We start from the raw sequence: 228,438 nt of genomic DNA, 5'->3' as shown, positions 1-228,438 counted from the left end.
TCTCTGAGCATCCTTCCAGCCTCTGCAGAGAGAAGCATGTCCAGCTGTGCTGCTGGCCTGAGATGTCAGGACTGTTGAGCCGGTCTGCTTTCAGCCAAGACGGGGTTCTGCCAGGCTGGGGCAAACCACAGGACTTTTCAGGTCATGGACTGGTCTCAGGTGTGCTATCTTGATCCCCAGAGCCAGGGATGGAGCCCTAGCTGCTGAGCATGGCAGGCTGTGGGGCAGGTGCCTTCTGCCCAGGACAGCTCCCCCAGCCCTGCTTTCAGCCTTAGGCCTGGCACTAGCACTGGCTACAGGAGCAAAGATTCATGATTTCATTCATAATTTGTATCAGATGTTGAAACTTGGCCCTTGGGATCCTGAGCCAGCTGTCATGCTCCACTACCCCTGAGAGCTCGCAGGAATGTTCCAGGGAAGCTTGACCCATCTGCCCTAGCTCCAGCCACGGCCTCACTTTGGTTTCTTAAAATGCCTCTTGGCATCTACTTGGCACAGAGTCTCGGCAGCTTCGGAGCATCAAGCATTTCCGATGTGGTGGTGACAGAACCCATGGCGGGGGAGCTAGTGAGGAATGCACACGCCTCGAGAGGGCGGAGAGCAGAGCCCTGGCGAGCTCCTTGGATGCTTTGTGAAATCCAGAGGCTTGAGACATCTCTGCATCAATGCCAATGTCAGCACAGTGCTGTTTCACACAACAGGTTTTATTGAGGTTGTGTCAATACCATTATGTTTCTTTTCAGAAAGAAGTCCCATTTTCTTTGATTCCCGAGTGCATTTTCCCAAATCTCTGACACAGGGCACATAATAGGTAAGTAAAGAACTAAACTTCCTATACCAGGTTAGAAATGAAATGAATTGAAAACATTTAAACCTTAATTTTTTTAAAAATTAGGAATCAGAATATAAAAATGCACAAGGCACTGTAGTTTTCATAGTTAAAACCTGACATCGTTTATCAGAGCTTGTCAGTTAAGTGGACACCTGGAACTAAAATCCCATACACATTTCGCAAACACCCACCACCCCTCCCCAAAGGCTTCAGGAATGACATTTAGCAGAAGCTCAGTTCTGTGAGACAGCTCTTTTTCTGGCTCCCCTCATTCCCTCCTTAGTTCCCTGGGCTCCTATCAGGAGCTGATGAATTTTCGCCTATCAGAAGTCTCCCTAACAGGTCAGACGGCGGGGACTCTGAGCCAGGGACGAGGCCGGGCAAAAGGCCCCACCAGGTATGGTTTGAGACTCCTTAGCTCTCTGGGGTGTTGGGCAGTAAGAAATCCACCATGAACCCCAGCCAAAACCTGTTCTGAAAGTGTCACTTGAGCAGATTTGAGTTGTCACTTCTTTTGAAAGTTAAAGTGAGCAGTCAGATGACCTGCTGTGTTGGGAGAAGCTGTGGGTGGGGAGGAGGCCTGGCCAGGGGCCGGAGGGAACCACCATCAGAAGTCAGCAGTCACCCTCCATGGTCAGCATGGACAGGCTGTGCAACAAGATCCCCTTGACCGACCGAGGGTCACACTTGGTGCAGGGAAGTGGGCTGGCTTGGGGGCCTAAGGGAGAGGCCCGAGCGCTGGGAGAGTGGCCCTCTCTGCCCCAGCTCGAACTCGGGGCTGCGGAGATGGGAGTGGGACCCTGCTCTCCTGCAGGGGAGCTCTGGCTGCGGAAGATGGCAGAAACCTCCAGAGCCAACTCATTCCATAGGGGCCTGTTGGCACCTTTCTTCTCAGAGCCTCAGCCTCCTGGGCCCTAATCCTACTCAGAACAGGAAATTGGAACCAGAGGGTGGAAGGCAAGGAAGCCCCCACAGTAACCCCTCTAGTAGACGCACATACCCACCACATGGTTCTTATTAAGGAAACGCAGGCGGGGCCTTCATCCCCCAGCTTGTGTGCACCTTGTTCTGAGGGCCAAACGAGGCTCCCGCCTTGATGCTGGGGTTGGGGTGGCAAGGATCCTTTACAATTTTGTATGAGAAAACCAGCCCTCCTCGCAGCAGCTGAATGAGAGCAAGGGAGGAATCCTATGTCTGCTGGCTGTCCCTCCTGCCTCATGCCTGCCTGTGGCAGTCCCTAGGGGCCTGCGCAGCTGCCCCTATGCTAGACAGAGCCAGACTTGTGGGGGGAGCCTGGGGAGATGGAAATGAGTGTGAAGAACCGCCATCCAGCCCCACATCCATGCTCCTACCCCTCACAAACCACCTTTCCCCATGGCTGCAGCTGGAGCCTGCAGAGGGGCCGCGCACCTGTGCCCACCATGGCCAGGCCTGATGCACAGCATCCCCCCTGGGGTTGCAGTCCTGGCAGGGCGTCCACACTGGCCACCTCACTGGATCCCCTCGTCTCCCTTTCCCCTGGAGGGAAACAAAAACTCTTTAGGGGACCCACCGTCAGACGCTGGAGGTCCCGGGGGAGCTGGAAGAGTCCCAGCCAAGAACTGAGGGTGCCCCATTCCTTGAGCAGGTGCCATATAGGGGCCAGCAGGAAGGGCAGGGCTTGGGAATATGTCTCCCCGAGGGGGAAGCTCAGTCCCTCTCAGCTCTGACTCAGAAGCAGCATCCTCCACTGCCCAGCAGAGCCCAGGACTCACAAGGGGGCACGGGTCTCTGACAGCAGAGCCAAGTGTCCTGGGGCCCCGCCTGCAATGAGGGCGCAACCTCGACACTGCATAGACACTTGGGGGAGAGGAACTCAGATCAGCCTCTTCCAGAAACAACCTCAGCCTGCATGGAGGGAGAAACCAAGTCAGTCTCCTGGGGCCAAGGCCACGGCCACCTCTGTTCCCGCCTCTGTTCAGCCTTTGGTTTTTTCTTTAAATGGAGGTTCTTTGTAACTGAGAAGGTCTCTCTACCACTAAAGAGCAGGAGGCCGGGGCAGCAGGGTCCCCCGCGGGTTATGTGGGGCAGAGCAAGAATCCTGAAAAGGAGGAGTGGATGTACTCAGTGGAGTAGAGGCCGTTGGCCTGGTCCGAGGGCATCTGCACCCAGACCTGGTCGTTGGGCCGCAGCTGGAGCACTGCCCCGCCAGACGCCTGGTCCAGGTAGCCCTTCTTGTACTCGTCGTAGGTGTAGGTGGCTGGCACGTTGTTCTTGTACAGGGCCACCCACACATTGGTGCCCTTGACGTGCACGTGGTAGGCAAAATAGTAGACCCCGCCCACAGGGCAGGTGAAGATGCCAGTGGCCGGGTTGTAGCCACTGTGGCCGTTGTAGAGAGTCCGGTCAAATTTCACAGGCATGCCCGAGGCGGGAAAGGGTGAGGTGAGCACGGCGGTGAAGGCAGGCGTGGCATGGGCCGACAGCTCGCCCAGCCCAAACTGGGGCTTACCCCCCTTGCCCAGCACGGCACCCTCCACACCACCATTGGGCAGCTGCAGGCCGGCGATGCCAGTCTCTTCGAAGGCCCCAGGGGCACCAGGGGGCCCAGGAGGCCCAGGAGGGCCAGGAGGGCCTGTGAGTCCTGGGGAACCAGGGACCCCAGGGGGCCCTGTAGGCCCAGCCACGCCGGGTTCCCCCACTTTCCCCTCTCCAGGGGGCCCTGGCAGGCCTGGTTCACCCTTCAAGCCTGGCAGACCCTGGGGCCCAATGGGGCCAGCTGGGCCCTGGAGTCCTGGGATTCCTGAGGGGCCTCTCAAACCAGGCTGCCCAGGGAGCCCCAAGTCACCCTTCTGCCCCAGGGCTCCTGCCACCCCTGGTCCCCCAGGGCGGCCCGTGAAACCAGGCTCACCCTTGGGCCCAGTTGGTCCAGGGGGTCCGTGGGCCCCAGGAAGCCCCCTCTCTCCTGGGACTCCAGGTTTCCCAGCCAGACCACTAGGCCCCTGGTCACCCCGAATGCCAGGCACTCCTGGGGGTCCTCCAGGCCCTGCCTCCCCCTTAGGCCCAGGGGGCCCACGTCTGCCAGGGAGCCCTGCAGACCCTGGAAGTCCAGGGGGGCCCCCAAGGCCCTGTGGGCCCTGCTCCCCCGGCTCCCCATCCTCACCTGGCTCACCCCTGTCCCCCAAGAGCCCAGGGACACCAGCTGGGCCCCTGTCCCCCTTGGGGCCTGGTAGTCCTGGCATCCCATAGCCAGTGGGGCCTATCAGGCCAGGGAGGCCCCGGGTCCCTGGTTCCCCTTTGGCCCCTGCTGGGCCCTGTGGCCCTGGCACCCCTGCTGCCCCTGGTACCCCTACACCATCTACCCCAGGGGGCCCTTTTGGGCCCAAAGCCCCTGGCTCCCCCCTGGGTCCTGGCACCCCGGGAGGCCCAGACTCACCCTTATCTCCAGGGACCCCAGGAAGCCCATCCAAACCTGGTTTGCCCAAGCCAGCTGGACCAGGGAGGCCAGGGGGTCCGGGGGCACCTCCCTGCCCTGGGGCCCCAGGTAGCCCTGGCTGGCCCACTCCATTATCCCCCTTGAGGCCTCGATCACCTGGGGGCCCAGGCTCCCCTTGGGGCCCTGGCTCCCCCCCAAATCCTGGGGGCCCTGGCACCCCCTGGGGGCCCGGTTTTCCAGGGACAGCAATGCCTGAGGGCCCAGGGAGGCCAGGGGGTCCCGGGGGCCCCCGGAGGCCTTGGTCCCCTCGTATCCCTGGCTCCCCCCGAAGCCCTGGCTGCCCTGGTGGTCCCACCTTTCCTGGGAGCCCTGGGGGACCAGCTTTGCCCATCCGAGAGAAGCCAGGGGGGCCGGCAGGGCCAGGCTGCCCATGTAGCCCAGGCTTTCCGGTGCCTGGCTTTCCTGGGAAGCCAGGAGGGCCAGGGGGCCCCCGAGGCCCCGGTTTCCCAGGGGGGCCAGGCTCTCCTTTCAGGTCCATCGGCAGCAGCGGCAGAGGCATTTCTGAGAGAGAGAGAGAAGGGTCAGTCAGGGGCCTGGACAGCGGGGACCGGGGACCCCCTACCCACTCCCCGCACCAGCATGGGGTACACGGGGGAGAAGACAAGGCTCTGTATCTGCTCATGAAGACCGTGCCCTGGTCTCCCCCTCCCTGCTGTCACGGAAGATGGGGTTTAGGGGTGGTCCAGTGACCATCTTGTGGGCTCCTAGCACCCAACCTACCCAGCCTGGGCCTTCCCCAAGAGTTTGAGTTGGCTCTCATCTCTGAATGACCTGGGGGTGGAATGGCCGCCAGGGGGCACCAGCAGCCTCCTTAGAGCCAGTCAGAGCAGACGCCCCCCCCCCCCACTTCCCAACATACCTTCCCGCCCCCTCCCCCATCCCACTTGAAGACCACCTCTGCCAGCCAGCTGCACCCTACTTTCAGGCCCTCCGGGGGTGGGAGGCCCTGGATCAGCATCAGGAAGAAAAGTGGAGATGGGAAGATCTTTGGTGAGGATTGAGGGGCTGTGGCTGGGGGGCCTGGGAGGAGCTGATGGAGGTCGGGAGGCAGGGTGTTGGCGGCAGCAGCTGTGGGAGGCACTGTGGGGCGGGGAGGCGCTCACCCAGGTACTGGCCCTTGCCCTCGCGGAAGGGCGGCCCCACAGGTCCCTTCTGCATGGGCTGCGCGTACTTCACCGGCGCGTAGCCGGCTGCCCCGCCGGTCCCGCCGCCAGTGGCTGCCTGCAGCCCGCACCCCAACACCAGCAGCAGCAGCAGCAGAGGTGGCAGTGGCAGCGAAGACAGGGGCGTCAGAGCCCCCCGCATGGCGTCCGCAGGCGTGCTGCAGGGAGGAACCAGAGGGAACATCAAGCCAGCCCCTGGATGGTTTGGCACCAGGCCCAGGGGCTCATAAAAAGATCAGAATTCAGCTGTTATTCACAGGCAATTCCCGAAGTCTCGGAGTCCAGAGAAGTGCCTCCTAAACCTCTGCCAACCCGCCCGTGGCTCTGCATCCCCATCGCTGTCTCCCCGGCCCCTACCCTGCACAGCAGCCTTCCCCAGACCAGTCACTCTGCAGCCAGACATGCTTCCAGAGCACCATCCCACCTCGGCAGCCCTGCCAAAAACCCTTGGATGATAACACCCACTACAATTTGCTGGGCTGGCCCTCTGCCAGCCCGGGGCTATGCCTCTCCAGAGGCAGGAACTCACTCAATCCTCCCAGCACTTTCACAGGGTATTATTATTGTCATCCCCACTTTCCAGAAGACAAAACTAAAGCAAAGGTCTTTAGGAAGCAGAACTGGGATTTGACCTAGATCTGACTTCACATTACGGTGACGCCCTTCCGGGCTCCTCACTGCCTTCAGGATCAAGTCCATGGTGCCCAGCACAGCATTCAAGGCCTTTTACATCTAACCTGTGGCTGTGTCTCCAACCCTATCACCTCCCAGCCCCTTCTCTGCCTCTCCCTTCCCCCACCGTTTGCCCTAGCAACACAGAACTCCTTGCGGGTCCAGACACCAGGCAGCCTCACACTTCTGGGCCTTTGCGCCTGCTGTTTCTCTGCCTGCGATGTTCTCCTCTCCTACTCATCCTTCAAAGCCTGGGGAGCTGTCACCCCTTCCTCTAGAAAATTACCCCCTTGCTCGTTCTGGCCCCAGCCTAGCCCTGTCACGCATCTGGCTCAGCTCGGGAGGGAACAAGGCCGCGTGGGGAAGATGCCAGGCTCAGTCCTCCACTCGCGACCGGGGAAGATGGGCAAGAGGTTTCCACTCTGTGGACCATTGCCTTATCTGTAAAATGGGATAACACGTCACACAAACCCAGATACACCAATGTTCACGGCAGCATGATTCATAACAGCCGAAAAGAAGAAACAACCCAGCTGTTCATCAACTGATGAATGGATGCAGTGCAGTAGATCCATGTAATGGAATTTTATTCAGCGATAAAAAGGAAGTACTGAGAAATGCTACCCTACGAACGAATCTTGAAAACATCATGCTAAGCGAAGAAGTCAGTCACAAAAGCATATTACATGATGCCATTTATATGAAGTGTCCAGAACAGGTAAATCTATAGAGACAGAAAGCAGATTAGTGGTTGCCTCGGGCTGCGGGTAAGGGAAGAGGAGTGCCTGCTAATGGGTACAGGGTTTCTACTGGGGTGAGGAGAACGTTCTGAAATTGATTTGGTGATGGTTGCCCAATTCTGTGAATACTTTAAAAAACCACTGACAGCCGCAACGGGAAACAATATGGAGATTCTTAAAAAAATTAAGAATAGAACTACCATATGATCCAGCTATTCCACTGCTGGGTATTTATCCAAAGAATATGAAAACACTAATTCAAAAAGATGTATGTACCCGTATGTTCATTGAAGCACTATTTACAACAGCCAAGACATAGAAACAATCTAAGTGTCCATCAACAGATGAATGGATAAAGAAGATGTGGTAGATACATACATATATATGTATATACATCTATATACATACACACACACACACACACACAATGGACTACTACTCAGCCATAAAAAAGATGAAATCTTACCATTTGCGACAACATGGGTGGACTTTGAGGGTATTATGCTAAGCGAAATAAGTCAGATGGAGAAAGACAAATACCATATGATTTCACTCAAATGTGGACGATAAACAAAAACAACAAACAGACATGGATACAAAGAAGAAACTGGTGGTTGCCAGAGAGGAAGGGGTTGGTGGGAGGACGAAATGGGTAAAGGGGGACATTTGTACAGTGACAGATAGACACATGACTTTTGGTGGTGAACATGATGCATACAGAAGTCAAATCATAACGACGTACACCTGAAATCTATATAATGTTGTAAACTAATGTTACCGCAATTAAAAAAAACATTGAATTGTATACTTTAAACGGGATAATTGTATGATATGTGAATTATATCTCAAGAAAGATGTCCTTTTGTTTTGTTTTTTTGGTGAGGAAGATTTACCCTGAGCTAACATCTGTTGCCAATCTTCCTCTTTTTTTTTTTTTTCTGCTTGAGGAAGATTAGCCCTGAGCTAACATCTGTGCCAGTCTTCCTCTACTTGAGGGATGCCTCCACAGCATGGCTGATGAGTGGAGTAGGTCTGCACCTGGGATCCGAACCCACGAACTTGTGCTGAAGCAGAGCGCATGGAACTTTAACCACTGGGCCGGGGGGCTGACCCTAAAGGTGTTATTTTTAAACTGGGCTAACAACCTGCTTCTCAGGCTGCTGTAGCTACTAGAGATACTGTGTCTGCCTCACCGCGGGCACCCGTCAATATCTGAATGAGGGACTATCGCATTTTGCACACCCAAGCCCCACTTCCCTTTGCGTCTCATGGGCCTCTCTGCACCTGCGCCTGGCTGCAGGGAGGGCCTGGGGGATGTGCACACCCAGGGATGCGTGCAGCAGCAAAGCCCTCCCTGGGGCTGGGTGAGTCTGGAGCTGCAGGCTGACATTCCTGCAAAGGCGGCATTGCATAGAGCTCTGGAGGAATGGGTGCAGGGCTCCGGAGAAGGTCGGGGAAGCTGCCAGCTCAGCTCTGGAGTGCAAATTCCAGCTCTGCCATCAACCTGTTCTGCACCCTTGGGCAGGCTTCATCTCACGGAATCCTTTCAACAACCCCTGAGGCTCACCCAGTCATTATGTCCATTTTATACATGTGGGACCAGAAGAATTCTTCGACTGTCAGACTCTTGCCCAGGACACATGATTGGCAGGTGTGAGCGCTGAGGCCCCATGCAGAGCTGCCCTCAGCACAGGCCACCTGCTCCCCCTGCCAGGACTCACAAGGTGCTGCCACATAGCCTGCCCGGGTGCTGCTGCAGGAGGCTCTGCCCAGACGCTGACCTAACACCCAAAGTTCTATCCCATCAGCCCTGGGAGGCACGTTAGCCCTGTTTTAGCCATGAGGAGACCCCATGTGGTGAGAACCTAAACACAGGCAGTCTGACCCTGAGCCCCAGCCCCAACCCCCAACACCATCCCCCTTGCAGGATAAGGGCCCTCCTGCGCTGGCCACCTGACCTGGGGGCCCATGGGGGCAAAAGGGGTGCTCACACATGCACAGAGCCAGACTGTTCTGCCTGGTGGGGGGCAGGGGGCCGAGGGAGCAGGTGGAGGAGGCAGAGCTTGTATTAGGAAGCAGAGGGGGAGAGTGAGTGGTTCTGGCCTGTGTAGGCCAGAGGCCAAGGTCATGGCATGGCCACAGGAGGACTCAGGATAGCCCTGGCACCAGGAGCCCTGACTCCCTTCCCATGCTGAGCTGAGGCCTCACCAGGGGTGGGGGATGGTGCAGGGTGCAGGCAGCCTCAGGCTTAGCTGGGAGGGTGCTTGGTGTGGGAGGGTGCTTGGTGTGGGAGGGCTAAGGAGGCGCACAGACAGGCAGGGCGCCAAAGGAAGAGCCCCAAGTCCAGCCAGGAGCCCGGGCAGGGCCCCCAGCCAGCTCCCCACCTGCCATTCCTCCTTGGCAACGCAGGCCTCCAGGAAGCGTCCCTGCCCACGCCCTGGGCTTGCCCCATCCCAGCACCTCGTGCACTGCGTTCGCTCTGCCTGCCAAGGGGGGAAAGGTCCGCAGCGGCCAAAGAGCAGGTGTTTCCCGTGGCAGGAGGCTCGTGTCTGAGCAAGGCCGGCTCCCACCTCGGGTCAGGCACCGCCTAGGTGCCTTATGTTCAATATCTGGTTCAATTCCCACAGCATCCCTGGGCAAGAGGAGCTGTGGGGAGTCCTCTTTCTGTCGGTGAGGAGCCTGAGGTTTGGAGCAGCACAGGGATGCACCCACTGGCAGGAGCGAGGAGCCAGGATTTGAGCAGAGGTCGGTTAAAAACCTGAGCCCCCAGCCGCTGTGACACTCTGCCGTGGGGAAGGGAGGGAGCACCAGAGCGCAAAGCTAGACAGAGAGGGAAGCAGAGAGAGAGAGAGAGAGAGAGAGAGAGACTGTCTCTGGGCTCCAAGCCGCCTGCGGGGCTGAGGTGGGAAGGATTGTTCCAGCTCTGAGCAGGGAGGCTGACATGTGCCAGGCCGGGTGGGGAGCTGGGGAGTGGAGCAAGGGCACGGCCGTGTTGAGAAGGGGACTGCTAAGCCTGTTAGAGGGTTTGCAGAGAGAAATGACACCCCCCTGGAATGGTACCCCATGACAGTCCAGGTGGGACAGACTGCCCCCCACCCCCAGCCACCATCAGAGCCAAAGGTGCCTGCGCGCCTCTGAGCCCCCGGCCTCCTTTTCACTGTCACCCCTTTCCCGCCCTCCCACACCACCCCCAGACTCCCTGAGGCTCTCTGGCCTCCACACATTTGGTTCCCTCTGCTTCGCCACCTCCTGACTCGGACTGGTTCTTGGACACCCGGGAAGCCCGCTGGAGGCCTCCCCTGGCTCAGCTGACGCCTGCGGGTCCCCACACAGCTCTTGTTTCCCTCTCCGGCTCTTCTCCTCTGCCCGCCATGTTCCCCCCACTTCATGCCCAGCACAGGACGCGACTGGCACACAGGGAGGCTCCGTTGAGTGTCTGCTCACAATTCACCGTGAGATTTAAAGACCACTAATGAATTTAAAGACCAGTAACTCCCTCAGTCCTTTCTTCAGCCTTTGCACAGACCCATGTCACACTCACCCACAGAGCCCCCTCCTCAGGCAGAGGGGCTCCTGTCAGCCAGAATGGGAAGAGGCGGGGACACTCACATGGCCTCCATCCCAGGACTTCAGCTAAGAGCAGCCTGCAGGGGCAATAGAGGTGCGAAGGGCAGACTTGTTCTCCCCTCGGGAATGGTGGCCAAGCAGGAGAGTGAGGGGCCGGGGGAGGGCCCTGAGGCTCAAGCCCAGCTCTGCTGCGTGACCTTGGGCAAGCCATCACCCTCTCTGGTGACTCCTTAGGCAGGAAGGCAGGAGCCAGGGCAGCTGGGCAGGGGCTGGGCTGGCAGGGCACGAGGTGGGCTGCATGAGGAGACGCTGATTCAGGGGATTGAGGAGTGGCGGCAGCGGGGTAGACGCGGTGTTTGGACAGCTGCAAGTCCTTAACGGGGATTTCCCCCCTTTTCAACAAATCCCCGTAAAACAGCATTTTGTCCAAGTCAGCGTTTTGTGGCAGCCTGGGCCTCCTCCCGGGGCAGCCAAGGAGGCTGGCTGGGAGCACAGGGGTCCAGCAAGGAGAAGTGGCGTGGATGCTGACCCCTCCCCGGGACATGGCTGTCAGAGGGGAAGGGGCATCAGCTCACAGTGACCCCTCCCCGCCAGGGCCCTCTCACAAAGGGTCCTGTCCCAGGGTGACCAGCAGAGGGGCCCAGGTGATCCCGTGGCATTTAAACGCCTGCCCACTCCCATCCCATTTCACAGATTGGCTATCAGAGGTCCAGACAAAAAGGGGGCCTGAGGGCCCCCAAGTTCCCAACTGACCATGCAGGGGTGTGGCTGGTGTGGCTCCAGCAGCCCGGGGGGGGGGGGGGGGGGGGGGGGGGGGGGGGGCGGTGCCTCCTGCTGCTCCCAGTTCCCCCCATCCCCCCAGCCAGCTGTGCCGAGGGAGCGGTGGGAGCAAGGGAGCGGTGGGAGCGCTCAGGCAGCCAGGCCTGGCCAAACCACAGGTATGTTATGAGACGCTTCCTGTGGTGGAGACGGTTCTGTGAGAGAGAGCGGCTGCCCCGCTCTCTCCCCTGGTGCCCCGGCTCCCTCCTCGCCCAGCCTCATCCCTGCTCCTTCCCTGGGTCTCTGGCCCTGCCTCATTTCTCTCTTCCTGTCTGTGTGTGTGTCTCTCTCTCCAGCCCTGCGTCTGTCACCTCAACAGGGGGCAGCATTTCTTGCCCAGGCTCTTCCTATCAGGGCTGCAGCCCTGGGGACCCCTCAGGCCCTCCTAGGTCGAGGCAGCCTCTGGACTCCCATTCTAGCCGGCTGCTTACCAGCTGGGTGATGTTGGACAAGTGATTTACCCTCTCTGAACTTCAGTGTCCTCATCTGTGAAAGGATTAACTGAGATGATCCTAGTCCTCAGCCCCTCCAGGTGCGCTGCCCTGTCCTGCTACCCAGAAGGCCAGCAAGTCCTCCCTTCAGTCTAACCTCAGTTCCGCCTGCTGCAAAGCAACATCTCCTCTAACCCTTAGAAAGCTCAGGTGACTTGCTGCCAAAGGCCAGGTCCTTGCGAAAGTTCCCCAAAGAGAATTTCTGGGCTTCTAGGCCTTTCCTCGGACCACTCCTGAAATGAAACTGACCAGGGTCCCACGGCCGGCTTGGGACTAGGATGGAGTCACGGATCCTGGCGAGGAGCAGAGGAGCTGCCCTTCTCACCCACTGGGCATGACGCCCACCCGCAATGGCCCAGCCGGGCAGCTCCAGACTCCAGGGCTCCCGAACCCTCCACCCCACCTCCCTCCCGGGCGGGGAGGCCCGTGGAGATGGGACAGCCCTGACCACCCTCCTTTCCTGAGTCCCAGATGAAGGGGGTCTGCTCCACGCAAGGCCCAGGCCCTCCACACCTCTCGTCGGGGGATGCCTGCCCCAGCCCCGAGTCCCCAGCCTCTCCATCCCAGGTCCACGCAGGCCTGAGCTCGCCCCTAGCCACCCTCATCTCTCTCCGGGCCTCTCAGCCAGGCTTCTCCAAAGAACCGTCCCTGCCCTCAGCCCCGCCGGCGGCTCGCCCCCCACCCTCCCACCTCGGCCCTTGCTTCTCCCCAGCCCTGAATCGCACTCCAGGACCCTGCTCTCCTCCTTCCGGGGAAGGCTGCCCCTCAGAGTCTTCTCTGCTCCCTTCCTCTGCCCACTCTGCAGACCCAGGCTTGCCCCAGGAGCTGGCTCAGGCCTCGTCTCTTCTCTCTCGATGTTTCTTCTGCAGTTTCCAGCTCTCACCAGCTCCCATGGTTCCACTCCCACCACCAAGGAGACACATGTCTCCTTCCCTGAGCCCCAGATGCTTGTGCTCCATTACAGTTGAGCATTTTCACCTGGCTGTCCCTCAGATACTGCCACCCAAACTACTGTCATTACCTTCTCCCCCATTACTAGCTTCTCCCCTACTCCCAGGTGCCCAGGCCAGAAATCTGGACATCATTTCTGACTCTTCTTTCTGTACAGGTTCAGTAAGGAATTTCTTTAGCCTATACCGTGCCTTAGCACAATTAGAAAAGGTTAAAAGGTTACCCCTCCCTCCAGCTGACTCAGGCCCTATTCATCACCTTTCCTGGGTGCTTGTACAGTAACCAACCTGCACAACTGTACACGACAGCCCTGTTCCTTTACCCTCAAACCGCCAATCCAATCCTGTGGACTCTGCCTCCTTTAGTTCTCTCACTTCTGTTCCTTTCCCTCCTTCCCCATAGTCTCTGTCCTAATACAGACCTTGTACTGTCCTAACACAACCCAGGGCCTGGTGCATCCAAGCCACTCAGTAAAGGTTTGTTAAGTTAAATTGCCAAGTTCTCACCTGGATTATCCACAAGAGCTTCTTTCCCACCCCTCACCCTCAGCTTCTCTGTTTCCCTCAATACATCCTATAGATACTCCAGCAGTGCTTCTCAAACTTGAGTGCGCATCACACGGTGTGTTAAACTATTCCTGGGCCCCACCCCAGGGATCCGATTCAGTAGGTGTGATAGGGCCCAACATCTGCATCGCTAACAAGCTCCCCAGTGATGCTAACGCTGCTGCTGATGCTGTGGACCATACTTTGGCACAGCTCTGCCCATGGCCCTCCCCTGCTCTGGATTCTCCAGTGGCTCCCTGGTACCGACATGATAATTTCCATGTTATTCTGCAATCTGTGTGGCTTCCTGGAGGAGGACTCAGGAAGGATGTAGACCAATTTTGTAGACCTTCCTACTTTAGACTCAGTAGGATGTGGACCGAATAGGATGGAGGGGGTAGAGGGGGTGGAGAGATACCCTCCAGGGCTAAGAGGTATGTGTGTAAGGGGCAGTCTTGGGGCCAGCTCGCTGTGGGAGCCACGTGGGTGTGCGCCACTCCCATCTGAGTCCCTTCTTCCACATCTCTGTGTCACCAAGTCCAGGTCCTCACCTGCCTGTGTATCTCAGGCATCTCTTGGTGCGTCTCCTCCTATCTCTGTGTCACTGTCCCCTCCATCTGCCCATCTCTGTGACCGTTTGTCTTTCTCTGTCCTCTCCCATGTCCTTGTCCCTAGATGCCGGGCTGAGTTCCAGGCTCTGTAAATCTCTAGCTGTCAGTCACTTGACGGGACCCTCTGGAACACCAGCGTCCACAGCCTCACGCTCATGCTAACATCAGGCCCGGGTCTGCCCTCCCTGGACACTCCCTGAGCAGCCCCCAAGGTCTAGGTGGGGACTTGTGGCTCCAGAGCCCATGAGCTGAGCTCTCTGTCCTGCGGGATCACTACAAGACTCTGAACCCCTCGAATTTAAACATGCAGGCGTGAGGACCACCCCAAGGCCAAAGAGCTGCCTGCAGTCTGCGCGGGGGGAGGCGGCCAGGCTGGGGCAGGGCTACCTGGGGGCTGCCTCACTATCCGGGTTGATGGCAGGACCGGAGGTTGCCCCCTCCCCACCTTGCCTACCCACCTGGCTTCGGTTCCACCAAGAGTCCCAGCATCCCTCCCCCCACAGGTAAGGCTCCCAGACTACAGGGGACCTCTATCTGGGAAGCAGTACTAGAAGGAGGCTTGAAGGACAGGTCAGAGTTCAACAGACCCATAGGGCCAGGTGATGGTGCAACATGGAAAACCGAGGGCAGAGCAAACATCTGGGCAAGGAAGACGAGGGGGCTCCTGGGGTGCGGGTGTCCAAGAGAACCTGCGGGTCTGGAGCTCGAGAGAAAGAGACATAGGCTGAAGATGAAAATAGGGCTTCGGGGCTGGCCCGGTGGCGCAGCGGTTAAGTGCGCACATTCCCCTTCGGTGGCCCAGGGTTCGCTGGTTCGGATCCCAGGTGTGGACATGGCACCGCATGATAAGCCATGCTGAGGCAGCGTCCCATGTATAAAGGAGAGGAAGATGGGCGCATATGTGAGCTCAGGGCCAGTCTTCCTCAGCAAAAAGAGGAGGATTGGCAGCAGATGTTAGCTCAGGGCTAATCTTCCTCAAAAAAAAAAAAAAATAGGGCTTCACTGGCTGGGTTGGGGCAGCCTGGACGAGGGCCATGGGCTCACCCTTGGGGAAAGCACTCATGTTTAGGGAGTGAGAGGAGCCCACAGCAGCCCTGGGCTCCAGCACCCTAGGATCCAGACACCCCAAACTTCTCGATGTTTCCCTCTACCCCCTGCCTGCCTCTGCCAGCATGATCCCCAAGCGTGGATGGTCCTTTCTGTCTTTCTCCTCCAGGCAGACGTTATTCCGCTTGGGCACCTCCTCCCCCACCTTATCCCTGACTCAGGCTTGGCACACAGTAGGTGCGCAATACAGTCTGCAGCCCAGGGGCTCAAGCTCCAGGCCTCTGACAACCCGCCCTCCCAGCTCCAGCCAAGCCCCCAGGATGGCTTCTCATAGGACCCCCTCTTCTTTGGGGCTCTTGCGGAGTCCTTCTTAGCTCCAGGTGGGAGGGGGCTTGGGCTGAACGTCCCTCCCCACAGGGGACTAGGTCCACCTCCCAGGCCCCCAGTCTCTGCCCATCTCTGAGACTAGACACCCACTATCCCCAGCTGGTCCTCCCTAGGGCGGTAGGAACAGCCAGGCAGGGGCAGAGGAACAGAAGAGGCCCAGCAGTGGGCAGGACCCAGGGCAACAACGTATCCTCAGGCAGGTGGCCAGGGGACTGGCTCTTCCCCGCCAAGGAGCCAGTCTCATTTCCCAGCAGAGGCCTTGAGCTTCTGACCAGGACTGACATGGGGGCGTCCCCTGAGACCCAGCTACCCCCAGGCTCCAGGCCGGCCCAGGCGGGGCCTTTTCGGCTGCCAATTCCTCGCCTTCTGGTTCACATTTGCAGCCTTTTCCGGAGCGCCACCCGCCGCCCGCTGCCTCCCCACGCCTGCCAAGATTCCTGGGCCTTCGCGGCTTCCCCGCGCGGTGGCGGCAGCGTCGCGACGGCAGGAGGGGCTGGGCTGGGTAGGGAGGGGACCCGGCAGGAGTGCCCGCCAGGCCACTGCACTCGGGCAGGCCAAGCAAACACGGGCTGCGCCAAAGAGCTGGGGCGAAATAGTTCACAAATGAGAAAAAGCTGCTTCCGAATTGGGCCAGGGTTTTAAAGCCCAGGCTGCAGGGAGCTGAGGTCACTTGCAAGAGGGGCTGCCTGTCAGGACACCCTGAGCTGAGCCTGGGAGGGGCTTCCACTGTAGCAGGAGGGAGCGAGGTTAGACAGCAGCAAGCACAGGCCTCACCCAGCCAGGGAAATCAGAGAATCCCGCCCCAAAATCTAGCTTACCTTTCAGGTCGGAGGGGCCTCTGAAGGTCCCAGCAGAGGGAAGGCCTGAGGATGAAAGGGAGAAACAATGAGGAAGAGGCCAGGAGCTGGGCAGCCTCTGGCCCCAACTCACAGCCACCCCCGTGCCTGCCACAGGCTTCTGACCAGGAGCCCCTGCTGCAACGTTGGCCCCCACCCCAGTCTCTCTTCTCAGGAGGCCAGGCTGTGAGACTCCTTCATTCATTCCAGGCACACAGAGTAATGCCCCAGGGCGCCTGGCCCTGGGTTGATGGCGTTCCTCCTGTCCTCGGGCCCAGGCTGAGGAAGCTCTTTCTGTGTGCCAGGATCCTACTGGAGAAGCCCCTACTATATGGCAGGCCCTGGGCTGGAGTGGCCCACATTATAGGCTAGGGTTCCTGCTTGGGGAAGCTCCTACTATGTGGGGAACCCTAAGCTGGGCCTTGGGACACAGAAATGGCTCGGCCCTATACCCTGCCCTGCTCTGACTTAGCTAGAGGCATCAGACCAGTGGCCTGCATGTAACTGGCAAAGATCTCAGGCTATGGAAGCACAGAGCAGGGAGCACTGATTCCCCCTCGAGTCTCCCCAGAATGCTTCCTGTAGGAAGGGACATCGGAGGTGGATCCTGAAGGATGAGTGGGAGTCTCAAAGGCAGACCAAGTAAGAAAAGGAACTTCAGGCAGTAGGGAGCTACTTGGCAGATACAGGGAAGGTTCCAGAAGTGCTGTGGGGTTGAGAGGACAAGCAGGGGCTGAGAAGGCTGGAGCAATATAGTGAGGAGACGTGAATCCCGTGCTTGCCTTTCTCTGGAAGGCAATGGGGAGCCACGGAAGGTTGTTCCTTGGGCCACGATGCAGTCAGAGCCCTGGACGGCCAGGTCCCCATTTCTGCCTCCATCAACCAGGATGCCAGGCTGTTGCAAGCTCTACTCCAGATCACACAGCTGCACACAGGGGAGCTGGGGCTGCAGTCCAGACCCAGACGTGACTCCCGGGTGACGGAGAGGGGACGCCTAGCCAGCCCACCTGGCAGAGAGGACTGCTGGCTGCGTCACTCTCTCCCCCAGCTGCTTGCTCGCCTCTGCCCGCTCCCATGGAAACTCTGACATCCCGGCCTGTCTCTGCACAAGCAGCCAGAGACCGGAGCCAACTCGCTGGGCCCTGCCTCCATCCCCGCCACTCTGAACACCCAGAGGTGGGTCATGAGGCTACTCTCAGAGGGCCCCTCCTGGCTGAGGGAGCCTGGAGGGGAGGTCCTCACTGCCCAGCTCAACCCCAGCTTCTCTGGCCCCAGCCCCAACCCCCACCGAGAGGCTCAAGAGGGGAAGTGACTGCTGCTGGATCTGGGCTTTGAAGGATGAACGTGGATTTCACCGGGTGGTAGTGGGGAGAGGCGATGGGTCCAGGCCAAGGGAACCACGCGGGTGACGGTATTGGAGATGCAAAAGCCCTGGACATATTCAGGGGATGGAAATAACAAAAAGAAAAGAAACAAACAAGAGAACTAACCAATTACAGCTAACACTGACTATGTACCTACTATGTGCCAGGCACTGCTCAGGGCTCTTCTCATAGATTATCTCATTTAATCCTCACAACAACCCAGTGAAGTAGGTACTTCATCTTCCCTTTTTTACAGATGGGGAAAGCAAGGGACAGAGAGGTTAAGTAACTGGCCCAAGGTCACACAGCTCATCAAGGGTAGAGCCTCGATTTGAACCTAGGCTCTTGGCTCCAAAGCTTGGGCTCTTAACCTCTCCACTACACAGATGATTTGACGTGATAAGGGCTGGCTCAGGTAAGCCTGAGAAATGCCCTGGATATCAGGATCAGAGACCCCAGACCCAGCCTAAAGCTAGCTCCCCATCCCATCCACCCATGTTAGCCCTTATAACGGTTTCTAAATCCCAAGTCCGTGTTTGGCAGCAGACATAGCCCCAGGCACACCCCTGGCATTATTTTATCAGATTCTGCCATAACCCTGTGAGGTGGGAATTGCTGTCCCATTTTTCTGAGGAGAAGCATTGAGGCCCAGAGAGGTGACATCCATTCTCCAGGGTTACATGGCTAGGAAGCACCGGGGCTAGGGTCTGAACCTTGGGGCTTGTCCAGCCCCCAAACAGCCAAACCTGTACTCCTGGGCTTCCTGGAGACCTCAGCCACCAGTCTGTCTCTTGACTTCTCCGCCACCCTTGGCTGTCCCAGATGGCAACAGGGACAGGCAAGGCTGGGGACAGAGGGAAGCCACTATCAAGGGCCCTAGGAGTGCACACCCATTGACTAAGGCTCCCTCTGTCCTACAAAATAGGGAGCTGGGGCGGGTGGGCGTGCTGGGGCATTGCCTGAGCCAACTTCAATGGGACTCTGTTCTTAACCTCCGTCTCCAGCTGCCTTCCCTAATCTCCTCCTTGAGCCCCTCCCCTGGCGACATCTCCTCCTTGCACAGAGCCTGCTGCCAGCTAAATCCCAGGCCAGATGTGGGTGGGACAGTCTGCACCTCCTGTCCCCCACCAGCTTCTGACAGCTGCCGGGCTCCCAAGGAGGCTGGCCAGGGCCCCTGGCCCAGGTGCCCATCCCAACTTTCCAAACTGAGGTGCCGATGGCCATGAGCTCACAGCTCCTCCCAGAGGTGGGCTCATGGGAGAAGAAGTCCTCATTTTCTGAGCTCCAACCCCAAGCGGGCCCTGGGCTAAGAGTTTTGCTTAAAAAAATCATGACGGGTTAAGGACCACTCAGGAGCCCAGCCACACGTGTTCTCCCAGCCGGACCTCTTACTAGCATGTGGCTCCTCTCGTCTGTGCCTCAGCTGCTTCCTCAATAAAATGGGGACAATTCCTACTTCAGAGAGCATTTGTGATGACTAAACAAGTCAATTTCATGTAGCGGACTTCAAGCAGTGCTTGGCATATGGAACATTCAAGAAATGTTTGCTATTATTATTATAATCATCACCATGACACCTCCCAAAAGCCCTGTGATGTTAGTATTATAAACCCTATGTTACAGAGGAAGAAACTGAGGCTCAGAGAGAAGTCACTTGCCCAATGTCATCAGCTAGCCAGTGATGGACGGTCCCGGAGTTTGGACCGAAGCTGTCCACAGATGATGCTGATGGAGCTGAGGCACAGTGTGTGTGTGTGTCTGTGTGTGTTTATGGGGGGGGGTCCTCCACCCCCTCAGCCCCTCCTGCCTGACCCCCAGGGGCTCCCCTCCCCAAGCCCCTGCTGCTGCTGCAGGAGGGGACTCTGCATTCCTGGCTAAGCAGCCGGATTTGCTGTGCTCCGGGAACTATGAAAAGAATGTTTGCCACGAGCTGAGCCGTGGTCGCCTGTCAGAGGGAGCGTGGCCCGGAGGGCCCACGCAGAGCTGTGTGGCGGCCAGCAGCCACCACGGTGGGAGGGAAGGAGGCTAGACAGAAAAGAGAACTTCTGGGTAATGAGGACTGTGGACGCTGGATGGGGGCGGAGACCAAAGAGTTGGCCTCCTGGGATCTTTCAGGAAAAGAGGAATGATTCCTCCGCCCCACAGTCTACGGGGCTGCTCACCACAGGCTCCGTGGAGAGCCAGGATGGCACCACTGGCCCATCTCACGGGGGGGATTATGGAGACCCAGAGGAGAGCTCACTGAGGTCACACAGCAGCTAGTGGCAGAATTGAGACCCGAGACCAGGACCCCCTCCTCCCAGAGGCTGCCCTCACTCACAGGACCCACCAGGACCACAGCATTCTTAGATACTAGAAAACGCCATCCCCACCCTCACTGCTCTGGGCTCTCTCTGGGCCTGATGTCATGCCTGCTACTCCCAATGTTCCCCACTCCTCGAAAAAGCACCTTGTGCTAAGAAAATGTCTGGGACACTGGATATTCAACAGTTAAGTTTCCATTTCTTTCCCTGGAGAAAACCAGGCCAAACCAGGCCCTGGAGAGGGCAGTGACCCGGGAGGTCAGTGGGAAGAGCGTGAGCTGTGCGTCCTCTCAGATCTGGGAGTGAATCCCAGCTTGGCACTCAGCAAGGTGACACTTGGCCAGGTTACTGGCCACTCAGAGCCTCTACCGTCCCCTCTGTGAAATGGGCTACTGATCCCTGCCTTGAGGCATTGCTACAAGGACTCAATGAGACATGTGAACACAGGACCTGGTGCACAGAAGGGGCCCAATAAATTTACTGTTACCCTCCCCCAAGAGGACATAAAGAATTGAAATTAGAGACCTCAGGTGACAAGATTCCTCCATCCCAGGTCCCTGCTGGGCCCTGCTAGGTGGGGCAGCCTCTAGGAGAAGGGATCTGGCCTCTGGCCTCAGTTCTGCCACTGGCTGCTGTGTGACCTCAGGTATGTTCTTCTCTGACGCTCCATAATGCCATCCCTGAGATGAGCCGGTAATGTCAGCATGGCTCTCCCCAGGAGGCACTAACCCTCTGCCACCGGCTTCTGTCCTCCAAGACCCAGAAAGCTCAGCCTAGCTCAGTTGCACGGGGACAGTCACCTCCCAGTTCAAAACTTTACAAGAATCTGGGGGCTGGCCCAGTGCCGCAGTGGTTAAATTCCCACGTTCCACTTGGGCGGCCTGGGGTTCGCCGGTTCGGATCCCGGGTGTGGACATGGCACTGCTTGGCAAGCCATGCTGCGGTAGGCGTCCCATATATAAAGTAGAGGAAGATGGGCATGGATTTTAGCTCAGGGCCAGTCTTCCTCAGCAAAAAGAGGAGGATTGGCAGCAGTTAGCTCAGGGCTAATCTTCCTCAAAAAAAGAAAGACAGAAAGAAAGAAACTTTACAAGAATCTGAAGGGAAGAAGGGCCAGGTCTTCCCCAGTCCCTTCCCAGGATCCAACCAGAGAGGTATAACAGACAGTGATCAGCAGTCTGGGGGAAAGTTCCAGGCATTGCACCCTGATCACATGTGCAACCTGGGACCACTCCTCACCTCTCTGCAGGCAAAACGACCCCAGGGACAAGTATTAGCTTTACCATTTTATAGATGGGGAAACTGAGGCTCAGAGATGGGAAGTCCCTCACCCAGGATCACATGGAAAGTAACCCAGGTCTTTCTGACTCCCAAGGCCAGCTCTTCCCCTCCCTGCATGTGCTGCCTTCACTCAAGATCCGCTGTCCACACCCCACCACCGTGGAAATGCCCACAGAACAGAGTGGGTCTGGAATTCTCTTTCTAGGAGCATGACTTCCCTGGCTGACATCTGGGCACATGTATGCACACATAATGGCCTCACACACCCCAGGCCTCCCAGACAGTTACCCCCCAACTCATGGCCACACTCAACACCCAGCTCCCCACCATCTCAGCATGCTAGACCCCGGGGTCCAAGCCCACATCTCCCCTTCTCCTGCCTCCTCTGGGGACAGGCCACAGCCACCCAGTGCAAGGCTCCTGGCCAGTCCTCTCCTCACCCCCACAGAGAGTCAGTCTCCGAGGCCTGTCCAGTCTCTCCCCTTACTCCTCTCCAACTATTTCTTCCTCTCATCCCCATGGCAACCACCCACCTCAGCCTCCATCACCTTCCTCCTCAAACTCTGCCCCGCCTCCGCAGTGGTCTCCTTGCCTGTAAGATGCCCCTTCATCCTCGCCCCACCCCCGCCCCCAGCAAAGAGAGTGATTCCCAGACTGCACCAGTCTACAGCTCACACCCTCTCTCTGACAAGGCCCTTGGAAATCTGACCTCAAAGTAGTTGTCAGTCCCTCCCACTCACTCCCCAGTGTGTGGGCCAATTGCTCACTGTCTCCTGAGAGAACTCTGCAGCGTCCCTCCTGCACATCTTTGCACCTGCTGTCGCCTCCGACTGGAATGTCCTCCCAGCCACCCTTTCAGCACGCGCACCTGTCAAAGTTCTCATTCTCCTTGAAAGCCCAGGCAGAGCCGCGTCTTTGGGGCTGCCTCCCCTGATCCCCTCTGGCCCCCAACTTTGGCTTGCACGGTGCCTCCCCATCGTGTACGTTGACGGGCACCCTGAGACGCAGCTGCACCCCACATGAGAGGCCGCTATGCCTCTCTGGTTCTTCCACCCAACTCCGTAAGTCCCTCGGGCCACAGATGGGACCAGCTCATCAGAGGCCCCACTTCCCTACAAGGGGAGCCCCATGCCTGTGCCTGGGGGGTCTGAAGTGGACCAGGGGTCCAGCAGGGCAGGGCAGGAAGTGGGGGCTCTGGCCACCGTTGGTCTGGCGCAGACCCAGAGGAGGGGAGGTGGCAGAGAGGTGCTCAGGCTGGCAGCCCTGCTTGGTGTCTTGCCCCCGCCTCTGGCTAGCAGACACATTCACTTCGATTTTTTCTTTCCCCTTCCTCTGAGCCAAAAAAGCCAAAGAGCAGAAACACTCATTTTCACTGTGGTGGACAAGGTGAAACTGGAGAGAGACCCTGGTGAGTATGTCTGAGGGTGACTGTGAGTGCGTGTATGTTTGTTGTCCTGTCTGAGCACGTCTGGCTGGGCCATGTGGGGCCTGCCGTGTGTCTGTAGGAGTTTGGGTGCGTCTGTTATGTCTGTGTGTCTGTGTCTGTGTGCGTGTGCACGTGTGCACGCACGCATGCGGATGGACATGCCCTGTCTGTCCTTGTTTCAGCATCTGTGGTGTGTGTTTCAGTAGAGCATGTTTGTGTATGTGATGGTGTGTGACTGTCAGTGGGAGGGAGTGTAGCTGTTTGTGTATGTCTGGTGTGTCCTCATTATCGTTTTGGGTGATTGTGTGTCCAAGTGTCTGTCAGTGTTCACCAGCCCACACGGAGGACAGTCGGGGCATCTATGCCCTGATCAAGACCACCAGCTCCTCACGGGTGCCTCCCCAGACCCCCACCTCCTCCCCTGGGCTCTAGAATGGGCTCGCTGAGGGCCCCCCGTCGGCTCAGGTCAGTGAGGGTCAGTCCCCAGAAAGGGACCTCAGGCTGCCTGACCCTCTGGCCATCTCAGCCCCACAGCCCCCAGACCTTCCAAAAGCCCAGGGCAGCCCCCAGGAGGCTGCCTTCGCTAAGGGCGCTCCAGGAGGGGATGGACACTTGGCGCCAGACAAAGGCTTGGGCCTCAGCAAGAGGCACTGAAGGCAGACAGGAAGGTCTTCTGGGTTGCCAGGGTGCCCCGAGGGAGGTCAGCGGCATTTCTGTGTCAGGAAACCACCATGTTCTCACACACACTGAGGGTCTCACACAAGCATACACAGACTGGCCCACATTAATAACATACCGGCAGATACTCGCTGTCCCCCTCACGCCCCACAAACACGCGCACTGACAGGCTCACACGGGGACACGCATACACACAAGCAAACTCAGAGGGTCTGCCCTTCCCTGTTGGCCATTCCGGGGCTCCTCGGGCTGAACAGCCTTTCTGCGGGGGGAGGGGGGGCCGGGGCCACAGTGCTCCAGCCCCAGGACAAAGATGTTGCAGAGGCTGTTCCGGACCCTCAGAGCCCAGTCCCTCGGGCCAGGCAGCAGCCCCCTTCCCCCTGCAAGTCTCAGTCCCCAGCTGAGGCGGGGACATTCCTCAGAACCCCAGTTTCCAGTGTAGGGGGTGCTGGGAGGACACCTAGAATAGGAGGGACTACGGGGCAGAGGCAGAAAAACACAGAAACTGAAAGGCCGCCAGCGAACGAGCAACGGCAGAGAGATGGGGAGAGAGGGGAGGGGAAGAGCCGAGGGGGCTTCCCGGCGGGGGGCTGGAAGGGGCTCAAGGCTCCCCACCCCCTCCTCTCTCTTCCACCACCCTCCGAAGGAAACGTTGTCATTCCCATTTTACAGGTGGGAAAGGAGACCCCCAGAGGTGAAGGGACACGCTCGGAGCCACATCGTCAGGGATTCCAGCCGGGACTGTCTGACGCTAGAGCCCCCGCTTCTGGGAGAGGAAGGCAGGAGGGGGCTTTATCCGGGATTCTGCCTAGGCCGCTCTGGCAGGGCGAAAACGGGGTGCAGGGACTGGGATGGGCTCCCTCATCCCAGCACCGACCCCCGGGCCCGAGTCCCCCTCGAGTCCCCATCCCGGCGTCCGAGGCGCTGGCCCGGCCGTCCAGGACAGTCTTAGCGGGAGCCCAGGCCGGCCCTGCCCTCGGGGCCCCCCAAGCGCGAGCCGCCGCGCCAGCCCCCGCCTTTACCTGCAGGGCCGGCCGCCGGCGCCGCTCCTGGCCCTGGAGGGCGGCGGCGCGCGCGGGCTCCGGAGGGGCGCCGTCGGGGTCCGCGCCGGCGGGGCTCCGCGTCGCTCTGCCGGCGCCCCTCGCGGCTCCGGAGTGGGCGGGCGAGAGTGGGGGGCGGGAGGGGCGCGGCGGGGCGGGGCCTCCGCCCGCCTCTTTCCACAGCCACGGCCAAGGCCTGCGCCCCGCCCGGCGAGCGCGCGCCGGCCGGCCTGACATCGCCTCCCCCCGGGACCGCTCCGACCGCCCACCCCCGCGCACGTTCCGGGCGGCTCGGCCCCAGCCCTCCTCGCGCCCCCTGTGCCTGCGTCCCGAGGGCCGTCCTGCACGTCCCCTGCCCTCGAGGGCTCCGGGTCTAGGGGGGCCCCAAAGCCCGCCGCTGAGAAGGAGGGCGCGGTGTGGTCAGTGAGGGCAAGGGGCAGCACAGGGGTTGTGGCCCAGACGTGAGGAGTGCACGGAAGGCTTCCTGCAAATGGTGACCCAGGCCCAGGGGGAGGAGGAGGACGGGCGTCGGCGGCGATCGGCACGTTGGGGTTCAGCGAGGTGAGCCTGTGTGCTCAGCGGCAAGCAGGGTCCCATGCTGCGCGATCTTGTAGGCCAGGCTGAGGCTGGTTAGAGGGCACCTTCAGGGAAATGGGGAACCACAGAAGACTCTAGAGCAACGCAGTAACGTGGTCCAGAGTTGTGCTTTAGAGAGAGCGCCCTGACTTCTATGTGGAGGAAGATAGAGGCAGGGACAATAAGGAGGCTGCTGGCATAATCCTGGCTGGTCCAATGAGGTGGGACGGTGAGGGGGGCCGGGGAGGGGTGGGGGGCGCTGGGAAACCAGGAGAGCAATGACTCAGAAGGCAAAAGCAGAGTGTTTCTAGAAGGCCAGGGAGGTTCCCAGTGTCAGGTGTCACAGAAGAGCATCCTTTTGGGACTGGGAATTAGAGGCTGGTGGTTGGGGGCGAGGGGGCAGGAGCAAGAGCCAGGCTCAGAAGCCAAAGGAGCAGCCACAAGGGAGGAGGTGGAGGCAGCATGCGCAGTAGAGAGTTTAGATGAACTGAAGCCAGGAGAAGGGGGGTTGGGTGACAATGTGTGTGTGTGTGTGTGTGTGTGTGTGTGTGTGTGTGTGTGTGTGTATTCTAAGTGGGAAAGAGCCAAGCCCTCAGCAGGTCCAGAGAAGGAGCAGGGAGGGCCCAAGGCTGCCTGTCTCTGGGTCTAGGCCCACCTCCATCACCCCTTCCCCTTCCTACTGCCTGCCCTCCAAAGGCCTCCCACTTTGCTGTCCCCCTGCCAAGGTACACACCAGCCCCGCCACTCCTCAATGGGGCCTCTCACCCTCGCCCACCTCCAGAGCCTGGGCCCACTCCCGTCCTACCCCTCAGACCAGGGGAATTGCAAGGGGTCTTTGGGTCTGGTCTCCTGGCCTGAGCCAGCCCAGAGGGACTACAGGGGAGCCAGGCAAGGGCCTTGTTCAAGGAAGGCGACAGGGCATGGTCGGCCAGGTACCTAAGAGGACACGGGCTGGAGTGGAGAGCTGGGGCCCTGCCCAGAGATGGTGTGAACACCGGGTCCTTGATGGGGATCAGGTAGGGGCGAGTGTTCAGGGAGCGGATGGGAGCTAAGCAGCAGGGACTGAAGGTTGACAGCATGGATCCTGGAGGTAGACTGCCTGGGTTCAAGTCCCAGGGCCACCACTCAGCAGCTGCGTGCCCTTGAGCAAGTTATCTGACCTCTGGTGCCTCAGTTTCCTCCTCTGAAAAGCTTGTTGTAAAGATTAAATCTGTGAATCCGCAAAGAGTGATTAGCTCTGAGTGTGAGCTGATCTTCGAGTCGGGAGGGGAGCTCAGTGAAGGGGACACTGTGAAGCAAGCCGACCAGTGAGGGGGGCGCTGTGCCGGGGAAGAGGCTCCCGTGGGCTCTGCACACACAGACACTCAAACACACTCAGCCAGTCCCCAACACGGTCCCTCCCCCAATTCTCCTGACTCACTCCATAAACTTCCCCAGGGCCGTCCGGCCTGGTTCTATGCGGTGCACACCATCCCCTCCCTTCTTGCCCTGCCGATGCCCTGCAGGGAGGGAATGCTCTGGCTCCTTCTTTCAGTCGGCCCTGGAAGGCCAAGTCTGGGCCCTGTCCTGTGGTCCTGTGGCCCCAGTGTTCACAGGCCCCCCTAGGTGGACCTCTGCTGCTCATCCCCCAACAGATGCTGAGACAGTCATGCCACAACCACGCCACAGCTGCCTCCTTGTCCACCAGCTCCTTGCGCAGCAAACCTCAAGGCAGGAAATGCGTGTCTTGGAGCCAGAAGTCTGTAGACTCTCCCACCAGGCTCACCTCTGAGCGAGGCCAGGCCAGATTCTCAGCCAGGCTCGCCATCCCATCTGTCAGGGGCTTCCACCTTTGCTGTGTCTCTGGTGATGTCTAGATATCAGTGAGTCAGCTCTGCCTGTGGTCACCTGCTGTGTGGCCTTGGACAAGTGCTGCCTCTCTCTGGACTTCAGTTCCCTCAGCCACAAGAATCAGAGGCTGGCCAGAGAGGATTCAAGGACTGTTCTCGGCCTGAGCAGGGGTGTCAAAGGGGGTGGGTGGTTAAACTGAACCAGATGAGGCATGTAACCTGCTTAGCGCAGCCCCTGGCAGAGCCGCCGCTGGCGCCCGCCTGCTGGTTCAGAGCATGGGCTGAGGAGTTGAGCAGACCTGGGTTTGGATCCCAGCTCTGCCTCTCTGTGACTGTGGGCAAGTGACCTCATTTCTCCAAACCTCAAATTCCTTCTCTTGGAAAGGGGGATAATGATAGTCCCTAATGACAGCAGCTAACCTTCGCAGGGCCCTTACTCTGTGCCAGGCACTATTTGGAGTACTTTATGGGGATTAACTCATTGAATCCTCACAACAACCCTGAGATGACCCTTTGAGATTGGTATCATTATTGTCCCCACTTTGTAGCCTGGGAAACTGAGGCACAGATGGGTTAACTGACTCGCCATGGTCACGGAGCTGGGAAGTGGGTGAGCTGGGAATTGACCCAGGCAGGCTGGCTCCCCAGTCCTCGTCTTTCCCACAGTGCTAAAGGGCCTCTTAGAAGAGATAGTGAATACACAGGGCTTAACACAGCCTGGCACATAGTAGTGGCTCCGTAAATGTTAGCGACCCTTATTACCGTTACCATCTTCTCCCATCCCTTCTAAATTTCTATCTTGATCTGCCGATAAGAAAACTCTCCAGGCTCCAACCACCCCAGGTTGGAGCCTAGGGAGGGTGTGGATGGAACCTTCCTCTTGCCACCCTTTGTCTGTCTGGCCAGCTGAGGGGAGGAAGGGGTGTTTGCACAGATGTGTGGCCCAGGGTGTGCACCTCGTCTGGGGAGGGTTGTGGTGCCAGTAAATTCCTGCTCCACCAGGGCCTTGGTGATTGTGTACCCCCCATCCCCACCCCTGACTTCCCACATCTGCTGGAGGACTAGACTCCTCATTCTACAATTCCTGGAAAGTCTGTCCCCTGTCTAACCCTCCTTCTTCTTTTCGGTCGGGAAATGAAGACCTCTCCTGCAGCCCTCACCATTCTCTTCACTTCCAGCCCAGGGGATCTCTCAGCCCCATCCTCAAAAATCCCAGTAATGCAGTGGAAATTAAAGTTACCTTAAATATTCTAATCTTATAACAATTTTGCTTCAATCAACAACTAAATGTGACCACATGTGCCCAGACCACCCAGCAGCCTGGTTGGAGGTTGGGGGGTGTGGGGGGGGTGAGCTCCTAGAGGGATGGAGGGCAGAGGGCTCTCTCAGGCATGGGCCTGGCTCTGGAGGGGCTCCCTGGTGGAGAGGGCTGCAGGTCCTTGGGTCCCTCCCTCTGCTTTCTCCTGGCCTACCCACGCTGGGCAATCCGTCCCCTTCCTCACCTTCCCCCAGGCAGCCTGGGGAGCACAGCAGGCCATGGGTGGAGTCTCCCTATACTCTCTCCTCAACAGCTGGGCTGGGGGGGCTGGGGGCTGGTGATGTTCTACGGGCGAGGGGAGGCCAGGGCTGGCTTGATGGGCCTGCAACGGGAACAGAAGGGCTTGGTTTAGGGGCCGGCCTGGTGGCGCAGCGGTTAAGTTCACACGTTCCACTTCTGGGCGGCCCGGGATTCGCTGGTTCAGATCCCAGGTACAGACATGGCACCTCTTGCCAAGCCATGCTGTGGCAGGCATCCTACATGTAAAGTAGAGGAAGATGGGCATGGATGTTAGCTCAGGGCCAGTCTTCCTCAGCAAAAAGAGGAGGATTGGCAGAAGTTAGCTCAGGGCTAATCTTCCTCAAAAAAAAAAAAAGGGCTTGGTTTAATGCTCTGCTGGGTCATCTTAAAATTCGTAATAGGGGCTGGCCCAGTGGCGCAGCGGTTAAGTGCGCACATTCCTCTTCCACAGCCCAGGGTTCACCGGTTCGGATCCTGGGTGCAGACATGGCATTGCTTGGCAAGCCATACTGTGGTAGGCATCCCACATATAAAGTAGAGGAAGATGGGCACGGGTGTTAGCTCAGGGCCCGTCTTCCTCAGCAAAAAGAGGAGGATTGGCAGCAGACGTTAGCTCAGGGCTAGTATTCCTCAAAAAAAAACAACAAAAAAAGTCTTAATAAAGTCGTGCATCGCTTAACAATGGGGATACATTCTGAGAAAGGCATTGTTAGGTGATTTTGTCGTTGTATGAACATCACAGAGTGTACTTACACACATCTAGAGGTGTAGCCTACTACACACCTAGGCTGTATGATACTCCCGTTGTATATGCAGTCTGTCATTGACTGAAACGTTGGTATGCGGCTCATGACTGTTCTTTTTTAACAGGGAGCTCTGCATTTTCATTTTGCACTGAGCCCCATAAATTACGTAGCCGGTCCTAGTGGAAGCCCACACTGCCCGCACACCCCTCTCTCTGTGGGCCCATCTCACTCCACTCTCACACTCAGTCAACCCCCCGTCAATAAAAATTGATTGGGCACCTACTTTGTGCCGAAAAGTAGTGCTGGAAGCTTGGGGATACAGCAATGAACAACACAGACATGGCCCTGGTTTCACAAAATTACTCTCTGCCCACACGCAGACACTCACATATCCACATACAGTAGTTTTGCAAGACATTTCCCCTAATAACGTGCTCATCATAACTGCCAATTATGAAAGAGCCTATGCCAGGAAACGTTCATACTTCATCTTGGTTCATCCTCAAACAGTCAGCGAGTTAGGCGTTATTATCCCCATTTTCCAGATGAAAAATTGAAGCTCAGAATTCAAATCCTTTGTCTAATGTCACATAACCAGTAAGTAGCAGAGCCAGGACTTGTCTCTGTCTCTCGTTTTCACCCCGCCACACCCCGGCCGCCACATTGCATTAGCTGCCTCCCCAGGGGCAGATGCTCCAGCATCTCCATGTTCCCTGCCCCCAGAACAGGCTTACGTTTTTGTTAAACAAAGTAATTCACCTACAGACACACTCCTCAAGGAACATAAGCAGACAAACACACACTGAAACACAAAAACATACACCTGTAAAACAATGTACTGGATAAGACCTTGGTGTCCCATACTGGACTATTTGGTTCAAATCCTGGATCTACTATGTCCTAGCTGTGGATCTCAGTTTTCTCATCTGCAAAGCAGGAATAGTGATGGGGTTGTTGTGAATGCTGAGAAATACATGTGAAGTGCTTACACCAGCGCTGACAATAAATATTAGCCGTTGCTGTGAATAACATTTGTCCACACTCACTCACACATGCTCTCACACCCATCACACCATCTTCCCAGCTCTCCTCCAGCCTAGCTCTGTCCTAGATGCCCTCATGCCTGACAGTCCAGGCCCCCAGAGCCAGGAGGGAAGAGCAGCTGCCTCTCTCGGTGTCCTCCGGGCTATACCTGGGCAGCCCACATGTGCGGTGGGGGGCGAAGGTGCTGCTCCTCACCTGCTCTTGGTCCATCAGAGAAAGCTTCCTGGGGGAGGCCTCCGTCTAAGCAGTTAAGTGAGCCAGGTTGAGGCAGAAGGGTCCTGCCCTGTGCCTTGGCTCCCTCCATTGTTCCTCACAACACCTAACCTCCTCTGCAACACCCTCTCTCCACCCCCTTCCCCACAGTAGAAACTTTCCTCTCCTCCTGCCAGAAGCGTAAATTGCCCCCAGGAATGCACTGCTGCATCCCACAGCTCCCCTGGCAGTGGCCAGCGGCCGTCCTGGGGTCAGGCCTGGCCCTGCATCAAAGGCTGGAGAGCGGTAACAGCGAGGCTTTTCGCCTGCCGCCACCCGCCCCTCCCCTCCCACCAGCCCTTTGGCTTCCAGGAAACAGCACATGGTAGCACTTAAGCTGGGGGAGGACGGGAGGATGCTCTTCCTGCACCACCCCCCATCCACAATGAACTACTTGTTAGACTATTTTAATTTCACTTAATGCAATTTCTGCTCCTGAGCCTCTGTTGCCACCTCCTTCTCAGACCTGGATGCCCAGAACAAATGTAGAGGAGGCCAGTCCACCATGGGAGGGTGTAACCTGAATATGGAAGTGTCATTTGTGCCGGCGGTCTGGGGCAGGACAGGACTCTTACGTGGGGGAACCAGGCTGGTGCTCTGGTCTCCAAGCAGGAAGTAAAGGGGGTTGGTTAGGGGAGGGCTCAGAGCTGGCTTGCAGAACTCAGGAGGCCAGCAGGAGAGTTTAGGGTGTGCATGGGGGCCACAGACTTCTTAGCCAATGTGCTCTTTCCACTGCCCTGTATTGTGCAGGGAGGCCCTCAGCCTGGCCATGATGTGAGCTTTGCTTTCAAGTCCCGTGGGTGTGACAGGAGGAAGGGGGCACTTCCAGGCTCTGACCAGCCTCTGAGATATGCCCCATCAGGTGCATCTTCCAGCAAATTCTGAAAACCAGGAGTCCAATGATCACTCTCTGGGACAGCAGAGTGGTGATCTGGAGACCCCTGGTGGCCAAACGCTATAGAGCGAGGCCTTTCCTTAGAGCTCTGCCCAGCCAGCCAAGCCCAAAGGCCACCAGCACCGACTCCTCAGCCCCAGCACTCCACTAGGACCCAGGTTTCTGACCTCATTAGTCAGCCCCTCCCATACGGCCAGGCAAACCTGCGCCATCTTGCTGGGAGGGCGTGAGCCAGTACATCAAGGAGAATGGGGAATGGCCTAGCCTGGGGGCTGTCCCAGCCTCACAGTCGTAGTAAAGCAGAGGGATATGTAATTTACAACTAATTAATTCCAGGGGTGGGGGTACGGTGGGGGGACCTGAAGGTAAGTTGCTGGCACTTGTGTGTTTGGCTCATTTGGGAGAGATGAGGAGGTGACGTCCAAACAGCTCCATAGTCCTCAGCCCTTCCCTCCCCTCAGCCCCAGAGGCGCATCACACAGTTGAGGGGCTGTAACTGGGAAAGGTCACCAAGGGGCCTTTGCTTCCCCAGCTTGCCAACCCTGTGTTGTTGCCTAAGTTTAATTCTGGGGAAGGAAATATCCAAAACCTCACGCTGTACAAATGGCTGCTGGAAAGCAGGTTGTGGTACTGGGAGGAGAGGAAGGGCGAGGGTACCCCTGGAGAAGGGAAAGGGTGGTGCAGCTCACTTTTCCTGGCAGAGTCCAGACACCACACACTTTCCACATCTGGGCCCCAGCATTCATTCCGTTCATCCCTCCTTCATTCACTCAAACTGTGGTGTGATCTGACGCAGCTCTATACTGGGCGCTAGGGATACAGTTGACCAAAATGAGGTGCCTGCCCTAGGGCCCCAATTGAGGCGGAGGTAAAGAGGCTCAGAGAAGGATGGGATCCCAGAGAGAACATTAGCCTCTCTATACTTGGGGACACAAAAGTGACCTTTCCTCCCCCTTCGTGGCCTAACCCAGCTGGAGGCAGCCAGTTGTGTGCAAACCGCCTCTCACTGGTGTCCCAGAACCCTGGTCCTAACCTACACAACCCAGAAACACTTCAAGCACAATGCATCTATAACTGTTCCTCTCATCTCAGGCCTGTCCACTGACCTTGGGGGAGGCCTAGGGACCCTGGTTACCCGCAACAACCTGAGTATTTGGACCTCAAAGCCCTAGGCTGTTCCCAAGAACAGTGCTATCAAAAATGGCCTGACAACCTCTGATCCCCGCCTTTGAAAGCTATCCTAAAAAAAAAAAGCTATCCTAAGCTCTGTAAGGCCTGTGCCCTCCTCCCCCGACAATACTAACCAGGCAGCATCATTAAGAACAGGGGCTTTGGAATCTGGCTGGGGCTTTGAAACCTGGCTTCTCCACTTACTAGCTCTATGACCTTGGGCAATGTGTCGCCTTCCCTCTAAAAATGGGATGACACACAGAGCTCAGTACAGCGTCCAACACGTGGTGAGCACTCAATAAATGGCTCCCCAACACCTGGGTTTTATTTTTTTTTTCAAGATTGTTTTTTATTTTTCCTTTTTCTCCCAAAGCTCCCGGGTACAAAGTTGTGTGTTTTTGGTTGTGGTCCTTCTAGTGGCATGTAGGACACCACCTCAGCATGGCTTGATGAGTGGTGCCATGTCCGCACTCAGGATTCGAACTGGTGAAACCCTGGGCCGCAGCAGCAGAGCATGTGAACTTAACCACTTGGCCATGAGGCCGGCCCCCCAATACCAGGGTTTAAAAATGGTCTTTCCTAGCCAAACCTTCCAACTCATGGTGGCCAAGGGCCCAGGATCATCCATTTTAGGTATGTCTGGGATAATAGTCTGTTTGTAGATTTTGCTACAGACAGCAGACCACAAATGACTCTGAAGGGGCCTCATTTGCTCCAAGTTTCCCAGACTCTGGTATGTGGGGAGAAGCCATTCCTAGACCAGGTAAAATGAAGGCAGGGCCCAGGAACTTAGCTGGTCTCCTCACCCCATTGCAACAAAATTCCCAAGGCTGAGCAGAAAGAAAACAGGACATGATTGGGATTTCACTCAAGAATGTGTCTTTATTGAAGAATCTGTAAGAAAAAAGGATGAACCCTCTGTAAAAAGAGGAGATGCTGCCTCCAAACAGCAGGCAGGAATGAGAGACCTGGGTGGCTTCCCAGAAGTCAGTGTTTCCGGCACGACCGGCTCCCCTATCCTGGCAAGCGCTAGCGTGTCACACTATAGCTAGCAACTCCGATCCACCCTCCCAGCCTCTCCTCTCCCGGTCCCACAACCCTGGATTCCCTATGGCCATTTCCCAACAGCTCCTGAAGGCCCAGGGACAGACGTGCCAGGCTTCCCTCTTAAAGGGGTCAAAGTGGGTTTTGCTTTGGAAAATTCAAACAGGAATGTAAAATGGTTTGAGCTCTTTCTAGTCCAATCAAGGATGACTACATTCAGCCCCTTTGGAAGGAAAGGGAACAAAGAATTTCCCTCCTGAATGTGCACACTTGTGGGGTAAATGGACTATGTTACAGTCTGTTCTTTATTAGCACGGAGAATGGAAACAAGGTGAGAAGAATATATAACATCCATGTTAAAGAGTCACTGAGCTCTAGAGGACAGAGGCAGCACTGAGGCTTTCTGATCCCACAAGTGCTCCTGTCGGCTACCCTGAAGTCCTGGGGACGGTCACTCTTCTCCAGCTGGGAGATTGTCCTCAATCCGCCTGATGAACCTCATCCGGATTTCTGTCACACCGTCTCCTTTCAGGGTGTCCTGGACAAACTTGGCCTCCACAGCCATCTGGACCTGGGGACAGTGGGGAAATGAAGAGGCAGCTGCCTAGCCACAGCCCCTGGGAAACCACTGGGGATGGGGCTACAACTGGCCAATCCCCAGAAGCCAAAACAAGGGGGCTGGTTTCCCACAAGGACAAGATTGCCAACTCCAACGTTTGCTTGCAAAAGGCAGGGGCCCAACCCAAAAGGAGAGACTTCACAAAGAACACCCAGGAATGAGACTGTCACCAGATAAGCCAATATGGGAAAGTGTTCCTAGGCTTTAGGGGCTGACAGCACCATCTCTCAGCCTAGTAGGGAGGATCATCATCACGTGGAGATGTCCAACTTGGATCCCACACTCAGCAGTGTCACCATCTCAGACAGCGAAGCACTGGGGTGAGCCAAAGATCTTTCTCCTCTCTCCCTCTTTCACTCAAACATTTTTCAAGCCCCTACTACATTTCAGGTGTCCTGGAAGGTAAAGAGCTGCACTCACCATCTCCAAGGCTCCCCGCAACACCCCACACAAGAGATTGGAATAAATAAGGGATGAGTGGTTATCGGGAAGTTCCACAAAGTCCACCAAGGGGTTATTTTCCAAAATGAGGGAGAATTCGTCACCAGCTGGGCTCCAATTGGTGATGCTTGGAGTGATGCCCAGGTACATCTTGAACGCCACCTGCCAAGGGACACACAACAGCACTATGGGGAAGAGGAGTAAGGCCTATACAAGAGGGAAGGTGATGGGACTGGCAAGGAGGAATTAAGTGGCTTGGGAACAAAACTGTGGCCTCTGCAAGACACTGAAGCTTTAGGTATTTGGGGCAAAAAGGAAAAGCATCTGTGCACAATTACACACTCCTCTTCTTCAAGGTATCTATGCAATTAGGCAACAACTTGCTGTCTACCTGCAGTTTTTTTTTTTTTTGAGGAAGATTAGCCCTGAGCTAACATCTGCTGCTAAGCCTCCTCTTTTTGCTGAAGAAGGCTAGCCCTGAGCTAACATCCATGTCCATCTTCCTCTACTTTATATGTGGGACGCCTACCACAGCATGGCTTTTTGCCAAGCGGCACCATGTCCGCACCTGGGATCCAAAGCAGCGAACCCCAGGCCGCCAAAGCGGAACGTGCGCACTTAACCACTGTGCCACTGGGCGGGCCCCCCAACCTGTGCTTCTTAGTGGAAGGGAGCACTGATCTTCTGACGGAGGTGGCTGCCCTGAACCAGCACCTGAGCGCAGAGAGGCCCCAACCTACTTCCCCGTCCTCTCTCTGTGCTATCTGAACACTTCTTCTTGAAAGCGAATACAGGTCACTGGGGCAGAATTACTCTGCAGACATCTTTCCTTCTGTCTACCGTCCTAATTCCAAACCTCACAGAGCTCTCTCCACTGTCAACCCTCTCTAGGATTTGGGCATGGCCAGCATGCTCCACAACAGAAACAACCAACCTTTAGGTAACTGACTCCACAAAGCTACAGGTGTCTCATCATTTATTATTAATGCTGTAATACGCAACACTAATATTATTAATAGCAAACAGTTACTATATATACACCAAGTTAAATATATTAATTTTACCTGAATGCTCACATTCATTATTTCATTTACTCCTTACAACAACCCTGTGAGGTAGCTCTTACTTTCTTCATTTTAAAGATGAGGTAACGGTAATTAAAGAGGTTAAAAGTAACGTACCAAAGAACCAGTAAGTACTGGAGCCAGAATTTGAAGGCAGGTTTGTCGGAGTCCAAAGCCTGTGCTCCTAACCCCCTGCTCCTCGGCTACATCTTCGCGGTGGAGGGATCTGGCTTTGGTTCAGTGGAGCTTTCATCCACAGGGATGCTCCTAACCACTGCTCCCTTTTTCATAATCTGTGCTATTCCCAAACCCTCAGGAAGTGGTAGCTTTGGCTCAAACAGCTGCCTAACTAGTATTTTGGAATATTAAAGGCCTCTCTAAGGGACATGGAAAAAGTGGTAAGCAGTGCCTCCCAATGGCAATTCTTCGGCATGGCCAGGTGGCCCCAGATAATGACCTTGGCAATGACATCTGCAGTTTCCCGAAAGTCGTGGCACCTCCCGACATTTGACCGTGCCAAGAAATCTTCAATCAGCCGGACTCCAATGTTGTAGCCCCTGGGAAGGAAAAGAGAACAGACTATACTATGGGGTCTGAATGTCTCATGTCTGAACATACGGCTATTGTGGTAAAGGGAAAATGGGGACAATCCCAAAACATTCCACTAAATGACCTCAGTGGAAACTACCCAAAATGTTGGTTATAAGAGAGTAGACCCAGGGCTGGCCCCATGGCCGAGTGGTTGAGCTCGTGCGCTCCGCTGCAGGCGGCCCAGTGTTTCGTTGGTTCGAATCCTGGGCACGAACATGGCCCTGCTCATCAAACCATGCTGACGCAGCGTCCCAGATACCACAACTAGAAGGACCCCCAAGGAAGAATATACAACTATGTACCGGGGGCCTTTGGGGAGAAAAAGGAAAAAATTAAATCTTTAAAAAAAAAAAAAAAGAGAGTAGACCGTGTTCTGGGTTCTAAAGGACCACGTAGATTCAGTGTGCTGGAAGCCCCGTTCTTGTCTCTCCCACAGAGGGGCTCACTCACATTTTGTCGAGCTGTTTATTCACATCTTCGTCATTTTCATAGTCCTTGCATAGTTGGGTGACCAGAGCCCCATAGGTCAGGGTGAAGAGCTCAGAGCTCTAAAAGAGATTCAAAAGGCAGTCAGGACCAAACTGCACAAAAGAGAAAGTTTGGTAAGAGTCTGGATCAGCCTCCATGAAACTGTCAGAATTCAAAGGAAGGTCACCTGTGTCTAGTGGGAAAGAATATCATTCACTGTGGAGTGGCCAAGAGATTTGGCCCTCTAGGGTCAACGTGGCAGAGCTGCAGCTAGACCCACTATCAAAGGCTGTAAAAGGCACCTCATGCACTGAGCAGTCACTCTTTTAACACACCAAGGTGGGCTTCTGCCAACCCTGGACCCACCATGGCTGCCAAGTCTAAGCTTGGGTCACCAGAATCTGATGTGGGAGCAGCAGTAGTCATTCACCAGATACTGTGAAGGACCCAAAACAGACATTTACAAATTAGTCCCTGGGTTGGCAGGAGTGACCAATGGCTTCTCCAAAGTTTAGCATATGTGGCGTGTCCTGGCCTAGAGTTAAACTGCACTCCCAGGGTCCCAACTAGGAGCAGCAGAGGACCCAGGGGCCCAGTCAATCAGGAAGGAAGTCAGTCTTAGCTGAAGACCATTGCACTGATAAGCCCTCTCCTAAGTCATCAGCATGGAAAAAATACTGTTCCTCTTGACACATAGCTAAAATGTTTCCATAAAGTGAGTAACTCTGAAAGCAATATACTCTTTTGTGTACCTGAAACACACTACTGACCTGGACTGGTTTCTATTACAACCAGAGCTAAAATCGGAGAAACTCTCAGATAAAGAAGCCTGTCACCTGCCTACCAAGAAACAGAGAGATGTGGAAGATGAAAGGAATGGCAAATACCAAGGTTACAAAATGAAAGCAGCAGGTGAAGGGAAAGGCATTATCAGAGTTAAAGTAAGAAACATGTTAACAGTACATTTGGACCAAAGGATTTACACAGAAATAAGGGTGAAAAATCAAGATTGCCACCCAACCACTCCCTTCCAAATGGAGGCTTGTCAAACTTGGAGCAGAGCACCTTTCTGTCTTTAAGTCTCCTGGGGAAGAAAGTCCAAGTAATGTTAAGGAACGGCCTCGTGGTGACGTCACTGCAAGAATAATAATGTGAGTGCCTTCTGCTTACATACTGCATTCTATTTTTCATCTCATTTTCCACCCCACAATAACTGTGTAAGGCAGAAAGGGCAGGAATTAATCTCATTTTATGAAGTAACTGAGACTCAGAACGGTTAAGTAATCTGCCCAAAGACAAACAGTTGTTTATTGACAAAAGTAATTTTGGGGGACAAAAACCAAGAGTTTCTAAGCCAATGGTCATTCTATCCACTGTTAGTCACAACTGCAATATTAATAACCCCGCCTAAAAAAACAAACAAAAAAGCTTAGCTGCACTAGGGAGTCAAAGAAAATCAGTTTTGCAATCAAGAAGCTCTTTGAACTGAACTAAAACAGTCAAATCAGGGTGTCTCCAAGAGACCATTTACCAAATACGGCAATTAAGGGGAAACTACTAAGGAGGAAAATAATTTTTTAGTAAAGTTAAGGGTTTGGCACTAGAATGGCTTGGGCATGAATGGATGGAGACAATCCAGCACTTACCAATCCACAGGGTTGGCACCACTGCATTAAATCAGGAGAGCTTTCCTTCCATTATTCATGAGCCCTTGGATGGAGACTCCAAGAGCCTCGGCCCACCATGATGCCAAATAACATGCACATCGTGAGTTATCAAGCACCTTATCCAGGCAGCAGCCCCCAATTTACCAATAAGTAAAACCAAGGTCCTAGCAGATAGACCTGTCTGTGGTCACAGAATCAAAATGCCTGGGATCTGAGAATGAGATCCCTGACCCAGGCTCTCCACACCCTCTCTTAATTTGCAAGTCTGTCTCCATCTTCAATTGTGAACCAAGCCTGCAACATAAATATACAACTTAAAGATCTTCATGCTTTAAAAATAGGTGTAGGGCTATGTATAGAAAAAAATCATTATGCAACATTTACTATGTATCAGGGACTATCTAATAGGAGGTAGACAGATAATAAACCAAATAAACAGAATACATGGTTTGCAAAAAAAAAAAACACAAAAGGAGATTAGGCAGTATTCATGTTCATATGTGCATGGGGGGGGGCGGTGTCAATTTTCAATAGGGTAGTCAGAGAAGGCCTCATTAAGGCGATAATTGTGCAAAGACCTGAAGGAGGTAAGGGTAAGCCATGAAGACAGCTTGGAAAAAATTCTGCGCAGCAAGCATAAAGGCCCCGAGATAGGAGTATGTTTGCCATATCTGAGAAACAGTAAGGAGTCCAGCATGATTAGAGAGGAGTGAACAAAAGAGAGAACAGACGAGGAAGCGCAGAGAAGTAACAGGAGGTCGCAGAGTGTGAAGATATGGGTTTTCAGTCCTCCTGACCCTTATAACGAACGTCCATGGGACCTTAAAGGTCAGCTAATTCACCCAGTCCAGTTTCTTCACCAAACAAAAGCACCACATCCTCCCTCCCAATGAAAACATGAATCTCTTCTGCAACACTTCTACTTTCAGACTGTTTTATGTTTAAGAATAATAGTTATTAACATTTATAAAACTCTCAGAATGTCTTCACAGTTTCTCACTGATCCTCAGAACAACCAAGAGAAGTTAGCAGAACAAACACAATTTACCCCCAGTTAAACAGGTTAAGTAACGGAGACTCATCAGTTTTCTTACAGTGGAGCACTGTCCTGAAAAGAGTTGTGTGATCCTAAACCACTGCTCAATCTCAAGCCTCAGTTTTTCCCATCTGTACCACGGTAACAATATTATCTGCCCTTCAGGGTTACTGTGAAATACCAAAGAGATAATGTTTCTGGAGCACCTGTTGCATGCTACATACTCAGGATATTGTTATTTTTATTCTTAAACTGGTTCACAGAGAGCACTGTGATCTAGGTTCAAGGAGGGAGATTTTGAATCAATGTAAAGAACTTTCTAACAATTAATAAGGCAGATAAAAAGAATACTTGGTTTGTAGGCAGAAGACCTGATTCTGCGTCTGGCCTTGCCACTTACTAGCTGAGACTTAAGGTAAGTCATTTCACTTTGCTAAGCCTCAATCTCCTCACATAGAAACAACAGTAAAATCTGTCATGCCTATCACAGGGTTGTTGAGAGGAGCTAATAAGACAATAGCCTTGAAGATGCTTTGCAGATCAAGAAATGACAGGAGCAGTTTCATATTGGCATAGCCAACATGATCTCCACATACTTCTCCAAGTACTTCAGGCACAAGCCTAGAAGAGTAAGTTAAGCCAAGCCTACATTCAGGCGAGCTACTGCACTTGATGTTTTCAAAAGGGTTTTCAGCTAGTGCCCCAAACCAAACATCAGATTTCCTTAAGGGGGCTGATCTTTGGAGCTAATGCTCCAAGAGTCACACTTACTATTTATGTCAAAACAAGTAAGCCTGTGTGACTGGCCCCCAGCAGCTGGGGAAGGAAGATCAGTAATAGGATTGAGTCCAGCCCCCTCTCTTTTCTCCAGCCTCCTGTCACGGAGACTGAGAGCTGCTACTTATGGAATAACTCACCTGAGCTCTGGAGAACTGAGAGGCTGGGGGTGGGTTACCAGTAACAAGACACAAAAGAAGGGCAGGCCTGATGTCCCCGGTATTTAAGAACCAAACACTACACAGATACACAAAGGCGAATACTTTTACTAATGAAGATGCCAGCTGACATTTACTACGTGTCAACTGTGTTGCAGGTGCACGGCCACACTGCTAGCTTTACATGCATTACCTCAACCAAGCCTCTATCTTTACTTCATTTATTTATTTATTTTTAAAAGATGGTGAAATTGATGCTAGAAGAATGAAGAAACTTGTCCAAGGTCACACAGAAAGCAAGCACTGAAGCCAGGACTCAATCCCAGACGGGACTACACCCCTGTGCTGTGTATGTCTCTCTTACAGAGTACGTGCTTCTCAAGGTCAGAGACTAGGATGTCATCTCTGCGTTTCCCACAGCACCTAGAATAGAGCTCTCCATACAGCTGGGGCTCAGGAAAACTCTGCTAGACAAAGGGGCTGTTTCTGTTTGCACAGACTAAAGGCAGAGATCTAGCTACCTGAGCATATCAACCTTTAAGTCTTGGAAGGCTAACAGGGAACAGAGCAATTAGCAGAAGGTTGGCTGATTGGAAAGAAGGCTGCTAGAGGGGAAGACTCTCCACCTAGAGAGATGAGCGTGTCAAAACCCTGTGGCCAAAAAGAGCATCATGTGACAAGCCCCAAGCAGGCACCAGTTCGAGGATGCACTCAAACTGTCACACCATTCATTCAATAAATACAGACTGCCTAGGCCCAGGCATCATTCTAGATGCTGGGAACGGAGCAGCACACACAACAAATCCCTGCTCTTGTGGAGTTTACATTCTCATGGGAGAGACTGAAAATACGCAAGTGAATATATAATTTGAATGAAATAATTAACATGAAATAAGACAGTGCTACGAAAAACACTAGAGTAAGAGAATAGAGAACTAGTCAGGTGGTCAGGGAAGGCCTCTCTGAGGAGGTGACATTTGAAACTGTGCATGAAGTGAGGAGGAGCTCAGTGACTATCTGTGGGAAGGAAGTTCCAAGCAGAGACTCCAGTAATTGCAAAAGCTTTGAGGCAGGCGTGTACGGCTGCCCCTTCCTAACCCCCTCACTTCGCTAAAGCTAAGTGCATAACGGGACTGGAGATGGAGCCTGCAGGTTCCTGCTCAAGTGGTATTAAAGATTTCAATATTGATTCCAGGAAAAAAAAGTACAAAACACGAGCAAGATACGAGAACTAAGCAGGAAGACCTCTCCTATCTGCTCACATCTTAGGAAAAGGAGCAGGAAATAAGCATTTACCACGGCCCATTTATTTTACACTGTTATTTAATCCTAGGTAGGCATCATTGTCCCCACTCTACAGAAAAAGAAATTGAGGACCAATCGAGTAAGACAGAATTCCAACCAATGCCCATGCTTTGCCCCTACATGTTACTGTTTCCTAGCAAAATATTCTCTTCTTTCTCTTATTCTTTCAAACTCTATTTCCTCCAAAATAGGAATTCTTAACCTGCGACCCTTGAAGTATCTTCAGGGGCTCCACAAATGCCCCCAAAATGTAAGCAAATGTCTGTGTGTATGTTTGTCTATTTAATATTTCTGAGAAGATCCACAGGTATCATCAGCTTCTCAAACGGGGTCTGAGAGAGAAAAAGTTAACTACTTCTGTGGAGTAACAGGGCCTCTTGCAGCCCATGGTTGCTGGCTGTTCCTGGTGTAAGACGGAAAGGCGAGCGGAAGTGTAACCATCCCCTCTAGAGCAGAGTGTCAACAAAGGGCCCCTGATCTGCCCTGCCTGCAACCCCCTATACTAGGTTCTTAAACAGGAAAACAAAGCATGGGCAATTCTGGAGGAGGGAAGAATATGCCAAAGAAAAGGAACATCTGGCAAGAAGTCCCCCGAGCTTGGAGAAAAATGTCATCCACCTTACTTTGCAGGCCCAGCCCCCACTAGCAGCCGAACTTCATGGGACTATACGGTGTCTCCCTCTTCCCAGGACAAGAAGGGGGCGCCCCTGCCCCATCTCTCACCAGAGGGGCACCACTCACTGCCTACCCTGGCCCACCTCTTACTCCACGATACCCAGTTCCTTTCTGGCAAGACCACTATGGGAGTGTCTCTTACAATGCCAAGGCACAGTGCGCGAGAGAGAATAGTCTACTAGTCTGAGGCATTAGCTCTGGAGTTGAGAGAGACGTGGGTTCAAATCCTAACTCTTCCTAACTGTAAATTCGGGCAAGTTAGGCAGCCTCTCGGAGCTGTAAAAGGGCGATAACGCTATCCACCTGAGAGGATTACTTTGCGGATTAAATGAGAATGTACGTAAAGTCGATGGCCCAGGACCCAACACACAGCAAGAGGGCAATGCGGGGTAGTTACTGTTACTACCGTCGTTGTTGTTGACCCAGCACAAGGCTGCACTCCGGCCTCGGGGAGGGGGTCTCTGAGCTACTCCAGCGGCCCTCCCCCCGGCCTCAGGCCCGGACGCCCCCGGGATGACCCGCCGGGCAGCCTCCTCCTCCTTCCCGCGGAACACCCCTCCCAGCGCTCAGAGAGGCCGCCTCTCCCCCTGCGCCCGCCTCGCGTCCCGCGCCGGGCCCCTTCCCCAAAACGGGTCGTTCCGCCCCGCCCGCCGAGGTCACGCGCTCCCACTTACCATTTTCTTGCTCTCGGTGCCACGGTTCGCCTGCCTCGACATGGTGCCGGCCGTCCCACCCCGCCTCGCCACAGACCCACTCGGCGACCCCTCCTCACACCGCTCCACCAAGCCACGGCCCCTGAGCCTCCAGCCCTGACCGGCGCCGACTCACCGCGCCTGCGCGGCCTGCCGCGAGGCACCACGGGACTCGTGGTGTAGTCGACAAGCGTAACTCCCGCCCAACAAACATCAGACTACAACACCCAACAGCCCCGCTGGCAGCACCGCCCCTTAGTTCAGCCAGACTACAACTCCCAGAGTGCTTCGCGCGCGGCTGACTCGTAGAGCCTGGCTCCCCCAGGCTGCATTCTGGCCGCTGGGTGGCGTCCGCATCTTGCGGTAATCCTGTATCGTGCACACGCTTTTGGTTCCTCCCCACCCCTCCACCTCCCACTCAAAGATGCTCCGCAAATTCCTCTCTCCCTGGGGTTGGTCTTGGAAAGTCCCTCTTTCGAACTAGCTTCTTCCGCTGTTGCTGCGATTCAGATTCAGAAGCTCCCAGGGTGTCCCAGAAAACTAGCTATCGCTCATAATGCAGATCTGGGTTCTTAATTACAAAAATATTTAATGACCACCTACTATATGTCAAGCCCTTCGCTAGTGGCTTTCTCTTCAAATTGCCATCTGTCCCCGAACCCCAAACGCAGCCAGCATCTACATCCTACCACCTGTGCCCTCTTGATGGAATATCCAGTCTGTTAGAAAAAGTCCAGGTCACTTTCTCCCTCTGCCCGCCCTAGAACAACTATACTGCCTGGTTCCCAGAAAAGAAAGTTCATCAGTTTTGGTGGCAGCCAGTCTTGGATTTTAATCCCAGCTTTGCCATTTTAGGCAAGTTACTGGATCTCCCTCAGTTGCTGTGAAGATTGGTGAGACATGAATGCGGAGCACTTGGGCACAAAGTGAACATGTATTTCCTTTCTTCCAGCCACTCTCTAAAAACACAGCCCAACAAACAGTCCCCCAAAACACAAGGGGAATGTGCTGGCCACTTTCTTACCCACCACCAAGGGGAAGTCCTACAGTCCCTGACTGTAGCTCTTTGGTTCCAGCTCCAGCCATGCCTCCCTGACTGGTCAGTTCTGAAGAGGCGGGGGGGGGGGGGGGGGGGTCCCTGAGCACCCTCTTTTCACTTAGTCTGGTAGCCTGACTCTGCAGCAGCTGCATTCTAGCCCCTAGCTTTCACCATGACAACCAGCCTGCCCAGACATGAGCCAACCAGGCTGGGGAAGGCTGGGGGGCCCAGACTCCTCAGGCTGAAAGCCAGTGCCCGAGATTCCCCCAGTCTCTCCCTCAGGGTGCAAGACCAATCATTATTATACCCTGGGGCACAGACTGGGGCCTCCCTAGAGTCAGTGACCCCTGACTCTCCCTCCTGCATCAGTGCTGCTGGGAGACAGGGCCAAGGGCTGAGGGTTCTGGGAAGGAACATGAGGGTGGGTTGTGTGTGTGTTGGAGGGGGAAGCAGGGGTCAGCTAGCCCCCAGAAGCCAGCACAGCTAGAGAGGAGGCTCCTGCGTTCCCAAGAGAGAGGACAGCTGAGGTGAAAGCTGCAGCTGGCTGGCCTGTCGGTCTGGGCTCCTCCCTGCCGGCTGCCCTTGGCTGCCCACAGAAACCTGAGTCACAGTCACGGCCAGCCACCAACCCCACCCAGCCTGCTGTCAGACAGGGCAGTTCTGGAGAGACAGGAGGCGGAGCCTCCCTCTGCCTGTCTTACAACCTCTGAGATTCTTCCTTTGCCTGTGATCCCTCCTCTTGGCATCCTCTTTTTCTTTGGGACTCCTCCTTGTAGAGTCATCAGTCCTGAATTAAGAGTGGGGTGGGGTCCATTCAGGCTGATCTGTAGGGTCTCCTCCTTGCTCAGATGGGAATTTAAAAGTTCTTCAGCTGCTCCAAGGGCTCTGAGTACAGTTCCCATCATTCCCAAATCCCAATCCCTCTCCACCACCCCTGGGGTCAGGACATTTAGGGACAATGGGCACCCCCTCCCCGCCCTCATCTCCTTCTCCCTAGAAAACAACACAGCAAGGACAGCTTCCTATCCCTAGCAGGGAGTAGGGACTCTAGACAAGGACCTCCTCCCAGGAACCCAAAGGGTTGAACCTTTTTAGTCCTAGATCTGAGTTCCTCCTCCTCCAATCCCTCTCTGTTCCTCTCTCTCCCCGAGAGCTGGAGGGAGGGGGGCCTTATTGCAGCTGGTGCCACCACCACCCTTGAGGATGTTCCCCACCCCCGCCGCAGGGAGTGAGCCCTGGAGGCTACAGCACAGCCAGACTGGATTAGAGACCCCTTCCAGCTGCAGGACCTTGTTCATGGGGTGGCAGGGAGAATCCGGTGTCTGTTCTCTCTGCTGCCCCCACCATGAGGCCCCTCCCACTTCCTACTTTGTGGGTGTGGAGGCCGCCTCCAGGGCCTAGGTCCTGATTCACATCTGTCTGTCAAATCTCCCAGTGATTTCCTTCACCCCCCATCAGGTTCATCCTGGACCTAGCCCCACCAAACCTAAACACTCTGGCTCCTGCCCTCCCCATAAGGGGATCAAGAAGGATACGTATTTCTGATCCCCAGTCAGTGACCTGCCCCCTGGTGCCAGCCCAGCCTCCCGGTGAGACTAATGGCTCATTCTTGCCAGTTTCTGTGGAGGGGGAGGGGACTGCCCCAGGAGGAAGGGGAGGCACAGGGGAAGCGACAGGCAGCCCCTGATGTTGCAAGTGCCCCAGTTGCTCCTTCTTTGGGATATCCAACATTTGCGGGGCACTGTGGGGCACACTGTCATGCAGCCTCAAACACAGAGAGAGACACCCATTCTAAACCCTCTCAGGTTCTGGGGCCTGGAATCTGCCAGGGATCCTGGTCAGTCAGGGGCAAATGAAGAGGAGGCCACTCGGTCTGTCTACTCCGACTATATCAATCACAGGACACTGTGCTCTCCCAGCTCCCTGTCAGTCATCCTCCCAGGACTCACTGTGGACCCATCAGCTGTGCAGGAAGCCTTCTGAGGCTGGCCAGGAGAACTGTCCATCAAGTTGCCTAGCTCCCAGATGCCCTGCTGGTCCCAACCAGTAGCATCTTGTGAGGGGGTGCAAGTGTCTCCACCCTCAATCTAGGGAAGGGTTCCTCAACCTTGGCACCACTGACATTTGGGTCCTGATGATTCTGTGCTCTGGGGATGGTCCTGTGCATTGTAGGATGTTAAAGGACATCCCTGGCATCTAAGCACTAGATGCCTGTAACATCCACAGTTGTGACAACCAAAAGTGCCTCTACACATTGTCAAATGTCCCCTGGCAGGGGGGCGGGGGGGGGAAATTGCCTCTGGTTGAGAACCTGATGTAGGCTAATACCACACACTGTCTCTTTGCAGTGAGCTCTTCAGAGTCAATCCCAGATCATTGGACACAACGAAGGCTTTCCAGTTCTAGAGCACTGTTCCCCCTTCCCCTTCTGAAGAACCTTCAACAGCTCCCCACGGTCTACATCATGTAGATCACGATGTCAGTTGACCTTCGAATCCTCCTATATAGACCATCCCTGGCCTGTCTTTTCATCTTGAGCTACCATTTTCTCCTCCACTATTTTCGAGCTCTAGCCAATGAGAGTGTCTCACTATTTGCACCTACATGTCTTTATTCCTGCAGTTACAAGATCAGGTGTGGGGTGGGGGGAAAACTATCGCAGAGAGCTCTCTCCCTGTTGGGTTCCATTCATGAATTCTGAGTCTACTCACTGCTTGGCTCAGGGTGGGCCTGTTCAGCTCTGAAAATGCAGGCCCTGAGGCCTCCAGCCCCGCAAAGGACAGTCTTGGACTCCATCATCCACGTGGTCCCCTCTTCCTGCAGATGGGATAGCTGACGACAATGATGGGAATGTGCTCCTCACCTTAATCCACTGTTACCTTGAAGCCCCATCATCATCATATTTATTAAGCACTTCCAATATGCCAGGCTCTGTGCTAAGCACTACATCTGCATTGCCTTATTTAACCTTTGCAATGACCCCATGATGCCTCATGGTACTATTATTTTCCTGATTTTGTAGGTGAGCAAATTGGGTTTCAGAAAAGTTAAGACACTAGCTTAAAGTTACCAGCTCCAGTTGCAGGCCTTCTATCACCATCTTTTTCTAATGATGGGTCTGAGGGGGCACTATTCCCTTCCCAGGCACTCCCAAGAGAGTTGAGGCCCCCAACTACTCACACCTCCCAGGACAGGCTGCTCCCAGGTTGCCTGAGACCCAGACCCTTTTGTTTCTTGAAATGGCTGCTCTCTGGAGCTGCTCAAAGAAAGGAGACTCTGGCGGGAAAGGGGAGCAGGCGGACAGCATCTTACTGGGTCTAATCTCTGCACAATGGAGAACTAGAGAACTGACCCTCTGGAGGTCAGGACAAAGGGCAGGGATGGGGTGGGCAGGGCCCAGCTGCGCCTCCTCCTTCTTCCTCTCTGTCAATCTCTGCAGCACCATCATTGATCCACCTTCCCAGGAAGCTCTCCCCTCTCTGCCCAGGCCGGCCGGACTTGGCTTGAGGCCCCACCTCAGCTGGCACTAACCAGCGAGCGGATTGGGGGATCCACTCCGGAGGGCTGGGAAGCAGGGCTCCTTGGGGGAGGGGAGTCAGAAAGGGCTCATTCCCTCCTTCAATAGGCCACAGGGGAGAAAATCCTTCCGGGGAGATTGCAAGGGTTGGCTGATGAGGGTGGGGGAGGTTCAGGGCCAGGACCACCCAGCTGGGAGCCGGGAGGGACCCAGCAGATTAGAGACCTGGGTAAAGCAGCGGTGCAGGCCTATAATTACCCCAGAGATGCAGAGAAGACACCAACCATAGGATGCTGGAGGAAGGGCAGCAGCAAGGCTCCCGGGCGGCATCCTATCCCAGCCATAACCAAGGAGACCTTTTAAGGGTCTCCTTGTGACTCTCCTTCATGTCTCCCTGGCGGGTTTTGCTTGAGGTGGGTTTGGGAGAGAATTTATATTTGAAGCTGCCACCAAGGCCCCAAGAGCTGGAGCTCCCAGGCCCCAGAGTGAGATTGGGGGCTTCCACTCCCGCTCCCCCCCATTCCCCCCAGTCCTAGTGGCGGGTGAGTCACCAGAGCGCTCCCTACATAGTCTTCTCGCGCTGCGGCGCATACCAACGCGCGGCCGCAGGGGGAGGCAGCTCGACGGACGTCCTCCGGGAGCCTTGGCGCCCCTCCGCCGCGACCACAGAAGAGGCGCCGGGAGGCTCGAGGCCCCGCGCTCCAGAGGGGGGCGCGGCGGGCGTGCGGGGCGGGCGCGCGGCTTCGCAGGCCCCGGGCGCTGCGGGGGCCGCCCTCCCCGCGTCGCACTTGGTACGCGCCGGCGGAGAGGCAGGGCCCAGCCCGGGCGGTACAATAGGGTTGGGCCGCGGCCGGGACTGGGCCGGCGCGGGGCAGGAGCAGGATCGCAGCCGCAGCCGAGACACACTGGGCGGCTGGCGACGCCGAGCCTCGCAGGCCACCAGCCGCGCCAGCCTCCACCCTCCCCTGAGCGCCCCCGCCTCCGAGTCGTTGCCCGCCGGGCCGGCCCGGGCGTGATGCGCCGCGGGACCCCAGTCCTGGCCGCTGGCCGCCGCCGCCGTCGCCGCTGAGACCACAAGTCCTCCCAGTGACGCCGCAGCCATGGAGAGCGGCCCACATGCGGAGCCGGGTGTCGGCGCTCCCCCAGGTATGCCGGGAGCCAGGCAGAAGCGAGACGGCGGGGAGGTCGAGGAGCCTCGGGGAGGCCGAGGATGAGGCCGGCCCGCGGAGCGAGGACCCCTCCCCCGCCGCGCCCTCTCACCACTTGGAAGTTTAAAAATAAAGGCTGCGGCGGCGGCGGCGCCTCCAGGGCCACCGACGCATCTTCTGACAGCTGCCCCCTCCCCCACCCCGGGCGCTGGGAGGCACTGGGCGGCGGGATCTGCACGGACCCCGCTCCAGAGTTGTTCGGTGACCCTTCCGCCCCAGCCCAGTGCCACCTCGGCTTCCCCGCCCCCACCCCTCTTCCCGATCCACCCCGGGCCCTGAAGATCCTTTTCTACGGAGCTGAGGCGTGTGTCAAACTCCTCATCCCGGGTGGGCGCATCTGACCCCAGCCTTACTGTGTGTGTTGGGGGTGCAGATTCTCAGGCCTGGAACCCAGCATACCGAAGCCTAGGCCTTGGCCCAGACCTCGCCCCCACCCCATCCCTCCAGCTGCCGCGCAAAGGGCCTGTTGCTGCTGCGGGCCGGCCGGGAGGGGAGGGGAGGGGGAGGTCTCTAGCGGCGGCTGCCAAGTAACCCGCCGGATAAAGGCGAGGGGGAGGGGGAGGCGGCATTGTTTGGGGCGAGGGCGGGAGCTGGGGAGTGGGCCGCCTCCCCTGCAGCCTGGCCTCCTCCAGAGCCCACCCAGCCCGATTTGAGGAAGAAGGGGCCAGAAGTAAATCTGCTTATTCTGCCGCCCTCCTCCCCAGCCTCTCTGCGCCTGAGTCTCGCCCTGGAGAATGAGGTGAAGGCTCAAGGCCGGCACTCTAGGGACCTGCCACATCATTCTTCACCCCGAGGCCTTGCCTATCTCCCCTCTTCCACACACACACACACACTCACACACTCTCCAGGCCCCAGACCATCAAAGCGCCCCTGCCCTCCCCTCACCCCACCAACCACCAGTGCCCAGGACTTCTGCAAATCCCATTCGGATCTGGGAGCAGCTGATGAGGGGGTGGGGACAGGTTTCTGGTTGGGTCTCGTGTTCGAGGGAGGGATTTCTCTTTCTCTTTCTTCCTGAAAGGGGAGGGAAGAGCATGATTACTGAGGACCCAAGTCCTGCTCCCATTGACTCAGGGGGGAGGTGGCCCCAGCCCCACACCTCCGTGGAGTCCTAGAACTTAATCCGGGTCACCTCCCTACCCCCTGGGGCATGGGCCTAGGAGGAAACAGTGTCTGTGCCTGTGGAGAGCCCAGGACAAGGTGGAGCTGCTTGGCTGTGGGTGGGCTCCTCCTGTGCCATTGCGGTTCTTTGAGGGGACTGTGTGGGTGTGGGAGTTGGAGGGCACAGAGGGGAGGCTATCTGACTGGTGCACTTTGGAGGTCTGTAGGCCGTGCTGAACAAGGGCACTTGGGTCTGTCTTGGCTCTGTTGAGCCTGAGAGGGCCTGAGAGGGAGGTCCTGAGTCCATTGCATGTGCTTCCTGGCCCTCTGCACCGGAGGCTTCCTGGCACTGGTGTGTTCCCTGGGGCCTGAATGGGGGTGGTGACTGGGCCATAGATGAGGGCCCGAGTGGGTGGCTAGTTTATAATTAGGGCACTTGAGTGGGATGCTGGACCAAATATGAGGGCATGCATGGGATGTACTGGGGAGCCTGCATGGGGCCTGCATACAAGGTCCTGGATTAGGAAGACTTTTCTGTACACAGGGGTCTAGATAGAGTTACTTGAGTACCTGGATTGGAATGGTGGCTGGTCCCTACACAGAAGTTGAAGGTGACAGGGGCTCCCTATGAACCAAGGGCTTCCTGGGAATAAAAGTCGTGCCCACTGCATGAGCCCTGTGAGAGTCTGAGACATGGGTCTGAGACTCTGAGTGTGCATGACGTGATCCCTGTTTTCTTTGAGTTCCCTTTGCAAACAGCATTAACAGGAGGCAGTGTGGAGTAGGGGACCAGTGTGGCATCTGCTTTTGGGTCAGAAGACCAGGATGGAGAGCCCAGGATGGAAAGCTAAGCCATTTACTGGCTACTGGACTGGAGCAACTAACTTGCCTCCTCCACACACAGTTTATACCCCTGGAAAATGGAGGTAGTGTTATCAACCTGGTGGAGTTAATGTGAGGGTTAGAAATGATGTACCTGAAGGAAGCTGGCACCCAGACACCCGCAGTACAGTATCATTACCGTCATTATGGCTGTGCTCATCGGAACCGGTGCCAGCAGGGAGGTACGAAATATGGGGGAGGCGGGGACAGGAATTGGGAGTCATTTTACCTAGGAGCAGAGACTCTGGAGTCCGACAGTTTAAGTCTCCATAATTTACTGCTTTGTGACCTCAAGTAAGTTGCTTAACCTAAATCTTAAGTTTTCCCATCTACAAAATGAGGATAATGCTAGAAATGATCTCACAGAGACATTGGGATCATTAAATGAGAACACACAAAACTCTTAGCCTAGTCCCTGGCATGTGGTTCATGCTCAATAAACACTATTTGGTTTTGGATGTTATTATTTTTCGTTCCTCCAGAGGCCTGAGAAAGAGGTGTGACTAATGAGAACTTCAGGAGGTAAATGTGGGACAGAGGGCAAGGGGGAGGGGAATTCTAGAAGGACATGAGCCAGGGTGTGTCTGGGGAAAAGAGGGGTCCCCTGTACTTGGAGTGGGGTAGTGGGAGTAGGAGAGAGACACAGGAGATGGGTCCAGCTAGCCAGCCGGCACACCCATGCCGATGCCCGCCGTGTGGCCAGCTTGGTGCGGGCTATGCAGATGGCAGAGAAGTGAATCAGAGTGGCTACCCTTGGGGAGCTGCCGGCCCAGTGGCGGATGCAGGCTGTTCACTGCAGGAAAACCCAGGTATAATTGGGCTCTTCTTGTGGAAGGCTTCACAGAGGAGGCGGCATTTAAGGTGGACCTGAAAGGATGACGAGAAGTTGGTGAGACTGGTGCAGTGGGCCACTCTACATACAGCAGCCAGCCTGGCTGGCACCTTCCACTGGCAGCTTCCATCCCTCCTTGGGCTGGTGGGCCCAGTAATGAGACCTCTAATGAGCCCCTAGTATGCAGTCACACATATGCAAATGAGGAGGAAGGGGCACTAGACCAGTTCCCCTGCCCTGCCCCTCAGGATGGGCATCAGTGTTGGTGGGCGGGGCTGAGGGAGAGGGGGAGGAGCTGAAAGCAGGGCGCAGACTGGAGTGGTGGCATTTCCAGGCAGTCAGGGCAGGTCTCAGGTCTTACCAAGCCTGGAAGGTAGGCCGCAAGCAGCTGGGAGCCATGTCCCTGGGTTCCTGCTGGGCCTTGGGGCCAGTAAGGGAGCCAAGGGGCCAGGCTCAGATAATGCAGCTTTGTTGGCGGTGGCAGCTCTGCCTGGCACCCCAGGGCACAGCCTTCAGCATCTCCTCCATCACTTCTCAGCTGCAGCTCTGCCCTGAGAGGAGCAGAGAGCACGGTACGGGGTAGAGAACACAGTATTGCTTCTCCTATTAGCACTGCTCGCCAATTTAAGAGGAGATATGGGCCAGGAATAGACTCCCTGGAGAACCAACTTATTTCTTACTCTTATTTATTAAGGGCCTTCTCTGTGCCGGGCACAATGCTCAACACTCAGATGCGTTGTCTCATTTGATCCTTAAAGCAATCTTATGAGTAGGGACTAATGTTATCCCCATTTGACAGAGGAGGCACAGAGAGGCAAAGTCACTTGCCTAAAGTCACACAGCTAGGAACTGGGAGAGTCAGGATATGAACCCAGGGCCATCTGATTCTAAAGCCTCCAAACCTCTATGCTGAATTATCATGGCTAAGCTGGCTAGTGACAGAGTCTGGCCCACTTCCCTTGCATGACTGTCTTCTGTGGGCATCTTGGTCTTGGGGGCTCCATGATCTTTTCTCTGGCAGGCAGAGGTTGAGCAGGTTCGCCTTGCCTCCTGCCAGGTTGGAGTCTGAGCAGGTGGGACCAGAAGGAGGCCCTGGACCTGGGCAGCGGTGACAGACCAGCCCGTGGGGCATCCTCAGGCCTTGGCCTGAGGCTGGGCCTCTGCCCTTACTATGTAGGCCTCCTTGTGGGCAGCCCTGCTGGGGCCGAAGGGAGGGCCCCGGGCTGCGGCATGGGGTCATTTCCTGCCGCCTAAAATAACAGGAAGTAGGTGCTCCTGATTGGAGGCTGGGAACAATGGCTGCCGACCGGGCCAGACAGCTCCTTCAGATCTGCAGTCTCGGTTGGGTTCCCAGCTTTATCACCCTCAGAGGCCCCTGGCCTGGCCCCGATGCCCTGCTGCCAAGGGCCTGTGGCCCAGGTTCTGAGGACCGCTGGAGCAGGCTGCCCGCCTCCTAGTTCATTCCCTCCCACAGCTGGCTCAGCTCTGTCCAAGCCAGGAGTAATGCCTCTCCCTAAGGGCCCCTTCTGGCCCAGCCCCACAGTCAGGCATCCCCCAGGGTTCGTCCTTCCTGCCCACTCCCCAGCCTCCAGCCCAGATCTCTCCAGGAGAGGAGACCCAGGAGGCTGCCCCCTTAAGGTAGCAGAGTGCAGGGTACAGGCTGTCACACGGACGCAGCTCCAAACCCCAGCTTTGCTACTTGTCAGCTGTGTGACCTAAGCAAGTGTCTTAATGTTTCTGAATCTATTTCCTCATTTGTAAAACGGGATAATAATATCTACCTCATGGGATTGTGGTGAAGATGAAATGGACTGATGTGTTTAAAGTGTTTAGCTGTGCCTAACACAGCATTAACTGTCGCTGCTGTTACCTGGAATTTCCCTGGGCCCTGGTAAAGGAGTGCCCAGAGGGGCAGGGCAGAAGTGCGCTGGAGGAGGCCATATAAATATACTGGGGGCACTGTGTCTCTGAGTGCTGTGTGTGCGTCTCTGAGGCTTTGTCCGTGCCTTGGAGGGGGTGCCAGGCTCCGTGCGCGGGCATACCTGAGGATGTGTGTGTGTGTGTCTGTGTCTGTGTCTGTGTAGAGTTCCAGATCCCAGGAAGTCTGTTTCCTGAGAGTATGAGAGAGAGAGAGAGAGAGAGGAAAGAATGTGTCTTGTCTCTTGCCATTGTGCAGGCTCTGTCCACGTTGTCTGGGTGTCCCGCTCTCTCTGTGGTGTGTCCTCTCTGTCTCTCTGTGTGTCTTTGCCCTCTGTCGGCCTCACTGTCTTCATTTGTCTGGTCTAGAGCTGCCACCTAAGGAGCTGCTTCGAGAGCCAGGAGGGCTAAGGCTAGAGGTGCTGCTCTCTGTCCTGTTTCCTTTCTCTGCCTCACGCCTCTGCATCCCCATGCTCCCCGTCCAGGAGTGCTGTCTGTGCACCCCCTCTCCACCAGCTCTTCCCTTGGCACTCCCTTGCTCTGTCCCGTGGAGGAGGGCCCCTCTTCCCCACCCCTTGTGCAGGTGCCTCACTTCCTGCCTCCTGGTGGCCAGCCTGGGCAGGAGCCTGTCTTCCCTGCATTCCTGCGCTCTGAGCTCAGTGCCTGCCCGCCCCACCTGCATCCTTCACCATCAGAGGGGAACCTCCCTGGGGGAACTACCAAATCATTTCCTTCTTCGGGGAACAGGCAGGAGGCTTGGAGAGGGGTGACGTGACGCCTACCAGAAACAGTGTGACATAAGGGTTTTGTCATCAGACAGCCTTGGGTTCAGGTCCTACCTCTGACACTGACATGAGCAATTCACTTAACCTGTCTGAGTAAGCAGTTTCTCACCTGTGAGGTGGGGGTCCTCCATAGTACTTTTCCCTTAGGGCTGTCGTAGGAATTAAATGAGATGAGGGAAAGTGCCTGGTATATGGTGGGGCTTTGGTGAATTAGTTTGTTTCCCTTCCTGGGCTTAGGAGCTGGCTGGGCACACACAGGGCCCTGATATGATCAAGACATGTAGGGTAGGGGCTCGCCTGGTGGCACAGCAGTTAAGTGCGCACATTCCACTTCGGTGGCCCGGGGTTCACTGGTTCGGATCCCGGGTGTGGACATGGCACCACTTGGCACGCCATGCTGTGGCAGGCATCCCACATGTAAAGTAGAGGAAGATGGACACAGATGTTAGCTCAGGGCCAGTCTTCCTCAGCAAAAAGAGGAGGATTGGCAGCAGTTGGCTCAGGGCTAATCTTCCTTAAAAACAACAACAAAAAGACATGTAGGGTTCAAGAGACTAAGCTTGGAGCAGGTTGGTGTTTTACTATGTTTTCCACAGTCTGTCTGTCCATCCATCCATCCAGCTGCTCATTAAACAGACACAGGGGCCAGCCCGGTGGCCCAGCAGTTAAGTTCACACGTTCCACCTCGGTGGCCCAGGGTTTGCCTGTTCGGATCCCGTGTGTGGACCTATGCGCCACTTAGCAAGCCATGCTGTGGTAGGCATCCCACATATAAAATAGAGGAAGATGGGCACAGATGTTAGCTCAGGGCCAATCTTCCTCAGCAAAAAGAGGAAGATTGGCAGCAGATGTTAGCTCAGGGCTAATCTTCCTCAAAAACAAACAAACAAACAAATGCAGAACTCCTGCTCTGGGTCAGGTCCTGCATCAGGCTCAGGGCTGCAAGAAGGATCTTTTCTCATGATGCGCTCTCAGCCTGCCAGGGGCAGGAATGGCAGGTGAACAGAAAAGCCAGACTGGGTTATCAGTGTTGTGAGAGGAATATTTGGCCCAGCAGCAGTTGCTGGGGAGGGAGGAGGTAGGGATGAGAAGAAAGGACTGCCAGCTCCCAGAGGGTGGAGGTGGGGAGCGAGCACCCTGAGACACGTGACAGGCCCTCTGAGACCCCTGGCCCTGATGTCTCTGCCCACCCCGGGGCAGTCCCTCTTGATCAGACAGGACTTACTGACCCCACCACCAGCTCCTGCGGCTTTGCGCTGTGAAGGCTCTTTGTGCCAAGAAATAAATACAAACTATCTGTCTCTTATCCAGTTCTTAACAGACACTTCTGGGAGATGTCAACGTAGCGAAATAAAACTAACAGTGGCTAAAACCTCACAGTCCGACACAGACCAAGAATAAAATAAAACGAAGTGGCTGAAGGATTACATTTGATGATTGAAAATAGGAATAATCAGATGTTGGTCTAACCATACCATATAGGTACTTAACCAAGGAATTAATTTGGCTTAATATGATTTGTTCCCGATATCACCGTCCCAATGACATTTTACCTGGGTTGGCACATTTCTGAGGAAAATATTTGTATTCAGCGTCAGTAGTTCATCGGGTCAAAAGAAGAGTCCCAAACGACCTGTTTGCTTCTCAAGAAGTCTGCCTTGTCGAGCTGCTGGAGTAAACAGTCATTATTATTTTTATTAACTTCTACCTGAGTGCCTTACCCAGGAAGCTGCCCAGACTCGACTGAGATCGAGTTGTTTTGCTTCCCTTCAAGTATGTATTCCTTTGCACTAAACGGCCACACGGATTCACTCCCTGTTGAAGCAGGAGTCTCCTCCTTCTCTATGCACCTGCTCTAGGCAAGGGTGGCTTCTTAGCACAGCACTTTATTCTCACTCAGCAGCATTCTGTGACCGTCTCGATGTGCTTGGCATTCGGGTGGCTGCTGGTGATGCAGCAGTGAGCAAAGCAGCCATGGCCCAGCCCTTGTAGGGCTTCCTCACAGTCTAGGGTGAGGTTGACAAGAACAAAAGAACTACACAAGCAAGTTGTGTACAACTGTAAGTCACAGTACTCCAAACATGAAGCCATGACTGTATATAGTGAAGGAATTTGTCCTGATCGAAGAGGCCAGGGAAGGCTTCCCTGAGGAAATGATGACTGAGCTAAAAGCTGAAGGGTAAATGGGAGTTAAGAAAAGAGGGGAAAGAGCATGTGCAAAGGCCCTGTGGCTGAGGAAGCATGGATGGTTATCAGAATGAAAAGGTCAGTGTGGCTGGAGTGTGCAAAGAGCAAGAAGGGAGCAGGGTAGGAGAGGAGATTCAAGAGGTGCAGGGAGGGAGACAGGGACTTAAGATGATGCCAGCCTTCTAGCTTGGGTTCAAGGATTTTGTCTTTATCTCCAGAGCAATGAGAAGCCACTGAGAAGTTTCAAGTGGCAGAGAGTACCATCATCAGATTCGCATTTGGGAACAATTACTCTAGCTGCTCCGTGAAGAGCAGAGTGGGAATGGGTGTGGGTAGAGCAGTAGGAGGAATTTGTAGTCACCCAGGTAAGAGAGACAATGATGATATCTGCCAGGGTGGAGTTCATTGATATATTCATTCAGGAATTAGTTGTGGAGTAGCTATTTGCTGGGCTCTGCTGGCCTTGGAGATCGAACAGCTAGCAAAACAGAGAAAAATGTGTGCCCTCTTGGAGATTATCTTCTGGGGATGGGAGACAGTGTTAAAAAGGTGCTAATGCTTATGGGGCAAAACAGAGTTGAAAAGAAAAAAATACAGTTGGCAAGGGGAGGGAGGCTTCCATGGCAGTTGGTAATTTTAAATAGGGGGTCAAGGCTTAACTGAGAAGGGACATTCGAATAAAGAGCTGAAGGAGGTGAGGGAGTGACACATGCAGAATCTGGGGGCAGACAGTTCCCAGCAGAGGGAACAGGGAATGCAAAGCCTTGAGGCGGGAGTGAGCCTGGCCCAATCCAGGATCAGTGGCCGGAAGAGACTGAGCATGGGGAGAAGAGGAGGAGGAGATGAGGTCCAAGAGGTAATGGGCTGGAGAGGGAGGGTCCTGAAGGGTCTTGGGGGCCATTGTGAGGCCTCTGGCTTTTCCTCCCCCTGAGATGGGGCATCCTTGCAGGATTTTGTCAGAGGAGTGACTCAATCTGATTTATTTTTAAACAGAAGCACTCTGCTGCAGTGTTGAGAAAAAAATCAGAGGAGGACAAAGAATGGCATCAAGGAGTCTTTTATAAGGGATGGCAGTGGCTGCACTGAGACGACAGAAGTGGAAACAATGAGAAGTGACTGGATTCAGAATATATGTTGCACATGGAGCCAGAAAGATTTAGAGAGATTAGATGTGGGGTGTGAGATGATAAAAGGTTCTAAAATGACTCCAAGATTTGTGGCCTGAGAAACTGGAAGGACGGGGTTGCCATTGACTGAGATGGGGAAGACTGGGGAGGAGCAGAGATTTGGGGGAGGGGGGCGATCAGGAGCTCAGTTTTGGCTGTGTTGAATTTGGGGTGTAAGACATCCAAGGGTGTCAAGTAGGGAGTTGCATGAGCGAAACTGGAACTCGAGGGAGAGGTCTGGGCTGGAGACACATATTTGGTTGTCATCAGCAGAGAGATGGTATTTAAAGCCCTGAGTCTGGATGAGATCACCAAGGGAGTGCACAGAGGGACGCAGAAAAGAGCTGAGGTCCTCCTCTGAGCCCTGGGGCACTCCAGCAAGGAGGTTAGGGAATGAAAGAGGGAGCAGCAAAGAAGACTGAGAAGTCACAGCCGGCAAAGTAGAGGGAAAACCAGGACGGTGTATTGTCTTCAAAGCAAGTGAAGAAAGCGTTCAAGGATCACCCAGGGATCCACCGTGTCAAATGAAGCTGATAGGTTAGCAAGACGAGGACAGAAAAATGGCTGCTGATTTAGCAACGTGGAGGTCACTGGTGACCTTGAGAAGAGTAGTGTCATGGAGCACTGGGGGTGAAGGCTTGACCCAAGTGGGCTCTTATGGCAGAGACGGGGAGAAGTGGACAGATTCTTCCGGGCAGGTGTGACTTACTGAGCCCCAGCCGGGTGCCAGAGATGATGTACCTACTCCCAACAGCTCAGTGAGGACCCTGAGGCTCAGCCAGGTTCAGGGCTTGTCCCAGGTCCCACAGCAGAGCTGGGCTTCCCCACTCAGGCCTGTCTGCTTCTGAAGCCTGGCACCTTGCTGCTCTGCTGCATCTGACACCCTGGTCCTTCCTGGGCTGGTCCTTCCAGGCCTTACTCTTCCTCCTCCTCCTTCCAGACTTCCTTCACATGGCTAGCCGGGACCTAGGGGGAGATTCACCATCTTGCCTGGTGGGTGTGATTTGCCTAGGTGTAGACAAACACCCGCCTACCCGTTTTCCTTGCAACACCTGCAGCACGCACAGGTGCTAGGAGAATGGCAACAAACAGGCCTCACCCTCAGCCTTCAAGCTTAGTGCTTACACACCTAGTCCTTTTGGCCCCAGATAGTCCTGGGTTCAAATCCTGCCTCTGCCACATCTTACTTCTATGACCCTGGGCAAATCCCTTAGTGGGGTAAGCTTTGGTCGTCTCATCTGTGTAATGGGGACAAGAATCTCTGCCTCTCAGAGTTCATATGCGGATGCAGGATGGGGACACAAAGGGCCCACCTCACTCCTGGTACGTAGTAAGCACTCATGCAATGGTTGCCACCAGTTTTATTGCCCACCAAAGTTGGAGTGGAGTTTGCAGGTGGCTGGGGAATAGGCTAGCAATGACCAAGCAGCCTTCTGGAGCTTGCATGGGGAGAGCTGGGTGGACAGTCATGGAGCCTAGGGGCTGACCTGCAGGGGCCACTGGGGAGACAGGGCCTTAGGTGGGGCTCCTGCCTGGAGCCCAGGAAGCTGGAGGACAAGGAAGGAGGGGTGTGAGCCTCAGATAATTTCATTGCGTAACATGTATGACCTCATACTGCCTTAAACAGAAGCAGGAGGGTGTAGTGGGTTAGAGCACATGCTCTGGTGACAGACCCTGGGTTCAAGTCCAGGCTGCTGAGCAACCTCAAATTGCTTTACTTAACCTCTTTTTGCTTTGCTGTCCTCCTTTGTATGAAAGAGATATTTATAGCGCCTCCTTCTTAAGTATTGTCAGTGAGGATTAAAACTAATATGTGTGAAATGCTTCGAACTAGGAAGCTCTCGAGAAACATATAAATGTTAATGGTTATTGTTATCACTAACACTTATCACAATCCTGTGAGGTAGGTACTATCTCCATTTTATAGAAGAGGAGCCAGTGGCACAGAGAGGGTCTGTAACCAGCCCAAGGTCACACCAGCCCAAGGTCACACGGTTACTGGGGAAGCCAGAATTCATATTCGAACAGTCCACCTCTGGAGCCCATACTCAACCACTGGACACCTGTCTGCCTGAAAAAGGTGCCCAGAGTCCCAAAGGTGACTCCTTGGGACGGTCTTCTCCTTCTGTGCATGTTGTCACCCACAGAGATGGGGAGTTTGTCACCTCCTGAGAGGGCCAGAGTTCCCATAGCGGAAGACCTTGCTTAGATTGACTTTCCCGTGGACCCTGGGGCTTCTTTCTCGGCCCAGGTCAGTGGCTGTGTCCCCACTGGTCCCCTCAGTGCCCAGAGGGTAGCAGCAGATGTCACCAGGGCTCAACATGCAGAGCTTCTGTTTGGCAGCTTCGTAAGACCCACAGGAAAAGGGAGAGGTGGGTTGTTTACTGGCACATGAACTGGGCCAGTCACTTTTTTGACATCCCTACTGGTTTGGGCTCATTGTCCCCATTTTACAGATATGAAAACTGAGACTCAGAGAAGTTGAATGGCTTGCCCAAGGTTACCTGCTGGGGAAACAGGCCCTCTCTTCCTGTCCTGGGGTGGTGAAATCAGAATTGGGCCCTCATCTGACTGACTCCGAAGCCTGTCTTTCAACTGTCCCATAACGTACATGTGTTCACATGTGCGCACATACATGTACATACCCAAAAATGTGGCTTTCTTACTTGGCACTTTGGTGTTGTTTACAGGGACCTTGAAATGTTTACATGTTATAAGAAGAAACCCAGGGTTGGGAAAGAAAAAAAGATTACCGTGGAGACGTAGCCAGTTGCCCAGCCCATTGGAGATTTTTGTGACTTGGTCATCCCTGTTGTCCCCATGTTTACGTCCTTCCTCTTGGCCGGCCCCATGTGCCCAGCGCTGGCACCCTCTGAGCACTGGGCCCTGGGTTGGGCACCGTGACCCTCAGGCCAAGCAGAAAGGTGAGGGAGGCAGACGTGGAAACCAGTCATTACCATTGGAGGCACTAATCAGTGCTACAAACTTTTTCTCGGTTTTTCCAATGCAACCTGCTCCCTTCCGCCCCTTTGCAAATGCTCTTCTCTTTGCCAGAACCCTCTCCTTCTTAGTTTGCCAATTCCAGCTCATCCTTTAGATCTCAGCTTGGTTGTTACTTCTGTAGGAAGCCCCCCAAAATTTAGGTTAGCCATCTCTGCTGTGCAACCCCCAGACATAGTACTTATCCTCTACTGTAATTGCCTAGCGATTTGTCTGTCTGCCCTGTTCGAGTGTGGGCTCCACAGAGGCAGGGGCCATGGCCATTTTCTCACCATTATATTATTAGTACCTGGAACAGGGCCTGGCACATAGAAGGAGCTCAGTAAACATGTTGAATGAATGAATGAATGTCACTTGGACAAGGGAGAGAGCTACATGTTCAACTTCTGGCACAGATGTTCTATCTGACTCTCTCTCCTCTCTTGTGTTCATTTTCCAGCTTTGGCAGCCAGGACGCCCCCAGAGCCAAGACCTTCTCCAGAAGGTGACCCCTCCCCACCGCCACCACCACCACCGATGTCAGCCTTGGTTCCCGACACTCCCCCGGATACCCCTCCTGCCATGAAGAATGCCACTAGCCCTAAGCAGCTCCCACTGGAACCAGAGAGCCCCCCAGGGCTGGTAGGGCCTAGGCCAGCCCCCCAGCAGGAAGAGTCGCCTTTCTCAGAAGTGAAGATCAGGGGACCCACCCCACCAGCCACAGGCCCACGGGATGCCAGGCCTCCTCGAAGGAGCAGCCAACCATCCCCAACGGCAGTGCCAGCTTCTGACAGCCCTCCCACCAAGCAAGGTGTGTGTGATATCCGTAGTTCTGGGCTCAAACCCAGGGAGATGGGAAAAGAGATGGGGATGAGGCCTGTGGGGTGGGCCCTGAGGCTGACTTCCCTTTAGAGGGAGCCTCTTGACCTAAGTCTGTTCTTATTCCTTCCACTAAGACGTAAAGAAGTCAGGAGAGAGGCACAAGCTGGCAAAGGAGAGGCGAGAAGAGCGGGCCAAGTACCTGGGTGAGTGAGTGGGAAGCATCATCACCCTCTTCACCATCATCACCGTCAACATCCTATTAATGACACTAACCCTGTGGAACACGTCAATATGTGTGCCGTGCTGAGAGCAGCACGTGTTGTCTCATTTAATCCTCTCTGCCCATTTTGAGGATGAGGAAACAGAGGCTTAGAAAGATGAAATCATTTGCCTAAGCCACATATCTAGTGGAGTAGCTGAGATTCAGACCTGGAAGCCTCATCTCACCCCAAATCCCATGCTCTTCCCACAATACCTACATGGAAATCTGTCCAGCAGGCCCCCAAGTCAGACAGGGATCTGGCACTGAAGGACTCATTTCTCCTTCAGCGCCAAGAGACCAGGAGGCCAGTGGGGGAGGAATAGGCCTCTTGTCAGAGAAGCCCTCATTCTGAGGCCTGAGCCAGTCTTCAGGAAGCCCTTAAACCTGAAGGGGGAGTCTGAGAGTCAAGGCACCTCCCCCCCAAGCAGACCGGAGGAAGACCCATCCAGGGCGGGGTACCAGGCAAGGCCCAGCTGCTGCAGAAGCCCTGACACCCACCTGGGCTCCTTTCCCACAGCGGCCAAGAAGGCGGTGTGGCTGGAGAAGGAAGAGAAGGCCAAGGCGCTGCGGGAGAAACAGCTCCAGGAGCGCCGGCGGCGGCTGGAGGAGCAGCGGCTCAAAGCCGAGCAGCGCCGGGCAGCCCTGGAGGAGCGGCAGCGGCAGAAGCTGGAGAAGAATAAGGTGCGTCCGTGCTGCTTTCTGGCTTGGGTGTGCGTGGATCTACGTACCTGTGTGTGTACACACAGCTGTGTTCACAACTCTGCGTCACATGTGTCTACATGGTCATATCTGTGTTCACATCTACAGTTGTGGCCCTGGTTGTACAACATCTGGGCATCTGAGACTGCAGACATGTTTGGTTCTGTACACGCCAGGGTGGGCATTTAGAATGGTGCGCTGTCAGTATGCGTATTTGGGCGTGTGTCCTGGGTGTGCGTGTTTGTATGTGTGCAGACGTGTGTCTGTGTGAGTGTGCTGAGCTCCACGACATGAGAGTCCTGGCTTGAGCCCCAGTGAGGAAATGGAGGGAAAGGTGGCCGGGGCCCTGCCAGAGGCCCTCAGGCTAAAAGGAAAACAGCCCCAAGGTCAGGACCCGCAGGCCCAGGGGGACGTGGCCCTCCTGGGAGCGTCCCACCCCATCTCCAGAGAAACAGCTCATCCACTCAGGAAGTGACTCAAGAACAGTGAAAAGCTCCCCAAGAACAATACGAAAGGGACTTGTTGCAAATGGTCTTTAATCATAGCAAGGATTCGGTAACCTTGGTTACCTGCAATGAGTCAGGGAAAACTTCTCGGGTTGGGAGAGGCATTGTCACAGGAGAGAGGAGCCTTTTTCCCAGGTATGATGAATGATTCTGAGCCCAGACCTCTCCCCTCTCCCCTCTGCCCCCCAGGAACGCTATGAAGCAGCCATCCAGCGGTCAGTGAAGAAGACTTGGGCCGAAATCCGGCAGCAGCGCTGGTCCTGGGCAGGGGCCCTGCACCACAGCTCCCCAGGACACAAGACCAGTGAGTGGGCTGAGGGACTGGGCGAGGCTGGGGCCTGAGGAGTAGGGGAAGGGAGCAGCTTGAGTGCAAAGAGCCGGCCGCTCCCTGTGGCAGGTATGCCTTGTTTCATGTGACTTGTGTCTTCTGGAATGGTCTGTCAACCAAACTGTCCATTCCCAAGGACTTCCACTCTCAAGCCAGAGATGGATTCTCTTCATTTGGTTTGCTCATCAAACCTCTGTCATTTTAGGATTAGCTTTCTTTGCTCCTGTCAATTATTATTAGTTGATGATACATAAAAGAGGACTTTAATGCCCTGCGGACACTGGGTATTTAAAGAAAACTATTACCCCTATGTACCTATCTTGGAAGGTAGATTTTTGTCTCTGAGCATTCTTCATGTAGGGCCATCATGGATTTTGGTCTGATTCTTTGCTGGCATGTATGTACCTCTGTGTTTGGATGTCTTTATGTAATGGCAAGGTTCAGAATATCTAGCTGTGTATCTTTTGGTGTATGTACTCATGGATCTGTGTGTTGTGTGTCTTCATATGCGTTTGCCTTGGTGTGTTTGTGGCCTTGTGGACCTCAGTGAGGGCTCCCAAGTCAGACAGAATTGGGTTAGGATCCCAGCTCTCGCACTTGCGGTGTGAACTCTAACTGCTCAATGTCTCACTTTCTTCATCTGTGAAATGGGGATAACCATCCTACTTGCCTCCGAGGTTGTAGGTAGATGTTTGGGAGGATCAAGTGAGGTAACAGGTGTGTGGTGCCCAGCACAGTGCCTGGTACATGGTAAGCATCCCACAAATGTTAGCTGTTACGAATACTAAATGTTGCTTCGATGTCTTTGTGCCTGTGTGCATCTGGGTCTGACACGTTATCTGTTAGTGTTTGTGTTTCTCTATCTGTGCATGTCTGCACACGTGTGCATGCGGGTACCTGTCACTCGATATGCTCGCGCCTGCATGTCTTTGTCTCTGTGTGTCCGTATGAATATGTGGATTTGTGCGAATGACTGTGTCTGTGGGTTCTTCTGTTTAGGACCGTCTTTGCATTTGTCCCAGTCCGTGGGTGTTGTAGCCATAGCGCCTTGGCTGGGCAGTGTCAGCAAGTGCCAATACTGGGTGGCTGTGGGGGAGGGGTTGCAGCGCCCAGCCCTAGGGAATGGCTTCCTGGCCAGGAAGGCTGTAGTTTCTGTAGTTTTACTCCATCTCCTTCCTCTGTTCCTTCTCCGTCGGCTCCCCCAATCCAGGTGGTCTCGGGTCACCTACCTCCCCTCCTCCTAGAGCCAAGTCTGCCTCCTCCTCCCCTTCCTAGCCTGCCCACTCCTCCCTCTCCCACCCTCCCCTTGGAGCATCCTGCATGGAAGGCCTCAGTGCCCCCCCTGGCTCCTGCCCGGCCCGGCCCTAATGCCGTGTCTTTTCCCCTCCAGGTGGGAGCAGGTGCTCCGTGTCGGCAGTAAACCTGCCCAAACACGTGGACTCTATAATCAACAAGCGGCTCTCAAAATCCTCTGCCACGCTCTGGAACTCCCCCAGTAGAAGTAAGAGAAGGCCCAGCCCTCCTCCCTCCAGAGCCCCTTGTAGCCACAACCAAACCTTCTCCAGAGCTCAGCAAGAACCCCAGGTCCCCGGACCCTCACATACTCCAGGTCTCCATCCCTACTCTATCCCACCCAGGGCTCTGTGCCCCTCGGGGGAGCCGGCATTTGGGTCTGGACCCTGAGGACAGAGGTGTGCCCTGCAGGGGAGGAGAACAGAGACAAAGGGCAGTGTCCCAGCAGGCAGAGAGCCTGGCAGGGGCCTCAAGAGCAGGTGGGGGGGAGGGGGAGTGGGAATGAGCAGGCAGCCTCATCTCCAACCACAGCCAGCTGGCCTAGGCCAGCCTTAGGCAGGTGGCCTGCCCCTGAGTACCAGACTGGCCTGGGTGCTGCGTGGGTGGAGGGGGCCCCTTATTCTGGCTCCACCCTGGAGACCCCATGCAACCCTGCCCTCTCTGCCTTCAGATCCCCAGCCATGGCCTTGGCTGGTTCCAGAGTTGTGACCAATCGGGGTGGCATGGCCCCTGTGTTCCCACCATGCTCTGGTGCTCACATGTTAAGAGGCCATGATAGGAGTTATTTATAAATTCCTCCAGCTTTTATTTGGTTGCTCTGTTGCCCAGCAACCAAATCAGCTGCTGGACCAACCCCACCTGACTGAGGCTTAAAAATAACCCAGCAGCTGAGGAGACAGAGCAGGGTGGCCCAGGGCAGCCAGGCCCCCTAGCAGCCTCTCCCTGGCATGGGATGCCTAAAAGCTGGGACTCTCCTGAGTCAGAGGGGCACAAGGACCCTCCCTGTCCCAAATCCATGGGGTCATGCCTTGCCAGGCCAGCCCTCTGAGAGCAGGAGGGGAGGGGCCCCACAGTGGGATGTAGAAGTGGGCAGTTGGGTCTTCCACCAACCCTGGGTGGCTCCTTTCTGTGCTCACAGTTCAGAGCCCTTTCACCTGGGGAGGGTGGTCGCAGAAGACCCTCAAGAGATGCAGAAGGTTGCCCTGGGAAGTGTATTGTTGCCTGGGTCTCCAGTGGAGCTCAGACCTTAGGGTGGATAAGTGTGGTCCTGCGTGACTGGGGGGAGAGTCCTCCTGGGGGAGACTCCTTGGGTTTGGCGTGGGGATGGTACATGGCCATCCCCCTATGCCTCTGCCTGTCTCCTGCGGCCCCTGGCGGTGACCGGCTTCTCCTGGCGTTCTTCCCCTAGATCGCAGCCTGCAGCTGAGCGCATGGGAGAGCAGCATCGTGGACCGTCTGATGACGCCCACCCTCTCCTTCCTGGCACGGAGTCGCAGTGCGGTCACACTGCCACGAAACGGCCGGGACCAGGGTAGGGGTGGCGGCACCGGGAGAGCCCCCGCGAGGGGCGGGGCAGGGGCCCGCCTCGCGCGTGCGCCTCACCCAGACCGCACTCATCCCTCCGCAGCCGTGCCGGTGTGTCCGCGCTCGGCCTCCGCCAGCCCCCTGACACCGTGCAGCGCCCCCCGAAGCGCGCACCGCTGCGCCCCCGCCGGGGAGCGCCGCAAGCCCAGCGCGGGGGGCAGCCCCGCCTCGGTGCGCCGCCGGCCCGAGGCCTCGCCGGTGAGTGGCGGCGCAGGTGGGGACAGGGAGCCCGGCCCGGGGAGCCGCTGACCGTGCTCCCCCTCTCCCCGCTCTCCTTCCCCCGCCTCGCCAGGTGCAGAAAAAGGAGAAGAAGGACAAGGAGCGGGAAAACGAGAAGGAGAAGAGTGCCCTGGCCCGCGAGCGCAGCCTCAAGAAGCGGCAGTCACTGCCTGCCTCTCCGCGCGCCTCTCCGCGCCCCTCTCCGCGCCCGCGCCTCTCCGCTGCCACTGCTGCCGAGCTCAGGTGGGCGGGCCAGGGGCAGGGCCGGCCATTCATTCATTCACAAATATTTGTTGGGCACCCACCCCTAGCCTGAAATATTTTTTTGAGCGTTTTGATCACTGAAGTACTATAGCACCTAGAACAGTGCCTGGCATCTGGCAAGCGCTCAACGCATACCTGCGGAATGAATGAATGGCTCTGCCAGGTACTGTTCTGAGCGCTGAGGACATTTCAGTGAGCCAAACCAGGCCCAGTTTTCACTCATATTAATCGTACCGGCTACTAGGGAGACAGACATTAGTCAAAGAATCACAAATGAATATGTGATTACAAACTGGGATATATGCTCTAACAGGAAATTATATGGTTCTGTAAGAGCATATAAGGTGGGGGTGCTGACCTAGCCCTGGGAGGACACTTCCCTGATGAAGTGACATGCTCAGAGTGTGTGTGTGTGGACACTCTGTGCCCTCAAGGCCTAACTCTCCCCTTTTCTCTTCAGTCCCAAATCCAAGGCCCGGCCATCCTCTCCCTCCACATCCCGGCACAGGCCTGCCTCTCCCTGCCCCAGCCCAGGACCAGGCCACGCTCTGCCTCCAAAACCACCATCCCCCCGAGGCACCACTGCATCACCCAAGGGGCGGGTTCGGAGGAAGGATGAAGCGAAGGAGAGCCCCAGTGCCGCAGGGCCTGAGGACAAGAACCAGAGCAAGGGCAAGGCCAGTGACGAGAGGGAGCCTGCAGCCCCTGCCTCTCCAGCACCCTCGCCTGTGCCCTCACCCACCCCAGCCCAGCCCCAGAAGGAGCAGCCCACGGTGGAGATCCCTGCAGGTGGGCAGGGCAAGAGAAGCCAGCTTCTCCTGTGTGGGGGAGGTGGCCAGAGGTGTGGGCCACCAGAGATGCCTGGGGAGCGGATGTTGGGAGACAGGAAGGGGAGGCTCCTGCCCTCAGCAGGACCAGCCCCAGATCACAGGCTAAAGAGGAGGACCTCACCACTCTGAGACGATGGCAGGTTGCCTTGAGGTCCAGCAAGCATGGGGCATGCTGGGGTGATGGAGGTGCCTGTGCTGGTGTGTGCTGACTCCTGGTCCTGGATCCCGTTCCAGATACTGCTATCCTGACCACACCCCCAGCCCCTGCTTCCCCAGCGACCCCTAACAAACCCATGGCGGGCACCACAGACCGAGAGGAAGCCACTCGCCTCCTGGCTGAGAAGCGGCGCCAGGCCCGGGAGCAGCGGGAGCGCGAGGAACAGGAGCGGAGGCTGCAGGCAGAAAGGGACAAGTGAGTACGCCCTCGGGGACTGAGGAGGCCCTTACGGGGTCTGCAGAAGAAGCACAGGACGGAGCCTGAGTTCCCTCTGTCCCCCAGGCGAATGCGAGAGGAGCAGCTGGCGCGGGAGGCCGAGGCCCGGGCTGAGCGGGAGGCCGAGGCCCGGAGGCGGGAGGAGCAGGAGGCCCGCGAGAAGGCGCAGGCGGAGCAGGAGGAGCAGGAGCGGCTGCAGAAGCAGGTGCCCCTCTGGGCTGGGCGCGGGCGCCGCCTGGTGGCAGGCCGGGGGCTGGCCCGGAGGGAAGGCAGGGGTCCAGCTGCCTAAAGCTCCCCGGGGGTCTTTGACAGAAAGAGGAGGCCGAAGCTCGGTCCCGGGAAGAAGCAGAGCGGCAGCGTCTGGAGCGGGAAAAGCACTTCCAGCGGGAGGAGCAGGAGCGGCAAGAGCGCAAAAAGGTGTGCGGGGGAAGTGGGCGGGGCTTGTGTGGGCGGGGCTAGCTGCTGGGCGGTGTCCAGGCTTCAGTTAGCGGGGCTGGGGGGAGTGGGCCCTGCCTTGAGCTTAGAAGGTAAGACGAGAAGGAATTGGGGCGAGCTCTGGTTCCTGGCCTGGAAAGGACTGGTATGAGCTGGAAGGGCCCTGCGATTCCAGGACAGGGGATGGCTGGTGGGAGGTTGGAGACTAGGGCGTGGCTCGGGCCTAACTGATGTGGGACCTCCAAACAGCGTCTAGAGGAGATAATGAAGAGGACTCGGAAGTCAGAAGCTGCTGAAACCAAGGTCAGGATTCCCGAAGGGCAGTGTTGGGAGTGGGGGTCCAGTGAGGAAAGGTGGCGGGGGAAAGGTATCTAGGGTGGGGTCAGGGTCTGGGCTGGGCAGAGAGGAATTCAGCCCCTCGGTTGGTGGGGCCCGGTATCCCTTGAGTCTGACCGCTCTTCCTCTTCAAAGCAGAAGCAAGACAGAAAGGAGGCAAAAGCCAACAATTCCAGCCCAGGTAAAGACCCTGTTCCCCTCATCTCCATCCCCTTTGCCATCCCATCCTCTAACCTCCTCCTCTCGCCAGCCCCTAACTGATGGCCATTCCTTCCCTGTGGTAGACCCTGCAAAAGCCGGGGAGGCTCGGCCATTGGGGCTGCAGAAGGAGGCTGTGCAGAAAGAGGAGCCTGCCCCCCAGGAGCCTCAGTGGAGGTATCTGTTCCGATTCCCAGGGGCCCCGAGCAGGGAGGCAGGGTCAGGCTGGAGCTGTGGGGTGCCTAGGCTGTCCTGGGATGGGAGGTACCTGATTGTTGGCCCCTGCGTCCACAGCCTGCCAAGCAAGGAGTCACCGGGGTCCCTGGTGAATGGCCTGCAGCCTCTCCCAGCGCACCAGGAGAATGGCTTCTCCCCTAAGGGACCCTCTGGGGACAAGAGTCTGGGCCGAACGCCAGAGGCACTCCTGCCCTTCGCAGAGGCAGAAGCCTTCCTCAAGAAAGCTGTGGTTCAGCCCCCACAGGTCACAGGTAGGGATCCCTGATCTTGGACCCACAGCCTTCCCTCTCAGCAGCCTTTCTTCGCTTCCCCGGTCCTGCCCTCTCTTCCAGCTCTGCCACCGGCCCTCTCACACTCCACCTGGAAGACCACCAGCTGCCTGGGCTTGGAGGCATGGTTTACCTGATGTTTTCCCTCCTGCTTTTTTCCCAGAAGTCCTTTAAGGAGGTGCCTTGGATCCAGGCACAGCTATGGGGGCTCCTCTGCGTCATCCGCTAGGATGTCTGGAAGAAAAAGAGACAGAACAAAGCCGGAAGTGGCCTGGGCCCCTGGGGGTGGGTCCTCTCTGTTATTTCTAATTTGCACCTTATAGACTGATGTCTCTTTGGCCAGAGCCAGACCCTGCCCCTCAGTGCATTCGTGTGCTCACATGTGCAGACACCCCCTCCCCCCAGTACACACACATACACTCACAGCCTCTCGGGCCTCCTCCCTTGGGGAAGGGCCACCTGTAGTATTTGCCTTGGTTTGGTGGGGTACAGTGGATGTGAATACTGTAAATAGCTTGTGCTCAGACTCCTCTGCGTGGAGGGGGTGGGTGCAGGAGGCAGACCCTCCCAAGACTCCCTGGGGAGATCGTCCTCTCTCTATTTAACTGTAACTGAGGGGGAACCCAGGTCTGGGGATGGGGGGCACCTTGGGCCACAGGATACTTGTTGCTTTAGGGGTACCCATGCCCCCTGCCCTTGCCTGGAATCAGTGTTATTGCATCTGATCAAACTTCTGCAGAAATAAAGTGAGAATAATTCTGCCAGTCCTGTCTATCCTTGGGGCTGGCAAGTGGGGCGGGTGGTGGGCTTGGGAGCAAGTGGCCTTCTGAGTTCTAACGTGAACTTAAGGAGCCAGGGCCTGGGGATATCTACCCCTACTTGGTACCAGCCTGTGGTCTTCCAATTAGTCATGAATTCATTCATTTACTCATTTAACAAATACGGTCGCATCTCCTCTGTACCAGGCAGTGGGCTACATGCTGGGGTGCAGTAGTAGGAAAAGATGTAGCGTCTGTTCTCCTGGAGTTTACAGTCCAGCAGGGGAGCGTCATAGACACTGTGAGTCGCCTACTGCACATCCATTCCCATCGCCCCCTCCTCATTCCAGACAATCCTGATCTTGTTCAGGTGGCCGTCTCCCCCCTGGATCCTGCCCTGTGCATCAGTGGAGATGAGTTGTAGGCCCAGGGATGAACCATGATTGTAGTGAGCCAAAAATGATGGTCCCGAGCCTCTCGTGAATGATTGGGTTAGGTATGGGCACGTGACACAATTGTAGCCCACAGATATAAAGAAAAGCCTCCTGGGCTTTCTAGGAGAGGCTCCCTCACTTTTGAAACACAGTACCATGTGGGAGCCAGCCTGTAAGATGACCTCCCAGTGTCTCCTACCTCCTAGAGTTCTCACGTGTGTAGTCCCTGCCCATGTTGTGCCAGGGCTGGGCCAAGTGACCGATGGAGCGTCACGTCTGAGATTCGGTCACAAAGACACTGCAGCTTCTGTCTTGGTTGCTCTCTTGCTCTTGAATCACTCGCTTTGGAGGAAGGCAGCTGCTACGTTGTGAACAGCCTTTGGAGGGGCCCACGTATCAAGGGACTGAAGCCTTCTGCCAACAGCCATGTGAACGAGCTTGGAAGCAGACCCTCCAGCCCCAGTTAAGCTTTCAGATGATTTCAGCCCCGGTCCACAGCTTGACAATAACCTCATGAGAGACCCTCTGCCAGAACCAACCCGTTAAACCACTCTTGGGTTTCTAACCCTCGGAAAGTGTGAGACAATAAATGTTGTTTTAAACTGCTAAGCTTTGTGATAATTTGTTATATAGTAGTGGTTTAAGACACAACAAGGAGAAAACCCTCATCGTATGATAGGAAGTCCAACTGCGATGCCTGGAATTGCTGCATCCATCCTGCTAACCAACCTGAGGACGAAGCAACATCAAGGGTGGCAGAGCAATGAGATGGGGAGCACCCAGGTCCTCCCTTGAGAACACCACTGAATTAACCAGCCCCAAAACAGGTCCTACCACCAGACAGCCTTCCTTATTGCTCAAGCCAATGGAGTTGGCGTTTCTGTTATGTGTGGCCAAAAGCTTCTAAATTATCTAGGGGTACAGATGATAAGCAAATATGTAAATGCAATTCTGTTGTGAGCTACAATGAAGAAAATGAACTGGATAAAAGCATGGGCAATAAGAGGGAGACCTCCTCAGAGAAGGTGTCCTCTAAAGACGCAGCATTTCAACTTGACCTGAAGGATGAGGAGGAGCCAGCCATGTGGAAAAGAGCAAGGAGAAGAGTTGCAGGTGAAGGGCGCAGTCTGTGGGAAGGCCTGAGGAGCAGGAGCAGGGGCAGGGTTGCTGAGGCATGCAGACAATGAAGAGAGCTGGGTGGGGAAGGAGAGGTGGGCGGGGCTGAGTCACAGGTGTTGGGGATGAAGGAGGGGCAGGAACGGGACTAACAGTTTCTGGACCTTCTCCTTGGTGAGAGCTTTGTTCACCCCTCCCAGCCCCCAGCTCGTATTCACACCAAGGCAGAAGAACCAACATTTCCCTGAAGGCAGTACCCTCAGTACTCTTGCAGGGGAATCATTTAGTCACTCATTTATTCATTCAATAAATTGTGGAGCACCAGCTAAGCCCCAGAGGGATACGACGGTAAGCAAAAACCAGACGTGGAAGCTCCCAGTGCTTCCTGGTGGGGAAGAGGGATATTAACCAAATAACCACACAAACAAACGTAAAAATAGAAAACGTGATAAGGGCTATGAAGGTGGAAGACAGACAGCAATAAGAGCATCTAACAGGGGGACCTAGGTTGGGGGTCGGATAAGATATTCCCAAATAAATGGTGTTTAATTTGAGATCTGATGGGTGAGTAGGTGTTGACTGGGCAAAGTCAGGAACATAGAGAAAGGAGAACAAAGCACTTTCCAGACAAGGAAAAAGCATATGCAAATGTCCTGCGTGAAAAGGAGGTGTGTTTGTGCACCTGGAGGGTGGTAAGCAGGTCTGAAGGAGTCTGCTTTTGCTCACCACTGCATCCTCAGAGCCTGGTACAATAGGCGCTCAATATTTGTCGAATTAAGAAAGGTCCGTTGAGGAGGTGGAGCTTGGCATGAGGTGAGCCAGGCCGTGCAAGGCCTTGTAAGGCTGTGTCAGGAGTTTGGATTTTATTCCAAGGGCCATGGGAAGCCACTGAAGGCTACTAAGCAGGGAGTAGGAAGTGTGACATGGTCAGACTGGCATTTTCATTAGACCACTCTGGCTGTCGGGTGGGAAACCGGCAGGGACTTGATTGTAAACTGGGAGACCAGTTAAGAAGTGATTGCTGAGGTCCAGAAAGGAGATGATAGAGGTTCAGGCTCAGGAAATAGAGATGGAGAGAAGTGTGCAACATTAATTTACATGTTTATTCAAGAAACGTTGGGCACCTACTATGTGCCAGTCACATAAGTGCTGGAGATTTCAAGTGAGCAAAAACTGGGGCCAGCCAGGTGGCACACCGGTTAAGTTTTCACGTTCTGCTTCGGCAGCCCAGGAGTCACCACTTTGGATCCCGGGTACAGACCTACGCACACTGCTTGTCAAGCCATGCTGTGGTAGGCGTCTCACATATAAAGTAGAGGAAGATGGGCATGGATGTTAGCTCAGGGCCAGTCTTCCTCAGCAAAAAAGAGGAGTATTAATGGCAGCTGTTAGCTCAGGGCTAATCTTCCTCCAAAATTAATTAATTAATTCAAAAGTGACATAGTCTTTACCCTCATGGAGCTTATAGTCTAGTGGAAGAAATAGACATTAATCAAATAATATTACAAACAAATGGACAGGTACAACTATGACAGGTATGTGAAGGAGAGGTATATGGTGCTAGGAGAGTGAATAATAAGGGATCTGACCCAGTCAGGGAGGTCAAGGAGAGTGTCCCTGAGAAAGCAATGCTGGAGCCGAGATCTCAAGGAATAGGAGCTAACAAGGCAGAAAGGTGGGATTCCAGACAGAGGAAGCAGCATGTGCAAAGGCCCTGTGATGAGCACATCAAGTATAGTTGGAACAGAGTGAGATGGAGGGTGGTGCCAGACAGGTTGGAAGGACCAGACCACACGGGACCCTGTGGGCCATGCTAAGAGTTTGAGTCTTTATTGCAAGAGCCGTGGGAAGTTGCTGAAAGATTTCAGCAGGTGGGTAACATGATCAGATTGACGATTTGAAAAGATGATCAGGGCTACCAGCTGGAAAAGGAACTGAGAGAAGGGGAGTGACAGAAAGAAGTCCAGACAAGAACACGAGTTCTGGTGAGAGACGATGGGCACAGCTCCAGTGAGGGGTGGAAACCAAGAGGTAGATAGAGGAGGTGAAAAAATGGATTGGACATGCGGATTGAAAAAGAAAGGTGTCAAGGACGATTCCAAACTCTCCAGGTCAAATAACCAGATGGGTCCTGGTATGGTGCACTGAGAGGGAGCTCTGGAAGCGAGCCACGTGCAGGGGGACAGATCACGAGTTTGACCTGGAAGTCGCTGGGTAGCAATTTCTTGTACAGGTCTGGTGCCCGGGGATGGGTCTGATCCCCTAGGCTGGGAGGGAGGGGCAGGAGGGCAGCAGGGAAGGGGAGTGGGGGAGTTCCAGGAGGGGAGCCGCGGGCATGGATCTCTGGCGGAGCAGGGCTCTTCCGGGAAGTCCTGGGGCAGGGCGGGCTTGGGCAGAACTGGCCAGGCTGCAGACCTCCTGGTCTATTTCCTGGTTTCCCGCCGCCGGAGACTCAGGAATGTCCGGTCGGATCGTGAGAATGGAGGCGGGGCAGGGGCCCCATGCTCTGCAGAGCCCTCCCTTTCTCCAGCTCTGCCCTTTCCCCAACAGGGCCAGACTTGGCAGGGCCGGAAGGAGGCAGCACATGCCCTTCCCTCCTCCTCCCTCCATCCCAGCCGCCAGCGCTGCTGAACTCCGGCTCTCTTACAACACTGCCCCCAACACACACCCTTTCTTTACCAGGACTCCCCGGCTCCACCGCCGGCGGTCCGTGGGAGCCTCTCAAAAGAGCAGTCACTCCACCCTTTAGCCTGGGCCCGGCTACCCCATGGACGGGCATCTGGCGCCCTCTCGTGGTTAAATTGGCACACTGGCAAGATAGGTGAGGTCCGAGCTGCCGGGACCAGACGCAGGGCTGTAGCTGAGAGGTCAGGAGGTGTGTGTCCAGGCCTGGCCGGGGACTCACTCTACAGCTGTGAGCAATTCCCCTGAGCTCTGCGAGCTTCAATTCCCTCGCCTGCAAAATAGGGCTATTGATGCAAGTGAGGCATTCCTTGAGCTAACACAGAATAAGTTTTGTTGGTTATGAGGCCCTCTCCCCACCTCAAGGGGCCTTGACATCATGGGACAACTCAGTCCTGGGTACCACCAGTCCCTTCACCAAACCACTCCACTTCAGACAGCCATGGCAGACATACTGATGTGGCCCGAATATTGAGCACTAATTATCCCCAGGGCCAGGTCCTTACTTTGAGGGTGCTGGGTCTAGAAGTGGAAAGAGACATACAATTACAATACAACGTAAGAGGTCAGCAACAGAACCAGCCACAGGGTGCAATGGGCAGATAAAGAAGAAACATTTGATCCAGCTTCAAGAGGGAGAGAATGTCAAGGAGGCTTCCCGTAGGAGATAACATCTGAGAAAATCCTTTAAATTAAGGGTTGAGAACTTGAATGCCTCCAAAGGGCAGCCCCTGGTCTACAATTGCAACTGGCTCACAGGTGGAATTGGATCCCAGTACTGCCATGAGTGGCCTAGCAGGGGTAGAATGATGGTAGGGGTCTGCCCCAGGTGTGGGCAATAAAGGTGCATTGTCTGTAGGAATTCAAGAACCATAATAGAAAGGACGAAAAGTTGTTCTGCTTTTGAGTATCACCAGCCATCAGCAGTTTTAAACAATGTCAGTTAAAACATAATTCTCTCAAGTAGAGGAAGATGGGCATGGATGTTAGGTCAGGGCCAGTCTTCTTCAGCAAAAAAGAGGAGGATTGGAGGCAGATGTTAGCTCAGGGCTAATCTTCCTCAAAAAAAAATTCTCTCTGAAAAAAATATTGGTCTGTTACTTTGGTCTGTTAGTTACTGTTGAGTTTTAGTAATATATATGTAAACTACAAATTTATTACTTATCTTTTAATAAACATGAGGTTCTACATGGAAGTTAATTAGGAGAAATCTTACTTGAATTGACACAGACTCAGATACACACATTTGTTTTAAAAGTGATTTCTTAATAATTTGGGATCGCTCAAGCTTGCTTTGGGCTCAGTTGGTGTCTCCAACTCTGTGACAATACATGTTCCTGAGCTTAAACAGTAGTTTCAAGAATGAACAGTGACACACTGATTGTAAAGGCGAAGAAACAGAAGTTAAGTTACTTCAATTCTATCATTCCACGGGACCATTTGTGCTAATAAAACTTACATATTTATTATTAAAACAACAATAAACAGAATTTTGTATTTAAAATTTAAAACAGTGGGAACTCTAAGGTATAATATTTTTTTGTTTGGAAAGTGCAAATTTTAATTCAAACATGAAATGTTTTACCAAATTTAAATAGTATCTTTAAAAGTTAAAGTTATCCTTTTTACTTTTTCTCCATTTTTTTAAATTATGGTAAAATATACATAACATAAAGTTTACCATCTTAAGCATTTTTAAGTGTGTAGTTCTCTGGCATTATGTACATCCACGTTGTTGTACAGCCATCACTACCAATCATTTCTAGAACATTCCACCTTCCCAAACTGAAATTTTTTTTTTTTTTTTTAGATTTTTTTTATTTTTTCCTTTTTCTCCCCAAAGCCCCCCGGTACATAGTTGTGTATTCTTCGTTGTGGGTTCCTCTAGTTGTGGCATGTGGGACGCTGCCTCAGCGTGGTCTGACGAGCAGTGCCATGTCCACGCCCAGGATTCGAACCGACGAAACACTGGGCCGCCTGCAGCGGAGCGCGCGAACTTAACCACTCGGCCACGGGGCCAGCCCCCCAAACTGAAATTTTGTCCTCTGTGAACACTAACTCCCCATTCCCTCCTCTGCCCGGCCCCTGGCAACCACCATTCTACATTCTGTCTCTATGAATTCGACTAGTGCAGATACCTCATATAAGTGGAATCATATAATATTTGTCTGTTGTGACTGGCTTATTTTACTTAGCATAATGTCCTCAAGGTTCATCCGTATTGTAATGTGTCAGAATTCCCTTCCTTCTGAAGGCTGAATAATATTCCATTGTATGTATCTACCACGTTCTGTCATCCAGTCGTCTGCTGATGGACCATTGGATTGTTTCCACCTTAGGCTACCGTGAATAACGCTGCTGTGAACATGGGTGTACAAATATCTGCTTAAGCCCCTGCTTTCAATTCTTTTGGGTATATACCCAGACGTGGAATTGCTGGATCATACGGCAATTCTATGTTTAATTTTTTCAAGAAACCGCCATCATATTTTCCATGGTATCTATACCATTTCACATTCTCACCAGCAATGCACAAGTGTTTCAATTTCCCCACTTCCCCACCAACTCTTGTTATTTTCTGTTTCACTTGTTTTTTTAATGACCATCATTCTAATCTGTGTGAAGTGGTATCTCAAGGTAGTTTTGATTTGCATTTCCCTGAAGATTAGTGATATTAGACACGTCTTCATGTGCTTATGGGCCATTTGTATGTCTTCTTTGGAGAAATGTCTATTCAAGTCCTTTGCCCACTTATTAATTGAGTTGGTTTTTGTTGTTGAGTTTTAGGAGTTCTTTACATACTCTAGATATTAATCACTTATCAGATATGTGATTTACAAATATTTTCTCCCATTCTATGGGCTGCCTTTCAGTCTGCTGAATGCGTCTGATGCACAGCAGTGTTGAATTTTGATGAAGTCCAATTTATTTTTTTCGTTTGGTGCCTGTGCTTTTGGTGTCATATCCAAGAAATCATTGCCAAACCCAGTGTCATGAAGCTTTTCCCCTATGTTTTCTTCTAAGAGTTTATCGTTTAGCTCTTTTGTTTAGGTCTTTGATTCATTTTGAATTAATTTTTGTATAGCAATTCATTTTTAAAAATGAAAACACTAAGCATTTCAGAGAAAACTTACCTAAGAGCAAGATTCAGTCCCTGGGCTTTGGATGCTAGTATTCCTCAGGCTTGATTATGTCCTCTTCTCACTCACAATTCCAAAGTTGTTCTCATCCACTTCTGGGGCCCAAACTACCGTGCACGTGAGAGGCTGGATGGTGCGGTTAAGAGCACGGATCCTGGCACTGGATTCCTGGGGTTCAAACCCTGGCTCTGTCACTAGTAGTTGCGTAAGCTTGGGTACATTACTTAACTTTATTCCCTCTCATCTGTAAAATGGCAAGAGTGATGGCACATACCTCACAGGTTTGCTGTGAGGAATCAATAAGTTAATGTATGTAAAGAATTTAGAAAAGCGCCTGACACTCGGTAAATCTCAATAGACGCTAGATAACATTTTTTGGTTTTGTTTTCTTTATGCTGATGGCTGCCAAATAAGAATCTCCAGTCCAGACCTCTTTCCTGAGGTTGACAGCCTGCACATCTGTCTGCCGGACATCCTGGCTTGGACATGTTTTTTTTTTTTAAGATTTTATTTTTCCTTTTTCTCCCCAAAGCCCCCCAGTACATAGTTGTGTATTTTTAGTCGTGGGTCCTTCCAGTTGTGGCATGTGCCACGCCACCCCAGCATGGCTTGATGAGTGGTGCCATGTCCGTGCCCAGGATTCGAACCGGCAAAGCCCTGGGCTGCTGAAGCGGAGTGCGTGAACTTAACCACTCGGCCACAGGGCCAGCCCCCTGGCTTGGACATCTTGCAAGTACCACCAATTCAACAGGACTCACAAACTCCTTCCCAGAGAACACCACCAGGATCCGATAGTCTCCCAAGCCAGAGAATCTCTGGGAAGTCACTCCTCATGCCTCCTCACCTCTGAAATGTCTCTGACTCTGTCCCCGGTGCCCTCATGTTAACTCAGGCTGCCATCCTCTCTGCTGTCCTAGAAAGAACAGCAAAGTTTTCTCCTCCAATCTAGTCTCTTCACAACAGCCACAAATCTGCCCAGGGCACTCCCCTGCCTAAATCCTTATCAGGCCTTCTCATCACCTTCACGATAAAATGCACACTCTGTAGAGTGGCTTTCTGCGGGCTTCTCAGCCTGTGACTCTCACACTCTTCCTCTCTTCTCTGTGTTCCCACCACCCTGGATTTGTGACTCTTGTCCGTGTCTCAGGGCCTTTGCATGAACTCTTCCCTCAGCCTGGGACACACCCCCCTGGCTGCCTCCCCATAGTTGGCTGATGACTGTTCAAATCTTAAATATTGCTTCTTCCAGAAGGCCTTCTTTGACCCCAGAGCTCTGTACCTACCCCAGCACAACAAACGCTTTATTGCCACTGTTCATCTATTAACTGCTCCGCTGCCAGAGCCTGAGTCACAGGGGCAGGCACATTTCAGTTGTGTTCTCCCCTGTGTCCTGTCTGGCCCCCTGTGCCTGGCACGCAGCAGATGCTGTCAGTGTGCAATAAATGTCTGAAAGGGAGAAACAGGAGCAAGAGTGTGGAAGCAGAACAGTTGGGGGAATGAGGGAGACTAACAGGCAGGGCATGTTCCTCTGGTGCCACGCGAGACAGGCAGCGATGTTGCCAAGTGTCCCGGAAGCTGGACGGGAATCAGGCACCGAGCGCCTTGTATCCTGATTAGCTGGCAAGTCTATTCTTTCTCCCATGGCACAGAAGACCCCAGAAGGGTTTTAAGTCAGGAGGTGACGTGACTGGAGGTGCAACACCAGCTGGCCACGGGATGGAGGCAGGTGGGCAAGACGAGAGGCAGGAGGACTGTTGTGAGGCTGTGGCAATAACATGTCTCTGGAAGGAAACATAGAGAAGTGGGGAAGGGGACTTGGTGGCTGAGGGACGGGTGGAAGAGATATTCATTGCGTGCTCTTCTGTACCTATGGAATTTAGAATCGCGACTGTATTACCTGGTCAAAAATTCAATTAAAGAGCAGACAAAGGGGTATGTTGCAATAATCTAGGCAAGACATAGTGTCTATAAGATTTTATTTTTTTACGGAACACTAATGCTGACTCTTTAAAGAAAATGAGAAGATACATACAAGTAGAAATAATAAAAAGTAGAATCCCCTGAATTTCCCCCTACCCAAAAGTGCACAGTAATAGAAACACTCCCTGTTTTCCCCTCTAAAGCTACTGGAAGGTTCTGGATGAGGGCTGAGGGCAGAGGTTTATCCCCTGCTGGGGTTGCTGGATTTCACAAATCAAAATGCAGGGCCCCTGGGGCCGGCCTGGTGGCACAGCGATTCAGGGCGCACGTTCTGCTTCTCAGCGGCCAGGGGTTGGCCGGTTTGGATCCTGGGTGCCGACATGGCACCGCTTGGCAAAACCATGCTGTGGTAGGCGTCCCACCTATAAAGTAGAGGAAGATGGGCACAGATGTTAGCTCAGGGCTAATCTTCCTCAAAAATAAATAAATAAATAAATAAATAATAAATTTTAAAAAATGCAGGGCCCCTGTTAAGGTAGAATTTCAGATAAATAATGAATAATTTTTTAGTATAACTATGTTCCAAATGCGGCATGAAAATACTTCCATTAAAATAGTCTTTGTTGTTACCTGAGATTCAGATTTCCCAGGGCAGCCTGTGTTTGATCTGGCAGAGAGCCCTGCTCTGTCCCCTTCCTCTGCCCATACTGCTGGTCCTTTCCCCAATTTGTGTTTTAAATCCCCATTTGAATGATTTTTACTTTAAGTCACTCAAATCTGTTTTAAAAATTGCCACCAACTTTTCTGCAGGGTCCCTGGCCTTACACAGCGCTCACCCCAGGCCCTGCTGGCCCAGCACACAGCAGGTGAGGTGAGTGGGAGCGGCAGGGCGGGCAGCTCTAGCAGTGGGCACTGACAGCTGGGTCCTGGGCCCTGCATCCTGGTGACAAACACTGGTAATTGAGTCTGGATGCTGAGCACTGGGTGCCAAGCACAGGGAACCATGTCCTGGCTCTGAGCTTTGGACTCTGTTTCCTGGAAACCAGGACCAGGGCAGAGGTCACAAGTTCCCGGTCACTGGGCAGAGGGTACTGGGCTCAGTGGCAGTCATGAGCCTGGTGTCACTTACTGCCCAGGGTGGTGTCGGGGGTGAGGCGCTGCCCAGCCCCCCAGTTGTTTTGTAACAGCTGCTGGACTAGGCTAGAGGAGAAATTTAAGGAGCTGGGGGGGCGGGGAGAGAGGGGAAGTGGGCAGGGCAAGGCCACTTGGGCAGGCTGCCTTAGGTCCCAGGTCCTGGGGGCGAGAGCAGGCTGAAGCTCCAGGCCTCAGGGCCCTAGGGGCAAAGGCAGGTTGGGTGGTGGGGAGAGTGGGGACCTTTGGGGCCCCTGTCTTTGTACCCTCCTCCTTTGCCAACCTCCTGGCCCGGCTCCCAGGCCGAGGCAGCTGGAGTGATTAGCGTGGGCCGAGGGAGTACGAATGCCAAAGGCTTGTCTCCCTGCTCAGAACACAAGGATCCAGCCAGAGCAGATGGCACGACTTAGAGTGAGAAAAAGAGACCAGGAGATAAACAGAGATAAACAGGGACAGCACCAGAGACAGACCGGAGAAGAAGGGCAAGACAGGCTAAGAGTGAGCAGCCCAAACAGAGAAATGGGTGTCGTGGCAGGGCCAGATCAGTAGCTACCTTCTCTTTACCTCTTCTTAGAGCCTGCCTTGTCTGAGTTTCTCCCCACTGAGTCCCCCATCACAGCGTTTCTCAGCTCAGCACTATTGATGTTTGGGCCAGAATAATTCTTTGATGAGGGGGCTGTCCTGTGCATTGTAGGATGTTTAGCAGCATCCCTGGCCTTTACCCACCAGATGCCAGTAGCACCCTTTCCCCCCAGGTTGTGACAACCAAAAATGTCTCTAGACATTGCCAATGGTCCCTGGGGAGGAATTGCCCCCGACCGACCACCTTCCCTGCTCCCAAGTAGACGCATGTGCTTGAGGAGAGGCAACTCCTGGTGTCTGGCTGATTCTCCCATCAGCCCTTGTCCATCCCCTTGGCCCCAGCGTGGCTTCAACTGCCCCGATTTGGAAGCCATGGAAACTGGGAGCGTTACTGAGACTGAGATGGGGTCTGAGGGCTGCTGAAGCAGCAGTCAACAAAGTCCCTGCCTTCAGGGTGTCTCTGCTCGTATTCCATCCAGAAGGTGCCACAGGTGTATTTTGGGATGCACTAGAGGGTGCTTTGTGAGTGGATGTGCACTCTTGTCTCTAAGGGAGGAGGGAGACATGAGCCTCCAGGTATGTCTGGACTAGGTATTTGTCGCAAGTCTGCATTTGATCCACAATACTCAGCTGTAAGACATGTCACACTTATTTCTCTAAATCACATTTTCTACCCCAAACTCCCCCCAAATTCAATCACAATCATATTTTGGGAATCCTCTACCCAGTGGTGTGCTGGTAAATGGCTCGAGGGGGGCTGGTGCTAGGGAGGGACTTGATTTTGCCTTTGCCAATTTCCATGGTGTAAATACTCCCACCATGGCCAATTTCAAGCTGTCAACATGATGTCACTAATGGCGTTGCTGGGAAGAGGTGGGTAGCAATGCACCATTACGTGGCGTTTCCGCCACACAGATGTGAGTAACCCCAAGAGCATAAATAATAGCAAAATACAGAAAAATTATCAGGAAGTGATGCCCTTTGAATGTTATTGCCTTTGAATACACTTTATTTAACTGTAAGTTTACATAACTTAGTTTTTTATAATGCCCCCACCCCTCCGAAGCACTGGGTACAATTCCTGAGGGTTTATCCAGTCCGCAACGCTCAGGGGAGGACTCTGATCGTCAGTCAACTTCCATCTATCCTCGTGGGTCTGCGTGGGCTTTTGCCGTGATTCCCAAAGCACCACTCTCAGCACGCATGCAAACAGCCATCCCCTCCCCCCACTAGCAGCTGCAGCTCTGCAGGCCCATCAGAGGTCCTAGGAGACCCGAGTGGGAGGGGTGCACAGTTGCTATTACTCAAGGAAAGACAACAGCAGCAGCAAAGACACTCAGACCGCTGTTCACTTTCTCAGGCTTGGGAAAACTCTTCCAGCCTTCTCTGATCGGCCCACTTCCGCCCCTCTGGAGCCTGGGAGCCCTGCCCTCTGGAATAACCCAGCTCCACGTCTCCTAGAGCCGGACCTTGGTAAACAAAAGCCTCGACTGGGGGAATGTCTTTGGTGCCTGGCAACCTCTGTTTTCGGCCTGGCAACCCCAAAGCCTTTAACAGCCTCAGTCCCCACCCCCAGGCACAAAGGAGGAAACATACCCACAGCAAGGAGACCAAAATGCAAATTACGACCTCAATATGTTTCTCTGCAGCCTAGTCAGAGCACTGCGGTGGCAACAACCCACTGAGGCACTGAATTAAACAAAAAAGGGTTGAGGTTATGAAAGGAGAGGTTCCAGCTAGAGTTCAAGAAAGTTTTCCAGACCTGCCTGCAGAGAATTAAACCCAGACACTGTGAAGGTAAGTAGTCTCCCCTCCGGGCTGCCCCCGCAACCACTCAAAGCTGATATGCCTCCCCCATGCTTATATAATGTCCTCTGATGGCTCCCTACAGCCTCAGGATGAAGTCTTATTAGTAGCTGAGTGCCTGAAACTTGTAAGGTAAGAGTAGTCCTATTTTACAGGTGAGAAAACTGAGGCTCAGAGAGGGTAAGTTACTAGCCTGAAGGCACACAGCTAAAGAAGTAGTCAAGGCTAGAATGTGAACTCAGATCTGACTCCAAAGCCTGTGTTCTTTGCCCTGTGTAACCCCATCTCTCATCCTTACCTGACACTAATCTACCTCTGCAGCATCCCCTGCCCACAACTTCCACCACCTCCTCACACAGGAGCCGGGGAAAGGAGAGCAAGCAACAACTTGCTGAATTGTGAAACAACAACCTTGTGTTAGTTAATGCTGGCCAGACCATAAGAATATTTTACAGCTTAGTGTCATTGAACATTTTTTCTCTCTAAGCAAGATAAAGAGTTTCTCTGCCTTGGCACTACTGATATTATTTTTTCTATTTTTTTTCTTTTTTTGAGGAAGATTAGCCCTGAGCTAACATCTGCTGCCAATCCTCCTCTTTTTGCTGAGGAAGACTGGCCTTGAGCTAACATTTGTGCCCATCTTCCTCTACTTTATATGTGAGACACCTGCCACAGCATCGCTTGAGAAGCATCGGCACTATTGATATTTGGGGCAGGATTATTCTTTGTTGTGGGGACTGTCTTGTGCATTGTAGGATATTTAGCAGCATCGCTGGCCTTTACCCACCAGATGTCAGTAGCACCCCCCAGGTTGTGACAACCAAAAGTGTCTCCAGACATTGCCAACGTTCCTCTGGGAGACAAAATGGCCCCCAATTGAGAACCACTGAGTTAGACCAAAGGTAAAAAAGCAACTGTTTCAAAGAAGTAGGTCTTGGGAGTAACTAAAATGTGCCAGCGAGGAGTAACTCCCCTGTTGTGAAGTAGCTTAGTGGAGATAGATCAGTGAGGTCCAAGCTCCTTCTTCTGATGCAAGATCCAGAGCAGTCCTTCGGAGCGCCCTTGAGGGAACACAATATTCCCATAAAGAACCTTTCATCTCTCCAGACCTTTGCTCTTTTCCTGCAGTGCCCGTCCCATCCTTCAAGAACCAGCTCAGATGCCTCCTCTCTGGGAAGCCTTTCCTGCGCCCCCAAGGCTGTTGGTCACTGGAGAGCCCTGAGAGCAGGCATTATACTGCATCCCATTTGTATATTTTGTATCCCTTTCTATCTCATAAATGGGGCAGGAATTCAATCAAGACCTGAGTCAATTATTTTATTTATACTGAGAACTTCTGTGGCAGTCTCTGTGCTAGGGGAATACGGAGGACACAGGACACAATGCACAGTCCAGTTCAGGGAGAACCAATGAATGGAGTTGGTACAATGCTAGCGTTGGGGTTTGAGAGTGATACTTACACCCCCTCCCCAAGTTCAGGCCAGCTGAGAGGTATGCACACAGGCCCATCAGGCAGGAGGAGGGAGAGCCAAGTCAGCTTTATTGGTAGCTGCTGGTATTTGGACCTAAGCTCAAAAAAATTTGCCCTCTCATGTCTAGATCTTGAGAAGACCCACCCAAGGGACAGTCTGGATCTGCAGGACAGACATACCTACCCAGTCTTTGGGCCAACCCTGAGAATGGGGTCAGCGAGGTAGTTCTCCAGATTTGCCTCTAGAAATCTGAGTGGAGCCCTGGCCATGTGTTCACCACATCAAGGACAGGAGCGGGAAGGTGTGAAAAGGGAGTGGAGCCCAGGTCTTATTTGCCTGTTGAAGCTTCTCTCAATCTCCTCGATCCCATAAAACATTCCTTCTCCCCAAGGGAAGATCAAGTGAATGAGAAAGGGAATGGGAGGAGGTAGGGTTAGGAGCTCTCTGGGGTCCCTTTTATAAAGGCACTAATGCCATTCATGAGGGCTCCACCCTCATGACCTGATCACTTCCCAAAACCTCCACCTCCAGGTACCAGTACATTGGGGATTAGGTTTCGACATATGAATTTGGGGAGGACGCAAACATTCAGTCTATAGCAGCCAGTCTTGGGGCCCCATTCCAAATCAAATGAATCAGAATCTCTGAGACGTGGGGCCCAGACATGGACATTTAAGACAAAATGTCAACTAGGTGGAGAATCTCTCCTATCTAAAAACGTAAGACTTGGAAACAGGAAAATGGGGGCCTTCAGCAGTGGTTCCCAAACTTGTCTGCATGTTGGAATCACCTGTGGAAATTTAAAAAAATAGTGATGCCTGTGATCCCACCCCAGAGACTGTGATTTACTTGGTCTGGGTGTTGGGATTTTTAGACTATCCCTAGATGATTCCAATGTACATACAAGTTTGGGATCCAAGGACTAGAGTATTTCCTGGTGGTATATGCTAGCTGATGGCTAAGGACTAACCATCTCTTGCTTAAGCTCAGCCATGAAGGGCCTCCTCTTGCCAATGATCAACAATACAAGCAACTGTTACCCTGACCAGAAAGTTTGGTTGGTTCTTCTGCAAAGCAGAGATGGAAGTGAAGGTACCTTGGTTGGTCTGAGCAAGAGCAAAGGTAACTGCTCCTCTTTTCCCCAGGTGGCTCTTCAGACTTAGAGGGTCACATACTGGTGCTGGTCCCAGTCTCTTCTGATTTCCCTTCTCACCTTCCTTCCTGCCCTGAGAGCCTCTTGTATACAATGGATAGCTCCAACAGCTTCTCTCTGCTGGTCATGACTCCAGTTTACAAGTGATGGAAACCCAAGTCGAACTGATTCATTAACCGGCTCATGTATGAAAGAGTCCAGAGGTGCTGCTAGCTTCAGGCATGGCTGAATCCAAAGCTCAACTGGTATAGCTGGGAGTATGTCTTTCTCAACACATGGCTCTGCCTTCCAGCTGGGTTGGCTTCATTCTCAGGAAGGTTCTCTCCAAATAGTGGCAAAGATGACCATTAACAAGTCCAGGCTGCTACTCTTCTAGTTTAGCAATCCCAGAAGGAAGAGAAAGCCCTTTTCTCAGTGTTCTGGAATAGGTCTCGGGTTGATACTCATTCCCTCTGCTAGCCTGGTTTGAGCCACCTGCCAATCACTGTGGTCAAAGGAATGAAATGTGCTGATCAGCTAGAGTCACCTGCCCACCCTGGAGCAAGGGTGGGGGAGGGATGGCTTCTCAAAGGATTATCAGAGTGCTGTTACCAGAAGGAAGAGGAATGGAGGGCTGTTGAGCAGGCAGAGAAACAGATGGCCACTGTATTTGCTCCCAGGTTACTGAAGGAATGGAATGTGCAGAAATCACAACGTAAGGTAGGATCTGACAAATGCAGAGTAGGGTACTGGGGTACTCGTGAGGAAGGGGGATCTTGAACTGATAGATTAGCCTTTGATAGGTAGGGCCCCTGGGGAGGGAGGGCATCAGCTGGCACGAGGATGCAGGAAGCCCAGAGTATGGTCAAGATGAGCACTCATGACCAGAGCATTGTGTATGAAGGAGCTGAGGCTGGTGAGGACATGGAGGCCAGACGGTTGAGGGCCTTGAACTTGCCCTTCATCCTGATGGCAGTGGAGAGCCTTTGAAAGTGAAGGTGAAGCTGGAGAGGGTCAAAAGTTAGACCCCTCAGGGCCTTGTAGACCACATTGAAGATTTAGGGTTTGATCCTGAGGGCACTGGAACCAGGGATGACATGATCAGAGTTGTACTGGAAGAGACAGAACTCTGACTACCTTCCAGAGCATGGCCTGGATGGAGAAAGGCAGGAGGCAGGGAGGCTGGGCAAGAGACCGTAATCATAAACAACACTTATATACCGCTTACTCTGTCCCAGGCTCTTTTCTAATGACTTTACACCAGTTAAGACATGTGAAGACCTGAAACAGGGTGGTAGGGGTTTCAATAGATGTTCTGGGCGCAGAATACATTGGACTTTGTAACTGATGCCATATGGGAGATGAAGTAGAAAGAGGAAGCCAGGATTCCTCTGAGATTTTTAACTTGGGGGAGCAGGATAGAGGAGCCCCTATCAGAAACAGAGAAAGGAGAGCTAAGAAAAGTCCATACACATACACTGCTGCCAATTCTGTGCCTAGCCCACTGCCCGGACCTAGGAAGATGAACAACAAACAAGTTGTTGCCATGCAGGTGATGGCTGTGCAGGAGACACAGGTATGTCATGGATGATTTCAGGACATTGTAACGAGGGCGGGAAGACTTGTACAAGCAGAATAGGGTAGGAAGGCAGTAATAGCACTTCCATCCACACAGTTGCTCAAGCCAGAGAGCTGGGACGTCAACCTTGGCTCCTCCCTCCCTCCCTCGCTCATCTAGTCAATCACAAAGACCAGTAGATTTGATCTCCTAAATATCTTTTGAGTATCTTGAATCTGCCTACTTTCTTTATCCCCACTGAGAACACACTAGATCATGCCATTGTGTCTTCTCATTTGAACTACTGTAATATAACTTCCTAATTGGTTTCTCCACTTTCCTTCTGGTTTGCCCTAATCCATTCTCACACTGTCCAGAATAATCCTTTAAAACAGGAAATCTGGGGGGCCAGCCCGGTGGCATGGGGGTTAAGTTCGCACATTCCACTTCAGTGGCCCGGGGTTCTCTGGTTTGGATCCCGGGTGTGGACCTACACACTGCTTGTCAAGCCATGCTGTGGCAGGCATCCCACGTATAAAGTAGAGGAAGATGGGCATGGATGTTAGCTCAGGGCCAGTCTTCCTCAGCAAAAAGAGAAGGATTGGCAGCAGATGTTGGCTCAGGGCCAATCTTCTTCAAAAAATAAAAAATAAATAAAATAAAAAAGGAAATCTGAATTCCTCCCCTGCCTATAAACCTTTCAATGACTTCCCATTACTTTCAGACTAAAATCCAGTATCTTCAGCCTGGACTATAAGACCCAGCAGGATCTGCCTTATGACTTCACCAGGCTCATTGTGCTTTAGTTCCTACTACCGGATGTGGCAGAGTCAATGGCAGGCCTAACAATGTTGAGGATGTGCCAAGTTCCTTCAGGCCACAGGGCTTTCCCTTGTGTTTTTTCTTCTTCCGGGAATGCTCTTCCCCAATTAGTAGCCTGGTTAACTACAAAGTTTATCAGTCACTTTCTCAGGGAAGTCTCCTCTGACCTTTTAGCCTCAGGTCTGGACCTCCAGATTCTATGCCAAGAGTCAGTACACATTTTTTGTAAAGGGCAGATAGTAAATATTTCAGGCTTTGCAGGTCATAGTGTCACATCTACTCAACTCTGGATCATAGCCGCCATAGACAATACATAAACAAATTTATGGATGCCGAACTTTGAATTTCACATACTTTTCACAAGTCAAGAAATAACTAGCCTTCTTTTGATTTTTCTTTTTCAACCATTTAAAATGTTAAAACAATTCCTAGCTTCTGGCCATACAAAAAGAGGCGGCAGGCTGGAACTGGCCCATAGGCTGGAGTCTGCTGACACTACTTCTCTGTTGTCATAGGACATACCATACACTTTGCTGTAGTAATCAATTATGCATGTGATAGACTTCTTAATGCTGTCTCTCCAGTTGGAAGTAAGCTCTCTGAGGGCAGGGACCACATTTGTTTTGTTTACTGTTTTCCTCCTGGGCTGCTAGCACAGAGCCTGGCATCATAGTTAAGTACTCAGTAAATGAATGGAGTGATAAGGGGACAAGTGATAAGCGATAAGCCTTTCTTCCTTGAGAGGAGCTCAAAGCATAGTGGAGAATTTGGACATGTAAACAATTAACTACACAATTAACTACCCTAAAGCTGTTTTGGAGGGAAGAAGGGTTCAGTTTTCGGCAGGTTTAGTTTGAGATACAGGTGGGAAATCAGGATATGGTGACTTCCAAACATTTGGAACTACGTGATTTGAGGCTAAGATGTGGTTGTGGGAATAAGACGAGATGTAAAAGACTACTGGGGTATGCCAGCTCACTCAAGGAGAGAGGCTGAATGAGGAGAGGGTGGAGGCTGCAACTGTATGGCAAGTTTCTGGGCCAGGAAACTGGCAGAGGAAGAGAGAGGTAAGAAGAGATTCAGCATAGTTATTTCAGAAAACAGGAGGAACGACTATGTATTATTTTTGTATCCATCTAGTTTACCACTGTGTTCCTAGTATTTTGCACTGGGCATGGCATACAGTAGACACTCAGAAAATCTGTGAATTGAAGATTAAATTGCGTCAGAACATTTCAAGAAGCACTACACAGGATGCGGCCTACAGGAAGCGCTCAAAGAAGGAAGAAAGAGTAGGCAGTGTGGAAGGAATGCTGCTGAAGCCGGTAAGGGTGAGGGCTGATGTGGCAGGGTCTGAGACTTGAGCCTGTTAAGCTTTTCTCGTAGAAGAACAGTACACTCCTTCCATATTTACTCATGTTTACTTTGCCCTCGGGATGCAGAAATCCATCAAACCTGCTCTCTGTTCTCAAAGAGCTCGCAGTCTGGTGGGGAAGACAAACACAGACCCTGATAATTATAAAGTGCAAAAGTACTGTTGGGAGTCAAGAGATGGGGAGGAGCTAATAAACGTGGAAGGCTTCACAGAAGACCTGGCATTTGAGCTTAAGGGTTCGAGTTCACTAGGACAGGAATTCCAGCAGAAACCAGCCTGTGTAAAACTCTGATCAACGCAGCGGTTCTCAAACATATGCCTAAGAATCACTGGAGAGGTCTGTGTAAAATACAGATTCTAGGGCTACACCCCCGGGAAACTTCTGGTTCAGTAGGTGAGTGGCACCTATTTAAACAAGCTCCACAGGACCACACTAATGTGTTCCCACTGACATGGAAGGGGTGGTGGGGGCGGAGGATGAACCGAGAAAGAGCTTTGCCCATGGGATCGTGGGTCTCCGAAGGAGGTCACACTATCACAATAAAAACAACTCCATTTTGCGTCGCGCTTTCAGGGTACCAGACACTTTCACGTTCCTTACTTTGTCGGAGCCCGCGACAACTCTGTGCGGTAGAAACTATGAACCTCATTTCACAGGGGAGAAAACTGAGGCTCAGAGCAGGGAGACGATTTGCTCAAGGTCACAGAGCGAGAGGTAGCAGGACAGAGACTGAAATCCAAACGACCACATTCCTGCTTCGAGACTTCGGCAACGAAAGCAGGCCGCGAGTGGGTGGGGCTCAAGTCCTCCCTCCGGGCTGGTTCCAAAATGGTGGGGGCAGTGGCGTCAGCAACGCTCCCGCCCCTTCCGTCCACCTCCCTCCTTCTTCCCCAGGCCACCCAGGCGGGGGGAGGGGATGGAACGGAGGTACCCACGTGATGCCGACAACCTGGCGCGTGACGTAAGGCGGCGGGCGCAGCGCTCGCGTTGCCTTATGGGAAGCGTAGTTTAGCCTACCGTCAAGTTGGCAAGGCGGGACGGGCTTAGGACTACATTTCCCAGGAGGCAGCGGGGCGACGCCGCCGCTGCCGCCGTCGGAGAGCGGGGACGCGGGGCGCGCTGTCGGGCGGGGGCGAGGTTCGGGCCGGTTGTGCCGTTGCGAGGCTGCGGCTGCGATCGCTGCGGTGGGCCCAGGTGAGTGAGGGCCTGTGATGGGAATTAGGGCAGCTCAGGAGGATCCAGTCGTTTCATCTTTTACCTTTTCTCCGCGGCGGCTGGGTCAGGGTGCCCGGGCAGGCCCAGCACGGAGCCGCTCCCCCGCGCCTGCCTCCTGGCCTCTTCTGAGCGGGCCCTGCTCGCTCCGGCTCCTCCCCCTCCCCGCCCTTCAGGGCTTCCCCTCGCTCCGGCCTAGTCCCGACGCTCAGAGCCGCCTTTTCTCCCGAGCAGGTCCTACACTTCTTTCTTCTCCTTGCAAGCTGCCAGGGAGAGGCCTGCACCACTTGCATGTCCTCCTTTAGTCATATGAACCCCATTATTTGGATTTCTCCTTTTCCCGGAACTCTTGGGTGCCCTTCCCCCCGACCTAGTCTCAATTGGCCTCGTTCTGTCTTCTCCTAGAGCGCATGTGGCTGGCACTCAGTAAATGTTAGTGCCGTTTCGGATCTTTCTTAGTTTGTGGCCAGCAGAGGCATAGTCCAAATTTATCTGCTTTTATTTCAGTCTCTCGGGCTAAAGGTGAGGCCGACTTGCATTCCCATAGTAATCGGCGTGTTTCTGCTTATGAGGCAGTGTCCTTTGCCTCTCTTCCCAACTAATCAACTTTTATCAGCTATTGTCTTTGCCTTTCGAAATCTTAAGGGTGGAGCATAGCAGCAGAAGCTGGCGAGTAGCGCTGGTGCCAAGAGTTGGAAGCCATCAGTGTTAGTACAGTGTTTACGGGGAGGTTGTTAATTGGATTGAAGGAAAAGCCTCTGAGAGTATGGTGGAGCATGGCGAGAGAGAGCCAGTGAAGCTTCTGGTGGCAGCATAATAGAAAGATCCTGGAGCCGGCTTGCCTGGGTTCGCATCTTGGCCCTGCTAACTTTGATTTCAGGTGAAGGGGCGTCAACTTCCAGGTGCCTCAGTTTCCTTATCTGCAAAATAGCGGTGAGTAACAATGACCACTTTACAGGGTTATTGTGAAGATTAAATGAGATTAAACTGAAAATTGTTTGGCTCATTACCTGACATGTATTGAAAATTATTATCGTGGTCATCATTTATAGGATTTCTAGACTGTGGGCCTAGAGTGGAAAGGCCTGTATCACACCATCATTTGCCTCCCCTTCAGATGGCCCTCCCTTTTTTGTTTGTGGAAATACTAACTGTTGTAGTTTGTCCTGTTATCTAGATAGTCTGATGGGTGTATCATTATGTAGAAGCCAGTTAAGGAGCCAAAAACGACTGCTGCCATGAGTAACTAGTCGTGCAAATCGGGCTTAGTTTGTTTTTTGCTGGGGAATGTGTTTTGTGAACTAGTGTACACCCTTTAGCAATATCGAAAACAGTTTTTTTCTGCAGCCCTTTAGACTTGATTGTATTTTGTAGAAGAGGCGAATTGAAGTTTCCGTAACAGACTGTTTAACTAAAACCTTTTATGTCAATACAGCTCCATCTCGGTTCTTTAAACTTTTTAGCACAAGTGAAAGAGCTCCGGTTTTGGTGACTGGGATTTTTAGTCTGCAATCGAGGCACAGTCCTATCCTCGCAGTGGTGGTAGTAATAGTAGCAGCAGCAGTCATAGTAGGAATTCTTGACTATATTCCTTTGATACCAGGTACAGGTACTTTTTGAATTTGGTTTAGCCAGTGAAGTTATGGATTGTAAAAGGAGTGGCCTCTTTTCTACTGAGCAGTTGGTGGGAGGAAGCTTGGAGTATTTCCGAGGTTAGCAACAGGACGGGGAGAGATGTGGCTGGCTAAGAGAGAACATAAGACATATGATTGGTTGATTGATTGATTGATTTTTTTTGAGGAAGATTAGCCCTGAGCTAACATCTGCAGCCCGTCCTCCTCTTTTTTTGCTGAGGAAGACTGTCCCTGAGCTAACATCCGTGCCCATCTGCCTCTACTTTATATGTGGGATACCTGCCACAGCATGGCCTGCCAAGCAGTGCCATGTCCGCACCCGGAATCTGAACTGGTGAACCCCGGACCGCCGAAGCGGAACATGCGAACTTAACCACTGGGCCGCTGGGGCTGGCCCCACGATTTCTTTATTTTCTTTCTTTCTTTCTTTATTTTTGAGGAAGATTAGTCCTGAGCCGACATCTGCTGCCAGTCCTCCTCTTTTTGCTGAGGAAGACTGGTCCTGAGCTAACATCCGTGCCCATCTGCCTCTACTTTATATGTGGGAGGCCTACCACAGCATGGCTTGCCAAGCGGTTGCATGTCCTCACCTGGGATCCGCACCTGGGATCCAAACTGGTGAACCCCGGGCCGACAAAGCGGAATGTACGCGCTTAACTGCTGCGCCACCGGACCAGCCCCGATTTCTTTATTTTTTAGAATGCATAGTCTTAACCACTCAGAATCTTAAGGTGCTAGCCTGTTTCCCTTGGGCATGGTGACATCCTGGATTGAAAGAAGTGCGGTTAATGCTAGTCTCTCACATACTAGATTTTGGTGATTTGCTTCACACACTTATTTTGTAAACATCTAAGATTAATTCCGTATTTAACTGATTGAGTGATTGATTCAGCAAATAGTGCCTAAGAACCTACCAGCTGCAGGCCCCTGTCCTAGGTTCTGGGAATACATGGGGGTTTGGGCCAGAAGGGGCTCTTGCCATTTGGGAACTTACAGTATAGTGGGAGAAGACACCACAGGTAAGTAAGTAAATTACACATTGAGAAAAGTGACGTGAAGGTATTGAGCAAGGGACTCGGGTGGACACTAAAAAGGGAGAGGCCTGAGGGTGGTCAGACTTGTTCTTTTTGTTGAGAGTGAGGAGACCATTTTGTAGGGCATCAAGGAGACAGCATTCCAGGTGGAGGGAACCCCAAGTGCCAACACTAGAAGATGGGAAGAATTTAGTGTGCTTTTAGAACTGAAAAGAGGCCAAGTGTGGCCGACACATAATGAGGAGAGTGGTTAAAGACGAGATTGAGAGGTGAGGTTGTACACCGAAGCCATTGAAACCTTCTCATGGGTGGGAGGGGTTGCCGTCTGATTTATATTTTGAAGTCACTTTTGGATAGAGCTGGCCCAATGGCATGGCAGTTAAGTTCACAGGGTCCACTGGGTTCGGATCCCAGGTGTGGATCTAGCACCGCTTATCAAGCCATGCTGTGGTAGGCGTCCCACACATAAAGCAGAGGAAGATGGGCACGGATGTTAGCTCAGGGCCAGTCTTCCTCAGCAAAAAGAGGAGGATTGGCAGCAGATGTTAGGTCAGGGCCAATCTTCCTTCCCCCCAAAAAAAGAGTCACTTTTGCAGAGGTGTGGAAAATGGATTATGGGGGATATGAATTAAGAGGCTATTGTACCAGGTACATAGTAGTTGGTACAATACTGAAGATGGTAGTTGTTTGAAGTAGATTGAGGGAGTAGAGCTGAAGAAGCGGAGGGTTTGGAGATTACGTAGGTTTAATATTCTCTAGAGCAGGATGTTCTTAATCTATGGTCGGTGGACTACAAGGGACCCACGAACTCTAAAATTTTTGTGAGGAAGTCTGTTTTCTCAAGGAAAGGGTTGTTACCTTCCTTCACATTCATTAGAATCTCAGAGTTAAGAACCACTGTTCTAGAGTTTGTAACGTAGGTTTATGGCCCATAAAAAAGTAATTGTCCACCACATACCAGGAGAGTAAGAGTCATGGGCACTCTTTCTAAAAGATTGACTTTCTTAATCTTTCAAGGGAACTCCTCTTTTTTTTTTTTAAATCAAGGTTAAATGCCATGCCCTAGAAATCATCTTTTAGTTTCTTTTGTCTGGAAGTTAAGGGCTGATGGACATTCTGAGAAAGCTGGACATTAGTGAACCAGTTTAACAAAAACCCAGTTCCTATTGTTTTCTTTTCTTCCATTGGGTTTTGTTTACTGTTCCTATTTTAGTGGTAGAAATGGAGCACCCTAGTGTGTAAAGAGCAAGATAATTTTCTTCTTGCTTTCCTTCAGTTATGGGTTTCAGATGTATGTTCGTGTATCTGGTGGTGTATTTTCAGATGATAGCGTGTCACTGGAACCAGAGGGTGTGCTTTCTACCCCAAAGCTGAGAGTTCTGCTGAAACAACCAAGTTTTTTTTTTTTGTGGCAGAGGTTGAAACTGAAGGCTCCTGGACTAGATCCAGTCTGCATATGTGTTTTGTTTGGCTCACACAGAGTTGTAAAATTGGAGTTAGTTGTCAACATTAAAAAACAGGGAGATTCCGTGTAAAAATTTGGATTCAGGCTGCTTTTGAAAAATCCCATCTGGCAGCCGTGGACCTGTGTGTCTGCTCTGCCGCAGCCATCTTCTCTGGTTGGGCATGTCTTCTCCAGTGTGACCCACCTCACCACAGCCTGACGCGTGTCCCTGACGTGGAGCAGGGTGTGCGTTGGTGTTTACTATTTTATGCCTTTATATTACTTGTCTGTTGTAGGCGTTTTCATTTGTTCCCCTGTTCTAGAGACATGATACAGGTCTCTAATGCCCCCACTTAAAGTCATCTGGCTGTCTTTTTTTTTTTCCTTGAGTTTATTTTTTTTCCTTTTTCTCCCCAAAGCCCCCCAGTACATAGTTGTATATTCTTCGTTGTGGGTCCTTCTAGTTGTGGCATGTGGGACGCCGCCTCAGCGTGGCTCGATGAGCGGTGCCATGTCCACGCCCAGGATTCGAACCGACGAAACAGTGGGCCGCCTGCATCGGAGCGCACGAAGTTAACCATTCGGCCACGGGGCTGGCTCCTCATCTGGCTGTCTTAATGTTACATCACCATTTAAAAATTTTTTTCTGTCTTGGTGCCTTATTTTTTTCGTTTGTTTCTTTTAAACAAAAGGAAATTTTAGTTAACTTTAGAAGAGGAAGACGAAGCAGTAAGAGGGAAGAAACCTCAAAACAGTGAATTATTTTGTTTCCAAACTGAAGAAACCCAAGGGCTTTTAGAAAGTATGAAGGCATCGATCTGACCCCTGCCCAGGCTTTTTAGCTGGCGTATTTTCAGTGTTCTCATTTTTGTTCTGCCTGATTTGCTTTTTAGCATCTGGAATGTTGTGACTGTGTAGCTTGGCTTGTTTCAGAAGATAGAAGGCCAAGCAAAGAGACATTGCTGAATGTCTAATTAGAAGGCTTTGGGCTCCTGGCCCGAGGCCTAAGAACTAAAGTGGATTTTTGTTTGTTTTTTAATAATATGTCTCTGTGAAACCCATTGCTTTGCTTTCAGTAATTGTGTGTTTTTTTTTTTTTTTAGAGATTTTATTTTTTTCCTTATTCTCCCCAAAGCCCCCCGGTACATAGTTGTGTATTCTTTGTTGTGGGTCCTTCTAGTTGTGGCATGTGGGACGCTGCCTCAGCGTGGTTTGATGAGCAGTGCCATGTCCGCGCCCAGGATTCGAACCAATGAAACACTGGGCCGCCTGCAGCGGAGCGCGCGGACTTAACCACTCGGCCACGGGGCCAGCCCCTCAGTAATTCTGTGTGTTTTTTGAGGGGTTAATAACTCAGTTTTCTTTTTCTCTACTTTAATAAAAAGGGCAGGATAAATAAAGCATTGATGGAGGAAGCCATAGAGGTGAGACCGCTTTGTAAAGTTACCCGGGAGATTGCTTCTCTGCAGAGCTCTCCCTTCCATGAGGGCTTCCCAGAAGATGGTCCCGGAGTATCTAAAGGATGTGCCCTAGAGTCTTGACTAATACTTTTGGCTACCAGACTATGGGCTATCAGAAAAAGTCTTTAAAAATGAAGGTTGAGGAAGTTGGTCAGGTGCCAGAGTGGGGTTGCTCACTACGAAAAGAGAGTCAGGTAAATTTTTTTTTCGAGGAAGATTAGCCCTGAGCTAACGGCTGCCAATCCTCCTGTTTTTGCTGAGGAAGACTGGCCCTGAGCTAACGTCCGTGCCCATCTTCCTCTGCTTTATATGTGGGACGCCTACCACAGCATGGCTTGCCAAGCGGTGTCATGTCCACACCTGGGATCCGAACCGGCGAACCCCAGGCCGCTGAAGGGGAACGTGTGAACTTAACCGCTCCGCCACCGGGCTGGCCTCTATGTTATTTATTTTTAATCTGTTATGTCTTCACCTCTTTAGAGAGTAAAGCAGGGATTTGTTTGATTCAGTGCTTAATCCCCACACCTAGGACGTTCTCTGTCACATAGAAGAGACTCAGTAAATATTGAAAGAAAGGATGAATGAATGTGGGAATAAATAGGTGGCTGGCTGGGTGGCAGTGTTTTTAAGTGCTCCCACTATGAAGTCCTAGTTTACTTAGATTCTCTTAAGCTCCCAGCTGAAAATTTGTGTGGTGGGAGAGGAGATTGCAAAGGGACAAGAGGGTCCTTTCTGGAGTGATGGAAATACTCTTGTGTTTTCGTTGAGGTGGTGTTTACACAGTGTATTTTGTCAAAAGTTACTGAACTGTATTCTTAAAGTGTGTGTATCTCTTGTGAATTATAAAGTGGATTTATAAAAATTTGTATTCAAAACCCATCCTTTAAAGATCATTCTGTAAAACTGAGGTAACTCTCTACATAGGTTGTGGTTGTTTTCCTTGAATTTTTAGTAAGTTTTGCCAAGTGTCAATTAGACAGGAGATTCTACAATACTCTGTTTGGAGCGTGGAGGTGCCTCGAGAGCTACTGAGGGCAAGAGGCGAGCTGGCAGGGCTGTGAGCAGCCCACCCTCCATCTCAGTCAGAGCAGGTCTGCATTGAGAATTTGTACTTTGGGGTGCTGCTTAACTTGTCATTTTTAAAAAGATAAAAAACCGTTCGGTTCCCTAAGGCCTTCCCACCCCTACCCCAGGGTTTAGTTAAGCAAGGCACAGCCTATAAAACCCTTGGTGGGGGCAGATAGTTGTCTTCAGTTTTGTTCCCCCCACCCCTACAGACAGATGCTTGATGAAAAAGTTCAGACATTGCAGAAATACGTAATGTAGAAAGTAAAAGTTTCCTATACTGCCATCTCTTTAGGCCAGCATTAACAATTTGGGTATATACAAGAGATTTCTCCTGTTTTGGTGTGTTGTACGTGTGATTTGTGTTTTTCCTTTCAGGCTGGGTGAAGATATTTCTGATAGTGAAGTCATACAGTAAGGAACCATGGAGGAAGTAGAGATAAACCTCTGGTTTATTGTGAAAGCTTAATACTTAAAACCTTGTTTCAGAACAGCTTAGGTTGTAACAGTGTATTGTTTGTGATAGTCCTCTTCTTTTCCTGGAAAATTTAGAAGGTAATAGGTTGATTCTTGGGTTAATGGTGAATGCTTTATCTTTGTTCGGAGAATAGAACTTAGCCTGCTTTTTCTTTTCTCTTATTTCTGATTCAGGCTTATTAGTCACTTACATATGTTTTTGCTGGACATTTTACCTTCAACTATGAATTGTTTCACCATCAGCCTGCCAGGGGGGATAAAAGTGGCCTTGACTGTAGTGCTGTATTGAATGACAATAGCATGTTGTCAGGAAGAGAATGTATTTAATGGATTGTTATCTTCCTTTTCTGTTCTGGAGGCTGCTCAGTGTTAGAGGACTCATATGATGAAAGTAGTGTGATGAGGAATAGTTTCTGTCCGATTTTCGGCTGTGGTGTTCAGTTGATAGGGCGTGCTCATGGAGGTATGTGATCTGTGATACCTGGAGGGTTTTGTTTTCTCAGATGACTGTGATGGGAGGTGGAGGTCTTTGTTTCCTCATCAAAAGCTTTTTTTTTTTTAAAACTGGGGCTTTGGGGCAAGTTGCTTAACTCTTCGTAGTGTCTGTTCAATTTCAAACGGATGTAGAAATCTCTATCTGCCTCCAGTAGGGTTATTGTGATGATTAGATGATTCGTCCAGTGCCAGGGCGCATAGTAGGGATTCAACAAATTCATCTTACTATTCTTTATGGAAGAGTTGCTTGTTAGTTATTTGGAAAAGGAAGTAGTCATGTGACATTAAATCTGAAAGGACAATGAAAAACACCCAGAAGCCCTCAGCTGATAGCAGATGGAAAGTGCTGAGTGTACTGGTATTTTAAGGTTTGAGGGAAGGATGGCTTAATTATTCAATAAATAGTTCTGGAACAATTGGCTAACCGTTTGAAAATTAGATTATCTTGACGAAAATAAATCCCATATGAAAACCAGAGAGATACAGATTAAATCAACGAGATACCATTTTCTCCCTCAGATCTCCATAGTGACTTAAAAAAACGAGACAGTTATTGTTGGTAAGGTTGTGGGGAAAAGGACATTTTCAGTACTGCTGGTAGCAATATAAATTGCTGCAGCTTTTCTGGGGAGCAACAGAATGCACTTTGAGGAACATACCTTAAGGAAATAATTGGACAGGTTCTTTTTTTTTTGTTTTAAAGATTTTATTTTTTTCTCCCCAAAGCCCCCCAGTACATAGTTGTATATTCTTCGTTGTGGGTCCTTCTAGTTGTGGCATGTGGGATGCCGCCTCAGCGTGGTTTGATGAGCGATGCCATGTCTGCGCCCAGGATTCGAACCAACGAAACACTGGCCCGCCTGCAGCAGAGCGCGCGAATTCAACCACTCAGCCACGGGGCCAGCCCCTGGACAGGTTCTTAAGGATAATCATCACACTGTTATTTGTGTTGAGAAGAATCGAAGGTAACCTAAATGTACAACACTAGGGAACTGCTTATGTTGTAGTACTTTTATATGGTGGAATGCTAGGTAGAAAAGATATTGTAGATTGGAGAACTATATTTGTTGACATAATGCAGAGTAAAAAAAAGTGCCCAGAACTGATGCTTTTGTCTGGCTCAGAAACCTCTGACACTCTCCATTTCCTCCTTAGTCAATGTTTATTAAGTATGTACTAAGCTTTGGATTCTTTTGGGGGAGAAAATTACCTTGGGTACGTGGTCTGTGGTCTAGATCTGCGTGGTCCAATTCAGTAGCCCATAGTCGAAGGTGGCTAGGTAAATTTAAGTGAATTAAAATTAAATATAATTTTAATTAATATAACTTTTATACTAGCCATATTTCAGGTGGTCAGTAGCAACACGTAACTTGGTGGCTACCACGTTGAACAGTGTAGAAGTAGAACATTTCTGTCATCTCAGAGTGTTCTGTTGGACGGCACTGGCCTAGATTGCTTTTTCATGTTTTTGTCAGCGTCACTTCCACCTGTCATAGGTGGGGCCTCATAGTAGGTGGTTTTCTCCCCTTTGATGACACAGAAGAGTTTTGAACTGTCCTTTGGTGACATTTATGTATCTCCATTTTCATGCTGTTTAAACTCTCTTTACCTCTTAGCCCACAATGGGTTTGCTCAGAGGGCAGAGAGAATGCTGTTATCTCTGTGGCCAAAGTGAAGAACGTGGGGACAATTTTGCTAAACTTAGCTCTGCATTAGAATTTTCTTTTAACTTAGTAGAGTTTCTGTTCTCCATTTTAAAAACAACTGAGTGGGAACTGGGGTTTATATTGATGGAAGGACTGTTTGAATTTTCCTTTTTTGGGGAAATGAGGCATTAAATACTTACTAAATGCCTACTGAAGTGCTAGGCATTTACTAGAGTGAAAATAACGTGGTATACAGTGTCTTTACTGATTGATATACTTTTAGGGTTTAATTTCTATCCAAGTTAGTTGTTTTTTAGAAGCGGAATAATTTATTGCTTAAATCAGGGCTTCGCGTATTGTCTTCAGGATATTGGATATTTATGTTGGGTAAGCTAAATCACAATTTCTTATTTTAGAAGATTTAATGTAATAAGTTCGCCTTGAAGTTCCGTCTTCCCCGGAAGGCTCGTGTTTCCCTCATATTTCTTAGGTTAAGTGCTCTGCAGCAGGTGTATTTTAACAGGGATGACCATTTCTTTGGTTTCTTTTTTCCTCCAGCGTTGTGTTATGAAAGATTTCAGGCATACAGAGGAGTTGAAAGAACTGTGCGGCGAGCACCCGTATGCCCGTTACCGAGGTTCTACGTTTGTTAGCGTTCTGCTGTATGTGCTTTATAACATATCTTTTAAACTCATCATCCATCTTTTTTCCCCCCAGTTTTTTTTATTGTGGCAAAATACACATAAAATTTACCATGTTAGTAATTTTTAAGTGTACAATTCATTGGTATTAAATACATTCATTTTGTCATGCAACCATTACCACCCATCCATCTCCAGAACTCTTTTCATCTTGAAAAACTGAAGCTCTGCCCATTAAACAGTAACTCAGCATTCTCCCCTCCCCCAAGTCTCTGAGGACCACCATTCTCCTTTCTGTCTCTAAGATTTTCACTATTCTAAATACAGCATATAAGTGGAATCATACAGTGTTTGTCTATTTGTGACTGGCTTATTTCACACAGCATAATGTCCTCAAGGTTCATCCATCTTGTAACCTGTCAGGATTTCCTTCCCTTTTCAGGCTGAATAATATTCCATTGTATGTGTATACCACATTTTGCTTATCCATTCATCCCTCCTTGGACACTTGGGTTGCTTCCACCTTTTAGCAACTGTGAATGATGCTGCTGTGAGTATGGGCATACAAATAGCTCTTCAAAACCCTGCTTTCAATTCTTTTGGGTATTATACGCAGGAGTGGAATTGCTGATTCTATGTTTAATTTTAATAGCCATTCTAATGGGTGTGAGGTGGTATCTCATTGTAGTTTTGGTTTACCTTTCCCTAATATTAGTGGTATTGAGTATCTTTTCATGTGCTTATGGGCCATTTGTATATCTTCTTTGGAGAGATGTCTTTTCAAGTCCTTGCCCATTTCCTGTCTTATTTTTTTTGAAGCATTTTACAGTAAGTTGCAGATATCAGTACATTTCACATCTAAACATGTCAACATGCATATCATTAGCTAGAGTTCAGTATTTGCTTATGATTCCACTTTTTGGGAGGGGAGGGGGTTAAAATTTACACACTGAAATGCGACTGTCTTTCTTTAATTTATAAGTGCTTGGATAGGTTTTGGTGCCAGTTCTTATCTGGAATAGTTCACTTTTCACCTGGTTTAATGATGACGTTTATCTTGAGTTAGGTTCATTTTTGCCTAATTGATATTGTGACCATATAATTTATCTCTTTGAACCAAGACACTATTGAGAGAGGGGACACTGTTAATACTCTGGGACAGCAGGTGTAAACTGTCTTGAGCAAACCTGGGTGTAAGGTTAACCCCAACATAAAGAAGTACTTTTATAGACTGAGATTTCTTTCAAAGTCAGTGCTTCTTTAAGCACTTTACATATGTTCTCTCATCTAATCCTGTACTTTACGAGGTAAGTGAAGAGTCTTTTGTTTTACAAATGATAAAGCTGGGGCACAAGAGATTAATTAAGGGAGATGGATTTGAACCTAGGTCTGATTCTAAACCTCCCCTCATAGCCACTGTGCTGCTGCTCAGAGTAAGGGTACAGGGAGTAGATTGACCAATAAATTAGGACAGACTCCTTAGATGATAAAACATCTCCATTTTGTGTTGTCATGATTATTAGATCCAAAGTTAAGTTATTTAACTCCTATTCAGGAGTAATGGACTTGAATCCACCGGCTGACACGGAGGCTTTTTGATACCCCTTGCTGCAAGTAGATGTATTTCAGAATTGATAATGTTTGCCTAGCTTTCTGGATCTTTCCATCTCTGAAATAAAAATACTCCTTGCTTCTTTCCTTCCTTCCCTTGAGAGAATTACAGTTTATATGTTTGATACTAATATAAAGGATACATGAAAAATTATACAGTTCAGTATCCTGTGAAAGTTAAGCATAGTCATGTATTATCATTTCTTTTATTACTGACAGATTATTAATGGTTTGGATTATTAAATGGTTGGGATGTGTAAAAGTGTTAAATCTTGTCTCACATGAGTTTATGCACAAATGGAACCAAGACTTCTAGTCTAGTGCTGTTTCGACAGGTGAGTAAACCATTAGGTGAGCACAGTAGAAATTCTCAAATGTAATTGTTTTACACTCCATTTGAATTTAACCATTGCAGTGAATAAACTCTTAAGAAATTGTTGTTGGGCTCTGGATTCAGAAGCAATGCATCTGAAATTTACTGAATGAATGATACATAAGTGTCATATAACTGTTGAAAATGCTTTGTCATATCAGTTACGATCATTTCTTTTTATTTTTTATTTTATTTATTTATTTTTTTTGAGGAAGATTCGCCCTAACATCTGTGGCCGGTCCTCCTCTTTTTTGCTGAGGAAGACTATCCCTGAGCTAATGTCTGTGCCCATCTTTCTTTACTTTATATGTGGGACGCCTACCACAGCATGGCCTGACAAGCGGTGTGTAGGTCAGCACCTGGGATCCAAATTGGTGAATCCTAGGCCACCGAAGCAGAACATGTGAACTTAACTGCTGCTGCCATCGGGCTGGCCCCTTCTTTTTATTTTTTATTTTATTTTATTTTTTTTAAAGATTTTATTATTTTTCCTTTTTCTCCCCAAAGCCCCCCAGTACATAGTTGTATATTCTTTGTTGTGGGTCCTTCTAGTTGTGACATGTGGGACGCTGCCTCAGTGTAGTTTGATGAGCAGTGCCATGTCCATGCTCAGGATTCGAACCAATGAAACACTGGGCTGCCTGCAGCGGAGCGTGCGAACTTAATCACTTGTCCACGGGACCACCCCTGGCCCCTTCTTTTTATTTTTGAAACATCTTCTCTTTAGAGAAGGAAACTGAAAAAAATTTTTCTTTTTAAGATTTTTTTATTTTTCCTTTTTTCCTCTCCAGAGCTCCCTGGTACATAGTTGTGTAGTTTTAGTTGTGGGTCTTTCTAGTTGTGGCATGTGGGATGCCTCCTCAGCATGGCTTGATGAGCGATGCCATGTCTGTGCCTGGGATCCAAACCGGCGAAACACCGGGCTGCTGAATCGGAGCACAGGAACTTAACCACTCGGCCATGGGGCCGGCCCCTGAAAAAATTTTTAACATGGTTAACCAAAGTGCAAGCTTCCTGACTCTGACCATTAATGTGTTGAGGTATTTGCATACAAGAGCCATGAATCTAAGTGAAAAATAAATTATTTAGTTTTGAAATTAACTATTATTATTGCTGTGGTTGTTAGGAAACTAAGATTTTACGTACTAGTCAAAAATATATGTAAGCTGCAACTTTGTGTACAATATATGTTATTCCAGCTGGAATTTCGACCTTGCCCTCTCACTTAATCTTATTCTGATAACTAATCTTAGAGCTGCCAGTAAGAAATAGGGAGTGCTTTCTGAGGGGGAGAGGATCTTTGGTTTCCTTGTTGGGTGTTAAATATCACTGCAAAGGTAAAGGGATACAGGCCTTGTCTTTTGGATTGTTCATCCTCCTGCCTTTACTCCTTTTAGTGTGTAGGAAGCCATTGTTCAGATCTAAATTGTAAGGCCTGGATACGATTTTGATGCTTGTCTCCCATCATAAAGCATTGTGAGTGCAATACTCAGCTTTTCATGTAGTATCTCTTGAATAATCTAGTTTCCTGCTGAAAATATTTCAAAACTTTTTCTTGGCTACATTTTTGTTACAAGTTATATAGCGTTTAGTGAAAATTTTTTTTCTCACTAAGTAATTCAGAACCTGAATTGTCAGGACCTCATGTGGAGTTAGGCAAAATCCTAGGGATTTAGCACGATCTCTTTTTTCCATTGTACAGATGCATCAGCTTAGTTTTTTGAAGGTGATTCTGGATATGGAAATATCTTAAAGGATTTGGTTTGTTGTTTGGTGATTATGTAAGCATGTTGCTGGTGGGGAGTGTCTTAATGAAGTGTAAAATACACCTCGATTCCTACTGAAACAATTTGGAAAAATGAAATCCTCTTTTTTTTTTTTTGGAGGAAAGTTAGCCCTGAGCTAACTGCTGCCAATCTTCCTCTTTTTGCTGAGGAAGACTGGCCCTGAGCTAACATCTGTGCCCACCTTCCTCTGCTTTATATGTGGGACACCTACCACAGCATGGCTTGCCTAGCGGTGCCATGTCCACACCCGGGATCCGAACCGCGAACCCCGGGCTGCCAAAGCGGAATGTGCGCACTTTACCGCTGCGCCACAGGGCCGGCCCCAAGATTCTCATTGTTGAGTCTATCCATTGTTATCCTCTCCCTTCCAACTTTTCTTGTTGTTGTTATTTTTCAAACTGCCCTTATGGAATAAACCATGCTGTGTACTTTACATACATTAATTCATTTAATCCTTATGATAAATTTAAAAGACCAGTGTATCTACTGCTTAAAGATGAGGAAACTTAGTAGAATTATACACCCTGGTCGAGCCTGCACAGTAGTGGAGTGAGGATTTTCATGCAAGTTGGTCATGTGTTTGCAACTCTTTCTCTTAACCACTCTGCCTCTATTCAACATACACCTTCATATGCCTTCCCTTCAATATGAGGTTGTTTCTTTGATTTGACCTTAAGAGCATTGCTTTATGAATCCTATTTCAATCTTTAGAAGTTGTTTGCAAAAATCTGAATTAATGTGTGTGGCCAAGAAGCTTGTGAGCAACGTAGGAATACTTGTACTTTTCTGTCACTTTCATAGAGAATTATATTAGTCTTTTTTCCCTCTAGAGAGGGACTGGGAAAGGAAGTCTAAAGGTAGCAAAACCTCAGTGCTCAGCATTGTACAAACGTTTTTTTTTTTCATGCTTAAAAAAAGAATGCAGGGGCTGGCCCTGTGGCTGAGTGGTTAAATTCGCGCTCTCCGCTTCGGCGGCTCCGGGTTTCGCTGGTTCGGATCCTGGGTGCTGTGGGGACCTGGAATTGGCCACCCCAAGATATGTCTCTTTGGAATCAGGATTATTTGAGGCTGATTGCTTCTGATAAACTGGGACAGGGAAGGAGGCTCTGAGGAATGAGATTTGCCCTTTGTTGGGACACCTTTGCATTTGTAGGGTAAATCTCTATCTGTAGGGGGTGGCTCCCTCTCTGTACCAGGAAGAAGAAAGGAGATGACCTTCTCTCTGGAAGCTCTTAATCAATGCCAAAGGCAAAGACTTAAATCTGCATTTTATTGTGCTAGTCTGGTAACCTGTAACTAACTTCCCTCCCCCTCCCAATGCTGGCATTTCTTAAGGATTAAGCATCTTTCCTTAGGCTAGGAACTGATTGCCGAGCTCACCTGTGACTGCCCAGCTCCAGACAATCCACTTGCCTCCTGCTACGCCCACCGAGATAGCAGACCATTACCTGCTGTGTCCATCAAGCACTGTGCCGACAGGGCAATCTTGTGACTATTGTGGGAGGGACATTTCAATCACATGTGAAACACCCCGTTTGGGGGTATATAACCACTGTCTGCACCCCACTTCTTCGGTGCCCTTTCTTCCTTCAGGAAGAAAGGCCCCGGGCCATGGTTCCTCATAAAGCTTTGTTTAATTTTCTCTTGCTATTCTGTCTCATGTGAATTTAATTTGTTCTCCAGCCAGACGAACCCCCATTTGGGGAGAGGAAATGTCCTCCTCCCCTACAGTGCGGACATGGCACCGCTTATCAGGCCATGTTGAGGTGGTGTCCCACATGCCACAACTAGAAGGACCCACAACTAAAATATACAACTATGTACTGGGGGGAAGTGGGGAGAAAAAGCAGGAAAAAAAATAAAGAAGATTGGCAGCAGTTGTTAGCTCAGGTGCCAATCTTTAAAAAAACAAAACAAAACAAGAAAAAAATAAGACATGCAAAAAATTGCAAAGAATAATGCAGTTAGTACCCATGTATTTCAGAGATCAATTTAATACCTATAAGAAATAAAGCTCTCCCACCGTAGCTAAATCTTTAGAATTGTTCCCCCCTTCGCCTCCAAGTACTCATCTGATTTTCGTGTTTATGATACTTACATGTCTTTGTAGACTTCTATTAAGAATGTATGTTTTCCTAAACAAAATATGCTATCACTTTTGTGTGTTTTTAAGCTTCATATCCGTTTTTCTATTCGTACTCAGTGCTGTCAAGAATTTTTTTTCTTGTTTTTTTGTGTATGTGTGTGTGTGTGAGGAAGGTTGGTCCTGAGCTAACATCTGTTGCCAGTCCTTCTCTTTTTGCTTGAGGAAGATTTGTCACCGAGCTAACATCTGTGCCCATTTTCCTCTATTTTGTCTGGGTGGGATGCTACCACAGTGTGGCTTGACGAGTGGTGCTAGGTCTGCACCCGGAATCTGAACCTGTGAACCCTGGGCTGCTGAAGGGGAGCATGCGAACCTAACCACTATGCAACTGGGCTGGCCCCAAGAATATTCTTGTATGTATTTTCTATAGATTTGGGAGAGATTCTGTAGTGTTTATACCTAAAAGCGGAATTGCTTGGTCATAGGATGTTCACATCTTTTTTTTTTTTTTAAAGATTTTATTTTTCGTTTTTCTCCCCAAAGCCCTCCGGCACATAGTTGTATACTTATAGTTGTGGGTCCTTGTAGTTTGACATGTGGGGTGCTGCCCCAGCATGGCTTGATGAGCGGTGCCATGTCTGCGCCCAGGATCCGAACTGGCGAAACCCCGGGCCACCGAAGCGGAGTGCGTGAACTTAACCGTTCGGCCATGAGGCTGGCCCCGGCTGTTCACATGTTTGTTAGACACTATCACGCTATTCTCCAGAGAGGTTAGACTAGTTGATACTCTCCATGCTGCACATCTTAACAATGCCTGATGTTGTTAGACTTTAAAATTTTTGCCATTCTTATGAGTATGAAATATTTTGTTATAGTTTTAAATTGTATTTCTCAGATTACTGGTGAAGATGAATATCTTTTCATATGTGTTTTAGCCATATAAGTTTCCTCTGTTTTGAATTGCGTGTTCTTATCCCGACTCCACTTTATTTTTTAGCATTTGTCGTCATTTAATACACAGTATAGAGTTAACTTGTTTGTATGTCTCACCCCACCATGGGGTCAAAGACTTTCTCTTTTTGTCAGTTGTATCTTTAGTGCCTAGAACAGTGCCTGGTGTATGGTAGGTGTTCAATAAATATTTATTTAATAAATCTTTTTTCACCTAAACAATTGAATTTTTGAGCACACTCCCCCATTTTTTATTTTATGTTATGGAAGATTGGCCCTGAGCTAACATCTGTTGCCAGTCTTCCTCTTTTTGCTTGAGGAAGATTGTTGCTGAGCTAACATCTGTGCCAGTCTTCTTCTGTTTTGTATGTGGGACGCCACCACAGTGTGGCTTGATGAGCAGTGTGTAGGTCCGCACCTGGGATCTGAACTTGTGAACCCTGGGCCGCTGAAACAGTGTGTGCGAGCTTAACCACTACAGCACTGGACCGGCCCCCAATTTTTTGCCTTTTTATTGATTTCTAGAAGTTCTTTATATAATCTAGAATCTGGATTTTAATCCTTGGTTATATGTGTTGCAAATATACTCTCCTAGTCTGTAGGTTTGTTTTGATTTTCTAAAGCATGTAGACATACTTATCAATCTTTACCTTTATGGTTTACACTTATATCTTCTTTGAAATCCTCTACCTTGAATTCGTACAGATATTCTCCTATGTTTTCTTCTAAAAGTTTAAAACCTTTTCACACTTAATATTTATTTGCTTGTGTTTTGTTTAGTCCGCTTGGAGTTTATTTTTGTTTTGGATGTGAGGTAGGAGTCTAATCTTACTTTTCCCATGTGATTTATTTTAGTATTCCTCAATATTCTGAGCCTCAAGTCTTGACTTGTTTTTGGGCTATGTATAGTGACCTTTATACCTTTTCGCCAGGGCTTAAATGTTCTTAACTTTATGCATGAGAAATTGGAAAAATGTTAATGTACTCTGAAACCAAATTTCCAGGAACTGGAAAGCAGGATTGCTAAATCAGGGATGGCATGAGTCAAACAGCTGATTAAATCTTTTAGAGAGAAAACTCTATTTACAAGAATCACTTTGACAGATGACAGTTCTCTTAGTAAATAACATATGTGGTTATGCCAGTTTTTGTAGCAATCTATTTTCCTGGTTAAACTTATGAATGTAGGGCTGATTCTGGTAGCTGTTAGATTGCTTGTGACTGCTTCGGAAGCAAGATGCGTTTCATGAGGACCTGTGCTAGGAGTGCCTAGGTGGCCTTGGTGTTTTGCAGGAGGAGGCTTGCGTTCCCCTAATGGTGTCTGTAAATTGCTGTTGGGTTAACATCAGCTGCAAAGCAGCTGCACATTTATTTTCTAGAATTAGAACCAGAAAAGATGGACATTTTGGATAGATTTTCAGACTGCTTGTAGGATTATTTCTAGTAGTAAGTTTGGTTAAAAATAAGTTTAATTTGGCAGTACTCTGAGAAGTAGTTATTGACCTTCATGTCAAACCAGTTTCTACTTCTGACTTGTAATTTAAAAAAGAAAAAAAAAAGAAGAAAAAATCTCCAAAGATCAATGTGTTTTAGTAGATTCTCCAGCATGACTTGATCATATTTGTGGCAGAGTATTCTGGCATCAAATTCAGTCTCTTTCCTGTTGCTTGTTTACAAAAGAAAGCAAGTGTGACTCATCTAAAAGTTGGTTATCCTGGTCTGATACTCTGGGTTAAATGGGTTATTAATCAAATTACTATTTTGGGTGAAACTTTTTTGGTAAAACTAAACAGTTGTGGAAGATGAACTCTGAATGTACCATCTGCTTTTGCAACTCTAAAATTAAGAGTTTTCTGTTGACTGAAATTGCCTTTCAAATAGGTCTTTAGTGAGTTACGTTTGTTCTTGTTTAACATTCCCTGGAGCTTCCAGTAGAGTACGTTTTAGCCAAATAATAATGAGATTATTTAGGAATGTTTTCTAAGACTGATTTCCTAAGGCACCTTAAGAACAAACTTCCCTTCGATAGTAAGTAACTGGGAAGAAAAGTGAGAAATCAGAGCCAACTGGATGAAGTTTGTGGCTTAAAGTTCTTGAACAGATAAAAGGCATGATGATGTGAAAGAACTGGGCCACCGAGAGCCGGGAGCCTTCGGGCTCCAGTATTAGCTCACTTCCTGGGCAGATCTCTTCCTTTTTTGGACTCAATTCCTGTCTGTAAAACTAGGGTTGTGCTAGATAAGAGCTCTAGGACTGCTTCCAGTTCTTAATGCCCTATAACTAATTCCAGTCGTATTTGTCCAAAGTGGATATTCTCCTGGGTAGTGTTTTTGCATCTAGATTAGAGTGGATCGTGGTCTCTTAATCACAAGACTCTGCTCTTTTTTTGTTTTTATTTTTTATTTTTTTGAGGAAGATTAGCCCTGAGCTAACGGCTGCCAGTCCTCCTCTTTTTGCTGAGGAAGACTGGCCCTGAGCTAACATCCGTACCTATCTTCCTGTGCTTTATATGTGGAACGCCTACCACAGCATGGCTTGCCAAGCGGTGTCATGTCTGTCTGCACCCAGGATCCGAACTGGGGAACCCCGGGCTGCCAAAGTGGAACGTGTGCAGTTAACCGCTGTGCCACCGGGCCGGCCCCTCCGCTGTTTGATTAAAGCCAGCTATAGACCATGTGGAGGTTACATACCCTACACATGGTCTGATGATAATGAACTTTTCCTTCTCCCAGCGCTCCCAGTCCCAATTATTTTTTACAAATAACTATTTTAGTGAGGTTTAGAAGTAGATCCATAAAAGTTATAAACGTAGGCTGGAAATTGTATTCACCAGGTTCTCCGTGGAATCAGGGTAATACTGAGCAGAGAGAAACTCCTCTGTTCCGTTATAAGCACCTGGGATGGCATGGATTTTCGCATTCATCTGTGCTCTCCACACTGCTCACTGAAGGAAATCAACAATTATTTATTACTGTTATTTGAGTGCTTCCTATATTACTAGGAACCATACTATAATTTGGATGTTTTCCTCATTTAATCATTGCAGCAACTTCTGAGGTAGTGTTACTTCTGTTTGATAGATCAGGAAACTGAGGCTCAAGAATCAAAATGTTTTAAACTGCTTTTTATGTGATTCCAGAGCTTGTACTCTTTCTTGCCTCAATATGCTGTTTAGTGAAGACATTATTCATAGGGTGCACTCAGTGAATGTTAACCCAGTGAAATATTTGTAAAATGTTTAAAAAATTTTTTTGTACATTGTTTTATATCTTTGTGTTAGTATTTTTAGAAGAGAGGAATAGCCAGTCCTGATAGGCCAACTGAATCTCTTACTAATAGGACATCCTCAAGGCAAGGCAGCATATGGTTGGTGGTTGTGTTCCAAAGTAAAATATTAAACCAGGGAGGGGGACTGCAAGTTGGGGAGACGGAGGGTAGAAGTTAGACAGGAGACTTCTTTTCATTATATACTCTGGTACAGTTTGAAATTTTTACTGTGCACGTATTACTAAAAAGAAAAAAAAACTAGGTAAAAAGAATTAAACATTTCTGTTTACTCAAGCAAAGAAAAGTTTATGTTAATATTTCAAGTTCTCTGATTCTGTACATGTTTTTCTCTTTTTAAAACTGTGTACATATGCAACAACATGGATGAACCGTGAAGACATTATGGTAGGTGGCAAGCTAGACATAAAAGGACAAATGTTGTATGATTCCACTTACATGAGGTACCTAGAGTAGTCAAATTTATAGAGACGAAGTAGAATTGTGGTTGTGAGGAGGGGGGAAGTTACTGTTTAATGAGCGCACAGTTTCAGTTGGAAAGATGAGAAACTTCTGTAGATGGATTGGTGATGGTTCATAACAGTGTGAATGTACTTAATGCCACTGATCTGAAGTGTACACTTTAAAATGGTAAATTTTGTGTTAGGTATATTTTACTATAGTAAAAAAATATATATATATATAGCTAATATTCATTTGTCATTTAACAAACATGTTTCTAGACGCTGGGGACACAAAAAGGAATTTGATTTAGTACTCACCCTCAAGGTGCCATGTAGTAATAATGCATGACTAGTAGTTTTCAGAGAAATAGAGGGTTATGTTGTAGGGAAATGGGGTAGCTTATAACAGTTGTGTAACGTGATAAAAAGGTGATAAATTCTGGGAAAGTAGCTGTTATGATTTCCCGACAGTCTTGTCAGCTGGATGTGCTGGAGGTTTCAGCCTGAGAGCATGACTTGAAAAACCACCCGTCTAGGTAGAAAGTATCAGGTGCACAGATGGCATGTTGCTCCTGTCCTGTAAGTTGAGAACCTGGGGCACGGAATAATGGCGTCATTTACAGGGCAGATTCATTCAGCGTGGAATCAAGTATAGGCTTGGATTTGTTGCCAGAGCACACTGCTTCTTTAAGAATTTTTGAAGATATAAAAAGTGTCTTGTGTTCTGAGTCTGCCATAAAGCCAAACTTTGAATTCTTGATAGAGAAGGTAATTGTTTAATAACCAAGTGACTACTCATACCCGCTGGAAGAAGTCTTGTTGGCTTTTAACCCTGTCATTTGACATTGGCCTGATTAATAATAGTATTTAGTATTTGCTATGTGGTAAGCACTGTGTCAAGTGCTTTGCACATATATTAACTTAGTCAGTTTTCATGACAACCCTGTATAGTAGGAACCAGTTTCACAGAGAGGAGACAGAGATTGAGATTTAATTAAGTAACTTATCACAGGTCTCAACAGCTACTAGCTGGTGGAGCTAGGAGTCAAACCTAGGCTGTCCAGCTTTAGAGCGTGTGCTTTCATAGTATTTATCGGGTCAGTGCTTTGGAAATTGTTTTGGGATGATTGGTTACTAATTTTATTTGCCTTACTGTAAGTTGCTGGGCAAAATTGGGGATATTATGTAGGTACTTAAATAACAAGAGAGAACTTTTTTTATTGGCAAAATTCAAAATATAATAATTGAATACAAGTTTTGTAAGGCAGATCTGTTAGTGAGAAGAATGGAATTCTTTTTGGGGGATAGCATTCCACGTCATTGGGGATGAAAGTTAGCTTTACCTATTAAAATCGATGGCAAATGTCCATCTGTTAATGCTGAAATGTGTAGTGAGACTTTACGTATGTTATCTTTGGAACTGTCTTTTCACACAGATAAGTACTGCCAAGTGCTAGTATTAATCCATGAGCATATGATTTATTTGGAGCATATGATTCTAACTGAGCATATTCATCACTTGGAATGCATTTATAGAATTCTGTTAGATACTTGATATTTGCCTTTTAGCATGCAGATTAATCATTTCCAATCGAAGAGTAGATGGAAGCTCCTCAGTTGCACAGTTGGCTCAAGTCTGCTGAAAAGCTAATTTCCAAAGCTATTCAGTATTCAATAATAGTGTTTAAGGGTGGTGGTTCTTGTTCAGAAAAATTTCACTTTCAGCCCTGAGCTAAAAAACAACCAAAAAATTTTACTGCTGCTAAGCCATTGAACTATGCTAAGCCTATTTGATAGGGCATGTCAGGATTCATCTTATATTTCTGCCAAGAATTCACAAAACTGATGATAGTTAAGTCTATGAAAGTGAATTGAGAGCGCATGAAGGTCACTCCTGATAATACTGGCTCAGTAACACACGATGGATTAAAAGTTTTTTGCAAAATACCTCCTGATGAATAGTACAGTGAATAACCAACCATATGCCTTAAATACCTTACATTTTTGCAAGTTCTCTAAATTTGTCGAACTTAGCCCTTTGTTCTCCACACATTTTTATCACCATCGTTTGTGACACATATTAGCAGATTCAAGTTCGGATTGTATTGAATTGGTGTTCCACACAGATTATTCGTAGAAGCTAACTCACTCTTCAGTCACTTCAGACTCAGCATTGACTTCTCCAGTAAACAGCCCAGCAGTATCAATTATATCGCTTCAGTCATCCTCCTTCTACAAAACATCCAGCCCAGTACTCCTCAAAACTGTCAAGGTCATCAAAAATAAGAAAAGTCTAAGAAACCTGTCACAGCCAAGAGGAGTCTAAGGAGACACGACAACTAAATGTATATCCTAGATGAGATCCTGGAACAGAAAAAGGGCATAAGGTAAAAACTAAGGAAATCTGAATAAAGTATAAACTTTAGTTAATAAGAATGTATCAGTATTGGTTCATCAGTTGTGAGGAATGTACCGCACTAATTTAAGATGTTAACAACAGGGGGCCAGTCTGGTGGCGCAGCAGTTGAGTTCACACGTTCAGCTTCTCGGCGGCCCGGGGTTTGCGGTTCGGATCCCGGGTGCGGACGTGGCACTGCTTGGCAAAAGCCATGCTGTGGCAGGCGTCCCACGTATAAAGTAGAGGAAGATGGGCACGGATGTTAGCTCAGGGCCAGTTTTCCTCAGCAAAAAGAGGAGGATTGGTGGTAGTTAGCTCAGGGCTAATCTTCCTCAAAAAAATAAAGTTAACAGAGGAAACTGGTATCGGGGCAGGAACTCTCTGTACTATTTTCTCAGATTTTCTGTAAATCTGAAACTGTTCAACAACAAAACATTTGTGTGGGGCTGGCCCTATGACCAAGTGGTTAAGCTCGCGTGCTCCGCTTCAGCGGCTGAGTGTTTCCCTGGTTCCATCCTGGGCGCAGACCTAGCACTGCTCATCAAGCCTTGCTGAGGTGGCGTCCCACACAGCAGAACAAGAAAGACCTACAGCTAGAATATACAACTATGTATTGGGGGGCTTTGGGTAGAAGAAAAAGGAAAAAAAAACCATTTGTTGAGGAAAAAGGGTAAATGATTTTGATTGGTGTTCCTTGCCTCTTGATGACTGAGCAAGGCTTGATGAGCAGTGCCAGGTCTGCGCCCAGGATGGAACCAAGGAAACACGCAGCCGCCGAAGCGGAGCACGCGAGCTTAACCACTTGGCCCTGGGGCCAGCCCCACACAAATGTTTTGTTTTTGAAGAGTTTCAGATTTACAGAAAATGTGAGAAAATAGTACAGAGAGTTCTACCCCATACCAGTTTCCTCTGTTGTTAACATCTTAAATTAGCACGGTACATTGGTCACAACTGATGAACCAATATTGACACATTCCTAAAGTTTATACTTTATTCAGATTTTCTTGGTTTTTTTACCTTATGTCCTTTTTCTGTTCCAGGATCTCATCTAGGATATACATTTAGTTGTCATGTCTCCTTAGACTCCTCTTGGCTGTGACCGGTTTCTTAGACTTTTCTTATTTTTGATGACCTTGACAGTTTTGAGGAGTACTGGATGTTTTGTAGAATGTTCCTCAATTGGTATTTGTCTGATATTTTTCTCATGATTAGACAGGCGTTAGGGATTTTGGGGAGAAAGCCCACAGAGGTAAAGTGCCATTTTCATCATATCATGTCAAGGAGTGTATGCTATCAACGTGATTTATTGTTGATGTTAACCTTAGTCCTGGCTAGTTTCTCCAACGTAAGTTACTCCCTCCCTTGCCTTCCATACTGTAGTCTATGGAAGGAAATCACTAGGCTGACTCCACTCCACTTAAGGAGTGGAGAGTTATGTTCCACCCCCTTGAAGGTGGAGTATATACGTAATTTATTTGGAATTCTTCTGCAGGAGAGATTGGTCTCTTCTCATCCATTTGTTGATTTATTCAGTCGTTTATTTATATCTGTGTGGACTCATGGATATTTTATACTTTGAGTTATCTGGTACGACTGTATTTTGTTCAGATATTTCCAGTTTTGGCTAAGAACTCTCAGATGGACAGGAGTGTCCTTCATTGTGGGGTTTTTTTTTTTTTTTTTTAAACACTTCCTTACTTTCTGACCTTGCAAGATACTCCAGGCTCATCCTGTGTATTGCCTGCCCCACCCCTAGGATCCAGCCATTTCTCCAAGGAGCCCTGGTTTCTTTCACTGGACAATGGTATTAGAAATCAAGGTCTGGGTGCTAGGTGTGCTCTTTGCTACTGGAGTATTATTGCTTCTAGGTCTTGTAGGCTGACAAAGCAAGGAAATAGATGTGTATATGCTAACATATATTTCATATACCTATAGAAAAATATGTATACTTACAGGAAATATCTGTATATTAACATGTATTCTGTATACGTATAGAAATATCTGAGTTCTTGATATTTCCACATATATCCATTTGTATCTGCAGTAAGCTAAACATGAGTTCATAGTGCTGTCTCCAACTCTAATCCAGTACTGTGTGCACCATTCCAGCCTTTGCTTTTTTCTTGACTATCCTGCGATTCTCAACCGAGAAACTTGGCTCTTACCATGTTCTTATTTATTAATTCCAGTATATATGTGTAGTGATGTCAGAATTGTTAACCCATATCCCCTGGGAAACGACTTTAACAACTAGAATACAGTGGTTATGTGCAGTTCCTTTTGCTTTCACTCTTCCCTCTTCCACTCATTTTCATATTACTTAGGTCAGCACCTTTCCCCTCCACCTGCCTTGTAATTGACTACTGATGTTGCCCCCACTGACCTCCACACTGTGCCTTAAATGGGCAACATTCTCTTTAACAGTCCGCTTTTCTTTTCTTGTTTTGACATATGGATATGCACTGATGGTTTAAAAATAATATATGATATGACACTGCACAGTGCTTCAAATACTGTAGAGTTGTAACTGCCTCACTGCAGTTTGTAGCTGTGCAGAGTGGTGAGACCACTGCATCCAGTCTCTTTTGCAACCAGACTCTGCTGTTGTAGTGTGAAAGCAGCTGTCTGTAAACGAATGGATCTAGCTGTTTTCCAATAAAACCCTTCGTGGATGCTGAAATTGGAATTTCACAGAAATTTCACATGAAATCTCGATTTTTTTCAACCATTTAAAAATGTGGAAACCGTTCTTAGCTCATGGGTGGTACAAAAACAGGTTGGGCTAGATTTGGCCTGTGCATCATTTGCTGACCCCCTAATGTAGAAGGCCCTGTATGCATGACGCACTTGGAGGTATGTGTCTTTCTCTCCAGAGCCGTTCATAGTAATTTCACCAGTCTTGGATTCAATCTTGGTTCCTGCTGATACCCATGGAAGCTGCTTAGACAGACTAAAGGTTTATTTGCTCAACTGTCCTAATCTCATCAATTCCTAGTATTTTTTTCAATGGGGAGTGGCTAAGGTTAAATTTCGTTATTTATTGGATACCTTGGGTTAACTTGAATAGAAGACACTGTCCTCTTTTGTTCACTTTTGTTGACACCATCATGCTTTGAAACTAGAACACATTAGTCCTTAAGTAATATATAAGCAAGTTGCCTGGTGGCTTAAAGGACTAGCCTTGACCTCAGGTTCATAGGAGCAGGCACGGTCATCCTTGTATTTCCTTGTATTCTGTATCTTCATAAAAGATTACCAGAGGTGCTTGAGGAGAGATGAGAAAAACATTTCAAGTCTTCTTTAACCGTAGAAGGTACAAGTGCTATGGTCCTCGAATGTTAGTGTTCATGCTTTGTGTTTAGGAACTATGTTGTTACTTAAGGTCTAGCAGTGTATGGAGTGTGGGAGTATTCCATTCTGGTCTAAGCCACTGCATTCCTTTACCTGCATTATTGTAGGCAATATCTGCCAATTTCTTATGACCTTGCCCTGTTAAAATCTATTCTACACTCAGCAGCCAAAATGATCCTTTTAAAACATAACTTTTGAAACATAATTCAGTCCTTTAAAACGTAATTCTGGTCATGTTACTCCTCTGCTCACAACACTCAGTGGCTGCCCACATCACCCAGAGGAAAACCAAAGTCCTTATGATGGCGTGCAAGGCCTCATCCACTCACCCAAGCCTCTGACCCCATCTTCCGACTGCTCCCTGGCGGCGTTGTGCGTTGCAGCCACTCCTTTTCTCTCTTCCTCAGATAAGGCAAGCATGTTTCCTCCCCAGGTCTTTACACTTACTGTTTCCTCTCTTTGGTCCTCTCTGCCTTCAGAGAAGGCACAGCATACTCTTTCTCTTCAAGTCTCTGCTCAACTGTCTCGTGAGAGAGGCTTTCCTTGACCACTTTATATAAAGTCGTAACTTTCATTCCCTCATGTGCCCCCATCTCCCCGCTAGAATGTAAGCTCCAGGAATGAGGAGAGTTTTTAATTGTTGAATCTCCATTGCCTAGAATAGTGCCTGGCAATGTAGTAGGTACTTGATACATTTTTTTATTGAATAAGTGGACAGTTAAAAGGAAATTGTGTAGAAGAGGAAAAGAGATATTTTTCTTGCTAATATACTGGTGTGTATTAGCTGGGGTGTCCTTGGTAATATACTGGTATCTCACCAAGGGAGGTTCAGGAGATAAAGGCTGAAAAGTATGCCTGTGACTGTCCAGATGACACAGGCAGGACATAAAAGCTGTGGTGGCAGGGATGACTCAGGGCTTCAGGTATCTCCTTACTGTCACAGAATAACTAAGGGCCAGAACCTCAGATTTGCTTCTCCACCCATTGTGACAGTGGAAAATTGAAGACTTGCTGGGATGATAGAATTCTTGCCAGTATCCAAGAAGAGGTTAAATAATAGGAAAGAAACATGATGGGGTAGTAAAATGGCAAATTTATGTGTGCTTGCTGTCCGATTAGAACCTTAAGGATGGATGTATTGGAATACTGTCGTTTGTTTCTTTAATTCACTGTGTTGTGGAGTAAGCGGTTCTCAGTCCTGGAGCAGTCATCGGGATTTCCTCGAGGTGGCTGATGTGAGCCCCTGTGCAGTTAGAAACAGGGAAAGAAGTTTTGGCTCATGTAACCTAGGATGAATTCTAAGAATGACCTGCAAGAATAAATGCAAAAGTATTTTGAAAGAATGAGTGTTTGAAATTGCTATATTTTTACTGTTTATCAACTGAGTAAATCTATCAACGTTGTCTCTAATTTGGTAAAGGATCTGACTGAATACTAATTTTATCTGGATCAAAGTCTTATCCTGTTAGTTTTGAGAGTGGATTCTTATTGCCTGTTTGTAATATCACTTACTGATTTCCTTTGGTATAGGTCAAGAGTTTATTGCTTGGGTATTCAGTTTACTCAGCAAACACACATCAGTGTTAGGTGTATAGAGTTCGCAGCCCTGTGAGGGAAGTTGACATATTAACAGATACAATGAGATGAGTGTAAGGAGAGACACGTCTAGGATAACACAGAGAAGCAGTACCTAACCCAGGCTTCACGAGCCAGGGACACCGTACTGTGGAAGGAGACCCTCATAGGAATGAGGAGGAGTTTGCTGAGAGGGGAGGAGTCATTTTTAGGCTGAGGGTTCAACATGTACCAAGAGACCATAGCTTAAGGAAATAGATTCCTTTCTTTCCTGGTGCACTAAGCAAGGGTGAGCAGCGTGCAAACCACAGGTTTCAGAGAAAGCTAAGGGTGGTGGGTATCTGAGTGAATGCTGAGTAAGCAAGAAAAGAAAAGATTAATGTCAAGACTGCATCTTCAGGTTATTTGAATCTTGGGTACCTTCCTACTTTATAGTAATATGGGTGAATGATAAGGCTTTAATAAGCTAGGAGTGAGGACATTAACTACATATATGAGCTTGATGATCTTGGAACTTTGTTTTTCTTGTTTTGGGTAACACTACATAGCATTGATGTAAAGTCATTTTAGTAATGTTTAGATACGAGAATGTTAAACAATTGGATCAGAAGGCTTTTTTCCACGTGCTTTGAGGGATGAGAATGGGGAGTTATTTTAACTTGAAATGTATTTGTTAAATTTAGTTCAGCGTGCCTCAGTTAAATGTTTTTGGTTTCAAGTGTCTAATTCTTCTGAGGTAATCCTCCAGGTTGAATTATGCAGTTTGTGAATTAGTCTTGCATAATGCAAACCATACCACCTGAAATATTGCTGGCAAAAGTATCAGGTTACAAGAGGAAGGTTTTAGCTTTCCGTACTGCAGCCTTGCTGTGGAAGGTTGGGTGGAGGGGAACGTGTGAGAGAGACAGAGCTCCTCAGGCTGGTACTTTGAGAGAGAAGCCTGTGTCCACTTAGGGTGAAGTTGAGGGCTAAAGTAGAGTTTTTGGTTATAGATTTCAAGCATCTGTATTTTGAGATGCAATCTGCAAGGTTTGGATAACTTTTATCACCGCTTATTTCCTCTCATTCCAGAATCCTATCCTGACTTTGTACATTGGAGAAGCCAGCAGCACTGCCAGTGTTCTTTTGAGGGAGTGTCTGTTTAGGATCTGGTGCAAGCTGAATCTTTGTTCAAATAAGGTAAGTGCATGGTAGTAAAAGGAACTAATAATAACTTCACTGACTTACAAAACCAGTCTTATGTTAAGAATTGTTTATCCAGGAGATTCCTTAATGGAAGTTCTGGCTTCTTATTAGGCAGTGTTTGTTTTTCAGTTTAACAAACTGAAACAAGATGATAAAGTAGCTTTGCTCTGATTTCATTCCAACTTGTAGAAGCAGCAGTTACTTTTTTATTTTAACTAACTTTTGAGTTCTTTAATAACACGTTTATTCATTTGGAAATACTGAGAAAGATCATCCATAAACTTATCTATTATCATTAACATTTTGTGAACACTCTTTTCATCCCTGTGTTACTTGGATATGTGTGTGTGTAATCAAAATTGGAATTGTACTTCCTTGTCACATGGTTCTTGTTCACAAGAACAAATTTTTTCCTGTTTGCATTTTTAAATGACTTATGGTATTTCATCATGGATGTGCCATATAGTTGATCTCACTAGCTCCTTTTTGGTAGGCATTTAGTCTTTTCTCTCCTTTTTCCCTGTCTTAGATAACTTTGTGATGGATATGAATAAATTCATGTATACATTTGATTTCCCCCATAGTACATTTTCCTGTCTTAACTTTAAAAAGCATTTTCCATATGCATTTGTACTTTTTTAATTTTACTTTTTATTAAAACATGTACAAAAACCCTGTAATAGACATGTCAGACCATCAGCTCCACAGGGCTTTTTATGAAAAACAGCAGTGCCTGCCCACCTCCTTCCCAGTCCCTAGAGGCAGTCGTTTTCAACTCTTTACTGTTTCTTTTGGTGCTACCTCTAAATGATAAGCTTATTTTGCTACTTAATGACTTTACAGCTTCTGGTATTATTTATTAACTTCCCACTTTGGATAGTAACAGTTTCTGGTAGAATCCCCTGACTACGTCATATATCCACATTTATTGTCACTGTTTATAATATAATTTTGGTTAGAGTAATAGTCACTGTTGACAGTATTATGGTTATGTGTAGCTTATTCACAGCCAAATTATGTTGCATGCTATGGTCAATTTTCCTGTTCTTTTTTTTTTTTAAAAGATTGGCACCTGAGCTAACAACTGTAGCCAATCTTCTATTTTTTTTTCCTGCTTTTTCTTCCCCAAATGCCCCCAGTACCTAGTTGTGTATTCTAGTTGTGGGTCCCTCTAGTTGTGGCATGTGGGATGCCACCTTAGCATGGCCTCATAAGCGGTGCCATGTCCGCACCCAGGATCTGAACCAGCGAACCCCCTGGTCACTGAAGCGGAGTGTGAACTTAACCACTCGGCTACAGGGCTAGCCCCCCTATTATTCTTATTCTTGTGTTCCTGTCCTTATATTTTTATTTTTTTAAGGTTTCATTTAAATTTATTTTTGTCAGCATTTATGATGGATACAGTATCTTTTACCTTTGAGAAAATTGATGATATTGTTTTTTTGGTGGGGGGGGGATTAGCCCTGAGCTGACTACTGCCAATCCTCCTCTTTTTTGCTGAGGAATACTGGCCCTGAGTTAACATCCATGCCCATCTTCCTCTACTTTATACGTGGGATGCCTACCACAGCATGGCTTTTGCCAAGTGGTGCCATGTCTGCACCTGGGATCTGAACCGGCGAACCCGGGTCGCCAAAGCGGAACGTCCAAACTTAACCACTGTGCACCGGGCTGGCCCCCAGTGATAATCTTTTTAATAGGCTCATATAGGCCTATGAAATTGACACTAATATTCTCTTTTTTAATGGCTTATATTTTTACATTTCTTTACTATATTTGGAATTTTATTTCTGTTTATGGTAAGAAGAAATCCAGCTTTTTGTACCGAGTCGTTAGTCAGTTGTCCCAACTATTGGTTTATCCTTTTTTCTGGTTCTTTGAAAAGCACCCTTTGTAAGGGTGTATTATAGGGTCTGTTTCTAAACTTCGTCTTTATTTATTTATTTATTTTTTAAAGATTGGCACCTGAGCTAACAACTGTTGCCAGTCTTCTTTTTTTTTCCCTGCCTTTACTCCCCCAATTCCCCCCCGGTACATAGTTGTATATTTTTAGTTGTGGGTCCTTCTAGTTGTGGCATGTGGGACGCTGCCTCACCGTGGCCTCATGAGCAGTGCCATGTCCGTGCCCAGGATCTGAACCTGTGAAACCCTGGGCCGACGAAGGCGGAGCACGTGAACTTAACCACTCGGCCACGGGGCCTGGCCCTAAACTTTGTCTTTTTTACCGTTATCTGTCTAGTCTTGTGCTAATCCTCAATATTTTTATTATTATAGCCTTATTTCATCTTTAAATACTTAGTGATGCAAGCCTTTCTTCCCTCTCCAGCTTCAGCAAGCAAAATGTAATTATTTCTGTACTTATTTTTATCCATACAGAAATATGGCAGTTCTTCAAGAGGCTTAAGTATTAGAAATTAGAAAATAAAGACTAGAAGGACATGTACATAGGAAGCCAGTTGTATAATTTTTAAAATAAGCTTACTAGATTATCTTAACCTCTAAGGTTCTCACCTTCATCTTTTTTTTTTAAAGATTTTTATTTTTTTCCTTTTTCTCCCCAAAGCCCCCAGGTACATAGTTGCATATTCTTAGTTGTGGGTCCTTCTAGCTGTGGCATGTGGGACGCTGCCTCAGCGTGGTCTGATGAGCAGTGCCATGTCCGCGCCCAGGATTCGAACTAACGAAACACTGGGCCGCCTGCAGCGGAGCGCGCGAACTCAACCACTCGGCCACGGGGCCAGCCCCTCACCTTCATCTTTTAAGGCAGCTTTTTTTCCCTCCTCTGTTAATGGGGAGTGAGTGTGTGTAAAGGCAGCTTTGGATTTTTTGATTCATTCAGTCAGACGCTGGAGTGCTCATTGCTGTGCCTGTTGTCTGTGCTAGGGATATCAGCTGTGAGCAAGACGGACAGGACCCCTGTTCTTGGGGGGCTTACTGTAAGTTTGGAGAGGCAGATGAGATAGTTTCAGATTTTCCTAAGTGCTAGGAAAACAGTAGGACTGCAGGGTAACTTGGGGGTGTGGAAACAGTGAGGTTTCATTGGATAGTGAACTAGAGGAAGATCTTGACAAGTAGCTGAAATCCGAAGGATGAGAAAGGAGCCAGCCTGCCTGAGACCGCAGAAGGGTGTTTGTGTGGACACACGGGCCAGTGTACAGATGCTGAGTGTCTGGATGCCTGGCTTGTTTACGGAAGAGAGAGAAGGCCGTACTGGCTCGGGTAGAATGATTGAAGGCGGGGAGAGTGGTTGGAGATGATGATGGAGAAGTAGGCAGGGGCCAGATCACTTAGAGTTTTGAAACTGGCAAGCCAGAGCTTTCGTATTATAAATCTGATGAATCAGTTTTGTTCCTTTTTTAAAAGAGCAAATTTAAGGTGTTCTAGGAAATAGGCTTATTTGTCTAGGTAGTTTACATGCCGTTCCTGAAGGAAATCCAAGAGAGGAGAGCTGCAGTGGCCACGTGTGTCTGAGCTAAGTTCTGGTTGAGTGTTTGCATCTACCTGGGCTTGGGGTAGTTGAGTTTTCTCAAATTTAGGTAGCTTTGAATAGTGCCTTAATTCATTTTAAATGGAAGCAACAGATTGAGTTCTTGGATTTCTTTTCTTTTGTAGACTCAGGTGAGTGGTAAGATCCAAAATGATAGCAGATTTTTTTTTTAAAGATTTTATTTTTTTCCTTTTTCTCCCAAAGCCTCCCAGTACATAGTTGTATATTCTTCGTTGTGGTCCTTCTAGTTGTGGCATGTGGGACGCTGCCTCAGCGTGGTTTGATGAGCAGTGCCATGTCCGCACCCAGGATTCGAACCAACGAAACACTGGGCCGCCTGCAGCGGAGCGCGCAAACTTTAGGCCAGCCCCAATGATAGCAGATTTTGAAATCGTTTTTGATTTTTTACGTAGAGTTTTGTGTATGTTAAGACATCTCTTTTTTTTCCCCCAACTTCTCTGGTAAAGTGCGATGTAAATGGAAAGACATCAGGTAGTTAGCTCAACAGGAACTCTTAGTGGATAGAGACTAGAAACTGCTAAAATAAATGATGAATTTAAAAGCGACTGAAAATATTGGATCAGGTTCAAAACCTGAGCACCTGAAAAGACGTAATCATTGTTTTCCTTTAGGACAGCACTGTCCAAGAGAAGTCTAGCATGAGCCACGTGTAATTTCACATTTTCTAGAGGCCACATTAAAAAAAAAAGATGAAATTAATTTTAATATCTTTTATGTAATATATCCACCACATTCTCATTTTAACATGTAATTAATATAAAAAATAGTTAATGAGATACTTTACATTCTGGTTTCGTATTAAGTCTTCGAAATCCTGTATTTATTTTGTACATACAGCTCCTCTCAGTTCAGACCAGCCATATTTCAGGTGCTTGGTGGCCACGTGTGTGTTGGACAGTGCAGCTCTAAGAGCTCATACTTCTGAAGGGCAGAAGACATAAATGAATATGATTTAGTTATTGATTGATGCTCTTCCATATTCTAAACAGAATTTAGAGCAGTGATAGATTAACATGTAGCAAAATAAAAACACACATTTTTTCCCCTCCAAACCTCTGTGTGATAGACTTGTTTGGGGAAGATGATTTGATCCTAAAATGACTAATGTCTATAAAAGATGTCAGACAACTGATTTCTGCTCTTAGAGTTGTAAATAGGCTTTATGTAGAACTCCATGTGAACAGTAGATGTCTGTGTATCAGTGGTGGGGTTATTACTTGATGAAGAGAGACCATAGTCCTGGTCCTTGGGATCTGTGAAGAATGTCCATAAACCACTGATTTTTAATCTCTTTCCAGGTATTCTGAATAAGAATTTTGATAGACTTTTTTTTTTAAGCTCTGTAGGTGATTGTAATATGTACCACTGGTTCAGCCCAAGGTCTTTAATAATAATTTCATTTTGAAAAGTAAATAGTTGTCATGATTGGCTGTTTAATTTAGTTTTTAAAAAGGTTTACCGTAATGAGAGCTGGAAGGAAGCTGTAGATCATTAGTTAACATAGGCTATAGTGTCTTTATTAAGTTAGAAAAGCTGAGGGTTCTTCTGAAAAATGGGGAGAAAATAATCCCCAGTGGTAACACATACCCATTTAAAACAGGAACTAAAATTGCTGTTACTGTCCCCTAGGGACATAGGAGAGGAGCCTCTGGGGTGAATCAGAGATTTTATTTAAGCTGCTGACTATACTGTGCTATTCATTCTATTTCTCTAATGATGGACGCTTAATTGCATAGATGATCCTGAGCTTAATAGACACCCAATGAACAAATTCTCAGGAGAAAATACCAGAAATTGCCTGCAGTGGGGATATTGTGATGAACAAGTTGCGAATGAATGGTGCTTCAGCTTGCTGTTGATTTTCCCTGAAACATCCAGCAGCAAAGGGATTTTTTTCTCCAAAGGTCATAACCTTAGAACACGGCCTTTTCCTGCTTCTGTACATCTTTTCAGTGCAGCACATCCCAATGTAGCCAGTGAAGGTATAAAACACTTATTATTCTGTGTAGGAAGATATCTGAATACTTATTACTAATAGCAAGAAAATAGAATCAGTGGTGAAATCTGTTTCCTCTCAGAGAAGTTCCTAAATATCTCCCTCTCACCCCTCTGGGGTTGTGGCTAAACATAGTTTCTGGTGTGAGCTCACACCTGCTGCATGCCGGGCAGTTTACGTACACTTCCTTAATTCCCATGGCGGTCCTGGGAGGTGTAGGTCACTGTTGGATGATTGAGAGAGTATCTTATCCAGCTAATGAGTGGAGGAGCCAAGATTGGAACTCAGTTCTTTTTTGGTGCCAGAGCCACTACCCACTGCAGTACCTGGTCCAGTATTAGAAAGTGACTCAAGGATCCTGTCCATTTGGGACAGGGCATTTTAGATTGATAATACACTCCAGTATATCCCCTCACTTACCACCCACCTTTATGCCCAACTTGAAGTGCCATTATATTATGGAAAACACTGAAGAAAACCTGGATTCTCGGCCTAGCCTGGTTGTGTACCGTGTGTTGGGTAATCCTGTGTTCTGTGTGCACATCGTTCCCTTTCCATCAAGCAGGGATTTTTTTAGTTGTCTACTTTTGTCTTCATAACTGCTACATATGAACACCATTACCCCTGTCTTTTTTTTTTTTTAATGAACTTTTTGTTTGAGGGTAGCGTAAGATGTATAGAAATTGCAAGGCTAGTACAGAATTCCTGTGTAAGTTTGCTACAGCTGCTGTAACAGAGTACCACAAACTAGCTCACTAACAACAGCAGTTTATTGTCCCACATGATTTGATCTGGAGGCTAGAGGTTCAGAAATCAGTGTGTTGGCAAGATTGGTTCCTTCTGAAACCTATGAGTGAAGGATCTTTCAGGGCTCTCCATGGCTTGTAGGTGGCCATCTTCTCCCTGTGTCTGTTCACATCTTCTTCCCTCTGCATATCTATGTCTGTGTCCAGATTTCCCCATTTTGTAAGGACATCAGTCATATATCTGTAAAGATCCTGTCTCCAGATGAGGTCACACTCTGAAGTACCTGGTGTTAGGACTTCAGCATGAGAATTTTGGGGGTAGGGGGACAGAATTTAACTCATAAGAGTTCCTATATTCCCCATGCTCAAGTTCCCCTGTTATTAACATCTTGAAGGCTTTGGTCCGGTCCATTTGTCACAAGTAATGAACCAATATTGATACATCATTATTAACTTAAGTGTTATCCCTATTTTTAACACATGAGAAACTTCAGTTCAAAGAGGGAATGTGGCTTGGAAAAGATCTCACAACTGGCGACCTCCTTTCTGACTTTACTCTGGTGCAAGCAAAAGAAAACTTCCCAAGTCACATTATGGGCCTGAAGAGATATTAAAAAATGATTTTCTGCAACAGGGCAAGGAACTTGTCTTTCTTGTTTGCTGCATCTAGCATAATGCTTGGCACGGAGTAAGTGTTCAGTACATTCCAATAGAATGATCAGAAGAATGCTCTTGGTACTTGTTGGACCATGGTATTTTTGGAGATTATGCTCACACCAGTCTTACCAAAGTACCTATAAAGTACAGAGATTATGAAACTTGCTTTAATGAGAAAGCAAAACTATTTACAAAATTGTGAAATAATTGTGTATTTGCCTTTCCAGTAAGCACCTCTTAGTGCAGTGTCCTGTTTGTGTTTGTAAAGCCCAACCTACTTGCTACTTATCCTGAAAGTTGAGAAGTTAAGTTGTATGTCCACTATTATCCACGTTTAACAAGAGAGTAAATTGAAATCTACAGAGATTATACTTTCTTCAAGTCCCCCAGAACCCCTCTCTTACTCTGAGTCACTTCCTTTTGCTATGATGTTATTAGATAAACTATACTTAGAACACAGGGTGCTGGCAAATAAAGTTGTGTTTTCCACCTACATACTTCTTGCTCCTCCAGAATACCTCTGGGAGGCATACTTACAGTAAAAGAAATAGGTGCATAAAATTTTTTGCATACATTTTATTGTACTAGCTTTTTTCAAGCTGGCAACTTGAGACCTAAGCTCATTATTTTTGTATGTTTTTCACAATTTTCATGTGCTGATTGATTAAATTATGTTGCTTTCTGGGAATATTAAATATCCTAGCTGTCTTAAGACTTCTGTATGTTTTCTGATTGGGGGAGATACAGGAGTTTAGTTGTTTCCCAGCAAAGATTTGTCATGATCTTAAATTATTTAATATTTTCTCTGGTGTTAAAAAAGTAAATAAAGAAGAAAGCTTAATGAGACTCTGATTCCTGTGTGGAAATCAGACTTGAAATAATGAGTGATCCTCTACATGCTGTATTGTGTGCCATATGGAAAATACATATCTCTTTGACTTTTTCCTACCTTTCCAAGATATTGAGAAGTAATGTGGTCCTGTTCCTTTAAAAAGTGAAAGATGGAACGAGTGGAGTGTGCCATGTTTCAGGACCAGAAACTGTTCACTCACTGAAGAGCAAGAACGAAATGTGACTTCTTTCTGGCTTTCTGGTGGAAAGAAGCAGCAGTGTCCCTCCCCCTGACAGGCCTGTGCTGAAGCAGAGCCCTGAGTCGTTCTGGGAACTTGTCTTTCCCAAGTCAGGTTGGTGCCGCCTGAATTTGGTGTAGCTGGATTGTCCCCAAGGCAAGTGATGAGTTTAATTACAGTCAACAAGTCAGTGGCCAAGTCCCTGATCAGCTGGACTATTTCAGGCAGATTGGCCAGTTTCTCTGGAGGAGTAGGATGTGATAGGAATCTTGAGTGATCTCTTCTGCAGTGAATTTCAGAGTGGATGGCGTGGAGCTGGAGGGATGGTTCTTCTGTAAAAGCAAAGCGTTAACCCTTACCGTTTAATTCTGTTTTTCGGACATGGCTGAAGTAGGGGTGAGGACTGTCCTGTTCAGTTTGTGCAAACTCTTTTTAGTCAGCGATAGTGCCATTCCAGATCTTCATTATATTAATGAAAAAATAAGCACAGAAAGGTGAAAACACTTGTCCCAACTAAGGGTTTCTGGGTTCATCAGGAGCATTAGTTGGCTTTGGCACATTTTTCTCATTTAAGGTGTTTGAACACTGCTTCGTGCCAGTGATTTTCTTTTCTTTGCAGCTTTTTATTGCTCACCAGTGGCATTGAAAAAGATGAGTTTTGCCCTCCCCCAGCAGTCTTGATATTTTTGGGCAGAGGAGGGAAGAGAGAAGGAAGAAAGTCCGTTCAATAGCCAAACAGGAGGCTAAAGCAACATCTGTTGTTTCTTAGTTGATGACTGGCTCTTGGGTTTGAAAGGAAGGAAGTCAAGAAGACTTCCTGGAGTGGGATGGGCTCCCTCTTGGATAGACAGCCCTGAGTGCCCGCACCACCCACTGAATGCAGGGCATCGCGTGGCTTTTGGAGACAAGGTCTGGGAGAACAGGTCAGAAACTGGCCAAGGCATCAAAAGTAAGTAGCAAAACTGTTAGAAAGGAATTACTCCTTTTCCTCAAGTTTGAAGTCACAGCAAAATGTCATCGTTTTTTCTGTTTTTGCGATGCAGTTTGGTATGAATTTTCTGGGGCAGATAACTTGGTGTTCCTATTTGCCGTCTAAAGTAATAGGATGGAGCAGGGAGAGCAGAGACTGACTTTTGGAGGACTTGGAGGGGAACGTTTGTGGATAAGAGCTGGCCCAGTACTTCCCACATTGGCAATGTTCTTGACTTAGGGGAAAAGAGCTCTCTTGTTTTTATAAATAAACTGTGTGTACTTTTACTCGAGGCTTGCCATTCCTTAATTGCTTTGCTTTTCAACTACTTCAGAGCTTGCTCTCAGGGAGACTTCTTTTTTTTATTTTTTAAAGATTTTATTTTTTCCCTTTTTCTCCCCAAAGCCCCCCAGTACATAGTTGTATATTCTTGGTTGTGGGTCCTTCTAGTTGTGGCATGTGGGACGCTGCCTCAGCGTGGTTTGATGAGCAGTGCCATGTCTGCGCCCAGGATTCGAACCAACGAAACACTGGGCCGCTTGCAGCAGAGCGCGCGAACTTAACCACTCGGCCACGGGGCCAGCCCCACTCAGGGAGACTTCTTAATGCTCGCTTAGAAAAATTATCCCTGTGTCCATGGATAACTAACACGAGTTAGTCCTTTTACGTAGTGAAAACAGTACACACAGTTGGGCCGTTTGTTTCTGCAGTTAACCTTGATGTGAGAACCAAGGGCCAAATACTGTTTCTCTGAGGGGGCGGGCCTTACTGGCTGCCCCTGAGCCCTCCAGTTGCTCAGCACGGAGGCATCCCTGTGCTGAGTTGTTGCTGGGAAATTTGCCGAGCTGGTTCCTCCTCTGAATTCTCTTTCCAGCCCAACAACAACTTTTCGGAAGGACAGTTGAGAATTTTTGTAAACAAGTCCATTGTTAGAATAAGGGAACTAAAATATATGCTCTCATTAATAAAAGAGGCATTTTCAGGGAAGTCAGTAGTAAGGCTAGCACAAAAGGCACATTGGTAAAACGTTACCGTGTCACGTATTTCCCCAAATGCCAAACAGTTGAAGTGAGCTCACAATTTTTACAGTGGATTTTGGACTCCATAGAGTTAGAAACCTTAGCTTTTTTGGGTTGCTAATCAAAAAATGTAGTCTGTTAATGTGTATTTTCTCCCCTCTTACAGTAATTTCCTCAGCTGTTGTGAACTATTCACATTTCTAAAAACAGCCCCCAAGGAGAATGGTGTTTTGGACTACTCATGTCCTGTATTAGGAGATAGTTTAAGGTCGCACTTTGGAATTTACTTTAAATGTGTTTGGGGGCCAGCCTGGTGGCGCAGCGGTTAAGTTCATGCACTCTGTTTTGGTGGCCTGGAGTTGGCCGGTTTGCATCCTGGGCGCAGATCTACGCACTGCTTATCAAAGCACGCTGTGGCAGGCGTCCCACACAAAGTGGAGGAAGATGGGCACAGATGTTAGCTCAGGGCCAGTCTTCCTTAGCAAAAAGAGGAGGATTGGCAGCAGATGTTTGCTCAGGGCTAATCTTCCTCAAAAATAAATACATACGTAAGGGAAATGTGGTTGAACTTAAATCGGAGCGATTGTTTTTTGCTACTAAATGCTTCTCCTTTTATCATGTTATTTGGAGAGCACAAATGGAGAAGCCTGTAGAGGGGAGCCATTTGGCTCCCTTCATTGCATGTCAGGTTTTTTGTTTGTTTTTGCTTTTTAATTGAGGTGTAATTGACATATAACATATTAGTGTTAGAAGTACAACATAATGATTTGATATTTGTATGTCTGGATTTTTTTTTCCCTCTGCTTTTTCTCCCCCAATCCCCCCAGTACATAGTTGTATACTTTTAGTTGTGGGTCCTTCTAGTTGTGTCATGTGGGACACCGCCTCAACATGGCCTGACGAGCGGTGCCATGTCCACACCCAGGATCTCAACTGGTGAAACTCTGAGCCATCGAAGGCGGAGTGTGCGCACTTAACCACTCGGCCACGGGGCTGCCCCTGTCTGGATTTTTTTAACATAAGGAATCTCTGATTTTTTTTGGTTATTGTTTGGTCAGGAAGATTGGTCCTGAGCTGAAGTCTCTGCCAACCTTCCTATTTTTTTTGTATGTGGGATGCTGCCACAGTATGGTTTGATGAGCAGTGTGTAGCTTTGTACCCAGGATCCAAACCCGTGAACCCTGGGCTGCCAAAGCGGACCATGTGAACTCAACCACTATGTTATCGGGCTGGCCCCTGATTTTTTTTTTAGGGAAAAGGTATGGGAAAATTTCTGCAGAGACTGACTGTATCCACCCAGACCTCTTAGGATTTTGACCATAAATAGAGCTCACCTGTAGAGAATTGATTTTTTTTTTTTTGGAAGAAGATTAACCTTGAGCCAGTCCTCCTCTTTTTGCTGAGGAAGATTGGCCCTGAGCTAACATCTGTGCCCATCTTCCTCCATTATAAAGATTTTTTTTTTTAAAGATTTTGTTTTTTTCCTTTTTCTCCCCAAAGCCTCCTGGTCCATAGTTGTGTATTTTTAGTTGTGGGTCCTTCCAATTGTGGTGTGTGGGACGTTCCCTCAGCATGGCCTGATAAGTGATGCCATGTCCGCGCCCAGGATTCAAACCGGCGAAACCCTGGGCTGCCAAAGCAGAGTGCGCGAACTTAACCACTTGGCCACGGTGCCAGCCCCCCCTTCCTCCATTTTAAATGTGGGACACCTGCCACAGCATGACTTGATATGTAGTGTGTAGGTCCATGCCCAGGATCCAAACTGGCTAACCCCAGGCCACTGAAGCAGAGCATGTGAACATAACTGCTGCGTCACTGGACAGGTCCGGAGAATTGATAATCTTTGAAGCTGGATGATGGGTACACTTGAGTTCCTTACACTGTTTATTCTTTTCTACTTTTGCATTGTTTGATTCAACACTTCCATAGTAATATTTTTAAAAAATAGAGTCCAGTTTCCTGTAAGGCTGGATTTCTTAACCCTCTTGAAAGTCATAGAAGAGCAAAACAACTCTGTTTTAATAAGGTTTCCTGAAATGGACCTTGAGTGATTAAAATGCAGTTTTAGGGACCAGCCCTGTGGTGTAGTGGTTAAGTTCACTGTGCTCCACTTGAGTGGCCCGGGTTCATGGATTTGGATCCTGGGAGCAGACGTACACCACTGGTCAGCCATGCTGTGGTGGCATCCCGCATATAAAGTGGAGGAAGATTCTCACAGATGATAGCTCAGGGCTAATCCTCCTCAGCAAAAAATAAATAGATAAATAAAATACAGTTTTATTTACTTAGGGTCATATAGAAATTAACTTTTCAGATTTTTTAAATATCTCAGAAGAGGGTAGGTAGATGTTTGGTTCCACATTAAAGATAAATCAGTACCAACAACTTCTTTTTTAAATAATGGGAATTCACCTGTAAAATGACTAGCTAAAAAAGTAAAATACAAGGTAAGAAGCAAGTGCTCCCATTCTGTCTGCCCCATTTCGTGTCTCTCCCTTCCCCTGCCCCCGTCCCCTTCATATCTTCCTTCCTATTCCACAGAGGTAACCACTGTTAACAGTTTGCTGCATGTGCTTACATGCGTTTATCTTATATGTACATCTGTACCTACATAGTACACACTTTTAAAACAAGTTATACCAAATCCCATAGAATTCAATACTTAAAGTGTAAGAATTTTGGTGCTAAACTCCAGAGTACTTTTGATTCTATAAGATAGGCAAGGGCAAGCCTTTTATTGTATCCTGAAATTGTTTAAGCAGTAAAATTGCCATTCTCGCCAAAGGACTGCCCCACTGCCCCCTTTCAGGAAGGTGCTTAATGCCCATGTGGGTATTCTCTTCTGTAAATTTTAAGACCTCAGAATTGAAATTAGTATTATATTTACTGATTTATTTAATAATTTATGGGAGCCATTTAGTAGAGTACATGCTGGAAAGGGCTCTCTGACTTGATTCCTTCAGGGAGATGGGGGGAGGTGAAGCCTTGGCAGTGTGGTATCCTGAGCTACCCACAGCTGCTCTTGATTCTATGCCCTCTTTCCCTCCCTCTTTTACTCAGGAGAGCATGATCTCCAGAGAAAAGCATAAAATAGTAAACATGTTTAATATTTCACCTGAGCTCTACTTTTCCACCTCTGACTATCCAGAGGCATACAGAGCACAAATCAGGCCCACTACTTTCTCTACAAACCTTTATGAATGGCGGATTTCTTTCTTGGTATTTTCTCATGTATCTCTTCTTTATCTTAGTCATTTTATGTCTTATTCACCAAGAATTTTCTGTTTCTTGCCTTTAGTGAGTGTTGAAAGCATGCCTGTCTTGACTTTGAGGCAGTGGAGTTTCCCTCTGAGCTGACACTAATAAATGAAGTGTGTGTCTCCCTCACACTGAGATCATTTGGCCTTCTGTGCCTTTGAGTAAGATGTAGAAGGGATAAGAATGACCTCAGCTTCTAGTTGAGCAGGAGTGATTATGATTAGGGCTGTGATACACGCTTTATTCGTGGACTGTGTTGTTAGTATTTGATAAACTGATCTTTTATTATTCCTGCTTGTGTGATGAAGATAACGGAGGATGAAGAGGAAGTTTGAAAGAACCTGCTCATTTAGCAAATACCAAGTGTCCACTCTGGCTAAGCACTGTGCAAAGTGCTGAAGATAAAATGGAGAACAAATCAGACGTGATTTCTGAGCAGTCCATTTTGTAGCCTCCTGGGTTTGGTGTCCTGAATTGTTAAGCTTAATTTGGTTAGCACTCTTGTATTACCTAATAGTTATCTAATGTAGTCTCATCTCATCTGAAAAAGTGTGCTGTCCTCTTGGCAGAGAAGAGACTCAGGCCTGGGTAAGGGAGGGAGTACAGGGACATGGGGTCAGTCCTCAGGGACTTTTCCCATTCTTTTAAGGTTATGCTAGAGATCTAGAAAGAGGGGAGACTAATTTCAGGATATATCTTAAAAAGCAGGTGTTACGTGATAACAGTTGAAAATTATTTAATGGAATACACCAGATCAAAGGACCAAAACCACATGATCATCTCAGTAGACACAGTAAAAACATTTGGAAAAAAATCCAACACACTTTCATAATACAAATATTCAACGAACTAAGAGTAGAAAGAAACCTCAATCTGATCATAGACATTTATGAAAAACCTACAGCTATCATCATACTTAAAGGTGGAGGGCAGTGGAAGGAAGCTCTGTAGCAGAGAATCCTTCCAGAAGGAGGCTGGGGTGGATCTGCCCCTCTGGGGGCTGTCTTTCCAGGCGGGGACAGTTTTTTAACCCTTGTCATTATGTTCATGTTTCTTGTTATTAGTCTCTCGTTACATGAAGCTCTTTGTTCTGTACACCTGGCTGTAGTTTTCCTAGTTCAGGCTCTCTAAAATCACCTCCAGTAGAGGCATTCCTCCAGTCTTTGGCAAGGGGCTTCTTTTTGCACTGGAAGTTCTGATACAGGTTTCAGGCAGAGCCTATTTCCATTTTTTCATGTTGTGAGTTAGGGATAGGTGTGGGGAGGAGAACTGTGGGCTGCTGTAGTTAAGCATCTCGGCTTTGCTGGTTTAAGAACCAAATTCAGAGATAATTATGCTTTGGAGATTTTTTTTTAACTGATCAAATTCACAAGAGACTGATGGGTGGAGTGTAACTGGGGGGTAGCCATGAAGTAATGGTGTGTCACTGGTGTGATGTTGGAGAGATCTCTGTTTGAATTCTGGACTAAACTGGCTGTGGAACTTTGGGGGCAAATTACCTAACTCCTTAAGTCCCAGTTTCCTTTTCTGTGAAACAGGTACAGAACTTAGTACTTAATGCAGTTTGTGTGTGTAAAATAATACTGAAGTTTCCAGCTCCTTATCTGGCACATCTTAGTAAAGGTTAGCAGTTGTTATTGCTAAAGTGCCAGAGAATCAATTTCTGATGGAAACACATCTAGCAAGAGAGCCAGTATTTGCCTGGGGCAGTCTTTTCTGGTAGGCTGGTCCATCCAGAGACCAAACTCTAATTTAGAAGGGTATTTGATGAACACATTCTAGATACAGAGCATGAGGAGCTGGATGTTTTTAAGTAGTAAATCCGTCAAATCATGGTAGCTGAATAGTGCTACCTGAGGAACTGATGGAGCCCAACCTTTCAAGATAGTCCCAATTTAAAATCCTTTTCCCCACTGTCAACACAAGTATCCTGTAAACTTCACATTGCTAGATGTAAGTGTGACACCCGCACCTTTAGCCTGACTCAGCCAGAACGGCAAAAATCTTTTGCTGGGCTATTTGTTAACTTTTAGGTTTGAACTCAATGGTCCCCCTCCTTCTAGGTGGGTAGTTTTCCTTAGATAATTGTTATGGTTCATTAAATCATAGCCACCTCTTTCTGTGAAGTTCAAGAAGATGCAAATTCTTATGCTTCAGTTTCCCGCTTTCAGTATTTATATTCATTACTAAAACTTGTGTGTTTATAAACTCATGTCATAGAGGTTGAACATGTGAATATTTCAGTATATCTTACAATATTGATGTCTTAAATTAGGGACCTACCTCAAGGATTCTAAGTTTTATGCTGAGATTTTTGCATTTCTTTTTGGAGGGTTGCTTTTTGGGAAGATTTCTGTAGGTAACTGTCTTCATCCATTGTTTTGACACTAGTACCCCCTTATCTGTAGGGGATATGTTCCAAGACTCCCCAGTGGATGTCTGAAACCACGGAGAGTACCCAACTCTCTATACTATGTTTTTTCCTACATACCTATGATAAAGTTTAATTTATAAATTAGGCACGGTAAGAGATTAACAACAGCTTCTCTTTGGTACATCCGAATTGCCAGCACCAGTACTCTTGGAGTTTGGGGCCATTATTAAGTAAATAAGGGTTATTTGAACACAAGCCGTATCATACTGTAACAGTCAGTCTTGATAACTGAGACAGCTACTAAGCGACTAGGCTACTAAGTGACTAACCGATGGGTAGCGGATACAGTGTGGATGTGCTGGATGGACCGGCATGGCGCAAGATTTCATTACACTGTTCAGAACAGCATGCAGTTTAAAACTTAGGGGTTATTTATTTCTGGAGTTTTCCATTTAATATTTTCAGACCATGGTTGACTGTGGGTGATGGAAACCACGGAAAGCGAAACTGCAGATAATGGAAGACTACTGTAGTTTCCTTTTAGAGGGTGAGATTTATTCATCTGTCCTGAAATTCTCTAGGCTTAGATCTTATTTGGGTCCTATAATCCAAATTAAACGTTAAAAATAAATGTTATTCCTCCTGTTTTCTTGAATTACCATTTGGCTGTTCTCTCCTGAATCCTTGGAGTGGGAATTAGTAACAGTTTCATGATGTGAATTCATTCTGATAACCTAAGAAAATAAGATAAAGACACCTCTATGCTTCATTGCTGCAGGGAAGCAGCTGGTCCTGCTAGAGAAAGAGACTGGTGTTTATCAAGAGACTACCTAGTACTTTGGTCTTAAAGTGAGTGTACTGTGAGCATTGAAGTGAGAGCACCATAAGAAATGCTCTGGATATGCACTTTAAGGTACAGCCCATCTCTTGAAGAAGTTGACTATCCTGTGAGATAGTAAGTTTGACGTTAATGGGAATGAGAAAAGAAAAAATAGTTTGCCCAGCAAAGCCCTGTACAGACATTAAATTACAGCAGTGAAGCCATTCACAATGGCTTAGGTGTGGATATCCGGAGATCACACTGTTCGCCATAGGCATTAGTTCCCTGGCCCTCAATTTCCATGTCCTTCCATGGCTTCAGAGAGCTTTAAAGAATTTAGTTTTGAATTTTTTACATATTAGGAAGGCTTTGGGTCTGTTTTATGTTATTGTTCTGTTTTCAGGTTGTAGTATGTTTGCCTTACATTTTTATTTGCTTGACTAGTAAGTCCTTTTTCTATACAAATAAACAGTTAAATCTTCTCTGAGAAGACCTTTCTGAATATGTACCTAATATTTACGGACTGAAGGACAGTTGCAGTTTGTTTGTAGCTTGGCCATGTAGGGCTGCCAAGGTTGGAACCTCAGGGTGGCCTCTTGAGAGGTTATATTTGGCACTACTTAGTATTAGGAACCCAATCTCCTGCCAAATATAGCCTCTCCATAGGCTGCCTACAGGGTTCCAGACATGAAGCAGACTAGCACATACTCCCAAAATGTTCGTTCTGGTGAATTCAGCATACACCACCATGTGCCAAGCGCCATGCTGGCATAGTCACTAGGGGCACTAAGAACAAACTACAGTCCAGAGTGAGAAAGGAAAAGGAGTGATTTAATTCTTCCTTATCTTTCAGAGTTTTTGATTTGGAGAAGCTTGCCTTGGCCGCCTCTGCTTATGTTATTCCTTTTTCTTGGAGTAGAAAAATAAGATCTGTGTTTCTAATGATATAAAACCCATGTAATTATATATCTTGAGACCTTTGTTTAAAGCAAAATGTGTCTGTTCTTCCAAGAGCCTTGTTCTTCCAAGGGCTGTTGATCTGCTCGGTGATCAGAGTGGTTTGGGTGGAGAGGCTTGGGCTTTGGAAAGGGCGATGGGCTTGGAGATATCCTCTCAGGTGGCTCTGCAGAACAGTTTGAAGATGAACCCCCTTGCTCCAAGCGTGTCTGAAATGATTTCAAAAGGCTGTTTGAAATTCTATGCTTGGGTTTAGAATAAGGGGGGGGGAAGAAACAGAATAGCAGTTGTATAAATACAAGGCTGAGGAGGAGATCTTCTAGCTGCAGAAGGATTTATGAGAAAGGGCTTTGGGGCTTAGTGACTCTGAGCTCACTCGGAATCAACATGTGGGGTGGCTGTCAGAGAAATTTTAGGATCCGTTAATAGTATCTAAATAGTTCTGTATTAGGCCACGTTTGGGGAGTTACATTAAGTTCTGAGTATCCCAGTGAAGGAAGACAGACTGATTCGGGGTAAACAGGTAATATTGTAACTAGGAAACCACGTTATATGAAGAATGTTGGAAAGTTGAGGATATTTGGATCATACCAGGCCCTTAACCAGCAGTTTAGGAACTAGGTTCATTTAGCAATCTTTTACTCATTGCCCTGTGTCTCTGGCTTCCTAGCAGTTTCTCATTCTCCTGTAATACGTCTCTGAGATTATAGTTATTTCCATGACCGAGAGCTGGAGCAGCTTCCTGGGCCCTTTGCCTTTCCATAGGTTCTTAAAACTCATATTTAAAACTTGAATATAATAATTTGAAGCACATATTACCTTTTAGTTTGTCTGTATCTTGCCTCCTTAACCAGATCGTACACTCAGTAAGAGTGGAGATGTGCATTCATTCATTCCACAAATCTAGGCCTTCTGTGTGCTGTACACCGCTGGAGAGGCAATGTAACAGCAGTTTAGACTGGCTGGAGCCAGTCACCTGGGTTCAAACCCAGGCCTGCCGCTTAAAGCTGTGTGCCCTTGAGCAAGTTAATTTACCCCCTTTTTATGTGTTAGTAACCTCATCTGTAAAATGGGATATGTAATGCCTGCCTTGAGGATAAAATAAGTTAATAAATACACTGTTTAAGTTTTTACTGTTCTGGGCATTGAGGATACAGCAGTAAATAAGAAAGATGAGATTTCTCTGGGGGAGGAGAGGGTAGTGATTTGGTCCCTCCTCCCGGTTGGGAGGGGCCTTGGGGATTTCTCAGGTCTCGTGCTCTGGTTCTCTGCTGGGGTAGTAGTCCGTCCCTTTCTTATGCAATTCACCAAACGTGTGTTGAGCGTCTTGCTCAGGAGAGCAGGGTAGGCTGAATAATGTCCACCCAAAGGAACAGGTCCCGATTCCCAGAACCTGGGAATGTTACCTTATATGGCAAAATGGACACGTTTTACAGGTGTGACTAGGGATCTTAGAATGGGGAGGTCATCCTGGATTATCAGGGTGCGCACAGTGTAATCACAAGAGTCCTTGTAAGAGAGAAGGCAGTGTGAAGACAGAAGCAGAGAGAGAGAGAGATTTGAAGATGCTGTGCTGCTGGCTTTGAAGACGGAGGAGGGGCCACAAGCCAAGGACTGCAGCTGTAGAAGCTGAAAAGGCAGGGAGATGGATTCTTCCCCAGAGCCCTCACAGGAAATGTGGCCCTGCCTGCACCTTGAGGTTAGCCAGTGAGACCCATTTTGAACTGCTTACCTCCGACAGTAAGACACAACTGTCGTCTTTTAAGCCAAAAAAGGGGGAGAGATTTCTGCTGGTGGAGAGCTTATATTCTAGTTGGATAAAGATGGAACAACAGGTAAACACAGTAGTTTCAAGTACGAAGTTTAGGGCTCTGAGGAAAAAAGTAAGGTACTGGACTAGACTCTGGAGAATGACTGGGTGACTACTCTTGATTGGGTGGCCAGGCACACCTCTGAGGAGAGAGCTTTTGAGCAGAGATCTGAATAGCAAAAAAACCTGAGAGGTAGGGGCAGCTGAAATGTTGATCATTATTTCCCCTGTTAACAAAGCCAGGGGCAGCATCACTTAAAAGACTGTTTTGCTAAGCAGTGAGGCAGTGAGGTATGCTAGAAGAAGCCCTGGAGTTTGGGTCTGGTTTGACTATTGACGAGCTTTGTGATCTTTGATCCCTTACTCTTCCTGGTCTTTGATAGACACACACTATAGCAATTCAAGTGTTTGCTCCTTGGAACATGCCCACAGTTCTCTAGGGTATAAAGGAGAGTAAGCGAGAAGGGTTGATAGTGCACCTTGCTGACCAAACCCAGCGGTCACTCGTCAGGGCAACTCTGAGCCTCTCTGTTCATTTCTGTGGAGGGGGAAGAAAAGGGGAAAAGACAGTTTTCTTTTTTTCGTGGGAAAATGATCCTGAAAGAAGGTTGATTCTTGATGGTAAAGAAGAGCTAGAAGAGGGCCTGGGCCTCCTGGCCATCGTGGCTCAGTTCTTGCACTCAGCTTCAGTGGCCTGGGCTTTGTAGGTTTGGATCCTGGTTGCGCACCTACACCCTGTTCATCAAGCCCAGCTGTGGCGGTGTCCCACATAGAAAATAGAAGACTGGCACAGATGTTAGCTCAGAGCCAATCTTCCTCACCCCCCAAACAAAAAGAGCTAGAAGAAAGTGACAGTTCTTTACTTTATAAATTAGGCCTATGTTTATGGATTAGTACCCTGTATTTTACAGGATGTAGTTAGTATGTGCTGTCATGAGATTAGAATATTTGAGAATACTCTTGCATGCTTTTTTTCTTTTAAGATTTTTTTATTTTTAATTTTTCTCCCCAAAGTCCCCCAGTACGTAGTTTGTGTATTTTTAGTTGTGGGTCCTTGTAGTTGTGGCATGTGGGATGATGCCTCAGCATGGCTCAATGAGCAGTGCCATGTCTGCACCCAGGATCTGAACCAGCGAAACCCTGGGCCCCCGCAGCAGAGCATGTGCACTTAACCACTTGGCCACAGGGCCGGCCCCTCTTGTACACTTTTTAAACCTTTTCCTTGAAGTAAATATTAAGGATATGCCACATGGCTTCAAGGTTGAGGGAGTAGAGAAGTGGTCAAATGTGCTGTATACTTTTTATAACCAAGATATCGTTGTGTAGGGTTTCTTCTGTTAGAACTGGGAAACATGTTTCAGGTCATCTCAGTACTTTTATTAACAGCTAACTTAGTTCACAAAATTTGTCTGCTTATTGTGTGCACCCAATCATTGATAGCTCCCCTCATTTTTGTCAGTGTTTTATAGCGTTCTGCACTTGGAGTTTCCTGTCAGGTTTTCCAGTTGCTGTGGCTTGGTCTCTTTGGGATCATGCTGCTTAGAAATCCCGCTTGATGAAAGGGCAAAGAGTAAATTTTTTTAAAATCAGTCATTTCATCTGTTTTTGGTTTTTGTGCTGGTGAGGAAGATTGGCCCTGAGCTAACATCTGTGCCAGTCCTCCTCTATTTTGTATGTGGGACACCTCCACAGCATGGCTGATGAGTGGAAGAGATCTGTGCCTGGGATCCGAACCTGTGCACCTGGGCCGCTGAAGCAGAGCGCATGGAACTTGACCCACTCGGCCCTGGGGCCAGCCCCAGTTCATCTGTTTTTTTGTTTTTTTAAAAAATTGTTTCTAGGCGTCCAGAGAAGTTCAAGTTTGCAGAGAAACTCACTCATTTGTTTGAATCTCTTTTCTTACATTAGGTGTAATTGAAAAGTGACCCTCTCTTCTCAGAGATGTCTAAAACAAACAAATCCAAGTCTGGATCTCGCTCTTCTCGCTCAAGATCTGCATCAAGATCTCGTTCTCGTTCATTTTCGAAGTCTCGGTCCCGAAGCCGATCTGTGTCTCGTTCAAGGAAGCGCAGGCTGAGGTAAGGGGGTGCGATTGTATAATGCGGTAATCGTTTCCTCGGTTACTATGGGTCTTGAAGATCTTGTGTTAGACTCTTTCTGTGAGTGTCAAATGGACTGGGGGGTTGGCTTGAGGTGGAGGGTTGGGCTATAAGATATTCTAGGGCTCTTCAAATGCTCCAAATCCACAGCAGCTTTGATTGCCGTACTGTTTGCCTAATTCCTTTTCTCCTCTGCCAGCACATTCTGTTTCTCATCTACTTTGGAAGAAGGAGCATTTTATTTTTGTTTGAGCTGCTTGCTTCAAATCTCTACACCTGATTATTTTTCACTGAAGTATTTTTGGAGGCTCGGACCAAAGTTTATTTGCATCATCAGCAGAGAAAGGATAGCTAAGAGGATTAATACAACAGTGAGAGGAAAGGGAGCTTTAACCAACTAAATAATTAAACCTAAAAAACTTATCAGGAGTCGTTTGTATATACGTGATGTGCCAGTTACTAACAACCTGCATCTATTTAGTAAAACACATCCTGAAACTATCTAAGAATCACTATCGTAGACATCAGTTTGTCATACTAAATTCTTTGTAATTTACTGCCGATGTTCTTTAATTCAGTCAGTTTTCATACCTTTAGGTGGATTTCCCTATTTCAATTATGTCTTGGAATAGGATGCCAAACCTCCAGCGTCTTTTCCTCTTTTGATGTGTTGTGAGTTGGGTTTTTCATTCTTTAAAACTGTTTAATTCTCTTTTGTAAATAGTTAAGAACCTTTCAGTAGCTGCAAGTTTCTGTATGTGTGTTAGGGAAATATTGATGTGTTTAAATACCAAAGGGGGATTTTGCACAGTTTCGTTCTTTTTGTCAGAATTGCGCTGGGCAAGGAGATAATTTCTCAGTTTTGCCACTTGGAGTACCTGCTGTTTATTTCAAATGAGTATGTAGAATCCTTTTCTTAAGTGAATTGATTATGAAATTTAAAATAAACTTCAGGAAAAGTTAAGTTTTTTTCCTCATGGTTTCCTTAGTCCTATAGTACTTCTGAAACACTGTTAAACAAATGGTTGGTGGGGTTTTTTTTTCCCCTTCGAACAAGAAGTTAAATTTTTTTTTTTTAAGATTTTATTTTTCCATTTTCTCCCCAAAGCCCCCTGGTACACAGTTGTATATTTTTATTGTGGGTCCTTCCAGTTGTGGCATGTGGCATGTGATGCCGCCTTAGCATGGCCTGATGAGCGGTGCCATGTCCATGCCGAGGATCTGAACCAGCGAAACCCTGGGCCGCCGAAGCAGAGTGCGCAAACTTAACCACTCGGCCACGGGGCCGGCCCCAAGGAGTTAATTCTTAAATGAAGAAGTAGTAAATTCTTCTGTGAGAAGCCTGCCTGAAAATTAATTTCAGACTAACGGTTGAACAAAAAGTAGGTGTGCATAAATATTGATGACTCCAATATAACGTAGAATAGGAGGCTATAAACTTTGAGTCTCTCCATCAAACAAAAGTAACACTAGATTTTTCTTTTTTTAAGGTAACATTACACCTTGAGGCCAACCCATGCTAGTTTTCCCTCTCTCCCATGTTTCTTGGGCATCCATTTTCATACCACACTTTGTTCACGCCCTGGGCTAGATAGAGTCTGTCTGTTGCCCAGTTAGGTCACAGGCTAAGTAAAATTCTATCGCACCTTCTCACCCCCCAAAAAAGAAGAGGGAAAACCCACTACGTATACTTATATTTACCTCAGGAAATTGCCATCAAGGCCATGGGACTGAGCAGACTTCTGGTAGCTCCTGCCTCGCACCCAGAGTCTTTTGATTTGGGCCGTTTAAACCTCGGTTTTAGCTCACTTGCTTCTTAAAGGTGACCTACTAGAGGCTGTACAGCCAAAACTGAGAGTCAGTGGAACTGACACAAACCAAATTGAAAAAACACTCCCCGGCTCTGAAGTGTTTGTGGTAGCTGGGATTCTGGGCAGATCTGTAGGGCGGATGTCTTCTCTTATTCTGCAAATCATTTGGCATGGTCATTGACTTGGCACATGAGGGCAGGACGTACTGGGGGAGGTCTGGAGCCACTTGAGGTGCCATCTTACACCTATAGGATTGTTATTTTGGAGGAATTTCTCCACTAGAACATTTTTTTATACTTGATTCTATTCTGACTTCTCTGTTTTTTAGAAACAGATAAATTTGCCACTGGATGTTCCATTTTTATTTCTGGCTTATCTGTTTCATGATTTTTTTCTTTTGTTTTCCTTCTCCTACAAGGAAAGTGTACTATCCAGAGAGTTTGAGAAACCATGTCTTTAAATTAACTTAAATGCTGAGTTCTACAGAATTGGAGAAAATTGATTGTTTCCTTGTATTTCACAGACTGTATCCTTTTAAGTGACTTCTCAGAAATAACTTCATTTGCAATCTGCAGAGACTCATGTTCCTGCATCTGTGCAATGACTGCGGGGTTTGGATGCAGTATGCCACAGGGCCCTCACTAGTAATTGGTGACAGAAGCAGCAGTAGCCTCTGAGGATGGGAACATGAGTTAAACCCTCCTTAGTGCTCGTGGTGCATCACCTCCCTCAAGTGTAGCCATTTAATTGGGTGTTCAGTTTTATAGCCTGCATCCGCCTCTCCCTCCTTTTCTTGTATTGTTACTGTTTTCAAATGAGAAGTGTGGAAGGTAAGTTCTTGTTTTGTTTTTTTTTTAATTGTACTTAGATAGCAACCTTAACAACCAGCAGTGTGGTGCGTCTGTGCCAGTTGCTATTGTTCTTGGGGTAGATAAAGAACCTGAGCCCTGTGGGTAGTAAGTAGTGGGAAAGCAAATCCCACATCATGTTCTTTAGATTAAATTAAATGTAAGTTTCTTTTTAAAAATACCATTTTGTTTAGTTGTTAAAACCTGTCGCATTTGCTAAATAGAGTTATTTATGAAACATGCAAGCAACCAAAGTGCATCCTTTCCCAGTTAGGCCTGACATGAGAAGGTCTGCTGATTAGCTGAAGGGTTTTTATTTTATACGTAAAGAAAATATTTTTGGAAAGAGTTTTTTTAGTAATTTTAGATATTTCTAGCCAGCTACTTAGGAGTAGTGGTTAATGTTAATGATCTATATCATAGTTGATGAAACGAGTGGTATCCAAGAACCCCAGTGGAGTTTTACACCAACACATAGAGTTTTAATGGAAACAAAACTCCCTGTCCTGACAAGCCTGGCATTCATGAACGTGTAACTTTACAAAGTTAGGTTACTCTGGAGGCCCTGTGGTTCTCAAACGTACCTTTGCTGACTTAGAGTTCTGTGTTGTTCAGTGAAGAAGAACACAGCACTAGGCTTTATGTTGCCTTGAAAGATGTGCAAGTTTCGGGCTGTTTGGTAGTTTCCTCTTGCTAACCTCCCATGTACTTGGGTGTCTTGTGGTCAGATGGTGCCCTCTTGTGGCACTTAGGTAAGATCTTATAGGATAGCACAGACACTTGACCTTCTAAATAGTGAGGCCATCTGCAGGTCCCCAATAAAAAACCAACATTTATGTCTTTTGCTGATCCAATTTCAGTTAAAATTCTTTCAAACTTTGAACAGATTCATTCTCCAAGTTTTAAGTGTTGTTTGGTTTAGACCTGTTGTAACTGTGTTTTTACCACCCCAGATCTTAGTGGAATCTCAGAAATTAGCCCTGCCCAGACAGAGAGTGGTAACTAGAATGGGGAGTAGAGTTTATAGTAGTGTAGGGGCCAGAGGACCCTGAAGTTACCCATCTGGGTACCACAGCCTGCAGTTCCTGCACCTGTAAAATGCCCTCTGCCTGTGAAACTGTGAGCAGTTAGTGTGCTCTATTAAAATGGTCTTTGTTTAGTTTACTACATTAAGAACGTTTTGATATTTCACTCACTAGAAGTACGTTGTCTTCCTTTAAAATGTGTTACAATATTAATGAAGCAATCTTGCATCTCATTTGTTAAAGTGATTCTTACCTATATTTTTGTACTTAATATGGACCATAAGCAGAGGGATTAAATATGTAAGTTTATGCCTTTTCTTTGAAAACAAAACTGAAAATAAATGCTATGTAAGAGCAGGGATTTCAAAATGTTACCTCTTTGTTGGCAGATTTTTCTTGAATAAAAATGCTTGTGTCAAAAATTCAAACATTTCTCCCCACCCCCCGTCCCCCTTTTCAGTTCTAGGTCTCGTTCCAGATCATATTCTCCAGCTCATAACCGAGAGAGAAATCACCCAAGAGTGTATCAGAATCGGGATTTCCGAGGTCACAACAGAGGCTATAGAAGACCCTATTACTTCCGTGGGCGCAACAGAGGCTTTTATCCGTGGGGCCAGTATAACCGAGGAGGCTATGGAAACTACCGTTCGAATTGGCAGAATTACCGGCAAGCATACAGTCCTCGTCGGGGCCGTTCCCGATCCCGGTCCCCAAAGAGAAGGTCTCCTTCACCAAGGTCCAGGAGCCATTCTAGAAACTCGGATAAGTCTTCCTCTGACAGGTCAAGGCGCTCCTCATCCTCTCGTTCTTCCTCCAACCACAGCCGAGTTGAATCTTCTAAGCGCAAGTCTGCAAAGGAGAAAAAGTCCTCTTCCAAGGATAGCCGGCCATCTCAGGCTGCCGGGGATAACCAGGGAGACGAGGCCAAGGAGCAGACGTTCTCTGGAGGCACCTCTCAAGATACGAAAGCATCTGAGAGCTCGAAGCCATGGCCAGATGCCACTACATACAGTGCTAGTTCTGCATCACGGGCCTCGGCAGTTTCCGACCTGAGTCCTCGGGAGCGAAGCCCTGCTCTCAAAAGCCCCCTCCAGTCTGTGGTGGTGAGGCGGCGGTCACCCCGTCCTAGCCCTGTGCCAAAACCCAGCCCTCCACTTTCTAGCACATCCCAGATGGGCTCAACTCTGCAGAGTGGTGCTGGGTACCAGGCTGGGACACACCAAGGTCAGTTCGACCATGGCTCTGGGTCCGTGAGTCCATCCAAAAAGAGCCCTGTGGGTAAGAGTCCACCGGCCAGTGGCTCCACGTATGGCTCGTCTCAGAAGGAGGAGGCTGCTGCTCCAGGAGGAGCAGCCTATACAAAGAGGCAAGTATCTTGTTTCTCCTGCCTAGCTGTGTTTTTATCTCACCAGCTGGCAGTTTAATTGTAATGCGATCTAAGTTAGAACTCTGATTAATGGTAATAAGGTAACCCCCATTTCCTAAACTTTCCATTAGCAATCTTTAAAAGCATCACCTAAGGAAACCTTTAGCTTAACTCTAGCTTTCCTACCTTCCTGAATTTGTATTGCAGCATAAAGTTTCTTTAGACTACTCTGCAATGATGTTTTCACATTTAAAATTTGCCTTGGATTCTACCAATGTAAGCCAGAGAACAGTAGAGATTTGTGGGTCAGCTATCAAAAAATTATGGTCTTTGCCAAAGTGAATGGCCATTGGAGCTGTTAGACCCTCTAGGACCCACCATCTGTTGTGATCGATCTACATCAGCCCATCATGGTGAAGAGCTGCACCCTCGCATCCTCATACCCTCCAGTTGAGGAGACTGGGCAGAATGGGAAAGTCCAAGGCTTAGTCCAGGAAGGCCTTATTTTAAAATCGCAAGGTGGGTGCATGTCCCAGTAGAAGCCAACCAGGCTGCGTGTTAGGAGAGGACGTGACAGTGCTTCCGTCTTTCTACCCTGGGGGACATGGTGAGTTGGAACCTGAATCTTTGTTTGTGTCGTTGGATGGATTGGGATGGCAGAGACCTAACAGGGACGTTTCACTGGGACCAGGTTGTCAAGAGGGACTTAACCGAGCAAGTGGTTTCCTTTTTTCTTTCTTTTCTCTTGTTAGTATGTTCTTTGATGCCCTGCTGTCCCTTGATTCTTCTTTGCCATGTTAATATGCAACTGTGACTTGATTAGGCTTTCTCCATTAATGATACAAGTGAGATGTTCAGAATCTGTACTTTCCAGCCTTGAGTAAGTCTATCTTAAATAGAAGTTTTGTTCCTTGCCAGGACTGTGAATCTCATTAGACAACTCGGGCGTGAGTTCTACTTTTCCATGAGAAAGAGTAGGATGATTTTTACCCCCTTCCCCCAATTAACATGTATTTTGTTTTTATTTGTGTTTGCAGTACATTTCATATTTAGATCTTCTAGGTGACTTGAAGCAAATTTGAAGTCTCTTTTGAGACTTATATTTCCAAGTGTGAGTTGTATAAAAGCAAAACAGTCCAAGGTTGAACATTCTATGTTAACTTTGCTGAAAGCAGATTTTAAGTGACTGAGTGAAGGTTGGATAAGACCTTAATTTTTTTTTTCCTAGACCACTCACAGGTAAGTAGGTTTTTGTTTTTTAGTATCCTAAAAATTACCTTTATTATTTTCTTTTTGGTTGCTTTTGTAAGACACAACTCTATGGACCATGTATTTTTCTCTTAAATGCCAAGTTCATAGATCTGTGAAGGGCAGGTTTTCAGAAATCACTTGAAGGTAACCAAGTAGAAAGTCCTTTGGTAACACTGGAATCCACAAGACATGTTTGTTCAGAGAATGAAAAACCCAAGACCATATGGTGCTGTTTTAGATCAGGTTTCCTAAGAAGCCTCTTGTGTGTCTCCCTTATGTTTTTATAATTAGGTATCTAGAAGAGCAGAAGACAGAGAATGGAAAAGATAAGGAACAGAAACAAACAAATACTGATAAGGAGAAAATGAAAGAGAAAGGGAGCTTCTCTGACACGGGCTTAGGTGATACGAAAATGAAATCTGATCCATTTGCTCCCAAAACTGACACTGAGAAGCCTTTTCGGGGTAGCCAGTCTCCCAAAAGGTATAAGCTCCGAGATGACTTTGAGAAGAAGATGGCTGACTTCCACAAGGAGGAGATGGATGATCAGGATAAGGACAAAGCTAAAGGGAGAAAGGAATCTGAGTTTGATGATGAACCCAAGTTTATGTCAAAAGTCATAGCAGGTGCAAACAAAAACCAGGAGGAGGAGAAGTCAGGCAAATGGGAGGGCCTGGTGTATGCACCTCCAGGGAAGGAAAAGCAAAGAAAAACAGAGGAGCTGGAGGAGGAGTCTTTCTCAGAGAGATCCAAAAAGGAGGATCGGGGAGGGCCCAAGAGGAGTGAAAGTGGCCACAGGGGGTTTGTGCCTGAAAAGAATTTCCGAGTGACAGCTTACAAATCAGTCCAAGAGAAAAGCTCATCGCCTCCACCGAGAAAGACCTCTGAGAGCCGAGAGAAGCTAGGCGCCAAAGGAGACTTCTCCACGGGGAAGTCTTCCTTTTCTATTACTCGAGAGGCCCAGGTCAATGTCCGGATGGACTCTTTTGATGAGGACCTTGCAAGGTGAGATGTCGTCCTTGATCCTCAGGGTTTTTTAGTGGTGTCTCCTAATCTTTCTCCCCGAGGGCATTCTGGAACCAGGACAGGCCCCTCCTGTGTTTCCCCTGCTGTCCAGGTCTCAGTGCTGATGCCTTCATGTCGACCGGTTCTCAGAGGCAAGTGTGTGGCACTGAGTGATTATGTGTTGGAGTCAGTCTCACGTGGGTAGTGAAACATCCTTTCAGTCTTTAGTGACTGGCTTTGTCGCTGCTGGGTGCCCTCTGTCCATCACCGCTGCAGTGCCACCCCCACCGCCCCAGTCATCCTGCTGCTTCCTAAATGTGCTTAAGGTTGAAGTCTTTTGTCAGTGGAGCCATCCAGGATCCATTTCTCCATTGTTAGCTAGGTCACCAGAGTCTGTTATTTATTCTATCAAATGATGTAGCAATTTTAGAGTTGGGGCTGGTGGGAGAACTTTAGGAAAGGGTGGTGAGGCCCAGGCTGACTGTTTCTTACTTGGTGTAAAAACTGTGCAGCCAATTGGAAGTCTGCCTGAGCAGCATTCCAGCCATATCCCACTCCTGCTTCATTGTGTCACTTCACTGGTTGGCCCTGGCTGGCCAAGCCAGTTGATCTTTTGAAAATACCTTCCCACTTGTTTTGTGTGTTAAAACCAGCAGTTACCCCAAAAACAGTCACTGAGGTTTAACGCTTCATCCTGCCCATTTATTCCTATTAAAGATTCCCAGTAAAAGGGAGAGAGAGATTTTGGATGCCTTTTTCCATGGTTATGGTGTACTGAGGTTACTTTGAACTTTGATAGGAAGAAAAAAAGGAACTTGGTGGATAAATGAAAAACTCTTTGGAAAAAAATGCATTGGATCTTTAAGGTTTAAATGTTCTGACTTTCTGTATATCTTACTACATTGGGCCTCCCTGTGTGTCATTTGCAGACCCAGTGGCTTATTGGCTCAGGAGCGCAAGCTTTGTCGGGATCTCGTCCATAGCAACAAAAAGGAACAGGAATTCCGTTCCATTTTCCAGCACATACAGTCAGCTCAGTCTCAGCGGAGCCCCTCGGAACTGTTTGCCCAGCATATAGTGACCATTGTTCACCATGTTAAAGGTGAGTCCAAACCCAGCCTGCTCAGGCTCCCTTCCCACACACTTAGCTTCCTCTATTACAAGCAGAAAGATGAGTGGGTGAAGAAGGGAGCCTTTTGGGGCCCTTTATCTCCTTGAAAGGGCCTTTGAAGCTAGGGACTGGCTTGAAGGAAATTCCGTCCAGGAGGAGGAGTTTTCCTTTTTTAGTTATACTGCTGAGTATTTTGAAATGCTGGTAGTAACCTGTAATTGTGAGAATAGGTAAAATCCTTCCCATGAAGATTTAAAACGCTTGAGAAAGGAGGTATGAAACGTGGCATTTGCAACACCTCTGTCTTTTCCTGTCTCGCAAATGGAAGCCTCTAGAGATCTCTTGTAGACCTTGTGGCTTGGATTTCTTCCCCACGTTATTTTACCATCTCCGGGGCACATGGAAGTGGGTGAGTTTAGGGAATGGCCAAGAGAAGATGATGTAGTAGCTCGTTGGGCCAGTTACCGGTTCCATCTGAGATTTAAACTCAGGCAGGAATTGATGCTTTGATTCAAAGGCTAGTAAACGTCAGGTGTCTTTGTATCCATGTCCTAAGATAAGGGAGCTACGGTGGAAATCCAGTGCCCAACATTGGGTTTTGTCTGAACCAGCTTTTTTTCCGTCCTCTTTTCTATGTTTTATGGCTTTGACTACTTTCATCTCATCTGTGTGGCTGCAGATTCATGCGGAAGAGTTGTATATTGTGTCTGCCTTTGATAGCCTAATGTGTTTTCCTTTGACTTCCCACAGAGCATCACTTTGGGTCCTCAGGAATGACATTGCATGAACGCTTTACTAAATACCTAAAAAGAGGAACTGAGCAAGAGGCAGCTAAAAACAAGAAAAGCCCAGAAATACACAGGTGAGGACTTCAGCCTTAACCGGAGATGATGATAACAGACTGCTCATCAGATACGAAACTTGTATTGTTTTTGCCATGTTAGGTGTATTAGCAACAGGATTTAGGGTAACATCCTCCAGATTGTAGGATAGCAAGTGGGCGTCTAGTTGTGCGTGGAAAGGGCGTGCTTCCGTGACTGCGAACTTCTCACCTTGGAAAGGGTCTGAGGAAAACGGCTGTTTTTATATAGATGAGCCCTTGTATTCTTGGGAGCTGGCCCGCAGCAACCTGGGAGCACTGTGAGCTGTTGTAGGTAGAGTAAGTGTTAAGTTTCTTTAAGCATCCCATCTATTTGATATATCAGTTCTTCTTCTGGAAGAATTTGCAGTGGGTAGGGGCTGGGGGTAGGGGAGCTTGTAGGATTCTATCAAAGGTTTTAAAAGCCCGGAAAATTTAAAGAATTTCACATTTGGTTGTGGGAGTCTACTTAGCAAATAGGGACTTTGTCTAGAAACAAAGTTGGCCTTATCTTTTTAATTCCTTATTAGTCAGCTCTTGAACCTGTTGCCATAGGTAGGAGAACCATGTTTGTCCAACAGTCTTGGATTTAGGGTCTTTGGGGATGTGTGCACATGCCAGGTGGTTGTTTCTGACTTAGACCTAATGTCATAGGTGAATAATGAGCCATTATATTCTAATTCCCAAGATGAGAACTGCGCTTGGGGTTTAGCAGAGCATACTCTTGTGTGAACTTGAGATTATAGGCATGGCTGTGTGTGAGTCTGTCTTCCTGGCTGTAACAGTACAGGGAGGGAATAAGAAGTTTCTTCAGTATGAGTTTGACTGAGAAGTTGAGATTTTGTGTGTGTGCGCACGCACGTGCGTGCCTATGGGAAAATATAAATATATAAGCAAAGGGTGTAAGTAATATATATGTACGTTATGAAACGTAATAAAAAGGAATGCCTGTGATTCCGTTACCCAACTTAAGAGCTAAGGTATTACTAGTACTATGTTCACAGTGTGACGTTTTAAACAGTTTTTGTGTTTTCGATTTTAGGAGGATAGACATTTCCCCCAGTACATTCAGAAAACATGGTTTGGCTCATGACGACATGAAGAGTCCCCGGGAACCTGGCTACAAGGTGAACTGTTGCTTTGATCAGTAATTCCAACAAAATGAGTGCGTTGGGCATGAACTTGACAGAAATGTGTTTGTTTAAATTACTCTCTACTTAAGTTTGTGTTTTTCTTTTAAGGATGGGCATAATTCTAAAAATGAACTACAAAGGGTTAATTTTTATTAAATGTATCAACAACCTTTGTGAAGTGGTTAGAATATGGTAAATGACCCCAAAGTCTATTGAGGTGAGCTTGAGAAAAAAGAGAGGAGTTTTGGAACAAGTGCCCATGATGAGAGAAGAAACTTTTTGTGATATTTTTCTGCTTGTAAGTATTATCAAATCAACTATATACATGCACTATTTCCAACCATGATTTCAAAAAGACATGCATGTCAGAGCAGAGTAAAATATTCATATCTTAACTTCGTAGACTGTTTTGAACAGCTAGTCCAGTTTTTTCCTAACATTGTACCATATCTGTCATCTCTCGGTTACTGTTACTTTAAAGCTAAACATGACTTTGATAGCCCAGCTACATTTGCTATGATGTGCACGTAAACACTGTTATTAAGAGGTTAAAACTTGTATGCAATCTTTAACTATGAAATACTAGATTTGGGTTTTTTAAAATCTTAGTATTTATTGACCTTCATTCACATATACAGTTGAAATTTAAAATTAGAGATGGCTCCTCCGATGCTGCTGAAACGTTTTCTAAAAATATTAATCTTAAAGTTTTCCAAACAAATTTGTCTTGTTAGTTGAATGTGATGAGAGGCCCTCTTGCACAATCTCTCTTCTCTCCCATCCCCCTTTTCTTTTTCTCCAAGTACCCACCAGCTTGGGAGTAACCATGTGAAACGCACGTTTTTGAAACATCAGAAGAGATCTCGTCCTCTGTGCCTCACAAAGCCAACTCCTTAGAGGTGCTGTCTGCACTGCCCAAGGGAGCAGCGGCCACGTTTCTCTCTGTCTTTGGAGGGTGCAGAGGCCCCGTTCCCTCTCTCAAAAACAAACAGCTTGATAAGATAAACCTACTTCTACCTACCACTCCTGTTAATTAAAATTAAACTTTATTTCACCAAAAACCTTAGTTTGTGTAAGTAAGATGTTCATACAGAGTGAACTGCTCATTCCTTCCTCTTAGATTAGGGACATTTTACTTCCACGAGACAAGACCTAGTGTATAATGTCCTTAAGCACCTTGCATCTCTACCCTCTCTGAGTTTCCTGAGGACTGTTGAAAGCCCTTGCCCTGATGGTTTGGGGTGGAAGCCTCTTGATGCTGCTGGGCTCGTACTGTGTCTGCAGCATACATACCCTGATAGTTACACTTCCTAGGAAGTGAGTGAAAAAGATTTTTTTTTCTTCTTCTTTTTTTTAACAGTAAACTTTGACCTGGCATTGCCATTTTCTGAATGCTCTGTTATGGTTTTTGATATGCTCTCTCTAGAGAAGTTTCTCAATATAACTAAGCATTTTGGAGGTCTCCTTAAGTTTCTCATTGTCTGTCTTTGGACTCAGTAGAGGATGAGCCCCAGGTGGCTATTCCAGCGCAGGTAGGGGAAGGATAACATGAACACTTCCACTCTTGGTGGTGGCTGAGCCGGAGCCAGCCTAACCAGCCACCTTCCAGAGCTGGTTTTGGCTTTCTCAACTTCTAAGTTAGCCAGTCGTTACTGGGCCGCAGAGGAAACAATGCGAGATCAGTATAGAGCGTTTCCAGAAGGTGGTCGTCATCATCATGTTAGAGAATTGGTTTGGGCTCTGTCAGGGATCCTTATGAAGTGACTTCTGTGGGGCATCCTGTGTCCCTCCCAGGCTTGGGTGAGGTGCCACACACTCCCAGTGCTTCCTGTGTACCACTCCATGGCAGTAGAAACCACAGTTTGTGGGGTGGTTGAGTTGGCAGCTGTGGGTCACAGAAACCTTAATTTTGATTTCTCTTTTGGCAGGCTGAGGGAAAATACAAAGATGATCCTGTTGATCTCCGCCTTGATATTGAACGTCGTAAAAAACATAAGGAGAGAGATCTTAAACGAGGTAAATCAAGAGAATCAGTGGATTCCAGAGACTCGAGCCACTCGAGGGAAAGGTCAGCTGAGAAAACAGAGAAAACTCACAAAGGATCAAAGAAGCAGAAGTACGTGACCCCTGTCTGTCCCCTCGTTCCGACTCCTGAGTGGAGTCTCTTGCCTGATCCCTTTTGGCTGCACACCAGAGCTTTGAGGTTAGGGATGATAGCAACGTGGGCAGTTTCTTCTCTTATACCATGTCACTGTCAAGTGAGGTCTCGAGTGTGAAAACAGAACTTCTGTGTGAAGTAGGTGTGGTCCTTGTCAGAGAGGCCTCCTGGGCGGTGGCATTAATGGGGCTGTGAGGACAGCGTGAGGAATCATTTGGGAATTCCTTCTGCGGTTCTTCAGACGTTCCTTGTTCATCGCAAGTCTTCATGGGGAGGTGCTATGTTAGAAATGGCTCGAAGTCCTTGTCAGGCAATAACGCTGTTTAGTCAGAGAAGCAGGGTGGAACTAGATAGGACGAGATTGTTGGTCTTAAACGCCTTCTGAACTAGTTTCACAGACACTTCCAAGAGAGGTGTTCCAAGTATTCTCTAAACAAAGGGAGCATTGTTGAACTTCATAGGGAAGCGTGCATGCCAGGGTGCTGTCGTTTCTGTTTACGTTTTTGAAAGTTGCATGACTCTTCAGTCGGGTCTTGTTCAACGTGGCAGGTTGCGGCCCCACACCTTTCCCACAGAAGCGGCACCCCTTCTTCTGCTGTGGAACTTCAGCTGGCAAGCATTTTCCTAGGCATTTTTTGATAACAATTCTTTGAGATAAGTTGGACAGTTATTGTGATACTGATTTTGCCAATTGAAAGATAAAGAAGCTAAGTTCAGAACGATTTGTCTGAGATTACACAAGTATCGGTGACATCAGAACTCAGATCTTCTGTTCCAGTTTATCTCCCCTTCCACCGTGTTACTTCTGCATAAGGAGCCATAGCAGCTTTCAGGGCTGCCCACAGATAGAGGACGTGCTGATCCCCACTGGGGAATGAAAGTGGTGGGACAGTGGTCCTCAGCACTGCCCCTGGTGGAAAGCAGGCAGAAGCCCTGAGCATTTCAGGGTTGGGTGTGGATTACTTACCCTGGTTCCTTTCCCTGGAACACATGCATCTGCCTCTGACTCGCTGTGTAACCTTGAACAAGTCTCTTGCAACCCTAGTATTCTGTGATTGAGGCAAGAAGAAAAATGCTCCTTATGTCCTTGTTGTCGTTATGTATCACATTCACTTCACAAGAACTCTTTCTCATATGACTGAAGAATGACTTAACCCAAGGTCACACAGGTAATAAAAGGCAATGCTGGGACTCAAATCTGGGGCCTTTTGGAATTTTATTTTTGAAAACCTCTTAAAAGAGCATTGATTTCTAGGAGTCAGAATTAGACATCTAAGTTATAAGAATCCTATGACATGAACTCAGATTTATCCTTTTTATGAGTAAATGCTAGGAAACACCAACATGATTCACATATTTAAGTTCTCGAGCTTCTCCTACGTATGGAGGTGGGAGGAAGGGCGCAAGGTGCTTTTCATAATGGAGCAGGATTGTGGGAAGGGAGGACGCAAACGATAGGTTATTGGTTGGCTTCTCCCTGTAAGTCCTTCTTTACTCCTGGGACCTTGGCCTTCCTGCCACCTTAGAGGCAGCCGGTAACCTCCTCCACTACCACATGGCAGGGCTGGCCCCGACCTCTAGTATGTAGGCAGTGACTCATCATATTAGTGTAGTTTGCCATAGACTATAAGTTCCCCCCAGGTGAAGGGAAGGGCTAGGGAAATAACTCTGGGAAGAGTTTCGCTAGATCCCGTGCTTCATAACACAACCCGTTGGGGCCACTGGAAGGTGGTGTGTGGAGTAGTGGCGTAATTAGTCAGAGTTAGGTTTGAATCCAGGTTCTGCTCAGCTTTGTCATCTGACTCTCCTATCCATAAAATGGAGGAAATAATACTGAGTAATCATAGTTGCCATTTACAGTATGCCTGCTATGTCAATGTCAAGTGTAAGCATATTGTTTTTTTAATCTTTAGAGCAACCCCATGAGACAGGTATTGAGAAGTAAAAGGAACATAAAGCACAAGCAGATGGTAATATATAAAGCTTCTGTCCCAGTACCAGATACATCATGGCTCTCAGTACAGTGCTAGTTTCCTTCTGCCCTTCTGATTCATGCATGTGTGTTAGACTGAGCTACCAGAGGCCGTGGACTGTGCTTTGTTCCTCTTGTCTATGTCCTGCGTTCATCACAGGCTCAGACATAGATCTGTCACTGAACATGACTGACAGAACTGGGAGGAAGCTCCCCAGGTACCCTGGGTGGATAAGTTGGGGGCAAGTTGGATTTTCTTAGGTTACTTGTCTTCAATATCTTCATCACAGACGCACTCCTCATTGCCCATGCTGCTTATCCATGAGGCCCCACCCAAGGGCTGAGCCCCTAGAGGCTTACTGATTTCCTTGGCTCTTCTGTTTTCATAGGAAGCACCGGAGAGCACGAGACCGGTCCAGGTCATCATCCTCTTCCTCCCAGTCATCCCGTTCCTACAAGGCGGAAGAGTACACTGAGGAGACAGAGGAGAGAGAGGAGAGCACCACGGGCTTTGACAAATCAAGACTGGGGACCAAAGACTTTGTGGGTCCAAGTGAAAGAGGAGGCAGAGCTCGAGGGACCTATGTAAGACCCTGTCCCTTCCCCCTTTCTCTAAGCCCCTGCTCCTACCAGTTCTAATTTTCTGTTTATCAGAATACCAGTTTTGTTGCCCTCGATACAAGTAGTCAGTCTCTAGGCCTCAGAATCTGTGGCTCCCCATTCCCCAGGTTTTCCATTTTTAGTTATAATTGCTTGGCCGGAAAGCCTCTGAGGGCTTCTGGTCTCAGGATGTCCCACCTTTTTTCTTTTTCTTTTTTTTTTTTTCCTGAGGACGATTAGCCCTGAGCTGACATCCATGCCAGTCTTCCTCCACTTTATACGTGGGTTGCTGCCACAGCATGGCTGATCAATGGTGTGGGTCCACGCTTGGGATCCGAATCTGTGAACCCAGACCACAGAAGCGGAGCACGCTGAATCTAACCACTCTGCCATGGGGCTGGCCCCCCAGTTATCTTGACCGTGCAGTATGTAGGGAATCCATGTGCCATGTTGTCCGCTGTCTAGGCTGTATACTTATGTTGAGATGAGCAGAGGGAATGGCTAGAAACCAGTTGACGAGGATATTGATTGAGGGCAACTATCTATTCTGTGCCAGAAAAGTGTTTGATCAGAATGCAGGGAGGTGTTTTCCTCCATTCCTGACATGGTGTTTTATTCCCTTTCCCTGTTTACTGCCACAGCAATTTCGAGCCAGAGGGAGAGGCTGGGGTAGAGGCAACTACTCTGGTAACAACAACAGCAGCAGCAGCAACGATTTTCAAAAGAGAAACCGGGAGGAGGAGTGGGACCCTGAGTACACGCCCAAAAGCAAGAAGTATTACCTGGTATGTGTGTGGGGCTAACCAGGAAGGGCCAGAGGGCTTTTTGGCGCACACCGTGGCTGATGCTGAGGCCTTACTTGGTCTGTCCAAAACTGTGCTTAAATACTCAGGCAGTCATATTGAGCTGGGAGGATGGGCGCTTGTGGGACACACTGGGATGTGGGATGAGTGTTCTCTAGAGAGGTGGCCCTGGCCTTGAGAGGGTTGATCGTCTAACATGTTTATGGATTTCAGGATAGATAAGCAGCAAGGGTGGTTCTTGTCCTTTTAGTCTGTAAACTTGTTTTACTGCTCACCCAACTTCAGCTTCCTTCCAGCCTTTTCCCAGAGATGGAGCCATAACCTTCCCCTGAGGCCACAGCTCCTCTCTGTTGCTCCCCAGTGCAAGAGTGACAGGAAAGCCATTTCAGGATCTCTTTTTGAAGAAGAGATTAGGGCGTCTTTCATCTAGGGTGTTGGTCATTCCTAGGTACCGGGCACCTTCTGGGCCTCTTGCCCTGTCTCAGGTTGGGGCTTTTCTAGGCTGAATTACCTGGCCAATGAGTGAGCTCTCCTGGCCTCCTGTGTCCACAGCAGGTTCAGATCCAAGTAAATGTGACTCTTGAGTGTTGTAACCGGGGTGAGCTTGGAGCTGAGTCTCCATCCCCCACAAGAAGGGCTGGCGTGGGTCTCTGGTGCGAGTTGCACGGCTAGGAAACAGGTTGTTGGGTAGACGACTGTGCATGGCCACCTTTGCTTTTCTAGGGCTGCTGGGAGCTGCTTTTGAGACTCCTAGAGGACCCTAGAACCTATGTCTAGGGAAATGTTGGTGGCTGAGCCCAGGATAAGTGCTGGAGTGGGACTGCTTTAGGGGAAGGGATTAAAGGTCATACAAAGCCCTTTTTCCTGCCCGTCTGCCACCTGAAGAGCATCGCCGACCTGATTCATTTAGGCTGGTGAGCAAGCATCCCTGATAAGCAGCAGCTGGCTCTTCAGCTGAGCTGACCCCTAGAAGCCTGAGGTCCTACTTGTGTGGGTGGATGGTTTAGACTCTTTGGGGCTATGGAGCTGATGAGGTAACAAGGACAGCGACTTCTGGTTTTCATAGTGCTGTCTTGTTCCTTCTTTCATTGGACCCCTCCTCTCGTGAGATCGTCAGAGCAGGGATTGTCTGAGACATGTGTAGGTTGTGTTCTACTCTGCCACACTGCCTCCTTGCATAAAACTAAAGAAGGGAGAGGCAAGACAGGAGGCTGGGTTGTGGTCCTGCCTGTGCCACTGACTAATCTAAGACCGTGAGCAGATAGGTCATCTGCCCTTGGTCTCACTGCCTGTTCTTGGCTGAGGGTGCGGAGAGTCAGGGAGAGCTGGAGCCCCAGCTGTGCATTCTGAGTGTCGCTTCCTCTGTTGTGAGCTACCCGACATCCCAGATGAGACAGAGTTTCATGTTTTGGTGGATTGGCTCTCTCAAACCCATCTTTTGAGAGATGAGTATAGTAAATAATATGGACCTGCTTCAAGTTCCTAAGCCTGTTTCCTCATTTGCATAGTGGAGGGTGATAATGATAGGGTAGATGTCAGGATTAAATGAAAGAATGCATGTGAAGCTCTTCCAGTGCTTGGTTAGGGTTTTATCGTCGTCATCATTGTTATAATGCCCGAGCTACTGCCTTAGAATTCCTAAGGCACCGAACTGAATATTCTCATGGATCTGAATCAGTAGCAGTTTTGGAGTAGGGGAGAGGGAGGAGGACAGAAAAGGAGCAAAAGGTGGGTTGCGGCATAGATTTGTTTGAAAAAGTCTCATTTGGGTGGGAGTAGAAAAGGTTCTGGCTACTCTCCTTCATTCTGGCTGGCATTGATGGCCGCTTTCTTTCCTCAGCATGATGACCGCGAAGGCGAAGGCAGTGAGAAGTGGGTGAGCCGGGGCCGGGGCCGAGGAGCCTTTCCCCGGGGACGGGGCCGCTTCATGTTCCGGAAATCCAGCACCAGCCCCAAATGGGCCCATGACAAGTTCAGTGGGGAGGAAGGGGAGATTGAAGATGATGAGAGTGGGACAGAGAACCGAGAAGAGAAGGACAATTTACAGCCCACAACCGAGTAGGGGCCACTGATGGGAGCCCCTGCCCAGGGGAGAGAGGCGCCGGGAAGATGGCTGGTGAGGAGCTAAACAGAGGAGCCTCGAGAAGATTCTGAAAATCCCACCCCCACCCCCCACTGGCCGTGCGGAATCCTATAGCCAAAAGCATCCCTGGCGCTGCGTCCCACTGGACAGAGGCGGCAGCCGCAGAGCCTGGGGGCAGGCCCAGCTCTTGAGCAGAACACAACACGTTGGGCTTTAGCTGTGTTTCTCATTTGTCGTTGGTGTGTGGGGTGGGGGCTGGGGTAGGGAGGGAAGAGCGAGTCTTGGATTTTGGTTTGTTCCCTATTAGAAACCAACAGTTTTGTTCTTAATTTCATTTCCTTTGGAGCTAAGAGGACTTATTTGATGATTTTCAATCTCTTCTCCCTTATCCTGATTTTAAAAGCCCTTCTTCTTCTTTTTTTAGGCATATGTAGTAACATGAGCAGAAAGATTTAATTTGGGCAACTTTGATTCTTAAAAAAGAAAACAAAGCATGTGAATAAACATTGAAGTGTTCACCTCAGTTTGGGACCAAACTGCTTGGATCTTTGTAAAAATCGGTTTTGTATGTCGAGGAGGAGTTCAGGGCCTTTCTGACCACCTTGTGTTCCCCTTTTCTGCGCAGCCATGTATCCCATGGTGTTGCTCCTGACCACACCCCATGTGTGCCCCCTCCCCAGTATTTTCTGATTTCTTCTGGGCTGGGCTTCCCATTCTCCACCAGCAGCTCCAGTATCCCAAACCTTCTAGTCCTGCTGATCCTCTCAGCACCAGGGGTGGAAACTGGACAGCAGTTTCTGGTCTGTTTTCTAAGAAACTTCTGAATTCTATTATCTTTACAAATATAAGATGAAAAAAATAATTTTTTCAATATTTTTTATTAATCTTTTTATAAAATGAAAAGAAACTCCTATGATCGATTAAGGAAGGTGGTTATGGCTGGGTGGTTTGTGGGGTTTTTTGGTTTTGTTTTTTCTTTTCCTTTTTTTTTTAACCTTAAGCTTTAAGTTGAAACATTCTCAGATGTTTGGGGGGAAAACATCCTCTTAAAATGGGTCCTTGTGCTTGCCTTCTGGGGAGGCGGTCCTGAGCAGGTGAATCATATGGCATCTATGCATATGTAATATGCGGACTGCACCCACCTCTTCCCCCCAGTCTTGCTTCTTGGGTTGTTGTGCTACTTTCCCCTTACTTTGCTACATTTCTATAGTTAAGTTGGTTTTACTTGAATGATTCATGTTTAGGGAAAAAAAATGAAAACACCCTTAAAATTTGTTTCAACTCCTCCTGCAAATAAAAAAATAATAAATGAAGTGGCAGATGTAAATGGGTTCTGGTCATTGTCAGCCTGAGTGTGTGTGTGTTGGGGGGAGGCGGAGCTCTCCCACAGCCGCTTCAGGGACCTGGAGAGAGAAAATGTGTGTGGGGCCTGGGCCCAGACTGCTGTTCAGCCCATCCTCCCAGCCCCACACTTGCTTCCTCTGGGAGGAACCTCAGCCGCTCCCTGTTGGCTAATAATTCCTCATTTCCATCACAGTGGTTTTGTTTCATCTTGTACCTTGGACACCCCAGGAGAACCAGATTTTTTCACTATAGTGTCATGAGCAAGGACTTCCGCTTCCAAGGTGGGGGGCAGGGGTCAAGGGGTGTAAATAATAGACTCGGCCTTCTGTGTTCACCACTGAGCAGGAGGCTTACCTGAAAGTTAGCCCTGCCCACATGGGATTGGCACTAGGTGGGCTCTGACCTTCAGCCTTTGCCAGCTCTGGGCTTGGCTGTAGGAAGCAGGAGCGGTGAAAGCTCCTCAGGTTCCTTGCTGCCTTCCCCCAAGGAGAAACCGAGGTGTTTTCTGAAACCAGACTAGGCCTGGCCACCGAAGCAAGGGTTTTGGGAGGAGGAGATGCCTCCCAGGGAAAGCAGAGTATACCAACAATAGCTTCGTGTGCACCACAGGGACTACCAGCCACCCAGGGCCGGCTCTAGAGGGGTTGCTGCCCCGTGGGGGGCCCCACCCTGCTCTGTGCCTCTCCCCAACTGTGACTCCAGCACTTGCCCTGGAGTCCTCACCCCGAGGTTGGGGGCCGAACCTGCTGAGCCGGGCCGCCCCCTCTCCCACGCCCACTCCCAGCACCTAGAGCCTGGCCTACGCTCGTGTGTCTCCGCCTCCTCTGCTTCACATTCTCGCAGCTCGTCCCACCCTACACCCGCCCAGTACTCGGCTGCCAGCGGGACCGCACTATCCTCCCCGCCTGGCTCTGAAGGGTGCCCGGCAGCCATGGGTATGTGCAGAGGGTTCAGGGCGGCTCTTCTGTGCAACCGTGTGGAAATGGTGCCAGAAGTCTACACCACCCGCGCGTTCTCCCGCTTTCCTCTACATGGAGCCCGGGACTCGCGCCGTGGCCCGTCTGCCCCGACTGGGCCCTTCTGAACCGCGCCTCCGCCCCGTCCTCCGCCCGCAGAGATGCTGGTCCTGGCCGGAGACCGCGCGCAGAAGGAGGACGAGCTGAGTCTGGCGCCCGGGGACGTGGTGCGGCAGGTGTGCGAGGGGCCCGCACGGGGCTGTCTGCGCGGAGAGCTGGGGGACCACCGTGGCCTCTTCCCCGAGCGCCTGGTGCAGGTGAGGCCGGGCCGGAGGTCGGGCTGGGGGGGGTCTCAGCGCGCGCCCGCGGGAGCTGAGCGCCCCCTTTCCGGTGCCCTCGTCCCCAGGAGATCCCGGAGACTCTGCGCGGCGCCGGGGAGGCGCCGAGACCGCGATGTGCGCGCCGCCGAGGTGAGCGCCGGGCAGGTGGGCGGGCGCGCGGGGCCCCGGCGGCCCAGTCCGCCCCCCGCTCGCCGTGAAGGGCGCGGCTCTGGGCGGGGCCGCCCTGCGGCCTGTGATTGGCTCTCGAGTACAATGCTCCGCCCCGGGGCGGGGCCTGGAGGCACCGCGCCGCACGCTGGCAGCCCGCCCCTCCCTCAGCTCTGAGGACTGGCGCGCCGGGCTCAAGCGGCCTCACTCTCGTCCGACCCCAGGTCGCCCCGCCAAATCTCGGGATCCCCAAAGATGGTGCAAAGTGAACTTCAGCTACAGCCCGGAGCAGGCGGACGAGCTGAAGCTGCAAGCTGGGGAGATTGTGGAAGTGGTAAAGGAGGTGAGGGGATGAGGTGATGGGAGGGTTTGGGGGGAGATGATGGAGCACGGGTCTCCGGCTGAGGGGAGTGAGGGTGTGGGCGGTGGGGATGGTGAGGGGCGTAGAGATGGGAAGGTGAGGCAGCAGAATCCGGGCAGGACCAAGGGTGTAAGATTTCTAGAGAGACTCTTGGGGCAGAACCAGATGCCCCTCCGTCCTCCCTCCTCCCCAGATTGAGGACGGCTGGTGGCTGGGGAAGAAGAACGGGCAGCTGGGAGCCTTCCCATCCAACTTTGTGGAGTTGCTGGACAGTGGGCCCCCAAGTGAGACCTGGACCCTGTGACCCCCTCAACCCCTGTGACCAGACTCTGCGATCTGCAGTGACCAGTGGCCTGAGCCTGTGATTCTCTCATCCTGACCCTGGGACCCCTTTGACCTCTCCCATGATCTAAACTGTGAATTGGCACCCCCCCCTAACCTCACTATCCCCCACCAGGCCTTGGTAACCCAGACATGCCTTCAATCAGCCCTGGTCCCCAGCGGCCTCCCAAGGTAAAGTGGGTGGAGTGGGCACAGGGGTGGTGAGTCCCTCTTAGTGGGGCTGGAGGCTCAGCTTGTTCCCCCCCACCCCCCGCCCCCACTAGCTGAGCAGCCTGACCTATGACAGCCCTCCAGACTACCTGCAGACAGGTAAGCACCCAGCCAAAACGTCCCTCAGAACCCCCTCCCCCAAGCCACTGTGACTGGGGGGAGGGAGATGCAGCTAGGCTGATGCAGGAGGGAGCTGCTGACTGATCTAGGGAGGGGGGGTTTGGCTTCAGTGGACTGACCTCCCCTCAGGCTCCCGCCCAGAGACCTACAGGGTCCTGTTTGACTACCAGCCCGAGGCCCCAGACGAGTTGGCGCTGCGGAGGGGGGACGAGGTGAAAGTACTAAGGAAGGTGTGAAAGGCACAGGGCATGGGAGGGCGCAGGGAAGGGCATGTTGAGAAGGGGTGGGACCCGGGAAGGAAGGGGCTTGGGGACCTGGCTCACCTCCCCAAGGCAGCTTTCTCTCCCAGACCACAGAGGATAAGGGCTGGTGGGAAGGAGAGTCTCAAGGCAGAAGAGGAGTTTTCCCAGACAACTTTGTGCTCCCACCACCTCCAGTGAGTACAGAGCTGGGTACTCAGGTGGCGGGGGCAGGCTACCCTGGACAAAGTTGGGGGTCATGGCACTCACTGGATACAGCTGGAGGGTCGCCCCTAATGAGGGTGGGCCTGGAAATGTGGCTTTTCCTCGTCGGGTTCTGATACTTCCTTTCTGCACAGATCAAGAAACTGGCCCCACGGAAAGTGGTATCTCGGGAATCAGGTGGGTGCCTGGGAAGCCTGGGTTTGGGGGGTGTTCTCTGGGAGACCCACAGCCCATAAACACTCGCAGCTCCCCAGTGGTCCAGCCCACCTCCTTAGGAGCACCTCCCCATGGGTTAAGGGCCTGGTAGAAATGTTTGTGAGTCGTCGGTGTTTGGGAACATGTCACTTTGTGTCTGTTAACATCCTTGTGTCTCTGTGTGTCTTGAGAATATGGCTATCAGCAGGTTTAGATTTGTTTCATTCTGTAAGGAAATGTGTAGATCGATATGTCTGGGTCTATGATACTGTGTGTGTGTTCACATAACTAGTAAGTGCGTCAGTGAAGAGCTCTGTATATGTATCAGTGTGTCTGTAGTAATGTGTGTCCTTGCATTTACTGTTCCATGTAATATTTCACACATGCCAAAAATCTATGTAACATTTGTATTTTAAAACTTAATAATGAACACCTGTGGTGTTCCAAAAACTAGAACATTGCCAATAGTTTGTCTGTTCCTTCTCTTTCCCATTCTGCTGCTTCCCCACACCCAAGGTAACTACTATCCTGAATTTTGTGTTTATAGTTCCCTTGAGTTTTGAAGTTTACTTAAATGTGTGTGTGCCTAACCAATGTACCACTTATTTTTGCTTGTTTTTGGCTTTATAAAAATGGTATCATATGTTTATACTCTGCTAGGAATTGCTGTTTCCAATTGACATTATGTTTCTAAGATTCATCCGTGTTGTGTGCAGATGTAGTTCATTTATTTTTCTCTGCTGTATAATATTCCTTATAAATGGAATTACCACAGTTTTTGTACCCAGTCTCCTTCTGATGCTGGACATTTTCATTGTTTCTAGTTTTTGCTGTTACAAATAGTGCTGCCATGAACATTTGTGTGCCTGCCTTCCAGTGTGCAGGTATCACCATTTCTCTAGGATGTGATGCTAGGAGCGGTACTGCAAGATTGCAGGGTGTATGAATGTTCAACTTTTAGGAAATAAAATCGGATTGGTTTCCAAAGTGATTGCACATTTTAACACTCCACCACCTGTGTAGAGGAGACCCTGTTGATCCAAATCATCAACACTTGGTGTTATCAGATTTCTCTATCTTTGTGAATCTAGTAGGTACAAAATAGCATCTCATTGTGGACTTAATTTGCATTTTCCTGGTTAGTTAGTAATAATTTGTTGGAGTTCTTTATATATTCTGAATACCGATCCTTTATGGGTTATATATCTTACAGATATTTTCTCTCAAGTTTTTGGCTTGTCTTCTTTTTTCTTTAGGATCTTTGAAGAGCAGGAATTCTTAATTTTAATGCAAACATATCAATCTTATCTTTAGTGGTGAGCAGATTTTTTCTTGTTTAAGAAATCCTTCCTGCCTCGAGTTCAGAAAGATAGTCATTTATAATGTCTTTAAAACTTTTAAAGTGCTGCCTTTCATTTTTAATTCCTTTTATCTATGTAGCATTGGTTTTAATCAGTGATGCAATTATACCGTTTTCCATGTGGACACTTAGTTGTTCCAGCATAATTTATTATTTTCTGCATGTAAGTTTTACACAACTTTTACAAGATTTATTCCTAGATACCTCAGAGTTTTTATTCTGTCTTTTTTTAAAAAAATAGATACCCTTTTATTTATTGCAGGAATACAGATATGCATTGAGTTTTGTATATTGACTTTTTGGCCAGATGGCATGGCCACGTTCTCTGGTTATTTCCACTAATTTACCTGTAGATTTTTAATGTTTTCTATGAAGACAGTCATGTCTGTTTTAATGACAGTTTTTCTCTATCTCTTCCACTCCTTGTGCCTTTTAATTTCACTTTCTTGTTTCACTATGGTGGCTAGGATCTCAATACAATTTTGAATAGAAGTAGTGATGCTGAACATCGTTACCCTGCTCCTGATTTTAAGGAGAATGCTTCTAACTTTCCCCCTTTAACAAGGATGTTGGTTAGATCTTTCGTACATACATTTTTGTCAGGCTAAGGAAGGTCCTTTCTATTTCCAGTTTACTTAGAATTTTTGTCAAGTGGATGTCGAATTTTCTCAAATTGTTTCTACGAGTCTTTTGAAATGATATGGGTTTTCTCCTTTAATCTGTCAATGTGATGAATAACACTTGTAGATTTATTTATTTTTTTTTTGAGGAAGATTAGCCCTGAACTATCATCTGCTGCCAATCCTCCTCTTTTCGCTGAGGAAGACTGGCCCTGAGCTAACATCCGTGCCCCTCTTCCTCCACTTTGTATGCGAGACGTCCACCACAGCATGGCTTGCCAAGCGGTGCTGGGTCCACACCTGGGATCCGAACTGGCGAACCCCGGGCCGCTGAAGCAGAACATGCGCGCTTAACCACTGTGCCACTGGGCCGGCCCCTAGAATTTTCTAATATTAAGCCACCCTTGCATTCTTGGGATAAATTCAAATTGGTCATGGTTTATTATCTTTTCATATACCGTAGGAATACTTTTCCAGTTTTTCTTTTAAGATTTTTGCATTTATTTTTACGGTTCTCATCTGATTATCAGGATTATACTGGCCCGAGGAATGAGTGGAGGAGGATACATTATTTTTTTTAATTATCTGGTAGATCTTATATAAGACGGGTGTCATCTTTCCTTAAAAGTTGGTAAAACTTGCCTGTAAATTCATCTGGCCCTGTTTGTCTCCATTATGGGAAGATTTTAAACTTCTTCAATTTCTTTAATAGTTCTGGGCAAGTCTGGCTAAAATTTTGTTCTTTTTTGGCTTAAAATGACAGAAATTTAATCTCTCACGACTCTGGAGGCTAGAAATCCAAAATCAAGATGATGGCATGGCCACGTTCTCTGTGAAGGTTCTAGGGGAAGAATCTTTCCTTGCCTTTTTTTTAGCTTCTGGTAGTTGCTGGCAATCCTGGGCTTGTAGATGCACCACTCTGTTCTCTGCCTTTGTCTTCGAATGGTCTTCTGCCCTGTGTGTCTGTGTCCAACTTCCCTCTTCTAATAAGGACGCCAGTCATTGGTTTAGGGCCGACTCTCATCCAGCGCGACCTCATCTTAACCTGATTACATCTTCAAAGACCCCTTTACAACTTCTCTTCAAATGGCTTCACCTTGGGACTCAGAGGGGAAGAAATCTCACACTTTAGGAAACTTGCACAGACAGCATTCTGTCTCCTGGTCCCTGGGTAACAGTGGCTGGCCAGAAATCTGGCTAAAATTCTTTTTTTTTTTTTTTAATTTAATTAAAATTTTTTTTTAGAGATTTTTTTTTTTTCCTTTTTCTCCCCAAAGCCCCCTGGCACATAGTTGTATATTCTTCGTTGTGAGTCCTTCTAGTTGTGGCATGTGGGACGCCGCTTCAGCGTGGCTTGATGAGCGGTGCCATGTCCGCGCCCAGGATTCGAACCAACGAAACACTGGGCCACCTGCAGCGGAGCGCGTGAACTTAACCACTTCGCCACGGGGCCAGCCCTGGCTAAAATTCTTGAATCAGTTTTAATGAGTTATATTTTTTTATTATCCTTTTAATTGATGTTTTTGAATTATTTGTGTAATGTTATTCATAATATTCTCTTATAATCTGTATCTGCAGTTACAGTCTTTTTTTCATTTCTCATGTTTATTTTTTCTCTCTTTTTTTCTTGTTCAGTCTCACCAAAGAGTTGTTAATATATTTAGATACATTAGAAAAATCTTTTCTTGGGGCTGGCCCGGTGGCGCACTGGTTAAGTTCACATGTTCCGCTTCTCTGCGGCCTGGGGTTCGCTGGTTCGGATCCCAGGTGTGGACATGGCACCGCTTGGCAAAAGCCATGCTGTGGTGGGCGTCCCACATATAAAGTAGAGGAAGATGGGCATGGATGTTAGCTCAGGGCCAGTCTTCCTCAGCAAAAAGAGGAGGATTCGCAGCAGTTAGCTCAGGGCTGATCTTCCTCAACAACAACAACAAAATATTTTCTCTTATCCCTTTTGTTTTCAAGTTTCATCCATTTTGTAGTATGTATTATACTTCATTGTTTTTGGTGTCAAATAATATTCCATTGTATGAATGCACCCCATTTTATCCATTCATTAGTTGATGGACATTTGGATGGTTTCTGCTTTTTGGCTAGGAACATTGGTGTTCAAGTTTTTCTGTGGACATGTTTCTATCTCTCATGGGTATATACCCTGGAAAGGAATTGCTGGGTGACATGATAACTCTTTGTTTAACTTTGGGTTTTCCAAAGTGGTTGCACCATTTTCTATTTCCACTGGCAGTGCATGAGGGTTCCAATTCTCCACATCCTCACCAATGTTGGTTATGATCTGCCTTTTTGATTATAATCATCCTAGTGGGTATGAAGTGATATCTCATTGTGGTTTTGCTTTGCATCTCTCTGATGGCTAATGGTATTGAGCATCTTTTCATATGTTTACTGGCTATTTGTATATCTTCTTTTGGAGAAATGTCTGTTTGGGTGCTTTGCCCGTTTTTTAATGGGGTTGTTTGTCTTTTTCCTGTTGAGTTGTAGGAGTTCTTTATCCATTCTAGATAAAAGTCCCTTATCAGATAAATGATTGTAAATATTTTCTCCCATTCTGTGGGTTGTCTTTTCACTTTCTTGATGGTGTCCTTTCATGCACAAAAGTTTTAAATTTTGATGAAGTCCCGTTTATCTATTTTTTTCTTCGGTTGCTTGTGGTTTTGGTGTCATAGCTAGGAAACCAATGCCAAATCGAAGCTTACACCCCAAAATTGAGTGAGCTTCACCCTTCAACCCTTCACCTACAGCAGAGGAGCTGCTGGTCCTCACGGCCTAGCTAGCCTACCCTGCAGAATGTCCACATGGACCAAGCTAGGGCGCGGGGATGGTGCAGCCCTAGGCAAGAACCCCATCGGGCATAAACGCTTCTCACATCATCTTTGCCTTTGGTCAATTTCCAGAGTGCTGAAATGGTTGCCTTGGGAGGTGAGAATTTGTCTCTCACCTCACTCAGCCACCCTCAAGCCCGAGTTCTCTTTTCTGTTCCTTTTAACATTGCTTTCAAAATTTTCACTCCCCGGCTCACTATACTTCTAGTTTGCTAATTCTCTCTCTAGCTTTTTGGCTCTGTTTGATCTGCTGTTTAGCCGAGACATTGCATTTTATTTCAAGAGTACCGCTCTTCATCTCTAGTAGTTCAGTTTTGTTTTGTTTTTTCCCAAATCTGCCTGCTTATTCCTGATGGTCCCTCTGTTGCATGCTCATCCTTTGTTTCTTCACCTATTTTTAGCTGTGCTGAGTTCTTCACCTGGCAGTCCCAGTGTCTGCCGTGTGTTATGTCGCTGACTCCCGCTCTCCATGGCCCGCCTCCGCATGTTCTCTGATCTTCGTGTGTGAGCTCCCGACTCGGTCTCAATCTGTGGGAGTCTTGCACGCCCCAGTAGAGAAAGATCGCTTCCAGAGAGGACTTGCCTCTCCTTCTGCCAGTAGCCAGAGGGCACCAACCACCTGAGACCACGTCAGACCTCTGGAAGGAAGTGGTGCAAGGGTCGCACTGCCGTGTGGCTACCGAGCTTGGGCCTGTGGCGAGCTGAGGGAATAGAGCCTGGGACACTGCTCCTCGTCCCAGGCCCTAGGCTTAGTGACCACATAGCAGTATGCTCTCTCACTACCTTTCTGGCTCCAGTTCCTCCCTTTTTTGTGGACCTCCCCTACCGTTTTTAAGTCCAACAGTGCCCCAAAATTGTATCCCAAGCAGTATATAATTATTCTCTAGTGAGAGGGCCCTAGAGCACCTAACCAGCCATACTACTGGAAGTAGAGGTCGAAGTTGACATCTGCTGAGCTTTGACTATATGCCAAACCCTCTAAGCACCTCACGTGGGTAAGGCGCTCAAACCTCACATCAACCCTACAAGATGTGGACTGTTGTTATCCATGCGTGACGGATGAGGGCACTGGGGCACAGGGGGGTTAAGTTACCTACCCAGGTTCTCTGACCACCCCATTTAAAATTATCCACTGCCCTGCTTCAGCTGGCTCAGTAACACCTCGTAACTCTCGAACACACTCCATAGTCTGTTTCTTTTGTTTATGTCTGCTTCCCTCACTGGCTGCTGTGGGAGGAACACCATAGGCACGGTGAACGCAGCCAAAGCCCAGGTTGGGGGCTGTGGTGACAATCCAGGGGAAGATGGCGCTGACTTGATCTAGCGTGCTCAGTGGCAGAGGTGTGACAAGTGGTTGGGCTCAGGACATGTTTTGAAGGTCGAGTGGACTGGATTTACCGAGGGTTTGAATGCGCAGCATAAGGGAACAAAGGGGGTCAAGAATGACTCCTCATTTTGTCATCCGAGCAAATGGGTGAATGGGTGAGATGGGGACACTGGGAAAGGGGCACATTCAGCAGGCAAGGGGGTGGGGGGGAGCAAGAGATGAGTTTTGGATATGTTAAGCGTGTGACGCCAGTTAGCTCTGCAAGTGGAAATACTGAGAGGGAGTCGGATATGAGTCTGGAGTTGAGGGAAGACGAAGGGGCTAGAGATGAAAATTTGGCAGTCGTTGGCTCGTTGATGATAATTAAACCCAGGAGACTGGCTGAGATCTCTTAGGGAGTAAATGAGAGAGAGAAGACAAGGAAGTTCATGGGAGGATGTATTGGAAGGGGGAGGTTATTGCCGTGTTCTAGGAGAGAGATGAGACCTGAACCAGGGAAGCAGTCATAGGCACTAAGCAGGGAACAGGTCTTAGGAAAGTACGGATAAAAACTGGCGGCAGATGGAGCCATCTCCCCTACAAAGCCTTCCCTGACAACTGTGTGCGAGCTGTCCCTTCGGGGTGCTCCCACACACCCCTGTGCCCATGTGGCATGAGGTGTGGTCAGCTTCCCCAGAAGTCCCAGGAAGCAGAGTCAAGATGATCCGTCTCCTGTCCCTAGTCCTCTGTGCACAGCACAGGGCCAGTGACTGTGAGATGGACGCATAAGTGAGTGAACCAATGCCACACTCCCCTCTCCCCTCCCAGGTCCCATTAAGGAACCAAAAAAGATGGTGCCCAAAACAGCCCTTCCTATGGTCAAGAAGCTGGTGATAGCCCCCACTGGGCCCAGCAAAGCCAAGTAAGGAGCAGGGTGGGGGTGGGAGGAGGACGAGGGTCCAGAGCAATGCTGCTCCCTGCCCCCCACCCTCTGGGTCTGATGAGGATGCGTTCCAGGCCACCTGGGACTCCCAGCTGGGACAGTCAGAAGCACCCCTCCCGAGACAACGGTAAGTCTTGCTGCCTCTCTCCAGTGGTTGAGGACTGGGGACAGAGATAAGGAGAGACTCAGGGTCTGAGTAGGCTGGGCCCCTAAGGTTCTGCTCTCATAGGCTCCAGTGGCAGCTTCCTCACTGGAGGTCCCAGCAACCTGGGCAGAAAGCGATCCAAAACCCAGGCTTCCCGGCAACGCTCTGCAACCAGTCAGGTGAGAGGCCCGAGACATGGGAGAGGGGGATACTGGGCAGAGTCTGGCCCCTAGGGGGATAGTCTGTGAGGGTGAAGGCTCCCAGGCCATGGGGAACCACTCAAACGGTCAAGGTCCCCCGCCCTCAGCTGAGACCTCGCCCCCATCACCACAGGAAGAAGGACAGAGCAGCCTAGCAAAGGCCCCTCATGTGGATAATATCCCCACTCTGGACAAGACCCCCACCCCAGGGAAGGCCCTGTCTCCACATAAGGCCTCCAGCCCAGAGAAGACTAGGTCTCCAGATAAAGCCTCCAGACCAGAGAAAACTCGGTCTCCAGATAAAGCCTCTAACCCAGACAAGACTCGGTCTCCAGATAAAGCCTCTAACCCAGAGAAGACTCGGTCTCCAGATAAAGCCTCTAACCCAGACAAGACTCGGTCTCCAGATAAAGCCTCTAACCCAGACAAGACTCGGTCTCCAGATCAGGATCCTATTCCAGAGGAAATCCTGACTCCAGATAAGGTCCCTACCCCAGAGGAGACCCCAACTCTGGAGGACAAGGCCCCCAGCCCAGAAAAGACCCCATCTCAGGACAAGGCCTCCAGCCCAGAGAAGACCCCATTTCTGGATAAGGGCCCCACTCCAGAGGAAACCCTGACTCTAGATAAGGTCCCTACCCTAGAGGAGACCCCAACTCTGGAGGACAAGGCCCCAAGCCCAGACAGGGTCTTTTCTGTGGATGAGGCCCTTGCCCCAGAAATCCCACCTGAAGATGAAGCCCCCAGCCCAAAGATGGCCCCTCTTAGAGACGAGGCCCCCACCCTAGACAGGGTCTTGACCCCAGAGCAGGTGCTCTCTGAAGAGGCCTCCACCCGAGACGACACTCTGCTCCATCACTTTTCTCCGGAGGAAGCCCTGCCGAAGGTCAAGCCTCCTGTGGCCGATGAGGCTCAATCCCAGGAGGAGGTCCATATGCCAGAGGAGCCCCCACTCTGTACGGTGAAACACCCCCTGGATAAAAGGGATAGCTCCCCACTCCAGTCTGAGTCCAAGCCAGGGTCCATGCCCGCCCTTGAGAAGGCCCACCCCCGGGAAGAGGCGACCACGCCTCTCCAGAAGGCACCTGCGAAGGATGAGACTACCCTCAAAGAGGAGGCGCCCCCCAAAGAGGTAGCCCCTACTCAACAGACTCCACATCCTATCGAGCCGACTCCACAACCGCAGGAGACTCCCAGCCTCCATTCCCTGGTCCCGCAAAATCCTACGGACAGCGAAAGTGACAGGGGCGACATAAAGAGGCTACAAGACGAGGTGGTGTCTTTAAGGCGGTCGCTGGAGATGATGGGGGTGCAGCTGGAGTAAGTGGAGGGGGCAGGGAGGGGTGTGGGAGGAAGAGGGACGGGGGCCCTAAGCCTGCCTGGCCCACCCCCTCCCCTCGGTCTCGCGTCCGCAGAAGGAAGCTGACCGACCTCTGGGAGGAGCTGAAGAGGGAGAGAGAGAAGCGCCAGTTGCTGGAGGTGGGTGGCGCGCGGGCCCCGGGCGGGGAGAGAGCAGGCGGCTGGCCCTCCCCTGACGCCCTCTTCTGACTAGGATCGGCTGAATCGGAGGACCCAGGAGTCCGGGGCCCGGGGCTCCATCCACGCGCAGACGCAGACGCAGACGCACTGAGGGTGGGCCCGGGAGGGACTACGGCGAGACCAGGAGCGAAGTCTGGCTCCGGCCACCCACGTCCTTGCACACGACTTTGGGAAACGCAAGAAAGTAAACTGCTGTGTACGCGCCGCGCCTGCCTGGTCCGTGCGGGGGCGGGGCCTGCGCGGCGGGGGCGGGGCCGGCCTGGCGCTCGCGGCCCTCCGCATTCCTGGCGGTCTCTCCCGGGCACATCTGGCCAACATGTGGCTCCCATTACCGTTCTCAAGGCCTGCGCGCGGCTATTTTTATCCACCGGATGGCTGGGGGCCGGGGGGGGGGGGAGCGGAGAAAGGGTGTCTCCTTCGGACGTCAGCTCGGCGCTGGAGAGATGGCCGGCAGGAGGGGCCCCGGCGGGGTCGGGCTCTGCCCGCCGGCCCGGATTCCGGAATCCAGCTGTGCGCCAGGGGAGGGGCTGGGCAGGCCTACTCTCCTCCCAGTTGGCCCCACTGTCCGCTCAGAAGGGCTCAAAGGAACGCACCTCGGCTCAGACACTCTACACCCCAGTTCAGGCATATTTGGTTACATTGGGGCCAACAGCGCCTTCGCGTCAAGGTCTGGGTCCCGAGGCCTTGGGGGCTGGGGTGGGGGTGGGGAGTCATTGCAATGATGAGTGAACCCAAGAGCATTTGTAGGGACGGGCGCGACGTGTGCCCAGGCGTTTGCCGGTAAGGGACGCATTCGCGAGTGAGGAATGCGAGTGATATTTGTGTGTGTGAGGCTGCGGTGAGGTGGTGGAGTCGGGGTGCAGGCGTGTTTTTGCCATCTGTGAAGGGAGTGCGAGCGTGTGTGCTGAGGCGTCGGGTGGGTGGATGGAGGTGGTCAGCCTGGTAAAGGAGTCTTGTGGGGTCTCAGCCCTGGGGCCTCCTGCATGGCAGGAGCCTGGGGCCATTAGGGGCAGGGGTGACAAAGGGAGGCTGAGTCAATGAGAATGCAGCTTTCATTGGTCACTTCACCTCTCAATTGTCCCCGGAGAGGGGGTGGGGACCCTGCTTCCTGCCCTCCCCCCAGGGCTTTCTGGCAGGACTGGGGAAGGGTGCCTCCCAGAGGGTGGGGACCCATGCCCTATAGCACCGGGGGAGCCTTGGGGGCGGGGCCTCCGTAGCACCTTGGGCAGGGGCAGTCCGAAGGTCCTGGGGCAGCTCTGAGCTCGTGTGCACGTCCAGTACCCAGAGCGCCTTGCAGCAGGAGCAGGGGCTGGTCAGTAATAGTGCATGCGGCCCAGGGTGCCCGTGGCCGTGGGGCTGGGCCCCAGCGTGCCGGTGCCTAGCAGGTCCGGCTGCCCGGTGCGCCAGATCTCCCGCAGGATCCGTTCCCGCTCCTCCAGGCGCTGCGCCCGCTCCAGCTCCTCCGCCGACGTGAAGACGTTGACGCTGAGGGGCCCGTCGGGCTCTGCGGACAGCTCCGGGCCGGGCAGTGTGTCGTCGGGGCCCAGCCGCGTCACCGTGTCCTCCTCGTCCTCGTCGTCGTCCTCGGGCTCCAGCGTGCTGCTGCGGGGGTCCGGGCGCAGAGCGGGTCCCCGGGGCCGCGGGCGGGGCGCGCAGGAGATACTGATGACTAGTAGGCACAGGGTTAGCAGCAGGCCAAAGCAGACGCCCAGCACGAAGTAGAGGCCAAAGCTCTCGGGGTTAGCTGGGGGTCAGAGGGCAGAAGTCATGGAGGGGCCTTGGCGGCTAGGAGTCACTCCATCTCGAAAAGACTCCAGGTTCTTAGTTTAGGGGGACAAGGACAGTACCCCCTATTTGAAGGACATTAGGTAGCCGTTATCGGGCAATGGGGGGCAGTGAGGATGGGGGAACTGGGAGTAGGTGACTGGCTAAGGGAGGTTTTAATGGTGGGGGGAGGTGGGAGGGCAGGGCCGAGCGGGGCCAGGGAGGGGTGCACGGCCCGGGCCGCCCGGGCCGCCCTCACCGCGGATGTGTGCGTAGGCCGCCAGGCTGTTGCTGAGCAGCTCCATGTCCCTTCGGGGGGCATCCATGCTGCTCTGGGGGGGGGGGGGGACAGCGCCCCTGTCAGCCTGTGAGGTCAGCAAAGTTAGATCCTTCTCCCCAGCCTAGAGCTGACCCTGACCCCGCTTCCTCCTCGGGGCAGCTCTTCTGCCTGAGCTGCAGCTCAGGTTCCACCCTGGAGAGAGCGGCTGTAGACTTGGGCCCTTTCTGGGGGGGATCCTTGCCCTGGGCACGGACACCCCTCCAACCTGGGGTCAGGGGAGTCGGCCTCAGAAGGCTCTGCCCCCTGAGGCGTCCCCAAATGAGGCCCAGCTTCGCCATCCCGGGAGCAGAATGGAGGGGAGAGACGCGGGTGCCCTCCCCACTTCCAGGCGGGCTCCGGGGAGGGGAGCCACTTCCCTCTCCCATCTCGTCCGCCCCACGGGGACCCACCGGCCAGGAGGCCTGGGCTCACTCACCGTCAGCGCCCGGATTCCCAGCTGCCCGCCCAGCGCGTCTGGCGGCCGCATACACCCGGGGCCGGGCCGCTCCCGCCCCGTCCGGTCCCGACCGCCCCGCCCGCCCGGCTCGGCTCCCAGGCCGCGGCAGCGCGGGCCGGACACGGGCCGATGGACCAGCCGGCGGAAAGTTTCCTCCGAGGAAAGAGGAGGGACGGGGCGGGGCGGGGCTGGGCGGGGGGAGGCGCAGAGGAAAAGGGCCGGGAGGGGAAGGGGAGAGGAGCGGGCGGCCGCGAGGAGGGGGAGCGCGGCCTGCGGGGCGTCTGCTCCCCTACAGGAAACCGCTGGGGAGGCCGGGTGCAGGGACCCGCCCCCAGGCTACTACTGACAACAATAATAATAACGAGGATGAAGTTCTGCTCGGTGCCAGGCGATGGGCTAAATAAACCCTTTATAATATTCTTTGATTTACTCTTAACAACCCTATCACACGAATGTCATTATCCTCACTTGGCAGATAAGTAAACTGAGTCACGGAGAAATTGAATAACTTTACCAAAGGGTCAGGATTTGAACCCACTGCTCTCTGACCCTAGAACCTGGCTGGGCCCTTAACCCTTTCCCTATACCTTGCTCTTTCTCCCAGAAGGCCCCCACACCCGGGGAAGATGGCTCCTCTTCTCCCCCTCCATGGCAGCCCTCCCCCAGACTCTCAACCCACAATGGAGGGAGGGGGTGCTCATCCCCTCCTCCGCGGTGAGTGTGTCCAGCTGGCGGAGCTCTGGTCACACAAGGTTAATGAATGTTGGACTCTGGCTTTGAGCCAGGGCCAGGCCAGCCTTGCTGATCCCTGCCTGGGGCCTCTGCTGGCCCCTGTGCTGTTCTGCACCGGAGCGCGCAGAGATATTTTCTCCCAGCTAAACCTGGTTATGCACACACGTGCATTTCCACCTGGGCTCAGGCTTGTGCATGCAACATGTGTGATCAGTATGTGCAGCCCTGGTTGTCTTCCTGCCCAGACTCCTAGGCTGCCCCCACGCCCACCCCCGCTTTGGGGCCCCCCTTCCTGGGCTGGGGTGAGGGGGAGGCCTTCTTGGCAGGAGCCTTAGAAAGGAGGAGGGAAGGAAGGGGGAGAGGAAATTGCAGACATAGCTGAAGGCACAGCCTGAGGCCTGTGGGCCAGTGACCCCCCTCTCTGTCCAGGCTGGAGACCCTCTGCTCCCAGTCCTGAGACTGGGTTCAAGCAGAGGGCAGAGCTAGCTGGGGAAAAGACTAGGACTGACTCCCATGGCGATAGGAAAGGGATTCTTGGGTGTTTAACCTGTGTTGTGAGCATGTGTGGAGGTATTTCTGCCCGTATCTGTATATTTGTACAACTATTTTTGTGGTTCAGCAGTCAACCCAACAGACATGGGTCTCTGCCCTTGTGCTGACAGGGAGTTGGAGAGACAAACGACTCATGAAGAAGATAATCTCGGGGGCTGCTGTGTGCTCAGAGGGTGATGGAGCAGAGTAATATGATGGAGAACACCTGGGGCGGCTCTCAGGAGGGACATCCCGGGTGAGACCTGAATCCTCAGGAGGGGCAGCCAGGACAGGATCCAGGAAAGGGTGTCTGGCAGGAATAAGGGCTCCTGAGGTAGGAGCACGCTTGGGGCACCTCTATCCCTGGGTGGAGAGGCCCCGGGACAGTGATGGGGCGATTGACTGCGAAAGGGCTAGTCGGCTCTGTGGAGGAGCCTGGATATTACTGTGGGTGTAGGGGGGAGCCCTGGATGTTACGGTAAGTGTAGGGAGGGGGAGCCCCTGGAAGATTTTAATCAGGAACGTGTCATGGTTTGGTGATGCACTTTGGAAAGATCCCTGTGGGGGCTCATTGTAGGATGGGTCCCAGCAGGAATGGGAGCAGAAGAGCAGTGAGCAGGCTGGCAGCCATCCAGGCAGCGATGGCTGAGGGTTTGGCCTGAGATGGCCAGTAGAGGAGGTGACACAGGACCGGATTCAGGCGGTATGCTGAAGGGGGCATCAGCAGCACTTCCTGCATTGGACGTGGAGGTGAGGGAAAGAGGCATGTAGGACAGGGGCCTGATACTGGGCCTGAGCGCCTGAGGAAAGCTTCCGTGGGGAGCACGTTTCCTGTTAGATAGTTGGATTTGAGATTTCCGTTAGCTATCTGGCTGGAGGTGTCAGACAGGCAGGTGGAGCCCTGAGGAGACTGGGCTGGAAGTGTGTCTGAGGGTCCTCAACACACAAGATGGATTGAGGGCCCCCGGGAGTGGGTGAGATCACCCAGGGGCAGGGAGAGAAGAGAAGGCATCTGAAGCCTGAGTTCTGGAGGCGCCAGCATCGAGAGGTCTCAGGGAAAAGTCAGCCCGTAGAGGCTAGTGAGGAGGGAAGAAGACCTGTTGAACTGAGCTGAGAGGTGAAGGTGAGGCCAGAATCTGACCACTGGCTGTGAGCTCAGTGGGTGTCCGTGAGTTGCACTGACAGGTTGAATGCCTGCCATCCATGTGAACACGAGTGTGTGCTACTGCTGTGTTTGTATGACCGCCCCTGCGTGTGGAGGATGCTGTGCCTCAGTTTGTATGGCACGTACCTGTGTCTCTGTGAGGGTCCACGTGCGTGCCTCTCCGTGTGTGCGGGGGCTGTAAGATTTTGCATATGTTTGTGTCAAGCTGTTTCTGTGCATCTCTGTGCTATGCAGATCTCTAGGTATTGTTACCTACAGACAAAGGTGTGTGTGTGTCTGGGTTGGCGTGTGACGTGTGTTTGGAGTGTGTCAGGTGTGACTCGCCCCTGGTGAAGCAGGTGGCCGTGCTGGAGCAGAGTGAGGGTTCAGATGGTTGCCGGTCCCTTCTGAGAGAGGGACACATGGTACCCAGAGTACGGCCTTCCCCAGGGGGATGCATGTGGCCAAGCCAGGCCAGCTGGGAGAAGTGAGCCTTGCCCTGGAGGGGTTGAAGAAGCTGAGAGCTGCTCCTGGGGCCCTGGGGAGGAGCCTGAAGCCTTTGGCCCATGCAAGCCATCCCCACAGTCCCTGGCCACCTGCCTACCTGCTTTTCTGCCTGCTTTTCCCCGCCCGCCGGCCTGTCTGTAGGTCTGCCCAGCCACCTGCTTTCCGGTAGTGCTGGCTGGGATCTCTCCACGTATCTGTCACCTGCCGGCCTGGCTTGCGTCTCACCCGTCCACCTGCTGGTTTCCTCCCTGTCTGTCGGCCTGTGACTGACCCGCTGCCTGCCCACCTGCCCTCTTGTTGGCTGCCTCTCTGCCTTCCTGTCTGCCTGTGAGACTCGAGACTTGTCACCTTGGGAGGCACAAAGTGTGAAACGCAGGAAAGACAGATCTTGATGGGCGGTCTGGAGGCTGAGAGATCCAGAGCCCCTGGGAGGGGCTGGCGTGTTTAGGGCCCAGTGCAGAGCCTGATTCTGCTCCCTTCCCCAGTGGCCAAGTGGGGCCTGGTCCTGGCTGCTCTGTTCCAGACACTGGGCCCTCATCCCACTGTGGGGTCAGGGACTGCCTAGGCCCTGGATGGAGGGAAGACGGGGACTCACTCAGAGCCTCCTAAAACCTTCCCAGTCCGCTGAGTGCCCCCTCAGCACCCAGGACAGCTGCCGGGAAGAGGGTACTGTGAAAGTTTGCAAAATGAATAATAGTTGTGGATATTGCGTACCCTTCTGCACCCTGGTACTCTGCTGGATGCTGTGCACGTACCAACCCTCCGAATCCTCCCAGGAACCCTGTGTAGTTTGTAGCGTGACTCCCATTTTGCAGAGGAGGAAAATGAGGCTCAGAGAGGTTGAATGATGTTTGTGGGGACGAATGTCCTTTTATGCTCCGGAAATGAAATGTATGGCTAATACGAATTCTAGAAATGTCCATAAATTACCTCCATTTCTAATTTAAAAAAATATGTATATATCTGTTCCATCTTGTAAAATAAATAAACGGTAATGATATGTATTTGGGAAGTGATCACTTGCCAGGAAGGTGAGAGCTACACGTACAGACTGACTCTGGGGTATGGGGTGTGTCAGTGTCAGCAACGATGAAGAACTCTTGGTAAAATTCTGAACAAACAAGGACAGATTTCCTCCCTTTTACACAGTAGCTGCATTCCCAGGAAATTCAGAGTATATTAGGTATACACAAATCCTTTGTGTTTATGTATAAAATGGAGTTAAGATTCTTGGCTCTGGTCATTATAAACAAGTTTTTCACTCATGTCGTGCAAGACGTAGCATCTGCCTTCCTCGTGGGGTTGTCTGGAGGCCCCGGCCCCCACCCTCTAAATGCCAGCAACGCCCCCCAGTCATTGTGACGACTACCCCTGCACGGACGCCAGAAAAGAGTCCTGTCCTCAAGGAGCTCAACCTTCCAGCTGGGGAGACAGACAATAAATATATGCTATCATGTCAGGCTGTGATAAGCACAATGAAGAAAACTAAAGCAGGGGAAGGGGTTAGTGAAGACCAGGTGGACATGGTCAGGGAAGGCCTCTCCGAGGAGGTGACATTTTGAGCAAAGGGGCGTGAGAGAAGGAGCCGTGCAAATATCTGGGGGAAGAGCCTTCCAGAAGGAGTAGCCAACGCAAAGGCCCTGAGGTGGAAGCGTGCTCGGCTCTTTCAGGATCAGCGAGGAGCCTGTGTGCCTGGGACAGTGAGCGGGATGCGGGCCGAGACGTTAGAGGCCAGTGTAGAGCCGTGTGACACAGAGCCTTATAAACCACAGACGGGCCTGTGGGGCTTGTCCTGCCTGGGGTGGAAGCCATCAGAGGGGTGTGAGCAGGAGGGACCAACGGGACTTTTAAAAGGCTCACTCTGCCTGGCGGGTGGCTACTGGGCTGTCAGGGGGGGAGTGGGAGCAGGGAGACCGGGAAGGGGGAAGGGGCTGGGACGGGGTGGTCTCAGAGAGCTGTGGCCGGTGCTCACATTTGCTGGGCTGGCAGGATTAGCAGGATTGGACATGGGTCATGCGAGGGAGAGAGAGGGACAGATCGACAGACAAGAAGTCAAGGTGAACTTGGCTTTGGAGCCTGAACAACTCAGCCCCAGAGCCTCCATTCCCTCGCTCCCTGTCCCACCTCAGACGCTCCCCAAGGACCCTGGCGACAGGCGCTGGCCGACACTGAGGGGAACTGCTCAGTTCTCTTCAACACCTCAGGAGCACAGGAGGCTGCAGATTATGCCACCCTTCTGGGACTTTCCCCTTCCTTGGTTTCAGAGCTCGCAATAAAAACTGGTGAAGAGTCATCTTAGAAGTTTAGGTTAATAACCCGACAGTTCTGGCGTGCGAGCTGCATGCCAGGCCCGTTCTGTGTGCTGAGGACACATGAGTGAGCAAAGTCCCTGCTTGCGTGCAGCCTGCTGGCTTGGGTGCTGCTGAGTGTAAGCGTGCAGGGCCTGGGGGAGTCCTGTGCACAGAACACAGGCTGATCAGGTCAGGGCATAGGAGGGAGGCCGAAAAGGGAGACGAGGCCCAGGGGCGGCAGCTGGTAGAGTTGGAGGGTGGCAATGGTGGCTTGGGCGTGATGGTCCCTTCTGTTGATGCATCTAGGAAAGCTCGATAGACAAGGCATGAGCCAGAAGAAATGGGCAAAATTTGTATAGACTCAGGAGGGGCCAGGAGGATGGCTGGCCTCCTGGCTGCTTGGGGCAGGAGTGGGGCCGTGGGGGAAGGGAGGGGCTGAGGGGCCTGGGGCCTACTCTAAAGCAGCTGCAGAGCGCCAGGGTCTTCTCACACCTTGGAGGGGTGCCACCCCCTCTTGCTGTGTGGACACTGACTGGGAGGGGGCTCCTCAGGCCTGGCTCTCTGCTCCCTTTGGGACCTGGGCCTGTGTGGGAGACCTGACCACAAAAGGGGGTCTGCTGTGCCCTGTGCCGTGCCGGGGGGGGGCCAGCCGACCTCTAGCTTCATTGCTCTGATCCTCTATCTGCAAAGCCTAAATTTAGGCAAAGGAAGGAAGGAAAGAGGAAAGGAAGGAAGGAACCCCCTTGGCTTCCTATGGAGGGGAGGGTAAGGGAGGGGAGGGTGGTGCAGGAAAAGGCCTGGTCCTTCTTACCCCAGCTGCCCTGGATGGGCGTGTGGGCACCTGGGCACTGTGCCTGGCTAGGTCCCCCGACCCCAGAAGGGGCTTTGGCCAGGAGAAAGGATCAATACTCTGCCAGCTGCAGCTGCTGTGGGCTGCCTCCTGCCTGCACAGGTCCGGGCTGCGCCAAGCCGAGCAGGGAGCGCCCCCTCGGGCACTTAGAGGCAGGCTGGACCAACGGGTCTGGGAGAATGCCGGGTGGTTCTGGTCCCCCTGCACCAACGGGTCTGGGAGAATGCTGAGTGGTTTGGCCCCACCCCCCTTCCTGACAGCCCGCTCGGGCCGAGGGGACCTATCCAGTGCACCTGGTGGTACAGCCAAGAGCCGCAGAATCCCACACTGGCCGGCTGGGACGGCAGGAGACGGGCCGGGTGGGAGATGGAGATGCAGGCGAGGGGGCGGGAAGGGCAGATGACACAGACCACAGTGGCCCCAGATCAGGAAGTTTTATTGCTGACATGCAGGAAGAGTCCCCATGTAGTACAAAAATATGTCTTTATACAAACTTTTTTGTGACTTTTTCCGTTTTGTTTTGTTTCTTTACAACAGGACTTCTCTCAGCGTGTGACCCCCAGTGAGGACAGACCCCACCTCCTCTCACTTGCTTTACCAGAAATGTAATCAGACACATGGGTTGACCTTGGAAGGGACCAGTCTGTCTGACAGGGCTTTGCAGAACCCGAGGATATTGCTTTGAAAAGGAGAAAGACCACACGTGGCAAGCAGGCCCGAGGGTCTGGGCAGGTTGCTGGACGGGGGCTCGGCTGAGACCCTCACAGGACAGTCACAGGGGCTGGGAGCCCTAGGCTGGACTGCATTTCTACTCCCTTAGGAGACTTCTTTTTGAAATAAATATAGAAAAGAGGGCACCCCCCGCCCCCACGGCACGAGGCCCTGGCTCCCAGCGGCTGGACAGCTGGTCGAGGCAGAGCGCCGTGCTCAGGGGGTAAGTGCTGGGCTCAGACGGGCTCCCAAGGCCCACTGAGGCAGAGGCACGGGACGCCCAAGTGCTGGGGTGGGGACATGGAAAGGAAGGGGCGTGGGCGGCCCTGCTACTGCTGGCAAGAGGTGGCCCCATTTTGTCCAGATGGGGAACTGAGGCACAAGGAGGTTTGGGAACTTGCCCAAGCCACTCACAGTGAGTCAGCTTTTGGGGAGGGGGCAGCTCACACTCTGGGAAACAAAGTCACGCAGGCCTCGGTCACCTCCCCACTGGGGAGCATGGCCAGGCAGGAAAGGCCTGCAGCCCCAGGGCTGCCTGGAGGGAACACTGGGCCTCTGCAGGCGGTGGGGGTAGGCTGGGGGGAGCACTTTGCTTGGCACTGGGCAGGGCCAAGTCCAGTTGGGGGGGGTGCGCATTCTGGTGAGAACAGCGTTTCTGGCAAGACAGGCATCCACTTCAAAATCTCGGCTCAAAAGGGGCAGCAGGACTGTTCTCAAGCCAGGCAGGGCCCCCGGTCCCCACAGGTCTCCCCACGAGCCCCGCAGGCTGCAGGAAGGACTCTGGCCAGGGTCTGCTGGGAGAGGCGCCTCATCTCTCATGAGGCAAGGGCAGAGGGGAGATGCCGCCACTGTTCTCTGAACACAGAGTGGGGTGTGGGGAGCGAGAGGGCGTGCACGCAGGGCCACCTGTTCACACGGACAGGAGTCCAGCCAGCCCTCCCCAGCCTGACCACAGGCACCCCTTTCACATCTCTGTCCAAGTTACCTTGATACCACGGCACCACGGCGAGGGGCGGAGAAGGAAGCCAGGGTTAATGCGAGGGTACAGCACCTCAGAGAAGCTACTGAGATGGGAGAAAGAGAACCAAGTCTAGAGAGGCCTCCCCATCACCAGAAACAAGGAGGGACTGGTGGGTGGGAGGGGGAGAGGGGACGGCAAGAAGGGGCTTCTGGGCCTGGGGGCGAGGGAGGGGCCCATCTGTGGGCTGTGGCCCCCTGCTGTCCAGCCAGGCTGGGGGCAGGGAGAGGCCACGGGCCTAGCCACCTAGAGATGGGAGAGAAGTTGGTTTCAGTACAAAAATAAATATATTTGAATTCTGCTTAAGATGAGGTGAAGGTTTTCCAAAGCTTAGACGGAAGGGCCTGGGTTCAGGAGGGGCAGGACGGGACCGGGTGGGAGGGGCCTGGGGGAGCGTGGGGTGGGCGTTCATGGGGAGCCAGCAGCGAGCTGCACTCTCAGCTTATTTGGACTGTGGGGGCTCTGCCCGGCAGTGGCCGGCTCAGACCCTGGGACAGGGTGGGCTCCCTCCTCCTCCCTCTCACTCAGTCCAGAGACAGCATGGTTAAAGAGACAGAGGTAGATTAAAACATCGTGATTAAAAGCAGATTAGTTATCTAGGCTTCTCAGATTAAAAAACCAAACGATCAAGCAATCATCTCAAAAGGTAGCTTCGTGGTACCTCTGCTGACCCCATGTATGACCTGGGCTGTCCCTGCCCCGTCCCCGCTGCACCCTGGAGAGAGTTCAGAACCACGGGGCCCAGCCCCCACAGCTGGGTGCTGGGCTGGGGGCTGGGAAGAGGTGGCGGGCGGCCGCTGGTGGCCCTGCCTGACCGAGGCTGCTATTTCCGCAGGTAGCGCTGCGCCAGGATGGCTGCGTCCAGGGGGTTCATGGGCTGCGCGTCATGGCCCAGCCGGCGCACGGGGGGCACGCTGCCGAACTGCCGCTTGGGCACCCAGCTCCGGGCCTCGTGGATGGAGCTCTTCTCCTCGGCCAGCAGCAGCTGCTGCCGCATGTAGTTCTCAAACTCGTACTGGGAGCACTCCTCCGTCACCTTGGCCTGCGAGGCACAGAGGGAGGTGTGCGTGTCAGTGGCCCAGCTCCAGAGGCCTCTTTCTTCCCCGGGCCCACACTCTGGCGCCCAATCTAGCTGCTGGCCGAGAATGTGGGTCCCTGAGGCCCTCTGGCCAACCCACACCTTGCCCTGCTGGCCGCCCTGGGTGCCACTCCAGCTGGATCCCCTCTCCTAAGACACTGGCCTTGGCAGAGGTCACATTACCTCAGAAGCCTTAGCTTCCTCGCCTGTGAAGGGGGCAGTAATCTCCCCTCACACAGGGTCTAGAGAGCCCTGGGGGCCAATGCAGGTCAAGTGTTAAGAGAGGGGCCTGGGGCCGGGCTGGCAACCCTGCTACTCTATCTCACCCCATGCTGGGCTCCTGGAGAGGCCCAGGCACAGTCACAATCTGAAGTGGTAGGTCCCTGCACTAATCATCAGAAGGGGAAAGCAGGGCTTTGCAATCAGACTTGAGTTCGAGGCTCAGCTCCACTACTTCCAAGCTGTGTGACTTTGGGAAAATTATTTTCCCTCTCTGAACCTCAATTGCCTCTTTGTGAAAGAAAGATAAGAACACTGGCCCCACAGGCCTGTAAGAGGCTTGAGGGAGATGCACTGGGGTGGGCACTCACTGCACGCTAGTGATGACTATTTTTAGCTGCTGAACAGCCCTGGGAGCGGGTGGGAGCTGGAGGGTAGGACCTGGAACTCTCTCTCCTCTCTGCTATGGTTCCAGGCTGGCTCCTCCTGGTCCTGCCCACCTAACGCTTGCTGTGGAACCCCAGGGTGGGCCAGAGAGGGAAGGTCCTTACAGCACCCCTGCCCTCCAGGGGGCACCCTAAGATCACCCGCCAGCTGCAGCCTAGTGCCCAGGTCTCCGCCCCCATCCCGGGCGCAGCACTTTCTCCAGAGCAGGGAACAGGGGAGGAGAGAAAACTGGGAGAAAATGAATCATCTGAAAAACTCAAAGCAGGAAGGCAGAGAGAGAACCCTGTGAGTCAGGGGCAGAGGAAAGTGACTGTTTAAAGGGCCAGCATGTGGCAGAGCCAGGGCTGGGGCAGGAAGAGGAAGCTGAGGGCCAGGTTGGGCCGCTGCGAGGCCTCCCCGGAGGGGCTCCACCTCAGCTGCCCTACAACCCTCTCGCAGGCCATGGAACTGCCAGCTGAGCCAGACACAAGGCAAGTCCCATGCCAAAGGCCTGTGTCCCTTTCCCACCTCCCAGGGGAAGTGGAGGGCTGGGGACCAGGCTGAGGAGGCCCTGTGGCCTGCTGGGAGCTGCCACCTCTGCCCCTGCCCTGCCCACCCTCCCTGGAGGCTGGCCCCCAGGACTTGGTACTGGACTGTCTGCCCTCCTCAACTCACCTCCTGGGAGCTGTCCGCATGGCTCATTTGGTCGTCGATGTCAGGAACCACTTGCAAAGGCCCGCTCAGAGACGACAGGGACTGCCTGCAGGGGAGGCAGCCAAGTCAGGCTGGCTCCAGGCAGCCCCAGGCCCCTGCTGCCCTGGCCTGGCTGGCACGAGCCCAGGAAGCCCAGGTCCCCACTGCTCCAAGACTTGGCTGGAGTCAACAGACCTGGGGGGGGTCCTGGCTCAGCCCCTTCCTGACATGACTGGCTCTGCTCCTCTGAGCCTGTTTTCTCACCTTCTCAATAAAGGGGGACAACGTCTACCTCACAGGCTCTGGTGAGAACTCAGTGAGGGAAGGCTACCCCATAGCTGGCATCAACTGGCATGCAGGAGATGCTCAACCCTGACTTCTGCCTGCATCCTCCCAATCTTACCCATGGGCAAAATCTGGAAATCTGACTCTGCCTGACAGAGAAACAGGCCCAACCTCAGGCTGCTTTTCTGGGCAGGCCGGGCAGTGCCTAAGGACAGGCAGAACCCAGCCCTGCACCTGGCCCAGTGCCCGCCCACTTACCACGATGCGATGATGGCACTGAGGGCCTCCAGCACGTCGGTGGCGGCGAGGCGCTGCTGGGGGTCGAGGACCAGCAGTTTCCGGATGAGACATACCGTGTTCTCAGAAACCCGCCCATCCCTGATGCGGTGAGAGGGAGAGGGCAAGGGCTCAGGCTGGGCAGGCTGCTGCTGGGTCTCGGACCCAGGACTCCCAGCCTCCCTGTGCTGTTTCCGCCCCTTGAGCCCCATGGGCTGGGCCTCCCTCCCCCTGCAGGGAGGCAGGACTCACTCAGGGATGGTGTACTCGGCGGCCTTGATCTTGCGGAAGAGCTCCTGCGGGATGCTGTCATAGAAGGGGAACTGGCCGTAGAGCATGGTGAAGAGCACCACGCCCAGGGCCCACATGTCGCTCGGCTTGCCCCGGTATGGCCGGCCTGGGGGACACAGGGACACGCACGCACTTAGCCCAGGCCACGAAGGAGAACAGGCCTGGGATCCCCTCAACTCGCCAGCTATGTGCCTGAAACCCTACCCACGGGACCCCTCCACCTTGCCACCCACACTTCCAGTCACCCTCCTGCCTTGTTCCCAGAGCAAGCCACCGCGGCTTGGTCCTCTGAGCTTTTGGCCATGCTTGGCCCTCCCCTGCTCCTCAGGCTGACTCCTGCTCATGCTCAATAGGACGATGCCCCACCTTGGTGTAACCTCTGAGGAGAAGGGGTCACACTTGGCCTCGTGCAGCCCATCCACCTACAGCGTGTCTCGTGCCGCCTCCTGGCAGCACCAGCCCTGCTCGGCCAGACTTCAAGCCCCAGAAGGATGGGCCTGGGTCTATGGCCGCAGCACCCAGCAGTGGCTCACAGAGCTGGTGGCCAACAGTGTATGTGGAACAAGGAGGTCGCCAGCCCTGGACAGCCAGCCTCGGCCCTCCGCGGTCACTATCCCCCCCAGCGCCAGCGCCATGTGTGAGCATCCCCTTCTTTGTCTGTTCACTCCCGTCTCCCCCTCTAGAAGGTAAGCTCTCAGATGCAGGCGCCCCTCTGCTTTGCTCACTGCGGAAACCCGTGCCCAGCGTGGACTCATATATTTGCTACATTAAGGAGAATCCAGTTAAGTCAGCTCTGTGCTACAGTTCTCTTCTCTGTGAGACAGAGAGGAGCGAACATTCAACTGAGCACCAATGTGACAGCATTGGAAGGAACACTTTTATTTCATTAAATCTCTACCACAACTCTATGAATTAGATACAGATGGCTCTCAGTACCCACAGGTTTCACATCCACGGATTCAACCAAGCGATCCGCAGTTCACATTTCAATCCGCAGGGGTCTGAATCCGCGGATGCAAAACCTGCAGACATGGGAGGGCCAACTGACCGTAATCACTGCACTGTGCCATTTTATTTAAGGGACTCGAGCATCCGTGGATGCTGGCATCCGAGGTGGGTTCCTGGAACCCATTCCCCGCGGACACCAAGAGATGACCGTATTTTGTCTATTTCTCCAAAGAGGAAAACGAGGCACAAGGATGTTTTTGTCCAAGGTCACACAGCTGACTGTACAAGCGTCCCCTTCCCATTTCCAGGGCAATCTGCCCACCTGCCCATCAGCAGTAGAGTTCCTCCCAGATGCCAGCTGCTGCCTGACCTGCTCCCCAAAACGTAAAATATGAGAACAACTCAAGCTTTTCAAAAGCCCCTGTGGGCCAAGCCCCCGAGACAGCGCCTTCTCTGGCCCAGCAGTGGTCTCCATGGCAGCCAGCACCCCAGAACATGGCTCACTCCCTATGGGTGTGGAAGAGACGCTGCCGGGCACCTTGGCGTCATCTCCCTGGGCACCAGGCAGCGCGCAGATAACTAAAATCCTTTTTCTGGTCCAAAAGCCTCCTTCCTGGGTGGCTGAAAATGCCTTCGGGGTGGGAGACGTCTGTTCTGAAGGTCTCACCAGGCCCACTGGGGTCAAGCAATTTTTTTTCTTAAATTGTGAACTTATTCCAACATATTTTTTCACTTTGACAAATATATATATATTTTTCGGTAAGGAAGATTGGCCCTAAGATAACATCTGTGCCCATCTCCCTCTATTTTGTATGTGGGATGCTGCCACAGTGTGGCTTGATGAGCGGTGTGTAGGTCCGTGCCTGGGATCTGAACCTGTGAACCCTGGGCTGCAAAAGCTGAGCACGTTAACTTAACCACTAGGCCACCGGGCCAGCCCTGGGGTCAAGCAACTTAACAGGGAGGGAGTGTGCACACGCGCATGGACAAATGCTGTTACAGGCCTTGGCCTGTGCCTATGAAGGTACCACGGACCACCTTCAACGGGCCTGTTACTTCATCTGAAAAGCACAATGATGAGAAGCCAAGGGCACCCGTGGGGCAAGAGCTTCGGCTGGCTGGTCCCACAGGCAGATCTGTGGAGACGAGCCCTGCCACGCTTTCCTGAGGCTGTACGCCCCCGGCCCTTTCTACCCCCGATGCGAGAAAGCAGCTGGGGCGACCCTGTGCAGCTGCCCCCAGGGCCAACTCAAGGGCAGCCCCTTTCTCCCAGACTGCTCCACCAAGTGGGACCCCCAGGAGAGTGCACTGGGCCACTACTCTTAGCTCTGTGTGGCTCCACAGAAGGCACGGCACCCTGCAGCAGCTGGAAGGCAGTTCCTGCTGGGATGCCCGAGCCAGAATCGCGGGCTGCGTAGGGAGGGGCGCTGCTGCCAGGACTGCTGTGGGCTCTCAGCCGGGGCCAGCTGACTTGGAAGGACTCGAAGTTCTGCCCGGACCCGGAGGGGAGAGGTACGGCCCCCTCCAGCAGGCAAGCTCTCCCAGGAGCTCTAACCGTCAGGTGACCTTTCCCTGAGCTTTGGCTTTCCAGGGAATACTGACCGCCAAGCTTTCCTTTTGTAAAGATAATGCCAGCTAATGTTTATTGAGCCAGACACTAGGTAAAGGCTTTATTTAACCCCAAAGGGACCCAATGAAGGAGGGCTATTATCATCCCAATTTTACAGATGAGAAAATTGAGGCCCAGAGAGATCAGTAACTTTTCCAAGGTCACACAGTTATTAACCAGACTATAAACTCTGTGAGGGCAAGGCCACATTTGCCTTTTCACAGCTCCATGCCCAATGCCCAGGACTGAGTTTGGCACACAGAATAAATGAGGTGGCAGAGCTGTGTGGGGGAAACCCATCTGGCAGGACTCATAATCATCTGCTTAACAATGGGGGAGGCAGGACTGTTTTCAGCTTGTAATCTATGAGGAGACTGAGACTCCGAGAAAGGGTCCGAAGGCCAAGTCACAGAGTGGCCAGTCAGCAAGGCCAGAATGAGAGCCCCGGTCTCTGGTCTCCCAGTCTCAGTCTCTCTGAAACAGTAGGTTCCCTTGTTCCATCCTGCAAGACTGCCATGAGTCTGGAAGAGCCGGAGAGAGGGGCCGTGGGCAGCAGCAGGAAGTGACTGCACACAGAGGCCACCCTAGCGTGGCATTGCTGAGGAGGCGTCCTGCCCAGAGGCAGCCCTCCCACCCAGGCCTGCACAGTCACAGCCCTGCCTCGTAGCCCAGGCTGACGGAGGGGCCCAGTCCATCCTCCTGGCTCTGTCACCGACAGGGATGCTTTGGGGACTTGCACAGAGGGCATCCAGGCTGGGTGGGGGGGGGGTGCCCAGGGAATTGGGATCCAGCCCTTGGCACCCAGATCCCTCTAGCTGAGGCTGCAATGGACTCGAACCAAAATCCCCAGTTCTGGAGAGGGACACCACTACCCTGTGCACGTGGGTAGCCCTGGGAGAGGCCTGGCCTTCCAGTAGAAGCCTCCAAGGGGACTGTAAATGCGTGTGGCAAGTTCCAGCAGCCTGCGCCTCAGGAAGACATGGGCCACCTGGGAAGAGGCTGGTTCCGCCACTGCGAGGAGGGGCACACATGGGGGTGTGCTGGGGATGGCAGACCCTGGAGACAACCCTGAAACCTCCATGTTGGAGCGACGGGAGCTGATGTAACCCTTGGTCCCCTGAGGGATCAGGACAGAGGGACCCCAATGTGGCACAGGACAGTGGGAAAGGGAAAGAAAGCCTACGGTGAAGCAGCTAGGAGTGGGGCTTGGGTGGGAGGTGGCCCCGGTTAGAGCCTCGGTTTTCCGGTTTATTATTAGCTATGACTTTGGACAAGAGATCTGATCTCTCCGAACCTCGGTTTTCTCATCCGTAAAAAACTAGGACTTGGAACAGTGGCCTCACAGGGTGGCTGTGAGATTCTCAGCAGCGTACATCAAGTGCTCGGCATAGCGCCTGGCCCCTAGCAGCACGGTCAGTGGGGGAACTGTGAGATGACGGATTCACTTTGCGCGGCATGTCTCCGTCCGGCCGTCCTGGAGGCCGAGGCTCTGTGCCCGGTCACTGCTGTGCCCAAAGTGCTGAGAATGGGCCTCGTAAGCGGGAGGCCCTGGGTAAACGCCAGCAGAAGGAAAGAAAGAACGAATGAAGCGTGTGACGTCTCTGACATGCAAATCCCCTCACGCACACCAGGGAAGACCTGTCCCATGGCTTCCTTTCGCACTTGACATCAAGGATGGCGGCTCTTACCCTGCGGTTCTGACCTGCCCCCTGTCTGGCTGTGAACCAGGCTCACTCTGTGAGCAGCAGCCAAAGGGCCTTCTGTTGGTTCCTCAAATATGCCAGGCTGCCCCTGCCGAGTCACACAACCCCAGTGGACTCCTATTTATCCTGACAGTGTCAGCTCAGATGTCACTTCCTCGGGGAAGTCCTTCAAGCGCCCGTTTTTTGCACTCACAGAAGTCACATTCTTCCTTTCTAAGCACTACTCTCAGAGGGTAATTAAACACACCTCAGTATGACGATCACCATCTCATCCTCTGTAAGACCCCAATTTTGTACCTGGAGGGACAGTACTGGTTTGGGCCACCACTGAAGCCCCAGCACCTGGCCCAGGGCCCGCCCACAGATACAGTTTGTTGAATGAATGAACTGCCGCAGAGCCTGGCTGTGTGAAGCCCAGGCCCGCTGCCTGGCCCACCAAACGTACCACTGAGCACGTCGGGACTGATGTAGGCGGGGCTCCCCCTCTGGTCCTTCAGCAGGTCCCCCTCGCTCACGAGATGCTTCCCGAGGCAGAAGTTGGTGATGGTTATCCGATGTGTCCTGGGAGCAGGAGGCAGAGTGAACACAGCTTGGTGTCTGCACCCATGGGCGTCCCTGCTGTCCCCACCCCCCATCCTGGGAGCATCCTTTCCTGCTCCCCTGGCCTTCACTGCCGTCCCCATGGCTGCGTGGGGAGTGCCACTCGGGAGGTGACCACTGGCCCATCAGTCACCCTTGGTTGTCCCCTGCCGAGCTGACTGGCGGGGAGCTGAGTCCCTCCGACCAGGCGAGTGTTTCCTGGCTGCTCCCCTGTGCCCTGGCCGAGTCTCAGGGGTACAGCTCAGGGCTTGAACAACTGGTGGAGATTTCCCAAAACCACCTCACATGACATGCAGACTGGGAGTGACCAGAGACTCAGTTCAATTCCCTCACTGACATGCGAGGAAAAGCAACCCCAGCAGAGCTTTGAGGTCCACTCTCGGAGGCCACTTCTGTCCCCTGTGCTGAGCCCTTTGGTCATCGCCTTTGTCATTACCGTCAGCATCACTGACGGTGCTCAGAGCTAACGCTTGCTGAGCCTTGGTAAGTGCAGGCCCAGGTGCTGGATGGGGATGGTTTCCATTCACCCCTCACAACAGCTGAGATGAGGAGAACTTCTCACTGCCACACTTCACAGATGATGCAACAAAGGCACAGAGAAGTCAAGGGACTTGCCCAGGCTCACACAGCTAGCGGGCAGTGGAGCAGGATTTAAACCCAGGTCTGTCTGACCACAGAGCCTGTGCTCTGGACTGACACTGGCCGGCTGTACACTGTGTCCCTGGACAGTGCTCAGCCCCAGACTTTCCCTTCATTTCCATCAAGGCTGACTCAGCCCTTGTCTTGTACTCCGGACTCTGCCCTGACCTGGAAACCCATATGCCCCATCTGAGAGAGTCCCAGGTGAGAGCAGCCTTGGGCCCTGATCCTTTTGAGGAGGCTCGTGGTGTGAACAAAGGAAGTGGCCCAGAGAGAAGGCCTTACACCACACGTGGGGATGCGGGGGGTTGGGGAGCCCTCCAAGAGCCCAGGAAGGCTTCCTCGCCCCATGGAGAGGGCCAGTGAGGAAGGGGGCCTCTCCACCCACAGACGCGGGCCACCTGCCCGGCCCCCATGTCAGCCAGTTGGCGGAGAAGTGGGAGGATGGCAGGAAGGGAAGCCCACGAGGGGCTTGGGTGCCTCTCAGGGGTGGGGAGGTCTCCCAGAGGCCTGGGGCGTGTGGGGCGGAGGGTGGAATTCCCCAGGAGCTGTGTCCAGGAGGCTCCAGGAGCCCTCAGCCGCCTGGGGGAATTCTGCTGGCAAAGGGCTTGGTGCAAAACAAAGGGCAGTCTGTCCCCTGCCATCCAAACAGAAACACGGTCTCTCACTCTCCATATAGGCCGCCTGTCCGATGCCGCAGAAACCTGACTGGGGGCCCCCAGGGCAGGTAGGGCCCAGGAGCACAGGCAGGGGGTCTTGACCAAGGACCACGACAAGGGGAGTGCTCCAACTCTGGGCTGCCGTATCAGTGCCCTGCACGCGGGAGTGCACAGGCCTCTTGTCTGCAAGGTCCCCGCTGCGCAGAAGCTCTGCGTTTTCTCCCCTGCTCAGATGGCCACTGCCACTGGAGGCACGAGACACCAGGAGGAGGACGGCTCAGGGGAGAGTCTGGTGGACGTGGGAGCCAGACTCCCAGGTCCCAGTCCCAGCTCTGCCACTTCCTGGCTGTGTGATCTTGGACATGTTATTTAATCTCGTGCTAAACCTCATTTCCTCATCTGTGAAACAGGGAAAATATTAGCACCTATCTCCCAGAGCGGTGTTAGGATTCAGTAAGATAAGAAGGTAATCCCAGGGAAGCATGGCGCCCAGGACCTGGCTGGCTCGGATCAGCCCCTCATCCTCCAACGGGGGGCACATGCGGCAAAGGCTGCTGATGGGAGACCCCAGGACAGATGCCACTTCCGCGGCAGGGAGCGAGGTGCCGCATGGTGGCGACAGGCCCCAAAGTGCACATGCAGTGTGTGCCAGGCCCCCCTTGGCTCTGCTGGCAGGCTCCTCGGTGCTCTGTGCGCTCCGTGCATGGGGCAAGGCACGTGGGGCTCGAGGAAAACATGGCCCAGACTGCAGGGCTGGGCAGCAGGGCCGACCCAGCCTGGGCTGCTCTGCCCGCCGAGGATCCTGGAGCCTCCTCTCCCACGGGAAACCGCACGGTCAGCTCCAAGACCTCCTGAAGCCTGGCGATGCTCCACGGCCTGCCACCACCGCCCAAGTCGGCTGGTGGCGCACAGATCCCTGGGAGTCCCAGACCCCCCAGGCTCATGCTGGCAGGCAGGGGTGAGGGCAGTGAGGGACGGAGGAGGTTGTTCTGTGTCAGCAGGCTTCGCTCCGTGTGAGTCACTCTCTAGCTATGGCCCTTTGGGCTACCACAGTGTTTTTCTCCTTTTCTAGGAACTTGGTGTGCAACTTGCCTACCCAAAAAGAAAGGAGGAAGGAGAAAGAACCCACAGCAAACCTCGCATAACCCCAAAAGGGGATTTCAGACTTCACCCCTTGCCTCTTACCCACAGCAGGGTGACCTTGTCATTGCAGCTGTTTCACAAGCATTTCTGCCTGTCCCCTCCCCTGGGGATGCTCCGTGCTGCGCGAGGAGCAGACGAAGGCCCACAGCTTGTCTGCCTGCCTCTGCAGCCAGACTTAGGGTCTGGCCTGACGGGTAGGGCAGGAAGGGGCTGGAGCTCTTCCAGGCTGACCCTCCACTTTGCAAGGAAGGGCAGGGTGTCCCTGGACACACGTGGAGCAGGCCCTGGGTCTTCAGTGTGGTCTCTACACCACACCGCCCTGCCCCTTTCCAGCGCACCTACGACTCAAGGGAGAGGCAGCCAGAAACTCTGCTTGCCCCAAGACACAACAAGGGGGTTTATCAGATTAAAGGAAGTGCAGCCAAGATGCAGGGTCTGAATGAGGTGTTGGTGCCCTGCAATCCTGGGAAAACACACACATGCACGTGCATGCACACACAGACACAGACGAGACACACACAATCCTGATTATATTCCCCAAACCTAGGGGGCCTGGAGAAATGAGAGCTGGAAGCAAATCCACCACAGAGACAAAGAGGCCTGGAGAGCTGGTGTGGTCAGCAGGCAGCCCAACTGCACGTTCCCATAACAAGCCCTGGGATACTCATTCAGAGCCAACAGACGGCTGTGGCTGCGTGGACGGCTAGAGAGGACACGGGCTCTGCAGCCAGATGGACTCAGGTGCTCAAAAACTACACCCTCTCTTTGTGAGCAGTAACAGTGCAGAGCAGGATGGTGACTGGCCCAACATCCCACAGAAGGCCCAAGCCCGAGACTCCCAACAAGGAGACGACACGCTCTCAGGGCTGGGATGGCCAGTTTCCTCACCAGCCGCCCTCCTCCTGCAATCCAGAGCTGCGGCTGCACCACTGCTGGCCTTGCTGCTGGTGTCCACATCGGCCTCTCAACACACAGCAGGCCTCAGCGCCACGGGGAAGCGAGCGAGCTGGGCCCCCAGTCCCTGGCCGGTCGGGCAGGAGGATGCACGTATGATGGGCCAGACCCTGTCAGGCAGTTTCATGGCTCGGCCACTCTCTGCAAGGAGGTCTAATCTCCACTTTCATAGATGAGGAAATGGAAGCTCAGAGAAGCCCTGGTACCACGGCAGCTTCTCAAGACATGAATGAACTAATCAATGAATAAATCAGCAAACAAACAAACTCTTCCGGCCTCAAGGGTAAGTAAGAGGCAGTGCTGGGCTGGGAGCAGGTCAGACCCCCAAGTCCTGCTCTTCCCTGGCTTCCTGAACTCTCTCACGCGGCCAGTCAAGGGTCCCAGCTGCCCTGGAATTTCCGTTTCCTTCCCGCCTCCCTGTGGAGCCGACGGGTCAGGTTTTCATCACTTCACTCTCAGGCAGGCAAATACTTACTCATCCCACACAGGCTGACTCAGACAGTAGAGCCTCTGGCCCCTCTGGTGGCCCCCAGCCCTCTCTCTGCACGCTGGTCCTCAAAACAGTGCTATCTGCTCTCAGGCCATCGCCCCATCAGACCGTGAGCTCTGGGTACTGCCTGCCACAGCAGCAGTGGTGCTGGCAGAAGAGTGGAGCCAGCTGGGCCACTGATGGCAGCCCCCTCCCGATGGCTTCTCAGGCTGGCACCGCAGGGTCTGGGCCCCTGTGCCCCTCTCCCGAGGTCCCTCTCCCTGCAGCTTCTTTTCCTGCGACTGCTGTGGCTTTGGCCACTTCATAGGGACAATGGGCCCAGGAACCCTCCTGGGTGGGCAACCACATTACGGAACAGATCACCCCCCGCACAGCTTCTGCTGTGAGATTTGTGCTGCCTGCCACTTGCAAGCCCTCCAAATCACTTCAACTCCTGGACATGAGAGGGAGGTGAGAGAGGGGTGCCCTTCCCAGCCCTGCATTCCTGGGATTGTGGTGGTGCAGTGTGGCTCTCCTGTCAGTCCTGGGTCCCTGCACAGTTGGTGTCCCTCTACTGCTGCCCTAGATCACCTGGAGAGGCCCAGACCCTCTGCCTGAATGGGGTGATAGCCTGAGACAGGGGCCTTGCGTGATCTTCCTCTGCCACCTGGCTCACTGAGGATGCTGGACTGAGCCACCCAGATCCTCTCCAAGATGGAGGCGCCCTCTCCCCGCTGCTGGGAGTGTTTTGACCGCTAGTGGCTGCATCCTTCCCTGGGAAGTTCCCTTAGCCAAGGCTATGCCCCACCCTGGGCAGAGTCTGCATTCAGTGGCTGGTCACCGTGGGGGTACAGGGCCATGCGCCCCCTTGCCTGGATTTGGAACATCTGAAGGGCCACCTGGCTCTCGAGTTTTCCAGCTGAGGCCCTGTCATGACTGCACTGCAGTTCAGCCTCTCTCTCTCTGCCCGGTGCCCCGCTCTCCCCTGAGAGCACCCCCAGTAAACCTCCTGCATACCCATCTCAGAGTCTGTCTCCTGGGAACCTGACCTCCGACAGGACCTCCTTTGGCTCATCTGTCACTTCTTCTCCCACCTGTCCATTTCTTTCTTTCTTTTTTTGCTGAGGAAGATTTGCCCTGAGCCAATGTCTGTTGCCAACCTTCCTTTATTTTGTATGTGGGACGCCATCCCAGCATGGCCATAAATGGTGTAGATCGGCTCCTGGGGAATGAACTTAGGCCACCGAAGCAGAGCTTGCCAAACTTAACCACTATGCTCCTGGGGCTGGCCCCTGTCCACTTCTTCTAGTCATTTTCTGAGCACCCACTAGGCATGAACCAGGGAGGACTTCTGAGATCCTTCCCAGAGCTCCCTTCTCGGGACCCTTGAGGCTCCCCTTAGCAAGCACCATGTTCCCAGGTGGCAAGAGGCAGAAGCAGCCATCCCATCCTCCACCCCATGGGATTCCTGGGGGAAGTGGGCTGTTTTGAGTCAGAGTCCTCATGGGGACACTGCAGGGCGCTGGGTAGTGGCAGCATGTAGCCTGTGCCAACCCCAAGGTTACAGCATGAAAGAAGAAAAGTGAATCTTACCTCTTATTGAGCACCATGTTCCCAAGCTTCAGGTCTCTGTGCACAATGTTTTTCTGGAAAACAACAGGCACGTGATTTGTACCCTGAAGGTGAGAGCCGGGATGGGCCCAGCCTGTAAGATGTGGGCTTTCCAGGTGTTGGGAAGGAAGGAAAAAGCTCTGTGACATGTCCCTTTAGGCTTGGGCCTGGATTTGTAAGCCACAGACAGGTCAGGACCATTCTAAGGCCTCATAACCATGTGTACCAACGGGGTGAAAGGTGACCCCGGCAGTCTCTGCCCACCCAGGGCAGTTTGCCCAGCTCTCTCTCCCCTCGCGCCAACATCCAATGGGGAAAACCACTCCTCTCTCTGCCTTTATCAAACATCAAACCAAAAAACCCCCAAGCACCCTGCCTGGATCTGAGGTCAGAGATGAACTCTCATGGTTCTGGTGACCAAGTAATGCGGGCTCAGCCTGCAGGAGCTGTGTGCCTGGAAGAGGCCCAGGCTCTCCTAACCTGGACCTCGGGGTATGGGACACTCCAAACCTCGGAAAAGCTCAGAGATGGGCTGTGGCTGCCACTGGTGGCTATCTCACAGTTGTCATCCGAGCTGGGAGACCACAGTTTAGCCTCTTGACTGATGGGGGATTACCGTGCTGGGCTCTGCCATGCTGCCCGGGCAGCCCACACAGGAGCACGGGCTGAGGCCTGCAGCATGTGCCTCATCTGCGTACTGTCAGCCGGCTACTTTCCTTCAGGACACTCTCAGGGGCAAAGCACACCCGAGTAAGGTGAGACTGAGCTGCTTCTGCTGAGCAGCAGCAAGAAGGATGGCTTTCTGCGGCACATGGGGCCCAGGATGCTCCCAGGCCAGAGGAGGAGGGCGCTACGAGGGGCCGAGCGCACCTGGTGCAGGGCTTCCACCACGCGCACCACGTCGTAGAAGATCACTACAGTCTCCCGCTCGCTGAGCCTCTTCTCCTTGATGACGTAGTGCTGCAGGTTGATGAGGTCGGCCGTCTTGTCGCTGAAGTCGTGTGCACAGAGGCAGTCGAGGACGAGGCAGATGCGCTTCTTCATCTTCTTAACCATTCGGCTGGATTCTGTGTCCTCAACAATCTCACAGGTGCGGTCCTGGGAGGCAAGGGACAGACTAGGCTTGGCTGCGGGCACAGCAGGGCCAGGGCCAGGGCCAGGGCCTCTCCCCTGGAGGTGGATACACAAACCAATGAGAGAGCCTGGAACAAGCCTGCATGTGTGCGGGCGGTGGAGGCCTGGGGCCTGGGCAGCAGGGAACATGGGGCTGCTAAGCAATGCCCAGCTTCTAGTGTGCCAATGCCAGGCCCGGCCAGGGGCTGATGTATGCAGCTCTGGTTCAGGCTTCATGCTTTGATCCTAATGCAAATGTTCAGATACGGCCTGGGCATTTAAAGCCAAAGGGCCCTCTGAGCCAAGGGTGCAGGTAGCAAACCCAGGGCTCTGGGGCCTCTCTCCTCCATGGCACTCTCAGGGATTCCAGCAACAATCAATGTAAACTTCCTCCCAATGTGCAAGATGGTGCAAGTGGTCTGTGTGTCTAAGACAACTGCTTTCGTTTGGAAGCAGGACTTGTGGGCAGCCACGTAAGAACACAGCTCTGGTCCCTGACAGCTGGGTCTGGGCCCCAGCTCTACCTCATGCTAGCTGTGGGACCCAGGGCAGTTCCCCCAACCCGTGCAAACCACTGGGTCCTCATCTGTAAAGGGAGCTGGCAACCCCTACCTCACAGGTTGCTGAGAATAAGATGACCCATGCTAAGTGCTCAGTTTGGCCCCAGCCAGGGCTCAGTAAGTGGGTACTGAGCGCTACCACCACCACGGCTGCAAGCTCTGGACTAATTTTCCTTGTTGAAAAAGGACTTCCAGTGAGACAAAAACCAGGGACAACACAGGGACTTTTATCCTGTTAGCTCGAGGAAGCCCTCGGTGTCACCCCCAGCAGACTGACAGTTGCCTCTGGGGAACTCCTAGGGACTGAATACCCGTGTTTCTCCTTAACAGCAGGATTGCACGTCTTATGCTCTCTTCCTCAGAGGCCACCACAGTGTCTGGCACACAGAGTGACTCTAGAAATACTTCTTATCACCCAGGTTCTCTTATCAAAATGACAGGCCAAGCTCTGGAAGTAACCAGAGAGGAAATACTAAGAAATCCCAATCACCCTCAGTTTGACCTCATGTTTAAGGGAAACTCTCCCATTTTCAGAGTTGCCTCTAATTGCACATCTAAGAATAAAGCCCTCGGTGGGGTGTATGCGTGGGGTGGGAAGCGTTTTCCATTTATGTCACTTCAGGAAATCGAGCCAACAAGGAGCTCTTATTGCCTGAAATAACAACGACGATGACCAGAGGCAGCTCGGTGCTTCATACTCTCTCACTCATCCTCCCCACCCCTTACGAGGAAGGCACTGTTGTCATTACCCCATTTACAGATGACGAGTCTGAGGCTTGGGACCTGAAGTGACCTGCCTGAGGTCATACAACCTGAATCAGGACTGCTGGTTCCAAAACCCGTGTGCCCTCCCTGCACCGCGCTGCCTCTCGAGCACCAGGTCCATCCTCGCGAGAGTGGGCCCTGGCCAGCAGACCCGGCTGAGGCTCCAGAAGCTCTGCCGGGGGAGGCCTAAGCAGGAGTCCCCCCAGGCACGCTGAACCAGTTCTTCATTTCTGGAGACACACTGCAGTCCTGCCCTGAGGAGAGCTCTTTTCAGGGGACAAGTTGCTAATTGGTACCTTTCTTAAGGGACCTGGAACAACTGAGCATGGGGCTCAGGGACACCTATGAACTGAAATGCCTGGGCAGGAAAAAGGACTGTTGGCACCAAAAACAACCACAGAGATCTACAGGTGGCCCAAATGCCCAGTCTTCCTCATTTCCTTCCCTTCCAGCGGGGCCTGGCCCACAACTAGAAAGAGCTCTTGTGTCTTTAAATGACTTCCTGCTTTTCTTTTATCTTGGAAAAGTGGCTCTTCAAAGAAAGCCTGCAAGATGCAAACTCTGTGCATTCTGCTGGGCTGTGACCATCACAGCAGGAGTGCTGGAGCGGCTAGCAGGATCCCAGCCTGACCCCCAGCCCTCCCAGCGTGCAGGGAGACTAGGGGGCTGCATGGGTGAGCTGCTCACAGTACAGATGTGGCCCCAGCAAGTGCCAGTCCTGGGAGCCAGGCAGGGTGTGGGGCCATGGGGAAGGGGCACAGGCAGCCCCCTCTGCCACTCACCTGAAAGAGCCCATGGTGGTGAACCACGCCATCCTGCGTGTGGAGGAGGGAAAGCAGAGAGTACTCGGTGTGTAACAGCATCTTGCCTTGCCTCTCCTCCTGGCTTTCTATTCCTTGGTCCCCCCTCTCCTCAAGGGTAAGGATCTTTAGGAGGGCACACACACAAAAAAAACAAAAACCCAAAAACCTTACTTTACAAAGCAGAATGACTAGAACGGGAAAAGCAGGGGTTCATGTTCTACCATGCGACACTTGCACACACTCACACGTGCTCGTACGAAGCGAAAGTTTCTCTTAATGTGACGGCAATGTAATTTATGCACAGACAAGCTCTTTAAACCAGGAGTTGTTCAGAGCGAGACTGTGTGAACTGACTGCTTCCTGGGAAGAGACAGCGATACTCCTGTTCACAAGTGGTGTAGGTATGAAGGTGGAGAGGAGGGCGGAGCCGGGCTGGCAGGATGGTCCCTGGGTCCCCAGCCTCCCTCAACCCTGATGCCTCACTTACCTTCAGCTGATAGAAGTCATCCGTGCCATCTTTCCTAGCCAAACACTGCACAATGCTTGGCACCGGTGAGTTGCCCAGACGGGGACCTATGGCACAGAGAGCCACCAGCTTACTTTTCAGAGGCCCTGTCTATGGTGGTGCCATGTCACCAATTGGTCTTTTGGCTAGATCTTCTCTTCAGGAGGGCACCACGGATCACATCCACTGAACTCACCCCTCAGTCTCCTGGTGGAGAGTTCTCAAGGTTTCCCCTCCACAAATGGAGGAGTAAGTGTGCATCGGCCTGAGGTACACCTGGCTTTTACAGGCACATTTCCCAAAGAGAGGGGTGTTCGATGGTGGGTGCATGCTGGAATTGCTGGGGAGCACGTGTTAAAAAAAGAGATCCCAGCTGCAACCTGGAGCCTCTGAATCAGCAACTCCAGGGAGAGGGCGCAGGAGGCGACAGCGTTAACAGGCTCCCCTTGTGGTCTGATACAGCCACCCGGCCCCTGTCCAGTACCAGCTTTTGGGAGTTTCTATACTTCTGGAGATGTACACTGCTCATTGTCCTGTGACAGCGCTCTGCCATAGCTTTCAGAGCACAAATAAGATAATGTCACAGTGCTATTGTACTGCTAAAAACCTTAACAGTGTTCCACTGCTCTTAATGTATAAGCGAAACTCCTTTTTTGGCCTCCAAGGTCTTGCATGATTTGGTTCCTGTCCACCTTTCCGATTGCTTCCCCACTCCCCTGACCATACTCCAGCTACACTGGGCTCTTATTCCTAAGATTTTAAGCCCTTTCCTGTCTCTGGGCCTTTGCACTTGCTGCTCCTTCTGTCTGGAATGCTTTTCTCCTGCTTTTCACATGGCTGGCTCCTTCTCATCCTCGGTGGTCAGCTCAAATGTCACTTCCTCACACAGACCCTCCCTTGTCTGCACTATCTCTAGGCCCTTCTGACTCTCACATCATCTTGTTTGCTTTCATCGAGGCACTTACCGCCCCCGGTGAGGATCTTGTATATTGTTTACTGTTTCTTTTTCCAACTACAGTCGTGCGTCACTTAACGATAGGGATGAGTTTTAAGAAATGTGTCGTTAGGTGATTCTGTCATTGTGCAAACATCACAGAATGTAGTTACACAAACCTAGATGGTATAGCCTACGACACACCTAGCCTATACGGTGCTAATCTTTTGGGACCACTGTCATATATGTAGTCTACGTTGGCAGAAACGTTGTTATGCAGCACTTGAGCATAGAATGTGAAGACCAGTGAGGGCAGGAGCGCGTCTGTCTCTTTCACCGCTGCATCCCTGCACACGGCACAGGTGCGGCACACAGTAGGCATCAATAACCCTCTGCTGCATGACTGGAGGTGGAACTGTCCTGTGCCCATAAGTCCAAGACGTTGTCCCAAAGCAAAACTCACACCCAGACTCTGGCTGCTAGGAGAGTTGGGGTCCTCAAAGCCCACTCCACCTGCAACCCTGAGCACAAGTAATCTGGATTTGCCAGGCCTCTGACATCACTCAGAAAGGCCCCGCTGCTCCTCTGGACCACTGGGAACACCCAACTCTACAGGATTTCTCTGCCAATTTCACAAGAAGTTTGGGGGGGCTATACCAAATGCTTTGTGAAATTAACCATGCCTTCCCAGAATGGTCATAGAAGTGCCTTGGATGAGGGACCTTCTAACACAGCTTGAGTAAGTCCTGTGGGCGACATCCTGGGGGCAACTACAGGATTCTCTGGGGGAAGAGACAGTCTAGTTCTCAGCTGAGACTGATTTAAGGCTGATCAGCTACAACAAAATGACACCTCTTGGAACAGAGTGACCTAAGGCTCCAGATCTTCCACAGTCACAAACAGACTACATGTAAAGTGGTGAAACTAGGTCCAGGCTGAGGGTTGGTCAGGATCCCACGCTGGTGGGTGTGGCACTGTGCATGTCCACAGATCAGAATGCACACCAGTGCACATGCCCCAGCTCCCAGCCCCCCCACTCACCCTGTGGTCAGAGGCTTACCCAGGATGAACGGTCCAGCTCTCTTTGCATTATTTCCGGAAATCCCACTTCCTAGAGCCTTCGCCCTGGCTGACGTTTCCCCAGCTCCTCTGTCTGATGCTCTCCGCTTCATTCTCAGCTCTAGACGAGAGAGAAAGATCCTTCTCACTGAGCGAGTCAGCGAGTTTCCTTATGCTAACCCAGCCTGCGAGTCTCTGACTCAGGGATGCGTCACACAGCTGCCGCTGCTGCTCCTGCTGCCACCTCCTCCCCCTCCCAGAGGAGCATCCAAGGTGCCCAGTGACAAAGAACCACGGCTCCTCGACTTGGGACTAAGCAGGACTATAGGTGGATGTACTTTAGGGAGACTTTCCCAAGTGAGGGCTTCCTCCCAAATACCAACAGCCCCGTGGTCCGAGCTGCTGGTTCATGGGTCCCACGGAACCCCCACTGATCTGCTCTCTAGGGGTGGCGGGGAGCGGGCCCTGGGAAATGGCACGGTGAGCATGAGGCCCAGGGCTGCTTCTGCCCATGACATGTGAGGATGACTGCCCTGGGGAGCTCCTCTCAAACTCTCCTTGACTCACAGAGCCTCTGAGATGGAAGAGCCCCCCAAAGTTGTCAATGGGGGGGTTACTCTCTCTTCCCTCTCTATTTTCACATTTTTCTTTAATTACTTTAAAAATATATATATTGTACATTTAAGAGCCAGTTAAAAGACACCAGTGGAGATTGCTGAGCACTTTGATCTGCCTGGTGATCCTTATCTGCTCCAGAGTTAAAATGAAAGGTGACATTAACCTCTAGACATGGATAAAAAACCCAAAAAAGAGTTGCTCCCTCTAGCTCTCTATAGTTAACACCTCAGGAATGCAGTGTCCTGGAGGTGGGGCGAGGAAACAGATGTACACAGTGAGTCCCACACAGGGAAGGTGGAGAGTCACAGGGATGCTCAGGGATGGCCGCTGCCCAAACCCAAGGAGAGGTCCCTGGCCCAGTGTGGCTGAGGGGTCACAGGGAAAACTTCTCTGAGGAGGTGACACAGGAGTGGGCTGGGCAAGGGGCAAGGTCATCCCAGGCAGATGGACCCAGGTGAGCAAACGCACACAGGTAAGAAATGGCACATAAGCAACATAAGCAGCTGCTGTTGGAGTGTGCGGCGCGAGGCAGGGAGTGGCGAGAGGTGACCCCGACCTAGAGGGCCTCACAGCCACGTCAGGAGTGTGGCCTTCATTCTTCCACAAAGGGCTCGGGAACACTGAACCCTAAACTTCTGTATGTTTTCTTCAAACAAAAGTAATTGACATTCCCTGCAGAAACATTAGAAAATACAAATATGCAAAAATGGAAAATAAGGTACCCACAATCTCACCACCCTGAAGTATTGGCTGTCAACGTTCAAGCAGACTTTCCCGTGTGGGTGTCTGTCTGCGTGTGCACTTATGTACAGTTTTCATTATTACAGAAATTTCGACCACACTGTGATACCATTTTGTAAGCTTCCTTTTTTCCCACCTAAAATACATTATGAGGGTGAATTTTATGGTAGGTGAAATATATATCAATAAAGCCATAAAAAAACAAAACAAAATACCATAATCAACGTTGCTGCATGACAATATTCTTCTGTAGCATCACTTGAAATAGCCACACAGTCTCTTTGGTAAGAATATACTGTTACCATGATTTGTTGGGCTATACCCCTATTTAGGGACATCTAGGTTCTCTCCACTTTTTATATATTTTTATTAACCGTTATGCACATAGATCTTGGCATACTTGTCTCCCTTGCTCAGGATAAATTCCAAGAAGTGGCACTGCAGGGTCAAATGGGGTACACAGATTGAAAGGCGTTGAACACACCCTGCTGGGCTGTTCTCAGGGATGCTGTGTCAACTGATATACCATCAGCAGTGTGGGTGACAGTCCCAGAAACTGCACCAGGACTATTTCCTTATTTTTAAAAACTGCCTATTTGATGGGTAATAAAAAGTCTATCATCGCTTAAATTCATAGTTTAACTATTCATGTAGTCGAATTTGTTTCACATGCATACTGGTTCTGTGCATTATTTCCTTTATGAATTTCCAGTTCATATTGTTTTCTCCTTTCATTATTTTTTTTAACTGCTATGTGTGTATCAGTCATTGATTTTTAGGAACTCTTTATATATTCAGACTGTAACTGACCTAGGATGTAGTTTTTTCTTGATCTTTTAACTTTTTTAATTTAAAAAAAGATTAATTTTTTTTTTTTAAAGATTGACACCTGAGCTAACAACTGTTGCCAATCTTCCTTTTTTTTTCCTTCTTCTCCCCAAAAGCCCCCAGTCCATAGTTGTATATTCTAGTTGTGAGTGCCTCTGGTTGTGCTGTGCGGGACGCTGCCTCAGCATGGCCCAATGAGTGGTGCCATGTCCGCGCTCAGGATCTGAACGGCAAAACGCTGGGCTGCTGAAGCAGAATGCACGAACTTAACCAATCAGCCACAGGGCCGGCCCCAAAAAAGATTAAATTTTTATGTAGTCAAATAGTTGTTTTCTTCTTTAGTTTGTTTTTTGCTGTTATTCCTGGAAGGCCTTCCCCACTCTGAGAACAGGTCCATGTTCACTAGTTAGGTTAAATCTTCACATGTTGCCATTTTGGCCCTTATTCTAACCCCCAGAAGACTGAGTCCACGCCGTGAAGCGGAAAGTAGGAGAGAGGACCTGCTGCATGTCTAGTCCAACCTGCCAGGCTTGCCTCCCATCAAGCTGCAATGTGTTTTCAGAGCTGTGCCACTGAGGAGCAGACCCGTGATTTCATTCTGAGAGTAACGAGGACCATGTAACTCAGTAGGCCCTGAAAGTCCCCAAATGGAGCAGAAGCCATGGTTAGACTCGGCCGTGACTTCTGCCAAAAAGGCTCATGCTGGAAGCAGGTTCAAAGTCATTCAAACAAAAGCAGGGAAGAATGAAACTGCTTCTAGAAAAATCTTAAAAACGTGGGCAGTAATGTGTCTGGAACAGTGTTCCTGCTCTTTGCCTGGGGAACTTCTGTGCATCCTTCTCAATTTAAATACCACTTCCTCAGAGAAGCTTTCCTCGATATCCCCACACCAGTGGGTCCCAATCAGTCTCACTTGGTATCCTACAACTTTCCTTCAGACCACTTTCCGTTTTTTTATGATTACGTATTTGTGTGTTTATATGCTTAATGTCTGCCCCCCATCACTAGACTAAAACTTCCACAGGAAAAAAAGATTGCACCCCTAGTGCCTGGCCGAGCAGCTATTCTGAGTGGGTAGTGCCTTCCCTCCAGCTGGTGATGGCTCTCATTGCGTCGGCAGCCCTGTGCTTGTGTGCCTCAGGCGGCTCCCGAGCTGGCCCGGCCCTAGTAGAGAAGTTGGCTTCACTACCGTTCTGGCCCTGTTCTCCATCCTCCCTGGAGCACTAAGTCTCTTCTCTCTTCCCGGCTCCCTGGAGAGCACCATGGAGGCGTCCTCACATCTGTGTAGTCACTGCCTGGGCGCCTACGCACAGGCACGGTCTAGACAACAGTTTGCCGGCAGCAGCTGCAGCACAGACAATGAGTGGGCTCAGCCTGACCCCTCCCACCCTGCTCAGGATTCAGCTCAAGCAAACGGCATGGGAACTGCTCCAAAATGTAGGCAGACAGAAGGTTGGCAGCAGACGGGCAGAGAGAGGGAAAAGATGCTGGCAGGGGAAGTGGGAGCAAGGCTGCTTCCCTTCCTGAGCATCCCTTCATGCCCCTCAGAGCTGGCGGAAGCAAGGAAGCAGCGTGAAGAGGCAGGCCTGGGAAACCGAAAGCTGCTGCAGGCTCACTGGTGAGACAGCAAGAACAAACCCCCAGCACAGACCCTCCTTCCCCCACTCCCCTGCTGATGCACAGGGAGGGTGCACCCCATTCTCAAATCATCCTGACATGGTCCCTCCAGAGACACACCTGCAAATGGTCCACAAATGCTCCCATGGGAAAGGCTGCTTTGAGGGATCCCAGTTTCACAGTGAGACTGTGATGTGGAAGCTCTGGCTACCCTGGTCTCAGAAGGACTTGGGGCCAGCCCCCTCCAGAGACACTGGTCCTCAGGCTGGCCTGAAGGGCCCTGGCCCAGCCTGGCTAAGGGCAGACATTTGCCTGGTGTTTCCTGGGCCACTGCTCAGTTCCCCAGGGACTCAGCAGTCCTGGGTGAGAAGCCTCTGGAGCTTTAAATCTGTCAACTCTTCCACTTGCTATCCTCCCAAGTCAGCACCAGTCCCCTTAGGACCTGGCCTCAATAGGAAGCTCAGTGAGGCAACAAGGGGCAGTGGGGAGACCGGGAGGGAAGCACTGGCAGAGAAGCCAGCCTGGCACCCCGCTGCCTGCAGGCTGGGGCTCTGCTCCTTGGTTCTGAAAGCAGGGGCTTCCGCTTGCCTGGCCCAGCCTGGGGAGTGAGATGTGGGCCTCAGCATAAAAGGGTCTCAGCTCTGTGACAGCCACCACAGCAGGCCCAGAGGAGGGGATGCCTGTCCTACCCTATCAATTGGGGGTTAAGGTCATCTCATCCAAAGCTGCTGGGCAATGGGGGCCCAGCTCTCCCAGAAGGCACGAAGGCCAGGATGCTGGCAACACTTAAGGTTCTAAGGCCTAGGATGCCGCGTTCAGGGATGTAGTGTGACAGGGTACAGGCAGGTAGGTGGGGTAAAGCCAGGCAGAGCACCCTATGGCAGGGCAAGGTTCAACACAGGGGACGGACCAGCAACCCCAAAAGGAGGTGGCTGCAAAGAGAGGTGGTTCTGAGGCCTTCCCAGCTCAGCCTTTCCTCAGCTCCACCTGAGTGCAAAGTAGCTGACCAAGGCAAGGAGGGCCTGGCACTCACACCCAGAAGCATCCCCACAGGCCTCCACACAGGGGCGCAGACAGACAGTCCCAGGACACTCACACATGCACAGGGGCAGAGCCAGCCCCCATCCCCCACAAATATGAGGGGCAGTGACGGGGCCTGCCCACATGTGCAGGAAGTTCTTCACTCCACGTGGTCCTAGGCTTCCTGCTGCAACCTCTGGGCTCCTGGAGAGATGAGTGACCCTACAAACCACGGTGAAGGCAGAGTGCCAGGGCAGTCCCTGCAGAGCCAAGAGTGGGCCTCGGCCCAGGGCACTACTCGCTGTCTGTGTGTGCGTGTGTGTGACGACGACAGCAGCTGGTAGTCACGACATGTCAGCAGCTTCCAATGCCTGCTAGGAGCCAAAGGATTGTGTCTATACTGCATGATCAGACCAAGCCGATGGCGTCACAATTCAAGCTCTCCCTGTCAGCAACCCCTATCCCCACCCTCATGTTTCCTGGCTCCATCAAAATGAAACAAAACAAACAAAAAGTTCCTGAACCATGCAGGCCTGACTTCTGGTCTGTACTCCTGGCAGTGTCTACTGAAAGCACGGACCCTGCACCTTGGTCCAGGCCACCCAGCACCTAGAAATGAGCATGGAGCTCCCACCCACTCCTGGCCTCGAGCTTGTCTGCCACACACGTGTTCAGAGTCTGTGTGTCTAGATGGGCACCAGACTCCAGGAGGGAGGCAGAGGACGGGAGGCAGAGGACAGTCTGTGCTCCTAGGACACTAAGGCAGCAGAACAATGTGGTTAGAGCATTGTGTTTCAGTCTTTTTCATGTCACAACACAAAGGGAAACATTTGCATGGCACTTTGGGGTGAAAAGACTGAGGGACTCAGCTGTTCTGTCTGGCCCAGTCACCCTCAGGTTGAAGGCATCACCATCTTGACCCACATAAGCCACCTTGGTTGGGAACCTCTGAGTCAGAGCAAGAGTTCTGGAGTAAGCCAGACCTGGTTCCAGCACCATCCCTTAATAGCGATGAGACCTTGGACAAGGGATTTATTCTGTATCTACAAAACACAGAGCATGTCTACCTTACAAGGGTGGTCAGAGGACCAACAGATGATCCATACAAAAGGTTTAGCAGAGCACGTACTGGCATATGGTAAGCATTTGATAAAGTGTGCTACCATTAGCTTAAAAAGAGTAGTTTTGAATTTCTCCCGCCCAAGGAGAAAGGGATAGCTAGGCACTGAGTTGGGGGTGGTGGTGCAGAAGAAGCAGGGTAACAAGACTGAGGCTTAAGAGACCTTGAACTTGCTGTCTGTTGGCCTGAGACTACAGGCCTAGGGAGTCTGATGGCCAGCCTGAGCAACACGTTCAGCTCGGTGTGGGGGAGAGAGGAGGCCTGTGGCTTAGCTGAGCTGCTGAGGAGGCAGAGGGCTCTGGACAGTGCCAGGTGCACACTTGGTGGTAGAGGGCAGAGGACAGCTGTTTTGTGGGTCAAGGGGAGGGTCTGCTCTTTTGGGCAGAGGCACACAGCATCTCACCCTCGTTTTGTTCACGGGTCTATGGGGGAGCAGAGGCACACAGCATCTCACCCTCGTTTTGTTCACTGGTCTATGGGGGAGCAGAGGCACACAGCATCTCACCCTCGTTTTGTTCACTGGTCTATGGGGGAGCAGAGGCACACAGCATCTCACCCTCGTTTTGTTCACTGGTCTATGGGGGAGCAGAGGCACACAGCATCTCACCCTCGTTTTGTTCACGGGTCTATGGGGGAGCAGAGGCACACAGCATCTCACCCTCGTTTTGTTCACTGGTCTATGGGGGAGCAGAGGCACACAGCATCTCACCCTCGTTTTGTTCACTGGTCTATGGGGGAGCAAAGGTTGAGCACCAGCCGGCAATTATCAACTGAAGGCACAAGAAAGGATGGTCTACGATGATGAGGCCACCCCAATGGCTCCTTCAATACGTCAGTTGGGGCGGGGAAGAGTGTGGAACTAAGACCTAGTGCCTCCAGTCCAAGATCTCCTGGAGCAGGACTGAGGGCGGGGGACGGAGCACGTACACTGGCCTGTACACCTTTACAATCAAAAGGATGTGATTCCGGGTGTATGTATTTGTCAAAACGACAGAACTGTACAGTAAAAAGATCTGTAAAATCCACTGTGTGTAAATGTACCTCAATTAAAGAAAAAAGCAAGCTGTAACCCTAACCAAATGGTCAGAGTTAACATCACTAATAAGAGAACAAACCGACATCATGGCACTGCTGATAAGCTGCACTTAGAAGGATACGACATCACTTACGTTATTTTATTTGTTTTTGCCAATGAGGCATAACCTGAATCTGATCGTGGGACACACCCAAGTTGAGGGACATTCAACAAAACAGGCCTGTATGCTTCAAAAACATCAATGTCAGATCGTTAAAGGAAGGCTGAAGAACTAGTCTAGATTAAAGGAGACTAAAGACATATGACAAGTAAATGTGATGGGTGATCCCAGGGGAAAAAGTTATAAAGGACGTGCCTGGGCAACTGGCAAAATCTGAACATGGACTGTATATTAGATAACAGTATTATATCGGTTAAATTTTCTGAATTTGAAAATTGTATTCTGGTTATATAGTAGAATGTCCTTGTTCTTGGGTGATAGATGCTGAAGTGTTGGGGGTAAAAGGTCATAATGTCTGCAATTTACTCTCAGGTCCCCAGAGACAAAGGAGAAAGTACAACTGGCTGGAATAGCTCCCAAGACCCTGGAGGAACGTGTGTCCAGGGAGTTCATGTGGGTGCACAGCCCACGGCGGAATCTCACACTTGTTGGGCAGAGCTATCCGAGCATGAACAGGACTTCAGTCTTGAATGTCCCCCTTCCTCCCTCCCAAACACTGTGCTAAAGGAATGGGAAAAAAATGAGGCCTTTGTACAATCTCCAGGTCTGCCACCTGGTGGCGTCTTTCTGCAGCACATTTTCAAAGGGTTTCTCTGCAACGGGTGCAAGACAGTGGGCCTCTGTTCCCCATGAGGCTGATCAGGAAGGAAGAAGGAACGACTCCATCAGAAGACACCTCCTCAGCCACCTGTGTATTTGGAGCTGGACAGACAGATTCCAGCAGGCTGCACTTCCTCCTCTGCTCAGGGACGTGGGCCTGCAGTATCTCTGTCTGTCTCTGCTGGGGTGGGGGTGGGGGGTTCCTCCAATGCTCCCGTGGTCTTCAGGAAGAAACCCAAACTCCTCAGTGAGCCTGGCCAGACCCAGGCTACCTCTCCAGCCTCACCCTCACCGCCCTTACATGCCCCCTACATCCAGCCGCACCGAATGACTCACAATTCCCTGAGTGTGCCATGAACACCCTTGCCCTGCCCTCCCCTCCCTGGTTGGCTCCTCCTTCTCCCTCAGTCCTCACTGGTGTCACCTTTCCTCCTCTAGCTCCCAGAGCACCTGAGCATCCCTCTGTCTCCTCTTGCTGTGCATAACCACTGATTTATCTGCCTGACTGCCCCCATCGCAGGCTGAGGGAACAACCTCTGCTTTCCCTGCACTCTGCCCAGTGCCTGCCAAACTGCTGAATGAGAAAACAGTACAGAACTGTTTGCTATGCACCCAGAAGGCACCAAAGCCCATATTGGGACAGGGGAAAGAGATCACCCAACTAGAGGCCACAGGTTGGAGTAGGACCCAAGAGAAAGTATGGATGGTCCACCAGCTCATGGCAGGAGATGGAATCCAGGACCAGAGATGGGGTGTCACAGCTGTAGGTAAACAGGCTGTAGCGATGCTGGAAATAGTTTGTCCAGGAAAAGTCACATGTCAGAAATGTCTAGATGCCTGCGGCCAGCGGGTTCCAGGCTGGCTGACCACCAGGAGTTGTGCTTAGACAGTGCTCACTGCTGGAGAGCAACACCCACTGAGGACTGAGACCCATCCATGCCATGCCTGCAGCTCAGGCCCAACCCCTCACTGTCAAAGGGACAGACCAGCTCCCTTTAGGCTGAATCTAGCAAAAAGATGCGCTTTCCTGCAGCAAGTTGTGGGAGCATGTGAGTGACAGCCTGGCCTGCCCCCTCACACCAGTGACAGGTCCTCCTGGCCACTCTAGGTTTGTAGTGTGAAGGTCCTTCTACTGGTCAGAAAAATTCCTACCACTCTTGCTTCCCCCAGAAAAGAGAACTTCTGGCCCAACTATGCATTCAGCTGACGATACCTGGAATGAAAATGATGAGACTTGAGGCAAGCGGTGTGAAATCTGAACACACGATCCAACTAAGACGATCTGTGGATCGGTGCTTTACAGACCAGACCCCCTCCACACTAGAGCACTGCCAGTTCCCTCGAAAATTCCCTGGGCCCCTTTTTGGATGGTGAATTTTGGAATCAGAATCCATGTAGGAGGCCCACACTCTCACATTAACTATCACAACTAACTCTTGCACACAGCTTTCTAGCTTGCAAAGCACTTTCAAATACATGACTATAACTGATTGCCCCCTGACCCCAAAACACATTTTCTAGAAAGAGAAATTGAGGCTCAGAAATACTGAGACACCTGCCTAAAGTCACCTGGCTAGTTGCTGAAAGAGTTTACCTATGTGAACCCAGGCTTTCCAATCTGGATTCCATATTCCTTCTACTTCACCACACTGCTTCCTCAGCTGCTCCTTCTCCACATGATGTCAGGGGTGGTTCTAAGGAATGCCAACCATGGAGAGGACAGTACCCTCTGGACTTCCGTATAAGCAATCATTCTCCTGGAATCAGGGAGCTGCCAAGCCAGAAAGCTGCAGGTGAGCAGGGTGAGAGGGGGCCCCTGCTTGTCCCTGGAGGAGGTGTGTCAGGGCCCCTGGGCAGGGTCTCTCTAGAGAATAGGGCTGAGTCTGAGGCTGGGATACTGAGACATCCTCCTACCAGCCAACACGCCAGTGCCAGCCACCCCTCCCTGGCCCAAGCATCCCACTGCACCTCAATACTCACGTGTAGGTGCTTCTACCACTGCCACCAACTTCTCTACAGACCCATTCTCCACCTACAAAGTCACCCCAGGAACCAAGAGGAATTTGCAGCCCACAGTTCAAACTGTGGAATAGTTACCCAAATGTCAATTGGGAGAGCAAGATGGATTTTGGCATCAGGTAGGCCCAGGTTCAAATTTCAGCTTCCATCACTCACTTGTTTTGTGACCCTGAACTAGTCACCTACCATCTGTGAGAGTTGCCTACCCTCTGTGGGCCTCAGTTTCCTCATCTGTCAAAGAGGGATGACTGAAGGATCAGACACGATCTTGTAGCTGGAGGTGCTGTGAGGTCTTTGCTGGGTGAACAGTGAGCATGCCTTGCTCCATGCTGAGGGAACCCCCCTGGTGACAAGTCTCTCCAGGCGCATACCTTGTTAAGTATCAGTTTATGGGTACCTACTGCTTGCCAGGAACTGTTCTCAGTTTCCTAGATTTTCTTTAACTCTCATAACTTTACAAAGTAAATATTTCCCCCCTTTATTGCTGACAAACCAAAGCCTAGAGACCCCGGCCCAGCTCACCAGGGCCAGAGGAGGCTGCCTGCGGCCTGTTTTCTGCGACTCTTGATGGCTGACTGGAAAGGGCTCTGTTTCGGGCTTTTCCTTCGAGTCTGAATGGCAGGCATCCCTGAGGCCGGTGGGAACCCTCTCAGCGGGAGCCGGAGGCTACAAGCAATCTCCCCAGGAACCCACTGGGAGCCATTTGCTTCTGTGCTCAGGATGGATGCTGGGGGGATGGGGAGGCGGATTAGTAATCCCTCGGCTTCAGCCAGGACTCCCTGATGACAAAGATTCATGCATGTGCTGTCATCGTCACTGTTCCAAAACAGAGTGATGATTTTGTTCATTTTTAAAATGCAGGATATGTATAGCTCTAATTTGTCAAGAATACATAACATCACATCATTCTCTAAATGCAGTACTTTACTGCCTCGGGGGTAACGAGTGAACTGGCTGCTTCTAGCCAGAGCTCTCTCCTTGCACAGGGTGAACCCCACCCCTGAAGCCCGCTCTGTGCTGGGCATGTGGGAGAGTACCTGCAGCAGCCAGAGAGGAAGTGACTCAGCTCAGTGGGAAGTGGGAGGGGCGGTCAGAAAGAGGGCCCTGTGCCCAGCCTGCTCCCCCTCAGCACATCCGCCCGAGACCAGTCCTCTGGCTGCCGCCTTTCCTCAGCAGGACTACAACGTGCTGGGCGCAGCAGTCCTGGGGCCCAGCGGGGGTTGAAGACCCCGCTGCTCACAGGAAGCCCAGCGTCTGCAGTGTGGCGGTCCAGCTCCAGGCTCCTCCAAGAAGCAGGATTCACACACAAGGAGATTATGTAATCGGTGATGTCCCTCTTCACCCCACTGCCCTGCGAAGTCCCCACTGGGCTCCTCCGCGGCCTCCACAAAGGCTGGGGGGAGAGACTGGAGGCTAAAGGCCCCTGGCCAGGCGGATGTGTCCCAGAGTGATTCTGGGGGCAAAGGCTCTGGGGCTGTGCACACAGAGGGGGACTGGTAGCCCCTCTATGGAAAAGAGAAATGAAGAAACCAGTCCCAGCAGACGGGCAAAGGGCTTCCTCAGCAGCTGGTCTCAGAGCCACCAGCTCACCCCTCCCGAGGGCCTCCGGAAGCAGCTGATGTGACAACAAATAATCCGTCACTGTGTGTGGGTGTCGGAGGAGGAAGGGACAGACTTAATAGCTCTTTCTCGGGCTGTGCTGCTCGGGTTTCTCCCACCCAGAGAAGCAGCCAAGCACACTGGCTTGGGAGGCCTTCTTGGTGGCCCCTTGGTTCTGCAGGGGCCCTTCTGCCATCTGCAGTGATGGCAGACCAAGTCACTGACAGCCCTCTCCTGTCATGCCAGCCTCCCTGCAACGAGGGGGACCCCAGCATGAGCACTTGAGTAGGGAGCCCCTCAGCTCAAACCATCAGTTATTGCTTTGTGCAGTGAGTCAGCCCTGGAACGAGGCCTGCCATGGGGTCCCATGTGGAGTTCAGGTTCCTGCCACCCACCACGGCCCAAATCAGGAGGGAGAAAGCAGCAAGTGACTACAGAAGGGCTGGCTGAGTCAGAGAGCCATCTCTGTGTCCACAGTGTGACCTGGATGCATGTCTCTCTGCTCTGCAGTCTCCGCATCTAGAGGAGGGGGAGAGTGCTGCCCCCGCACAGGGCTACCTGAGGACTGCCAGGAGCCAGCACGTGGGAGGCACTAGACAAATGTTAAGTTTCCTTCCTTCCAGCCCAGATTTCCAGAGCAACAGATGGGAAAGCCCCGGCCAGGCCCAGGTGCATGTGATTCTCTCTTTATACTGTTTTTAACAGCAAAAATCACTACAATCATCCTGTGAGAAAGGCAATTTGGACTGGGGCCAGCAAACTGCCTTTCCTTAACTGCCTCATCAAAAATTAAATTCAATTACATTTCACAACTTTGACAGTAAGCAGTACAGTTCACTTTCTGCAGTTTTACCAAATGCTGCCGGCTGTGGCTGCCCAGAGAGGCAAGATTACAGAAGCAGACGCAGGCCTTGCCATCAGGGTGACTCTCAGGGCCCATTCAGACCAGTGGGCCTCGCCTGCTCTGAGCTGCTTAGAAGCCAGCCACGGCCAATCCCGAGGGCCACGAGCCCCCAGTGACCGACACTCTGTCACACATCAGTGGGAACACGCTTGTCACACGGCTGCTTGCCTGTGTCTCTTGAGAGAGTGAGCTCCTGGGGGCAGGGCATGGGGCCTTGTCCAGCTCAGAGCCCCCTGCATAGGCCCAACAGGTGCGCAGAAGACAGGTATGAGACTGCGGCCAACAAAGTAAAAGAAAACGCACGTGCCCCAGGCCCAGCAGTTCCCATTCCAGGGAGTTACCCTACAGAGGTACTCACACAAAACCCCAAAGACAGAGATGCGTGAGGGTCCCTACAGAACCACGCGGAGCAGCAAGAAATCACAAAAGACAAAACCACTAAAATCAACACACGCACAAAGCAGACAGGAAAGAATTCAAACGCCCACCAAGAGAGGACTGGTTCCATCCAGACAATGGGGTACTATGTGGTCTTTAAGACTAGGTCCACCCCTGCTGACAAAGATGTCTATGATACATCACATTAAGAAAAAAGCAAACTGCAGTACTATTTGTATCATATGATACCATCTGGGTAAAAAAAAAAAGATTGTACACATCATTGAATATGCATAGGAAATTTCTAGAAGAAACTTAACAGTACCTATCTCCAGACAGTGGAACTAGGGGCCCAAGGAGGGAAGGGAGAGTTTTCTATTCTTCCATATTGTTTAACTATTTTACCATAGACTACCAGAATAATTTTTAAAAATTTGAAAATTTTCTGAACCTATTAGAATTGTTAGGAGTGGTAATGGAATTGGGGGAGACTGGGCCTCAGAGAAGGCACACCTGAGGAAGTATGGCACAGGAACACATGTGAGCGTGTGTGCCCCGAGTGTACTGGCCTGTGTGCAGATGCAAGGCTGCACGGGCCGGGGGGTGGCACAAAACCATCACTCCTGCCTGGTACACTTAATTTCTCCCAGGTAACTTGCAAACACACCTATAAGGAACTCCTGCTCGCCACCTGGCATCCATCAGGGCTGGGAGGACCACCAAACCATCCAAACTGGAGACCTGAGGCTGGTTCATGATGCCGCTTTTGGGACAATCACAGACCTGCTAGCAAAGAGCTCACCTGGGCTTCACCAGAGGCCGCCCCGGGTCCTGACTGCAGGCCAGGCACTAGGCTTTTAGACATGATACCTCCTGTCTAGTCCTCATTACAATCTTAGGAGCAAGGAGCATTGTGTCCATTTCATGTGTCCTGTTTATTTTCATAGAGGATACCTAGAGATAGGAGGTGACTTGTTCAAGGTCATTCAGCAAGCAAGTGGCAGAACTGGGTTCTGAAGCCAGGTCTGATCTGAGCCTAAGCCCTTAAGTGCTGGTGACATGGCTGAAAGTCTCCTTACCCACTACTCACAGGGCCAGAGTGGGGGACTTGTCTCAGGCAGTGGCAGTTTCTCTTCTGGCAAAGAAGGGGCTGCTTCAGCTTTGTCAAGGTCCCTTCCTGCTCTATGGCTCTATGAGTCCAAGATTCCACGTGGGCTGGGCTCCCTGGGGCCAGAGCCTGGCCAGGATGGAGAAATGGGATGGCATGGGCGCTTGAGTCACCCAAGTGTGGGCTGGCAATCCGGCTCTGCCCTTGCTGGCTGTGTAATAGTGGACAGGTTACTTAACCCCTCTGAGCCTGGGGCTTCTCCTCTGTGACACAGAGGTAACCCCGTGTTCCTTAGATTGTGAGGATTCAATGTGTACTGCAGGGGACTTCACAGAGGACTGGAAGGTGGTGGGGAGCCTTTTTTTTTTGGCTGGGTTCCTTCCTATGCCTTGGAAGGACTTGTTTGGGGAAGAGTCTGAAGAGGACATACCCCATGGAACTCACCCCAAACACGGTAACGCCAGGAGCTCCACATCCACTGCAAAAGGTGCAAAAAAAACTCCTGCTCTCCAGAGTTGGCAGACGCCAGCAGTCAGGTTCCAAAAGCGCCCCCGAACTGTGGGCTATGCCAGCCCCAAAGTCTCCCATGGGGATGAACGAGCCCCTCCCTAGAAGCAGGTGCTGCTCCCTTATCAAACCTCAAACCAGCTCTGCCCTAAACCCCAAGAGGAACGGCACGCACGCCAATTCCCACCACACCGTGCAGGCCACTTTCTCTTCCTTCTGGTCCCTCAGGTCACAGACTCCTGAAAGGCTAAAGATCCTCCGTCTCTTTTGCCAAGTAGCTGGTGGCCTGTAAACATACTTAGAGGGGAGAGCTTCATTCTGAACGACAAAAGCCCTTCTCAGTTTTGCAACCTCTGTGCTTCCTAACAACTCAAGTATCTCTGAAATCACAGGCCTGTGCACTGCTGCACCGGGGAGTCGAAACTCACCCCCAAGACAGGCTGCCATCAGCCAGAAGAGGATCACCGCCACTGGGCTGTGGCCTCCTCAGGGGAAGGGGTTCTCACTGTCGCCTCAGGAAGGAGGACCTCACCTCAAAAGAGTACCTTTGCTTGCTGGGGGAAAATCAAGCTGCTCCACTTTATTACAAGGGGGCCTATGGGGCTGACCCATGGCATGGTGGTGTAGTTCAAGCACTCTGCTTCAGTGGTTCGCTGGTTCAGATCCTGGGCATGGACCTACGCACTGCTCATCAAGTCATGCTGAGGCAGCATCCCACACAGAACTAGACTGACCTACAACTAGGATATATAACTATGTACTAGGGCTTTGGGGAGGCAAAAAAAAAGGAAGATTGGCAACAGATGTTAGCTGAGGGTTGATCTTCCTCACTGAAAAAAAGGTGGGGGCCTACGAATTCTTTTTTTTTTTTTTTAAGAGTTTATTTTTTTTCCTTTTTGTCCCCAAAGCCCCCCGGTACATAGTTGTATATTCTTCGTTGTGGGTCCTTCTAGTTGTGGCATGTGGCATGCCGCCTCAGCGTGGTTTGATGAGCAGTGCCATGTCCGCACCCAGGATTCGAACAAACGAAACACTGGGCCGCCTGGAGCGGAGCACGTGAACTTAACCACTCGGCCACGGGGCCAGCTTCTACAAATTCTTAAAAATAAATAAAAAAATAAAAGTACTCTTTGAAGCAGCAACACTCTTCCAGGAATTTATGCTGCAGATACCTAAGATGGGCAAAATTCTATGTATACAGAGAGTTGCTTCAGCTTTGCTGGGAGAGCAGAAGACAAACTAACCTCAGTTCATCAGTAGAGAGCTTGAGGAATAAATCACACACCCGGGGATGACACAATGTAGCTGAAAGTGACCCAGACGTGCATGTGCCACAGTGGAAGCAGTTCTAAGACACAGAGTAAATCACAGCAAGCAGTACCATCCTTTCCCGGCCGAATCTCAATTACAGATCCCAAGAGGACACGCAGGGCTGCGGGGGGCCCAGGGCCACCTTCAAGGCTACGGTTTCACCTGAGCAGGTGGAGGAGGAAGAAATGCTCTTATCTCAGGCCACTTTCTCTTCTACTTTCTTGACACCACAAATGACAGGACAAAGCCTGTGAAAATCTCCCCAGTTCAAAGTGCACACACATCAACACACACTCGTGCTGTGCCATGCTGCTCCCCCGCCTGGAGGGCTCCACGAGCCTTCGGAAAGCACGAGTCAGCCTCCAAAGGACCTGTCTGAGGCCCATCAGCACATCCCTCTCCACAGCCCAGCCAGATTCAGGTCTGGCTCCCACTCCAGAGATCTCAGGGGGATGAGGGCACCCGGGCAGCTTCCTCTCACTTTTCTGATGGCTGTGAAGGAGTCCTAGGTGGCCTCTGGCAGCTACCTCTCCTTCCTGAGAAGAGGGACCGAATAAACCCAATTTCAGTCTTTCTAGATCTGATCTCCAGGGAGTACTAGAAAAGCCATCTCTCCCCTGAGGGTATGCCGCTGTCCAGGATGCCATCAGTTGGTCATCTGCTGAATCAGTGTGGACAACGCCAGACTGAAGGGGGCTGCTCTTCAGGGACATTTGAAGGCTGAAGAAATTACAGGAGTTTTGCAGACTCAGCCACTTGAGTTCCTAAAACTCTGAAGAAGCTCATCTGCCTGGGCAAATCTGGGCAGAAGAAGGTGAAGGGAGGGAGGCTGCCCTTCTTCAGGGCACTGACTCCAGCAAAACCAGAGAGAAGCCTGGCCCGGAGCTGGACAGGGTGCCACAGACTCGCAACAGATCCTCTCCTGGGAGAGTGTGCTCAGGGCCGACTGACGGAGCTGGCCAATCTCACTGGACATTTCTTCTCCCAAGCCATCCTATTTGCACCATCATTCACTCTGTCATCCAAACCAGGAACCTCAGGGTCACCTGCCACCCTTGCTCCTCCCTCAACCATCACTTCCAAACACTCTCAGTGTCCAGTTGATCTCTCCCCCCAAATAGCTCTGACCTCTGCCCTTCCTCTCCGTCCCCACTGCCTCTGCCCTGATCCAGGCCCCCACTCACCCTTGCTTTGATTATTGCAACAGCCTCCTACAGTGACGCCAGACTCTCTCCTGAATCCATCCTCCTCCTGCAGTAGGAGGCCACTTGTGAAGATGCGGGTCTAATGGTATTTCCTTCACTTAAAACAAAGCACCCCATCACCAACAAAATCAGAAGTTCAAGCATTTTGGCACTGGTGCCTACCTATCCAGCATGTTCTACAGCCAGGTCCCTTCACACCCTGTGCTAGAACCTCTTGTGGTTCCCAAAGTGCACAGACACCAACACGCATTCATGCTGTGCCACGCTGCTCCCCTGCCTGGAGGGCTCCACGAGCCTTCAGAAAGTGCGATTCAGCCTTCAAGATCCAGTTTAAGCTCTAAGGACTCTCCAAAGTTCTCCCCAGTGTCTTCTTCATCCCCCAGGGGAATCACTTCCTTCTGGTTCCCACTATATGCGGCACAGACTCCTGTGACAGACTTGCCCAACTCTATGCAAGTTTTAACTGGTCAGGAGCCTGCCCAGTCCCTGCTAGACCACAAGCTCCTCCAGGGCAGCACCTGCCTCTCCATTCTCCTTCTGCCCTCAGTACCCAGCACATCCCCAGCCATACGTGGCAGCTCATGCATGTGGAACTGGGGTTCTGGATTTTGAGCTACCACACACATCAATGTGTGCGATGCTTCCTGACAATACTAATTCAGATACCAGACTAGGGTCACCAATAGGGACACAAATGGAAGAAACTCCAAATATTTTTTTTCCCAAGTATACTTTGAAATATGATTTTTGGGGGGCTGACCCAGTGGCGTAGTGGTTAGGTTTGTGTGCTCTAATTTGGTGGCCTGGGGTTCAGACCCTAGGCACGAACCTACACACCACTTATCAAGCCATGCTGTGGCAGCTGTCCCACATATAAAGTAGAGGAAGATGGGCACAGATGTTAGCTCAGGGCCAGTCTTCCTCAGCAAAAAGAGGAGGATTGGCAGCGGATGTTAGCTCAGGGCTAATCTTCCTCACAAAAAAGACTTGATTAAAAAAATAATAAAATAAAATACGATTTTTTGCTCAGCAGTCCTACTTCTATTTTAAAAAGTGGTTCTTTTAAAGAGCCGAGCTGAATCATTCGCATGGCTCCCATACAGACCGGTAAACTCCCCAGAGATTTCCTTTTCAGAAAGAATACAATAAAATTCTGTGATCTTCTTATCCCTCAAGACACTTGTGACAGCTCAATGGGACATAGTTGTAGTTGCCACTAATGGCTTCAGCTAATTCTTGGCAGTTCTTTCCTACAGCCTGTAATAAAAGTTCACACTTACCAAGCATTTCTTACTCGGGGTGTGCTAAATGCAGGACCTGGAACACCTTACTTAATCCTCACAACTAACTTACCAGGGAGGGGCTCTTACCATGCCCATTTTACAGAGGAGAAGCTGGGCATGGAGAGAATAAGTAACTTCTAGTGACTAGCAGTACTGGGATTAGATCTGTCTGTCTGCAGAGCCAAACAGGCTGTTAACCACTACAGTCGGCCGCCTTCCCAAACGTCAAATTAAAGGCCTGAGGGAGCAAATGCTGCACCCCCTGCAACTGGTCTTCTGAGAGGGCAGCCTCACCTCCCCCGCTGCTCAAGCACCTGTAATCCCAGGAAGAGAGGGGCACATATGCCAGGCACTTCTGGGCCAGGCAGAGAAGCCCAGGGCAATGCAGGAAGCTTGTCATCTGCCACCGGTTGCATACAGTGTGTTCTCAGCAGAGATCCCAGCGCCACTCTCCTCTCAGAGGCCTGCAATGGCCTCTGGAGATGTCTCCAGTCCTTTAGTCTCTCCTCTCCTCTGCCAGGACCCCAGAGAGAGAATTCTAAAACTCAGATCCAATCGTGTCACTCCTCTGCCTAAAACCTTTTCACTGGTTCCCCACTGCCCTTGGTGTAAAGTCCCAAATTGTTAATGTGGCATTCCCTTGTCAACCTATAATGCCTTACCTCACATTGTCAACTTTCATACCATCATACTGAACAACATGAGGCTTCTGGAATGAACTAGAAGTTTGCTTGTCTCTCCCTCTCTAAGCAGAACACCTTGCCCCCTCATTCTCACTTGGCTAAGCCCTCCTGTCCTTCTTGATGCAGCTCCAGCATCATCGCTCCTGCCCAGCCTTCCCAGGACCCTCCCTGTACCCAGGCTGAGCTAGCACCTTCCTCTGCTAGGCTCCCACAGCTCTCTGTTCCTGCTGCTACCAGCTTTTTTTTTTTTTTTTTTTTTGAGGAAGATTAGCCCTGAGCTAACATCTCCTGCCAATCCTTCTCTTTTTGCTGAGGAAGACTGGCCCTGAGCTAACATCTGTGCCCATCTTCCTCTGCTTTATATGTGGGACACCTGCCACAGCATGGCTTGCCAGGTGGTGCCATGTCGGCACCTGGGATCTGAACCTGCGAACCCCAGGCCGCTGAAACGGAACATGCGAACTTAACCGCTGTGCCACCGGGCAGGCCCCTGCTACCAGCTTGTTTAGACCACATTTCAACTATTGGTTTACAGGTCAGTCTACTTTAACCAGAACATGAACTTCTTGAAATAAGAATAATAGCTAACATTTATTGAACTCTTATTATGTGACAGACGTGTTTCTAGGTGTTTTACATGTGTTAACTTTTCAAATCTTCATGACAACTCTACGTTATCACCCCTGCTTTAGAGATGAGAACACTGAGGCATGGAGAGGTTAAACAATGTGCCCAAGGTTACACAGCTAGAAAGCTGTGGAGCCAGAATTTGAACTCAGGAAGTTTGGCTCCAAAGCCCACTCTTAACCACTATAATATGGGATCCGTGCCTCTCCAGGCAAGGACACTGTTGTTGTCATATGGGGAATGAATGAATGAGGACTGTCTCCAGACTGTCCAGATCTGACAAACCGGCAGAGCAGGGCCCTTAAGGAGCACTGGAGCAGCTCACAAGCACTATTTACAAACAAGGATTCTTTCGGCCTTACAATGACATATTCTGCTCTTCCTTATCTCATGCAAAGCTAAGCTAAGAGGGAAACACGCCCAGCCCAGAATGACTACCCTCTTCCCCACAGCTCTCAAAACCAAGCAAAGCCAACCGGTTTCCTCCTATGACTTAAAACAGAGCAAAGTCTATCCTGCCACCGAAGGCAGCTGTCATCTCTTCCTTCCGCCAACAACTAGGCATCCTAAGGAGTGGGGGTGGGCAGAAAAAACAGGGTGTCGGGAATCCCAATGCCCCTACCCACTGCCTGGAAGGTGAGACCAAGCGGCGTGGGAATGGGCGGGCCTGACGGGGCACAGCATGTGAAACAGTGACCACAGCAGCAGGCTCTCTCCTTGGAAAAGGCCGGCAGAACGGAGCATGGCAGGCAGGCAGCTCTGACCCGCACCTGAACGCCGCCGGGGATGCGAAAATTCCCCAGCAGCCATGATGCCCGTGCCATCAGGTGAGGGCTCCCGGAGGAAGCCCCGGCTGGCCCTCCCTGGGGACTCGTTCTAACTTTCAAGTCACTCTCGGGATCGGGACGGAAGCATGGAGAGGAGGAGGGTGTCTCTTGGGAAAAACCTGGCTGGTTCAGATGCTGGTGCCCTCACTCACCGGCCGAGGGATTCCAGGCAAGGCTGGCAGTGCCCCCCTCCCAGGGCTGCGGCGGGACCGAGGCTCCCCGCGGCCGCCCGGGACCCGGTGCGCGGCAGCTCCCGCCCCCGCCGCCCGGGAAGGGCAGCCTCCGGCAGAGGACGGGGCGTCCGCTGTTGCCATTTCTGCCGCACCCGGACGGCCTCGGGCTGTCACCCGGGTGTCACCGCCGCGGCCGCTGAGGCCCGCCCCCCCAGCCCGCCCCCCCCGCCAGGCTCCCCGCTCCGGGACCCCCGCCCTCACCTTCCCCCGGGGCTCAGCGCTGCTCGCCCATAGTCCGTAGCCCGGAGCCGCGGCTGCTCGGCGCTCCGTCCCGGGGGGCCGGGAGCCGGGCCGGGGGCGTGGAGCCGCTCACCGCCGCCTCCCAGCGCAGCTGCCCGAGCCGCCGCCGCCACCGCCGCCTCGCTCCATGGCTGCGGCGCCGCCACCTGACAACGGAAGTGACGCACCGCCCCCTCCTCTCGGGCCAAGCCGCAGCCCCTCCCCTCTCCCCGGGCCCCGCCCCTCGCCCGCGTCCTCAGCCCCACGGCGCGGGGGCGGGAGCCATCTTGACGATGGGCGGAAGCCTTCAGGCAAGAGGCCAGAATCCGATGGCTGATTGGTTAAGAGCAGGGTCTGGGCCGAAACATGTGAAGCGATTGGAGCCCGATGTGCTAAAGGGGCGGTACTTACCGCTGATCTATGCCTGCGGTGAGGCTGGGCTGGACGCACCATCCCCGCCCCAACTCCGCAGAACCTCGCGTGCCCTACACTCGCCCTGCCGGGTTGGGAGGAGTCTCCAGTGGTTGGAAGATCGGCCAGTTGTAGTGTATTGGTTAGAAAAATGGCTCTTCCTTGATCCCCATTTCTCGGTCTCTGGAGCTCGTGCGGAGAATGCTGCGGTTAGGTTCAATAAACGACAGAATTCCTGTCGCAGCCTTCACAATTCATTTCCCTCTAAGACCCCTCGCTTTTGTAGCAACCCCGCTTCAACCTGTAGAGCCCTGGAGTCTTGACCTGGCAGGGTTACGGTGAAGAGTTCCTAGGAACGATTCCAGCTGTCTGACCTCAGTCCCTCCTGCTGCAGTTTCGGTCCCTTTCTCCTCCTCCTCCAGCAACCACGCCCTCCATGAATCAGCTTCTTGCACCAGCAGATGAGCCCTTTAAAGGGATTGCATCAGGCTGGTGACTCACTGGGGCCCTCCGAGAGCCTGGCTTCCCTCCTCTGGCAAGCAGAAGCAGCTAGAAGGGCTCAATGGCAGTAGCACCAGTGATCACGGCTCCACGTCTTTGTCTCAGAGGTGTGAGCCAGCGTGCTTGCTGCATAGGACTAGCTAACTCCCCGGTGTCTTTTCAGCTGTCCCCTGGGTCACTCTGTATCCATGTGTGGGCACGCGTGTCCAAGCCTGTGTGCGCTGCTGGGTTTTCCTAGGGCTTTTGGCCAGGCACTTACGTGTATGCGTGTTTGTCATCTCCACACAGGCGGTGCCAGGACATGAGAGTTAGTGCGAGTGAGTCTGGCTGCCTCCTCCCGGGTCCATCTCTTTGTCTCTCTGAATGCCCGGTGCCCGCTGATCTGATATGGCTGAACTACAATAGTAATGTAAACAGCTCCTACTGTTGTGTCACAGGCTGTGTTAAGCACGTTAGAGACATCAGCATTAGGAGTCTATTTACAGATGAGGAAGCTGGAGCCCTGAGAAGTGAAGTAAACTGTCCAAAGACGCACAGCTAATAATGGCAGGACTATGATTTGAACCAAATCTGCTAGATTCCCAAAAGGCTGGATTTGAGTCCTTGCTGTGTCCCTGACAAGCTGAGTGACTACGTGCCAGTTCTCTAACCTTCCCCATCTGTCAAAATAGGGGTAACACGTGGTGGGATCCCCGTGAGGATTCACTGAGTCTGGAAACATCTTCTCCTAGCACCTGGGAGTAAGAGTGCTCACACTCATCTCAGTGACGGGGATGACTGGCAGTCAGGCACGAAGGAGCCAGCCCCGGCCCACCAAGCTCCTCTCTCTGACAAAGGGAAAAACCTAGGGATTCCGGAAGCCCTGACTCTGACAGGAACAAGTTTTGGTTTTTCCAGAGCTCTAATTATCAGCTGGATGAATCACCTGGAGCTGACACCATCATCCCCGCCCCCGGGAAACTCTCAGCTGATTCAAAATATAGGATTTTAACAAAGAAGAGGAGGAGGACCAGAAAGAGGGGAGGACAAGAGGGAATGAATAGAAACTAAAGGTGCCAGCCAGAGGAAATGAGAAACTGTCATCAGGACACCAGCATGAGGAGACCACTGCTCCACACACACACACACATACACACATAGGCACGGTGACATACTCTCCTGCTGGCTCTCCAACTCTGGGCATACTGGCAGATGGTGCTGCCATAACAAAGTGATGCCTGTCACAACAGTGTGAGATGGTTGCTTGACAAGGTATAGGCAGATCTGCCCATCACGGAGGAGAGGAGGAGAGCTTCAACCCTGGGAAGCTTCCTCAGGCTTCTGAAACCCAGCAAACTCTACTTACTGCCTGGGCTTCTGGCTTCTCTTTGTGGACAAGCTCCAAGGCCTGGGGATGGTAAGTTTAGAGTGCCAGGCACATACCTGGTGGCTGGGTACCACCACTGAGGTGAGCAGAGCATTGCTTGTGCTTGTCATCAGTGTGATGTCAGGAGTGCCAGGAAGCAGAATAGTGTAGTGTAATCATTAAGATCATGGAGTTTGAGCCATGCAGACCTGAGGTCAAATCCCTACTCTGCCGTTCACTGGCTCTTTGACCCTGAGCAAGTCATTTAATCTTTCTGGGCCTGTTTGCTCATCTGTAAAATGGGGCTATTAATATTTCCTCCCAGGGTTGTTGTAATGGTGAAATGAGATGATTCTTTCATTTCACGAAGATGTATGGTGTGCCCACTATGCACAGAGCTCTGAGCTGGAGACCCAGTGGGACAAAAAAGACAGCCACTCTGCCCTCCCAGAGTGTGGAGCGCCCTGGCGCAGGGCCTGGCCCGCAGTGAGAGTCAAGCAGTAGCTATTTTCATGAGACCATCTTGGCATTCTGCCACTGACTTCATCGTGGGACCTGGGGAGAGCCCCTCCCCCTTCCCCCTGAGGAAACTGGGCGTCAGTTTCCTCAACTGTAAAATGATGGAGGTGGACTGGATCAGTGGTTCCCAGCCTCCTCACCTTCGAAGCTTCTTTTAGTATTCTCCCTCCACATGAGCCTCATATTTGGTAAGACTTTGTCTCCCAAGGGATTCCAGTTTCCTTCGAGGACCCTTCAGCCAGGAGGCCAGACTGGAACTCACGGAACTGACATTTTCCCTCAAGTCCCATCTAGCTGAGAACTGGAGATTCCGCGTCACTTGTACGGCCCTCCAGGGAGATCTGAACGTCAAGCCGTATGCCCACTCAGCTCTCCTCAGAGCCCTGCCCAGATAGTCCCCACCCCAAAATGAGAGAGACCCCTGAACTCTTCTCTCCTGGAGTGGGAAGGGGTTGGGGGACACACCATGTGCCCTGAGCACTCAGAATTCCCGGGGACTCAGTCATCAACTGAGCCCCCATGTTGGTGTATGTGCATGCTTGAACAAAGGCCATGGCAATGAGTACCACAAACCCAAGCTCTGATGGGGCGATGACATTTTGAAATATGTTTTTCCTCTTTTCCTGGGTGTCCCTCAGCCCTTCCCTTATGCAGATCGATAGGTTACTCTGCATTCATTACGTCAGGAAACAAATGATACAACAGAATGCAGAGTTCATTTTTAGCTTTTGAATTCCAGAAGCCTAGCCTTCGGGGAGGAATGGAAAGAATTTCTGTGCAGAAACACATTGAGAAAACCGTGCAACCAAGGGGATCTGGGAGACCGAGACTTAGCGGGTGGTCCCTCAGAGAGAGAAGCTTCTCCTCAGCCTGGTAGCTGGAGGGCATCAGCCGGGTCTACAGGGTCTGGAAGCAGGAAGAATTGCGCTCCTTTTCCTGGTGGAGCGCCAGGAAGTAACCAAACCCTCTGAAGAAACAGCTGTGTACTGCATGCGGGCAAACAGGGCCTAACCATCCCAAGATCCTCAGAATTTCCTGGGCCTGACTGGCTTGGGAAAAGTAGAATAAAAATCTGAATGCTGAGACAGGTGGGCGGGGGGAGCAACTCAGCAGACGAAAGACCGGAACAAAACGAGGACATCTCAGTGGATGCTAGTATGATGGGATGACCACCAGATCAGGCCACCCTTCCCACACTTTGGCACCTTGAAAGGAAGTGCCCTAACATTCAACCAATTCCAAGAAAAGTTGGGGGAACTTTGAAGTGACTGCAATTAAGTTTCTGCCACTCTGGCTAAGTGAGGTAAAGCAGGAATTCAATCAAGTTAGAGAAAATTCAAGCTATATTACTGACACACCAGAAATTGGAACCAGCTACACTCCTTACCGATGAGGCCTGGTATCATTTGTTTACCCCCGCCCCGCCATTTCTTCTGCCTCGCCTGCCTCTCTCTCCTCCATCAATAGTCACGATGGTACTCTGTCATTGCTGCTGACCCCCAAGCGTTCCCACCTCAGGACCTTCGCTCTGGCAGTTTCCTCTACCTTCCTTTGGTTCTTTAAATGGCAGCCCCCTTCTCAGTTTAAATTTCACTTCTTCAGACCACACTCTCCAAAATAAAATCACCTCTGTATTCTCTCTCAGAGTGCCCTGTTTATTTCCTTCATGACATCTGTAAATATTTTTACTTTTTTTGTTTGTGGTCAGTCTCCCCCTCTACAATGTCAGCTCCTTAAGGGCAGGACCCTCGTCCATCGTGATGTTCCCTCAGAAGCTAGCATTATGACCAGAATTACTTGTGGAGTGAATGACCAGTGGCAGTTAGGACATTCCTGGCTCGCCATAGGCTTGTAGGCACTGAGCTTTCTCAGTCCCCACCCGGGCCCCTGACAGCCTTTCCCAGGAATCCAGGATTGGATGTCAAAAGACCCATCACCTTGGGGCTTGAAGACTTAGCTGTGCTCTACCCCAGGGATCAGCAGGACTGTGTCTCAGTGGGGCTGGTTCCTCTCCTTCCCATCTATCCTCCCAGAGCCTTGCCTAGGAACGACAGAGGGCCCACTGGGTCTGGTGCACGATGCTCACGGAATATGTCCTGAGCCTCTCTTCTCAGCCATCTGCGCTAGGCCTCCCACTTCCCTCCCTGGCCTCAGGGTTCTCCTTGCCCTGCTGAGGATGTAGAAGCCCCTGGCGCACCATTTAAAAGCATCAGAGGTACACCTGTCCTCCATCCCTAGGCCAAACTCCCAGCACACGCCCTCTTCAAGGCTGGAAATGTTTGCAGACATGTGGGGAACCCTGGCAAGGGGGGCTGCAGTGAGGACTCCCCCCAGTTCATTATTCCAGACAGGGTGGCTGTCTCCCCACGTGCTGCAAGGACGTGGGCATTTCCACAGGGAGGATGTCCCTTCTGTGCCTGCCCTCTGCTTTTCTCTTACCAGCAGTCACCTTGCGGTGTCGATCCCCTTAACTGTAGCTGTCAGAGGGGCCTGGAACCTCAGAGACGTGGTTTTCTCCCTGCTAGGACCCACTGTTCTCTCCTGAAGGCAAAAGGCAGAATCTAAGCAGGTTCTAGGACCCCTGGGCAATGAAATAAATACAGTGTGCAGAAGAATCATGGGGGGGCAGATATTAATAATGTAGATTCCAGGGTTCCAGATTCTGGTTCATGTTGGGGGAAAAGGGGAACCAGGAAAGTGTCTTTTCTAGACACATCCCGGATGGTTCTGATGAGGTGGTCCAAGGACAACACTTTGACCAAGACTGGGCTGGAATGTGAATGCAATGACCTTGGGCTACTCGTGCCCACATGAACACTCCTCGCTCAAATCTCCCTCAAGAAATGAAAGCATCTAAGGTCAAGGGCCTTGCCTTACTCAAAACTCGGGTGTGGGAGTTCTCAGGCTGGATCTCATCTTGTGGTTCTTGACTACCTCCTCCACTAGATTATAAGCCCCTCTTCAGAAGGGACCAAATCTTACTCGACAATGTGCTCAGCAGAAAGCCTGGCACGTGGCGGCTGCTCTGTGGATGTTTGTTTGATGAAGACAAACTCTCTGGTTCCATGGGACAGAGCTGCTTTCATTGAAACGGTAGTTTGCTAGCAGCTACAAGAAAGACTTGGGTTCTAACCTGAGAAGCCCTTCTTCCCTGAGGACCTAACAAGTCTGAGTCGGAGCCTGATTTCCTGCTGTTGGATGAGCTCCCACGCTGGAGGGGAGGGCCCAGGGTTACTCCAGCCTCTCTACCTAAGGAAACGGCAACGAGACTAACAGCCCCTTCAACAGGGAATCGGAACAGAAAAG

The 228,438-nt window shown here is 50.7% G+C and overlaps 7 protein-coding genes and 1 long non-coding RNA gene across 25 annotated transcripts; 3 read left to right on the top strand and 5 right to left on the bottom strand.

Moving 5' to 3' along the window:
• Window positions 1-683: 683 nt before the first annotated feature.
• Window positions 684-24,387, bottom strand: COL8A2 (collagen type VIII alpha 2 chain). Its single transcript, XM_023633456.2, has 4 exons — window positions 24,211-24,387; window positions 16,119-16,163; window positions 5,411-5,628; window positions 684-4,808 (listed from the first exon to the last, which is right to left on the bottom strand). Exons 3-4 carry the CDS (start codon window positions 5,610-5,612, stop codon window positions 2,890-2,892), a joined length of 2,121 nt encoding a protein of 706 aa, XP_023489224.1. The 5' UTR covers window positions 5,613-5,628; window positions 16,119-16,163; window positions 24,211-24,387; the 3' UTR covers window positions 684-2,889.
• An 8,767-nt stretch (window positions 24,388-33,154) lies between these two features.
• Window positions 33,155-43,115, bottom strand: TRAPPC3 (trafficking protein particle complex subunit 3). The gene is made up of 5 exons (XM_001503641.6): window positions 42,818-43,115; window positions 36,508-36,605; window positions 35,924-36,023; window positions 34,382-34,564; window positions 33,155-33,913 (listed from the first exon to the last, which is right to left on the bottom strand). The coding sequence occupies exons 1-5, from the start codon at window positions 42,857-42,859 to the stop codon at window positions 33,794-33,796; spliced, it is 543 nt and encodes a 180-aa protein (XP_001503691.1). The 5' UTR covers window positions 42,860-43,115; the 3' UTR covers window positions 33,155-33,793.
• A 4,972-nt stretch (window positions 43,116-48,087) lies between these two features.
• On the top strand, window positions 48,088-69,927 carry MAP7D1 (MAP7 domain containing 1). 8 transcript variants are annotated; one of them, XM_023633439.2, is made up of 18 exons: window positions 48,088-48,537; window positions 60,909-61,259; window positions 61,405-61,473; window positions 62,050-62,213; window positions 62,927-63,041; window positions 64,456-64,566; window positions 65,767-65,889; window positions 65,986-66,140; window positions 66,235-66,404; window positions 66,886-67,214; window positions 67,490-67,667; window positions 67,755-67,893; window positions 68,001-68,105; window positions 68,373-68,426; window positions 68,598-68,640; window positions 68,744-68,834; window positions 68,952-69,145; window positions 69,327-69,927. In XM_023633439.2, the coding sequence occupies exons 1-18, from the start codon at window positions 48,492-48,494 to the stop codon at window positions 69,335-69,337; spliced, it is 2,448 nt and encodes an 815-aa protein (XP_023489207.1). In that variant the 5' UTR covers window positions 48,088-48,491; the 3' UTR covers window positions 69,338-69,927. The 8 variants fall into 8 exon arrangements, with proteins under 8 accessions (XP_023489207.1, XP_023489199.1, XP_023489220.1 ...); XM_023633431.2 differs by having other exon boundaries at window positions 48,105-48,537; window positions 68,595-68,640; XM_023633452.2 differs by lacking the exon at window positions 64,456-64,566 and having other exon boundaries at window positions 48,105-48,537.
• Window positions 69,928-78,854: 8,927 nt separating this feature from the next.
• THRAP3 (thyroid hormone receptor associated protein 3) lies at window positions 78,855-159,881 on the top strand. Of its 5 annotated transcripts, XM_023633282.2 has the most exons (14): window positions 78,855-79,019; window positions 80,024-80,084; window positions 82,576-82,723; window positions 119,132-119,239; window positions 140,339-140,508; window positions 144,674-145,579; window positions 147,122-147,835; window positions 148,765-148,937; window positions 149,697-149,808; window positions 150,848-150,932; window positions 152,867-153,054; window positions 155,458-155,653; window positions 156,310-156,453; window positions 158,312-159,881. In XM_023633282.2, the coding sequence occupies exons 5-14, from the start codon at window positions 140,372-140,374 to the stop codon at window positions 158,531-158,533; spliced, it is 2,877 nt and encodes a 958-aa protein (XP_023489050.1). In that variant the 5' UTR covers window positions 78,855-79,019; window positions 80,024-80,084; window positions 82,576-82,723; window positions 119,132-119,239; window positions 140,339-140,371; the 3' UTR covers window positions 158,534-159,881. The 5 variants fall into 5 exon arrangements, with proteins under 5 accessions (XP_023489050.1, XP_001503684.1, XP_070116528.1 ...); XM_070260427.1 differs by lacking the exons at window positions 78,855-79,019; window positions 80,024-80,084; window positions 82,576-82,723 and adding exons at window positions 90,174-90,286; window positions 91,185-91,237; XM_070260428.1 differs by lacking the exons at window positions 78,855-79,019; window positions 80,024-80,084; window positions 82,576-82,723 and adding exons at window positions 90,478-90,538; window positions 91,185-91,237.
• LOC111771464 (uncharacterized) lies at window positions 79,253-90,441 on the bottom strand. The gene is made up of 2 exons (XR_002805329.2): window positions 90,351-90,441; window positions 79,253-79,635 (listed from the first exon to the last, which is right to left on the bottom strand). It is a non-coding gene; the product is annotated as an uncharacterized lncRNA (long non-coding RNA).
• Window positions 159,882-160,176: 295 nt separating the features above from the next.
• SH3D21 (SH3 domain containing 21) lies at window positions 160,177-172,191 on the top strand. Of its 4 annotated transcripts, XM_023633347.2 has the most exons (16): window positions 160,177-160,833; window positions 161,014-161,171; window positions 161,261-161,324; window positions 161,567-161,685; window positions 161,897-161,987; window positions 162,161-162,216; window positions 162,309-162,354; window positions 162,505-162,605; window positions 162,725-162,811; window positions 162,974-163,016; window positions 169,989-170,082; window positions 170,178-170,230; window positions 170,333-170,427; window positions 170,582-171,768; window positions 171,864-171,927; window positions 172,001-172,191. In XM_023633347.2, the coding sequence occupies exons 1-16, from the start codon at window positions 160,830-160,832 to the stop codon at window positions 172,076-172,078; spliced, it is 2,340 nt and encodes a 779-aa protein (XP_023489115.2). In that variant the 5' UTR covers window positions 160,177-160,829; the 3' UTR covers window positions 172,079-172,191. The 4 variants fall into 4 exon arrangements, with proteins under 4 accessions (XP_023489115.2, XP_070116533.1, XP_070116531.1 ...); XM_070260432.1 differs by lacking the exon at window positions 161,897-161,987 and having other exon boundaries at window positions 160,611-160,833; XM_070260430.1 differs by lacking the exons at window positions 161,897-161,987; window positions 162,161-162,216 and having other exon boundaries at window positions 160,617-160,833.
• An 830-nt stretch (window positions 172,192-173,021) lies between these two features.
• Window positions 173,022-174,692, bottom strand: EVA1B (eva-1 homolog B). 2 transcript variants are annotated; one of them, XM_023633396.2, is made up of 3 exons: window positions 174,507-174,692; window positions 174,011-174,116; window positions 173,022-173,731 (listed from the first exon to the last, which is right to left on the bottom strand). In XM_023633396.2, exons 1-3 carry the CDS (start codon window positions 174,555-174,557, stop codon window positions 173,301-173,303), a joined length of 588 nt encoding a protein of 195 aa, XP_023489164.2. In that variant the 5' UTR covers window positions 174,558-174,692; the 3' UTR covers window positions 173,022-173,300. The 2 variants fall into 2 exon arrangements, with proteins under 2 accessions (XP_023489164.2, XP_070116535.1); XM_070260434.1 differs by having other exon boundaries at window positions 174,011-174,083.
• A 6,309-nt stretch (window positions 174,693-181,001) lies between these two features.
• On the bottom strand, window positions 181,002-223,755 carry STK40 (serine/threonine kinase 40). Of its 3 annotated transcripts, none has more exons than XM_070260433.1 (11): window positions 223,528-223,755; window positions 201,655-201,774; window positions 199,643-199,728; window positions 199,135-199,278; window positions 196,785-197,012; window positions 195,897-195,949; window positions 190,285-190,400; window positions 185,541-185,685; window positions 185,271-185,390; window positions 184,710-184,794; window positions 181,002-183,353 (listed from the first exon to the last, which is right to left on the bottom strand). In XM_070260433.1, exons 1-11 carry the CDS (start codon window positions 223,544-223,546, stop codon window positions 183,135-183,137), a joined length of 1,335 nt encoding a protein of 444 aa, XP_070116534.1. In that variant the 5' UTR covers window positions 223,547-223,755; the 3' UTR covers window positions 181,002-183,134. The 3 variants fall into 3 exon arrangements, with proteins under 3 accessions (XP_070116534.1, XP_014592848.1, XP_023489137.1); XM_014737362.3 differs by lacking the exon at window positions 223,528-223,755 and adding an exon at window positions 222,768-223,513; XM_023633369.2 differs by lacking the exon at window positions 223,528-223,755 and adding an exon at window positions 222,339-222,554.
• Between the last annotated feature and the right edge of the window lie 4,683 nt (window positions 223,756-228,438).

The sequence above is a fragment of the Equus caballus genome, chromosome 2 (genome assembly GCF_041296265.1).
Source record: "Equus caballus isolate H_3958 breed thoroughbred chromosome 2, TB-T2T, whole genome shotgun sequence".
In the NCBI taxonomy this organism is placed as follows: Eukaryota; Metazoa; Chordata; class Mammalia; order Perissodactyla; family Equidae; genus Equus; species Equus caballus.
Note: the sequence above shows the minus strand (reverse complement) of the source record. Positions and strands in the feature narration are given on the sequence as shown.

Excerpts from the sequence above, each read along its gene's own strand:
- COL8A2 (XM_023633456.2), bottom strand. The coding sequence starts at position 5,612 with ATGCGGGGGGCTCTGACGCCCCTGTCTTCGCTGCCACTGCCACCTCTG. Across the intron at positions 4,809-5,410 it reads GGGCAAGGGCCAGTACCTGG|AAATGCCTCTGCCGCTGCTG; the intron begins GTGAGCGCCTCC and ends TCTCTCTCTCAG.
- TRAPPC3 (XM_001503641.6), bottom strand. The coding sequence starts at position 42,859 with ATGTCGAGGCAGGCGAACCGTGGCACCGAGAGCAAGAAAATG. Across the intron at positions 34,565-35,923 it reads CTGCAGATGTCATTGCCAAG|GTGGCGTTCAAGATGTACCT; the intron begins GTCATTATCTGG and ends GTCCCTTGGCAG. Across the intron at positions 33,914-34,381 it reads TGCGGGGAGCCTTGGAGATG|GTCCAGATGGCTGTGGAGGC; the intron begins GTGAGTGCAGCT and ends CACTGTCCCCAG.
- MAP7D1 (XM_023633423.2), top strand. The coding sequence starts at position 48,492 with ATGGAGAGCGGCCCACATGCGGAGCCGGGTGTCGGCGCTCCCCCAG. Across the intron at positions 48,538-60,908 it reads GGGTGTCGGCGCTCCCCCAG|CTTTGGCAGCCAGGACGCCC; the intron begins GTATGCCGGGAG and ends TTCATTTTCCAG. Across the intron at positions 63,042-64,455 it reads CTCCCCAGGACACAAGACCA|GTGGGAGCAGGTGCTCCGTG; the intron begins GTGAGTGGGCTG and ends TTTCCCCTCCAG.
- THRAP3 (XM_023633282.2), top strand. The coding sequence starts at position 140,372 with ATGTCTAAAACAAACAAATCCAAGTCTGGATCTCGCTCTTCTCGCTCA. Across the intron at positions 149,809-150,847 it reads AAAAGCCCAGAAATACACAG|GAGGATAGACATTTCCCCCA; the intron begins GTGAGGACTTCA and ends TTTCGATTTTAG. Across the intron at positions 155,654-156,309 it reads GCAGAGCTCGAGGGACCTAT|CAATTTCGAGCCAGAGGGAG; the intron begins GTAAGACCCTGT and ends TTACTGCCACAG.
- SH3D21 (XM_023633347.2), top strand. Across the intron at positions 161,172-161,260 it reads TCCCCGAGCGCCTGGTGCAG|GAGATCCCGGAGACTCTGCG; the intron begins GTGAGGCCGGGC and ends CCTCGTCCCCAG. Across the intron at positions 163,017-169,988 it reads AGTGGTATCTCGGGAATCAG|GTCCCATTAAGGAACCAAAA; the intron begins GTGGGTGCCTGG and ends CTCCCCTCCCAG.
- EVA1B (XM_023633396.2), bottom strand. The coding sequence starts at position 174,557 with ATGCGGCCGCCAGACGCGCTGGGCGGGCAGCTGGGAATCCGGGCGCTG. Across the intron at positions 174,117-174,506 it reads TGGGAATCCGGGCGCTGACG|GCTGACAGGGGCGCTGTCCC; the intron begins GTGAGTGAGCCC and ends CTGACCTCACAG. Across the intron at positions 173,732-174,010 it reads GGCCTACGCACACATCCGCG|CTAACCCCGAGAGCTTTGGC; the intron begins GTGAGGGCGGCC and ends TCTGACCCCCAG.
- STK40 (XM_070260433.1), bottom strand. Across the intron at positions 199,729-201,654 it reads AGCTGGACCGTTCATCCTGG|GTCCCCGTCTGGGCAACTCA; the intron begins GTAAGCCTCTGA and ends TCTGTGCCATAG. Across the intron at positions 185,391-185,540 it reads GCCGAGTACACCATCCCTGA|GGATGGGCGGGTTTCTGAGA; the intron begins GTGAGTCCTGCC and ends TCACCGCATCAG.